This window comes from Aythya marila (genome assembly GCF_965140915.1).
Source record: "Aythya marila genome assembly, chromosome: 13".
NCBI lineage: Eukaryota > Metazoa > Chordata > Aves > Anseriformes > Anatidae > Aythya > Aythya marila.
Genome location: NC_139054.1, coordinates 5526337 through 5814694, shown reverse-complemented (window position 1 = coordinate 5814694; position 288358 = coordinate 5526337). Strand labels below are relative to the sequence as shown.

The 288358-nt window shown below is 34.5% G+C and overlaps 1 protein-coding gene across 5 annotated transcripts; it reads right to left on the bottom strand.

Moving 5' to 3' along the window:
• Positions 1-57069: 57069 nt before the first annotated feature.
• On the bottom strand, positions 57070-242033 carry DIAPH2 (diaphanous related formin 2). 5 transcript variants are annotated; one of them, XM_082771025.1, is made up of 28 exons: positions 241749-242030; positions 226714-226746; positions 224083-224259; positions 222557-222661; positions 218145-218165; positions 205119-205258; positions 203971-204045; positions 203816-203885; positions 203009-203145; positions 201837-201945; positions 199652-199762; positions 198213-198331; positions 197709-197825; positions 196643-196761; positions 195171-195235; positions 193468-193572; positions 190551-191108; positions 187284-187398; positions 169813-169914; positions 168244-168338; positions 166781-166882; positions 160170-160409; positions 151303-151432; positions 144754-144877; positions 123391-123556; positions 111007-111142; positions 101471-101566; positions 57070-61153 (listed from the first exon to the last, which is right to left on the bottom strand). In XM_082771025.1, the coding sequence occupies exons 1-28, from the start codon at positions 241869-241871 to the stop codon at positions 61089-61091; spliced, it is 3555 nt and encodes a 1184-aa protein (XP_082627151.1). In that variant the 5' UTR covers positions 241872-242030; the 3' UTR covers positions 57070-61088. The 5 variants fall into 5 exon arrangements, with proteins under 5 accessions (XP_082627151.1, XP_082627152.1, XP_082627153.1 ...); XM_082771028.1 differs by lacking the exon at positions 57070-61153 and adding an exon at positions 92844-94306; XM_082771026.1 differs by lacking the exon at positions 218145-218165 and having other exon boundaries at positions 241749-242029.
• Positions 242034-288358: the final 46325 nt, after the last annotated feature.

Here is a 288358-nt window from a genome sequence, read left to right as displayed (position 1 = left end):
ATGGTTCATCTCTGCATTATTCTCAAGCTAAATCAATCTTCAGATTCATAAATAAGTCTGGAAATATTATTGCCTGCCAGGAACAGTATCACCTCAGATACCTAGCACAGTAGTAGAATGAAGGAAAAGAACCTTTTTTTTTTTTTTTTTTTTATATATATATTATTACTCCTCTTCAGCAAAAATAAGCATTCTATTCTAGAGAAGGAAAAAAATAAGGAAAAAAGCATAAGAAAAAATCTGAAATAATCTGGACAAGGAATGCTAGAAAAGCTAGTTGGAGAAAAAAAAAAAAAAAAGGAAAAGACCAAAAGAGAGGAAAAAGTGCTATGTGTCAAAAAGATATGAAAACAAAGAAGAGAAGGAAGGAAGACAAAAATGAGAGAGAAGAAAGCATACAGAAAAGCAAATAAAAATAAAAATTATAATTAAAAACAAAACAAACAAACAAACAAAAAAAAACAGAACAGGGAAAGAGAATGAATACCAATGAGATTTATACGTATGTATATATACATGTATGATATATATATATATATATATATATATATATATATATATATATATATATATATCACAGAATCACAGCATCATTAAGGTTGGAAAAGACCTTGGAGATCATCCGGTCACTTTCTGGGAAAGTATCAATGTCAAAATATGTAGTTGAACAACTGTATAAAATAGATATATCATATCTCTTGGGGGAGCAGAGGGGCAGGCGCCAACCTATTCTCCTTAATCACCAGCGATAGGACCTGCAGGAATGGGGTCAAGCTGAGGCAGGGGAGGTTTAAGCCAGACATCAGGAAGAGGTTCTTCACTGAGAGGGTGGACACACACTGGAACAGGCTCCCCAGGGAAGTAGTCACTACACCAAGCCTTTTGGAGTTTAAGAAGCTTTTGGACTATGCACTTAGTCACATGGTCTGAATTTCTGGGTAGACCTGTGTGGTGCCAGGAGTTGGACTCAATGATCCTTATGGGTCCCTTCCAACTTGGGATATTCTAGGATTCTATGATTCAGTATGATCCGTAGAGATCAGGGGCAGACATAGTCAAACTTACCTAGAGCAACAGAATGCCTAAGGCTGGTTCTTACTATCATCATGCTGGGGCAGCATATATTGCCCTGGATTTCTCCTGGCATAAAGAATACAAAGCAAGGCTTGTATTTACTGCCAATGCTTTAAGTATAATCTTTGACGTGTACCATCCAGTAAAGTGATGACTGACATCAAGTCTCCCTCATTTGTCACGCACTAGTGTATTTTGATTCCTTTTTGCACTGTAGTGTCTTACATGAAATGTTTCATTTACTTCAGTTAATCTTTCCTCAGGTGTTCATGTCTTGCAGGTATTTTGTTTATATATATATATTTATTCTTTTTTTTTTTTTTTTTAATAAAAAAAAAAAAGATTGTCTTTGACTTTCATAGATCTCTTGGTTTTGTTTTTTCCTAAAAGAAAAGAAAGGTTAAAGGTACTTTGAGTGCAAGCAGGAAAACTATGCATTTTTTTTTGCAGTGATGTCTATTTTATTTTATTTTATTTTTTCTTAAATTGGCAATCCAGGGGAATTAAAAGAAAAGTCGAAAACAAAAACAACGGCTAAGACAAAGAAAGAGAGTATATACTCTTTCTTCCAGTTTCTAACATGATATGTTCAAATACCTTTTGGATACAGTATGTCAGATTGTGTTTCACCATATGATATGACATAATGCAACATGACACACCAATTGTTTTGTGACAGAAATGTAAAGAAAAAGAGCTTCTCCGCTCTACTGCTAAAGAAATCTTTTTAAGTAGAGAAATAGACAGACTTTTTCCAAACATCAATACATCGAAGTGTAACGGCCTTGAGGTCTTCCCCCTTCCAGGAATTCCTACTGCCAGGGATCAGGGACAACTTCAATATAGTGCAACTGCAGGCTCTCCCCTTTACCTGACAGCTCTGCTGGGAGGCCTGAGCCAGACTGACTCCACTTTCCTGTGGGATCTGCTTTTAAGTTGAGATGCTCATATTTGGTCCCAGCCTGACCTACAGACCAGCTGTGTGGCAGCCAGGGATCCTGGTCATGGGTCCCATTGATCCAGACCCAGACCCATGGATTGACTTCCTGCCCCACCTCAGACCTGCCTCATCACTACAGACTTGGTGGCCAGTCTGTACTTGTGTCGTGGTGCCACATATCTGACCTTGGTCAACATCACTGGACCTGATCCTGACCCTGATTCACTATGGGCCCAGCTTGACCCCATGGACTCTTGATCACACCTGGTATACCAGGCATGCTAACTCACCTTGCTTGGTGAGTGCATGGTCCTGACCATGTTATCATGTTTAGCGCTTGACTTCTCTCCCCTAGGGAGCAACCAGCCCATGATGTGCCCCAACACAAAATGAATATTAATTCAGCCAGAAACAGTACTGCTCTGTAGGCCCAGCTGGTACTGTTCATTCTGAGAACCACATAGCTTTCCCATTCTTGGGAAATATTGTAACTGTAAACCTTTTAATGTTGAAGCATGCTTGTAGGGCCCTGACTGAGTGTATCATCTAAAATTTTGGTCACATATTATATGTTCAGAGTGATTAAAAGTGGAATCAAATTCAAATTCTAATAGCTGGGAATTTCCCTTAATCACTTTGAGTATTATAATTTTGAAGCTTTTCAGCACCAACATTTCTTGAGATTTAGAGATTTTTGTTTTATTTTTCAACTTTATTATTCACACTATGGTCTATGACTCTGTGATCCCAGAAGGCTGCATAAGACTTCTGAGAAGGACAAGCTCTGGCTGAAGATAAAAGCATTGTAATAATGCAATAACAGGAAAAGCTCATCATCAGCAATTGATTCTACACTTCCAGGTAAAAGAGATACCACCTACAGAACAGGAGAATACACCAAAACAGCATGAATTCTGTGTACTGGTGGGCTGGGAGTATTTGCATGTAAGAGCCTAGAACAGCCAAGTCCTCACACAATACATAGCAAACTATTCATGTGGCACAACACAACTTAGTGCAGTAACCTGAACCAAGACATATGCTCTAGAAACCCTACCAGATAACTCCAGGTTATGGCAGTGCCAGTATTTGTATATTTGTATATTTATAGAAGTCCTTTGGCACTTTCAGATAAGGAAACAAAGAAAAAATAAGACTGCCTTTGACTAATTTATATATCCAGATCTAGATTATCTAGATTTTTCAAGCATATTTCAGCAAAACTTGCTCCTAAATAAAGCCCATGGTATCCTACTGCATACCCTCAGGGTAGATCTGAGGATTTGTCTTAACTGATTCTTGAGACTCTTTCAGCCAGGGAATTGCAACAGTGCTATTAAAAACAGTTTTATAGACATGACACATTCCCTAAGATTGGCCGTTAATCATTCCATGTTATTGTATCAATAGTATACTTAATGTTTTAATTCAAGCAAAATCCTAATGATACAGCTATCAGGAGGAAAAATGCTACACTGAATCTAAGTGGTGCTTCCACTATGACTGAGTAGTGTATTCAGACTAATACTTATCAGCTTGGCTTCTGCTGTTCTGTGTGTATTTTCATGTGTTAAAGAATTGTTTATAAAAAAGAAGGAGGTCGGCAATGTCATTCTTGTAACCTGACAGCCTACTTAGAAAGAACTTCTTGGAATTGCCAAGAATTTTGTTGTGTCATTTTCTCTGGAGCCTTATCTCAAAACATATGCATAAACATATCCTCAATGATAATACTGGGCATATGTTTCAACCCCAAGCAACACTGATTGCTGTGGTTCTATACCAAAATAACTTAATGAGACAGAGGGTACAGGTTTTACTACTGTCTTCCAAATAATACCCTGTCCTTATTTACGTCACTGGGAAAAGGATTCATTTTAACTTTACAATGTATAGAAATTTTACACTTCTCAGAAACAAACAAACAAACAATAACAATAAACTTGTGATAATAAACTATGTGATTACCTTAATTCATATCTACTACTTTTTTTTTGATTCTGACTGTTTTCCCAGCAACCTTTCTTGGCAAAATAAACAAGTGACATTTTAAATGATGGAGAGTAAAGTAACACCGTTATTTATAAAATGGAGGTTCCAAGACAAGGAAATTGTCACTGATACAGAATGGAGATTAACACAACTGCATACCCCAACCATCGCTCATCAGAGTGAAGCCCGAAGGGAATGAAGAAATGCCTTCACTCCTCCCTAAAATCTGACAAAACTGTAGCACTATAACTTGTGATATGCTGTGTAATTGTGCTAAAACTTGACATCCATGTTGAGGTACAAAGAATCTGTGGTTCTGCTCTGCTTGTTGTCTGCTGTTGTAGATCCATGCTGCCTGTATGAGCTTGATCTTCACTTACTGCACTTAACTTAAAATGGCCCTGCAAAGTTTTGGTGTTCTTGTGTCCTGTGCTCCAGGGTAAATCCCATTCCTATTTGGTTGTATCCCCCTGCTCTGCTTGCCTCCCCATCCTGCTGAAGGCACACTGCCACTGGCAGATGGGATCCATGATCACGCACACCATGCTTTCCCTTCAGATTTCAAAGATTTTGCCATGAAAACAATTTTGTGGCAAGTTTAATATTAGTGAAGCTATTGAGAACAGCTGTTTAACACAACCACCTAAACCAATTGTGAATCCCACATCACCACCACACCACTGTTTTCACACTACTTTAATTCAATCTAGAATTGAACAAAGAATATAGCCTACACTAACAGAGCAACAGAAAACAGAAAGTGGAAAAAGAAAGGCGATAAGAATGAAAACTGAGGCATGTCAGGAAAAAAAAAAAAAAGAGAGAAAAAAAGAAACTGCAATAAAGCTCATTTTCCTTCCAAATTAAGCATGACTATCAATCTGCTGTGTTTTTGCAGACTTAGTTTACAAATATATTAATTCATCATACCTCTCTCAGGTTTAATAAAAATAATACCAGTTCAAATGAGCATCAGTCAGTTTTGTTGTCTTATAATAGACTGATGGCTTTAAGCTTTCCAGAAGGAAATTCAATTTGAATAAGGATTTATCTTGAATTGTCAGTGAAATATCCATCCCTCAATAATTATTTCTCACATTCATTCTAAATTCTGTTAGTATTTTTTCTTCCAAAGCACCATATTTTGAAGTTAGCCCTAGCTAAATCACAGAATATCCATATTAATGGAGATATTTATAGTAAGAGCATTGTTTTTTTCTCACAGTAATTCATGTCCCAAAAAAATCTTTTCTAGTACCATAGGAAAAGAAGATATATCTGTATAAACTGTCACCAGTGTTGAAGCAACTATGCGCAGTAATTGTTTCTTTTGATATTTCAGCTGAGGTTTCTAAGTTCAAGTAATTAACTGAGGGTTTTCTTGTATCCTTCCACTGCTTCTTATATCTATCTGTCAAAATGATTTCATTAAAACACTCACAGATGATCATTTTACTGAATTTCTGACAAGTTAATATACTCCTTGTAAAGCTGTAACTACAGGTTAGATTTGGTTTTGATTCAGTGCCCAATCCATTTACTGTTTACAGAACAGGAAAAAATATCAGGTGTAATGAATGGTGCTAAGCTGGAATAAAATAAATTGAACATACATTTTTTTATTTCTAACCTCTTATGATCTACTGCCTTTTCAGATGATATTTAAAATGAATACATATCATTCAGGTGTTCAAATGTGCATATGTACCTCTATCCCAGGATTTAAGAAGAGAAATGGCAATCATTAACAACTACAGAGTGCACAGCTGGTCATTAACAGCACAAGTTACAGATCCTTCTGAATAGCCACTATCAGTCAAAACAAGGTGATGAGATTTTTTAATTTTTAGTTTTTTTTTAAAAGAGCACTACATGACTCACAGTCAAACATCACTGGAGCAAGCCAAGTCAAAGAAGCAGATTGTCTAATTAGAGTTCTCAGTTCTTTATATTTGTTAGCTGCCTAGAGAAGCTTCTTCAAAGATGCCCTAAAATCAAGTAATACAGAGGACAATCAGAGGAGAAAAAAAAATCTGCTTTTCATGTAAAGCAGTAAGAATTGGACTTCAGGAAACAAACACATACTGTATTTTTACTTTTCCTGTGCATGAAAAATAAAGGAGGTAGACTTGTTTTAGAAATACTCATTCAAGAATATTTTCTATAGATTAACTAATTTTGAATTCACCTACAAATCAAAGTACAGATATTTTTAGCTTTTTATTATAAACATAATGTAAAAACAGCAAAAAATAAAATGGTATGTGTTGCATCCATTGAGTTTACAAATGGCAAACAAACGAGGAAAGCAATATTTCTCTCTGAAAACAATTTCTGCCAGTTATTTGAAACAGATAAATCCTAAGCAAGTTAATGAGCAGTAATGTTTCTCTAAGCATTACTCTTAACATCTGAAATAAGTAGAAAACAATGAAATAGAGACTATAGATGAGTCCATTCTTCCTGCAGCACATGCCATTCAAGACGATAGCTAACTAGGAAAATCCCCAAACTTAATGCTGAATTTTGCTCTCTTTAAGAGAAATGGTGGAGATAATATGAATATAACTCAGTCTTATCAACTGATTCAGCTCCAAAACCCACACTTTTAATCATATGGTTTTATGGTCAGAAAAGCCTAAATATCAGAATAATTCTTGAATGGAACAGTAACAGTCTGGCATTACATGCTAGCACTCACAAAACTGCATTTCCATTGCCATAATATCAACAAATAAATTTTATACTTTGACAGTTCATCACATAGAACATAGTGAGAATTTCCAGAAAATGTTTAAATTGTTCAATTCAATTTTTGAATAGTGTGATTCATTCTTAATAAAGGAAGGCAGATTTTTTTTTTTTTCTCTTAAATATGGCCGATTTGTTCATTTAATAAAATAGAAACAAAAGAGCTCAGATTCCATCAGGAAATACAGCATAGTACAGAAAAACACAACATAAAAATGGTCCATTGATTCTGGTCCATAACAAATAGACAATACTAGAAAAGCTTTAACCCATTTTTCTTGTACTGAAACATTTATTTTTTTCCAAAACCATATACTAGTTGGATATACTACATATCTAACTCATGATAGTGATTTCCATGAGTAGATTTTCCAGCTTGTTCTATATGATCGCTGCATAATTACTAGTCTTAAAATGCCTTAAATTCCTCTAGTGTCCTAATCTATGAACCAAATAGATCATCTCTTTTTAATAAACACTGGAAAAAGGCATCTCTTTCCAAGATTCCGATAAAGCATTTCCAGAGACTGTGACACCATGAATAAGGCCAGATGAAGACAAGGGACTATAATGATAGGGTTAATTAATAATTAGGTAGGAAATTAGATGGTTCTTGATGGACTACAAAACCATCACTTATGCTACAGGTGATCTGTAATTGGATTACCACAGAATTAGGAATGTGACAAAAATATTTCTAATATTCCTGATTTGCATTCAAATATATTCTCCAAAAAGAAAAAGAGGACAAATTAACAGTGTTGCTACTGAGAGATTTTTCCTGTAGGAAAACAAAACAAAATAAAACAAACAAACAGACAAAAAACCCCCCCACACAATCTAAGATATGCTATAGAACGTAAAGGGACAAAAAATAATAATATTATTTTTCAGATTTTTTTTTGTCAACATTATACAGATGATATCAGAGATTAAATGCTGTTAGCTTTTTAAACTCATAAATCATTACAACTGAGATTTCCAGTAGCATTAAGTAAATCACGTAAATGTCAAAATCATTTGTCAAGAAATTATTATCATAATTACCAGATATGTTTTTTTGTTTTTTTTTTAAAGGGAACAAAAGGTAAAAGCAAACAAACAAACTTAACTTTTCTTTATGGTGCTCCAGAACCTCCTTGTTTTTCATATTTCAGTGATGATCAGGTTTATGATCAACTTAAGCTACTCATATACTTGGAATAACATAAATCAACCTTGTTTTTATAACTCCTTTATCCAGCTAGTTTTACAAAATTGATATTTGGAAGCGAAATTCTTACCTGCTTTTGTCTTTCAAGATAGAGCTCTTATGAAGCTGGTATGACTAGGCAAGTTTAGACTATCTCTGCACTAATCTATACTTGCTATAGCAAAAATTGCAGAATGTATTTCAAAACCATCCCTGCATGTTTAATAGCATTTCCTGGAAAATTCCACTGCTAAGAAAATGGAATAAGACCTTGGACAATTTTTTTTTACAGTCTCCCTGTTCTTCTGGTTTTGCTTTTGATCCCACAATTGGCCGTTTTATGTATTGCTTCCACTGAGAATGGAGTGAGTGTTCCAATCTCTATGTATTGAGGATCTAAACTTTTTTTTTTTTTTTTTAATCATTTAAGCTGTTTTCATGCATCCTTCTCAAGCTAAAGCAACACTGTTGAAATAATTATCATCTTCAGTCTGTTCCTGAAGTTAGAGGTTATTGCCTCCTCTAATCTCCCAGTGGAGCTGCTTATATAAGTAATTCTTATCCTGTTTCAGTTCCAATCAGTTTGATTAGCAAAATTCTATTATGTATGCTCTATACATTAACTTGGATCATTTAGTTAAGAAGCAGGCAGATAAGAAAATCCATCCAATCAGAGAAATGACTACTTCCTACAGGGAGTATTGACATGAAGAAGAAGATAGGTTAGGGGCGCAGCAACCCCTTCAAGCTGGTATGACTCCAGAGAGAATACACCTGTGTAATTCCATCAAGATAGCCTGAATGCACAACAAAATATATATACTGGCATATTTTTTATACTAGAACAAATATGACTTACATAAACTGCAGGAGAACAGGAGATTCCCTACCTAACTTTAAGTTAGATTTTCACAAATGGATGGGAATGAATGGGAAATGGGAAAAATTACTCTTTAAAAAATATTAATAAATATGATCTGACAGAGAACATTTATATGAGTTCAGCAGAATGTCTCATCTGGAATCAGCATTTCTGGTCTGTGAAATGCACAGTTAATATCCATGGAAGTGCAATTCATGTTCTCCAAGGCAGGAAAGGGTACACCTAGTTCTAAACTATGAACAGAAAATTAAAACCTTTTTTTTTTTTTTTTTTTTTTTTTTTTTTTTTACAATAAGTAGAAATATAGCAGGGAAAACAAAGAAAGAAGTCAATTTCTGAAGTTTTTTTTAGATGTGTACGGTTGGCACATGGACCAATCCATGCACAGATTTATAATATACATGAAGAAAAGGGTAGACAGTGATACTGCTGCTTTGACATTATCTTCCAGTTTAGTGACAATTAATTGGACAGAATAAACCTAAATGCTTTCATCCAGTATTATGCACAAATTGTTTAATTCCTCAACATCTTATATATGCTTTTTTAAGGTATATCTCATTTTTAACATGTATTTCTATTGTACCCACAATATTTATCCGCATGCAGTTAATTCACTACCTCCGTATGCCAATAAATGTTGTGAGTAAAACATATACATCTACTGTATATGTTACTAACTTATAGTTAATAACAAATCAGATTTTAATGCTAGAATTGTGACTACTGTAGAAGTATTTACTGTAGCTAGTATGACTTCTTCATTGTATTGTCATTTACTTTGTTATTTTTTCTAGATTTCTTAGCATAAAAGTAAGCAATTTTGCACTGTACCTATGTCATGTTTTGTTGAATTCCCATCAAGATGGTAGTGCCCTGAAGCACCTGGAAATGTGCACTGATCTTCTGCAACACTAGTTTCATCTCTTCAAGACTAAAATTGATTTTTCTCAAACTGGCATGTAAAGGTACAAAGTGTACTCAGTGATCCATAACTCAAGTGAGTGCAACAAGACTAGCCTCAGTGGTTGAAGAAGCAGTAACTTTTTAAGCCTCTGCAAGCAACAGTGAAAAGAAAAGAAAAGAAGAAGAAAAAAAAAAAAAAAAAAAGAAGCAGACAGTAGTGAAGAATTTATCTTGTAAAATGCCAGGCAGTCAAGTTGTTCTACTGCTGCTGCAGGCTATTGTCAGAGTTGCTAAGTAAATGGTAGAAATAGTGTTCTTTAATTGGAAAGAGCTGGGATACCATGGTGATGTGCTTTTTATAGCATACCTAATATAAACAGATAAAAAGGGATTTCTAAACTCAGATTTTATCTCTGCATTATTTGCCCAATTCTGTATTTCACTGTGAAAGTTTGAATCCTCCCTGAAATAGAAGGAAAAGTATTGGAGTTTCTCCTAGCTCTCCCCCACTACATAATCCTGTCTGTAACACCTAGGCTTATCAAAGGGAAAGCAAGTAGAATCATAGAATAATAAAGGTTGGAAAAGACTTCCAAGATCATCTGATCCAACCATCACCCTTACTACCACTGTCACCCATTAAACCATATCCCTGAGCACCAGGTCTAATCTTTCCTTAAACACCCCCATACGCCATTTCTTTTTCCTTTTGCAATCATCTGACAAAGTGGTAGATGCTAGCCTATATTCTGTTTTCAGTAACAGAAAGAATTGCTTCTCATCAATCTTGTATGCTCAAAAATGTAAATTCTGAGAGTGAAAACAGAAAATCTTTATGAAAACCAATGAAATAAATGTCATTCATATGAACATATGAAAGCTGTAGAAATTGAACACAATTTTGAGGGTCCAGACAGTTCCTACTCCAAGTTTGTGTTGCTCTGACAAAAAATAGTATGGAAAATAAATGAGCTGTAGAAAGATACAAAGATGATATCAGCTATGATTTTCTTTTTAAAAAAAACTTTATGGATGTCCGTATATTTTACATAAAATTATTCTAATTATACACGTTGCTTGCAGTAACTACCTTTTTTACTAATGAAGTTTCCGATAATCACAATTTCATAGAATCATAGAATATCCTGACTTGGAAGGAACCTACAATGATCATCAAGTCCAACTCCTGGCTCCACACAGGTCTACCCAAAAATTCAGACCATATGACTACGAGCATAGTCCAAACACTCTTAAACTCTGACAGACTTGGTGCCGTGACTACGACCCTGGGGAGCCTGTTCCAGTGCATGACAACCCTCTCGGTTTTCTGATATCCAGCCTGAACCTTCCTGTCACAGCTTGATCTCATTCCCTTGGGTCCTATCGCTGGTCACTAGCGAGAATAGATCAGCACCTGTCCCTCCACTCCCCATCATGAGGAAGCTGTAGGCTGCGATGAGGTCTCCCCTCAACCTCTTCTTTTCCAGGCTGAACAGGACAAGTGACCTCAGCTGCTCCTTTCTAGGCCCTTCACCATCTTAGTAACCCTTAGTTTCTTTCAACATAATTGTGGAAAGAAATAGCTCAAGTTACAGATACCATTTTCAGAGTGCTTCAGGTTACAATGCCACCAAGTATTTTAATTCTATTCACTGGATGCTAATACATTAATCAGGATTAGATTTCTGTAATTTGACCATACTGTGATAGTGATTAGCACTGTATGCAGCTTAGGCCACAGTCCTTAGAGTTCATACAAGTAATTGCATTGACATAGCAAAGAATTCTGACACTGTTCCCAAGTACAGAGCAAAGACTGAATTGTCACTAACTGGTTTGAAACATTGCTTTGGAAAAGGGCCGATCATAGCAATAACATATCCAGATGTTCCTTTATCTCAAATGCAGAGTTATTAATAGACTGCTTCATCCTTGCTAAAAAGAGAGCCAGTAACACAGCCTTACTTTTAATTTATGATTTGTTAGGTCTGTTTCTTAATGTGATTAATGACAAATCACTACTTAAAGCATGGAACATTCATCAGCAGAACTGTAAGCCCTTAAAACAGGTGTTGAGGGAATTTGAGAACTTTACAATGCAAAGTTCTATTGTTTCTATCAGTCTAAATCACCAAAAGAACTGAAAACAAGTAAGGCTTTCATGGCTTTCATCCATATGTAAAGGGCAAACGTCAAAATTTGCCAGTGCAGAATGTGAGACAACAGGAAAACAGAACCTTTCCTGAAGCTTTCTTGAAGATAGAAAGTTTTTGGTTAAGATTTGCCTTTTTTAAAGGATGAAACATTTAGAATCTTGATTACTGGGAGAAGGAAATAAGAGTGGAAATAGAAAGAAAACCTAGAATGTAACTATATAGAAGAATACTGACCTAATGTACATATAACACAACAAGAATACATCTAGGTATTTCTGAAATTACAGCATGAAAAATCAGTTATCAAAATAAATTATTTATTGTATGAAATAAATGTCCACAGAGGACACTGATAAAAAAAAACTAAGTAGACCAGATGAGCCAGAGACCCTCAGGACAAAGACCGTGAAAATTCTCAAAGAAACTTAAAAAACGGATTAAAAATAGATAGGGGTAGTGAATTTCATTCCCTAAAATAAGAAAGGTATAAAATAGTTAAATAGAGATATTCAAAATCAATATTATTATTTTTTTCTAACATCTGTACATCTAGGAACATTTTTACTAGGTATCCTACTTTAGTACTAATTCCCCTTGTTTTAGCAAGAGTCATCGGTGATTTTTGCTTTTCTGCTCAGTTCTGTTCAGTTTTTATTTCTACTTCCTTTTCTTTCCCAGTCCTGTTATTTCATCTTCTCTTTAATGTATATTGTAAATTCTCTAGAGTAAATTTTTTTCTTTGTTATAGGTCTGCAGAGAGCCTTGCATAACCCACCCGTGATATACAAATGGTGGGATTAAGTGATAGCATACAAATAAATTAACACAAAATGTTTATTGCACTTATACCCACTTATACCTAACAAAAACAGATGATTAATGGATATTAAACGCTGGTTTAATTAATGGGGAAAGAAAAAAAAAAAGCGGGGGAAAATCCTGTTGATAAACAGATCTTTAAAAATTATTTCAACACAATCTGTTGCAGTAATTACCAGAAAAAAACTGGTTCTGCCTTCAAAGACAGAGAGAAAGAAAAAATGAGTGAGGGTGCCCGGGAGTACTGTTTATGAAAAGGAGGCCTGTGAATTGTGCAGTACTTCAGTGTCTTGACCACTGGAGAAGATTGAAAACTGACTAGAATAAAGAGAATCTGCAAAACTTGACTGCAAATAAACAATTTTATTGTATCCATTTTATTCAGAGTTTGCATTATCAAAATGTACATTCATTCCAGAACACAACCTTTTTAAAAAAATTATTGAGGGGCTGAAGTGTCAGATACTAATAATTCCAGTCTGAATATTCTCACTTGAATGATGACTTCCAGACATTGCTTCAATTCAAGGTATGCTAAGATCTGGGGCCTCTCTGGATTCTAGGCAGATCCAACTCTGGGAACACAGAAGTAGTTTAGAACTGCTCTCCTTTCACCTTCAGAAATCAGACCCCTGATCTCTGAGCCAGTTCCAGTACTCTCTGTGCTAGAGTAGCTCTTTTTTATTTTTTATTTTTATTTTTTATTTTTTATTTTTATTTATTTTATTATTATTATTATTATTCAATTTTAAGTCGTGAAAAACAAACAAAAAACACACAGTGCATAATTTTCTCTGTAGCATGATGTTTGATGGACATCCTTGATTTCTGTGCAAGAATGTTTGAAAGTTGATACTATGGCAAGATAGAATTGGGCTAGCTGTTATATAGGACCTTTTAGTTTTCATATCTATGTTCTTAATTTTGGTTGTTTCTAAATCTGACTTGTAATTCATCCCCTTAAATATTTCTAAACTAATGGTATTTCAAAATAATTATTTCTAAAACTTTTAATGGTTTGTTTTACCTCCTTAACAATACTTAAAAAGACAAAAATTCTTTATTCTTACCTCTAACTTTGAGTATTCTTCCCTTTACAAATCGCCTATCCACTAATTATAGAGACTTTACACAAGATGTGTTAAGTGGCCTTTCACAAATGGCGTCTTATAGCATGAAACGCTGGTAATATCCTAGTCATATAAATCCGTATATGCTACAATATAGAAGTCCAAGATTACCTTTTTTGAATAGTTATAAATAAAAACTTTGTACTTATTTTTGTGTATTTAATATTTTATTTCAATTTTTGAGTTATTAGACTCCTTCAGTATTATCTGTAGAATAGAGAATACTGAGAATAAATCAGACCAGAACAAAATAAAAATGGAATCACCTAGGAAAAATAGCATGAGATATTGTCTTTCACTGGTTGACCATGCCTTTTAATGAACGCTTCTACCCAGGCAAAGACAGAGATGAAATCATATCTTTCAGTTAGGGAATTTGTCCTATTTGCCCAGTTTTCCAGCTTGACTGACTGGAAAAAAAAGATTTTCCAAGCCATATAATTGGAGGTTGAATAATCATTGTCAAAGGAATGAGCCCTGAAGTTTGTCCAATTGTATTAAATACATAAATAAAAATAATAAATAACAGGATGATGCTTGTCGATTATTGCTCTTTCGTCACAGAACTGTACTGCTACAATGCACACCTCAGTTTGCTTGGAAAAAGAGAATTTAGAGCAGGTTTACAAAGTGACTGCTCAGTTTTGTTGACTTCAAGCTTATTGTCCAGCATACAACTGGATTCAAGCAGTAATACTCTTGTATAGAAAAGTAACAGGGTGATTAACACAACCATATTTAGGTATTTGCATGGGATAAAAAGTGATTTTTATTCATCATTGGGAATAAGAACTTCTACCAATAGATTTTGGGTTTATTTATTCTTCTACTAAACTGATTTTGACAGTTTTTTATTCCTCATGTTATTTGTCCTGGTCAACTTTTAAATAATATCCCATTTTAGTAGTCAGTGACTTCATTTTTAATTTTTTGTTTGAAAACAATCTATTTTCTTTGCCCTTATGTGATTGCTTGTGCACCTTCAAGTCTGGTCGAGTTTTTCTCTGACACTACATGCAAAGTACTGTAGAGACAGCATTGTTTTTTGCTTGGTAAACATCTGTGCCATGAAAAGATATTGCCTGGGAAATGAATTAGGCATGAATAAGTTTTATATCCCCATTTAAAACAAATATAAAATAAATCAAATTACTGTTTAATATACTTAATTATCTTTTTATGTGTCGCATGTCACATAGCATATGTCCTGTAAAAAGCACTTGGTTTGGTCCTCTGAACATGTCATTTATATGCTAATGATGAGAGATGGCACAACACATTCTTGCCAGTCAGAATCCACTGTAAAAAATATGTGTCCCTAAATAGAATTCTACTCTAAAAATTACATTAGTCCAGCCATACTTAATTTTGAAAAGGGCGAATTAACTGTAACTATAAATTCTCTGAATATGGTAAATAATTCATTTTATTGTAGAATATTTACCAGAGGATTTTTTAGGTTGGATGCAGCTCATCTAGTCTTCACTATTCTAATTGAAAAATAAATAAATAAATAAATAAATAAAAAACTGCTTCATCCTTTCATCCTTTAAAAAGGGCCTTGACTAAGCTGTTTTTCTTATGTTTATCTTGGATTTCTTCTATCACAACTTGTGCTATTTACTTCTCAACATATCACTGGGCATCACTGACATCTGACTGATTTTAAAAGGCACTTAAATCTAGTAATAGTTTATACAGGCAAAAAAAGAAAAAAAAAAGTAAATATATTATTAAAAAGTAGTTGTAGTTCTGAAAAAAATGCTAAGGGTGCCACTCAGTCCAAACTGTGTCTTCTACACATCTGAATTACTGTGAACACTTTATCTCAAAACACGATAAAGTATCTTTCAGTAATAAATTCATTATAGGACTTTGAAAATAGAAGAAATAGCACTCTATCTATAAATAATTTGTAGTATTTGCTTGGCTCCAGACAATAAACCAAATTATTTTGTGACCTAATGCCACTGAGAGCAGCAAATTCCTGTCACAGAGGTACACTCTTCATCATTATAATATAGATTATGAGTATCACTAACTATGTATATTTTCACATTGTCTATATATACAAATACACTTACAAATTTATATATCTAATACACATAATGTCATGTGTTCAACTGGGCAACATTTGCATTTACTAAGCTCTCCATTTTTAACAAGCCTGATATAAGAAACCCCTTAAATGCCTACAATATGTTCACCTTTCACAACATATAATAAAGTCAAACACACTCACACAGCTACTTCATTACAAACATACTGTCAAAGAAATGGAATCTTTAAAGGAATGAACTCATCTGGAGGTGGTGATTGAAAGCATTTTCGCATCTCAGGAAAGGAGCATTTTAACATTGCTTGTCACAGACTTCCTGTTAGGCCTTTATGAGTATCATGTAACACCTTTGGTACAGCTTCTTTAAGACTAGAAATTAACTTTTGCTATTGGTTCTACTGTAAAATTGAATTAATACATTGTACTCACAGGTCGTTTTATTCAAATGATAATTTTTGCTTGCTTCTTGCTATTCACCAGGAAATAACCAGCTCCATATGACTCATGTTGTGGGAGTTCAAGCCTGCTTGCACACAAAAGAAAATTACATAATTAAACTAAATTCTGCAAATCAAAAACATCTTTGTAATTGCCTAAAGAGTATTTTATATTCCATTTTCAGAAGATGCTTCTCTGTGTACCTATTTAGAAGGAACATATATTATAAAAATTAATTTTAGTTTCTTAAATAATTAAGCAGTTTGGTGAGTTTTAGTTGCTACTGTTGGTGTTTTTTTGTTTTGTTTTGTTTTGTTTTCCTCCCAAAGAATACTTCTCTTATGCAAATTTCTGAATTTTAGGTTTATGCTTCAGTTTTGTCCTGATTAAGGAAATGTCATTTACTGTACATGTATCTGATCTGAGTTCCCCTGTTTTTTTAAAAGATGGGCTATTGGGCAGAAAAATAAACAAACAAGCACTGATGTTCTTAACAATCTCTGAACTAAATTTAACTTAAGGAAAACATTTTAAAATTAATAAAGAATGGAAAAATTACAGAAAAAATATTGTTATTTCAACAGACATTAAAACAGACAGGACTTTCAAAACACTACTTCAGAGAAGTAAAGAAAGGCCAGGGAGAATAGTGATTAACGAGTAGAGCTTTAGCATTTATTTTTGTGGGTCTTCTTGGAGTCCAGCAGTACCAATCCACCAATCAGCAGTTCTTTCTGATGTGTTGTTTCCTAACCTAACTACAGACTGTCACTTCAATCTCTAGAGAATGTTATTGCCTAGGAAGACTGAACTGGTAAGGGGGAGAAAGAGACCAAGAAAATCACTTCTAATTACTGTGATGTCAATTTGGAGACTAACTGGAAACATCAAAAATCTATCCTTATTACACTAGAATAAAACCAAAAAAAAAGTCTCGACTTCTTGATCCACAGCTCTGTCTAGTTCCTGAAAATGCCAGTTTCACTAAACAGGATTTCTAGACTACTCACAAGTAGGGACTTATAAAGGACTTATAAATTATGATAAAGGACTTACCATAATTTAATGATAATCGGTCACAGAGTTCTGTTTAGCGAATTCTAATGCTTCCAAAAATTGGATTTTGATGAGGTTTCTGCACTTTAATTTCTTCTCTGTATGCATTCCTGCTAAAGACTATTAAATAGAATACAGACTGAAAGCTAACCCACACTGCATACTTCAAGATGTTTTATTAGCTTTTGTGAACATTAGACAACCTGTCTGTATTTACCACCTGTTAATAACAGGATGGCACAGAAAATAAAATACATGCCATGAAACTTACTGATATTGTCTCCCATCTTTGACATTTTCCTCTTTGAACGTTCTGCAAAGAAACTCTCTCTGGTTCTCACCATTTCCCTTTACATACACTACATCAAAAGCAGAGAAAAAGAACAGAATTCTTAGCCTAATATTGTGTAGGTGACAAAATATTTCTTATGCCTCTGCTTTGGTAACAACTTTGAAATACTTTTCATAGCTGTTTGACAAATCCACAATTTCTTCTGCCCAAATCCTGGCTGAATTTCAGTCTCATAATTACATTCCACCTACCTAAAATTCTCCCTTTAGTTCGAGTGGGATAGTGTGCCATTTTCTGAGCTCTGTTAATTTGCTTATAAACTCCCACAGATACTAAAGAGAAAGTCAGGCAGTACTTGGTTTCACTGCTCTAAAAACATTATATACAATGTACCAAATTTTCAGTAAAGCTAGTGAAAATATTCCAACAGACTGAGGCCATAGTGCTGAATCTAAAACTGTTGCTGACCAACTAACTTTCTGCCTGTCTGTGGCAGCATTTAAGCTGATTCAAAGTGGTGTGGAATGAAAATTCTCTTGATCCAGAACTCATGAGCCAGTGCCCAATATAAACATTGTAACAGCATACCTGTCTTTTTTTTTTTTTTTTTTTTTTTTGAAAACTGTTAAATGGCACCATTTTTATTTCAGTGAGAAATTAAGAATTTCCCAAACTTCATTTTCCAGGAAAGAGAAATGTTAGTCCCTGGTACACTCTGCTTTTCAGGTCCTAGTGTAAATCTCATTCTTGGTTTAGAGATGTGACAAACACTGTAGAAGCTGTAGGCTTTCCCTTCTTCATCAATTATTTTCTTGTTCATCCAGGCATCTAATTTTTCATTTATACTTGAAAAATACTACTAAACAATTACAATGCTCAGTTTCCTGATCACTACGAAACCTAAAAGAAGAGTAGTTTTTATTTTGGGATCATCGGATTTAGACTTGCAAACTGATATTTGTAAGACAAAAGCAATTATCATTACTTGAACATGAACTTTGAAGCGTTCAGAGTTTAAAAAGTTCCAAGATCATGTGGTGTTCAAAAACTAAAACCAGAAAAAAAAAAAAAGAATAATTGGTAAGAGGAATAAAGGTAGTATCTTGACAAATATCAGAAGAGGAGATATAAATTGAGATTTGTAAGCAGACCTTCCGTAGACTTTTTCTGCAGTTCTTCTAAGAGTTGTTCTGTCTAGCACGACTATCAACAACTCTTATGTTTCCCAGACACCACTGAACCTCCTAAAGTATTTGAGCCCATTTGTTGTTCAGTTATTAATAACATTTGCATCTGTTCTACCTGATCTTCTCTGATCATTTCGTCTAGTGCTAATGTTTTACCTTTTCCTTTTTGAATTACTGCAGATATTTGCTGATTCTAACCATACTACAGCTGCCTTTTAAACAAGCTACAAAATTATCAGAAAACGCATTGGACATCAGAAGAAAATTTCACTAGCAGCAGGTTTTCCACATGATGAAGAGACAGAATGCCAAGAAAACCTAATTTACTCTTTGTGTGAAGTAGAAGGGTTATATTCCTCTGGGTCTTTATTCCTGTGCATTCCACTTTGCAAATGAAACACACCATGAGTACTGTATGAAAAAAGCATCATGAATACTAAGTTGGTCTTGAGTTATACAGGAATATAAAATGCATTGGTTCTAGTTAAAATTGATTTTGCCTTGGAAATAAGTATTGGATTCACTTTCTCTCTGTCCCCAAAACACGTAGACAGATGGAAAATATCATGGTTGCTGCTGTATATTTGAGTGATAAATATACTTACATAATAAAGAAAACCAGCAATATTGTTGGTAGTTTCAGGGAAAAAAAAAAGTTACTATTTCACTGCAAAGAGGTACAGCCTCTGGAATAAGTTCACAGAGTTCAGCAGTGTTGATTTAAAAAAAAAAAAAAAATGAATTTTTATATTTTTTCCTTGTATTAAACAAGGCATAATTAGAGCTCCAACAGGAGCTACCAAAAAGTCAGGAAGGTAAGGGGCTATGTGAAATTATAGAATTAAAACATCTTGTGTACTGTTGTAATAAGTGTAGCAGCTGCTAGATTCCTTGTGTTTCCTTTTATATTATGTTAAAATAAATTACTGGTCTGAAAGTGTTTTTCTAGTTACTGATCTTAAGTAAAAATATTGATGAGTACTGATGAGATCAGATAAACCAACAGGATCCAATTTTCATAACCATTTGAAGGCCCAAATGACTTTGAATATTTTAATCCTGTAAAATACGTTCAAATATTTTTCACACATAATGTTCAAGGAACTATGCTTGATACAGATTTTCAGGCTTTTCAGATGGGCTTCTTCACAGTTTATAAGTAACTGAAATGTGCAACCAATTTCTGCTCTATTCTAAAGTATCGGTTGCTGTTTAAAGAATGATTATTGATGATACTGATTCTTGTCACCAAAAAAGGCAGAATTGATCAGTCTGGGGCTATAAAACTTATTTAATTATTTACACAATTCCTCAGCACCTTTTAGACAGCATCAGTTGTACCACTTATTAGACCATTTTCACAAAAGAAGAAGTAAAACAGATATCTTTGGTTAGGTTGATATTACTGATCTATTATGATTTGATCAAGGTTAAACAAATCACAACTTCCTTTGCTCCTTTTATTACATTCTAATTATATACAGATTCTTACAGTATAGACTGAACAGTTTGCCAGTGCATTTTATTTCAACATCAAATAACTTTACCATCTGATTTATTAATAAAGTTAATGTGTATTTGCAGAGCCAGGCACCAGATCAGAAATACTATGGTAGACTGATACGATTGTCTGAGCTGGAGTCACCTTTTCCCCACAGCAGCCCACACAGTGCTGTGCTCTGCACTCATAGCTGGAACAGCACTGATATTACTCAAGTGTTGTGTCTACTGCTGCATAGTGGTGGCACAGCATCAGGACTCCTTCCAGATATCCAGAGATGTAGAGCTGGCCTCTGAACTAAGAGTTTTAACCTAGGCTACTTTAGATGAATAAATAACCATCAGATTTCATCAACAGAGCTTATCAAAGGTAAAAGATATGTCTATGTGATCACAGAGATCTTGGGCAGGCATAACAGAGAATACGTGCACTCTAGTATTTCAGGCTTGGATTGTATTCTGTAAATGAAAATAGATTTGGTGAAGATTTGCAGCAAAGATACCTAGGTATAAGTGCAAAATATGACTGAAGAATTAATGAAAACTGTAAGGCACTGAAAGTGAAAAAAAAAAACAAAAAAAAACCAAAAAAAAACAACTTGCAAGATGCAAATTGAAACATAGTTGTCTATGAAACTAGGCCACAAAACATTCTCGAGCCCAAGAAAACTCCTACCTACTGCCAAATACTGCAGATCAAAAACACCCACCGTGTTGGTGAACACAGTGTACTCTGCACTAGTACATTGATGTCACTGGTGTGCAATAACACAGCAGGTGCTATGCTGTGAGGAATTAAACGTTGTAAGAGTTTTCACTCAGCAGAATCTGTTACTTCTCCACCTCCCAGCTGTTCTTGTCTTTCACTGTGGATGTTGGAAGGCTGCACAATCTGGTTTAAAGTATGGCAAAAGGAATTATCTTTCTATTGTAATTCTTATTTTGTGTTCTCTGCGAGGCTTCTGAAAATTCATCCACTATGTCTCTGCTATATTGTATATGTTGCAGATATTTGCTTTTAAAGATTAACTAATATTTTCTTGAATTTGCATGCAAACTGTTGTGAACTGAGAATTTCCTTCTGTTCAGTTTTATATTTCTACATTAAGGAGAACTGTAGGCATTTTTGTATTATATCACAGCACACTTTTACTATAATCCCCATTTACCTTAGTAATTGATCAGATTGCAGTTTATATCTGTAACAAAATACTTACTCAATTCTCTGTCCTATTGGCATACTTTTGGTTCTTTATGTGAAATGCCACATTTTGCATGTACCTCCCAACCTGTCCCATAGTTGAATTCTGAGCTTCAGAGCTCTATACTGCGTGAAATAACATTCTTCAGGGTTGAATACATTCTGATAAAATCAGGCAGTTTCTTTTTCTAACTCCCAAAAATAAAGTCTTGTGCCCCCAAATTCCCTAAAGATTTCTGTAAATTATTCACTTTGCAATTATACATACTCTTTCAACTTATGGAAAAGAGTTTGTTCACACTGAGAATTACATGTCCATTATCATTCTTTTCTCTCCCTGGATCTCAGACATATGCAGACAGACCCACATAGCAACTCTATATTTTTTAAAAATGAAACCAATTTTTCTGCTATTCTGATGCAAGACACATCAGGAGAATAATGCTTCCAATAAATCTGAGAGAAACTACTGGAGAGATACAGAAGTTTTGCCTGTTCAAGACTGGATTTTATGTTTAGCAAATTTTCATTTTCCCAAAAATGACCTGGCATAGAAATAATCACTTTGTTTTGTGTATTTGACCATGGTGAATAAAATCATAGAATTTTAAAATCATTTAGGTTGGAAAAGACCTTTAAGATCATCAAGTCCAACCATCCACCTACTACTACAAGTCCAGTGCTAAATTGTCCCAAAGTGCCACATCCGTGCTTCTCAAATACCTCGAGGGACAGCAACTCCACCACCTCCCTGGACAGCCTGTCCTTATTCCTAACCACTCTTTCCATGAAGAAATTCTTCCTGAGATCCAATCTACCCCTTTCCCTGGTACAACCTGAGTCCTTGCATTCTATCTCTTGTCACCTGAGAAAAGAGACTGACACCCTGCTTGCTGCAGCCTCCTTTCTGGCAGTTACAGAGAGCCACTAGGTCTCCCCTCAGACTCCTTTTCTCCAGAGTGAACTGCCCCTCTTCCTCAATCTCTCCTCATAACGCTTGTTTTCCAGGCCCTTCACCAGCTTTGTTGCTCTCCTCTGCACACCTAGCTGCTCTTCCCTGAACCTACCCCAGCACATGGGGCTGTTGTGACCCAAGTGCAGCACACGCATCTAGCCTTGGTGAATGCCATACAACTGGATACAGCCCATCGGTCCAGCCTATCCAGATCTCTCTGCAGACCCTTCCTACTGTTAAGCAGATGAATAGTCCCACACAGCTTGGTGTCATCTACATATAGCATTTCGTATAATTCTCCCGGGGAAAGATTCTGAGATAATGAGACACATTAATGTACATAAGGTATATCTAGTTAATATGCATTAACAATTACAAGAAATTAAATTCTAAATGCTCCTGTATTAAAAACGTCTGTGTAATCCTTGCTAAGGGCAGAGACAGACCTCATGAAAGATAAGGCAGTCATCTAAAAATGGGAGAAAAAAACAAAAAAAAGATATATTTGGGGCTACATCCACAGGGACATTACTAGCAATGAAAGAGATGTAGTCATCTTACTCTATGCAGCACTTGTAAGGCTGCACCTGGATTACTGTGGAATTATTGGCCCCACAATAATTCAATAAAGACCTGGACATACTGAAATGGGTCCAAAAGAGGACGATGATGATCAAAGGACTAGACAATCTGTTCTATGAGGAAAGACTGAAGGAGTTAGGTCATTACACCCTTGAGAAGAAAAGGCTCAGAGCAGACCTTATCAAAGTTTTCCAGTACTTAAAGGGCAGCTACAGAGGACAGAGGCTGTGTCTTCACAACTTGCCATATGCAGAAGACAAGAGGCAATGACTACAAGTTGCAAGTATCATCTTTATAAAAAATTATTTATTTTTTTTTTTACAGTGAGAAAAATCAATCACTGGAACAACCTCCCCAAGGACACGATGGCAGTTCCCATCACTGGAAGTTTTCAACACATCGCTAGACATGGTGCTAGATTATGTTATCTAGGTTCTTTTCCATGAGGGGTTGGAGCAGATAACACTTCATCAACAAGGGAGAACATCTCCTTCCAGCCCGTGTTGTTCTATAATTCTATGAATAGTTCTGTCTTAGTCCTTACATGCACCTGGTTTACTTTGTCATTACAGCACCTGAGTGCCTTCCAACATCCTCTGGAATATTTTTAAAGCCCAATAAATTCCCATGTAAAATAAATTATTAAACTACAGTGAAGTTGGAAGGTTAAAAGATATTCTTTAAAACAACTGATTAAAATAATTGTTTTTCCCTGCTTTCTCAGACTAAGATTTACTTACCATTTTTTCACTTATTTCTTACGTAGAGTTGCAAATGTTTTAAAATAATTTTCCTTTGCAGAATAAAATCTAAAATATGTCCTTCATAGCTAACTTCCGAATTTAACAATTCCTAAACTGACAAAAGATATCTTTTACTAAGAAAGGCCATAATATGCTTTTGTCCCACTTGCATAATATAGACATTTATAAACCTAAACAAGAGAACACTGATTTAAATCCTTTGATTTTTTCTGATGCAAAGTCTAATCCTCAATCATTATACTAACTACTGTTTTTATTCTGCAAGTATGACAGTTTATGGGTATTGGACCTGGAGACTTGTTTTTAACTTTGTGTACAATGACACTTGTGTAACTGGTATCATGTATTTTACTTTTTGTGAAGTGCAAAGTATTTCTTTTATTTGCATGTTTATTTTATTAAGAAGGAGATCGAATATGCCTTATTCTGTGGATTTTGTCTGCCCAAAACATACAAAAAAATTGTGATAGTTTCTCTTTGTTGAAAATACAAGTTCAGTTTGGCAAAATAATATGTACTATTGTATAGAAGTAATGTAAAAAAGAGATCATAACATAAGACATAAATTTAAAACATTAATGAATATATGAAGAGAGCATCTCAGGGAGAAACAGAGTTGCAATTGTCTGGGCATATTGAGATATATAACCTGCCTGGATATAATGAATCTTAACCTATTTAATTAGAAATAGACTTATACTTTATGATACGGTGATAGGAACAGCCTATACATATAGGGACTCTAAATTTATCCCCCTTTCAGTTATCAAACAAAGTGTGGCTTGGATTTGATCCATTTTGCAAGAATTTCACTCAATGGACTCATTTAGAGCAAGCTTATTATAGGAACTTGAGCCGCACCAATAACTACACACCTTCTTAGAAGGCAGACCCAATTGTTACCCCTTTTTGGCATCAGCTGTTTGAAGATAGAGATAGATAATCATCCTAAAACATTAGAGTTGAAAGAATACCAAATAGGATTAAATGTCAGATGGAGCATTGTGTTTTAAGAAACCAGTGGATAATATAGTGCTAAAATTGGAAATCAAACCATATATTTGCATTTGGACTTCTCAGCTATTTATGGCTATGATGATTGAAGAGTATTGCCAAACTGGTTTTGCATCAGACCAATGTTTTTTGTTTGTCTTCTTGCAATATATTCAGATACCAAGAATGTTGTTTTGGCAGATAGAGTATAACCATTCTATTTATTATTATTATTATTATTATTATTATTATTATTATTATTATTCAAAAATGTCCTACTGAGCTTGTATTTAAAGATTTCACAATTTCTTACTCTATGTGGAGCTTTAAATTCGGGGAAGATGGCATTGCTGAAGTTAGTTACATTAGCAGCCAGAATTTGAAAAAGATCCTGTCAGATATTGTTAGGCATTTATCTTATCAGTGGTACATTTCATACATACTTAATGAAATAAGAACAGGAGATATTCCTGCCCTACAAGCAGCAAGAAACAATATACAACAAATTTTTCAATGACCTTCATTTATCTTTTTCCTTCTATTAAAAACTGTTTTGATCATGCTTTTTCCACAGCACGAGGAAGCCAGATAACTGATACACTTCTTCCTCGTCACTTATTAACATTTCTTATAGTTATGCAAAGTATGAGATTGCACCAATTACATAATATAAATGGAAAGCACTAAAATGAGTGGTTCTCCTTGCAAATTCATTGTGCTACTACTGTGTTTTCTACTTAGGTATTTAAGGATGTAGTTTAAAATACTTTTTCACCTAGTTTCAATAGAAACTAAACAGTACAAATGTTCGCTTGATCTAGAACATTTGAAAAAACATTTAGAGTATAAATTTTTCAATGAGGTTTCCAATACTAACTTCTCCCAACTGAGCTAAAAACTTAAAAGTAATTATCATACTCATAATATGACATTTTACCCTGTATTAATTATGAAATTATAAAAGTGGAGGGACAAAAAATTGTGTCCTTGTGTGTTTATTTCTTATGTAATAGCTAACTTCCATACAAGACTATGTATTGAGTACATATGTTTGAACTTAACTTCAATCAAGCTAGAACTGGGGCAAAGCATCCCCAAAAAACAGAGTCACTTACTTTGTCCTAAAAGTGATAAATTATAGAGGGATAGAAAAACAGAACAAAGAAAGGAAGTCTTCAGAAGAAATTTTCAGACACTAGCTTCTATACATTTACATAAGAGCAACTCATGTAGTACAAATATGAAATTCGTAGCTATATCTAAAATTTAAAAGAGGTCACCTACCAGATGACAGATTTCTTGTAGAACAGTCTTGATAATTTTTTCATCAAGGTGCTATCTACTGGGATATGACAGTGGGGAAGGGAAGTAGAAACACATAAAACAGGATAGGAAAATGCATTAGAATTGTAATATACTCTACAGCTTTTAAAAGAGTGGGAAGACTTCATTAGTATGATTAAAAAGTAAAAATGAGAGCTAAAGGCAGTAAAGATAATACAGTAAAGGAAGATAATAAGATAGCATCATGTCTGTATAACTACAGTGACACAAAACAAACAAACAAACAAACAAAAACTTTAGCACTGTGATTGAAGGGCACACAACAATAAGCACCATAGCATAACATACTCATTTTAATAAGCACCAGAGCATAACATATACATTTTAGTATAAAATAGTATAGAATCGTAGAAGTAATGGTCAGTAGTTCAGATGCAGGAAAAAATGGTATTATGATGCTTACAAAATTGTTGAATGAAATATAAAGGTAGAGAAATATACAGGCAAACAAAAATGAGATATTTGCAGGACATAAATGAAGAAATGAAGAACAAGGACAAAATGCACTCTATATAAACAATGATAAATTAACAGTTATTATATTACAGAACAGGAAACTGATAAATAATATGCAGAAAGAAGCAGAAGTAAACTGCAGTGCATTCATAGACAGAAATTCTTAGCATCTCAAACACTTACTGAAAACTAAACATGGTAACATAATCTGTGGAAACAACAAATAAATTATGGAATGAGAAAAATGATGACATTGTAGTTCTGTTGTACTTCATATCATCAACTAGTAACATTAGGATTTATAACACAAATTATTTGGCGTACTAGATTTTAAAAAAGGCAATACAGAAACATCCACAATTTGTAATTTATATTGCTTTGAAGATTTCTTTAAAATCCTTAAAAACAAGTAAAGTATGCATTGAAAATCTTGGTTTAGTTCACTGAAGACTACAGATGTATCTTCTGGTTATCAGGTTAAATGATCTATAGAGAATCACTGTGAGAATGATCACAGAGAATCCCACTGTTCCCAGTGGGAGTATAATCTGAGGGATAGAACACAGCTGTGTTTTGTCTTCCCAAGTAACCAAAGGCCTAGTCTAGTGGTTCTCAAGAAACAGCTCACTCACCCTTCATTTTTTTTATGAAGAAAAATGACTTACATGCAACTAGCATGTAAGGTAAGTATGGGAAGCCAGAACTACACATCTTACTTTTGATAGAAAATGCAACAAGTTTGTTGTTAGGTGTGGCGTAATGGCCACATGGACATCAGGGTTAACTTCAGTAACTATCAGGGTTAACATCAGTAACTTCACCTACTTTATTGAGGGCATAACTTTGACTAACTTTACTGAGGACAGGCTCCCTTCTTATACCATTCACTCTACAGCAGTACTTTTCCACTAACTATTCATTGGTCAACAATTTTGCCTGCCATCAGCAAATACTCAGCAACTTCCATGTCCTAAGGGCTGGAGAACAAGCAGTCCGAGACAGCAAGGCGTCTCCTGAATCACCTTTCTTTGTACCCTCCAAACTCTTTAAATTCCTGATGGCCTCATCGTTAAGAGTCCGATGTTACCACCAACCATGGGGCTTGTCAACCCCCATGGCCACACTCCCACAGTTAGGTTTGTCTCACACTCAAGCTCTGAATAAGATTTTAAAATACGTTTTGAAAACACCTTAAGCATGTTTGCTTTTCAGATGAAATTTAAACAAAACAAAACAAAAAAGTCCTAAGTTTAAGAAAACTCTCTCCAGTTTTTCATTTTTTTGGCAGTGGGTCACTTTTGACACAAACCCAAAAGTTTCTAAGTCACAGAATGTAGAAACTAGTTCTGCTTCTGTCAAGCTAGATTTCAACAGATGTTGATGGAAACAAATTCAGTATTAGTTCTCAATGCCTCATCTTTTCTGACACAGTACTCAAGGTGAGGCTGCACCAGCACAGTCACGTCCCTCAAACAACTATTAATGCCAGTGTTCTGAAAAAGCAAGAAGAGAGGAACTTAATTCTGGCATAAACCTGTTGGAAGCAACTGTTTTATTGTGCACCAATCAATTAGAATATTGACATTGTCAACATGCAAATGCCAATCCATCATAATTCAGATACTGAATCAAGGCACCAAAAGGTTTCTTGAAAACAGAAATATATTAATGATTGTAATCTCAGATCTAATCCTTTCTTCCCTCCATAACATATCTTGCCAGTTTTTTGTTTTTTTTTTATTAATCAGCACCACCACCACCATCTTATAGAAGTGCTCATAAAAACTGAAAGCTTCAGTCAGCCATCAAAACATTGTCTGCTGTAGAGCACAGATGGAGAAGTATCACAGCAGAAAACCCAAGTCAGAGAAGTTATGCTATGAGTTTATCAGACAAACAGTTGTGATAATTCACTGCCATAGACTATATTTTCTATGAGAACAGAAAAAAAGAAGAGCCTATTGTCAGTCGTCATGATTCTACATTCAAATCTGTTTGTGTTCACAACGACCTAGATAAATCCAGAGGAAGAAAATTAACTACAATGGCATCACAGAAATTCTGAATTCTTCAATTTGGATTTGTCAGGTATTGCAGCAAAGTATCTTTTGAAGTGAATATTAAGAAGAAGAAAGAAAGAAAGAAAAAAAAAGTTGTCAAATAAAATTGCCACCTAAATGCATCTTTGGATTCACGTAGAATTTAATATTTGGAGAGACATCCATACAGTCCCTTAGCATAAATGGGAGATATCCACAGATGAAAAATTGATAGGTACAAGGATGCATGATAAGGGCATTTGATGTACTGGTTCTGTGTGGCCTTTTTTCAATTTCTATGTTGATAGAATTGCAACAAATATGTTGACAGTCCAAGTTAATCTGAGCCGAAAATGTAAGCAAAATATGAGAGCAAATTCTGCCTAATTCCAAACAATAATATCGTCCTGGTCAGGAAGCTACCGTAAAATACAATTTGGTATTTTTGCATTTTAAGAATGCAAAATATAAGTAAAAAATATTTTTTAAAAAGTATTGGAGATACTTTCTCCAATACTTACATACACATTCTCCATGTGTGTTCATGGAGAACACACATAATTCAAGATTGGTCTATAAGAACTCCCTCCCTCCAATCATGGGCAGTCTTTTAATTAGAAAGGTGCTATGCTGAGTTAGCAGACAAAAGCCATACACAGGAATAAAGATCAGCAGTTTATATCAGTTTCAATAGTGTCCCATGTTGTCAGTAGAATTTGTGGCCTATGCATATGAGTACCCCAGCACCTTTCCTACTGAAAGTGAATATAAAATTCTTCAGCTTTACTTACAAGAGACGTTGGTGTTAAAATTGCCAAAGAAACAGCTATAGGATAGCAAGATATTGAACTACTTTAAAATTATTTTAGAAGAAGATAAGTTTAAGTGAAAACTTTTTGAAGAGACTAATTAGCAAGCCTTTCCTTAGTATATACTAAGTAAATAGGTATCACAAAGTTCTCTTTTTCTAAAAACAGCATGCTCCTCCATACTACATCAAAAGAAAAAAAAAATAGAAAAAAAAAAGTGACGTGTCTCTAGAGACAGAAAAGAAAGAATTCTGCAAAGAAAAGAAACAGAAACACAGCTACGTGTGTGGAAAACGTGTCTGTATCAAAGTACACCAGCACGGAAATTCCTTTTTATACAGAGGTGTAAGAAGTGCTAAGCAGGATTTTAGAAACCTCTGTAGGAAGGAATTCCTTCCCATATTTGTCCTTCTATGTTCTTCCATGCCTGCCAAAATTAGAAACCTTTTCCGCAATCCTAGATGCCCTGCATAAAAAGAATAATTTTTCAAGTCATACAAAGGGTAAAGGTAAAACACAAGATAGCATTGTTATCAGAACTTCTCATTTGGTTGGTTTGTAAAAGATAAATTACCTTCAGCAGGAGCTGCCATCTAATAAAGTAGCATGTCTTTATCTTGCTTGCATTATGTTTGCATTAGTGTTAGAAGAAAACAATAAAGTAACAAAGCAACATCTTGCATGCCTGCAGGGATTAGGTCAATGTAATTGTTTATTGTGCATTCATCTGAGACTGCTGGTGATAAAAATGGTATGTTCACCAACTTTTACCTAAATAGTTCTTTGCACATTTGATATTCCTAGGGAAATTCAGTCCAGGTGCTCACACATTTATTATCTGAAGCTTCATACAGGTAACAGGAAAACATTGTAAAGTTGGAGTTGAAAGACCAAATCAAAACTTCTGTGGTTAAGTTCTTTTTCCTGAGAAATGTAGCCGAGTATTCTCAAATGTAATTAAATGCATAGCAGGACATGATCAAATCCTCTGGACAATAATGTTACGGATGAGACGGGCAACTCTTATTGGATAACATAGCTTGAAATACATGACTTTGTTTCACAGTGCACAAATTGTCAAAAAGTATTTTCAGATCCTGACAGCTGTGGCCAGCTCATTCTGCTGCCTGTAATTGTGCAAACTATGTTGCAGAGGCCGTGGGATCAAGAACAAACTCCAGGCACCTGGTACTGAGGTCTATGTGGGTAGCCAGGAAAAATGTATGAGCTTGGACTAGTATTAAAAGATGCCAGTTCATGTTGTACTTCTCATACTTAAACAAGGCCAGCTTTTTTTTTTTTTTTTTTTTTTTTTCAGAAATTGCAAAATATTTCATTTGCTCTGAAACCAAATATCTTACACAGTAATGCAAAATGAGCTTTTTTTTACTAATATTGTAAGAAACTACTTAGCACCTTTTTGGTTGGGACTCTACTCTTTGATGTAAATCTCTTTGACAGATTTAAATGATTTTCTTGGCTGATAGTCAAGAACTCATAAGAAGCCCTGAAGTTTAACTAATTTATTTGGTTCTCAATTAAATATCCAAAAATATGTATGTTGTAAACTTGCAATAACTCACAACAACTCAGGCTGTAATGGGTCTCTTAAATTTTCCAAAAGTAGGAAGTGAATGGTAAGTAGAAAGTAAATAAGCTTGCACCTTGGCTTTAAAATACAAAGGACTCCAAGATTCTTTAAGAAACCTGAGGCTCTGAACGTCTTAGTATGAAGGTCACCTGAAATAATGTCCTGGATTTTCATAATGATCAAACAGTGCAAATAAAGGTAGTGACTGTCTCTCTACATTTTATCCATTTGTATCTATCGTTTTATAACACCTTTTCTGCTTGTTTATAGTAAACATTAATAGAGCCGTGGAAAAGATCACTTATAGTTTGCTCATATAGAAGGACATTTGATTGTATTAATGAGATTATGATTTTTGGTTTGGAATAGTAGCAATTAGAGTTAAAATAAGAATTCTCACAGTTGATCAGAGATATGAAAGGCATGCTATAATTAAGACCTGTACATGTATACCACCAGATCGTTTCTACTTATCAGATGCTTGCTCATACACCAGAAGATTATATAGACTACTTGGCAGTGTTGTGAATACAGGGAAGAAAAAAAGTCAGAAATAACTTGCATGCCTTATTAAGAAAATTATTTTTCCAAGCATTTTGTCTTACAATTGCCCTATCATCAAATCTGGCAAAGAAAAATGATCCAGAGATTATACCTCTGTTGTTATTACCAAATGGATTTACTGTATCAGTAAATCCAAAGGATGGTTGATGTTTAATCACTGAAAAATTCTTGCTGTTTTAAAACTGTGATCTTTATGAAGCTTTTAAAATTATATCTATTGATAAACTATTCCTTGACTTAGCAAAATGTCCAGCACCTTTGTATTCTGAAGGATTGAAAATGCAGCATACCATGAAATGTGCAGTAATAAGTTGCCATTTCATGGTGATATCAATTGTCTAAAAAGCAGTTATTTATTGTATCCATTTAATGTTTAGTCACTGTAGGAACTGCAAGACTAGTAGCTCTCCCTTTATAGACTAATATTTTAGCTTTGGGAAGAACTCAGGGTTCTTCTCAAAGATAGATAGATCGAGATATTCTCAACTCAGATATTACATCAATATCCAATTACATGAAAAGAGGTAGATGTGATTATGGATGTCTAAAATACATTAATCCATGGATGTTAATTTGTGTATGTGCCATCAGAGATTTCCACACTACTTTATGATACTGCGTGGACTAGCTTGAAACCAAAGATTTAAACTCTTCCACTTTTATACACAAAACACCATTTTTCATAAATATTGATTCACTTTCACATATTATATAATATGTAGCATAAGTAACCCTACATAAAATTCCCTGAGCTATGTTCTGCTGTGCAGGTATCAAAATGTAAATGCTTTTCTTAGATGCTGAATACTTTAAACTACAGAGAAGGATATAAATGTAAGTTCCAAAATAAACTCTTAAGTTCCTTCCTTCCAAAAAATCTATGACTTTGAAAACACAGGTGAGAGTTATGCTCGCCAATAGATAGTAATTCTACTCTGACATTCATAAAGATGCAGGCACATTATGAAGCAACTAGTTAAAAACATACATATCTCTAGATACTGCCAATTACATAGAGGTTTACTAAGAACCAGTAAAATCACAAAGATTTAAGCTGGAATGGATGGATAAAATCTCCAAAATTTTCTTTTCTTTTGTTTTTTTTCTTTTTTTTTTTTTTTTAAATAAAGAAACAAATACTTTTGAACCAAGTTATAGTAAAAAATCAATAAAACTGTATACTTGGGTTTCTTCTGAACACAGTAACAGCTATTTCTTCACAAAGATATAAAATTTACTAAGAAATCTGCTCCTAGGATAAGTTATTATTACTTCAGCCATTTCCAGGTTCCAAAAGAAATGAAAATAGTTTCAAAAATGCAGGATGTTCATGAAATGGAAAAATGGATGATAAATTTGTGCCACTTGCTGCACATTGTCAATTGTTTGCTTTTCATCATAAACTGAAAAGACTCCATAGACCAGTCACTTGGAAGCAGAGCCAGTCTGAAGACTAGGTCAATGATGAGGCTACTTAATCTAGAATGAAATAAATAATGTCAAAAGAAGCAAATCTGGTAGCAGGAAACATCTGTTATTCCTCCACAGTAATTTGTTGCCTGGCAAGAACTAATGAATACAGTTTTTAAGGTATTTCTCAGTGAGTTAAGAAGTTCACAAAGGAAAATCAGTAAAAATATTCTTCTCTGTTATAGAAATAGGTTAAAGACACCACAGGAAACATGTCTTTGATAACCTGACTGGAGTTAAATAAATCAATGGTCAGCATTGTACTAAGAGCTGGAGATGGGAATGTTGAATTTTCCTATGCTTCACCCATACTGTACAGGAGAAGCAGCAAGAGAAATGAAAGGAAGAGACTCTGGTTCACTGCAGGTGATCTGGAGTATAGTGAAAGATCTTCCTCACTCGCAAAAAGGTTGGGAACGGTACAGTCAAGGTCTGAAATGATCACCTGCTTGCATACCAGAAATCACATTTGTTATGCCAATGACTAAGAAAGCAAGAAGCTACATTATCATAAGCATTTTGCAAAGGCTTAGATTTGTTTTAACTAAAATTAATAAATATCATGGGATCACAGGTATAAAGGTTGCAGGTGAGTCTTCTTTATGCTATATATGCTGACTAGCTAAAACAAAAAACAACTTGTATATTACAACTTGTGCAACTTGTTCCAAGACAAATACAGCAACTCTTTGCTCAGTTGGATAATGGCAGGATGAGGGGGAATGGTTTAAACTAAAAGAGGGGAGATTTAGATTAGGGGTTAGAATGAAATTTTTCACTCAGAGGGTGATGAGGCACTGGAACAGGTTGCCCAGAAAGGTTGTGTTTGCTCCATCCCTGGAGGTGTTCAAGAGCAGGTTAGATGAGGCTCTGAGCAACCTGATCTACTGGGTGGCATCCCTGCCTACGGCAGGGGTGCTGGTACTAGATGATCTTTGAGGTCCCTTCCAACCCAGGCCGTTCTATGATTCACTAGATCTATATCTGATTTTGTGCCAACTTTCTAAAAAATTGGCTACAAAAGGAAGAGTTTCCTAAAAAACTTGAATTTGTGTGCTGGTTAGTACAGTGGGGAACAAACAGCATTTATACTTCATCCAGTGAAGCAGAACAAAGAAAACTAATCTCAATTTTCCTTTCTTTTTCTGTGCCATAGGACCAACATTAGCACAAATGTTTTCATAATAAAAACTTATATTTATTCATTTTGCAAATGACATTATGGTAATCAACAATAGTGATTCCCTTTTGAGAAGGAGTAAAGAATCTCCATGTACATTATTATGTTGTTGAACTATTGCTAGAAGGAAATTTCAATCGCCAGATAGAAATTCCTTTTATATGCTTCAGATACCACTTTTTGTAAGCTTGATCTTAATGGAAGACATTCCTACTGAATCTTCAGTGAGAATCACATTTTCCTAACACACAAATATTGTTTATTCACATATGCAAGACATCCTCAGATATCTGCAAGCAGATGCCAAAATCACCTTCATAGCTAGGTTTCTGTACAAACAGTAATGAACTATTTGGCTTGTAGAAAAACATACATTAGTTAACACACAAAATTGCAACTTCAATGTTATCCACACAAAGCTCTTACCAAAAGGGAAAACATATGTATATTTTATTTTTGAACATTAAATATTCACAGAATGTTTATTAAGACAAATACATAGCCTCATCAAAATGAAAGACTTGTGAATTTTTAAAATTAAAAATGAAAACATAATGCTAATAAGACCTAATGGCATAGTTAAATATTTAAAATACATCTGTGAAAATGTCTATTAATACGCAGATAGCTAAACAGATTTTTCTTTATAAAACATCTTCAGCTACCAAAACTTTGCTGTGCATCAGTTAACTAATTAAAAAAGATTTTTTTATTCTCTCTTACAGTTTCTGTCTTCTTCATATATAAATAATATATATTTCTTCTCAATCAGCTGGCTAAGCCAGATAAAGCTTACAGAAGTAAGTTCTACCCCATGTTGGATATATTAGGGAGCATCATTCCTTTAAAACAGATTGGAAACATATTGTTTTCTATACAAGGTCTTTTCTGTATCTTATATTATGCTACTTGAGATCTATGTCAAGTGGAAATCAAGTAGGAAAATTATTTTGTACTTGCTAATGCTGTATACCTATTTATAAGATACAAGATCCTACAACAGGAACTGTGGTTACTTTATTCCAGATGGTGGCACAGGTAGCAAACAGCAATGACAGAATTAATTGCCATACCAAATTCTAACTACTGGTTTTGTTTACTTATTTATGGCTAGAGCAATGACAAAATTTATGAACATACTTCAAATTATTCCTTGATGTTTTAGTTTGCCTTCTCAGCTGTTGCTACAATTAGATCTTACATGGACTGAGATCAGCAATCACTTCAGATTCATTACAGAAAACATTCATTCACAGATACATCTTTAGACAAAGCAGTATGCAGAAATAGCAGTTAAACTCTGTAACTATTGATGTATTTATTCAGGGAGGATTTATAAAATTATTTTTAAATATTTAAATAAAAGGTTTAAATAAATCAGTTCTACCCAATTTTGACCTCCATTCTTAATATTTAGCTGAAAATATATTAGTGCACAGAAAACAAAACAAAACCAACCAACCAAAGAAGCAAACATAAAGCACCCTTTGCTGAAATATTAATCAGAATTTCAAATGTCTCAATCCATCCAACCTCACAATGGCTAGCACATCAATATTTCTCAGGTCTTTTGGAAAAAGGTCAGATGGCCAAAGCTTCTCATTGAAAAAATCTTGAAGCTATAAATGAAGAGCTTTGTCTTCACTGATCATTACAAGGAGGGGGAAAAGAGCATAGATTATACAATAAAACCACCAGAAGGAGTCAGCCCACCATACTGTACACTCTCACTGGCATTTTTTTTTATTTGAACTATAAGAGAAGCATTATACTAATCACAACTTTTTTCAGCTCTGACTTTACTGATGGCCAAAACATTAAGCACAATAGCTTGACATATCGCCCCAAACTGCTGAAGTGCTCTGTTCAGCAATGTGTGAACATGGTTTCAATGCCACTTAAACAGCTTTTGTAAAAAAACAAACAAACAAAAACAAACAAACAAACAAAAACCAAACAAAGAAAAAACAAAAACATGACCATGGAGTGTGTCTCATTGCTCACTCTTAATTGTAAGGACATTCTGTTAAGAAAATGACATTAGTGCCCTTCTTTAAGATAACAGTCCCTGGCTTGATCTTTAGTTTGATTAGCTTTAAACTCCACAGATTTAAATTGAATCCTGTACTTATGCATAAACAAAGTGATGCTAGTTTGCTGCAGTAAACAGATGTCACTGATCTGCACAGTGATCCTGAAATCATGTTTTCCATTTCTCTTGCAAAGAAGAGTGTGATCTCTAAACAGCTGCTTTGTTGACTCCCACAGGTATCTCCACTTTATTTTGATGGAAATAATTTCTATATATAGTGTCCATATGTTCCTTTTCTTTCAACAACTTAGTAGAAATTAAGTAAACAAACAAAAAAATCCCACTTCAAATGACCGCGTAAAGGCTACCCTCTGTTTCTATACAGCTACCAAAAAGTCCTCTCAGAAGACCATGAAGTCCCCATAAAGACTCCATAATGGTCTAAAGGTAGTAACCAGGGTCAAAATCTCTTAATTTATTGCTGACCTTTAGTGTTAAATTCAATTGTGCTTGTCTGTGGCTAAAGTTCAGCACAGGACTAAACATTAAGCAATGTTGAGGCCTTTATCTGGGAGTGAAGGTTTTCAACCTGTTTTCAGATGAGCAGTGAAAGCAGTGGACTGAATTCTGATTTTTATCCCACTCACATCTACATTAAAACAAAACAAGACAAGACAAAAAACAATAGCTCCAAGTCTGAGAAGCACCACCATTTGAACAAATGGTGGTCAGATATCATTCTAAATTAAAGACTACCTACTCTTATTTTTCTGCATTAGTTTGCCACACAAATTGCAATGCAGTATTAATTTTATTTGTACACAAATTACCTAGTACAAAATAGGTACCTACCAATACCTCTAAGTTCAAGTTTTGGCTCCTATAGTTTAGAATTTAATTTCTTTCATTATTTTTATTATATATATATATTATATTTATTTATTTATTTATTACAATTTCTGCTTGATTTGATTCTTATATTTGTGCCTTGTAAGAATACCATAAAAAATCTGTTGAATTTGTGCTGTGGGAAAAAACTTTGATGTGTCTGATGTTCAATCCTAGCTTAATTTGTAAATGATAAATTGGGAGGCTTAATCTCAGTACCCATATGTCACATCTCAAAACCAGATCGCACTTTGGGATGAACGGCAGGCTCTGCTTAGCAAAGCTTTAGATTGACATATTGGAGTGGGTTTGAGAGATGCTCAGGAGGAACACTTATTCATCTTTTATCACTGGTGGAAGTATTCATACTTCAAATATATCAAAAAACATCAAAGGATTCTCATGGACAATTTTTTTTTTTTTTTTCTTAGTGTCAGTGATCCACATATAAGGATTGTTTCTACCTAAGTGTTCTAAGCAATAGATACAGCTTCCATCTATTAGTTTCACATTCCATACAGATAGGGAAGAATGGTCATAAGACATAGGGAGCATAATTCTATATATATATATATATATATGTATATATATATATATATATTTTTTTTTAAATAGAACCTTTTATTTTCTGTTATATATATTCCTGTCTATACTTGAAATTTCTGTAAAGCAGTATAGCACACAGCTACTCAAATACCACATTCAAGCATGTTTATTTGCTATTCCAAAATTGAATGTAAAAATCATCTCCACAACTTAAAGGAAGAAAAAAAAATTGCCCCTAAAACGTGTAATATAGTTCATACAAATGTAAGGGTAATAGAAGTATCAGTAGTTTTGTATTTAAGAAATGCATATTAATATTGAATAAAATTAATTTGTGCCTATATTGTCTGTATTCATTTTTGTATATCATGGTGTTTACTCTTAACAGTGCCAATTGCAAAGAACAGTATGCAAGAAATGCAGGTCCTTATATTCAGTGCTGTTTACTTTCCTAATGGTGTTGCAGCTTACACAACTCAGTGCTCTTCTGTTTCCTCATCACATGCAGCTTTAGACCAAATCAATTTTTTCCTTTCACAGACAAAATGGATTGTATTGCAAAATGCATTGTATTGTAAATCCCAAAGTATCCACCACAGTCTTCTGTAGCTTTAAGACCTAAGCATGGCCAACTAGTTATCACATCTTCAATTGATCCTCAGACAATTCTTACTAGAACAGTCATTTGCTAAGGCTGGGGTAACAATACACATAATTTTTGTTCTCTAAACACCATTTTATGTGCTTCAGATGCATACACATCACAGTAAAACCCTTCTTCTTCTATCAACTCTGTGCTGTTGAAGCACTCTACTATCTTGCTCCCATCCTTATTCATTAGTAGTTTATGTGCTTGCAAATGTAGAAGATAATTTCAATCAGAATTGAAACATCTTATGCCCAGAAATGGCATCTTAAATACAGTTTTTTAGGGACTCTAAAACTCACTACTTGAAATCACATTATAAAGGACTGCATTCCAGTTGCCAGGAGTGGAGAGAGACAACTTTTCTTCAGCGTTGTTCTCTCCTCCCCCATGTGTCTTCTAACAACTCTACAAGGAATGGAAAAGCCATTTAAAGAAAAATACTATGAAGCACTAAGGCCACAGCATTAGTAATCTGATATTGCATGATTAAGAAGGCTACATAATTAGCCCATTTCACCGCAGAAAAACTTGCCAGTGGTCTTTGTTTCCTTCATTAGGTGGTTAAAATAGCAAGAGCAAAAATTCTAGCTTTTCTATCAGGAGTTTTTAAAGGTAGGATAGCTGAAAAGGGAGATATTAAAAATCTGATATGATAACCAAGATAACCAGAATGTGACAATATGAAATAGCTTTAAACTTCAAAGGAAATTTCTCTTAACAGATGCTTTTTCTAAAGTCTTATTTTCAAATAATAAACAAATGCAGTAGAAAAATTATGAAAAATTTAAAAAGAACCCACAAGTCATAGCTCACATAATCACTGGAACAGATTCTGTTATACTGTTGCTAAACCTACAGTGCCTGATGGATAGTTGGTTTTGTGAGCTATGTAGCCCTAGTATAAGCTGTATTATCCCTGCTAAACAGCATTAATCACAAAAAGAAGAGGTCTTCATACTTCATTGTGTGTGACAGCCATAATTTTTATTATACCTTCTGATTTTACAAACTTCCTATTGAATGAAATCTGATGTTGCTCTGATTGTTCTTTCCTCAACCTCACAAACTGTGGTTCAACCAATGCATTACCTTCAGGAATTCTGCTCTAGTAACTGCTCAGTTCTGTTACAAAAACACTTGCACATGCAATTTTTCACATGAGCTCAATTGTGTGGAAGGAGATGGGTAAGTGTTCCTTCCATGGAAGAAGCAGCGAATGATTGGAAGAAGTTGACTATGTGGATAATAATCATCTCTTCATCATCATTCTGGAAGCACACAGCTATCAATCCATGCCTAATCTTGACAATGTATTTTTAACAAACTCCTCATATAGCAGGAAATGATAGCTGCAAAAGCTGATTTATCCAAGCTGCTCTGCTAGTTTCTATTCCATGACAGGATAGCTAATATGCTGACAGACAACTTAGGCTGAGCTGTTCTTGATCTCATTGTGTGCCATCTGATGCAAGTTAACTACAAAAGATATAAATTATCACACAGACAAACTTCTACAAAAACTAGTGGAATTACTTTCAAGCCAAAACTTGAAAAGTAGCTTAGTTGCCTAGTCACCCTATAGCTTGTCTTAAACTAAAATAAATCAAGGCTGTTGTAACAGAGAAATGTTAGAGAACAGGATTTTTATTTATTTATGTCTATGTATAAGTATACAATTATTAGTGATTGATTAGACCCAGGGCAAATCTAGGTCAAAATGTTAAATATTGATATAACCATTGGCCTGAAATGTTCTTAAAGTAGCATTTATTCTTGATTCTTGTGGGGAAAGAAAACAAAACAAAAAACCCACTGACTCCAATCCGTTCTAGGCAAAGCAAACAAGAACTAGATTCTTGTGGGAAAGCAGCAGCAGTAATACTATATAAACCGTCAAAGTCTGTGGGATGATTTCACAATAGCAGTGCTGTCTAACTTCATCCATTAAAAGTGAGATTTATCTGCAAATTCTAACCTCACAGAGGCAAGAAAAGCAGAATAGTTCTCTATTTAAATAATTTTGAGTTTACATATTTTTAACATGTTATGATTTTCAACAAAAAATATTGTTTTTAGATTGAGCCTATTTGGCAGTATCTAATTAAAAACAGCAAGTAAAATTGAGAAAGTAAAGTAGTGTTAATCCTGGAAAACTAACAATATATTTACCTTTTTATTTTTCCTCGTATGTTTCATTGATTTTGATAGGCAATCCTTTTTTCCTGGCTTCATTTTGACACTTCATTAGCCAGTGGGTCATCACCTTTCACCCCACTGAGTAGTGGTTATTTTTCATGCCAACAAAGACAGAGAATTCAGATCTGATTTGAATTACAGGTAATAAAGGGTAATTATCTGCACCATTTTTTTCTGATGTGTATCACTGTCTCTGAATTGGTGGAACTAGATCTTTGTAACTTTGATGACAGCGGATTACAGAATATAACTAGTCCTCTGCTATACTCATTGAGGCAAAGACTTAGAGATCATGCATTCAAATTTGTGTAATTACTGTCAGTTTAATGATGAAGATGAAAGAAGATAGTGTATACTTAATTAAGCAGAGAAGCATATGAAGATTTTGCATTAAACATTTAATGGAACAATAGACACAGAACTGGAAAAGGTACAGTGGACAAAACATATCCCTTTATTTTGAGTAGACAGGACAAATAGTATGTGCTTTTTTCTTTCTCCTCCAACTTCTTTTTTTTCCCCCTAATATAATGATAATTGTGGAATTAAGGGAGCCATGATCAGCTTTAGGATATGTAGCGAAATTTCACCTTTCTTCCTATGTGAGTCAATGATGAAAGGTGCCAGAATAGATGCACTAGAGTCCAAAGTTATTCATCAAACAGAGACAGTGTTGACACAATGCCAAAAGCTTTCTTTTCCCTGACTGCAACAAATACAAAAATAAATAAGTAAAAAAAAAACACACTTGTCATAATTCATATGTTTAAAATTCACAGCTTCTAATTATATTTATCTTTACAACATCCATATGACATGGTAGAATGCTCCCTTATATAGAGAGCAAACTAAGGAAGCACAGGCAAACATAGGAAGGACTCAGACAGCCTAGTCATCTAAGAAAGAACAGAACCCCCAAAATCCTTCCTAATCCATATAGCACACGGTGATCACTGTAGTGTCTACAATGCATAAAGTTCTACATTTCCTCATACGTGAAAGGGTCCCACACTTCAGATTGCTTCTTACTTGGCTGAGATGCTCAGCACAGCTGCCATGTCTAAGCCCATTCACGCTGCCTGTCTCTTCTATGTAATGCATTCCAGTAGGCTCTCTCTGGCCATACTTTAGATGCATTATCATGTTCTGCAGGAAATAAAGCAAGAATATCAGCTTGTTGGAGTAAAAGCTGGTTAGGGCTTAAAAAAAAAAAAAAAAAAAAAAAAAGAGCTTTGAGTAAACATATTCCATGGAATAGGGAACATGAGCCTGAGGGCAGAGTAGTACAGAGGAATGCTAACAAAAAGCTAGTATAATGCTACCACTTATTCCTGGACAGATTACTTCCACCACTGAAGAAAATGAAAAATGATAGGGCCACAAAATTATTATATAAAATGATATATGTATCTTCAGCTATGTATTGAGAGAAAGTAGCAATCCTCGCTCTGATATTGAAATATGTGATACAGTTATTCAACTAAGACTCTGGTCTAAGCCATGCAGCCTCAGCCCAGGACTGTACTCCTAAACTACCTAGGAATTTAAGTTTTAATGTGCGTCCTCCTCTTTGACAACTTTATTGATTAGTGTAGATGATGTCCCTTCTGTGTGCTATTGTAAATCCCATCGCAATAAGCCTCCTTTCCCTCAGTGCACAGGATCGTAGGTGCTTACCTCAGAGTTGTGCCTGTTGCACCAACAGGTTACAACATATTAAGAATGTCTGTGGATCCAGCCCTAAGGTCACAGACATGGTTACACCACAGCAGCAAACTGAGTTCAGCTCTCTTGGATTTCAAGCTGTGTCCCACTCACTGGCCTATTTATCCATAAGAAAGCAAGACAGACTGGTAAAGAGCAATGAGTCCAAATCTAACTGGATCCTGAAGATTGTCGTATCTTCCAGTTCGTACATCTTAGTCCACTAAAATGGTGATGGGAATTCTCAACGATATTTGATCATATGAACTGGAAATGTAAAGTTCTGTCACTTTCTACAAGCTCATGAAATTTCAAGGGGATACAGTTCTAATTACCTCTCATATCCGATTTGGCAGATAAGTAATAATTTCCACTCTTCTATTAAATGTAGATGTAAGGAGCATGTCAAACAGCTCAAGAGTATAGTGCTCCCCAGATGCTACACCTGTTTCTCATATATCATTTTCTTCTGTTTCAACATTTGAGTTTACCAGAAGGTTATGAATAGCTAAGTTCTGCCACCAGGGAAGGTCATCTCTGAGTGATCCTTATTACTTATTACCACTACTTGCTTACATTTTATTAATGGTCTACAGACTCTAGTCAGGATCTCACTTGGATAAATGTTGGAGAAACATATGGTGAACATTCCCTGCTGAACACTCTAAGAAGAGAAACAGATAACTGGCAGGAAAATCTTATATTAGAATGATTATGAAAACTGACGTATTAGTCCTATTCTCTTTACCTATCCTTGCTTCTAAATGTGTCCACACACACACACACAAAAACAAACAAACAAACAAACAAAAATCTTTACTTCTGCTGGCATTTGAGATACAATGATGCAAAAGATGAAAAAAAATAAAAACCTAAAACTACTCTAAAAATAGAGAGTAGAATGATAAAAGAGAACTTTGGGGATCAGACACTAACGTGAAGATGAGATGAGGTGCTTCATGCTTTGGACCTCTTACATCTCTTTGGAAGGAGTTCCTACAATTGTTTTTGGTGAATTTACACAAAGATGTGTTGAAGAATTTATTTATATGGAAACAATGTCTCTCTTGTTCTAATATTAGAAACAGTTTCAGCCATAAATTTTCTCTGGATTTTAGACTCAACAACTTTCCAACTGATTTAGTGTGCTTCAGGCTGATGCCAAGATTCCGAATCATCTTCTACAGAAGAAACTTTCTTTGATAGCCTGTATCAGACCAAAAGTCCAGTGGCTTTGTAACCTTTACCGTTTTGTTCAGGCTGATGACTGGGGACTGATACACAGTTCCGTGAAAGAAGAATTCTACTGTAGAATACAATATGATTAGTCAGTTGCTTCATCTGGTTAGAGACTCTAAAAGCAGTGAGACTGAAATCCCAGAGATAGCTGAGGGCAAACAATGTACAACGTATTTTTTTCTAAACATCAAGTTATTGCAAGATGAGCCTTAGCATAATACCTTACTGTGTCATTTGTATTTCTGTATGCAATTCTTCACCTTCTGCCACAATGACTCTGTTTACCAGTGCAGCACTAGTGGGGTTAAATAACTCATCTGCAACACCTGTGTAAAGAACTGGAGGGGTTTAGGACTGAACTGTAGAACTCTGATAACGAGACAGTAAGCCTGGCCCAGTGACCCAAAACAAAGCAAGCAATGGATGTAAAAGGGCAATGCTGGGAAAATGAAGGAAAGTTCTGAATTAACCTGGAATGATTATGTGTTCTGACAGAATGAAGTAACTCCTACTCACTGTACTAAAGCTACATGACAGCAAAATGGAACAACAACAACAACAACAACAAAAATGATGTAGACTTTGCATGCAGTAGATAATATAGTATCTTCTCTCATATATGAGTAAGAGTTGCTGGAATAAACTTTGTCAACAAATATTAAAAATAAAAATAATTAGACATATATTTAAAATACCATATTTAATACATAACCTTATGAACAAGACCATAAAGGTATAGCGCAAAATCACAAAGGAGCATACATACCTTCCATAAGATATTTAATTACATTTATCTACAGAATATATTACTATGATTATCCTTATTACAGCAACTCCTGGTGCAGCTTTAAACCATCCACATATCATATGTATTAAAAGCTAAGGAATATATCTATAACTAGGTTTTATTATTGTTGTGGTTGTATTTTAAATCTCCCAGTGCTCCTGCTGACTCTTTCAATTCATACCTCTTACAGTTAAAGGGACTAACTAAAGTCAAAACCCATGTATTAGTGGGTCCTACCAGACAGGGATCACTTCCTTCTCCTAGAAGGATGATTACTTTTCTACCTTGGATCACTCTCTTTCACTGCAGTCTCCTGGCACTGTTGAACAAATTTATGTTTCCTGTGTAGAAGTAACAATAATCTTATGCTGTGCAAATAGCACTCAGCTGTGCTCCTCAACTCATGCACTTCCCTGGCCTCTGACCAACTTCACCTCTATGAAATGGAATGCAAACAAAAAGCAATGAAAACAACATAAACACATGTCTAGCGATTGACTATATGTCAATCGCTTTTATAGAAGACATTCACGTTGCCACTGCTATGCAGTAATTAGCCTTGTCTGAAAGCGAGACTTAAGTCATGACATGGCTTAATAATCTGCACATTGGTAGTCTTCTCTATACAATTAAAGGTGAGTTGGCTTACTGGCAACCAGTTCTCACTTGGCTTTGAAGATTAAACTTCACTAGCAGGTCTGCGGAAACATCATGTACCTACAGTTCTTGCTATGATCCAGTGTTTGAGGACAGTCAAAAAGAGCAGCAAAGCATTTGAAAGGTAATCTTCAAACAGGAAGAATGAAAGCCTGATGCAGCTATTGTTTTTAAATATAAGTATGGGAGGCCATAGAAAAGAATATAAACAGCCATAGAAGACTAATGATTTGGGACACATGATACCCCCTGAGATTTTCTATTTCCCATTTGAACTGCCAACTTTCTTTTCTTAGTTTTAAACGTAAGGGATTGTTAACCTAAAATAACTAGATTAGCAATGGCTGTACTTTTCATGGGAAGATAGAAAAAGCATTGCACCTTGTAATATACTTTTCTTCTACACAAGAATTTCTTAAACTAATGTTGAACTATCAGAACCCTTTCTAGGCTCTAATTTGAGTCAAGTCTCCCAAGGAACCACTGTGCTTCTTATTAGAGCTCTATAGTTTAGGTTGTATAGTTGAGAAAAGGGAAGTAATGCTTAGCTGTATAACTGTAGTTTGTCAACGCTTTAAGAATCACAGAATCATCTAGGTTGGAAGAGATCTCCAAGATCATCTAGTCCAAATTATGGTCATCATTTTATCTCAGAAAAATCATGTCTGAAGATATCATGATATCAGTTGAAAATGTGGATAATAGTGCCAAGTTCTGAGAGATGTGCCAAGAGATTTGAATCTATCCCCTGAATATTTCCCTTTCATGATATTTCCATCAAGTGATAGGGGCCTTTTCTAGAAATACTTATACAATCATTCCTAAATAAATATTTTCAAAATTTAGTACTTTCTTTTATCACATCCGTGGAGTTAAAATGTTTGCCATCCTTCTGCTGCAGAACATTTTGTGCTACTATGGAATTCCTGAAAATGACTGGCTCACTATCGTGGAAATCAAACCCAGGTTGCACCTGAAAGGGGTCCCAAGAAAGTCATCACACAGATGAAAATTTGAATGTAATCTGAGTATCACTGTAGTTACAATGATGTGTCTATGTGGGAAGGAAAACTGCTTGTTTCTTTGAGGAGACTTGTTGGTTCAGCAACTGCCCTCTCCTGATATTAGTGCATACCACTACAATCAAATGCAATATCTGAGCCTTATTTTTCAATAGAAGTCCATGCTAGCAAGGTAAAATATTAAGTTAGGCATACAGAAATGTTTCTTAGGGAAGTCTAGTGGAGAATGTCTGACTGACAGGCAGGAAGAGAAAAATCTACTTATATTAAAAAAAAAAAAAAAAAAAAAAAAACAGAAAACAAACAAACAAAAAAACAACAACAGGCGGTGTTGATAGAGGCTTCCTCCTCTTCTCTTCTTCCCTCCCCACTGCCTTGCCAACATCATGCTTAATTTGCATGGCCTGGAGTGGCAGTGTATCCATAGAGTGAAGGAGAGTTACTGCAGTGCAGAGACAGATCTTGGGATCCCAAAGCCTTACAAGACCATTTCAGGAACCAGTGAAGAACAAAATGAATAACATTAAGAATGTTATTTTTAATTGTATCAACTCAATTTTCTAGGTGAATGGTACAATGGCAAATGAATTATGTGATAAAAATGGATGGTCTTATGCAGCAAAGTTGAAAGAATAATATTACTGTCAAATAAACAAGGAAATTATGAAAGTAGATGGCAGGCTTTGAATCTCTGTATTCTCTTAAGATACCTTTAAATATTTTTATAACAAAAACAGTTGAAAATTCAAAAAATTAGAAAGGTGGTTTTCTTCCATTTTACACATTCTTTCTGCCTTAGCTTTAAAGTCTGTTGTGATTACAAGGGTTTTCTGTATCTTGTACAAAATGGCTGGCTTGAAGCAAAAATATTGTACTATGTCAAATAAAACAAATTTAACACCAATCAGCTGCATTAATTGGAATGACAGTGACATTCTGCACTACACTTGAGTGGAAACACCTTATAGACAAAATGCCTGACATTTGACTGTGATTCTCTATTTAGATTTACCTTGTTTAGAAATGCAGCTCCTAAAATTGAAAGCATAGGATTCATTCAAAATATAGTAGCAGTTATAGTAATTGTAAAACATCTTAAACTTTCTACACTACAAATTCTGCCTATAGAATAACATTCAGAAAGTCTCCAAGTCTCTCTTATTTTAACAATGTTAGTGCAAAGAACCAAAGATAAAACAACAAACCCTACTGACTTAAAAATAAATGTTTCCTTTGGTATTAACCTTGCTACCCTGAAATCCACTTACAATTTTTTCTTTTTTCTTTTTTTTTTTTTCCTTTCTATTCTTGCTTCTCCTCCTCCTTTCCCCTCCCCTCCCCCAGCACTACTCCCTTCCAAAGGAGTAGTTTGCCAGTTAAGACACATCCATAAACTCCTCTGCTCAGGGAGAGGGGACTGAGACCAGGGATAAAGCTGTTGTTTAGTTTTCAACACCAGTTAATCTTTTGGTAAGACTAATTGTCAGATCTGGAAGAATTTTTTATTGTAGAAATTTGTTCACTGAAAATCAATTAACACTAGCAAGGAGAACTGCATAAGTAAGAAATTATAAATAAGAGGTAAATCATTATTGATAATTATTAACAGGATTGAAGTCTGCTTTTAGATGAAGGACACTCCCTTTTGCAGGTAGTATACATCTCAGCAATTTATGGTGACACACAAATCTAAGTCAGAATTCTGAGAATAAAACTGGAATTCTCACTCAACTCTGGACAGCAATCACAAACCACATTTCTAAAGAAATCCCTAGAACAGATACCTTAATCATGACACAAACCACAAACTTCTGATTCCAATGAACAGCTGCAATGTCTTTTGCTTTCAACAGGAATCCTGTGTGCTGAATTTTCCCCAACATAATTCCCCATGCATCTAAAACTGAGAAAAGTTGACATGACTGAACTGACAATACTTCAAATTCAGATCTCAATCTTTCTAGGATTTTTTTTTTCCTAACAATTAAATAGAATATTTAAGAAAGAAATGCTAAAAACAAACCAACCAACCAACCAACAAAAAACAAAAAAACCAACACACACAAAAAAAGCGCAATAAAACACAACAAACCCATAACCCATAGGTCCAAGGACACAAAGAACTTTTTCTGGAATAGACAATGATAAAGAAGCTCAGAGTATTTCTCCCATGTTAGTTCACTGATTATTAAACTGGTTTAAATATGAGCTATAGTTAGAGCAGTGCAAAATAGACTTTTTCAGAAATTACATAGAACTTTTCCATTTCATATAATTCTGCACTATGTTGGTTATGGGCTTGCAGTGCTGATTAAGTAGATTTCTGCATCAAAAATGCAAATGTATACATATTTTTGATGCAAAACACTCTTTGCTTGAATGCTATTAAGTCTGCTGTGATACTGGCCTGTTTGTGCTCAACAAATTTTTCTGTTACTGAAACTTCACAGTAGATTATGGACTCAAAACAGACCCACTTGGGGATAAAGAAAACATCCTTAAAGTTATGCAAAATATTCATAACAAAATGCAAATACTGTTTACAGTTCTCAGACTCTCAGTAGAGCAACTCATATTCTAAACCATAATCACCTAGAAGCTATATGGAAAACTTTTTATCAGTCTCTGTACTGGACACTTACGTTATGGTCTTGTATGACAAATGTTACAAAAAGGCCCAGCACAGCATTAGATATAAAAACACCAATTTTAAAGTAAGGATGTTTTTAGATACATTGAACACCAACACATTCAGAATGGCATTCACTTTCACTAAGAAAATTTTCCAAGAAGGAAATTCAGACAGGGGACTTGTTTCTAGAAGGAGTGAATGTGTACAGTTTAAGGATTGGGTTTTAATTCCACTATGTTAAAATACAATGAAAATGAATTGCGCCAAAATAATCATTCACATCATACACTGCTGGGCAGTTGCAGATTGACATATTTACATTTTGCCAGAATAAGCAATGCCTTCTGAGAACTATATACCTCTGCTTCTTTAACCCTCGTATCACTAATTAATACAATCCTTGTCATCTTTGCTCACTGACATATTGAACATATAACTTCTCACCCCTCCATGTACATGTACCTTGCTGTCTTCATTCCCACCGAGTAAAAAGTCCTCTACATTTAGGACCAAATGTTCTGTTTCCTAACATGCTGCATTAATAAACTAATGACACTTCTGTCAGTCTCTCTTGTGATAAATTCTGCCTCCTCAATAGATGTCCATAAAATAGTGCATATACCTCTACACCGTACCGAACTCAGCCTCACTGATTCACAAAACAATTCTGGAGAGTAAGACTATAGCACAAAAAGACTGGAAGTTTGCAGAAAAACAAACACAAAGCTATATGAATCAGACCTCCATCTTACTAAGATCCTTTGTTAGTTTTGTGTCTCAGGTAATACACATCTAGGAGTCAGCTATTTTTCAGCAAGTATAGGTAAATGAATTATGTTGTAGAGTTTATACTCACATACAGGCCTTTATCGGGTGAAGTGTATCTATGTGAGTAAAGATGGCTGTTCCCATTACAATTACAAGGACCTGTCCTCACTGTTTCAATTTGCTGAATTGTTTCTTCAGAATTTTCTCCCACGTTCTACACTGATAACTTCGATGTTCTGCTCTGCAAAGGGCTACCATCAAACTGGCAACTGAAATTACTGAAACTAAGACAAAACAGCACCAGACAAAACAGGTTGTGAAAGCGAAAGATTTCAAAATTTGCTCCGCAGGTAAAAAAACAAATGTGAAGTTAAATAGATACCTTCTGGTTTAAATTCACTATATGTATCCTTCCTGATCATTTGCTCCTTTTAGGCTTGGACACCTCCATGAAAGAAATCTGATGAATTAAAGAAATGAAAGAAAATTATGACTACAATGGTACTTGATAGTACCAAAATGGCAGGCTATGTCTTTACTACACATGAATACTTGTTTAATGTAGGAAAACTAGTACACTTTCTAAGGGGAAAAAAAAAAAAAAAAAGAAAAAAAGAAAAAAAAGACTTAATGATGACAGATATGTTATATAATTTGTTTCCTTGAGTATACTATGTACTCCAGTAAAAATATAGTTTTGCTGACAGTTTTTTTTTTTTAATTAATTTATTAAAGGCTTCCCCTGCTTAACAACATTAGAGCAGATATATCTTAAATGTCTTGATCAATGCCATGACTTAGCTGGAACTGTCAAAGTACACCTCTCAACTGTAACACCATTCATTCATCTGACTCAAACCAAAAACCAGTAATAGTGAAATGAGTGAACAATACAAAAAATTGTCTAAGTGAATAAATATTGGTAGTAACCAATATTTAAGACTAATCCTGGCATAACTCTTCTACAAAGTATTTGAATAATATGCACAAATGAGGTTTTAGTTTGATTTTTGAGCAACCAGGTGTAGGGAAAGGTCCCTTACATGGCAGTGGGGTTGGAATTAGATCATCTTTTAAGGACCTTTCTCAACTCAACCATTCTATGATTTTCTAATAGTTCAAGTTCCTCAAGAGATATTGTTCAACAGATGCACTTTTGTTGCATACGTAGTTCTCCGTTTACTTCATATTTAGTGTTACAAATTTTGCTTAAAAAGAAATCATGCTTGACCCTCATATAATTTCATGTAGTTCATAAATAAGTAGCTTCAAGTCTGAATCACTTGGACAAAAAATAAAAAGGAAATGGCTAAGAGACCTTTTGTCTACTATGTCAGTTCTCTGCCAAATGCAGGAATCAAAACCACTCAAGATTTTACAGGGCAAAACAAATTATGAGCTCAAGACATACAGTAACTAAATGAATGGAAAAGGATGACGTTTCTCTGATACAGTTCACTAAAACCCATAAAAACAAAGTTTATCCTCTTTAAATTGTTCCTTTGTGTAAAAGGGATTATATTTTATATGATTTAGTGCTTCTTTAAATGGTTGCTGCTGTAAAAGTAAGATTACAGAAATGAAATTATTTAGGAAGAAAATACAGGGACAGATGCAAAAAGTCCCCCAAAGCACCTAAAATAGTGTTTGTAAAATAATTTAGCATAGCTATGCTTTTGGCCACTTGTGCGACTTGTGTCTCCTCCTCTTTATGATTATTACATTCTAGAAAAACTGCAGTTTAAAAAAGTGCCATGTCACTTCAGCAGTAGAGATGTCTGAAAATATAAAAGTCAGTAGCAAAGCAGCTCCTTCTGTTTCCACATTTTAAAAAAATGACACCTTATATATATATAATAAAAATAATAATAAAATAAATAAATAATCTTTTCAATTTTAGCTTTACAAATTAAAAAATGACATTAGAGTTGGATGGGGCTTTGATCAACCCGGTCTAGTGGGAAGTGTCACTCCCCATGGCAGTGGGTATGGCATTTATATGTCATTATATGGCAATTATATCACATTTAAGGTCCATTCCAACCCAAACTATTCTGTGATTCTATGTCTGCTTGTTTATGGCATTTCTTAAGTGATTTGTTAAGAGGACACTCACAATTGGTATATGGTCCACTTCACATAGATGTAGGACTGAATTTTGTTAGTGAATTGCTGTGGCAGAAATGCCTAAAGATGTGCACCAAATTTCAGCAGGCAAGAAAATTATTATTTTTAAAATGCAGTTTAAATAGTTGGAACTCAGTTATGGCTGACAGGGAATCAACTCCTACCCTTAACTCTTCCCTCGCACTGGCACTTTTTACATGCTGTACAACAGTATTAACCTTATGGACAAGCATGCTGGTGCTTTCAATCACAAGCTGAAGAATAAGAGCTGAGCAACACCTTGTGTTGGTTGATAAAATTAACCATATGCTGTGATTTTGCTCCTTTTCTTCCCTGATATAGCAAATTTCTCTCTCTGCTAACAATTTCCATGTTTCATCTTTTGAGGCATTTACATGTTTTAATTTCTTTATAAAACACCAGCCTTTCAGAAGGCACTTGATAACACTATTTTATATGTATTTTGTTCTTCTTCATTTCTTTCCTATGCTTTCTGACACTATTCATTATGTCAAATGTTGCTTTCCAGTGTAAATCATAGTTCCTTGAGATATTTTTTGCCAGATTGAGAGCTGAGACTGACAGCTGATTATCACTATTCCACTTCCTTTTTCTTTTTTTTTTTTTTTGGCAGTTGTTCACTATTAAAAAGTTAGACGTCTGTCTCCTACTCACTTCAATTGAAGACAGTTCTTTTCTACAAATGTTTACTATATCCAGTTGGGTAGGAATGCTACAAAGTGATTATTTATGTTGTTGTGAATGACTGCAGATTATTCTTTTTTTTTTTTTTTTTTTTTTTTTGTTACTATGCTGTACAAACATATAAAGATGACTCAAAACACATTTCCATTATGTTTAGTTAAATTCACAATAACTGGATACTTGGAAACATTTTCTTCCCGACAGAATCCATACCCAGTTTTGTAATAAAGAATTTCTAAAATAGTTTTTAAACTGATATAGCAATTAAGCTTACCTTTATACTTCAGAATATTAAGTATTCAAACCTAGGGAACCAGCTACTTTTAGCAATGAATGAGATGAAAAAAATTTATGTGATAAAACAAAGCATTCTATCACCTTACAAGAGATATTGCTAAAGAAATCATCATGCTTCAATGAACTCATACAAATTGATCTTACCCATTTTTTAAAACAATTTATTTGTGCTCCAAGAATCAAAAATTATTTAAAGCTAAATATTTAGGTGGGCACCTGCAGATGGTCTTGGGGAAATCTTTTATATGAAGAAACAGTTTTTCCTTTCATTAACTTAGCTTTCATTAAAATGACAGATATGGATAATCATAACATGTCTTCTAGATGGGGTATATATTTCTGAAGTCCACAGAAAAGGTGCCATTTATTTCAATCAATTTCAGAGTACTGGCTTAAAGTGAGCACAGCCAGGCTCAATATGCATAACCCACACAGCAGCATCCAGATGATTGACTATAGTACACAAACATTATGATAATATGTTAGGTAACTGCTCTCATAATAATAAACTGAAGAACATTTAGGATGTCTGGCTTGGTTTATTAACCAGACCTAAAAATCCAAATATGAACCATATATGAAATCACTATAAATTATATGGAAGCTACAATTTGTACCTTAACACTATCTAGCAAAAAATGACGCAGTTTTTGTGTCTATTAGCTCTTGAGGTAGGGTTTTGTTTCCCTTAACACCTGCTCTGTGTTTTAGCTTCTGGTACCAGTAGGTCATAAGAAGCTATAAATTACCCTCATTACCTTAATCATAATCGTGTTGTTAAGTAAGCTCCTTTCCATCATAACATAATCACATTCCAGCATCTGCATCAGGCTTTAAGACTTCCTATGGTTTATGAGGAACAGGGATCTGAGTCAATCAATACAGAAAGCATTAACGTCATGCAACATACTGTATATGTGATAGACACATTTGCATATCATTATAGCTGCAACAGTTCTATGATAAACTTACATACCTAAAGTGAATAAATACAAGGAGTTGTTTCAAATAACACATGCAGCTCATAATGACAAAATATGTTTTGCATTTCACCTGCATATATCTCATTTCACAGTTTCAGGTGTTTTTCTTTTTTTTTTTTTTTTTGTTTTGTTTTGTTTTGTTTTTCTTCTTTGCTTTTCTTTCAACTGCAATTTAGTGTTGAGACTTCTACAGGTGTTGGAGCTGAGGGAATATAAATAGGTGTGCAGACTAACTACAGAAATCTGCTAATGTATTACCCAAGAGAGATAAAACAAACTGAATTTAGATGATTTTATCCAGACATTGCAGGGAAAAATTTCTTTGCCAACCTTTCAAAAATCAAGTTGATAACAGCATAATTTTATGCAAGTTTTGTTAGCTTATCTTTAGTTTAGAGGTGTGAAAATGAAAGTAGTTGGGCTAAGAACAGAATCAAAGGACCATCACCACCAGATTTTTACGCTGTACCTGTAAACAGGTCTTTCTTATTGCACAAAATTCCTCCACATTGTACAAATGTAACCAAATATCCCAAATATCATTTCTTTTAGATTGTTCTTAACCTTTATGGTACAAACAAAGCTGAAAGATGTGAACAAACTGTTGCAATAATGCCTGAGCCTGCAGTGTAAAACTGTAACTTTGAGGAAGCAACAGATCCTTGCTTTTCAGGCAGGGTCCGTGGTACTAGAGATGTTGCTTGTCCCCTGCCCAGTCTTCCTGCCCTGCTAGGAACTGGCCTACAGCTACATCCTGCTTTTTAAAATTCCTTTCCAAGACCTGCCAATCAAAATGCAGCATTCTGCACTATTCCAAAGGCAGATAACAGGACTGCCCCAAGCATAGCCTCATGAGTAGACAGATCTGCCTGCTCAAACTGTTCCTGCAGAAGCCTGGTGCTTGAGCCAATCCGCTTCATGTGTCTGCAATTTGGGTCTTCACTTTTTTTTTTCTTAAAGACTCGCGGACTTCGGAAAGCGCGCAAGCGCTCACAGTGCTTTTCAATCATCTGTGTTTCACAGATGATTTTCCCTTTAAGACATAGATCAATTATTTCAACGGAAGAAAGTTTGTCATATTGCTCTTATGAAAACCATGCCTGAAGACCTGGCTCTTTTGCCTCCCTGTGAATGCATCTACAAAAGTATTCTGCAGGCTGTTATGAGCTTGCTCTGCATGTGGCCTGAGCAGACAGGATGAGAGCCAGCTGAAATCAAAAAGCTGTGTAATTTTGTTAGCATGGTGCACAAGATATCCTTTGCCTCTCAGATGGGTTCCTTAGGTTGGCTGCATTATAATACTAACACATACAAACAGCTTGCAATACCTTGTGAATTTAACTGGACTAAATTTAAATTTTGGTCACATTGTGCACGCAAAAAAGAAAAAAAAATCCTGTATGGGATTTTTTCTTCTCAATCTCAGTTTCACATCTATTGAAAGAGCCATTAAATATAGCCATTAAGTACTCATCAAATACCTCCATGCAATTCAATTGAATGTTTTTATAATTTTACCACAGCCCAGTAATACTGATTCTTATGAAACAAAAACAAACAAACCAACAAACAGAAAAGCTAATTTTGAGATGATGTCTGGAATAAATAAAGGAAGGAAGGAATATAGCTCAAAGTTACAGAAAGGATCCAAATGTAAGGAAGCAATCTAAGCATCAGAGAGCCAGAATTTGCTATTGTTCTCATAGAATCACAGAATTGTCTAGGTTGGAAGAGACCTCAAGATCATCAAGTCCAACCTCTGACCTAACGCTAACAAGTCCTCCACTAAACCATGTCACTAAGTTCAACATCTAAGCATCTTTTAAAGACATCCAGGGATGGTGACTCCACCACTTTCCTGGGCAGCCCTTTCCAATGCCTAACAACCCTTTCGGTAAAGTTCTTCCTAATATCCAACCTAAAATTTCCCTGGCGCAACTTTAGCCCATTCCCCCTCATCCTGTCACCAAGCGCACTCAGAGAATTTCTTAAGCATGTGAGGAAGCAACAGAAATAATTACCATTGAGAAAGGTATTAAGGTTCCAGCTAGTTATTTGAGAAGAAATTCTGCCTGCTAACCTCCCAAACACAAAATATCTAAGGGGATAATGGCAATTCTAAACTGCCATGCAAGTAAGAAACATTAACCTAAAAATAAGGAATGGGCATATGGTGCATATATGTGTAAGACATCATTACTACATTTGCCTAATCATGACAATCATAGCATTTACATTTATAGCTCGCACTTTGAAGTTTTCATTTATTTCATGTTATTCCCATATCTTTCTATAAAATTCTAACTATAATTCACTTCATTATAATAAAATGGTGCATTAAATGATCCTTTGGTGTATCTTTACCACATACACAAAGTTACTCGAGGAGTGTTATACCAAATTGGCTGATCATATTCATTACAATCTCATTCAGTTAGAATCTTAAGCTTTTATTCCAGAAATCGAATGTGCTGTCTATATTTTTGGGCAGTTCAATCTGTTATTGTGACATCATTTAATTGTTTAAGGTGTAACAGACTGTTTTGAAAGTCTGCCAAATTTCTATTCTGTAAAAACCATTTTGTGACGGAGTGAAGAAGTAAATACAGAAAACAACAACAATAGCTGTCTAACTGAATGACTACGTCTCTGCCTTAAAAAGTCGATAAAGGAACCCAGTCACTTAAAATAAATATGGACCCGTTAAATTTCTTTAGTGATTCCCTTTTATTGTTATTGTTGTAAAAATAAAATGGTATCACCATAATCTGTACATAAGTTTTCGGTCATTTTGTTTTTGAAGTTTTCCTCTATTAGAAAAAGTATAATTTTCCTCAAAATCAAGTCAAATATACTTGACACTGTAGAGAAGAAATCCAAATATCCAAAAACCTTAGAGAGCCAAAAGTGTCACTGAGTAACTTCCGGTAATTTCTGCATTGTAATACTTAATGAAAACAGGTCTTAAGGTGATGATACTCTATTAGTAATAATCGTTATAAAAAAGTAAAACATTGGCGCACCTAGCAAAATTATGTTATGTATATCTTTATTACAGTTTTCAGAATACATGGATAAACAATGGCCAGGCTGTAATTTCATCAAATTCCTATTTTAAACATCACATACAAACACAGAGCTGATTAAAAATAGAAACGCATGAGTTTTGTCACTTTTTTTTTCTTTTTCCTTTTTTTTTTTTTTTTTTTTTTTTGGCATTAGGAGTCACATGACTTCTAAAAGGGAAATCAAATGGTGCATGATACTGACTAACCTGTAATCAATTATTGTTCACTTTCTGTGGCATATGTACCACCTCAAACAGTGCTAAAAGAAGCACTACAGTAACAAATCTTTCTCCTTCAACATTTTTCTAATGACATCAATAGGTGCTAAGTGACAGTTTGCAGCACTGCAGAATTCACAGGCCTACACAACTCCCTTTCTTGCGCAAAAAAGCAATATGTGATCTGAAATAGAGACACCTGAAGCTGAGGGATTTGGCTTCATCTGCTTTTTTTTTTATTTTTTTATTTAATATTTACATTGTGTGTGCATGCGTGTGCATGTGCAGAAGAAGTGATGTGAAGATTTCTTTCAATACTTATATCAACATGAATAACTTGCAAATACATTATGGCACATAAGAGGCGGGCTACCTTTACATTGCTTCATCTCATTTATGACACCTGAATTCTCACCAATTCAAAGATTATTCTTCTATTGAAGAATAATCCAGCCAAGCCTTTGTTTAATGGATAAGAAGCAATATACTTAATGTAGGTAAGTTTGCTCCCACTCCCACCTATCACCAGTTTTGAATATTTACTAGCTATACAATTTTCAACATAGGAAGTACTAAATTCACCCATCAAAGCATGATTTGCCTGAGGGATGCAGAAGTTGAACACTGCAAAGTTTTATTAATGAAAGCTATACAAGGATTTCCAGAGCCAAACCTAAAACTCAGCCAAATTCTCAAGAGTTTTGCAAACAATTGTGGGATGACTTTGAAGTAGGTCACTAATGAATTGTGTTTTGGATAGAAACCATGAAAACATTATGGTTTTTACAGCATTTCTCTGAGGTAGTACATATACCACACACAAAAGATGCAAAAATATACATATATTCATTACTATTTGTATATTACAGAAGGGAACTATGGGAATGTTCGCATTTGTCTCAATTTTCAAAAAAGAATCAATAATTTCAGGTAACATTTTTCATATTGACCATGGTTATTTAAAACCAAAACGAATTATGTAATAATAACTCTAGGAATACTTCCTGAAGTTGTTTCTCAATGCCCTCTGAGGTACTAATTTTGTTTTGGCTTTAGCATCAGTTCAGAATATGGTTAACACAAAACAAACACCCCTATGTGCTGGGAAAGTATATTTGCTCAATCACAAACAAACATACATGACAAATTGTGTTGCACTTTTTTTCTCAGCAAACTGCATAAAACTGGAGCAAAAGATGTCTAGTGTCATTTCTGATCTGTACAGCCAGCAGTTTTAAGCAACAGAGATGTATATTTGTATATGATTTAAACATTTCATTCCCATGTCAATTGCAGACTTAATTCAATTCATTGCAAAGGTAAGATTATTTTCCTCTTAAATAAACTAAGAAATGTAAACAGTGTAACATCATAAAAAACTCCTCAGTACTTGTAACCGCTAAAATGTGAATGCAAACAGATGTGCTAGTATATTGTTAATACAATGTCTCAGAGGACATATAGTGAAACATAATTAGCAAGAAATTTATGTATGAAGCTTCCAGTAATTTTCTTTCTGGGATTACTCTGAATACAAATATAATTTAACTGATATATTTCATTTTTTAAAATTAGAAAATAAGGCAAGTGCATTTCTGAAAAAAGGTGCTACTCCTCTACACTTTTAGATAAACATGTGACAACTCTGAAAATTAGATCAATAATAAAAACATTAAAAATAGCTGCAATTTAATATAGACTGAAAAACTATCAAAAGACAAAGTGACCAGCATCAATTTCAGAAAATATTTTAGACTTCATAAATACGAGCACCCTATATTTACATAAATCATCTTCTAGTTTTCCTTTGAAAGACACTTTTGTTCTAACAGATATGTCCATTAAATAATATAAATGTTTCAAATACGAAAAAAATAGTAGTAAAATAGAAGTATCAGATGATGATGTTATTTTGGATTTGCTTTTTGCTAAGATTTGGTTCTTGAGAATCTGTAGTCAGCTTTTACAGACCTTTTAAAAAATTACAACCATGGAAATGAAAAACTTCTGCACTAATTACTGCTACAGTATAAAGATTCTACTTTGAGCTTTTGAGTTTTCACATATAAAGATTATATCAGTACTTGTAAATCCCAAAATGCTGATTTTAAAATTTGAATTTTAATACACTGTTGATTTCAGTACGAATTTATACAGACATGATGCACCTAATCCTTTTAAACTGGCTTTGCAAATTAAGCACAGAGCTGCAAAATTAATAGTTCAACTTTAGAAAGTTATGGTTGAGTACAAGGGTTGATGTTGACCTTAAACAAAACAGAATAAAATTCTTTGTATCTTTTACTGAAAAACAGAGAGAATCCTGTTGCATGCTTTTTTTTCTTTTTTTTTTTTCTTTTTCTTTTTTTTTTCTCCTAAGTACCATATAAGTCTTTTACTTTATTACTAAAAATCACAAAAAGCCCCAAACAGTTTAGGTAGAGCATTAGTTGACAGTGCACATTTCACCAGGCTTCAGTCGCATTTGTATGTTTAGCGATATAGCAATGGGCAAAAACTATTTACTTTGAAGACTAAGAAAAGAAATTCAATACTACTCTGATAAGGAGCTGTATCTTTTCTTTCAATAATTGGATATCTATTGGATATTTATAGTTTGAAATTATTAGAGTTTATCCCAATCTAGCTGGATAGTCTTTAAAGTAGCTTACCAGAGAAGCAAAAAGAATGTATTGTACAAAATGCTTGGCTCAAGCAGTAGTGCAAAGTTATACCACCCCAGTATTGAATGCTCCTGTAGAGCTAGCAGTTTGTGCACAGAAAATAATGTGACACCTTGCCTTCCAAATATTCTTTACATAACATTAAAAAAGATGTTCTCCATAAACCCAGGCAATATGTGTACTTGTAATAATTCATCAGTGAAAAGCAGTAATAATCTGAGAATAAGTGCCATCTACTACACCATATCCCATTTTTTTAAAATATCATAGCTGAACAACATACATATTTGACTGAACTCCCTCTCAAAATCCTCCATCCCATCCAAATTAGCAATGAGCCTTCAGTAAGGATGGTGAAGACTGATCTGAACACCAAAATTGACTGTACATTCAACTAGAATCTGGGGAGAAAAGGAAACTGTAGTTTCTCCTTGAGTGACAGAACAATACACAGTGTCAGCTACTAAACTGACTGCTCACCTGAGGTACTGCAGTGCAGGGGCCTGTATACAAAGTAGAATGGGAGTAGTTTTCTGAAAAATCAGTCTGCTGCAATTATTGTTCACTGCTATATAGTGCTCCAGGTGGAAAATTTGTTCTTAGCTGCTAAACCATCAGCACTAAAATCTACCAATAGAGATCCTGCTACATGTTTTACCTGAGGAAAAACTCAGAGGCAGTCCTGAATAGCTTTGTAATGTAGCCTATCTCTGAAAACCTACACAAAGGTATTTTTAGCATAATTAAAATAGGACAATCATATTTTCCCCCAAATATCTGTATAAAGAATATATAAGTGCATAATTAGAAAATTCCTCTGTAGATACAGTTAAAAACATTCTGCCCTTGATATCATTAATTTTGGTAAAATCCTTTTTTTTTTTTTTTTAATTTTTATTTTTTAGCAGTGATAAGTAAATACACATCATTAAATCACCAAAAAGTGTAGATATGTGGTATTATCCTCCTCGCAGCCAAAATTGCTGGATCCACCAGGCTTTACATTTAGATATGATTTCCAGCAACCTGACCAGGTTTTTATGCATTGCTTTTTTTATGGTTACAAAAATGATTCTGATATTGTACATCAGCTCATCTCTGAATTTATTAACATACAATTTTATTGTTTTTTCCTTTCATGTCCAAATGAACTGCATATGGAATCCACAGCTGTATTCTTTCAACAAAATTGTATTTTCTTACCCATAAAAAACATATCCTAGAAATCCCCAACTTCATGTAAGTTGCCAGCTTGAAAAAAAAAACAAAAACAAAAACCAACAACCAAACAGAAAAAAAAAAAAAAAAAAAGAACGAACATAAGAAAGTGAGACCTTACTGTTTAACACTGTTTACAGATCTTGGTAGTTGGGGTAATAAGACACAGTATGTGGATTATTTAGCAATAGCTTTTAAAATACATAATATTTGTACATCTATCTCATGTAATCAATACCAGCATTATTTTATGATCACTGCCAATTTGTATGATAAACTCGTTTAAAGGTATATCCATTTAATTGTTAATAAAACAATTCACTAAATTCTTTGGCATCAGAAGAATCATACAGCTGCGATTGTTCCATTGTGGCGAGAACGAGACCTTTCCAAAGTTACTTGTCTGTTATCTGTAATATAAAGAGAAAAAAAACAAATCACCATAAGATTTGAAACATGGATAATGTGATGTCAAAAGGTTTCCAAACAGCCCTGAAAACCATTTCAAATGATATGTAAATAAGTAACTAGGAGACTGGATCAGAGAAGTTTCACACCGCAGCTGCCAGACTGAGTTCAAGAGTTCTGCAATCAGCAATAAATTACTTTCTTGATTAGAGAAGCTGGGTGATAAAAGCATTGAGAGAATCCTGAAACACTGTCCCCTTGGAAATAGCACACGATAACTAAAAGTCTGAGTAAAAATCTTATTTTATAAACAATTATGTACAGAAGCTCTGGAAAAATACATTTCAGTACTCATCAGATTGTACTTACCAAAGAAGTGATGGAAAGCCTACTCTAAGATGCTACAAGTACAAAAGTGCTATAACTATTCACTATAATTTGGTACAGAGTTAAAAATAGAACAGTTAAATCAACCACTTCCTAAGCATTTCCTGATTGTACAATGTGAACAACTTTTAGTAGGAAATATTACACAGTAATTATTGCAATGAATAATAAATGTCTTTCACATGAAAAGAAAACATTCATGAACTACCAATCACATCTAAATGCCTTATAAATAAAGTTTTAATGTAATGAGTACACACATACAAAGGCAAAAAATCAACCCCCACTTTATTTTCTGGATATTTTAACCTTTATTTTTTTAAGATATAGTCCTGCTGCACCAGTTTATTTTTTCTGTCACTGTTTACTTCTCTTATGTCCAACTTGCTGTTCTTTGCTTTGTTTATATCAGCAGAAGACTTTCATTGCTACAGCATCATGGCATCCCACTACTATACAGCTGGAACTCATAAGTACTACTGGAACATTTAAAAACAACAGTAACTGCTGAAGCAGAAAGTCTAATAAACTGCAGTCAAACAGGTTTTCTCAGCTTTTTGCAAATTAACTGATTTAGCTGTTTTTACTTCCACAATGCAACAGGCTAATAAAGGCATGTGCTACAATGGGAAAGCACTACATTTGGGCCAAAGCAGAGGAGTGAAAATTCATAAGCCGTGAGACTCTACCCCATCTGATGGACAGAAATGTATTCTTTGAAAAAGATATGGACTGCATCACCATGCAATCCTAAACCAACAAAGTTCTAAGCTAACAAAACCAGAAATGGTCTAAGCACATTAAATAAAATTCCAGAGTAGACAAAGATCTGTGATCTGTTTCTGGACAAGAACAGAGTATGCCTGTGAAGACCGCATGGGCTCTGCAAAATCAACCCTTCCTTTCCCTGATCAACACGTGTTTCCAATATTATAGGGAATTATAGCTCCTTTACCAAGATTATTGGTTCTTTTTATAGTTCTGCCTTGCCTTCATTTCCTAATGAATCTATTCATGCATAAAGTATTCAAATTACCCTAAATCAATCTGTTTTGCATGGGAGTAAGTCTCTACACTGGCTGCAGTGTCACTAGGCACTGGAAATTAAAGCATAGAAATGGTGTCTAAAACCCAAGAAGTGTTATCAACACAAATGTGCTGCTGTTCATCTGTAACAGCTATGAGTAGAGTCCAGTGATACTTGCTCTCAGTGACTAATTTAACTGTTCTGGGAATAAATATCTATAACATAAAAAATATTTGTGGAGGTGCTATTTACATGAACACATCATTCACCATGTAATGTGAATCTTGTAATGTAAGAAAACAAACACAATAAGCTGAATGTATAAATATGTGTCACACAGTAAACAACAAAAAAATTACATTTAGACAATATATTATAATTCTTTTTTCAGTGATATCACCCTTCTGCCTTATACTCTGTATGAGTAACATATTAGAATTACAATCAATTAGAAATACAGGGGAGAGGAAAATATTTTTGCAAAAATGCACTCTGCAAAATGTGTTTTCCTTTCCTTAATGCTCCTTCATTACTTCTGTTATTAAAAGAGAAGTCTCAATAGCTGCAACAGATTTATTAACTCCATAGCTTGTTATCAGCATGAAACTCAGTTATATTAGGAGAAAAAGAAATTATATTTTACAGAACTGCAATATTAGGATTAAGTGACTTTTCCACTTCACTTTCTACTTATCCACTTTGCCAGGTAGTACCTTTGTGTTCTCCTAATTACAAACATTTTTTTTTAATGAACAATCAATGCTAGTAATAATATAAATTATGTGCAATCGAACTGACTAGTTATGAGACTGAGATATCTGGTAAGAGAAAAAGGCACATTCTACAAAACTATACCTTAAGGTACTCAATTAGAATTTGTATAAACCTGTAACAACCACAAAAAAATTATTTGTGTTAAAATTATAAATCTACTGTAAACAGCTATCTTGGACTTGGTACCTTAGTTGGCTAATTCACCAGGATTAAATTATTATTATTTTTTCAGTCACTGCATTAAAAGTGTTTTTGTGCTGTATTAACAGCAAGCAATTCAAACAGGAAACTAAATTTAAAACCTTCTTTCTCTACAGACCTTCCTACAGTACTCATCAGAAGACTATCTAAGTTACTCCTAGATGTGGCCAAGATTAGCACTCCTAGAATAACATTAAAAACAAAACTAAACCAACAACCAAATATGACTGGTGGAATTTTTTCTACTGTTTTTGTTGATGTTTTTGTGTTTTGCTTATTCATTTTAAACAAGAGATTGAAACATTAACCTAGATGCAGAATGTAAAGTGTCCTATATATCCATAGGGAAATGGCCTAAGAACACCAGGGCTTTGAGGCAAGAGTACTACCAGAAACATTTGTCTTCCTATAAGATAATGGTCACAGGACCCTCAAACCTGGACAACACGTATTTTAAAGAATGTCTTAGTTAATCACATTAACAAAAACAAAATAGTGGCAAAATTTTGAATCCAATAGAGAGGTAGTGTATGTCACTGGGTGTTCAGCAGGGAGCTGTTGTGCTGGAGCACATGCTGGAGGGCACAGTAAGGATAACGTATTTAAAAAGCTCACACGATTAATTTGCATATTCACAGTCACTACTTTTTTGTTTTTGTTTTGTTACCTACCCCAAGTTGAAAGAATGAACCTTCCCATAGCTGACAATAAAAAAGATGTTTACTGCTCAGAGAAAGTAGGTGCCTGCATATATTGAGTTGAAAGAGACCATATAAAGGAGTTACTCAGCAATGAATAAATGAATACAGTATTTCAGATTTCATCTTTTTGCAAAAGATGCAGAAATGCATCCTGTAAGGGAATTTATAAGTCTTATGCTTTTGGGAATCAATGAAAGTGCCTGAATCAACTATGTATTTATTCATTCATGTAAAATTTTGTTCACTGGGAAATCCTGCTGAAACTCATCTTGTTTTCCTGAGCAACCCAAAGGAGTACACTCACAGGTCCTTGTATTTCAGCACACACTATGAACCATATAACATGGAAAACAATGAGAAGACCAAAAAAGATTTACATAAGTATGGAATGATTACAGTAAAAATGAGTAGGTAAACCACTTATTATGTCAAACAGATAAGCTGTCACAGCAGGTGTCTATTCTCGGGGGAAAAAAGACATGTGAAATGACAACAGTATTCCTGCTTTAAAAAAGGTGGAAGTCCTAATAACACTTCACAACTATCACTTTTTTCCGACTGAGATAACTAAGTATTTCCTATACACTGTCATTGATTAAAAATGGGACAAGTTACAGTCAATTTAAATCATGTTAGTCTGGATAGCTGCTAGTTTTCTTCTTCAGCCATCTACACACAGGGAAAATTAAAGCCAAGTTACCATGTAATTTGATATAACAGCATATTATCAACTGCTTTGAAGAAACCTAATGACAAGAATTAATTTAATTATTTTTCTATATTGACTGTGTGCATCTTCATCATCTTAGCTTACCAAAAGTGAAAGGTAAAGCTTTTTGGAAATTGTAATTGAGAGAACATAAGACAGAAACAGAATGGGTATCATGTACCATAACAGGGAAGCCCATCTCAGGCACTTTCTTAACAGCTGAATAGTGCTCTCTATATTGTCTGACCTATATCTATGACATTATTAGTTGTAGTTTATATGACATATGAACTGAGAGATAAGTTAGTCAAGGAAATTAAGGACTTCAAAACTGTTGTGTCTAGCACAAAATCTTTTGAGAAACATTATCCTGAAAGAAAGTATCTCTAACTTCAATTCTGTTAAGATTCAGTTCATTTCTGTCAAATTTGATTTCAAATTGATCTTTCAACACTTGCAGCCTATATTAAAAAAAAAAAAAAAAAACAACACAACAAAACAAAGCAACGAGGTAAGATCAGCTATGGAAGACAAGTAACACCTCAGAAAGCACTCTGAAACAATACTCTCCAGATCTACATTGCAGACACATGAAACAAGAAAACACATGATTTCTAACTGTGTTAGGGGAAACAGTTAATGTGTTTTGTTTTGATTCTTTAGTATTTTAAAGACTTATTTCAACCTCAACTGGCACCCTACGTATGCCTGGCAAAATCTGAACTAGACACTTTATAGCCATCTCAGACAGGTAATTTTACATGTATTTGGATTTTATATTTTTGTAACCAAAAATGAAAAAAAAACAACAGGTTATACAATTTCCCTGCTCTCAGCTTTTATTCCTGAACAGAACCTCAAATTTTGATAATCAAACTTAAATGACAGCTAAAATGGTTATTTTAGCCGCAAAGAAAATTGAGATTTCAAGGAAAATCCTGGTACATTTTGTTTTATGTCCAACCCCAGACTCTGATGTGCATGCTGTGTGATACCTGAGCATATAAATAGAATATGGCGTCATGAAAAAGAAACTTACCCTCAGGCTAGAGAAACAGCTGCATTTGTCTTTCCTTTTCCATTTTTTTTTTTTTTTTTTTTAAAGCTCTGACCATAGTTGATACAGTCAACACAATAAAAATAACACCTTTGCAAACAAAATCTGTGATATATATATGAAATCTGTAAATAAAAAATCTGTGATACAAAAGCTCAGCAAGTTCTGCCCTGCAAATAAATACTTATCATATTTAGAACTGAAGAAAATCTAATAAACTTCAAAATTTATAGAATAAAAATAGATTTGTAAATCTTATATTTTTGTAAACTTTATCTGTTTAAAATATTTTTATTATTACTTAATCCAGGCTTTAAAGATTTTACAAAAAATCCTAAACCCAGTAAGTTAACATTCCTTAAAACTTTAAATGATCTACTTAGTACTTGAATTTGACTTGGCTTTCTTTGTTAATAGTCCCACTTGGGATATGCATTGAAAGTTCTTCCACAAGAGTTGTGATGGAAAAGCCTTACTTTGAGACAATACATGCCTGCCTCAGGGGTTACAAGACAAATCAATCTATTTTTCTCCTTTCCTCCAAGGGTAATTGGCTTTTAAAATTACAGAGAAAAATAGGTCTTCATGTCAGTATAAGGCAGGCCCATATACAGCCATTTTCCATTTCTTCGTCTTTTTGAGTTCTTAGCTGAGAACTAAAGGTGGATTAAAAAAAAAAAAAAGAGGAATGACTGCATTGAGTTGAAATCATCTCCAGTAATAACACTGTGACCTGCATCTGAGTCTGGAATTTACTGAAACCTACTATGAATAACTGTTATTTTTCTCATCAGTATTTTCCTTCTAATTTGTGATAAAATTTACTTCTAATAACGACTTGCTTCAAAACAGTGAAACTCACAATAGCCTTCAGGTTTTTCTGATTGCTATTAACTGAGCTTTGTAATATATTACTCATGAGAATTTCTTACTGGAGGTATGATATGTGAAAATATTTTCCAAAGCTTAAGATGAGTAATCAGCTAAACTCATACACAAAAACAACAGCAAACTGTTGGAAAAAGTCAAAATAAAGTAGTCTTTTAAAAACTACTAAAATTCCCTTGAAACACAGTACTGAACCTGTACCACTAAACCTTTAATGTGAACTTGCTCACTGGGACTGTGTATACAGGTGTAAAGCAATTATTAGATTTGATATCTGAATGAACTCAGGCTCCCATTAGAGCTTGAATGCTTCAATAACCCTATTATTTTCCTTCCAATGCTCCCAGACCTGATCAACTTAATTATTCTGACTAGTGAAACATTTAGGACATGAATGTATGATTTGTTTTAAATCAAAAGAGACAATTGAAAATACTACATAAAATAACATACAAAAACCCCCATGGGATAAATGTGATGTGTCAAATCCTGGAAAAAGGTCAGATCCAAGTAGCAGTAACAAAAAAAAAAAAAAGGGGAAAGAGATACACTGCAATAAAACTACATTTATTCAGACATTTTTCATTGAACTTTTAATTTGTATCCTTTATTGCATTTAATGTACCATAAAAAGATAAAAAGGTATATCTTACTAATCGAAAGGGTAAGGGTATTTCAGAGAGTAAATAACTTAGGTCTTCTTTGCTAAGCTAATAGTCCCAAAGCCCAAAACACAGACTAACTACTCTTTCATGACTACACACAGACTTTCAGTAGTTGTTCAAAAGTAAAATATATTGTCTAATAAAAAGACACATTTTACATTGGAGATGACAGATTTGCTGATATAAAAGATGTGTTTCCCAATTTTAACTGTACCTGCTATTTTACTGTTAAGGAAAAGAGAGAGGGCAAAAATGTATACCCACATTTTGTACAGATTTGGTACAATGCTAATAAAACCATAATATTCATAAGCAATTTAATTTAAAATACCTTTCAAAAATGTGCTACTCCCAGCTCCCCTATTAACACTGCTGTTTATACAATTTGTATTTGCCTTGAAAGCAAGTTGTCTGTAAGGTTACAAACATGACAAAGAAATAAAGACAGTAATAGGTTCTGAACTTCAAGTATACGAACAGCCAAAAAGTTAAGCATCTTCTCATCTGAATGCATTTGTCCTTAAAAAGAATCGAACTGACATCAAAGTGGTCCCCTTGTCCCTTGCCTCCTTTCACTAATGATATGTAATGGCTGCTGAGCCTGCAATAAACGTGTTTATGTCCAGCTAGATTGCCATCATTTTACAATCTAATCTGATACTTTTAAGAAAGAGGAAAGTCATGAGAGACCAACACCAGCTTGTGCTGAAGGCATTTCTTGACATCAGCCTTCACTTTGCACTTCAAATATAAGTATTTGATTTGACAAAACATACAGAAAGTCATAAGAGAAGGCTCTTCACCTCTTCTCCAAAACTGCCTGGTAGAAGTCAATACCAATTCATTTACAAAGTTACAATCAAAAACCACCAGATGAAAGTAAGAGAGGAAGCTTTCCAGCTATTCCTTAAAATATTTTATTAAAGGGCAGCATAAGACGACATTTGCCTCTGTAGGATTGCTCCCACCTACGCTTCTCATTTTTATCACTTAGCAGTTTAAATATGGAATTTACATCTCCCATGTGCAGATGCTTTAATCTTTGACTAGAACATGAAAGTAATGAACTCAAAGCTCTCTGTTCTGTAAAGGAATTTCTTTCAGAACAGGAGTTGGATAACACTCCTGAAAAGCAAGTCTTTCCTGCTGTTTCACACAAAATGGCTACCATTTTCCCCCCCATACCCACACAATCAACAGCCCTTGTCAAAATCAAGGGATTTTTCTTGTAGCATGCAAAAGTCCATTGTATTTTTTTATGCATCAGGAACAAATTCTCTTTATAAAAACATAATTCTGCAGTATCTTGTAGTCTACATATAAAATGAAATACTTTAAATAATACAATAAAGGCCAACTATTCATAATATTTTTTTTGATTAAATAAAATATCAACATTTTTTATTCATGGCTAGGTTAACATTTACAATTCAGCATTCTGCAATATTTAAATGGAATTGAATATGCTATGAGAAAACTTAAAACTACATCGCTCCTGTATGATTGGCTGGTATGGGCCGTAGCTGTCTGTGCACATCTGCAACTTCATCGTGTAACATTAAAGTAAAGGCCCCTGTTTGAGCCTGGCAAGATGATCTCACTACTACTTGTTACTTCGCTACACACCCCAATGGAGAATAACTAAATACTGTATGGGACTTTTACTATAAATTATTTTCAACAAAGACACGTGCAGATCATGTGAATTAAACTGTTTCTTATTAAAATAATTCATACTAAAAATAATTCAGACTATAAGAAAAATAAATGACAAACTCTGTAGTAAAATATAGTAACTTTGGGGAATTTAAAAGATCAAATTTTATTGGCTAAGCACAGACAACTCCTTTATGATTCAATGTAAGACCTCAAAGCTTACATGAGGTAGAATTTGACCCTTAATGTTCACGTGAAGAATAAAAGTATAGAAGTACTTAATGCTGTGTCAGGTTAACAAGTTTTTATTATGGAGCTCAAAATAGTTTCTACTGATATCAGTACCTGAGTAAATTTTGAGACTTCCTGTACTATCTCAGTAACAACTCTCTTGGAGTATTGGAATGCAATAATTAACCTAATAACCTAATAATAATCTGGGTGTATTTTCTAAACTGAAGCCCAAGTGCCCATTCAAAACACACACTTGCAGGGTCTGCCAATTTATCCCTTCCCCCATCAATATAGCTCCTTCTGACATACTAGCAAGGACCTCAGAGGAAGAAGGGTGCAGGGTAGTGCAGCAAAAACAGATGTTTTTCAGAGGGTTCCTAACAACCAGAGACTATTTTAAGACAGCCTTAGTAGCCTATTGACAAAGAGTAAGTGGACAACAATGCTTAGGTGTACTATTATTGTCTGCATTTAGAAAGCAGATTTAAACACGCCAGGACTTTTTGAGACCCTATATTAAAATACTACTTCCACATGAGTCTGACTGAATTAATCTATGTTTTTGAAATATATGTATGTATGTAGTATATATGGACGCAACTGCTCTAGAAGCAAAATATCAATACAGACTTTAACTTTTTTTTCTGAGGTCAAGCTTTTCTACATTTCCCAGATGCAAAACAATATACCCTTCCTTACTAAACAATGAGCTGTGATAATGCTGATAGCCCGTATAATGAATTTATTTAGAAAATATCTGTATTAAAAGCAGACTAGATCTGGCTTGATAGACATCAAACACATCCTTATTAGTAACAAGACATGTAAATGCCTATCTCTTTAGGGATGAAGAACGAGATGCAATAAAAAGTTTCAAAATTTTTGTAAAAGCCAAAATGTAACAACAATACCCATCAGGGAGTCATAATTATCTTTTATGTGAATGAGGATACTTGACGGGAATTTAGATTGTAGTTTGCCAAGGGTTAAGAGAGAAGATTCATGACAAAGATAAGCATTGAAATACTATTTTGCATATTAAATTGTGCCACCTCGTGTTTCTTCAAAAAATTATCAGAAATGTTTGGTAGATGACTACCCAATTTGTCTTTACAGTTATACATTTGTGGATATTTCAATTGCTTCAGAATGTGAGCACCTGTACACCAATTTATCACTGAGAAAAATGAAGGCATTCACATTCCACCAACTCCATTTCTCACCAATATTACATTTTAAGCCTAAAATAGATGCCTAACACTCTTACACTTTTGCAAATAAAACATACAGAGTATTTAACTTGTAAAGGAGTAAAATCTATAATTTTTAAAACTACAATCTAATTTTACTGATGCTGTGAAAGAACACAATCTATCCACTCCCGAAAGAATATATGGAACAGATGAATGATAGAAAAAAAACTGATTTCTGTACAATATTGAAGACCGATAGGAGTATAAAACAGAAGGTGAAAAAGATATGGGACTACATTGCTAAAAGTCTAACCAGAGTTGCCTGCTGCAACATGAAGAGAGACGAGAAAATGCACAGAGGACAGTAGAAGTATTGGCCTTCACATATCCCCATAATGACAAGGTAAATAACATTGGGCTGTTACACAGAGACCAGACTTTTCAACACAATCAACAGCAATGAAGAAACACAAGCTTTAGGCTGATATAGAATAGAATAGTATTTAGATGATGCAGTTCAGTGTAACAGTAATTACGTGGCACTGTGACTTAAGATCCTTGCATGAGCAAAACCACACCAAAAATACACTAGTCTTGTTCAACTCCAAGAAAGGAAGGCTATGATGCAAAGACTGCTTAAATTTACCCTGTTTAGAAGTACAGACCAAAGACATACCAAGTAGGTTTACAACACACAGGAAAAGAGAAAGAAAAAAAAAAAAAAAAGGAAAAAATGTTTGATATACAGTGGGGTACAGAAACTTGTTACGAACAAGCTGGCGTCTTTCCAAGGGCTCAAATCTTGTCTGAATTAATAAAATGGAAAGAAGCATGACATTGTGACTCCAATACTGGGTATTATGCATGTACACAAGACAATGCCAAAAATTTACAAGGACAAAAACATTGGTACAAAACAATTAAGCTATTTCCACTGTAGCAAACAATTAAGGGCAAGAGTATGAAAGTATTCCTCTCCTCCCCCCCCCTCCCCCCCCCCCCCCCCATAAGCAGCTAGTAGAATTATTACCTATACACCTAAGTGGTGTTGAAAATCTAAGTAAGTATCTTTTAAAAATTCAAGGTCAAACACAGTCAGTATTTAAGCAAACCATCACTTAACCTCAGATATTCTGGGTCTAAAGCTAGTAGTTTAAACAACTGCTAAGATGACTTCTTGCTTTCTGAAAATGGCTTAATCATCCAGTCTGGCCTTATACAATTAAAAAAGCCTCATTGACAACTGAGGTAACTAAATATTAATTCACATCATACAGAATTTAATTTGTAATACAAATATTGACCATAATACATGATATAATATATTATCTAATCCCTGATTCTTGTCTCTATTCCTCCTGCCTTTGAAAAAATCTACATTTTGTATAAAACCACGAATTGATTCAGATCATCCAGTCTCTGTATTTCTCCTTTATGAAATTCTGCATTCATTTGCTTAATATGCCTTGTCTTGCTTCTAAATGACCTATTAGATGACAATTTCAATGAACTACAGAAAGGTTGAGGGAGTCGAGCTCATTTACTCTTTTGAGCAGGAGGGCTAAGCAGGGATCTAACAACAACCTTTGCCTCAAAGGTGAGTCACAAAACCCCAGTCAAATTCTTCGTGGTCACATAGATGGTAAAACAATAGACAGTAGTTGAGAATTGCAGCTTAAATGTTAAGAAAAATAATCTGCATTAGGAATGTAGTATAACACTAAAACAGGGAAATCAAGAAGTTGTGCAGGTTTTCAGGACTTGGTTTGACAAGTCACAGCTGGCTCCGTCTAGTATGATGATAACCCTGCTTCAAGCAGAAGGCTGTATTATGTGATTTCCAAGAGTCCCTTCCAAACATGTCTCACAAATTAATCAATTCTGTATTTATTGGCAAGTACATATCAGGGATTCAGAAATGATAAGTGTTAACAGTAGGGTTTTCTTTTTTTTTTTTTCTTTCTTTCTTTTTTTTTTTTTTGGTTTGTCATTAGTATTTACAACACACACTTAGCAGTTCTAAATGTCAGGGCTCTGGTTTCAGTGATATTTTTCCAGTGGGAATGTTCTGATGCCTGGTGGCTTTTTTTTTTTTTTTTTTCTCCTTTGCCAATCAATCATTTCTAATTCATTCAAAGCTTAAGCCAGAATTCTTCAGTAAGACTTCTTCATAAGTAATTATAAAAAAAAAATAATTTAAGATCTATTATTTCACTTATTTCCTAAAACAGTTATGTGCCCACAGGCTAAAGCATATACTGAAAAAGTAAACAAACTTATAGATGGGGAATCTTCATGACATTCTGAGGACTAAGCAATAAGATATGGTTGGACTACCTGATAAATTCCTGACTACAAAAAAATTGCCAGTAATGGTTCAGAATTTAATAGATGTAAAATGTAAAATAACATTCATAACTATCGCATCCACAGTTAGGTATGACTGAACATGTAACACTGGAAACGCTATCAATATGGTAAAGAAGCTGTATGTTTTGGCTTATGTACATTTCACAGTATTTTAAAATCCTGTATCCATTGTGTACACACTGGCCACTTCCTAGTCACAGAGCAGGTGCATTCCTCAGCAAGTTCCTTGCTCATTTTATCTGGGGTACCCAGCAGTGAATAAGCCAGGTCACTTCTGGTTTGTGCATATGCATTTCCTTCCAAAAGTGCCTGGAGGAACACCATGTATCAGGGTGCAGATGCAGTGCACACATGTGGACCAAGATTCTCAAATATGCCATTAAACATCTGTCCATGCCACAGATACAGTCAACGGGACTTCAAGTCAGTACTGTGATAATTAAAACAGCCTCTCGGTATTATGTAACAATAAATAAATTAATAAATAAATTAAAAAGCTCCTAAGACAGTTCCCCATAATCTTCCACTAAAAGCCCAGAGGGTATGTTGTGCAAGCACAGAATAGGCAAAAAGAAACGGAAAAATGAGATGTTATTTATCGTTTCTTAATTTGATCATGCCTAAATTTCTCGTGGAGAAAGCGAAAAATAAAACTACCTCCCCTATCTTGTTTCATAACTGAATGAGAATGTAAAGCCATGGTATGTGGTGGATAAGCATACTGCGCCAACATGGGCAGTATGGCATGTCAATGCACAAGAATATAAGGTGCTGTGACGATATGGGCATATATTCACATGCATAAAAATACAAAAAATGGACTACAAAAATCCCTTAAACCTTTGCAGCCTAATTTCTTTTCTCTGACAGGTTATTTTAATTATCATTGGCAAGTGAGAACATATCAAATTAATAAAAACAGCCATTTAAAAAAAAATAGATACTAGGTAGAAACACAGGCTGAAACACACAAGGTAGAAACACACAAGTTAAGTGTCAGATTTTGTAAGGTAGTATTAAACTATGACAGCCTTTGCTTTAACTCTAGCTTTCCTTTAAAATAATGTTGACCAATTCATTCAGAAACCAATTCTTACCAAGTTTACTCTAATTTCTGATGATAGCATTATATGCAATCTGCGCATACGGCTACATATGCTCTTTACTATAGCTTTTTTGAAAAAGTGTTCTAAAGAATATTTAAGCAGTGATTCCCACCCCAAACCATGTACATCTTAACCCACCTGAAAGAGAGCGAAATAAAACACATGAAGTATGAAAACGCAAAGAAGGATTTATGAATTGAATTTCAATTTTATCTACTAGTCACCCTGAGATGCAACATGAAAAACCAATTTAACACTGAAATGGTATTCAAATATTTGACTCCAATCCCTTATTGCTTCTAAATTCACTCCAAAGTCAAGATTATTAATTCCTACTGACAGAAAATCAAGATTTAATGATCTCTTAGGAATTAGAGTAAATTCAGATGATAATTCAGACAAATTAAAATGATTTTACAAATATAAGGAAAACACCATACAGAATGCCCATTCGGGCATTTCTTTTGGGGCAGAAACTACCTTTTAGGAACATACAGAGCAAAAAAGTATATTTCAATGTGTGCAATAAACGTTTACAAGTAAAAAGGGAACCTTTATTACCTAGGAACATTTTTCCATACCATTCTCTGCTTAGATAAAAAAGAGGCACAGCATACCTTGAAAAGTATCCATAGTAGGAAAGTGAATACAATAATTTGAACCCAATGACTTCGTAGCAATAATAACACTTAGTTTAAGGATAGTAAGACTTTCAATATCAAGCTGTAAATTCACCAAGGCACATTCAGCCAAAACTGTTAAAATGATTTGCTTGGTACAACTTCATAAAGAAACTGACTTCAGCTTAGTAAAAATGATATGCTGTATGTGATTTTTAGGTAAATTTTTAGCTTACAGATCATGGCTAGAGGGAAGTAACAATAAAACTGAAAAATGTGTGAAAAATGGAAACACAAATTTATAGCCTGGACACTGATTCCTTGTGCCCCAGAGTTTTCTTTGCTAGCAGGAGCACTTTAAAACATATTACAAGCCGATGACAATTTATTTTTATGTGTCAGTGTTCATTTTTTATTTTGGATTTTGTTTGAATCTAATGACTATTATACCCCAAAGCAATTAAAATTGTGCATCTCTTTATGTGCAATGCCTTTCCTTTTAGCAAAGTTACTATACAGAGAAAAAAAATCAACTGGTGCAACATCCTGTCTAGCACCGAGTAGAAATTACACTAGAAAACTTAACAATCAGTAAGCTCTAAAGGCAGTTCCAGTATATTCTGTCTATAATAAAAAACAAAACAAAACAGATAGATCCTTCTCTAAAATTCTTTAGTTGTAAAAACTTGAAACACGCTGTAGAAATCTCCAGTAATCTAACCTGGAGGAAAAAAAAAAAAAAAAAAAAGCTAATGTGAAGTTTGTTTGTCTTACCCTTATCATTTTAGCAACACAAGTCAAATGGAAAAGAGGGGTGGGAGCATGCCCTACTCTGCTGTGCCTATGGAAGGGAGACCATAACAGTTGAGAATTCCACCCTGATTGCAGCAGTCTCAGCCAGTAATATGAGAAATAGTTAAGAAATATGAATTGCTTGAATGACAGCTACATCTCAAGTTTTTGCCTACCATAAAGTCTTAAGACCTATCAACGTAAAATACAAACATTTATAAAGCTCCAACTTTTTTTTTTCCTAAACATTTGTGCATAGCAACTGACAAAACATTCTGGAGATGCCTATTACTGCAGAAACGAAGGAAGAGAACTACAGACAACAGCATTTCCATTCTCCTTATTGCAATTATTCTTCCTTTAGCGTATTTGCCCATTCATCATGTATTTCACCTAAGTGTAGTTTCATTTTTAACAATATGCTTCTGTCATTGGCAAAGGGCTTCCATATAATTCTATGACATCACACATTTAAATTGTACATGCAATCCATTTAATTTCTGATATTGATTTGTATGCATCACTCGTATTACATGGTTTCCAGAACATGGACAGAGTGTAAAGGTGAAAATTTCTTCCAGTTGATCTTCATTCTAACTTTCTATGACTTCTGAATCCCCTAATGGTACCATTCTTATCTATGAAATCTATTTCTTTACTATTTTAAACATACTAAACTTAAAAGCCAAAATGAGAAGTCCTGAATATCCTAAATAGTACAGGAGGCACTTGGAACTTGCAGGAAGTAATTAACTCTCTTATAAATCTTTTGTCTTAACTCATCCTTCTTCATCTTTCCACCCTGCTTTTCAATTTGAAGAAGTACTTTGAGATACCATCTGGCTATTAAAGACAGTGGAGAAAGGAAGCTTTAAAAGCAGCTATAGTGAAGATAAAAAAGCCAAAAACACACACACACACACAAAAACAACAACCACAGTAACCCAGTACCAGCTCCAAAAGAAACAAACAAACAAACAAAAAAAACAGGCAAAATAATTTATTGTTCAAGACTGTTGTTCTTCATTTAGGATTTAAAAGTGAAAGCAAAAAAAGCAGCATGAAAGCTGTTTTTGAATTCCATTTACTATTTTTAATCTCTTTTGTGTAGGGTTAAGTATGAGTTTTCAGCATTAGAGACACTTAATCTAAACCTAAGAGTTTCCTCTGAAACCATCCCTTCCAGTCCCTATCATGAAACATTCTGAACTGGTTTATGTCATTTTAGTGGGCATTGGAGCATTGGCTTCAAATGGAATTTGGGGAAGAAATATCTACAAATGCTTACATAACAAAAGGTAAGGCAATTACTTTATTTGAAGAGCTCTCCACTAGGATACCTGAACGATTGGAATTCATCATTCTTTGAGCTGCTGTCTAGTACATATCAGTTTGATGTAAAGCACTGATATAAGGTGTATCCATCTCCCTGAAGTTTCTGTACAGGGAAACTGATTACATACAGAAGTTTAAGTAGGTGCAGCATATAAATCTTTATGTGCTTTAACTTAAAATTGCTAGCAGTTCACATCAAGACTATTAGAAAATGAGTAAGAAATGAGTTTTGATATTTACTGTATGTTTTGGCAGCTGCTCAAAAGACCAATGTTTAATCTACTCATCTCATGGGGATACAGACAGGATAAGAACCTCTTTTTTTCTGCATACGGGATTAAGAGGATACGTACTGTCTGCCTTACCACAAAAACCACAGTCCTTCTCCTGAAGAGCTTTAAACTTTGCAGGCCGAGCACTTACACCCCTTACAGCTTTCCTCCCCCCAGCAATTTTAAACGCCAAAGTTGCAGTAAAAACTTACAGATGCTGGCATTTGTGGAACTGATATAGTTGCTGTCTTCCACATGGTAAATAGAAGTGAAAATGATAAATGATGCCAACAATTATGCTGTTAGAGTTTTGAACTAACTACACACACAGAATTTAATATAATGATTTAAGAGAAACTTTAGCCTCGACTAATCCAAAAAGTTGTAACATCTTCAATATTATAATTAAAACAGGGAAGTGGTGCAAGGTAAACATTTTAACTTCCTAAAACAAAACAAAAAGAATTCCAACTTTACTTCAAGGCAAAGGCTGAGATTTACATTTACAAATTATATTCCTGTACATGAGAACAACAACAAAAAAAACACAAAACTCCCTTTTCACCAAAAGCTTCTGTTCAATTGCAATATGGAAGATACGATATGATTTTTCATTCTGAAGACTGTCAATGAAATGTCAATGAAAACCCAGAATAATTATAGCTCACACCAAGTATTACCTACAATATGGCCTCAAACATACATTCACTACTATTTCATCTCTAAATTTAAATTGATATCCCAGTTGCTCTTCAGCTACTTATTGTACCCGTATCTGTGCTGGGTAGCTGTTCGGTATGGTTACACTTCTCATAGAATGACCAACATGACTGTTTACTGAACTCAGATAATCACATATCCACTAACAAACACACAACAACATCCTTAGATGTCAAGGACCAACAAAGCATGAATTTCACATTTCAAACATCATGAATATTTTATGAAAAGCATTAAATTATGGAATCATTTTTTTCTAGAAGGTCTGTAACTAAACTGTAGATTCCTATACTTAAAGCACTGTATGTGTGAATATTTAAGTAAACGTATATACATCAAAATACGGAGGTGGTGATGTACATACATACACACACTTTCTCCCCCGTTTTTTTTGTTCTACCAGACATTATTGGTTAAAAAAAAAACAACACAACAACAAACAAAAAACAAACTGGTATTACATATAAATCCCTATTAAATGGTGACGACAGGGCTTTTTTTCTCTTTCAGACTGCAGACATACACTTTGTTTCTAATAGCAAATAAAGGTAACAATTTAAAAACCAAGTTACTCTAATCTAGAGTTCTACTACAACAGCACTTTCTATTGGACAAAGCCCCCTCTTTTTTTTTTTTTTTAGTTTAAGATAATTTTAGACACAAGTTATTGAAAATGTAATTTAGAATTCTTTACTTTGGGTGGTTAATTACAGCAGCAGAGTTGCAAAAATATGATGACATAATAAAAAGTAATAATTTTATCTCTGAAAAAAAAAGAAAATAAATTGTTTTATTTTAAATAAAACACAAATTAATACAAGTATTTTTATTACATTGAAAATATTAAATGTATGGCAACGTGTAATCTAGTCCTAATGGTTCAGCACCGAACAACATATTCTAGGAATTTATAAAAACAAATGTAACTACCCAAACATATGGAACTTGTAACAAGCCACTCTTATATTGTGTTTTGAATAGAAAACCGTTATCCATTCATGACTGTGCGATTAGTCTACAATTCTTAAACAAATTAATGTATTTCCTAACCACATCAACTAATGAATGCAACTGAGCCAAGGTTTTATCTTCATTCTATGTGAATTTTCCACCTCTTTCAATTCACAAGGAGAACAGAAGGTGCCTGTTTAACCAAAATATCTGATTTAGAAAGATAATGAAAATTCTTTTGCAGTGATTGGGTCCAATCTACCTCCATTTATTTTGCAGCAAAAGAATCCATGATTTTATTCCTCTTTCACAAAGGGCACAGAAGTCAAATGAAGCCTTTACCTATGTTCCTGAAAAACATAAGTGTGAAATAACCTAAAAAGTTCTCTGCCAGACACACAATTCTGTATCTTTTTTTTTCCCCGTATCTTCAGAAGATTGGAACGTTATCAGTAGATACACTGATTAATGCAATTAAAGCCTTGGGAACATTTTATGCCTGAAGATCCTAAGAATAATTTAAATGGTTTTACCATAGTTGAGTGGTAAAGAACTGTCATGTATAGACCATCTAAGAAATTTTCTATGCTAAAGTATACAGCTATTTTTAAATTCCTACCATTGCACCTGTAGTTAAGTATTCAATTTTGGTAATGTGCTTTACTCTGACGTAAAATAAGGAGTATCCTGATAATTTTAATTTTCTAGGGCACAGATAATTTTTAACTCAGAATATAATTTTCTCAAGGACATGTGCCCCTGCAGAAAGGCTGGAGTCTCTGTATATACGTTAAAGGGTTGTTTCATGATAGATTATACCTGACAGTCCTTAGTGAGACTATCACAAATATTGGTGAATAATGCACAGTACAAAGACTACAAACGTCAGTATAATATTTGAGGTATCACAACATGAAAGCACGCAATCTGAAACATTTGCAGAGATGCTGTCATGATACCATGCCTTGTGCACAGCACTGTTTTCAAGATAAGTTTATTAGAATGTCTTTAAATACTTAGTTTTATAAACCATAAATAGCACATCGCTGTCTATTTTCATTTGTACATCATCTACTGAAGAGATGGGAAAGTCAAAATGCCTGTGGGTTTTGCAATAGTAAGTCACCTTGACTATTCCACCATGTTTCTGCTTGAAGCAGGATGCAGACACTGTAACAGTGAAAACACCAAGGGTGTCTCTCATCATACTCATATTGCTTGTTTGCCTCTTATCAAAAGCCTTAAACACTTACTGTATTTCATAACTAATATACATTTTATGTTCATAATCCATTTTTACTTTAAAACAATTCTGTAAAGAATCAGACCATCTCTGACTACAGTAGAAGTTGCATGAAAAAGTTCACTATGTATTTCAACTTATTGAATTTCAGGTTATACTTTTAAAATCAACATTGTCTTTAAAAACAACTTATTTCAGATACATAGAATACGCAAGTGTAAACACCAGATAGATTATGAAGACTAACATCTCATAGCAGTTATTGGGTAGCTTCTCCCAAACACGTTACTAGTTCTCAATTTAAAGTAGCAGAGCTGTAGTTGGCCAGGCTGGCTGAAGTGCACGGTTACATCTGCACCTCAGAAATATTTAAGCACATCTACAGTTTTATTGGAATAAACTGGATCACAATACAAAAAAAATCTTTGAAAAATATTAGTTCTAGAAAGAAACTAATACACACCAAAAGAAGTCATTTTCTAACCATCTGTACTAATATATTGTCATCAAGTTTGAGTTGTTTAATTCCAAGATACAGCATCATGGAAACTGACATTATATTACAGTCTTGTAGAAACTTCACAGAAAACTTTATCTGCTTTTTATTTTTCTTGCTGTTGTTCTTGTTTGTTTTCAATATTTACTGCCTATTAGTATTTAAGATGCATGTCAGTAAAAATTTGACACAAAATATTGGAGAATAGCAAACATTAAAGCATTTTAGACCACATCTGCTGATGGAAAATATTTAGTAAAAAAGAGGGCTTCCTGCTGAGAAAAGTCCATTCTATGGGCAAATACTGATTGTGAACTCTTGTACCCATTATATTGTCAATAAAGGAACTGAAGGTGAATTGAAGTTTAAAATGCTCTGCCATACTTAAAAAAAATATGAATAACACATTATTCAAGAAAGGTCAGTAATTAACTGAAAATTATGAAACGGAACAAAACTTAATCTTCCTGATGGTAAAAGCATTTTATGTAAAAGCATGCATTTCTCCTCATGCTGTAAAAACTGACATCTCATTACTTTTATATTCACCTTCTAAGGGGTTTAGTTAAAGACTTGTGCCAGCACAGAATTCTTATATATGTGTATATATATTTATGTGTCTATGTAGACATACACGCATTTACATGTTTACATTTACTGAAAACACATATATTTTCAGTCTCGATTTCTGTACAGCAAAAGTTACTTTAGAAACCTACATATTCCAATATATAACTTCAAGATGAAGTGAATGATAAAAAGACACTGTATTTTTCAAATGATAAAATGTTTTGACATTCACTGTGAAAGTGTTTTTCTCTTTCAAACAACTTACACCACAGGTTGTCTAAATATGTTCCTAAATATATTATTCTTGCTTATGGAGCATTTTACTCACAGATTTGTCTGCTATATCCAAATACTGTCTGAAGTACTCCTATGTATAACATTACATGAAGAATTTCTTCACAATTCCTTCTGAAAACTGCTAGAATCAGGGCAAGGGCATACTGATAAACATGACAAGGATCATCATCCTCACCCTCTAATATCCTTGATTTCAAGGTAAATATAAGAAAAGGCGTTGAAAAATCCTAAAAAATGGAACTGAAGTATAATAGAGAAAATATGCCATTTGCTCCAGAATATTATATATATATATATATTTTTTTTTTGGATTGTCATAAAATTCAGAATAATCTGAACAGAATAAATGTTTACCACTATTTCTTTAAATAAATATATGTCAGTTAGAAACCACAACAGCTTTCATTACAGGGTGAACACAATTTTAATTGATAAACATATTTTGCATAGATATAGTGTTAAATATGGTTGGAAATGCACTTCTCATGGTTAATAAATTCTCATCCTTGGACCTTGATGTTTGAGTACACCTGAGATCAGAGGTGACTTGTAAAGTCACTATGTAAGTAGCTTATTGACACAAAACTGAGTCCTATAAAATGTTACAATTTGGAAACACCTTCTGTTCTTGGAAACACTGAGAGTGAAATTTTCAATATTCATCTGTTGCATTTAGGACAATACCCAAATCTACATGAAACAACCAATGTCCATTAGGATTCCTGATAACAAGGTTTGTAAAAAAAATTAAAAAATAAAAATTGGTTGATGATTTCAAACTATGGCCTGGTTCTTCATAGGCACACGTTTTCTGAAAATAAACAGGCCATGCCATTTTAGATATAACATGCAATTAGCATTACTCACTACCTAGAAAACTTTACTACTTCTTCATACTTCATCCATTCTTCTCTAAGACTGATTGTAAAGGATACATGTAGAATGTAACTAAATGACACACTTATAGGTCAAAGCAGTGCAGTTCTGTAGTTTGCAATCTAAACAGAGAATGCCTATGGATCTCACAAGAACCTTAATACAATACAAAGTCTTGAATATGTCTTCCTTTGTGATATTTATTGTTGACAGGTTATTATTAGGTTGGTTTTCTTCCCAAATTCACAGGTAATCATATAAATTATATGAATTATGAATTCAATTTTACATGAAGATGGACTCTGCTGTTATAATAGCTGTTTTGAAACAGCTCACAAATGAGAAACTCTAAGCATTGATGTATGTCAAAACTGGTAGCAAAACGAGTGAAAGTCAAATACACCTTCTAAATGATTTCTAAATTTTGCCCGTGTACATAAGCACCAACAGACCTATACTACTTTTGTGAAAGCAAGAGCATTCATGCAAATAAAAAAGCATACATGCAAATAAGTGTGGAGAAAACAAACCTATACTCTCCCTATCTTTTAAGAGACATAGCCAAATTTTCAGTGTAGTTGACATCATCTTTCTTGGTAAACACTTACAAAAGCCTATCAGATTGATGTGAAGGAAATCAAGGACATTATTTTCACTTACATTCCCTTTTAAAAATGCAGAACTTCTTTTAAAAGACGACATGAAGGACATCAAAATTGTATTATTGTTATTGCATTTTAGATAACATCTTGCAACTGACTACCTTGTATCCCAAAACATGTAGGTTGGTGTCTTCAATACTGGTAATATATTACAGTATCCAGACTCTGAAGAGATCGTTTGACTTGAGTTACTGACTGTAATATTTGCAATAATTGTGGATGTGTAACAATAACCTGTAAAATATTATTTCCAGTTAACTTACTACTGTACTTTAAGTTAATGAGTCCTCGTAAGACATTGAGAAGGGCATATGATTTTATCTATGAAGGAAGGAAATGGCATGGTTAGGGAGAATGATTCTGTCTGCATCTTGAGGATGTATAAAAAAAGTTTCTGCCTTAATTTATGCTGTTTCAAAGTCCTAAACTAGTTTCCAAAACTTTGTCCATCAAAGACATTCTTAATATTCAAAAAGACCTTGCTAATTAACTCCTAAAACTACCTCAAGTAGAACCTGCTTCTCCTGCTCCTTAGAAAAGTTTTAATTACACAGATTAAGCAGTAGGATTCCAGATGCCACCTTCCCATAGCTTTCTTCCTTTCTAAATAAGGTGCTTTTGTGCTGATCTCCCCTTTGCTTTGAGAAGAGCTTTGGACAGGTTGTTTTTATGATTAAGCAATTCCATGTGACTATTAAAAATGATGTGACAGCATGGAAATCACATTTAACCACTTACTGAAGACTTAACTCTTTTCTGAAATGTTATGACAGCTGGCCATCAGAGTAGGTTTTACTTAACACAGATATTACTTGAAAACCTAAATGATAGTTATAGAGAAGATCATGGCACTACACTCACAGGGGTGTATGATGGCAGGACAATAGGCACAACTTCCTTCACTGTGATCCCTTTACGTAAGAAAAAAAAACAACCCAACTCAGTTGAGAGAACAGTTAAATATAATAGGCTCCCCATACAAACAGTGGAAACTTTTTTTTTTGGTCAGTAAAAATACTCAAGACATAGCTTGACAGGGAAATAGTCCCTAGTCTAAGGCCCTTCTTTCAGCAGATGAGTGGGTCAGATGATCTTCCAGAGTAGACTTCTGTCTGATTCTATGAACACATGCATCAGATGACAAAATACTACCAACGCAGTTCTCTCCTCCCTTTCTGTATTAACATTTAGTGGAAGATAGTCAGAATAGTATTTCAGTGGATGACCAGAATTTTATCTGTGCAGTTCCAACCACCACTGCTGTACGAATAAAGTAAGCAACAGGGTTAGTGAGAGTAGCTCTGCAGAAATATACTTAGTTGTGAAAAGGTCTCTCGATTACTTTTTCCAGTGTGCAAGCCTTCCTTCAGATGACAGAGTTTGCATGAACATATGTATGCATAGAAACTATAAGTAATGCAACAGTTGCTACAGTCTTCTATTTACAGTCACTGCTCTCCAGCCAGGATGCTAAGCATGGGCCCCATTTCCTGGATTTTCTCTGATCCTAACCCATGTGCAGCTGATGGGCTTACTAGAGATGACTGATAGGTAGGTACATGCAAATAGAGAAGGATGGTAATACTGACCAATTCAAAATACTAAGAATTAAAATTATTAGAATTGCCTACAAACCACTGTCCCAGAAAGCATTATTACTACAACAGCCTACGTGGAATTTACAGCAGAAATCATGTATCTAAAAGCAGATGACAAAACTATATTTTAATCAACATCTGCTTTTATCTTCTACAGCATGCTCAGCAGGAAGCACTTTCCTAGTTGCAGCTCTACTGAACTGGCAATGTTCTGTATGCTCAGGAAATAAAATTATTTGCCACAAATGTCTCCAAAAAAAAAAAAAGTACGAAAGTACAAGTACAAAAAAGAACTCTCACATTTTGGAGTAACAGAAAATGGGTTCAGATCCACATCAACTCACTGAGGTACAAATGATCCAGTTAGGTTAATTCAGGCAACTCTCCTCACCAGCTGAATATGCTTCATGTCATCACCTCCTAGCTGACTGTATGCCATTCTCTTAACTAAAACAGAGCTCTCCAATTCTCACCAGTCCTACCTCTCTTACCACATAATTTCCAGCTAACTGCACATCCCACCTGCCATGCAGCATCAGCATTAACCTCCACTAAGACTTGATATGGAAGTCTACTGTAAAGATAAACAGAAGAGCAATACTTTCAAATAAACAGAAATGATTCAACTTCTGGTTGCAGTCTATGTTGGTATTTATCTAAATTGGATATCTATCTTCATGAGAACATAGAAATTGGAAGTAGTTATTTGCTACCATTCTATTACATACGGTCTTTAAAAGTGAAGCTGAATACCATCTAAAACTTTCTATACAGAGCATTTTTTCCTATGTTAAATATTATTTTGCTTACTGCTAACAGACAATTCTTTCTCCAAAAAATACTCTATGACCGCTTCAAATAATTAAGTTACATTTTTCTTTACTCCTTGTATGGTTTGAAAACAGAGTGTGTACTTGTAGAATTACAAAAAATTAATGATAAAATCTACCAAAATTAAGTAACAATCAGGCAAATAGTTTCACACTACCTTTTGAAGCATGGTATATACAGAAAAATATATACCTAAAGACTTTCAGATTTTAAGAAAAATAAATTATTTATAGGAATTAAACACACACTCCCAGTGAAGATTCATAATATTGAGTTATATGGATATTTAACAAAAAATAAATTTTATCCCTAGATAATCATAAGGTTAATGGTAGCTAATCTGTACTACACATTTACTTCATCAAGTCTCAAAGCAAATTTTAACAACTGCCAAAAACTAGACATCATGTGAAAAATATTATCATTCTTTCCACAAAAAATTAGGAATATTCTCTTTAAATTTCTTCAGCATGACGGGTAAAAAGGGAGATTCTAACTAATATATCAATTCTGAAGTGTTTTCCAAGTCTTCAGAAAGGACTACTGTATCTTTTGGGAAAAAATGGCATAGTATTCTAGTCACTAAGTAGTTGATTGCTTACCCTGCTTCCCTAGAAATCTTGAAATAGTGGACTACAATGGTTTTATTGCTGAAATATATAGTTATTTCAGACCATTAATTTTTGTCTAGGCTATCTATGAGAATGTGGCAATCCATATTGACCCATAACAACCCATAACAACCATATTGCAGTGGTTAAAAACAGAACTTGTGTGCAAAATACATTTGCGCAAATATGCTTCAAAACACATTTATACCTTGTAATAAGTTTCTGTTAATTTTTTTGTCAAAAGAAAATTCTGGGAAGTATGTATGCTCCACTGAAACCAGACCATACTTAAGAATGGCCATATGATTTCTAGCAATATGATACAAATGATAACACTATATGCCTGTCATAAAAATTCAAACATATATGTAATTGCTTCTTGTAACCTGAAACAACTGCAGGGAAACTAGTTTAACGACTGACTTCAATGGCAGCAGAATCAGACACAAAAACTGTTCTAATATGAAGATACCACTGCCACTGGCATCCTTTTCTCATTCAGTTTTGAAAAAAAATCTTTCCAAAAATTCTTACAAAGACAGAAGAAATATGTTTGAAATCCTACATCTTCTTACAGAGCAATGAAAGCCTTTGCTAGCTATCAACCGGATGACACAGACAAATGTAACGCATCTCCACGACGGGCATAGTAGTAGAGTAAGGCTTTAGAAACAGACTTCAAAAATGTGCAACCCTTAAAATTAGAGCTATACTATTATAAATAAGCAAAAAAACAAAAAGAATAAGTACACCAGATTTCTTCTACAATGAGGTTTTATTCCAGAAATAGAAATTTATTAAAATGTATCATATAAAAATGACACAGCTATCATTTCTGACTGATCACAAGTATTGGTTTAATGGTTCATTTGTGTACTGACACCAACATGATTACATACCCTTGGATCCTGCTGGAGTACACTGCCTCGCAAAAGCTTAATTCTTTCATCATCATCCCTCTTCAATCAAGCAAAAACAACTACAGATGTTCACAAGACAGGTTGAAGAGAGATAAAGGAATAAGCTTGCTTGAGCTAGAGCCTTTTCTTCTTTGCCAGAAAAACATGCAACAACCAAGAAAGAAAAAGGAAAACATGTAAAGGGGAGGACAAGTCTACAAAAAGTAAAAAACGACTGAGGATGAGACATAATGAATTTGGCACTGGGTTGGGTATTGCAAGTTGATACCCTAATAACTAATATACCAATTCTGAAGTGTTTTCCAAGTCTTCAGAAAGGACTACTGTATCTTTTGGGAAAAAATGGCATAGCATTCTAGTCACTAAGTAGTTGATTGCTTACCCTGCTTCCCTAGAAATCTTGAAATAGTGGACATACAGGCCATTTAATACTGTGCTAAACTCAGATAGTTTCTGCCTGTGCAGAGAAAGAAAAAGAATAACAAGAACCTGTTCCTTATTAAATCCTCATGAAGCGACAATTTCTGATGCATTTGTTTCATTTTCTTAACTCTGCTTGAGCAGCAAGAAAGGATCTAAAAGCAGCAGGTTTTATGCCACAAGTGATGCCTAGGTTTCCTACCCATAAATTTAACACAGTGTTTTTATACTTAAAGAAATTCTACAGATTAGTACAAAGACAAAAATTCAGAGGGAAACTGACATACGTGTTATCCCACCTTGGATGCTTATCAAACTCTGAGCTTTTGCTTCTAATACACACACACACACACACACAAAACAACAACAACAACAAAAATGAAGTCATAATAGATTAAAAAAAATAAAATTCTCTCCTAATAAATTATTTTGCCATTTACAGAATTTTCCTTTATATGTCTATAATATTTTGCATGCTTACATCAACTCTTATCTTACTAAGACAGTCAAGGTACTTCCAAAACCTGAGAATTAGAAGTAGCAACATTTATGTATGCACTGGAACAGCATATTTACAACCTCCTGCTATCTACTTCATGAAGATTCCCCCCCCCCCTTTTTTTTTCCAGTCTTTACTGTTAAAATTTATTTCCTCCTTTGCTGTATATAAAAAAATTAAGACTGTGAATACAAAGAGTTCAGCAAAGTTGACACACCGACACGCCACACTTATCTTTTCAAGCATTCCTCAAAAGACAAACCAGTTCTGGTTACAATTTTCTATTTCAACAACTCACATCTTTAATCTGGCTTTGTTTGGTTCTTTCAATTGATACCAGGGTGCACAGTTGAGCTAGCAGTTGTGATTAAGAGGTCAAACATTGAATTCAGTAGTTTTTGTTTTTTTAAATCTACTTCTTTTCACAACTATTACTTTAGATTCTTACGTTATACATATCAGCAGGAGGCTATGGGTGAACACCACCCCCCAGTCAAAAATTGAAACAAGCTTTATTATCGCTTACTGCTTGAAGTAAACAAACTCAATAGGAGTTCAGATAATCCAAGAACATATATATTACCCTTTGAATTCAGCAATTGCTTGGTTTTCCTTCCTCCAAACCATCAATCCCTCTTCAAAAACCTTCAAAAATTTTTTAAAATTATTTTATTATTTGGGGGGAAACTTCTTTTGTCCTTGCACAAAAAAAAAAAAAAAAAAAAAAGGCAACAAAAAAATGTACTCCCATGGACAGAGTCCGTTAAAAATCAAATTACTTCCACACCATTCTCCTATTATTTACCTGCCAGTAAAATATGTAGACTCATTGTCTCTGCTTTCTCTGCTGGTCATTTTTGTATTTATTACTGAGTTACTATGTTGTTTTTCTCTCCCTTTTTCTAAAGCATGTTTTTTCTGTTCTGAAAAACTGGGCCACATGCCTCTGAGGAGAAAGTAGTGCATTATTTCATTCCCACCTTTTCTTCTTTTTTGGCATCTCTGAGGCCTGCTATGCCCAGAAGTGCTTCCACTCAAGCTGGACCATCAAATCAATTATCACAGCAGTCTGATTTCTAAATATGAATGGCAATGAATGACAACAGGCAAGGCAAACTTTCAGCTTTGATTTGTCATTGGCAATGTAAATTTTTTTGTTTTGTTGTACAGATGTTTGTTATAGTGGCAATTTGACCAAACTCTTCCCCCTGCTGTCTGCAACTACCCTGTGTAGATCTTGAGATGAAAAGCTTCACTTTTGCCAAGTCAATAATGAAAAGAAAAAAATATTTCAATATAAATATCAATATATTTTTCATTATCAATATAAAAGTTCTCTTTTTTCTGCTACACTGTTACTACAATTGTTCCTGTCAAAACAAACAATAAAACAAAAACAAACCACTATAAAAACTTTATGCTAGTTTCCATTAAAAAGAATCCTAGATATTTCACAATTACAAAGTTCAATTGTTTAGTACTGCTGTCCCACTATTTAACATCAGATCTTCATTTACAGTAATAAGCTTCATTTTTTTTCCAGCTAGAATTAGTATGGCCTTTTGCAGTACTAAAAGATTATTTACTGTATAGAAGCATCCACATGTAATACTGAAAGTACAAGACAATTTAAGTAGACAGTAAATTAGAAAAAAAAAAAGAGGTCCTACCCTTATTTATCATCAGTCATAGTTTGATGGTTTCTCCAATGGAGACTCATATATTATTTTGTTAAGAACGGAATTAAAGTATGAAATATAAAAACTGATTAAAATATTTTTGTGCATTTCTTCATTGACACTACTGGTTCAAAAACATGCAAAAACTGCACTTTATATTGAAAGCTTATAATATTTTTATAGAGAACTGATTATGAAAGTGCTTTTTAGATAGCAGCTGCGATGCATTCAGAAAACTTTGGAGTCAATTCACCTGCAAGTTTGCTTTATTGACAGTATATATAAACTGGGTGGCAATATAGGAAAGACTATATTGCCTATTCTAGTGAAAACAATTTCAACCAAGCAGGTAATAATTTATTTCTGCAGTTACAGAAAAAAAAATAAATCTTAACTTAGGTACTTTTGAAACACTCTTGGATTGTAAATTTGCTTTAATCTTCTCAAAAAGGGAGGTTTAACAGTACCACCTAGTGGTATCTATCCATAGACATATGGACCAAGTGGGCATCACACGGACACTAGGAAAGCTTCCTACAATCTTCTGACAAACCAGAACTCTTAATGATGTCACAGTTGAACCCTGATTTTAGATGTCTTTGCTACTGTAGGACTTAAGATGGCAATCTTTTTTTTTTATTATTATTTTTTTCCTGTGTGATATTCAATTCTTATGTAAACCAGACAATTCTTATGTAAATCCAATTTCAAAACAGACAATTCCATTTATGATAATTTTTTTCATACATGCCATTACCACTACATTGACCTTTAAAAGGCTATACTTAAAGAAGACATGAGACTGCAAGCAAACTGGTCTTGCACTATTTCATTCATCTGGAAATGCAACTACATGGAAGACCAAAATACTGCAATTCTGACAAGCAGACGGTGGACTAAAAGTACTATGAAGTGATTACTATGAAAAAACAGTTTTCACAGTTATCTTACTTATTAGACACTGAACTTTTTTGCATAGAATGAGCGATAAAGACAGCATACCTGCATGCCAGCATGAAACTGTACAACCCCTCATCAAACCAAACTGAAGAGTAGTTCTGAACTTGGAATTAGACTATCCATTATTCTTATGTCTTATATCAAATCCTTTTAGAATCTATTATTCCTATATCAAAACACGTCACTTCAAAGAAAACATAATAGATAACTAAGAGAAAACTTCATCTGAAGATGACTATCTGCAATACCAGTCTCTCCAGTACATATATACATAGTGGTTTATAATAGACTTTAACATTTTCTTTACGGAAACTGGGGTTATAAAAGAACAGTGAGGTCCACTTTACCATTTACTTGTATACTCTGCAGATACGAGAAAACTACCATTTTGGAGAGTTTTCCAAAGTGTGGATAAAATTATTCATTTTAATACCTTTCAAGTTTCTGGTATAAAACAGTATGTTATTATACTGGGTCTGGCTGGATCTGTGGGTCTTACTTTATCATTTTTTAAACATCTGTTTCTCTTTATGTGGCTAAGGGGAAAGTTTATTCTGGATCAAAGTACTTCAGTAACTTTGTGAAAAAAGGGTTGCTGCTGGGTACTTAAATGGTAAATTTATTTTCTCAAGAAAGCTGTTTTCACTGACATGAGCACATGAATGAAAGAATGCATATCATGGTTTCAGTGACTTGCATCTACCAAGTGACAGAGAATGTCTTTAGTAAATGATTGATCTTAAGTTGTTCTTATTGCCTGTAGCAACAAGAGAGATTTAGAAACAACTCATCATTCATTTTCCTTTAAATAAAGCTACAGATAACTTTAGATTACAAACTGAATCAAAATATGGATTTAGCTAAAGAAGTGGGAACACCTCTTCTGAAGACGTTTTTGTATAAAATAAAATTATAAAGATTTATTTTACTTTATGGATATATTTTGCCATGAAAACAAAATTGCAAAACACAAATTTGAGTTGCAGACACATCTACAAACCCTTTCATAGCGTATGAGAGAAGAAAAGGAAGGCTTGGAACACCCTTCTTTGGTCATTCTTAGTTTCCATATGCCAGTTGTGAATTATGCCTCAATAAGATAAATAACTAGTCAAGAGTGAAGAAATGATCTGCTTTGGCGCACATCCTCAGGCCTGATGGGCTGACTACCTGTCAGATAATGTTGAAAGTAGGATTATGTCTGAAAAGGTTGACATACCACAGACTTCTCTAAATCAAACACACGCTGTTTAGCTAAACTCAGTGAACTTTAACTGATTAGCTCATCAGTACAGTGAATTTGTATCAAATAATTTTCAAAAGGCTAAACCAAGAGCCTACTTCAAATATCTTCAAATAACTTCAAATATCAATGGTAAACAAGCGATTATATTGGAGATTTCTTGTTAAAAAATTGAAGTAAACAAAAACAAAAACACGAATGCAGCCTTTTAATCCTAATTGTTCAAGATCAAATCTATAAAACACTATATTCAAAAAAAAGGTAACAATAACAAGGTACAGACACACACACACAAAGTTTCCACTAGGCTGGAAAGCAGAAATCAAAATCCTTATATACATCTTATTTTCCTGCCTTTTTTTTTTGTTTTTTTTTTTTTTTTTTTTTTTTTTTTTTGATTTTATATCAAGCACTATATCATTTGGGAACAGGAATTCCACTCAAAGAAAAGATCATCATAAGGATATTCAAGTCTACAAGGGAAATCTGGTAAAATGAAAAATCAGAAATGCAGAAAACTTTAGAAAAAGAAATAAAACAATTTTTAAAAACAGAACTAAATTAAACCTTCAGTTCAAGATGTCATGAAAATATTCTTGTTGGAATAAGGTAGACACAACAAATGCAAGAAATGCTACAAAAGAAACAGGAATATTCTGTGCTTTGTAACCATAGAAGAGTAGCTGTTAAAACTGCCTTGGACTTCTCTAACTCTTCTTTCCTTCTTACTGACTTGTGAAACAGGCAGTCAAATATGAACAGAAAATACAATACAGTAGAGGTGGAGCTGTTTTCTGGCTACCCAGACAAAGCTCCAAGATTGCACTTGACGGAAAAAAAAAAAAGTGATGGAAGAACATCCATCCAATTTAAAGAGTTTCACATCTGTTCTTCACAGATTAATAGAAGAGTATTTGTTTCTTTTTAAGAGTACAGAAAAGAGAAAGAATATGCAGTCTCCTCTCCTCTGCATTTCAGAGAAAAATACAATCTTTTCAAGATAAGTACAGCTTTCTCTCTTCTAATACCACGAACAACACTTAAGTGAAGCGTAGTTAAGAGCATAAGGGTCACTCCAATGCAAAGTATCATAATTTACATGCACACAAATAATGATGTTTTGCTTGACAACAATTACTTGTCTTTCAAGTATGTAGTTCTACTGTTTATTATCATTCAAGATCACATCACTTCAAAACCTACATCAATACAATTACCAAATCTGTGAGCTCATTTTTAGAAAAATATATCAGAGTGCTCTCAGTATTTCAATTTCTGATGCAATCTTTACAGAACACCAGCTGTTAATTTGATTTGGAGGAAAAAAAAATAGCTAAAAAAATGCAACAGAATGTCAGTTCAGATTGCTTGTAGATCATAAACTGTTAATTGTTTTAAATTTGTATGAATGTTTAGATGCAGCTGAAATCCTGAACTCCTCTACTTGATTGCAAAACCAGATACAATAGTGACTAAATTTGAACAGTGTTACTTGTTTATGTATTAAATGTCACCTGTTAGTTGCTGGAGCTGTATTTTTTTTTAATTCCTTCCTTGATTTCAGATTGATTTTATTGAGATTTAACTATTAAGTTACAAGCAGATGTCTGACGTTTTAGGCAGAAATACATCTTTGTATTTTATAAATAGAATTAAAAAATACTCAAGCATAAAACAAAATTTTAAAGGTGAACACAACCTTTTATCCAAAATGTATCCAGATTTATGACACTCCTTAAACACCAATAAAGTTACATGCAAGAATGTGGCAATGTATTGTAGTCTAAATTTAAAAGACTTGTCTAAAAATGTTCTTTAGTTGCCTTTTTAAGAAATCCAAGTATTGTTTCTAATTCCAATATTGTTATTTATTCTACAATATTCCTCCTTAATCCTTGAAAAATCAAATTTCAAGAAAAAACTCTTAAATTCAAATAAGTTGTGTCATACTCAAATTCTGGCAGTCCAAAGCCATACAATTTTGTTGACTTTTTTTTTTTTTTTTGCCTAGAGAATACAAACTGTTCCAACAATATTTTCCAAAGGTATCCTACCAATTTCCCTTAATAGGTCATTTGCAAATAAATTCTTAAAAGTCCTTAGTAGTCGGAAGTCACAGTAACCCTATTTTAATAAGTCAATTAAAAAGTGTACAGTTAAAATCCACAGATACATTTACAGGTTTGAACTTTCTTCAACTGATGCTTTAGTGTTAGTGTAAGAATCCTCTTGCTGCATTTTCTTTTCTGAAATGTGTTAATATTCTGGCAGCATGAGGATAATTTTTCCAGTATACATCAAAGAGCACAAAACTGACAAACTCAGGTTAAAGTTTCATACTTTATGCAGTGATGTTAAAGTCCTTCCAGGCTACATGAGCATCTTTGAAACAGAAGACATGAATATTAGAGCTTACATTAGTCTTTCTGTTCTTCAACACAGACTCTAAAGAAACCGCAGGGCATAGGAGATGTTTGGAAACATGGAAAATTCCAAGACACATCAAACTTCCAGACTACTCTTTTCATGTTGTGATTATCTTCTTGAGTTGGCTAACTCCTGACTACATGGGCCAGATGACACCTCAAGGAGCTGAAGGCAACAAAGAAAGTAAAAAAATTAAAAATGATCTGCAGTTGCAGAGAGTTTTGACAGTTTAAAACTTTGCTTTCTTGAAAATATCAACAGTTTTTTCCAGGTCAGGTATGTTAACCACACAAAAGAATTGAATATAGTACTGAAGATGTTATTTCTGACATCTGAAGTGCAGAATGCATTCTAAAATCAAGCATCAGAGTACAAGGAAGGCGAGAATTGCTTCTAAAACAGCATAATAAGGGCAATGACTTAAGAGGTTTCAAACAGAACATGAGCGTTCACTTAGTATGGATCATAAGGTGCTTTATGCAGTTAGTCATCTTCCCTGCCCAAAACTGATTTATGAAATCTTGTTTGAATATTCAAACAGAAAGGAAATAATACTGCAGGTATCATTAGACAAAACAAGTATGACACAATCACAGGAAATTACAGAGCATTATGTGCCAAAATTCAGAAGAACCAAACCTACAAAGGGTAGCATCTAATAACCTGTATCTAGAAAACACTTCAGATTACGTGAAGCTTCATGCAAAAACAAGCTTCTATAGACTATTTCAGAAAGTTCTCTGAACATGAAATGTTCTTATGATATGCCAGCAAATAATAATAGCTGGACATCACACATGCTGTCCTAGGAGACAAACAGGAAACTATAGTGTATTGAATCTGTACAGGGTAAACTGGAAGACCAAAGGTCTTCCTAAAGGTACTTTAATACCTGACAATTGATACTCAATCTAGTACAAAATGTTCTTATTCATGATTTTATTGTCCATTCTACTTTCCATGGTCAAAAATCACAGAAATGTCTGAAGACCCTGGACTGTTTGAGTACCTCTATACAATGAAAGAAGAACTTCTCTACAGGTTTTTATAGTCCATTAGATTGCTTTGTCTTTGAATCCTTCATCCTTTCAACTACTCCTCTAATGGTAAGTACTCTAACACAAGTGCAGTTCCAGCAAACTGCTAAAACAGATCTTTACAAGCTTATATATACACCCCTAAGTTCTCACGTCAGTGCTAAAAAGCTTTCAAATTATTCAACAATACAAATATTTTTCAAATACCACACAGAAATACAGTCAAACTCTGTTCAGAGACAGACAGCATCTTTTTCTGAAATGTATATTCCTTAGTAATACAATCTATCTTACTACAACTGCAAATAAATATTCGGACTCCAGAACAGTTCTAGCTTCCTTCAGATGGGTTGTCTACTAGAAGAAAACTTTCGGTAAATCTCCCTTTTTCATTCTAGTAAAGAAAATCTAAAAATAAAACATGCTTGTGTGTCATCCACCTTGCAGTGAGCTATGTCTATACACAAATAATGTGAATCACCACAGATTAATTTTATATTAATAAAATGATTAAGCTAATTGACTTCCATATAGTTGATTCAATACTGTACTAAATTTTAATCAGACCCCAGTAATAGTGTAGTTTGGTTTTGTTCTAAAATCAACTTAATTCAAACTCAAAGTAAGCCCTAAGAAAAGCCATAAAGAAATTGCGTCCTCCATTGTGTCCTGTTTTATCCATAATGCTTACATATATTAAAGCTACATAATTTGGCAATGTATTGAGATTATAGAAGGTAAATGCTGCGACCCCTAACGTTGGATTTTCTCCCACCCTCTTTTGCTTAGGAAATAAAAAATTTAAAAAAGCATTCTCTGGTCTGCTTAGTCTGACTGACAGCTTCTATAGACTGACCTAATGAGCCTTTCAGCCCAAAGGTCTTCACACATCCCCTGATAAGTAGTGGAGTCAAGTTTTACTTTGGGCATTCTCATAAATTACCGTTACGTTCTCATGAATGATATCACTGGAGTTCAAAGGTGTCAAAAAAATAAAAACAAAACACACTGTTAAAACTTGAGGAAGATCAACTCCTGAGGAAACATTGAGGATTTTAATTTTCATCGATTTTATGTTATTTTGGAAGTCTGTTCACTTTGAAATGCAAAAAAAATCTGCACAATAATTGGACATTTCCCTAATTCAGTGCGACGTGTCTGTTGTTCTTCGTAATTTGATTTCATGGGGAAAAAACGCAGAAAGACTGTCATTACATTCCAATAATATGCTCGTGAAGTTACAGGCACAAGAAATTGTTGTACAGTTCTATATACCTGACATATTAAACAAAATAATCTTCAACAACAGAAGAAACACCTAACGCGTTAACAGAAAATGTACAAAAATACAGAAATAACACAAAAAATGAAAAGCAAAAAGAACAGAGCTCTGATTTGAATAGCACCACTATCTTGTTTATTTTTAGACATCCATGTGGAACGCACTGTACTGTATGCACATGGCTTTTAAATAGCAATATTATGATGTTATATACTTCCATGAAAGGGTAAAAGAGGATAAACTAATTCACATACTAGTTATAACATGCTCACGGAATCTTACAGCCTACACTGGCCTCCAAAAAAGAAATCAGGAGTATATATATAATGCAGTGATCTTCTACTTAAGCTAATGAAACTAATCATATCTAATCATAACTCCTGCAGTATGTTTTGAAATGGACTAAACAAAACCAACTCTTTGAATATTGGTGTCTAGTTTATACAGGATATAGATCAATAATTCCAGGTTTTGGAATTAAGAGTTCCTCAAAACATATCACCACTACAATTATTATTAACCTATATTGTCAAATTCAGACCTGCTTTTATTCATCATTAAAAGTAACTTCACCCTACTTGTAGCAGCCTTTAAAATATTAGAGTATTTAATCTGAAATGATCTAGTAATACATTCAGTGATTAATTAGCACTGATGGTTTTTAGGATGTGAGAGCAATTCCTGAGCTATGTATATTACAAACTTAGCAGTTCAGCTACATTACACTGAGGCCATAATGTGCAACCATTAACGGAAGCACCTGTGCCAATGTTTCAGACCTGTAATGGGGATAGTGACATAAAGCTGCTTTAAAGATTTTGATTGACCAGGACAAGGCATACTCCTTGAAATTCAAACTTTCCTGGAGCACAAACTACAAAATGTAGTCTGAGAAAGTCTACTGCCATGCAGTCAGACCTGTATTCATTTAAGCCCAACATAATACGAATGAATGGCCAAAGACAGTTTGGAGAAAGATAAAAAAAAAAAAAAAAAACATGGGACAGAACCAGAAATAATATGCTATTAGGCAAAATATCCTCCTAAAATTATCTTCTCCACAATTCTTAAAACCATGAACGTTATAAAATTCTGACCTAGTCAATATTACAAAATATATACTAAAAAAAAAAAGAAAAAAGAATCCTTCATATATAATAAGCTTCAAATATCAGGGTATGGTTTTTGGTAGCACTCATCTAATAATAGTAGTTTTAGCATAGAAAGAAATAGCACAGATTTAAAAAAAAATCTTATATCTCTAAGACATAGTAACTAGACTTCTTACTAGATTTCTTATACGCTTCTTTTTCCCCTTTAAACACTGTGTTGACAAAAATTTGTGTCACGCTTAAGAAATGTTACATGTTACATATGACCATTTTTCAAGTTCAAAGCAATGCTGTACTTTCCCCAAACACATGCCAATAGTTTATGTGTTTCCCTAGACACATGAGAAATACACAGTTCTTTCTCGTTTGAATGTTTCTAATTTTCTTTCCAGGTATTTCTGCATGCAAAAATGCATTGAACTAGGAATAATGCAGAAACATTTTTCTAATTCCACTATACTCATAAAACATCATTCCATGTCAAGCCCCAGTGTATCTCACATACCAATATCATTTCAGTATTCCTAAAACATCAATAAAAAATGATACTACCTAACACTTTTTAAAGTTATTTTATTGACGCACAAATAAATCTTCTTAGTACCTCCACTACTGAAAATACATATTGAGTCTTCTGAAGACAAATGGACTTGGCTTTACTACACTGCAGGTGACTTAGAAGCCAGCATAGTTTATGCACTGGTGCAGTAGTTCAGAGCCACTCAAGATCTTTGCTGGGCTGGGATCAGCACTTTGTTAGACAAACCTAAAGACCATTTAAAAAACTGGCTAGTAGTTGTTATGGCTTCAGACTAGCTTGATGTTCAGGCTGTTTATGCCTGCAAACGGCTCTGGAATTATGCATGGATTGTTGCATAAAAAACAGACCCTTTAGAGAGTCAAAATATTCCAGTGTTACCATTACTTCTTGATCAACTGAAATTGAAAGAATCACAAAATTCTAGAATTCCAAACAGGTAGGCACTTTATTTTAGTGACAATTTTCATGTGCAAAACTTTGAATACCAGTATGATTTCAAAGTATGTTACCACACCTGATACAGAAGTTCTTTACTAACTACGTTAGTTGGAGTTCTGAAATCAATGGTATTACTGCCTGCCATGAAGTCCTTTTGCTTAGGCTAATCACAAAATGAAAGTCAGGTATACCTTTGATTACAAGCTTAAAAAAAAAAAAAAAAAAAAAAAAGAAAAAGAGAGAAAAAGAGGCTGCCAGAGAAAGATTGCAGCACCAATGCTGGTGTATGCTAGTTTAGAAAGACTTCAGAAATGCATCATTCATTTACTTGTCTGTTAAATGAAGGAAGGAGAGTAGCGTCCACTGCCGTAAAGAGCTTTTCGATTTTCAGATAGATACCGTGAACACAGAGTAATACCCACCACTATCCTCATTTAATCTCATATCTTGAGATTAATCCCCACCCCTTTCTCTTGGCTGACCGTTCCCAACACTTCCAGGAAGTCCATCTGGCCTCTTTCTCTAGTGTGGACTGCTAGCTTTGCATACTATTCATTAGTACTCAAGTAGTTGGTAAATGAGTACACAAACATCCTTTTTAAGTGTGTAAAAGTGGTTTCTCTAATTTCAGGTACCACACAGAGATGTGGCCAAAATTCAGCCACCAATCTCAAGAAATTTAAGCCTTAACATCTAGCAAGACATACCTATTAAAATGGAAGAGTGTGAATTAAAAATAAATCAATATTCCTAAATGTGAGTAACTTATACATAACTCCTGCGAAGTTATACAAAATTCTAACCACATGACCTTGGCATTCTCATTCTGGATGACTTTTTTTTTTTTTTTGAGAGGCTAGTCACTATGAACATTTCTTCTGGTTCTCATAAAAACTTTTAGTTCTAAAGGTCTATTCCAACATGTAAGACATCCAAAGGGTTTTGGAATCCTAAACAAAGCTTCTAAGAGCTTCAGAAAAAACCGTGTCAAGTCAGCTCTCAGAAAAAAATACTCCATAAGATATACTCTATAGCTGTTTCAGGTACCTATGATGAAAGGCAAAAACAACTTTAAAGAAAGAAACAATTTCAACATCTGAAGCATTGGGCACAGCCCTGCATCTCACTTACATAAACTCAGATGTTATATGATGCAAGTTACAGATGTCATGGGGCTGCAGCATAATCTTCAGTATTTCCATAATCATTAACAAGCAATGCATTTTTAGTGCAAAAGCAAACAGGCATTCTGCTATGCTTGAAATTTCATATATGTAGAGCCTTATATTTCTGGATCTCAGAAGAATTTGATGACTGCAGTAATGCCAGTGTTAATTTAAAAAAAAAAAAAAGATGTGTTAAAAAGCTTGAAAGAGTGTTCTGATACGTTCAGTGTAAAATTCCATGTAATGCTTTTCCAGAAAAGCTAACAAAGCATACTTGACATACTACACTGAAATGGATTTAGAAGCACTTACACCAATAAAAGCAAATGGCATATTATTTAGCATTACCTTGTGTAAGTTATTACTTAACACAAAGACACTTGTGTGCATTACCTAGCACATTACATTGTGTAAGTTCTTAAATGCTTTAGGTGAATTACAGAAACTCAGATGTAATGAGTTAACAATTAAATTGCACCTTTTTGAAGGACATGTTTAGAATTCGTATCACTTTGTTTATTCAGATAAAGGTCTTGTTTTAGAAAAAACAAATTAAAATGGCAACCAACAATTCAGAATTATACAAAGCAATATAAAACACACACACAAAGTCTAAAGTTCACAACACACTTCTCTAATTTACCAAGGATTCATAAGTACTTTACTGAAAAAATATATATATTTTTTGGAAACCTCACACCTTTTTTTCCAAGTATTACATAACCTCACTGTGTCAATGTGTCAAGAATCTCTTAAGTACCAAGATCTAAGGATCAAATTGAAAGAAACTAATCAGTTTTAAATACTTTCTCCAGTGAAAGGTAATAACCACAATAACACAGGAGAAAACAATATGAAAATTATTCAAACGTATGCAATTCCTTATTTTTTTGTCTTTATGTTCATATACTTATTAATTGTGAGGTGTTTTCAGACCCTCTTCATTCCCTTCATGCTTAAGGGCGTCACCCATGTAAAAACCTGGAGAATCTAGTCTAAGTAGGTTTTAGGTTAAAGCCTGCTTTAGTACTTTTTTTTTTTTTGGTGTGTTTCTTTTTTAAAATGTAAAATATATTTTAAATAAAAAATTGGAAAATAGAGCATTCCGTGAGCTTTAATAAAAGGTAAATATATAGTAAATGCTATTTACAAACTGTATGCAACAGGCATACTTGTAAGGGGAGGAGAATGGAAAAGAGAAAACACTGCAACTGCTTAGCTCTTTCTCAAATTTCCTCACGACCTAACTTGCAGGAAGCACTAGTTGTTCAGACTACACCTGTAGAATACTATTGTCTTCTTCAAAAAAGTAGATCATTTTTATTGTAAATCGACTTTCACAGCTACACAGAGTACATCTTCCAACCAAACAAGAACATATTTAAGACTTGTGCTTAAAAATGATGACCAGCTATATTCTTATACCAAACTCTTCCTGGTGTAAGAAGTTAACATTTTTCATCACTGCCTACAATAAACTGATTATACTTACGGTTTTAATGATTAAGACAGACTTGCTTTGTGCAGTCATGTTTTTAAATTACACTTGAAACAGAAGAACCCTTGTTATATTTCAGAGCCTCCAGTTACCTGAATATAAAACTATATTTAAAAATCTATGACCAAAAAGAATGAATTCCTACTGAATTTTCACAGTAGCTCAGTGGTTTCCAGAGAAAATTGTTTTTAAGTCTTGGCAAAATAACTTTTCTCCACTCAGTTCATAATTAAAAGTTTTAAGAAATCATCTTACCGTGTCCCCTTGGTGTTCGTTTCCTGCGATCTCTGAATGCTGCTCCTGACTGCAAGGCCTCAAGCAGACTATCCATCACTCCTGTCTCATCACCCTCTGAAAATAGGAAAAAGATATTATTAATCCCAGTGCAATTGAAATCAGAATGTTAAGGAAATAAAAAAAAAGCTTACATAACACTTCCAAGCAACAGACATACGTCTTTATGTAATGGATGCTGTCAGCGCTTCAGGTATCCCTGCCTAGTTTTTATATGATGCTCCATTAAGTAAAATTTATGCCAATCCTACTGCTCTTCAAGACATGATCTTGTGCATTATTGATGACATTTTCAGCATGCAGACAGATGCTGTTGAATGACTGTAGCTTCACTGCTAAAATTCCTTTAAGAACATCCTGAAGTAGAAACAGGCCACTTTTTTTGGGATTTAATCAAAGCACACGGAAAATCTGATGAAACTGAATACCCCAAATATTGTAGTACTGCATATATATTTGTGTTGACTCTTATTTTTATGATGCACTGAATCTTTACCAGCCACATACTACACTGCTACTCACGTAAAAGAATACCATGGATGACCTTAAGGCAAGGTAAAGAAAAGAAAGAGGAAAAAAAATGCAGTGAAACAAAGAGGTGCAATACTTCGTAAAAGCTGAATTCTATTTCTGCCAAATCTTCCTCTTGGTTTTCTATTTGGTTCCCCCCTTCCCACTGAAGCAAACTGAAGCAAAGTTGCTGCTTTTAAATTGCTGGATTTTACGGTGCAGTATGATAAAAACAAGTAGAAGGTTTATTTTTTACATATTTAAGTTGTGAACTTCCTTTGCATTTCAGACTGTTAATAAAAGTTGATCACAGCACACCACAAGAAAAAGTAGTCAAAGCTGCAATGTTACGAAACTGTTGATGAATACTTATTTTCCTGCTCACATCTGTGTTATAATCCAAAGCTAAAATATAGACTAGGCTCAGCAGGTAGGAGGTGAACATTTTATTTATCTCTCTCAGACTTCAGGCTAATACAAATTACTCCACCAAAGAGTGGGAAGATAATTACTTTATGCAAAAGATTTACATTACTGGAAGATACTTCTGACTTGCACAAAATGTAGGAGTTTAAATGTATATTCAAGGCTCTCAAATGCTAAAGTTTAAAAACAGCTTATTAAGGCAAAAGGTATTCTGCCCCGGTTCCCGGTTACATTTAGATGCATTAGATTAAATCCAGACCTGATATAAGAGCGTGCAAATCCTAAATCAATACCTGGTTCTAATTTCTACATAATGACTATCAGTATAATTACTTGGTAAATTTAAATTATATATCAATGTAATTTCAACTATTAAGTATAATATGCCACATATATAAACTTATCTTCAACACCAGATGGAAGGGAGCAGAACAAGAGTAGCAACCTGAAGACTGAAATACACGTCTTCCTGTACAGAAAATCTTCTTAATTTTCTTTGTCTACCTTACCATACACATGCTTATTCAATGGTTTATTGTTGGTTCTGCATTAAGTTTATTTTCTAAATCAGAGATCTGTAAATACATTTTAACCAAACTATTATACTCCATGTTGATCTGAAACATCTAATGAATAATATGATTGCAATACTCATAGCATTAGTTAGCATGTTAGAATATTTTATGTGTAGAAAAATTACAATCATTTGACCTTCATAAAAAAAATTGGCAGAATGTATGCAAAAAAAACTTCAAAACTCCATAGATGTTTACACAGCATTCCACATTTTCTGCTGAGTGTGCTATTCTACCTGCTAATTACTGCGACTGCTAAAGAACACCCTATTTTGGGGTATCAAAATATACAATACAAAGAGACATGAACTACAGAAGCTGTAGAACACAGTGATGAGATTTTTAACTTCTCAAAGTGAAATTTATGCTGGATATGCTCTCATCACTGCATCTTAATGAAAGTTGTCAGTTGACTAAATGGAAACTGGACAAAGTATTGCATTTTTAGTCAGCCTTCATTAAAATTCATAAATAATAATATTCAGTAGAAGTTTCAGACCTCACCCACAGTTTTTGCTGAGGTACTTCACATATTACAAGCTACCTCCTTGATTTATTTTAATACAGCCTGCAACAGTTTGCAGACACAAATCAGCTAAGTCAAACAAACAAAAAAAAGTTTCTAAATTAACTTATTCCTAATCAAAATTGTCCATGAAAATATGATGTGGATGCCCATCCTTAGAAGTGTTTGAGGCCTGGGTGGATGGAGCTTTGGGCAACCTAATCTAGTGGAAGGTGTCCCTACCCACAGCAAGGGGTTGGAACTAGATGTTAAGTCACCTTCCAACCCAAAGCGGGTTAGCTACTACAATTTTAAAACGAAATATAATAACTGGGATAGCACTTTTGACTGGTGATGGTAAAACAACACAGCAGAATAGCTTAGGTCTTTTAAGTCACTTCAGTCGCTCTGGAGAATAGATTACAGAAACTGCTTGAAATCAGAACACGTCAGACCATCCATGCAAAACATGGTCCATCTCCTGCCTGTTTGGCTTCTTCTGAGCAGTAGCTGTAAATCTGAATTGGCTCCCAAGAGCCCCTGGGAACATGTTCTCATTTCTAGAGTGTTCTGCTGTCTTCCCTTTGATTTGTTCATGCTGAAGTTCACGTGATCATGAAGATCATGAAGAGAACGCCCTTGTATTTTACTGGTGCACCTCCCTTTTCCAGTAAGGGCAATGTATTTGCAAAACAGGTTGTACTCTTTGGGTTTCAAATGCACTAATTGTAAACTAACTTAAATTAACACAAACGTAAGTAATTGCATGGCCATTTGGACAGAAGCTTTCTGGAACTTTGCAGGAAGTTTTTCTCAAATCTAGGCCCTTAGTGAAAGAATCTTATCAAATGCCACTTTAGGTAACACGTATCTACCTGCCTGCTTCTCCAGATGGTTTCAAATTTATACTCCTAATCACATCTTGCACTATATTGTCCTGCTTTGTTAGCACTTCTGATGAGTTACGTTTCAACAGTGGAACTACCAAAATGGTTCACTGCTCTTTCATGAGTCAAACCCATGTCCTTTATAAACTTTGGAAAAAAAAAAAGACTGTGTATTCGTAACTAGTATTAGGATTCTAAAATGCAATATATTCACTTAAGAAGGTCAATTTTCAGTGTCTTTTGGCAAGTATGTATTTATGTTTTCATACATTTGTATGTTATTCATCTGCTAAATTCATTTTGCAAGCATAATAAATATCTTCAGGAAGCAGTCTTCCTTAGCATTTTGCACTAGAATACAATCTCATGACTGTTATTTACTTTCTAATTAAATGGAGAGCAAGTTTGGACGGTATGACTGATAAATGAACCTATACCTCATGTCAGTTTCCAAAAGAAGGGAAATCCTTGCTTACATACCAATTAAGCATATTGTTTATGATAACCTGACCTCAGGTTTATGTCAAGTTAATAGAATGAGAAAAATGTGCTTTGTTACACTGGCAGACCACTAAAAACAATTTCTGAAACGTGCACACTTATTTTCAGAAAATGTCACAGTGGTCAAGGTCTACTTCAACAGGAATGTATTTAAGTGAAATGTATAAATATTACCCCTGGGGATCATTTGCCCCTTGCAAGGATGATTTACGCACACACGTGTGCACAGACACTGCCTCTGTGTGACAAGGAAATGATTGTGTGGCTCCAAAAAAAGAGAGAGAAAAATACCATAACAATTGAAGATATCCATAATGAAGTTCCACTATTGTTTCAATGGTTACAATTCTGTTACGGTATTAAGCAACTTGTAAGTGACATAATTAGCTGACACAGCACTTTTAGCATTAGAAAATCACTTAAAAATTGCTGATAGTTAATGACTCAAATATTTTATCTAAGAAAAAAACACAAAAATACATATAAAAACTAAAAAACTTGCAAACATTATGCAACTTTCTGCTTCCAACAAAAATGTATACTCTGCATACTAATCCAGAAGCAGTCTTTGTTTCCGCTGCACATTAAAAAAAATAAATATCGTTACTTTATTATTATTTTTTAAACTTCTCCCAGTGGATTACAGAAGTCATCAGTGATCAGAAATTTCAAGTTCAAAGTTTGACTGTACAACTAACAAACAGCCATGAAATTAATGTCATAACGTTCAAATTACTTTAATTTGGCATCTATACCTGAGAAAAAGAAATCCACTTTTATCACTAAAATAAGCATCATTTGATGTCTTACAGAATTTAACCTTTTAAGTATATATACATTTATATATTTTGGCAAATGAACATTACTTAATTCATGAAGTTAACTTTACCTATACAACTATTAAACAATTTTGGGAAGAATGTTTTAACACTAATCATACAGTAAAAAGAGGCTCATTAACATGGTATTCTTTCCCACATAATTAGGGAAATTACTGTTGTTAAGACAGCATCTTAACAATCCTATTACAAATGAGATACTATAACCACAGAGAAAACAATCATTCCACTGAGACAAAATTTAGACACCAACCTTGTCCCCAGTTTAAATGGGGACGCAGTTCCATTTCACAACAGTTCAACGAGCAATTCTGTTATCCTGATTTCTGCACTATAGAAAAAGCTATTTGATCAACTAATTATTGCAGAAATGGTTTTTAACATTGGCAGTTCTACAAAATAGATGAATATAAATTTAAATAGCAATTATATTGGATAAAGAATATAAAGTATTTTCGAAAGTAACAATACGTGCTTTTGAAAATAAGAATACTTTTTCTACCAAGGAAAAAGAAAGTTGAATTTGCATATATTAAAAGTTAACACTTGCTACTGTCCAGTAAACACTTCCAAAGAAGCCTTATTTTAAGTGAAAGAATCTAATAGCACTGCCTTTCTTCACCTGTAATTATCCCGACTAGATTTCAGTCTAATGATTTTGTTTTTTTCCCATGACAATTTACCCCCATGAAATCTTTTCATTGTGCCTACCTTCTGTTCATAAACAGTTTTCCATTACTTTTTTTTTTTAAATTTGAGATTATATTTTCATTTCTAATTTCTTTTTGTTTACCAGTCCATGCTTCCATCTATTTGCATCTCTTGAGATGGTTTTGATCTATATTAACAGCAACATTTACAGTAGTTTTGATTCTCCCCCCATTTTCCATGTGGCTTCAAAATACTGCATAAACACAGCTTATAATTTTTGAGCAACTCATGTAATTGGAGAAGAAAGTATCAAGCCTTGTTGTACTTTTACTGATATTTTTGACCATAATGTAAATCTCCATTTATTTTTTTCCTTTCTTCTGTGAAGATTACATTTCAGGAAGAATGCAGCATATTCAAATGGACCATTGACATCAATATGAAACAAAGACTTCACAAATGAATTCTAACACTGATCTCATTGGCATCCAGCACCATAAACGAATAATTAACAGAATGTAAATATGCCTCATGTTTTACCATACCAGGTACCTCTCGTAATCACTAGCCGAAACAAACTCAAAGGATTAAGGCTAAGATACTGTCAACATAATATGCATCTCATAATAAAGTTAGTATGTATTTCTGTTTATGCTAAAGGACATAGAAAGAACACAGCAATTAAGAAAGCATACAGTCAGTAAAAAAACAAGCATGTCCTTCTTGAATTGCACCCTGCAATTGCCAATGCAAGTGTAAACTTTTCAAGGAAACAACTGAATTATTGCTGATATTAGTACATAGCAATGTGAATAAATGGCAGATGAATTCTTATAAAACAGTACTTAAAAAGGGAAAGCAGGAATATCCATCAACCAGTAGCATAGAACTTAATTTCTGTTATCTTCATCTGCATTAGGGAACAATGTTAATGTGTCTTCAAAATAATTTATTCAATACGAATTGGGACTAAGCAAGTTCATTCTATCTTTTATCCCAATAACTTCAGATAAAAGGTGATTCTAATCACCATGGTAATCAGACATAGTGAAGAGCAAAACTGCTTCTGATTAAATAACATTTGCATCAGAATTGCTGTTGCACGTTTTTCAGCTCCTTGAAAGCTGACTTCAGTTCTTTTTTCCTCTCTTGTTCACTTAGAAGCAACATTGCAGGGATTTTGCAGATGTTAAGTCACGTGGAAGTCATGAAAACACTATATAAACATATAGCCCAGCCTACTACAGCTCTCACAAAAATGTAGACCACTGCTGTAAAATAAAGAATGTTCTCTTTTCATAGAGCTGGCAAGCCGTAGAGAAAAGATTAATTTTCAACTAGGCAACTAAAAATTTTGATAATAGATTCTTCAAATCACATTTTTTTTTTCATCAGCTCTTAAGCATCTACTTTTAGTTGCATGTCAATGTCTTCCTCAAAAATGCTTGAGCGTGTCACATATAGGGAAGAATGAAATATTTTGAAAATATTTCTCTGAAATTTTGATTTGTGTCATCAGCCGAGCACTACTTAAGATCTTCTCCATCATGCTGCTGTTATAGAAAAAAATCACAAAAGCTATCTTTGACTCAAGCCACTACACCATCTTTTCTGTTAAAAACAGCCCAATTGTATGGGCATTTGAATGCCAAGTAATATAAAATCCACTGACTTCAACTAAAGAAGAAACTTGATGGAAATTACTTCAAAATAAATTATAGGCTGAAAAGATCTTATTGTTGTTTAATGTTTTATTATTGATTAACTGAGAACCGACTAACCTTTCTATATCTATTAGAGTGCCTATTTATGAAAAATAATAGGCATAAATATAACATAGGCATAAATAGGTATAACGTATATGTTTTTTGAAGCAAAAAGAAGAGTATATGTTGAGTAAGTTCCTAACGTTTTGTTTTTTTGTTTGTTTTTAATTCATATATTTAATTTAATATTTGATTTAATAAAATTAAATAGTAATATTAAATATTAAATTCAAAAGTTAATGTTTAATTTAATATTTTAATTTATTTATTTTAATTTACTTATTTTAATTTATTTTTGAAGGTATATATTTATTTTGTCTACTATCAGTCCATCTTGATTTTGTATGAAACACCTATATTTGGAAATGTGTATGTCTTCTGAGGCTTACAATCACTTGATTTTTTATGTTGTCCGTTGTAAATCACTTCAAAGCTTATATTGAGTTGAGAGATCTTCTATATTACATTTCTCATTCCACATCTTTGAATGCTTAGTAGGATTTATGTAAGTACTGTGTCAACTGGCTGATATGGCATCTCAATTAAACGAGACACTCCACAAAGCACAAAATACTAGTGAATTGAGTAACCTGGTCTTTATAATATTGGCAAATTTGAAATTATTTTTATAGCTAGGAATTAAAGTTCTTGGACAGTTGTTGATTCTGGCCACACTGCAGTCTTCTGCTCTCTCGCACCAAGAAACAGAAAAGCAACTAATTCTGACCTGGATGTTCCAGTGACTTACGCATCTGTGTGAAAGTTTTCTTGCTCTTACTTGGTTATAGAACTGCACCCTTACAGGGCTTGAAAATATAGGAATCCTATTACTATTGCTCTGACCCGAGAGGCTGTAGCGATGTTTTTTGTTTGTTTTTGTTTTCTTTTTAATTGAAGATACAGCTGAAGAAATAACTAATGCGTAGTTCAGTTAAAACACCCTTCAGCTGAAATTACCTTGTCAAAATCACAACTCGAGAGGACATATGTGTCCTTCCTCTAAGTCTTCTGCTTCACATTTGCTTAGACAAATTTGTGAACTATTTATATAAGCAGCAATGAGCATACAGAAGTAGGTATAATTATAATTAGTTAAAAAAAACTGAATATCAGTGTCCTGGAATCTAGTGGGGATAAAGCTATCACTCCACTCCACCCCTCCTACCATGGCAGTAGAGTTCTAATATGCAGTGCATTCGAAGTGCACTGATATCAAATCTATTCAAAAATTCAGAATGCAAATAAAGCTTTTACTTTCCCCCAGTTCTTCTTAACACAGTCTGGAAACACAATAGAGAATCTATCATTTGTAAAACATATAAAGTAAACACAGTAAAAAAATATCACTAGTAAATAAAATTTATCCTCTGCATCCATTTTTAGTTTTGAAGACTGATATGGTTCCTCACTTTCACTAAAATAAAAATATGAAATTTCTAACCACAAAAAAGCACAGAACTGTGACACTTGGTATACATATGTCAATAAAGATAAAATAGTATAACTTCCTGAAATCATTGCAAATATGACTCAATCTGACAAAGTAATGTGTAAGTAGATGGTATATATTTAAGATACACTGTTATTACTGTAACTGTATACCTGATGTAAGAATTTCAGTTAAAAACAAATATAAATGACTTAATGGTTCAATGCAAGTATCTGATCGGTATTAAAAAATACATATAGGTCCCAAAGGAGGTTTCTGGAACACAAGTCCTGTGAGGAGCGGCTGAGGGAACTGGAGTGATAGGAATGCCCCTGTGATTCTTAAAGTGAAAATATGCTGGTGATGGCAAATCTTAGGGTTGTAATTGCTCTCTGAAGAGCACAGGGATGGAGTAAGGAACTTGAAGAACAAAGCATTCTCAGTACTGCATCTACAAGATCCATGTTTTTACTACGGCTGTACCAGAGGTACATATCACCTTAAACACAAGTTCATTTAAACCACAGACTAAAGATTAAGCCTACCAAAAACAGAGACTGTAGAGGATCATGGTAGCCAAACCAGAAGGAGAGGATGGTGACCTGACACTCCTTAAGTGCTAGCTGTCAACACACAAGTCACACATTTTCACTGGTCACAGGAAATTTACTTATTTGCAATAAATACCGGCATTCTAAGTACATTTGACACCATACATCTGCATAAGCAGTGTTTCTGCATGACTGCATTATCAGTGATTAAAATGCTGACCAGAATCTTGTCCTTCCATGACTTAGATTATTTTCACCTTCACAGCCATCCTCAAAGATGTTGCAGTGGGCTTTTTTTGCCTGGCCTAGCGTTTCTCCTGTGTTTTCCATACAATCTTCTCACAGCTGACAAGCTTAACACTGCTTTTTATAATGCTGAAATATAATTCTACACTTAGGCCCTGAGCTCAACCAGATTTTCCAGATCATAATAGGATTGTTGGGAGAACATACATTATAACATGGAGCCTCCAAGCCCAAGAAGGAAGACATAAATTGCCAAAGTATCTTGATTATAAAGATGTTCACAGAATGAAATTAACAACAAAGCAAGTAAGATACTACTTCTTGGAAGTAAATCCTTATGAAAAAATCAATTAACTGCAACAAAGGGAAACAAGGCAATAATTCACAGCAAAATGGCTTGAAAGGAACATTGTACATAGTAAATGACAAATACAGAATTATAAAATCAGAAAGGCCAAAGCAAAAAAGGCCAGAGTTCTCACCGGAAAAGTTTACCTTTTTTTTCTGCTTGCAAAACAGACAGCAAGTATTTTTCATACTGACCTGGAACAATCTTCAGCTCATTATTCCCCCCCCACCCAGTTATTTCTCTAGTAAAAATGATGCCTTACCTTTGTTCATATCAATCAACTGCTGTTTCTTCTTCTGTCTCTCCAGTTTCTCTCGTTCAGCCTTTTCTTTTGCCAGTTTGGCTCTTTTCATTTTTTCTTCCATTTCTCTTCTTTTGTTGTTTTCTTTTAAAGCCTCCTGCATTAGATAAAAAGAACATGGAAGTCTACACACTGAGGACTAGAAAAAATAACAAAAATTAACCTTGTTTGCACAGATATGCATTTATATTTCACATAAGTGAAAAAATAAAAAGGAACTGCTACATTTTAAGCATTGTCAGAAATTTTAAAGAAAAAATAATTTACCATACTATTATACACATTACTAGATAATCAGAAGAATGAAATTTGAAATCACTTTACGTTTATGGTGATTAAAAAATTCCAGATAGTTCAGCAGCAACATGTATGTTTGTTTGTTTGGATTTGCTTTTAAGACTGAATCTAGCTTAAACCAATAGCTTACTTTTAAGAGGAATAAGTGTAGATGAAAGCAAGTTTCTGTCATTATGCAGTTCAACTACGAATAACTAAAATTAATCTACCAACATTTAAGCTACAATTCCTCAAATATTTTGAAATATACCGAAATATCCAAAGCAGTCGGCATTGCTTAGCTACACAAAACATATCAAAATTAATGGAAAATAGTTGAATTTGTGGATCAAGACAGCAAATCTAAAGTCTCTTTGATGACAGGTTACACAAAGTGCCATGCTAAAAGCTATAAACGTAGAGTACTCCTGGATGAAAACCTTCCACAATCCTTCCTACATTTAATCTAGAATATATCCTCCTTTTCCAAATGAGATTTTGGAAATGAGTCTTGATTTCCTACTGTGTTGGGTTAACCTGGGCTGGCTTCCAGACACCTTCCAAGCTACTCTTTCACTGTCCCTCCTCAACAGAACAGGCAGAAAAAAAAAGATGAAATGCTCATGCGCTAAGACAAAGTCTGGAAGTGGCTGTTTCTGGCATGGGGCAGGTCCAGTCTCTCCTCACAGAGCCTCTCCACAGTGACCCCTCTCCACTACCAAAACCTGGACACACAAACCCAATCAACTTATCACGTCCTCAAAACCAGTCATAATTCCTATTGCACTCCTTGCTCTCTTAAAAAAACTAAATACTTGAGTTCCTTTAAGCTTTTACATAAGATCTTCAATACATCCTTCATTTCACCCTTCCTTAGATTCATTTATCATTAGGAAATTCACTGAAATCCATCATGATTTAATTTTGCCTAACATTATAAATAGACATGATAAATGTTAAGGGTAGTTTTCTTATTTATATTCACAACTAGACATTTATTGCTCCCTTTCCTCTCCAACAGTACCCTAATATACTCTACCTACAAGTAGTGTAGGTCTGGGCTTCAGGTTATTTTGGACATTATGTCCAACAAAATAGTTACAGTAAAGGGGTGACTGGATCTAAAACCATCCAGCCTCTAAACTTCCTAACTGAAAAGACATTATATGCAAATACACAGTTCATAAATACAAAATATATACAGTTAATAAAATACGCTACCTACTCATGGCAAAAAAAAAACATTCTAAACAGAGACAGAAATCCAAACGGGGCACCACATTAACAAGTCTCTAGGGCTCTTGGTTCCCAGACTGGCAGTTTTGGAACTAATAGAATGAAATGGAACACTGCACCCATACAGTTTCAGAAGGCTTTTCATAGCAATGGTAGAGTTACTCTACTTATTCACCCTTGGCTTCACTGTAGTCGCCCAGCAATTCTTTAGTAACGGTGTTGTATTCTGATTAGTATTTAGCAGATCCTTTCCTGCTATCCCTTATCCTCTTGAACCTCCTACCCACTCACCCACCCAATTTTATGTCACATCCCTTAAAACTGACCATCTATTCTTTTCCTTTACATACCACTTCAAAATGAGGACTGAAAAAAGAAAACAATTTGCTATTTGACACATCAACATTGTTTAGTGAAAGTATTCCTTTTCCTTCAAAAAAGTGTCTCAGAACGAGGTCACACAGAAAGTACTTGTTTATCATTACTCTCCACCAGCTAGTTCCACATTTGCTATGTTATTTACTACTGTAGACAGTCAGACAATAGCCTGAAATATATAACTCACAAGAACATATTAACAGATGTTTTTCAAGCTATGTGCTGAAAGCAAAATAATTATATGTTCATCTGTATTTATAAACATACTTTATATTTGAATTACCATCGACCATACTTTTTCAAAGCTAGTTGAAGAAGACTCTAAATAAAGGTAAAGAGACCTTTTACTCGGATGAATGGTGTTGTCTACAGAATTTGCTCTACCTCAATTATAATAAAAGTCCTTTAAGTTTCCCTCTACTTAATTATTTGTCACCCTCATGTGGCTTTGATTCCTTCCTTATTTACTCTTTGCTCAGTTTCTAGACCTCCAGACTGTGAACTAGCCCAGTGATTTCTAATATAAAGATAGAACAAGTCTGCACATGACTTACCATGGTGTGTAACTCATGTCTTACCATTCTAAAGTCTAGAGATGTCACATGATTAAAATGGGGCATTCAATTTTTTGGAGTAATTCATACAGCAGCAAAAGTGTATGGGACATCTAAGTGCATACATTTTGAGGCTAGTGGTTTCAAACAGCTGTAACAGATTGCTTTTACAAAAACTTATGTACACAGTAACATTAGCAGGAACATGACCTATGCCGATACTATAAAATAAAAAGTAAAACAGAAAAAAAAGAGAATTATAAACACCCTTCAATGCTACAACTTTTTTGAGAAAAACTGAAGTGGTTGAGTTCTAAAAAGACACCTATTAGGTTACGTTCATTCACTTTTACGCATGCTGCCTCTGAGATGTTAGATAATCAACTTATCATCATTCATTCTGCAAAGTAATAGAAGAGAGTACTTGATTTTTATGCATAAAAATGCCACTTTAAATTGAATTTCTACACCACTTTAATAGCATAATGTGGGACACCCACAGAAATTCATTCTCCATGCCTTAAAAATAATACTTGCAGATCACTCAGACCTTCCCTAAATTTGCCTTGTGCCAGCAAAATATGTGATTCAATATACAAGAAATAAAGAATTGCATCATAAATCAATAGGAACAGTGAACTCAAATTAACTGGAAATTCATGTATACAGAAAGAGTTAAGATGCAGCAAATTGCTCAATGTGTTCATATAAAGATCTTTCATGAGTGTTCCATGGAGGGTAACATTCAAGTTATCTTTATGACAATAATGCAAAAGAGATGCAGCAACCTAGAATTAAACAAGAACAGAAATACTGAATTTCCTGATGGGTGGCTACAAAACAGTAAGTAGAAAAGATTATTTAGGATACTGCCCCGTGCTTCATGAATCCTAACCATTATATCTAATATAAAATATCTTTGGGATGCTGTCATTGCAGGTCAAGCTCACCCAGGACCAGAATACTAGAATACAACCCATTTTTATTTAAGTACATTCATAATGTAATCAGAAGATTTTCTTACTCAAAAAGCAGCAATTACAAAAATGTTTTCTAGGAGAGGGAAGCAGTCACCACTGATAGAAGTTCACCAAGTATAAAAAATATTCTTTTGCTGAAGGAAGAAGCTTCTTTGCATTTTGTAACAACCATGCCTATAAATGCCAGATTTCACCTCTCTATTTTTTTATTTACTTCCTCCAATTTTACTGTACTTTTATAGACATTATTGCAACATTGCTTTTGGACTTAATATTCACCCTTAAGACTACCTGCATGAAATGGGGGGCCCACAGGGAAAAAAAAATTAAAAGTGGAAAAAAAAAAAAAAAAAAAAAGAAAAAATTAAGAGCTGTATAAAGAAAAAAAATCCCCATCTAATGTTAACGTATGTATTTCATACACCTTTCATAAAGCATACAACCTCATTAAAAGGAAATTTATGTGCATTTTTAAATGCAGGCATGAAAGACTGGGTGGATATTTGTAAACACTCTAGCGCCAACAAACATCCAGAAAGTGACAGTTGTGATAAAAAATATTTCAGATCATTTGATATAAAGTTTGTGAGACAGCAGGCTAAAGTGAAGAACCAAAACAGAAAAGAACAAACAGGCATCTTGCTTCAGGCAACTGATTAATCATTCATTGATAAGAGCCTGAAAACTATACCAAACCAAGTATATCAGGTTGCAATTGTTCCAAGGCTACACTGCAAATGAAGGACAAGAGAAGTTTGTGTTTACTTTCACTGAAAGGAAGGACTAAATCAATATTACCTAAAAAAATATATTTTCCAAAAATGTCCCAAATATGAAAAGCATATTCTTATTCTGTGGATCTACTATTATACATGTGTATGTAAAGTGGAAAAAACCAAAATCACTACTTTTGATTCAATTTCCCTGTAACTGTCAGCTCTGACAGAGAAGAAAATATATAATTCCTCCCCACACATGCATGTCCCAGCTTGATTTTGAATCACGTTTCATTTACAAAGGAATGTCCTCATGCTCAAGTGCTTTACATAGATCTTGTGATGTTCCTTGAATACAATGAGGTTATGAAGATGTATCTAAGCACTAAATCAAAGAAATAAACCTAGGTAGAGGTGATGCAAAATTACTTGTTAAAAACTCACTTCTAAGGTTTAAATATTCTACCTAATCTTAGAAGCAGCACAGCCAAGTAAAGACCAAGAAAGGCAGGATTTCCAACTGCAAGAGGTAAAGACAATTTCTGAGGTAAAGCAACACAAACTTGATTTAGTCCTCTCACTACACTCTTGGCTCTAATTATGTTTCTTCCAAAAAGCGTAGAAAAACCTAGAAATAAAAAGTGAGCATATATATTTATAGCATATATAAATAAAACAACTGTATTTCATCCATCCATATTTCCAGATTGATTCACTAGGCTGCAGCTTAATGAATTGAAATGGCTCAAAAGGAATGTTTGGTTAGATACGTCATAGGTGCTCTAAGTTTATTTGGTTATTTGCAACCATATGACAGACAGTTTTGCAAGTTTAAATGTGAATTCCTAAGTATGCAGAGCCATCTTCTCCTAACATCACAAAACAGTGCAAAAAATGATTTACTTTCACACAGCTTGACAGATACGGATAAAGAACTAGCTATGAGATTAATTTGGTATTTGACTGCAAACTCTGTGTGAGGGCAGTCTTAAAGATATAAAAAGATGAAAAAAAATGTTCATAAATAAGTCAATTTCTGTTCAACAAGCCAACATCTATTTCTCTAAAAAAAATAAAAAAAAATTAGTCAGTGATATCTACCACTCCCACCCCTTCTCCAAGTATACCAAGACATTCCAGTGGCAGTCAATATGTCTCAAAAAACAGAGGAAGGTCAGCTACTATACCTGCTTACATGGCCTCCTTGTAATTTCCTTTTCTGCTGTTATTCAGGGATAACAGAATAACAGCTTATTTATATGGAAAATCTTGTTGGAAAATAATTTGGGAAACTACTGAACTAAAATAAGTATCACTGTATAGGTGATACATATATATCACTGTATAGGTGAACTTGTGGAGGTGCATTTATTAGGTAGTTTCTCTCCAACTTGCAGAAGAATTAATTAGAAAATGTATGTATTATTTATTTCAAGAAATCAAAAACTGGCATTATTTTCCAATTAATGTATGCCATTTCTGACAATGACCATCACAGTCTTGAACATATTTTCAAAAGACCAGATGCTATGTAATATGAGCATTACGAAAAAACATATCATGCAACGAGCATATATTTTATATATGATATACAGATGTGTACATGTGTATACATACATACATAAACGCAGATTTCTCTGTGACCATTAAATGTGCCTTTCAGAATATATTTCTGATTAAAGATGAGCCTAAAATTAAAAGATATTGATATATTTCATCTTTTTCAAAAACACTAGCTGAATTTCATTATTGTATAGCGTAACAATCCTATCTACAGTCGCAAATGAAAGAAGAGAAAGCAAAATGCCGTAACAAAGAGAGACAGTAATTTATTTAGTCAGCACACTTGCTTCCACACAGCAAAATTATACATAGAGTCACAGGTTAAGCAAAGGGAAATAGTAGTTAAAGCTGTTATACAAAGCTAACGGAAGAAATGTTAAGATTTCCTGAATGGCTCTGTTGAATTCTAAGTGCTGATGACTGGCCTTTATCTAGAACTATATATGCTGTAGACTCAATTAAAACACAGCATATATACACACACACACAGATAACTGATCTTCAAGGAAAACCTTCTCCAAGCACTAAGATCACCATCCTGTCATACAGGAAGCTGAGGAGGTTTGGCAGGTTTAAGTGTGGTTGAACAAAGAACTCTTGATGTAGCTCTGATGTAAAACAGAGAAGTTGAAAGCTAGAAGCATGGTTATGCTACCCAAGAGAAATACAGCACTACTGCACAGGGAGGGAAAGAATTAAGAAAGCCAAAGCTCAGTGGGAGATAAAATTGGCAAGTGATGTTAAAGGCAATGAGAAGGGCATTTACATCTACAAAGGCTGATTAAGGAAGAGATAGTTCTGCTGCTGAATGGACCGTGGAACCTAACCTCAGAGTCTCACGTACTCAGTACCTTCTTCATCTCAACCTTTACCATCACTGTCTCACAGGCTATCAGGGCAGCTGACTGATGTCATTGCAAGGCCTCTAATTCATCAAAAAGCTGCAGGACTCAAAGGACATCCCTAATGCCTGTGAAAAGCAAGTGTAATTCTCATCTTAAAAAGAGTGAGAAAAGCTTGGCGAACTTCATACTACTCAGCCATCACTTGTGTTTTCAGGAAGTTCATAACATGATTCCTTCTGGAAGCCATTTCCTGTTACACAAAGGACAAGATGCTGACTGGAAACCAAAAGAATGGACTTAGCAGGGACAAATTGTGCCTGACCAACCTGACTACCTTCTATACTGAAATGACTGACTGGCTCTGTGGAGGGGAAGGCAATGCATGTTTTGTTGTTGTTGTTGATCTTGGCTTTAGCAAAGCCTTCAACACAGTCTCCCACAGACATGGTATCTCAATTCATGGAGATATTCAAAACATGGTCCCACGCAGCTTGAACTAACTTCTGCACTAGCCCTGCTTTGGATGTCAGACTCAATGACTCTCTACTATGTTCTTCCACACTAAATTACCTCATGATTCTATGGTATGTCTTATTATAAACATTCACACCAGAAAAATTAGCAACAAAACCAAAAGCAGCAATCTGAAGAACTCCTGAACTTTTAATTGTTAGCAGCTGTAGTACAAGAAATAACACAGGAGACAGACAAACAAGAAAAGCCAAGTCATGCATATTTCAAAAAATATCTCAAATTATATTTTGGCCATTTACTTCAATCATTTACCATAAATGGGGAAAAAAAAACAACACTTAGAAGCAGCATGCAGGCACTACTCTGGTTTGAAAACAACGTATTTAATAAGTAAGCATGCTCTACAGAACATCTGGAAATGCTGTATATACTCAGCTTTCTCCGATGGCACCTGAATTCTTACCAGTAGTTATGAATTTTTACAGTAAATTCCACAAATTAAATGAGTTCCAGTGATTTATTGCTTTTTCTTGATTTTTCCTTAAACTTGAAAATTGATTGCTTTTTTATCTTTTTGAAAAACTTTTCATAGCCATCAAAATGTTGCAGAAAATCTTAATTCTTTAAAATAATTTTCCTTATAGAAAATAAAATGATTGTACTGCAAACTTCTAATGCTTGCTCTAGGCCTTCTTCATGCATATGGAAAAATTAAATCCTTAAACAAGAATCTTTATGCCACTGAAGTCTACAAGGTTCTGCTCTGGATAAAATAAGTCAGGAAATTCTCAAAAGACCTAATTACAATTACTACAACTAGCGTATATATCTGAACAAGTCAATTTGACTAAAGCACAAATTATACTAAGGAAAGAAAGCTTTTCCTTAAGCTATACACGTCTCAGATCTCACTTTTTTATTACTGAAGACTTTAATATTTAATATTTAAAGAGGCTTAGAAGACAATACAGATAAAAACTTTTTAAAACCCTAGCACCACACAGATAATTAACTATTCAGACCAACATATGCAGAATTAAAACAGTATCTTAGTAGACTACTGCCTGCTTCCAAAAATTATAAAGTGGCACAAGAAATTAGCTCCACTTCTCTAGAAACTTGGAAAGATTATTTGTTGTCTGTCTTTTCTGTTTGGAATTCAAGTCTAATATTCCAAACCAGAATACAAAACTCGATAGGTCTGTCTTAGTAAACTGAATCTATTCACAGAGATTTAGTCTTTAGGATAATCTCCCACCCTAAAAAAAAAAAACAAAAAACAAAAAAACATTTTATTGCAGTTTTTTAGTATTAAGTAAAACAAACATCATACAAATATCCTAAGAAGAGGCGACCATACATAGGTGTTTAGAAAAAGCAGAATAGCTAGTGGATTCTGATCTCTTCAAGCAGGCACATGTGTAACTCAAGTTTCCAAACTCTGTGATTACTTTCCCTTAAGACAGAAGGCACTTTACATCAATTAGGTAATAAGACAATTATGTTTTGCAATGACTGCATTTACAGCACAAGATGAAGGTGTTGTGGAGGTATTATTCAAACATAATAACCTTGTAACAAGGATTGTGAAAATGTACATGTGAGGTTATTGAGATCCTCATTGACAAGGAAGTACACGACTATGTAGTGCCTACCAGAAAGATGCTGTTTTCTTGCTTTGTGAATAGCTAATAGTTGTGTCTGAATTTTAAGAAGGAAAAGTCCAGTAAAAGTAGTTTAGTACATAAGTGAAATACTAAAGGCAGATTACAGTGGAAAAAATGAACAGTAGTTGCAGTCTACTGAAAATACTCAACTACTTGCTCAAAGTAAATCCTTTTTCTGCTAGATTTGATGTTCAAGGAGTGTTTTATCTGTACCAAACACTCTGATAATATCCTCTTCCCCTCCAATAAAATTAAAAAAGGAAAAAAGAAAAAACAAACAAAAATGTCAAGACAAGTTTGCTGTCTGCTTTCAGTACTGTCTAGTAATCAGAACACAGGTATTCCTGCACTCATACATAAAGAAAGTAAAGCATATTCTGGCAAATAAAACCCAGATAATATCTCATGGTAAAAATTATCTGGGTAGTTTATAGAATTTACACCTCTTTTCCATATCCACAGAGGAGTATTTGCAGAAGACATGTATACAGCATTAACAAGACGATTATGTGCATGTTGGGAATAATAATTAACAGTAGCTTGCTAGTAGTTTTCAACACCTTCATTACTCTGATTGCTACAGTTATTTCAGTGATTAAAAATAATGTTTGAAATGTCCTAATTTTTAACAGTTTTCTAAAACAGTGAGAATTAGCTATCTGGAGCCTTGCTATAAGTACAAGTGAACAAAATGCATACAGAAGAGAAATTTATTCTCAATGCAAATTTAAATTATTCAGTGACATAATACACTTCCTTCCTCCCAAGTCATACTGCATTTATCTGCTTTCTGTATTTAATGTGCAAATGTTCAAAGTCACCTGAACATTCCAGATTTAGAAGCATGTGATTGAAGTATTTCACTAAATGTTTCTGAAACAGGACCTAATTTAATTGAGGTAAAGTAGCAAATATTTGAAAAACAAATAAAAAAGCATACATACTTCAAGTCCACATTAACAGTCATCACTGAAGTACAGGTATTAGAGATGCAGTGAAATCCATTCCAGACAGTATTCTCACAAATAATATTTAGGAAAGTCAGTGAAACTTAAAAACTGAACCACCAAAAAATTAACAAATATACAGTTTTCTATAGTATAGACTTACACTACATTACTTAACCCTAAACACAACTGATGTAAAATGCAAAATAAATCCTAGAAAGCTGCTTTGAAGAAAAACAAAGTTACTGGTGGACAATTGGTTGGATGAGAGGCAGCAGTATGCCTTTGGAGCAAAGAAGTTTGAATGAACAGTCAACTTTTTTAATAGTACAGTAACAGGTTGAAGGAGGCAATTCTTCCACTTTACCACTCCTTGAAAAAACACATCTGGAGGAGTTCTGTGCCCAGAATGAGTTCCAATGAATATTGGAGCATGTCCAGTAGTTGATAACCAAACGGTCATGAGGTTGGAGCATATGACAAGCAGAAGCTGAGAACTGAGTTTGTTCTGCTGTAAGAAGAGAAGGCTCTCAGACGACCTAATTGCTATCTACACAACATAATGGGATGGTATACAGAAGACGGATCTAGATTCTTCTCAGAGGTGCAAAGCAAGTGAACAAGAGACAATAAATACAGTCTCTCATGTTATAACTTTTTTCCTATTCTGCCACCACAAGTGTGATTACGGTGGAAAACAGAGAGGTCATGAAATCTCCATTCCTGAATAAAAATGTAACTGAACAAGGCCCTGTGCTACCTGCTGGAACTTGACCTTACTTTGGATTATACAGGTGGACTAAATAATCTCTGAAGGTCTAATCAACATAGCCACATGAATTTAGACATAACACAGCCAACAACATAGTGTTGATATTGTAAATATGACATAACAATTAAACACTCATAAAATAACCTGATTTGTGTCTTTGCAAACTGTGGAACTTATATCAGCAGAAGATTCATTGCATTCATACATTTGAAATTTTGGCACCCCAAGCCTTGTAGTAATTCCTGCCACTGGGATTAATCCTAGGTTTTTATTGTGTTTTCTCTTTGTTCTTTAAATTACCAAAATATTAGACATATATAAAGTCTTAACTATTATTATAATATATATTATAGCCATTATATTAAAGGACAGAATAATCACTCTATTTTATAAAATACGACATTTTACATAGAAAATATATAACTATTATACCTTGACATGAAAAGAGATTTGCCTCCTGGACAAGCATACAGAGAAATCTCAGAGAATTTTCTCCTTAAATAAGTAGCAATGAATTAAAGCCGATCCCACCCTCTCCGCCGTTATTATTCAGTCTTTTCAAATACAATTATAATCAGCAAAGAGCAATAGGCTATTAGCCAGATCTTGAGGTAGTCAACAAAGAAGGAAAATAGACATATTTAAGCAACTGGAAGTATTTTCATTCTAATATGCTTTCTAGAAAACCTGGATATGTGTTCTCTGGCTCCTATCACCTTCAAAGCTGTTTAAATACATACTTGAGGACAGATTTTTCACCACAGTATTTGGATATTGCTGGTTTGAAGTCTGTTTCAAGTAGTTACAATGAAGTAGACTTCCAAAATTAGATATCCATGTTTGAAAATGTGAGCTTTGGATTTATGAAGAATTAAATGCATTGAAATAGCTTATGACAACTATGCCTGTTTTTGACACATCTTCGTGCAGATGTGTTGGCATACTTACTAATTATAAAAAGATTTGCAATTTGCTTACAGTAAAAAAAAGAATAATTACTGCCAAATTAAAATGAACAGTTAGATATATTGTAATAAAAGTTTACTAATACAGTAAACTTAGCACTAAAATTACGTTTTGAAGTGGTTATTCATCCATCACACCAAAACCGAAATTCCTATGATTATGTGATGAATTAAGACAGATACTGGCAATAGAGAGATCTCAGAGCTACAGCTGCATGGTAAACAGTGGTATTTCCAAGCGATGTTAATATACTCTAGAGACATAATGTGACACTCCAGGCATCTGTTTTCCTTGTGCACCTCCTATGGTGCTGCTGATTATGGCTTCCAGACAGCCACTAGAAAAGATGACATTAAAGCCATTTAAATAACTTAGGTGTTGAATAAAATTCTTAAATTCCAGCATAAAGAAGCCAAACGCTGACAGCAACCATACCAGCTGACTAGAAATAGTTATATGAACATTTAAGTTAGTATCAGGAATTCTGTCAGAAATAGAGAGCTTATTATAGAAGTGTAAGCTTTAGCATCACAGCATCATTAAGACATCAGTCAGAATCCCACACAATGTTAATATAGGTACATCCATTCTGGTTTTTGTTCCATTATTCACTGAGTTTTTGTTGTTGTTGTTGTTTTTGTGTGTGTGTGTGTTTTCTGTTTTTGTTGTTTGAGGCTTTGTGTGTGAGGGGGGGTGGTAGGGTGTTGTTTTTTTTTGTTTTTTTTTTTTTTTTTACACTTTTTCTAATTATCCATTTCTTGGTCACATTGAGAGTTGGATTTGCAAGTTAAAGAATTATAATTATCAGTGACCAAAATCAAATTAATGCTGGCCACATGCAACTGATTCCCTGCCACAGCATAAAACAAAAAGTTAACTAAAACTCAAGGAAGAAAGAAGAGGAAGGAATTAAACTTGAGAGAACCCAAAGGAAAAGTAAGAACATATGATGTTTTGCAGACATTACTTACCAAAAACAGAGTTCTGAAGTTGCTCAGATCGCCAAAGAATTCTTCTATGCTTACTGCTTTGGGATCAAAGCTAAAGTATTCTCCCAAATTTTCATACAATTTAGTCATGTTGTTGTGCATGTTGGATAGTTTTTCATACTGTTCTCGCGCACTCTCAGCGAAGCTGTAAGGTTTTGTTAAGGAAAATAATTCATGTGTAATTAAATCTACCAGCAAAATATAAACAAGAAAAAAACTTCAGTACTAAGTTTGTAGAATCAGAAAATCTGCTAGTATTGTCTTGCTGTCAAGTGGGACATATTTTATGTGATCATAGTTCAAAAGCACTTATGCCCCCTTGTATGTTTAATACAGGTAATACAGCTACATAAATTACCTGAAATACTGTGTTCAACTCTGGGCCTACAGGAAAGCTAGGGAGGTTCTCTTTATCAGGGAGTGCAGTGACAGGGCAAGGAGTAATGGCTTTAAATTAAAAGAGGGGAGGTTTAAATTAGATATAAGGAGGAAATTCTTTACTACGAGGGTGGTAAGGCACTGGAACAGGTTGTCCAGAAGATGTTGTGGATACCCCATCCCTGGAAGTGTTTAAGGCCAGGCTTTGAGCAACCTGGTGTAGTGAAAGGTGTCTTCGCCTGTGGCAGGGTGGTTGGAGTTAGATGATCTTTAATGTCCCTTCTAATACAAACCATTCTGTGATTCTATGTTATTTTGGTCACAGCTTATGAATACACAAAGATGACAGCTATACAAGATGCTGAGGGGTAAATATTCTCTGTTTTTCAAGTTGGTTTACAAATAAATTCTCAAAAACTCATGAGTTCTAAGCTAGCAAGAAAGAGCAAATAACAGGGCAGGTAAAAAACAAACAAACAAAATTATTCTCTAAAGAATGTCCAGACATTTCTCTACTGCAGTGGAAGTAAAAAGCTGGATGATAATTGCCAGCTATTCAAATGCACCACAGAATGAAACCCAAAACACGAGTATCTAACGCAAATGTACACTTTTATGTTAGGTAATATCAACTCTAAATCAATCAGAAATTCTCAACAATATTAAATCAGAGATAGAAAAAAATACCTGAATTCTTTAAGTACTAGTGATCAACAGGTAATGAATTGTTGTACAATTGCAAATGAAACACCAAGGAAGTTGACCAGACTGTTGTCTACATCCATTCTGTTCCATGCTCTTTTACCCTCTCCCACATGTAGTGGTTTTACCATGCTAGGCAGCTAAACACCACAACTGCTCTCTCATTCCCCCTCCTTAGATGAGAAGGGGAAGAAGTAAAGAATAACTCACGGTTTGAGATAAGGATAATTTAATTAAGGGGAAAATAATAATTATTATTATTATTGAGGAAAGATTACTAACTAAACAATTTAACTAAAGGGGAAAAAAAGAAAAGGAAAAGGGAGGGGGAAAGGGAACAAAAAAAAGTCCTGATGCTGTGCCAGCACTGCTCAGCAGCAGACACAACACTGGTGTGATAACGCTGCTGTTCCAGCTACAAGTGCAGAGCACAGCACTGTATGGGCTGCTGCAGGGAAAATTAACATCCCAGCCAGACCCAGTACACCACACTGAAAGAAGTACCTATTGCTTTCATTTCCATGAAGTGATATTATTTCAAGGTCACAGTATATTACATGTTGTATTAGTAACTGAAGAGTGTAGAAATGAATCTTAGACTGATTTCCATCCCAGCAGTCATCATTAAAAGTTTGCCTTAATCATTTTAAAAAATGATTTTAAAATGATTATGATTTTAATGATGATTTTTAATGATGAAAAATGATTTTTAAAAAAGGGGGACTTTTTATTTCTGTATGGAAAATTAGTTTTAGAATAATTTATTCATAAACAAAGAAATAGTACAAGCTGTAAAGGAAAATATGACTTGGCTTTAGAGCTAGTAAAGTTTCTGTCTGCTGTTTTGTTGTGATTGTTCATATCTGCAAAGATATAAAGTCACAAATCACTGTAAAAAAAACAGATCGTACATTATTAAACTAGTTCTATGGATCATGAATTGTAGTTGATTAACAGGTTGAGCTGGATGTATCAAAACCTAAGAACAAGAAGATATGAGTTTTTCCCTGACCCACAGAAACCATGCAGCCTGACTCCCTGTGGCTTTTATCTGTAATGACTGTCTTCCATGCAGATTCCCTGATACTTAATATAGCAATGCTCATGACTCAAAGTTTCCCCATACTTGTGTCTCTAATCTGAGACTCTGCCTAGTTATCACATTACTAAATAAAAAATATCTGAGATCCCTAACTCTCTGCAAAAACAACAAATGACCCAGAAACTAATTATGGGAACGAGACAAAGACTTGATATAAACAACTTATTTTTGAGCTTAGACTGAGCCCCAGTACAATTCTTCTGAAATCTGCCAATAAATTGCATAGCGGACAAAAGAGAAGAAATATAGGTAAATATTCTCTTCCTGACATGTGCTCCTTGGTGTTTGGATGCTCTTGAGCACTTATAAGGCTATGTCATTTCATAAGTTATGTGCAAGAATGTCAAAGCTGAAAATACATTTTATTGGAAGGATGATTAATACTTTGTTTGAATTTTTCTGCTCTAATTTCAGGTCATCTAAAGTCATTTAAAAATTGGTTCTTCAAAGTATGATGGAAAAGTTTTTATATAATATAAATTTCTCTCCTAGGAGAAATATTTTCCAAGTAATTCCCTCTTCTTCATGAAAGTCTCAGTATCATAAAAAGAAAGTTTTATTCTTTTGCTAGCTTTGCATGTTCATTTAGGATGGCAAAAAAATGAAAACACTGTGATGGACATTAATAAATATCTTTTTTTTTGAAACAGTATCTACCTATATAGTTTCATACCAGGGCAAAGACAAGAGTAATAACTATATTTTCATTTTAGTTCATGAATTTTAACATGCCTGGTTATAATTACAAGCGCAGAGCACTGAATCCCTCATCTTAACACAAGACAAACCTGGTATAGTTCAGTGTTTGATGACATTTAGCTGTATAAAAGGAAATGAAAATTTAATGGCAAGAATATATTAAATAGGTAATAACGTCACATTACTGAATTATTGAGCAGAGTCTAAAAATCTCTTAGAAAAACACCAACCGCCTTACAGTCAGCAGACTACTGTCTTGGACAGCCCACCAAAACTTTTGCCATTATCATCATGATGGATCATCATCTGATACTGAGAAACAGAAATACAGAGATAACACAATTATTCAAATTACATACAAGGTTCCTTTCAAAAAAGCTCAAAATATAAAACTGAATCAATTAAAGGTTGCACATGCAACTTCAGAAATAACAATAACCACCACAATGAAAAAAACAAAAAATATTTCTACTGAAACTAGAATATATTTAAGAGCAACACTGTATAAACATACACTATAGTTTCAACAGTAATATTTTTCATTCAGTAAGTTCCAAACTGCAAATAAGAAATACCATTAATAGATGACTTGTAAGAGAAAGGAAAGTCAGCCATGTCAGATTAATATGATGAGCAAAGAAAATGGACTATTTTAACTGTGCTTAATGTTAAAGAAAATAAGTCAGTGCTTTAGAGACAATAGTTCCAAAGATCATATCCAAAGTCATGTTAAGAAAATTATTTTTAGTCACACAATATGCTTCTTACAATCTTCGTATTTATAAAATAATAGCAATTTGAAACATCATTTTGAAATATACAGTAATTCCAGAGGGGAATTACTGCCCACCACTTGGGCAATTCTGTACACATAAGCCTTAGTAAAGTTTTGAAATACTTATTTCAGTGGTTACTAGGTAAAAGAAAGTTTATGCTCTTTAATAAAATTCCACTTCTTATTTCAACAGTATTGTAGATGGCAACTACAAAAAACAACTGAGATTTTCTAAGCATCAAGTCAGAATTTTTGAAACTGTTAATTTTAAAATTTGAGGGAATTCCAGATGTCATGACCTCTTTCATTTGTTTCAACACTTGACCCTGCATTCAAATATAAAAAGTAAAAAAATTACTGTTCTAGTAACTGATACTAATACATAGTTTTATCATATAATCCAGTAAAATTCTCTGTATGTCATATCTGTAGAGAATTTTAAAGAAATTAGACTCCCTATTTACTTGTGCTGACAAATTTTAGTTATCAACGAATTCTAGTTTTTCTAGTCTTTTTGTTAATAGAGAAAGGCTGCAAAACATTCAAACTTCTGTCTTTCCTCCACAAAATGTTTTTGTTTGCTTTTGCATTGCTGCAGACTTGAGTTTCCACCCAGTTCTTATGGATAAGTCACTACACCAATGATCTTCACATTTTGAAATAGGACCACATGCCTATGTCACTTTGCCACTAGGCTTCCTCATTATGTCAGAGAGAAAGAATCTCCAATTGCTGTTGATACTAGATTTGAATTATGTTTCAATATATAGGAATGGTATCATGGTACTTCCAAGCTTTTGTTTGGTTTATTTCAAATAAACAGATGATAAAAAAAATATCAGACTAATGAAGGTTAAAAACCTTAGATCTGCTGGATCGTTAGTTATCACTATCATTCACTATCCATATATCAATCATTATTTTTCTGTTAGTTACTCAAAAATTCCTCAGCACTCCATTTACTATTCTGAAAATTGTTCATTTCCATCACAGTGTTCTGTATCTCAGATAACAAAGTTTAATTAAACTGGCTTATTAAAATTTCCATTACAAATTACATGTTTGAATGTTTCTCTGTGCTGTCCTGAAATGAACTATGGAATTAGTGTCTACAGTACTTAAAGTAGAAGGGAATGCAGCTGCATGACATGGCACCTTATCATTCTGAAGATACACATACATTCCACAACTCTTCAAAAGGACAAATACAGCTGCAATATTTGGGGAAATAAATACAGTTAAGTATTGATAAAATTACAACTTAGGTATTAAACCAACACAGAGTATGTAAATGTTACCAGTATAAAACTAGTTTATTATCTCTACTGCAAATTCTTTTATTTTGGAAAAACAGAAGTTGGTTTTATAATTTTAACTGTCATTAACTTACTGTCAGTCAGCTCAGTGCACAACATGTTGCTGCCAACACCGGTGAAAATTAATAAACCAGCCGAAAAACTGCCAATTTAAAGAACTTAAAAGTGAATCTGTTGGAGCCCCAAATGAAATAATAGGGGGAGAACTAATTAGGCAGAAAGAACTGTATAAATAACCATACAACAGCTGAATTCTGTTTGTACGCCTTCATGATGCATTAGATAAACCATACAAGTGGTATTAAAAAAACATTTATGACACACCTCATCATAAACGTTGCATTTTACTAATATGAATGTGTGGATCAGCGTACCTGCTTGAAAATTCACCTTATTCATAGGTGGCACTTGTCATCCTCGGCAGTAGGAAATTAGCAACAAAAGGATATTAAGTGTATTGTAGATCAGACAAGATGAGGAAATGATTTGAACACTGCGCTTCCACAGAGGGGTCTGTGTTCATACCTAATAGTACTTCAATGAACTTAATTTATTTGGCCTTCCATATCTTCTGAATCAGGTGCTGACTTGCAGCCAAACTGAGCTTAAATGAGTGACTGAGCACTGACAGAAAGCCCGGAGAGGTTGTGGAATCTCCCTCCCTGGAAAAAGCCATGTGAACATGGTCTTGTGAAGCCTGCTCTAGTTGGCCGTTCTAGAGCAGAGAGGTTGGACCTGATGACCTCCAGAGGTCCCTTCCCATCTCAGCCACTCTATAATTCAGTAAAATCCAGATGTATAAACAGAATAACCAACACCTTCCTCATAATTTCGACTTTACACTGTAACACCTCAAAGAATTTTCTTCAGCTAGATACACAATGCAACTTCATGCCATTCAAAAATCCCAAACTTAACAAGAAGTTTTATGCACTGTATTTAACTCACTAGAGTTTTTACCACTCCAAGCATGCCAGAACGAAATCGAACTATGAAGACTGCTGAAGAAAGACATGAAACACTAAGAACATACCAGTTGCCAGAAACTTCACTATTAACTATAAACACTCAGTTCTAAAATTACCTTGCCGAATAGTTATTTCAGCAAGCTCAAGTCTTGATTAAACTTGTAAACTAGTATTTTGCGAAATGCTGATGATCAGAGTAACTACATTTATTAAAAAATACCGGCAATTCAGTTTTAGTAAGTAAAATGACCAGATACTTGCAATGCCTGCTTTGTGTTTGATTTAGCTTTCTATCTGTACCTAAGCCAAATCATTGTTTGATTTAACACACATAAAAAACACCTACACCTGTGCTTCAGAAACCATCTGTGAAAACAATGTAATCTCTTGACATCCTTACTTGAAATTAAAGCCTTAAGTATACTGCTTGCAAGTCTACATAGCCATACACTACTCACAGTAAAACACTTCCCCCTGCCCCAGGGATACACCTATCTATTACTATTAGAGAAATACACTTGAACAAGTGTATTTATGACTTTTAATGACTTCGAAATAACTACCAGTTAGTGTCAAAATGTACCGAAAATATTTCAAGTACACATTCTGCATTCCATCGTTTCAAGCTACGGTATCATTTCAGAGCAGGACTCCGGATTATGGAAAAGCCAAAGAAGGCTAAAAATATATTTTACATTGCTACAAGAGAAACTTTTATACAATATTGTCATCATCTTTAATAAAGGGTGTATCACTGCTCGCAGTTTCTAATCTCTAAACTCATCCATAATAGAGCATTCTTTGAATTGAACTGCAGAAACAAACAAACAGAACTTATTAGCTGAAGACAAATTCAGCTTTAATAACAGTCATTTACAGAGAGAGCTTTATTTTCACCTGCTATCAGTACGTAAACAGATACTAACAATTTTATCATTCACACTACATACATAATGCATCTCTCTGACTACAGAGAAGATGACTTCTGGAACATACACAGATAATAATGAATCACAATTATATACCCAATCTTTTATTCCCATAGAAAGCCTATCTTTTCTGGTAGAAAAAAAATACGGCAGAAATCTTCATTACAATACACTTTATATACACAAATTAGAACCCAAAGAAATCAAGACCCAAACAAAGAAAAACAGTTTACCCATTTATATAAAATCACATCCTTTTGAAGAATTTAAAGATTCACTAATAAAATACCCATTAAAAGCTCAGTGTAGCGATTTGTTTCTCGAAACAGGACAAATTAATTCATCATTTGACAGAGTAGCCTGGGGAAGTGTTGTTGCTCCTCAGTTACACATCTAAGGGTTCTGTGCCTCTCCCTGACCTCAATTACAACTGCATTCAGTGTGTACAGACACTATTTAAGTGTTTGTGTCCATGGAAGTGAAGCACAAAGATCATAATGATCTTTGATAAAAATGCTAGCTGTAGCCTACTCACTCTCCCTAAATTACAGACTCACTCCAAAGTGATGTTTATCAACGAGGCCTTTCTGACTTGGCCCTAAATAGCCATAAAACTTTCATCTTCATAAACATGAGAAAATATCAATGCTTTCTAACTCCTAGCTCTAAGCATTTATATCAATTTCGAATTTTCATCAATTCAAGCTTCTCAATAATAACAAAACTCTTTCCATTGACTACACGTATACCACTTTAATATGCACAAATGAAAGCTTCTATCAACAGAATTTCAATAGTGCTTTTTTATTTATTTATACTCCTGTTAATCAGGAAGCAGAGATCAGTGCCCACTTCTCTAAAAGTTCTATAGGAACTCTCTAGGCAAAAACTGATAAAAGTGTATTTACAAAACATTCAGTACAAGGAGCAAAGCTCCACGAGCTGTTTCTTAAATTGGTTTATATTAGAAAAGCCTGCTCAAATACTTGCTACAAAAGTAGCAATACTAATTTTTTTAGCAATACTGCTACAAAAGCTGATATAGGAGCTTTCTCTAGTAGCATGAACAAGTAAACTTTAAAAAGTAAGTAAGAATAATTGGCTATTCAAACAGTGTGTTCTTCATGTGTTCTGAAATGGAAGTTGACACCTATTAAAAACAAAAAAAGACTACACCAGATTAAGAATTAAATTTATAGGTAGATGTAGGTTTAGGTTATATATATATATAGGTATGTAGGTTATATATACATAGATTATATGTAATTTATATATATATATACATATATATATATGTATAACATCACACACAGTTAATATTGGTTTCATGATCTATGCCCGCAGTTCTTAAATCCTTTTACACCAATAGCACATACTTCAATGATGGCATAAAAAAAGGGTAATTGATGGGAGTCCTAGAATAACAACTGTAAAAAGATAACAGGTCAAACAAATGAAAACTGACATAAAATTACAGCAGAAAAATAAAGAATTTATCCATTTTTTCTTTTTATCCCAGCTTCATAATGCTTTACAACTTTTTGTTTTTCTCCGCTGTGCTTGTACAAAATTCATAAAACTCTGTTAAGATCCTTCACAGGTCAGATCACATTTTTACCTGAAATCTTATACTAAGATTTCTGAAACTCTTAGTTGCTTCCTATCTAATTTATGCAGATGCTTTTCCAGCATGTTTTACAATGGAAACCATCTCATTTTTCATCTAATCCTCATTTGTGATATTCTGGGTTAAAAATTATTTGAAACAATATGAAGAGTCATATTCTATAATTTTTTGGAGATCTCTCTCATTTATAGGGGTGCCAAGCAATTAGCTATAACCACTATTTATGCATTAGAAAGCAACACAGAAGACATAATAACCAACAAAATATTGCAAGAGTAATGGATTTCTAGTGCATCTTCCCTGCAGAATAATTATATGAAAATCTGTTTGGAGAAATAAAAACAAGAAAACCAAAAAGAAGCTATTACAAACAAAGTGATACTTCAAAATTTGTTTCTTGTATTATATACAAATTAACTAAATACGAACGTTTCAAATAACACAAAGCATTGACATATGAAGTTTTATCAACCATTAAAAAATTAATTTTAATTAATTAATTAATTAATAATTTCAGCAAAACCACAATAAGGTAGCCATTCCTAGAAACACACTATTAGTTTTGGAACATAAAATGAGATGCCTTGAGCAATAATTACAGCTTTGTGTGCCCTAAATCTTTCAGAGAATCTGCAACCATATTCCGTTTCTCTTTGATCGTGCAGTTTTTCCTCACTTCATCTGGATTTAATTACGAAAAATATGTTTGAGCTGTCAGTTTTACCCTGGTTTAACAAGCTTCAGTCAGTAGATGTGATGGTTACTTCATCAAGATAAAGTTTTTTTGGGGGGGGGGTAAACTGTGGGGAAGGAATTGAGAAGTGACTAAGTCACATATTTCTAGGCTTCCTTTAATGCCGCAATGTCATGAAGCCCTCATTATCTTTTTTTTTATTTTTTTTTTTTCAAATTCTGAAAAAAAAATAAAAATCACTCGGTACAATGTTGTAAGACACTAGATGTTTAAAATCAAAGGAATGATTTTAATACTGATGGACAATCTATCTAATAGAAAAGCCACCTGGTAGAAAAATGTTGATTAAGTTTATTCAAATAAATTATTTAGTGCAAAGAACTGTTTTAATGAAATGTTCAGAAACTGAAGTACAGGGAAAAAAATGACAGTCCAATCTAAAAATGAGTCTGTTTTGCAACGAAGTAGTATTTTGAATACCAGGTGCAAATTTAAAACCATCCTTCAGGTATAATTTGAGTAATACAGTTTATGTCTTGAATTCTCTTTCTTTAATACCACAGCTATGTAACAACCCTTGTAGACCCCTTTTCAGGATTGAAGAAGCACACAGGGCAAAATGTAGTTCCACAAACTGCAAATTTTTTTGTTCAAGGAATTTCATTTTGGTATCTAATGCTGCAGTTAAAGGGACTTACAGTATGCACTCTCCCATTATTTTCACATTTTAAAATAAGCATAAAGCAATTAGAAAATGGATCTCTACAGAATTATCATTTTAGCAGTGCACAATAGTTTTTCTTTTTTTATTAAAAAATTTGTATTAGTAATCTCTACAAATTGATTTAATATAGATTTAAGGACGAAAGCAGTTTCCCTCAGGCAATTATTCATAATCAAGGCAACTTTAAATTTTCCATGTATTTAAGTAGACTTCTGTTCACAGAAGTTTGCTCTTAAAAATCTCGAAAACATCCAGGCTTTTCCTCCAACATAGCTTTTCAAGTCTGCTTAGATTTCTGTTCAAAATTCTTGTCTTACTACTTGGCCAACATATATGCACTTCAACCTTCACCCTTTTCTTGTATTAAACTCTCTCTCAATTTTACTCAGTACTATCTTTGAAGCATAATTCTAGATTTGCGGTCTTTAAAGTGCAGAACAGAATAGAGCTCCCTCATGTGGTCTACCTGTATAATCTCAGGGATTAAACAACCAACGAAACCAGAAAATTGATAATCTGTTTTGTGTAACACTGTTTTCATTTATGCTGAAAGAATTGCAAAAGCTTTAATACACTTATGAAAAATTATATGATCTGAGAAAGATGAATTAGTAAACCCTCTTGTTTCCTATTTTTGGCTTTATAAACTCTCCCTTCTGTTTTCCTCTTCTCCAGGCCCAGCAATTTATTTAACACCCACAGTTTTTCCTTCCACCATGCCATTTTACTGTCACTGCCATTCACAAACTCCAGCACATCATCACCTCATCTGCTACTTTGCATGTCATATCCTCAAAATATGACTACTCCCTCTTCCTGCTATATACTTTCCAAGATTTTGACTTCTAGCCGCTTTCCTCTTCAAACTTTTAATTGAAACAGAAATGCAGTGGAACTGGCTGATAGAGATGCAACTGTAACATCCAAGTTCAACAGTACAAAAGAATCAACTTCCATTTTCAGCATCTGTAAACACTGCCCTAACAGTACATACATAAGTCTGTAGGAGCTTCCATAAGCAAAACATACTGTGTTACAACATAATTCATATACCAATAATAAAACAACCCCAGAAAGTCAAAGTCACAAGAAAAGGGGGAAATACAAAGCACCAGTCCATATTCCTATGAACAGCTCGATACACTATCCATCTCAATACACAGGCCATGCCTTAGAGCATAATGCAGACTTGCCTACCCCAGTAATCTACCTTCTATCTAATTTGCACCTGAGGGGAAAAAAAAAACAAAACCAAACACATCTATATACATACAGAAACTTACTCTGTCTGGTCAGAAAATATATTTCTAGCAAAAATAACTTTAAAAATGACTCATATGCTTATTCAAGTTCCTTGCTTAATCAGCTTGGCAAAAAGTACTACTAGTGCAAAAGATAACCCTCCCCAACCTGATAACCCTATTTTGAACTCCATATGTAACAATTCTCAATAACTTCTTCCATATATACGGTATCTACACAACTGTAACAAAAACACCTCAATACACTTCAAAAGTTACCCCCACTCAACAAAATAAAGATTATTCTCTTTGCAAAATCAAAATAACTATTTTTTTTTCTCTATGAGGTAACATGAACACATGATCTATACTGCATTCCCAACTGTGCTTGCTTCTTGCAGTGTACACTTTTGCTAAGTTATTCTCCCCTGATTATGTCCTGATTGCATTTTTATTCTCCCAGGGCCCTTTTATACTCCCCTCATTTGTGTTTCTATTATTTACTGATTTAACTGAATCTTACCACATTAGACTTGACCAGTTTAAAGCTTTCCCAATTCTATTTCACTGGATGACTATAACAACAACAACAACAAACTAACACACAGTAACTCAACTTTGAAATTATCTGCTATGTGATGGCATGCAATCAAAACAGACTCACAATTCTTTTGATGCATACTGCACCACAGAGGAAAATTTATCTCAGCATAGCTTAGGTAAAAATTCATGTATTTTGTGTGTTAAAAAAAAAAAAAAAATACACACAAAACCCACCAACATGCATTCCAGGACATTTCATATTTTCAACATCCTTTATTAGAGCTGAAAGAGAGATAATAAAGGAGATGGATTTAGATTTGCAACAGACAGTGCATTCACTCTGTTTCAAGATAAATCCACTACTCTGTATACCCTAAAAGAAGCCCTTATAAATTCCACATCTGCTTTCTACATTAACAGTTTCTTCCATTGGACTGCCAATTTCTTCAAGCACTATAGCTCACATACATACCCCTTATTGTAACATTTAACCCTAAGAAATAAAGCAGAGGACAAAGAATGAAGACTAAAACTTCACATAAAACTCCTTCATCCTCCAAACAATTCTGTTCAACAAGGAACAACAAAGAAAATATTCTTAATGTCGGTCTCTCTCAGTACATGACCATGCAGGAAGATAACATTCAAACTCCTCTTTAATAGAAATGTCTCCCTAACATGATAATGATATAAGGTATCATTAAATGAATGAAAATGTTTCACTTAAAATGGATAGAGTAAGAAACTGTGTAGCAATTCTGAAATTTTATAAAATTATAAATTCTGAAGCTATAAAATATGGTGGGAGTTCTAGTAAGTACTAAGACAAGGGGGTGGGGGAAAAACAGTTTCATGAAAAATGGATTTTTTCACTGATTTTAGGAATCCTAATTTGGGGAAACAATGATCAACCCTGTCATTTACTGTATTAAATAGCAAACCAAACCCAAATGTATTTCAACCACAACACCAAAGGAAAATCATTATAGTTGAGTAGTAAAGTATGTTGCCTTACTAGAGCAATTAATCATTGTAAGTCAATTTTGCATAAAGATTCAAAGCTTTTATGTGCTTCATATTACAGCTGACACAACAGGATATTGTATTGCATGTCTAGAATATTTACATACAATAGGAACACTGCATTTAACCTTATACCTTACAGTGAAGTCTGTTGGCCTTCATAGCATATAGACAGTCATACAAAATGTGACACCACTCATGCAACAATTATAGTAGGGGATTAATATTTTTTTCAGGGTCAAAAATTATTGATGCGAAAGGATTAGTAAATTCCACAAAGCCATATTAACATCTCTCCAAGGAAATTAAATTGAATAGCAACTTTTATATGATGGCTGTCACTGAAACAACACGGAAGAAAAATGACACAGAGACAATCCCAGAAACTGAGCACTGCCATATTGTTCAGGACTGACATCTTCAGAAAGCATTTCTGACATCATATCTTCTAATTGCAATGGATCCTGGATGTATTTCTGACATGTTGATTACCTAGTTTTTAAATTGCTACCTTCAAAAAGGCATCTGTACAATCAGATCATTTTATTTGCTGAAGAAAAAATCTCTACAAACTAAAATCACAGCAGTGCATGAGCTCAAATCTCTCATATAGCAGTCTCTCTGCCCCCCCTCATAACTTAATAACGTCAATAAGTCAAACGTAACTAAACATAGTATAAGTTGCTTTGAATCTGATTCTGAACTTTGCAGGGTCAATTCTTCAATGAGATTCAGAATGCTGAGATGCTATGAGCTTGAACAATTAGCAGTGCAAAAACAAAAAAGACAACACTGCTCATTGATGCCCTGAATTTTCTAAGAGAGCTGCCAGTTAGGAAACTAAAAGCAGATTATATGTATATACTAATTCTTCCCATCTTCTATCACAGTGCTTTCAGAAGTGGGATATTCTGCCTATGCTGATCAAATACAGCAGACCTTTGGATGCACTTCTAAGAATTACAAGCATGATCAGTTTAATCAAGTTTGTCTTTAATCAAGTTGAGCTTTAGCATGCTCATTTCAATATGATGAGTGTTCAGACAGAAGAGATTCTTAAATGTAACCTCTTATAAAATGATATAGTTGATTTTCTTCTTAAAAAGTGCATTCCATTATTCTTTTTGTGCATTTAGTGCAACACAATATTAACACAAATTTGGGGCATACACATTCTGTGGAGCGAACTCAAACAGCCAAGCAACTCACTTAAATCTTAAAAACATTTACCTACAAGTGACAAATTTTATGTTCTCACAGTTCCACAAACTTAGAATAAAGCATTCAGGATGCACATTTAAACATATACCAATGGCATGAGATTCTTCCTTTGCACATCATGTTAACCAATTTTGCGAATTTGAATAAAAAAGTCTACAGAATATGTAGTACAAGGTAGAAGCTTTTAGGAACATTTTAGTATCTCATTAACAGCAACCAAGTTTACCGCTCCACTACAGACCTTGGTAAATGTTATCCCTGTTACTTAAATATACTTCAAAATTTGAACATGAACAATTTATATACTTGGGAATGTGCTGCAAAGCTGACTAAAATCCAGAGAACTACAACATCAAAACAGAAGTTGCTTACAGTCAAAAGCAGGCCTACATATTAGTCTGTACACTCAATTCTGAAGACACAAACTAAAAAAGGAATCACACCTGAAATGTAACATTACTTATAAAGCAAAAAAACATACAATATAGTGGGACTTATATTTACTGCTTAAAGCCTTTTATTTACTGCTTAAAGACTACTCCATTTAAGAAGTACTAAACATGTACTAAGGATGGCTTACAAAGCAGCAACTTTCAGGTTATAGGCACAATGCATGTTGTCATCTCCATTGAGTTGAACTTTATTCTGTCCTAAGTGTTTCTAAACTCTTTCATTCTGACACCATGCCCTTTACCTTAAAACCTATATTATAAATCTTAATCATTCCTTCTTCGTGCTACTTTCCATTCTCCACTTACTAAATGCTCTTCCTATTTTTTCTCCAGCTGATTGCTTTCTCACCTCCCATTCTGTTATTTTACTCAGCTGACTAGAGCAGAACAACAAAATGAAACTGATTAAACTGGAAGCCCAACCAAATCATAGCTTGAAAATTAATTCAGTTCACATTCCTACTTCATCAGATGTCCTCAGCCCTCAGCCCAAAAAATATAAGAGAATATCTTATATTTTTTATCTTTTAAGCTAGAATAAATAACTCCTGTTTCATTCCCCTTCACTGCGTGCACTCTTAAGTCCTCTTAAGTAAGACTTTAGAGGACTGAGGCTAGCAAGTCTTAAGACAGGTGCTTTTTTTTGGTTATTCCTTGAAGTTCATTTTTGACTGCAAGCTGCAGGCTTAAGTTTAAATGAATTCTTAGCACTATGAGTACCAAAACACCATGTTATTACAATGCAACGAAAACAACAAAAAGGCTACATCCAGAAGCCTGGTCTTTCTGTTCCACATAATATTTACCACATAACTTAATACTTTAGAACTTTCCAACAACAATGAAATGAAGATTTTCCACCACGTTTCATTTTTTCTTGGTTGGGTGGTGTGTAAAAGAGAGAAAGAGGAAGGACAAGAAATGGGTTGAGACGTTTGGAAAAAAAAATATCTTCCTGTTGTCTGGAAAAAAGAAATCTTCCCGTAATAACTTCAGCAAGGTAAACCTTCTGTCCCTAGACACTATATAGGAAAAGTATTTTGTCTAGTTACATAACCAAGATTTTTCTGGAATATCTCTTTTAACCAAAAACTGCACTTGCTGATGATTTTTTTTTTCAAATACTACTTTTGCATATAAGAACAAAAAATCCTTATAAATATTTCAAGAAAAAGTGCATTTAGAAGATGATCTCAAAGACTGTACATGACCTATAATTCAAAGATCTTTGAATGGCTTTTCTTTTCTAGTTCCCAGGAGTAGTGACAAGTGCATTCAGGCAACAGGTATTTCAAATGCATTTGTACAATGCATGTACAAAACTTCATAGAAATTTCACCCTTTGGTATTACTTTTGAGGCACCCTTAGGTATGAGCAAATTCTAATATACATAATATACATACTAATTTACATACTCATAAAGAAATGAAGGAGCCAGTGCACTTCAAATTGTCTCATAAACAAAACAGGCTTCCCCAAAAATGACATCTCAAAACACCACGTGAATTATTTTTTCCATAACAAGCTAGGAGGATATCCCAAGTGCTAACAGATAAGAGTGTTAGTGCCATTAACATTCTTCCAGCACTTTTTGTCAAGGCATAAATGTCCTGTTGCTCAGTCACTCAAAAAAAAAAAATTCAAAGACAATTCCAGTATCTGAGATTCTGAATCAGTGTATTGTTTCTAGTGGCTGCTATGTGAGATTCTGTAACGGTGCTTCCTACAAAAGTCAAATCAGTTAATGCTTAGTGCACATTAAGCATTTTCTAACAGTGAATAAAAGACCCATACACATTTAAAGTACACCTAGCCCTAGATCATTTAATTACCACTGAAATACATCAAATAACCCAGTAACCAATAAATCACACATTTCCTAGTGAAGCAATATTCATCATTAGGTAGAACAATGAGCACAAACTCGAATCAAGTAAAATCCCTTTCAAGACAGAAGCTATTTTTTTGTTTTAAATGACTATTAATAGGGTTCACTTTTGAAAAGTAAAATTAGTCAATATTGTTCTAATGAATAAGATAAAGGAAAAAAACAAAGCAGGATCTAACTGCAGTAATTTTGGTATGTTGGTTCATGGTTTCCTAGATTTAAATTTTCTTAACAATACGCTTTTAATTTTACATATGAATGTAATAAACAAGAAAAAGTGATCGGCACCATTTATTACTCTCATAGGCAGAAGATTTTAACAAGATTATGCATGTTAAAATTTTTTACTAAGGTAAATGATATAGAGGAAAAAGACAGTTTAAAAATAAGTTAGTAATATGTCACAGACATCATTAATGCATCTGAGATACATTATGTTAAAAAAAAAAAGTGTGATTCTTTACAAATTATATAATGGTCCAAAAGCAAGACCTCTGATTCTTCATATACAAGCAGCTATAGCAAAAACCTAGTTTCCCTAGAAAGACAAACACTCATGCTTTAACATCACTTAAAAAGAAAATAATCCATATAACTATTACTTGTAAGTACAAAATTCTGAGTTTTCCATTTAAAATCTTTAATTATAGGCACAAAAACTGAAACAAATCAAGGAGTGAAAGCCAAATTTGTCATAGTCTATAATTACTTCTCCAGTGCTACATGAAGCTGGGATAATTATAAAGAAACCTCTCACATATATATGATCTTCAAGTAAAATACTATTCTAGTCCTGGATCAGATTATGAAAAAGTTACTTAACATACCACATAATTCACAGGCAGAATATTTTTATGTCTTTTCTTTTTCTGTAACCGTATTACATTTTACTTTACTTTACAGAACAGCTGTAATTCTCATTAGGTTCTGAAATCAATTGCTATTGGTGGCCAACCATATAAATCACCTTCAGGATCCCAGTAACTTCAGACAGTGCTGTGAGTATTCCTTAAAACTTGGGCAATTAAGTGCCTGAAGAAAATCCCAATATAAGGCAGGTAAACTAAAACCCTAGTGTGACAGCATGATAGTGCCTATACTATCACTTCAGAATCCCACAAAAATTTTTCTGTGCAGTTACCCCCTAGAAGTCCAGTGTTCCTTATAAACAACATGTAACTGCACTTACAGGATGCAGACCTGTGTCCCAGCAAGCAGTGGTCATGGAAGCAACTTTGCATTGTTTCCTAATGCTTTGATGCTTGGACTACATGATCTCAGAGGTGTTTTCCAACCTCAGTGATTCTAACTGAATACAAAGTTCCACTGTGATGGTGGTGACAGAAACAGCTTCTGATGTAGAACAAAGACAAATAATATTAAATTTTTAACTCATGCCTGTGAAGCTTCAAAAATACTGAAGCACTGTACTTAGTTGGAAGCTGCATTACAAAAGCATATTAAAAAAACACCAAGAATACTAGAGAAATGAGCCTACTTGGTTATCACAGATAAATTTAAGTCACCTGACCATAGTATCAAAATTCTTGCACTGAGAAAGAGATATGTAATAGCCACTAAGTCTTAAAAAACTTAAGATGGCTAGAAACTGAAACCACGAGAAGTCAAACCAGCATCAACCTGTGTATGTTTGAAAGAAAATCATTGATAGAATCTATTAGGCACGTAGAAGAAATTATACTATCTGAATTTTTCGAATCAAGATTTTATACTCTCATAAAAGACATGCTTTTAGACAGAAAAATCCAAGTATGATGTTGACAGTGGCATTACCTGTTAAGACCACTCTATCATAGTTGAAATCAAATCTTATTATCACAATAAAATTAATTGGTTATAAAAGAAGGAAATCAAACTACAGTTGCTTCATCTGCAATTCTTATTATGTTCACTGAACCTTATGAACAATCAAATAGAAAAAAATCATACACCCTTAGGCAGGAAGTCACATTGACGCAACTACAGAGCCAATTCACCAGAACCAATATCTGCATAGTCCTAAAGCAAGTCTAATAGAAAACCAAATATACTTGTGAAATCAAGTGATTTTATTTAGTTGCCTCCAGTTTTAAATATAAACTGCTCAGATAACTCATTTTGCCTCAGTTTATATGTAATAAAAATGTGTCAAAATAAGTGTCTGAAATGTGTACCCAGTTAGCAAACTATAGTCACTGAATTAAATTGAATTTTGAATTCAATTTGTAAATTACATTGAATTAAAACTCTTAGAGCTATATTTAATTTTTTTAGTCAGTGGGACATACTTACTCATCTACTGTGGAATAGTAAAATATTATTCTTCCTGTCTTTCTATTTAATACCTAATGTAGTTCTGGGTTTAGGTCTTTGTCAATACTCTATCAATAACTACATCAAGTTGTGTGCACTGAAATGAGTAACTGTACACACCAAATAAAACACTGATTAAGAAAAGTCACAAATTAGCCTGCTTAAAAATGGGTAATGGAAATGAAATCTAACTCAAAAGTAAGCAGGATTCATACTCGTATTTTTGTCACTCGTAATACAACAAAAAGCTCGCATTGTTTTTCTTTTAAGTTATAGAAACCAAACTTGTTCTATACCATTTCCTTCTACGCTACGAATTATATTATTACTTTTATTATTATAAATATTACAAGTGGTATTTTTTATTGTAATTAATGTCCTAATTTAGTAGGATACCAAGCAATACTCCTTACATTCTATCTGAAGGAAGTCTCATTCACAATTACTTGTACACTGCTTTGTTTAGTGGCAGGTAAAGAAAAGAGAAACTATGCCTTTAATCCTGCATGCCAAAACCCTACTGAGAGATGATTTATATTCCAACATGTACCAATTTTTCTGAAACACTCATGCAGTTAGAGATGTTCAGCTTGAAATTCCTCAACTTCCTAATCTCAGTATGTGCTATCAACAACAGTTCTTCAACAATATGACAGAAACAAAAGAAACAGATTGATGATTAAAATGTGATATTTTTCCTCTTAAATAATTCCTCTTAAATCCCTTCCATATTTATTGTCCATTCTAAAAAATATAACACAGGAATGTAGAACATTTTTAAAATATTAAACACATTTGATCATTTGACATAACATTCCTTAGGCAGAATCAGTTCATTTTTTAATCTTATCTGTTTTGTTAAGCCACCAAATTCACTGGTAGGATAAAAAGCTGTCAGACATCTACAGTTCAGGGTACCTACTTTAATTACCAGGAACTGGTAATCTAGCTGTGACATTAACATATGTGCACCAGAGCAAGTCTGCCTTCTTAATAGACTTGCAACATTTTTAATTTTTTTTTAAAGGATCCTTATATTATCGCTAATACAAAAAGCCATTTATATACATATATATGTACACATATGTTTTAATCTCAGTCACACTCCAAGGCAATCTTCGTGCTTCAATAAATTCAGGAGACAAGCAGCAGATACAAAAAAAGGTACCTATGTGGCCTCACCAATACTTGAATGATGTAAATAATCTTCTCTAAGTATAGTAAAGGCACAAGCAGAAAAATAACAAATGACAGAGCACTGGCTCAACACAACTGAACGTATGTATGTATACAACTTGCAATACAGTTTTTTGTAGACAATAAGTCTACAACACATGTAAAATTCAAAATGACACAGTGGCAAAAGGTGCATTTCAATATCTTGGTTTCATGTCCAAAGAAAACTGGTTTATACTTGACTGTATTCAGCCTACACACAATGTCAAAACAAAGGGCTATTACAAGTGAAGGTTTCCCTATGTGAATGCATCTCAGGAAAACAATTTTTTCTTCTACTAAAAATACCAGCAAACCTGATTAAATGTGATTACTAACATGTCTCCTAACCTTGCAAAAAAGACAAGGTAGAATAAGGCAGAAGAGAACAAAAATTTTCTTCTTATGAGTTGTCTACTTCAAGTTAGTTTTCTAGTCTTGACAGAAACTTAAAATAAATGCATACAGAGAAGACATTAAACATATTCTTGTGAATTTCTGTCACCGAACCCATTCAGATGATTAATCCTGCTAAAACTCAGATTCCAAATACATTGGGTGAATCCTTCATTACATTCACCTACTAAGTGTGATAAGCAAGTAACAGCAGCTCTAGACATCCATCTCCATTTTTTTTAAACAAAAAATCCCACAAAATTATAACTTCTGTCTCATTGCATTATCATTGCATTAAGATACCACGTGAATTATCGGAGCTTCTATAAATGCACAAAATGCCTGTCTTTACCATGTACCATACTCTAAATGCTTCCACACAAATGTGCTTTATGCATTTTATTTATTTTATTTTTTTAAAGAAACATGAACTTCTGCCTGGTCTCAGAAAATTTTGTGAGCTTCTTGCACTGACAGTATACTTATACCTTATATTCTTGCACGAAAGTAAAGACTGATATGTAAAAATTTTGTAGAGAAAACAATCTAAACAAACATGTTTTGGTATTCTCCCACAGTTTTTCCTTGTACTGAAGAACGTACAGTCTCTATTCTCTATTTATTCTGAAATAAAAGCACAAATCTCTCAAGTACCAAGTATCTAAATACTTTTACTCTAAACAGGTCTGACCAAAAAAAAAAAAAACAAACCACCACCCGATACTCTCCTCTTCAAATATCAAACTATCTGAAGCTAAAATAAGAACTGATCTTAACTCTACTGCTGGCAGTTGTTGAGACAGAAATGACTTAACAGTTACCATTAAATACTGTTCTTTAGAACAAAAACATAAAACTATCTTCATGACAAGACACTTTAATTCCTTTAAGAAAGCTATCTGCTTTTCTCCTTTGGAATACTTAAAATTATACACCAATTACGAATAAAACATAAGATTCAGCTTAGTTAATGGCTTCCTTGTTTTCTTACATTCAGCATATTCTGATATACTTTTTCTCTCCACTAGAATAAAAGCATGGAAGAAGAGATTTAAAACTTAATTTTAAGTGTTGTGAAATACTTAACCAGACAAAGTTAACATTGATATCAGCCGTATAAACATGCAAAAAGGATATGCTCATCTTTTCTACGAACTTATCATGTTCATCTTGTGTTTTAGGGAAATTCTCTATGTCATTCTCTAGGCGCTGGATTTGCTGGTTCATTGAATCAAGGTTGCTCTTCAGAGTCTGGGCAGAAACTAAGAAAAAGAGTCAGTAAGTAAAAAGCTTCCAGAATACAATTAAAAATAAAGGGTATCAGAAAGGGAGAAAACAACGACATTATGAATAGTCTTAAGGAGAATTATTCCATGAAGTAGACACATTTTTCTGAATTACTGTTCATAAAAAAAAATTCAACTCTACATAAAAATAAGTTAAAATATCTAATGTAATACACCAAATCATCACACTTAATATGGAAATGTCACCACTTAATTCTACCATTAGTTCAAATGATTCAATTTCTATTCAAATTTATTGGTAAAAAATCTAGTATTTCATTCTTTTATATGTAATTCAAAGATTAGAAAGTAACTAAGGTTCAAAGAGACTTCACCTTATTAATGCATGTACTTGCTTAAATGAATCATCTTATTAACGCATGTACTTAGTTACAGAAGTGATTTAAGGAACAGACAAAGAAAAAAGATGAAATATTTTTCTTTTACTGAAATTAAACTGATTTCTATGAACCAATGTCTGTGAAACCCTCTGTTAACATCAAAGACAGGTTTGAATAATACAAGTCACTGACAATTAAAAAGAAGTAAAGGACTCATAGTACAGCACTAAAAAGTAAACAGAGAATAGACACATACATATGGCACACACTTAATATCCAGGCACATTTTGAGATATATACTGTCTCACAGGCATACATGTGTATATTACGCACAGACATGTAATATATAAATGTACGCATCTCTGATATGTAATACTTTATCATTTCAGACTTTGATTAAAATATAACAACTGTTAAAGCAATTGTGTATGGATTCTATTATCCTCTCAATTTGCTAACTGCAATTTTAAGGTAAGAACACCTTTTTTGCTGCATTTGTTTGTTTGTGGTGATTCTTCTGTATGAATCCTGGTATTTTATGCTTATTTTGTGACCTGCACAAATCCTGTGTGCCAGCTTCCTACTTTCTCTGAAATAAGCTGTCATGATTTTCGTGTATTTTCACCTAGGAGTAAACTGCCAACAGTACATAGCAGAATATAATCTTCATCAGTTGAACATCAAGGGACTTACAGTATTACAAATAAAATTCCTTTAGAAAACAGATGTCCCTATTTCACAAACATAACCAGAGGTGATCACTGAAAATATCAGTGTGTCCAGCAGCATTCTCCTGGCAATATGGATCTCCTCCAGAGCATTCCACAAATTAATAATAAAAATAAAGTAATTTAATTTAAAACTCCTTTCAAGTTCTGAAAAGCTGTGTCAATGCTGAAAACATTACAAATTCAGTATCTATTAGATGAGCATACACTTCCTGGAAAAGGTAAAAAGTAAAGTTAAAACTCAAGTCAGGCCACTGCAAATTACTGAACTTTTATGTTCTATTAATTTCAAACAATTTTTGAAGCGTTGATTACTCAAAGTAAGTTCTGCTGCGTTTGTGTCAAAAGCTTCCATTTTGCCCTGTCACTATTAGTCTATAGTCCAGCTTTGCTTGGCTTGTTTGTATAACCTAAATTTTATATATACATGTTTTATATAAATAATTCACTGTGAAACAACTATGGCACATGATATACTACTGTGGTATATGTGCAGAAATCGCAGGCAGAAAGGAATCCAAAGTAAGAGGAGGAGTAAAGTGTTGGTAACACAATCAGGGAAAGCTGTTCAATCATTGAGTTATTAAAAATGCACTAGACAAGACATGGAACAATTTGATCTAACAGACCTCCTTTTCAGGCTCTTAACTTTTAACAAGTGTTTGGTCTTTCCAATTTGTTGAAGTGCAAGCCATGCCTCCAGAGGCATAACAACCTTCCTCATATCAAGAAGAGTGTAAATTCAAGTACAGATGAGAATAAAAATAAGTAGCACTGTGAAAGCTACAAAACAGTACCAACTTCTCACTAAAGGTTGGTAATAAGGAATTCTGAATGGATTTCTTTCTTTGAGAAGCCACTTAAAGGGGTCTTCAAACCTCAATTGGTTTAGCTATATTCAGAAATTCTTTAATGCTCTAATTTCTTTAATAAGTAACAGCCTATGAGAGTCATCTGGACTGTTCCCTAATTTTGCCTCTGATAATTACTCTTCAGGAAAAGAATTGAATCCTTAAAACACATGCCATACTGGAAAGCTTTGTTTAAGGTGGAACTCAAATTATAGCTTGAAAATGTAGCTTCAAATTCCAAACTACCATGACTTTGCATAACACTACACATTAGAAGATAACTGCCAAATAAATTCTAAAGCCCATAAAAGACAGGGAAAACTTTTTAGACATATTTGCAGGCCAATCCTGAATCCTACTGAGTCTCCCAACAGGATGTATTTCAGAAATTGAAGATTGGAACTACAACACAAAATCTGCAAAGCTTTACTTCTCCATCTTCTTCACTGAAATCTTGTCAGTGAAAGAGAACACTTCTGTCAAAAAGCTTTTAATGAGATGATGCTACCATCAATACGACAATGATATATGCAAATATGGGACTGCAAATACATATGCATATGATATGACATATGCAAACAGAGTTTTCTGGAGGACAGCAGTTACCCAGTATTTGATGCACCTACATTCAGAAAAAGACATTGAGAGATTTTCTGACATTTCATTATTGCATTTTATGTGAATGAAAAGAATGACAGAAGTCACTATACAGTGTAAGACTGACTTTTGATTGTGAAGAAAAATGCCAGCTTTCAGATTCTATTATGGAAAGAACAGTCACAGATGCAGGCATTATATTTATAATGCCATAAGGCACTGTCTATTTCATATCCACTAACATGCCAGATCGGGCAAAATCTGTTTCAGCAATGTAATCTGTGCAAGGTAGAAAATACCACAGATTTCTTTGTTAAAAACATTTTCTTCTACTGCAATGAACTATAGAACTTCCATTTGACAGAAATATGACTACTATTTATGAGTATAAATAATAAATAAATAAATAAACAACAACAACAACAAAAAAACTTACAAAACTTCTCATGACTCTACATCCTGGTAGACAGCCTAGTAGTTCCCGACTTTGGCAGACAAAGCAAGCAGGTAACATAAGTGTGTCAAGAATTGTTAAACGCAGGAGGAACTAGTCAGAATAATCAACTGATAAAAATGTTTCATTTAAAATATAACGCTATTTAAACCATGAACTATGATTTACAACTATTGTTCTTTTAAAATTTGAAAACAAATTGTTATTGTAAAATATATGGTTAACTTTCATCTTCTTCATTATGTGGGCTATGTATTTCTTTTCTACCATTTCTGGTAAGCTTAACAGCCATAGGAGCTTCAAGTTACAGAATATATATCTTTTGCAAGGATTTTCAAATACTTTTTACAATACAACTTTTTCTAGAAATCCCAAACATATTGCCTGACTCCAGTGAGGTATTCTCATTTTTGAAGTTTTTCATTGACTGTAGAAAGGGATGTGAATTTGTTAAATATTTATTAAAATCACAAATCATAAAATTGTAAGAGAAAATGCCATAACTGAATATTACTTGCATCCAGTTTGTCACAACCACGTGATTTTATTGCTTTTTTGCTTTTCTTTTCATATTAGGTAAGAAAGAATGCTTTGCCAATAATCTCTTGATAGTTAATCAGTTTGACCTTTGTTTATACTTTCCAGAATAAAACTGTTTCCTAATTTAGTTTTAGTTTTCAAAAAACACTAGGTTGTTATTCCATGTTTAAAAAGATAAAAATATTTTATTATACCTAATATCAGATTATTGAAGATTTTGGTACATGCATGGGCAGTTCACCTAATTCCCATTGACCTTTACATATTAAAATCCAGTTTTATGCTTTATCTCCTATTTGTTCAAAACCATGCATCTTTTGTTCAGATACTGGTTCTTTATGCTTACATGAAAATAAAAGCAAAGTAAGACTTTATTTTATTTACATGGGACCAAGAATATTGTCCTGAGATGTTAAAAGAAGTTGACTAAGTCTATGAATTTAGCTTTACGTATCGTTCAAACTGTGTGGCTGCCTTCTGCCTAAAAAGTAGATTTTGTTTATCTTTCCTTATTTAAATTCATACAGAGATAATATTGGCTGATAGATTTCCTTCTGGTTTACAGCAAAATGATCTGAATGCCCTCGTATCTGCAGCCAGTTTATTCAAACAAAAGAAGCCTCTTACATGAAAATTAAACTTGACTGTTCATTCCCTAAAACCACTGGTTTATAAAACAACAAATAATAAATAGGAAGTGAAAATCATCTCTTCCACACAAAGCACATTAACTTGCTACACAGAGGAAATGACCACACGTGACAGGGCAGATGAACATTACAGTCAAACAATAATGAAATACCACCATGGGAACAGTTGAGGCAAGTTACATAAATCAGGTTTATTCTGCCAAAAACCTGCTTTGTTACAGAAAGAAAAAAAAAGTCTGAAAGGGAAATTTTGGTCATTAAACATGAACAGTAATTTATGCTTCTGATAAGAAGTCCGCACTGTTTGTAATAAACTTAATGAGCTCCTATCTTACAGGATGAAATGTCTAACTGCAGTCAAACCTGCTTTGTATCTATCTTAGATTTCGGGATTAACCGGGACTTTGCTCCCATTAAATGCTTTCTCCCTCTTGGATGCTGTAGTTTATCTAAATTTTACTAACTCGTTCGGTTTAATTCCTCAAGTCAACCTAGAGAATATCAAAGGTTTTGAATCTCAGTATAAAAAAACTCAAAGCTGCAAAACTCTTAATCATAGTTTTTGTGAAAACACAGACCAAACTAAGGACGCTTACAAAGTAAGCTGGGGAAGTGGGGAGAGACAGACCTTGAAATCAACCATTCAAGTTTAAGATCAGTTTAAGAAAGTTATCTGTCTCCATATGTAACATTCATAGCAATGCTCAGACATAGCAGTCAGATGTAGGTCATCTGCTGTACATTAAGGATTCACCTTTATTTATAAACTACTTCAATATTGCAATGTACAAGTCATTTCTTCAGTTTCTATGTTGCCTTAAACCACAATATCATCCTCAACCCTATTCAAACAGAACAGCTGAATTTTGTCAATAGGCATTCATGCCAATTAGGTATCCAACAGCAAAGAGGTGAAAAACATGAGACCAGCGAATGCTCAGAATAAAAATACAAGTCTATATATTTACCGTGTATTTACTGTAGCCCTGGTGATACTTTCATTGGATGTAAAGAAGAAAAACAAAGTTGGATTCTGAAATAACTACCTTTCTTGGAGTAAAACTAACAACTTTAAGCATTAATTTAATGTGGATTATTATCCTAATTCTGAAGTACTTATATATACTGAGGTAAGAGTGAAAAATTACTGCAGTCCACTTCAAAGAGTTATATCACATTGTCATTTATCCTGATTATCAGTTTTCTTGCACTCGTACAGTAATTTCTCTCATTAACATCTAAAACTTTTCTGTTACAGTTCTGAAGTCTGTTATTTCACATAGTAACTAAACTGGGGGAGTGGAGTTGGCTTTATCTGAACCAGCAAGACCTTTTCAACTTTAAGCAATATATAGTGTTTATGCAGAAAGAAAGCGCGAAAGGGTACTTATGAAGTTGACCAAAAAAAAGTCTATGACAAAGAATAGCAGTTGTGGCTTAATTGCCATTGGTATTTGAAACAGAATGTTAACATAAGAAATGTTATGCTTTGATGCAACATTTTTATCTCAAAGATAATCATAAACCTCACTCAATTACTACTAAATTACTACTAAAGCAAATATGATCAGGGAAAAATTCTGTTAGGATAAATCTTTATTATAACTTATACTACATGATAACCATTTACACTCTATGGCAGACATTATTTATGATATAAATAATTTTAATCTTTCCATAGCTATGGAATGCTGAAAAGCACACCTTATTATATACAACGGTTATCCAACAATAAATCAAGTTCTCTATCACATCTACTGGACAACACTGCAAACTGACCAAAAATAAAATCAGTATTAATCATTGACTGTACAGTGTAAATTGAATTGTACCTTTCTGAGCACATTAGAAAACATATTTGCTATTCTCTAAAAAAAAAAAATCAGGTATTAAAATGAGAAACATATTATGCATATACGCACATGTGTGCTTACTCTCAAACAGTAAGTCTTGAAAGGCCTAACAGTAATCAACGCTGCTTATACAATTTTTTTGCGTATCATTTTGTAAGCACTTCACTGTGTTGTATTATTTCCACAACCTACTTCAGAATAAAAGTTACTTTATTACTATTTCTCCCCCTCACTTTTTCTTAAATCAAGAAACATCAGAAAAGAAAAAAATCCACGTGGATTATTAATGCTTACATGTTACATAAGCCTGCAATCTAAAGAGAAATGTTTTGACATGAAATATCTCCAAAGAGCTATTACCTCTAGGTGTTTCATCTACTTGCTTACCTTTACTTGCACTCTCAACATGCTGCAGTTCATCTGGGAATTTTAAGATGTCCCGGTAATTCTCCTCACAGATTTCTGCCAGAAAATGCAGTAAGGTTGTTTTCTGATCTGTTGATTTAGTATCTCTAATCTAAAAAGTGAATAGAAGAAAAAAAAAAAAAAAAAACACTTTTTAAAAACGTTTTTTCACATCTGCCAAATTAATTTTATTTAAACTCATTAGCAAAACGTTAACTAAATAGGCTGCCTGCAAACGAAGCAAAAAGAAATTAAAAAGAAACTTCTGCAATTCTACTTTCTACAAGACTGCAGAGGGAATTTAACCCCATACTGTGTTTTTTGTTTTTATTTCTTAAACCTGAAGACAGTACAATTATGTTTTCAGATTTTAGCAAAAGCAGTTCAGAATCCTGTCATATATATATATATATATATAATTATATATATATATATATATATAATTATATATATATATTATAAAAAGATGTGGAAGAGGTTAATAGTTTAGTTCATTCTCTGGATGCCCCCACTGCCATTTCGAAAGCTATGCCTCTGAAACGCTGCATAGCTGGACATAGTGCTAAAATTGCTCTTTCACCAGGCAAGTTAAACAGAATTAATATAGTAAATTCTCAGTTTTTATTGAAGCAAAAACTAAAGAATAATGCTTGATCTTAATCTTCCAGCTTGCTTGGATTTTCAGACAAATTCTATTCAGAGAAATGAAATAAATGCACCACACTGGGACACCAAATGACAATACTAAAGCAAAAGTTATCCTAACTACCAGTAAAAGAAATTCAATTAGTCCAGTTTTATTCAGGTTAAGGTGCATGAGAATTATACACACTGAAGGCAATTTCATATTTTCACTTTACTCTCAATTGGACAGGCAATTTCTAGTGGTCTGAAATAAACTAGTGTTCTGAAGGCAATATGACCCTCTGCTCTCCATTAATATAAAGGCATTAACTGCTAGAATCAATTTATTATTTTAAAGATTGTCCTGAAATCATTGTTAAAATACAGGTCTAGTGATAAAACTTGAAGTAAATATATATACTTGTGGCATGTGCATGTAAATGAAAAGAAACATCACAAACTTAAGGGAATGACAAAAAGAATTTAAGTCCAAATTCAGTTTATCCATTTTCATGCAGATGTAAAGAATGAATGCATGAGTTGACCGAAGATTTAGTGGAAGTAGAGATTACCCGTTATTTACAAAATTCACAGATACAGTAGGTGGATGCAAGAGTTTGAGATGAATGCACCTCACTTTTCATAGAGAAGTGGTGTTACAAGTATATCTGTGAAGACCTTTAAACTGAATTTTATTAACCATAGTTCTTGCACACACACACAAAAAAAAAGCTACTGCATACAGAACAAATGAAATCAAGGATTTATTTAAGAAGTATATATAAATGTGTATAAAATCTCCTATTTGTTTTCTCATTCTGTAAATCACTAGTTCTAATTCTATAATCCTCATGACAGGCTTGCCATTGATGTTCAATTTAATACAGGCCTTTCAGCTTTATGGATTACCCTTTAAGAATAAATAAGTGCAGTCCAAAAACAGGCTTTTAAAAATATAAGGTATTTAGGCAATTAAGAATGCAATTTAATTCATAAAAAATCAGTGATATAAGATTAAACAGTGCTCAGTAACAGTATGTAGTTATACGGTTTTAATATGCTACGTATATATAAAGGTTTTTCCAACTTGAAAAAAAAGCATGTTAGCGGCCCAACATCTGCATAGTAGGAAGAAATTGCATTCCAATTTGTCCATGAACAGCAACTGTGGGATTTACACTCTTTGATCTTTATGATATCATAGTGGATAAAACATTTGTTCCCTGAAAACAACCAAATTACTTTACCTACAGATTACAAAATAAACATGTTTTGTCACCACCATTAATATCCAAACTAATATTAACATCTGCTAAACTGTTTAAAACATTTCATAAACAGTCATACAGATCCTGAGCAACCTTTTCAAATTCTCTACTTTAGACCAATCAAGGAACACATTTTAAGTAAATTAATTCATATTTGACTTATATTTGACCTAATATTGAGTAATTGTATCAATATTTTAAAATAAAATTCTAAACCTACTAATAATGAGAGAAGAAAATACGCACTTCTCAAGTGTATTTTGGCAGACTTTAAAAATAAATTACAAACAAAATAGAACCTAGAACGCTAACAGAAGTTTGAATATGCTTTGAAATTGTCTGTTTACCCTGAATACGAGTACACTCTGTGAAAACTTAATGGGTCCTTTCTCTTTTGACTCTCTGGTAGAACTTCACATTTTTGACTTTATGAAAAACACAGATCTCCCATTTTTAAAGGAAACGGTGGATTTTAGGGTTGTATCTTCATAATTTGTCAAGAGAACTTCATTGCTATCAATCTAGCTATATTAAATAATTAAAAAAAAAATATGAAAATATTTTGCATCCTGCCTAATAACCATATGTACTGGAACACAAGTTCGTGACTCCTAAAAAACCTTGCTTTTCAAATGCTTCTGCATTATGCCCCTTTTGTTTTTACTGTTTCATTTCCAAAGCATTCCCAGGGAAGTTACAACAGTTCCCTGAGACTTAATAAACAAAAAAAAACTCATTAATATTAAAAAAAATCATCATTTGATTTTTTTTTTTTTTTTAAAGCAAAATAACCTAATTTATCTACTACTTCTCTAGTAGTATTAATGCATTGGAACAGAAGAGCTTTTATAGAGCAACGCCCACATATATGGCATTTGTAAAACATTAGTAATGCATGTCACTGATTTAAGGTTTTCCAATCCATTTATTTTTATATGAGATACTAACAAGAATGTTAAAATCTTCAAATATAGATTTTGATTCCACGGCCTTAATCTGAGAGAAAACGTGGAAATAACACATTTGATTAAAGAAGTCAGTAGATCAATATAGGAGGTTTTATGGAGCAGCTTCCTGCTGAATGTCAAAGCATTAATTTGGTACTATTGCATTCCTTGTTTGGAATTTAAATCAAAGATAAATATACACAGAACACAATACTTGCAAGCATAGCCATTCAAATCAATTAAATATAGAGTATCTAGGTCTGCAGTTCAAAAATAACATCAATATAATAAAATAGTCCTGTTTCTTGCAATATTTTGATAAACGATTTAAAATGCTAAATCATACCATAACCAGTTTCAGGTATTAATTTGTTTTTCTTGCTTAACGGGTATCTTTGTATTAAGTTTTCAGGTGCCGGAGATAAAAGCGACAGTGAATGTAACGCAACTTAGTATATTCATAGAATCACCACCAGAGCAACATTTGATTATTATAAATCATAGAATATCCTGAGTTGGGAGACACCCACAAGGATCATCCACGTCCTGCTCCTGGAAGAGCTTTCTATTGATTTAAATGAGATTACATAAAATCATGCATCTCATGCCAAGAAATCTCTCTCTCTCTATCCCAACCTTAAAAGAGAAAGTTAAAAGAGAAAGGACCAATAGTCAATAAATAAACACTAGTCAGTGATACTCAACCTATATGAACAGCTCATCTTGTACTATTCTCACTACGAACAACACAGAAATATTACTTATTATATAAAATAACAAATTGTTCCAGATGGAATAATAGAAAAGCTTTATTTAAAGCAACAATGCTTGCTGTTAGCCTTTCCATTAACTCAAACACAAAACAACAGAAGCTGTACTCTACATATGCTTAAAGCTAATTTTATCTCTTTCAATTACATTTCTATCTAGCCTAAAACTACAAGGATTTTCTCATCCTTGAAAAGATGGTAACTATCATCTTTTTGCAAATAATTACAGTTTGATCATTTACACACAATAATCAAAAGCAACAACTCAAAAATATTCAACTTCAGTTAATTATTACAGCATCTTCCCTGCATAACTTTGCTACTTCTGCCATATTCATGTTTTCACAGAGCACTTGACACTTAGGCAATCAAGAATACTCTAGTACATACACCAGGAGTAACTGCTTGGCCTCTACAAAAACAAAATTAAACTTCACAAAAAACTTAAAACTTAACAAAACTTAAACAAAATTAAGTTTTCTGTACTCTTCCAAATGCTGTTTACGAATCACTGCTTTTTCGAATATACTCTGCAGTGTAACATTCAGAAACAGAATTTGCTTTTAAGGATTTGCAATTACCACAAAAGCATTAGCTTTCTAACTATAACCAAGTAAGTTTGAATCAGTGTTTTCTTTTATTGAACTTTATTAAAAGCTATTACACAATAAGATTTCTGTATATCAGATGACCAGCTATATTTTAAGAACATGTATTTCACAAAAGACTTGTCTCAGATCAATACCTGCCTTGTTTTTGATTTCAGCTCTACTACAGACAATTAATTTTAAGATTGTTCAAGAAAAACAATAAAATCAATATGGATATCAAGTTCTATTGAAAAGTGAATTTATCAGGTTAGGATACTTTATAAAACCAAACTGATTTCTAAACGCATTTTACTTAAATAAATGTGTATACAGACACTTCTAACTTACTGACAGTCAGAAATTCTGGTTCTACCAAAATAAATAAATAAATACATAAAAGCTCTCTTATTGTGGTTCCATGCATAGGCAGAAAGCCTAAAGACAGTTTAAATTACTGGTCTAATGAAAAAAATCTTACCATCTTACAAGTATTAAGACTTCAGAAATTCTTGATTAATATCCACTGTTTGATTCCCCTAAACCAACTATATTTTCTGGTTATTTCTTCTGAGACTTAACCCCTAGTCAAAACATCAAATATAAAGAATAGCTAAAAACTAACATACAAGCCACATTCCGCTTGATTTAGAATAAATCATGTTCACATAACAGTTGAAGTCCTTCTAGAACAAGAATATCCAGAGGATAATACTGTTATTAAACTTAGATTATGCTTTATCCAATGAAGTAGACTACAGTGAGCTTAAAAAAAACACCATCAGTCCAAAAATTACCAGTGAAAAATAAGCATTTGAAAACATTAAGCTAAACATTCTTATTTGTTTATAAAACTCCTATAGAAACGGTCACTAGATATGTAATCTTCAAAAGTAGACAAACAGACATCCTCATCTCTAAAATTGTTATCACCTGTGATATAGACAGACATCAAAACATAATTGTTCTACACAAAATAGAAGCTTAATCGTGCTAGTAATTCAAAAAAAGACATTCATACTTCCCCTTTTTACTTTTCCTCTTGTGTCCCACTGTATGTTTTTGAACTTCATGAACAGTTCATAACACTAAGTTTTGCCATCATTCATGAGCCACTGAAAGAAGCAAAATGCACCTAATACAGACTTTTCCTTTGTATAGTTGGCCCTGACAACAGAAGACTAGCCAAAGCATCACTTCAAATTAACAACATTATTTATTACAATCCTTTGATTAATAAAAAAAACACAGTAAGCTCCAAGAAGTTGCAAACTTAATAGCAAAAAAGCCATACTATGAAAGCTTTCTTTATTTTATACAGTAAAAAATTATATGCTACTTATTTATATAGTATGAAAATAACACCTTCACAGTATATTTGAAAAGTAGCTGACAGAGATTTTAAATACTGGGACAGAGAATGAACGCACTTCGTACAAGTGTAGTCTCAGGTTAAAGCTCTTCCCAAAACTGGCAGCAACTTAATAATTTAAAATGTTGTCTTTTGTTTTAAGAGAATAGATGATCTTGCGGTTAGTAGAAAGAAATTGTGTTGTCTGATTTTTTTCCTAACTGATTAAATATGCCAATTGACAGGCAGAACAGCAAACAAGTTCTTAAAGCATGCTAAGCATGCTCTACAGCATTTTCTGTACTTCGCAAATTGTAGTTTATATTCATGCCACAGTGTGACTCAACAAAAGACAGTATGAGAAAAGGTAAGAAACGTTTCTGTTTCTAAAGTCACTTAAATAACAACAACAAAAAAAATCCACTTCCATGGCAAGCAAAACAAAAAATTAGGATGAAATTTTTTTGACATTTTATACCTGACGCCTAGTCTAACAATGTACCTGACATTATGGAAATGCAATTTCTAAATAATAACATACTATGACTTATGAGGGTTCCACACACAAAAACAGAGCTCACAAAACAGTAAAGGAAGTTAGTCATTATTATGCTTTACATATATTCTATCAAAATGCAAACTAATGGCTCTCAAATTCCTCTATAAAAGCTTACAACTCAAATATATTGCCTGGGAGAAGAAACAAATACACTTGAAAATTATTCAAGGCAGACCTTTTTATGCAGTAACGCTGCCTTCTCAAATTGCCACCAATAAAATAAAATAAATAAATAAATGTCTTTCAGTGTTTACACAGCCTTCAAAATTTAGTAGCATATAGGTACACCACAGAGCAAACACGTTTAAGCCACAAGACACTGGCAAACAGACTGCTATCTTGTTTTTGCTGTAAAATTTCACTTTTTTCTCTTAGTGCCTTCAGCGAAAAAACAGAAGACAGGTATTTCTATTTTTTCTATTCACAGTAAGATTTCTCTGAATAGGACATTACACTCACCCTACCATCCTTATGCATACAGAAGCACTGATTTACACAACTGAACGCCAACCATTTTTCAAGTCTTTGATTTCAAGACTGTTTTAATCACGTAATAAAGCTGATAAGTGGCTACAAATATATTAAATCTGGTGTTAACAGAAGATACCACCACCTGATATAGTTTAATATTTTATATTCTTCAAGGCAGTTAATGAAGGTCTGTGAGACTATACTCTTAGTTAAAAATACAGAGCCAATAATGCCATCTTACTACTTTGGGGGGAGAATGGGAGGGTAGAATTTGAAAGCTATATAACAAAGGAACCAAATGCAATTACCAATCAAAAATAATGTACAAAAAAAAAAGTCATTATCCAAATATCAGTTTTGTCTATAGAAGTAATGAAATTAAAAAAAAATAATCAAGAATACTAAGTGTGTAAACACCTTATATATATATATATATATATACACAAAATAAATATCAATGGTCCAGAAGGGTGGTTCTTTAAGTAAGACGCTACAGGGATAAATTTTGAGGAAAAAACATCTATAGCAAAAGCACATTATTATAATGATCTAATTCAAATCCGAATGGTAAATGCATAAAAGCCATGAAAATCAGAGGACTAAATGGAAGCAGCAAGCATATTTTAACTTAATTAATAAACAACAGAAGCAAATAATAACTATGTCGCTCTGTCTGGAGAAACTTATCCACTAACTTAAATTACTTTTCCTGACTTTGCAACTGATTAGTGGTAATTCACAAGCATAATTACTACACAGAGGTATTAATGATACAATTTTATGTCTCCGTTTTGGTGAGACCTCCTTTTTCACTCCAACAGACATCACTGTCCTTGTGATTATTTTATTTTTAGACATCACCTTACAACAAAACATAATTAACATCTAAATGCAGCAGCACAGTAAGCATTTTGTTATAGAGAATGCTTAAATATTTTCTCTCACAGGTAAAAGAGTACTTCCTTCAGAAACATGTATTGAAAAAAGGTGGGTTGTTTTTTTTGAGGGCAAGGCAAGTAGTCATAAATTTTTATCTCAGTTATTTTAAATGGAATTCAGCTGTAAGCACAGAGAGTTATGCTTCAGCAATTACTCAGTTCAAGTAGAAAACAATTTGCAGGATTAGTCAATCTACATTAGCTGTGTCAACACCTTTGGGATTTGCATTGACAGCAATTCATAAGTCACCTGGAATGCAAGAATACCTTCTCAAATCTGTGCTATGCTAGAATACCATTTATGCATAGTCATCATTTTATCTCCCTCTAAATTAAAAAAGTAGATTTCCACTTAACTCACTAATTTCCCTTTAGATTCATATGTTAGTGACAAGAAAAAGCATCATTGGATTTATAAAATAAACTTCAAATTGGCTACTCTTTAAAAAAGCCATTAATGAATTGAACTACTTTCTGGGTCATGGTTTTATTTTACGTCATGTTGGCAAAATCTTTGTATTAAACTATAGTTAGCAGAGGGTCCTCCTCTACTGAAATATGTCAGATCAGACTTGCTGTGTATTTGACAGGCTGTTTTCCCCCATAGTTACAACTCCTTGAAGTACATATTAGATTTCTATGTGGCCTCAGACGGGGACTTGAACCATGGGCCCTCATATTATATCAAACATAAGAAATAACAGCAAAATTCTGAGATTTATGTTTTGTTTTGTTTTAAATCTGTTTACAGATGTTGCATCTCTTTATTTCAAAGACAGGTACTTTACAAACTGAGATGGTCACGCTCAGATCAACGCCTTAATCACATTTCATCATTTAAATAAACAAGTACTGCTACAAATTAAGTCGATGTATCTCATTTTGCCACCACAAGTGAAGTTTAACATAGGACAAAAAAGTCTGTCTTTAATTCCACATACTTACTTCTTGCTTTATGGATAGCAGGATGGAATACAGAAGCAAGAGACAAGTAGCCAGAGCAATTTATCCCAAAGTCTATGTGCATACTATTGAAGAGATAATGGTTGAAAAAATTGAGGTTGGAAAGTCTGTTCTACTTTTATGTTCCAGAAAGACTCAGAACGGACTTATAGTTTAACAACTGCCTTTAATCACCAGTGCACTGAGTAGGACAGCTATAGGAACATAGCATGCTAGAAAGTTTTATTCTGTGTTTGTGCATCTGTTATTTAAAATAGAGATGTGGTCAGTAAACTACATTGACTGAGTGTTTTTCCCTAACTTATGGTAGTTTCTCTTGTGGTTGTAAGCTTCATGAATCTACGCTTACCAGTTTTATAGTTTCATCTTACCTTGCAAAGAAAACTGATGTTAAAACCAAGAGACTGTGCATTTCTGGAACCAGAGTTCATGTAGTTTCCAAGAAATAACACTAACTCTAAAAGCCTGCTGAAGCTTTCACTCTTCTTCAGCTCTTCACAAGCCATTGTAACCGCCATAATGTCAGGTTTGATATTGTTTACGTGTTCTTCAAACATAAGCCTGAAAAGGATCCCATTGAGACGTGACCGCAACATTTTCACTGAACTCATCTATAAAACAAGAAAAGTTACATCAGAACATAAAAGAACAAAGGTTTATATTAAAAACCAACATTATGCAGCCAGAGTCGGAAGACTACAATTTCTATGTTTTCATTGCCTATCTTGTATTTTCCAAGAATCTGTACCCGCACAGAGGTATTTTTTCCCAAAACCATATGCTTTGCTTGAAATAATTCAGTAAAACAAAATACTGAAAATAAGAGTGCTTTGTGTTACCAAATCATTAATTTCCAAACTCACTAGCAATAAATGTACACTACTAAAATTGTTCCTCATCACAGAATGTATGTAAGCCAGTTCCACCAGTTAACATATTAGCCTGAAGGCATATTTGATGACCATTTAGTCAAAGCTCCAATGAAGTTAGACTTGGAAGCTAAGCTTCTCAAGTTTTTCTTCCTTCAGAAATGGTCTAAACCACAGACGCTTGAAAGATTGTAAGATAGCAGAAATATAAACAGTTACAGTCTGATTAAACAAGAGAATTCTCATTTTTAGACTCTCTTACTGAGCTGATGCACAGTTCTCAAGTTCTCTTCATCACTGGGATAGCAGTTGGGGAGAAAAAGATGACGAATTCTTAGGGGCCCTTGTGGAAGGCCTTGGGAATATCTAAGTGAGTTTGAGACACTGGAGGTCAGGGTTCATTAGTCAGATGTTTATATGAAGCCAGATTACATTAGTGCCACTGTTCACGGAATATTGCCATTGTACTAATGGGAGCTATAACTTATGATATTTGCTGATAACATCAGCAAATTACATTAGTGCTATATCTAATTTGGTGATTATTTTTGCAGGTTTTAATTAAACCAAAGCTCAAATAGTTTTCTGTTATTACCTATACTGATACCAAGTGATAAGTAATATGTATCCTATCAGCATTTTGGAATGATGGTTACAAAACAAGCTCGAAGTTATATTATAGATAAAGTATGATATATATTTGATCTGAAAGCTTTTTAAGTTCATACCATCCAAGAAAAAGTCTCATCTTTGTCTATCCCAATGCATAATCCAGATTTAGGAGGTGAATGAAGAGTTTTTGGCTCAAATTTATGACAAGTTTCTATAGATTTGAAAAAATATACACGAAGCTACTAAAAAAGGATATACTTAGGTTTACTCACTCTTTCAGTTCTGATCACATAACATCATGAAGTGTAGGCAACACACTGCCTACTATTCAACTTGTTGTGTTTTGAAACAAACTTTGTAAAGCTTCTCCCCAAGACACTATTTTCTGTCTCAGGGATTTTTTAAAAGGTAGTATAGCACTAATTCATTCCTGACCTGATGGGAAGGCCATAAGATGACAAAGTTGTACAACAGTACATGACACAGATACTGAGAATTATCTCTGATAGCAATATCATTAACTTAAACCCCAATACCAATTTTATTTTTCTAGAAATTATTCTTTTGTATTTTGCACAAGTAATCAGTAATATTTCCTTCTACTTTGCCATGGACTTTAATTCATAAAAATATGTATAAATTTAAGAAAATAATATGTATTGAAAATTTTTAATCCACTTAAAAATTTTCATTTAAATGCAAGAATGATTACCTTCCAAATCTAACTCTTAATTTTAATTAGAAGAATACAGAAAGATTTCTCCCCCAATGTATTCACTATCAGTGGTGTTCCTGAAGCACTTTGTCCCCCTGAAAGAAAAGCTTTGTTATGTGACAAATCACAGATCTTGGCCATCAAAACAAAGATTTTTTTATTTGCTTATGTATTTTGCTCAGACTTTTACCACAGCTCCTTTGAGGAACCGAGATTTTTCCACGAGGAAAATGAATGATTCAGTAAAAAAGTGTTTCAGCATAACTTGCTTTTTAATCCCCATTATTAGAAATATCCATTGAAGCCTCCATAAGCCACCACCATTCAGTCTTGAAACATTACTTTTCTAATCGTTCTCTGTTTCACAAAAGTCATACTGAAAACATTTGTTCTGAAAACAATCTACATTCACTGTGCTACAGTAAATGGAAGTCAAAGCAAGTTAAGTGATTAAGTGACTTTTGCAGGACGACCTCCAATTAATGTTTTTATTCATAATAGCATAGGAAAAAGTTGTAAAACTCTTTATATCCTGAAAGCAATATTTTACCATATGGTTTAGTAAGAAATAAATTTGAATATGCCAACAAGCTTCAACCCTTTCATGAGGTAAACATCACCATTTTGATATGCTTGATTTAGCTGCTTTTTTTTTTTTCTGGTTAACGTTGCATCACATGCTTTTATATCTTTCGTAAACTTTTGTAGTCAGTCATTCCTCAAAACAAATAATCACAAATAAATGACTATATTAGTACTGTCTGAAAAAAAAGTATATTTTTATGACTTCTCATTTTTTAGTCAAATCTTACTGAAGAACCATTTAGATTCAATCTAGTAGTACTAACAAGTGAGGTAAATCCAACATCATCTATTTCTAAGGCAAACAAGAAAGAGAATACTATCTCCCCAACCACTTTCAATTAGTGGCATAGTTTTTGGGAAAAGAAAAAAATCGTAATAATATATAGAAGGAATGAGAAAGCATTAAGCAAGCACTAGATCTAGTTGCTAGAAAACTGATCAATTAAAAACTTGAACTATGCAACAACTGCTAAAACCCAAGGTTACTCCTCCTCAGTTCAAGTGGTTTTCAGATATCAGTAAAGCCAATTGGCATTAATTCATGCTTTGGTAAGAAGTGTCTTGAGAGCACCTACTTTCTACACATACCTAATACACAGGGCTTGTATCTTGGCAACTTCATTAATTGCTTTTGGTTTACCACTAAATGAAAACAACACAAGAGTCCTTCTTCTAGTCTTCTGGATCAAAGTAAAAAAACCCTTCCAAATAGGAGAACAAAAACATTCTCCACATAATATCATACGCTCGGTATTATGTTTGGTAACAGAAAACTGAAATAGCTTTTGCACTCTGTCAAGTCACTTTGCACTTGGTAAATTAATTTACGCTCACTGTGCAGACAATTCATATATAAACATGCTAAAGTAAACGAGAGCATCAGTTATGTTCTTTCATTTATCAAAGTCATATTCATTCAATCAAGATGAAGCCAAATATATGGCAAATAACGGAAGACTATTTTGCAGGTTTTCTTTACTTTAAAAATAAATGCTTCCACAGGGATAGATCAACATTTTGATACCTATAATAATTACGCCTTAAGTTTACTATCAGTTTGTTTTATTTCTAACAGCAGTGTATTAGCATAATACCAAAATTGCACATCCATTGGTCAAATATGACCAAATATGACCAAAATAGGTACAAAATGCAAAACCTCATCCCGCCTGTCCTATGCCCCATTAGAATTTCAAATGAAGTTGCAATTTCTTTCATAACACCTTCTGAACATGTTAATTTAGAGAAATAATTCCACCTTCATGAACAGCAGATCATCTTTGTATAAACGAACAAATATAGTTAGTTCAATTCTTAAAAAAAATATATATGCGTATGACAAGCAAACAAATTTTGGCAGCAACAATCAAGTTGGACTAATCTGTTTTACTGCATTTGGCTAGGATTAGTTAGTTTTCTTCACAGCAGACTGTATGGTGCTTTTTTTATTATTATTTATGATGAAAACAATGCTGATAACAGTGATGTTCTAATTACTGCTGAACAGTGTTTGCACAGTGTCACAGCATTCTCTGTGTCTCAATCTGCCTTCCCCCAATGAATAGACAGGAGTTGCACAGTAAGTTTACGAGTTGAAATAAAGATGCCATTACATCACTTTTGTTTTTTCTTCTTCCACTTGTCCTTCATTTATTGAACTTTTTTTTTTTTTTTTTTAATAATCTCAACTTCTGTGCTTTCTTTCTACCCTGCAGGGAGGGGATATAAGGAGAAAATAAGTGAGCATTTGTGCTCTGCTTAACTGTGTACCCAGATCAACCCACAACACCTGTTTCTTTAATGAATAGCTGCCCTTGACTACCATTTGTAACTACCTAAAGGGAAGAAACAGAGAAGACACAGAGAATTCTTGAAAGTGCATAGTGATAGAGCAAAAGCAAAAGACATGATGGTGCTCAGGAACTTCTGACTATATGTAATGAAAACAGTTTTGAAAACGAAGATAGCCAAAACTGAGTTCGGCCTCATCATTCCTCATCAGGAAAATAATTTACTGTTACCGAACAGAGAGCAGAACGGTCGGAGGATGTAGATAGACAGTATAGCATTCCAGAAATACCATTATGTAAAAGCTAGAGAGAAATGCAGCAAAAACTGAATGGGGAGAAAGACTGAAGCCGAAGAGACAAGTAGGGTATGATGTTTATAAATTGCAGTGTGCAGAAGGCATCAAGCTGGGAGAAAAATCTCAGTTACAAAGATCAAAGGTGCAATATGAAATACCTTACAGCAGTAAAAAGAAGAAACGTCTATAAGTAATGCTTCAAAATTCAAGGTCATTAAAATAACTGAGAAATTTCAGAAAATTATGCTTAACTAGTTAACTGAATGGCAGACACCAGTCCTTTGTCCCAGTGCCTCTGCCATGCTTGCTTCCATCCTGTGTTTTTCTTGCACAACATCTACACAATTTGCCACTTTGGCTTTTCAGGTACATCAGTCACTCCCTGTCACCCTTTGCTTGTTGCCATTTCAAAAGTAGGCAGGAAGCAAACAGTGCAATTGTTCTGGCCTGCCTGCCTGCCTTCCCTCCTAGAGATTAAAAGCCCTTTCTGCCATAGGGCTGGAAGCACTATTGTCATCTTATCACACCGTTTTGTTCACTAGAAATGTCTGTTACATGACAGGAGGGAACAACATCTTCCTCCTCGGGTTTTAAAGAGTTTATATAAATATTACATTATAATAAATACAAAATAATACATAATATAAACTGTTCCAAAATCATGTTTCAGAACAACGAGGAAATCTGGGAGAATATTAGGAATGAATATGTTCATATTCTTCCAAGTTTCCTTGTTGTTCTGAAATAATGTTTTTGGAACTTTATACCATTTATAAAAAATTAAAATCAATTGCCTAGGAATTTTCAAAACTCATGGATACCTTTCATTTTTTGTATCCTCTACAAAAATCTCACTAGTTCAAATCTTGTTCCCTAAATACAAACAAATCACTCAAAAGGTATTTCTGAAGCCAACTTACACTCAAAGCAGAGACTGTTTATATATACATACACACATGCGCGCGCACACATGCGTATATACAAATAAAGCTGTTTCTACTCTTTCAAGAACTGCTATTTCTGTTTTAATACTTTTTAATTTACATAATGCTGTAAAATTCCAACAACACCAAGCCTAGCTCCTCTGGTGTTAAGAATACATTCAAATACATTACAAAGGCGATATAGTCTCTCAGAATGTCAAAACTAAAGTGAAATGATAAACTAAATTGCTTAAGGCTTTATCAAGTCTTTGGAAAACCAGAATCAGAAAAAGAATCTTCCAAGTCCTACCTTAATACTCGGCACCATAAAATCACATACCAGCATGTATTCGGCAATTTATGCAAACTGAATGATTTCATTCAGAGACAGGTTCTAGTCATTTTATCTGATATCCCTTCCTTTGTAATAGATACATTTATTGAACACCAGTAAAAACAACAGAATATGATGTTAAATTTCAATTCTATTACAAATCCATGCTTTTTCTAAAGCAGTTTCATAAATATATGTATACATACACATTCATACTGTATGTATATGCATGTGGGTGTATACACACATGTATATTATATAGAATCATAGAATATCCCAAATTGGAATGGACCCACAAGTAAAATCGAGTCCAACTCCTAAAAAAGCTTTCTATTGATCAGAGTGCAATTTTGTAACTCTTCCTACAAAGAAATCTTTCCCCCACCTTTAAAGATGTGCAGATATATCTTACCAAAAGATAAAACCTGAGTTGAGATATTATAAGCACATGACTTTCAGATGTTCAGTTTTCAATACAGAAGAATAAATTTATCAAATTTGTCAGTGCCACAGTAAATGGATCTTTAAGAAGTTAAATTTCTAAGACTTCATAAAACAGTTATGAAGAACACTCTAGGCACAATAAATACTTAAGTGTTCCATGCAAAACACCATACAAGAATCAGATTAAAGACTTGGTCTGATAAAGAAATGTCTTAATGTTCTTAATCACACGCTATAATCGCTACCACAAGAAAACAAGTATGAATTTACAGAGATTTTTCGACTGTTTCTGATCAATAAATACAGCAACATTTACTTAATGCAGAATGTGCAATAACACTAACCAAAAGACTTTCGAGTTTCATCTATTTGATGAAATAATACTCTCCAGTTAATTACTGGATTAATACATACCACAACTCCAAATTGTTCTGACTCAGCAAGATCATTATATTCATCCTTCAGTTCAGCTAAGGCATTAAGTTCTTTCTGTTCAGGAAGATTCTTCACTAGGTTCTAAAATAAAAAAGGCATTATATTAAACTTGATATAACAAATGAGCTGGCATCTTAAAATAATGTTTAAAACAACACAACACAGAAATACATGAGGAAATTATAGGGAACTTATTTTATCTACATAGCTTAGACACTATATAAAAATCAAATGAAACCAGTAATTAATACAGACATCAGCACTGTCTTCAATTTGAAGAATGCCTTCACAGTATTTAGAAATTATAGACAGATAAAGATGAAACATGCAATTCTATAGCATTTTGATTACAACTTAAGATTGTTGTGGAGATAACATAATCTTACATTAAATGTTACAAGTAATGCTAAATGTTATATCTTTAAAAGCAAAACAAAACAAAACAAAACAAAAAAAACATTGCTTAAAAAAATCCATGCTAAAATTTGACAAAGTGATGAAGTACTAACTGAAGTACTAAGACCTGTTCAGCCCAATCTCCCTGGAATAATCATTTTCCACGACCAAGAAAGGAAGAAAACATTCATTTACAAAGCCTTGTGGGAATTAGGACAGGGTCACAAACAGGGGACAACGAAGAACAAAAGGACAAACAGCAGCCCACTACATTAGCTACAAAAACATCAATAAGTGAAGACTGGATCAGCTGGTAATGATGACACCAATAATCTGCATAGGATATTAAGAGGACGTAATTCAACATCAGTATCATCAGTGTGCTGCATCTGTATACCATTTCAGGTTTGCCTTTTTCTCTCTTGTGCTCTTACTCCACATAGATTGCTCTCCTCCTACTGTGAGGACAGCAACCAGAGACATGTAAAGAAGCTGTACTCCATATTTTCATCTCTCTGGCTGACAGATTTTGGCCTTAAAATAAGATCAAAGACACTCAGAAGCAGGTCTGATTTATAGATTCTGTTTCTTTGGTTGGTCTTGCATTGCACTGTAGCAGTATCCTGAAACATTCAAGTAGTTTCATCTATCACTAGTGACAACCAGAGGTTTTTCAACAAGAAGCTTTCCTGAAACTCTATTATCCACTAGCCTAAACTAGGTAAACATTTGTCTCAAGCTCAAAAACTAGAACCAGATTATTTTTTTTTAATCTCCTACATTATGAATTTTCACTTTCAGAAGAAAGAATTTTAAGAGTCTTTTAAAGACAGTTTTATTGCCATATGTAAGCATATACAAAAGTAGAAGTGAAATAAACAAAACACTAAATTCAAGTGATATATTTATAGCTGATATCCAGAAAACTCTACACTATTGTTACTTCTTAATTCTTACACCTTTATATCATTTGTATGATACAACATCATTTGTAATCATTTGTATGTACAACACCCTATGAACAAAACCAAACATTTTTCACATACCTGAATCAAGGATTCACTCAGCTTCTCTTCATCAACCTCTAAAATGATATTTTTTATTTCTTCGTAAGGCAAACGGAAAGAACCCAAAAATATTGCTGAAATTCAGTAAGAAATCATTAGAATCCAAAAGGTCAAAGAAGATGGATGTAGGAATACAAATTTCAATTCTAACAACTCAAAAAAATCTATCTTGATCCAAATTAAGATAACTCACACCAAGAAAATTTTCTATATAAACTAAGTGTTATATGAAGTATGCTATTTCCATTGAAATCATAATAAATGTCATTTCTAAGAAATCAAACTACAACAACAATTTGGACTTTTGCTTCCTAGCAGTATTATTTATCTGTCAGAAATAAGTCTTATATTTTTTTTCTTTTATGAATAGCAACATACTTGTGTTACTACTAAAACAGACACGTTCAACCCATTATAAGACTTTAGCTAGTACTTCTGCTTTCACAACCACGTTTACACAGCTGTACTGAATTTATAACTGTTTGAGTATTTTCATAACATTCTAAAAAAAATCCTTGTCAAAGGCAAAGACAATATATATACACACACTCTAACTCCTCTACCATTTTTAAGTAACTAAGCTTATAAAAGAGACTATATATATTGTATATGTTTCAAAGATAACATTTGTAAAATAATTTGATCCCAGGATGTTACAACGTCTCAGAACCCCATTCCATAAAACGCAAAATATCCCTAACGCATACAGATTGATACATCGTTTTTCATGATATGCTACATATTCAACCCAATTACTATGTCCGATTTTCCTACAATCCTATTTTCAATGATTTGTTTAAAATTTTCTATCACTTGTGTCATAGCACTTTTTCTGCTTAGGAAAATGTATTCATGGATATGGCAATAAACAGTGCACGGATTTGTTTTTACATACTTGCTTTGCCTCAAGTGTAGATGGACTACTGGCATTTTAAGGTATTTCTAATTCAGATATTAAAAAATCTACTACTCTCAGAAACCAATTTCCCTCCATCTTAAAATGGAAAAGAAAATTAAAAATAATAGGTGGTGCTGTTTTCTTTATATTTTATAATAGTGGTTTTTGCACCTAATTTATCCCATTTGGCAATATTTGTCTCTTCAAAAGTCTATCTATCCCTCATCAAGTTCTTTATTCACTGCTGTAACCAGAAAAATCCACTGGGGATGGAAGCTGAGAAGCCAAACCCACCAACACTGTGTCCCTGAATCAGTGACTATCACGTAATTAGACTTCTAGTTTAATGCAGTTAGAGAAACAATCAACTCTGTAATTAAAAAAAAGGTATAATTAAAATTTAAGTTTACACCATTTTCTGTTTTTTTTTTTTTTTTTTTTGTTTTTTTTTTTTTTTTTGTTTTTTGTTTTTTTCATTTTCCAAGTCTGTATGAATTTAAATCATACTTACATAAAACTTCTCTGAACTTAAGACTTGCATTCACATTAGCCAATTTTTAGAAAAATATTGCACATTTAAACAAGGAAAGAATATTTAAGAACAGCCATGTGGAAATGATAATTATTCATTTATAATATTTGACACTCACATAAGTTTTGTGCAGTTTTTCCATCCAAAACTCTTAATTCTTTAATCTTTTTCTTCGACTGAGCTACTTTCTTTTCTTCTGTTTCTTCTATTGCCTTTTTAGCTGTAAAGAATGTATTTATTAAATTCTGATACAATTGTTGAAGAGACTAATAGCAACTTAGTCAGAAAGCCATAACAAATCTATAAGAATTAGCTCAAGAAAATGCAAATCCATTGCCTCAATGTACTGCAAAATATCTAAGTAGAAAGAAAGTGAAACGAAATTCTTAATAAGATGACAAATTTTTCACGTACTATCACATTATATATATACATATATTATAAATACTATCACATTATATTTATATATTTTTATATATATTTTTAACCCAGAAGTTCTAGTATCTTCAGTCCAGTTTATTCCAAACACCTTTAAAAATGCACTGATTTGGTGTTACCACAAAGCACATGAGTGCCCTCTGTTGACATTGAAGTATCTCAGATAGCATTAGAAGTTAACCCAAAACCAGTAAAATAAATTATTCTAGATTCATCACAAAATAAACCTGAAGAGGTAGGTTTTTACTAATTATTTGTCTTGTCCATAGTAAAGAGCAAAATACACAAAAAAAAAACACACTGTAAAACATATAAAAATACTTTAAATTGGATTCTTTTATCATTTGTTTATAAGTAACAAAGATTGCTAGCTCTATATTCAGTACTTAAAATTATACAGAAAGTAAAATGGTATTCAGATATTTAAAATATATGATGATCTTCTGAATAACTCAGTGTACTTAATTTTTACAGAATTTGCTAAAGTATTGCATAAACCCATTAACAAAGATTTATTTCCTTTTAAATATTATAGAACATATTTGGCACTGAAGAAATAGAAGCTTAACATGTCTAACACTAATAAAATTTGATGAACATTTTAAGTCAGTCAGAAGTGATTGCAAAACTTTGAAGTATAATTAAGAGTAAGTTTTAAGCAGACTAAATATTTTTCTTCTCAGAGCAGTTTTTTTTTGCTGTACTGTTTCATCAGGATGGGTTTCACTACAGTTATCTCCTATGAAAACATGTATACTTTTAGTGTTAAGAGTAACACTAAAGCCTCAGTTTCAACCTCTTAAAGAAAAAACAAAGTTGCTTTCACCTCGTACACATTACCAGCAGGAAAACATCTCAAAGTAATACTTCTGGGTTTATACCACTTGAATAATTAGTTTACCCTGCGCGGCTGCATACCAGCATAAACTAAGCTAGTCCAAGACAGTTCCCTTTTCTCCAGCTACCTCTAAAAAGCCTGAAGCAGAGAAAGCTAAGCAGAAAAGACTGTTCAACAACGTAATGCTTGTTCTCCCCTTTCCCTGCTATTATTTTGCAAGCCTAGCCACATATGACCAGCCTGCTATATATTTGGCAAAGGACAGAGTTACACATCAACTTTACAGCAATCTTACAGATAGCCCTGACCCAATGAACTACAGTTCAAAATCCTAAAGTGACACTCTATGAAATAATCAAACCCTTATCGCTAACTGTTCTCAATTAAACATGGATATAAAACCAGATGCTGTACAAATAAAAAAGTAATAATCCAAGAGTTAATAACGACTTCTCCCATGACAACACAATAAATGTTGTGAGTTCTGTTAAAGCATGAGAAACTATGGAAAAGCAGGAATTTGTGTTTGGTGAGACAGGTGTGAGAAATGATTTGAGCAGGTAAGTGACTTATTCCTAATCCCTTTAATGAAGCCTTCCTAATTTCCATATAAAATCAAATGTTTATGGAAATATGGTGAAGAACATATATCCTTATAATCTGCTTACAGAGAGAGTATGAGACTTGTCCATCAGCCACAAACATTAAAGATAAACCTGTTCTTTTATTAGCTAAAAGAAAATACACAAAGACAGTACTATTTGTCTCTATCTTGAGGCCTGCAAAACTGCAGGGCTAACAAAAATGTTTTGTTATAATATACAAAACCAGAGAAGCAAATATGCTACCAAATGTCAGTTCACACAAAGGATTTTTTTTTCCACTGATAATTCACATACACCTGATCAGACACAGAAATTAAAACAACTTTATGAGCAAGAGTCCACACAGGGCAAACAACAGATCTTCAATAGTATCCCTCCCTCAACTGTTTCTAGATTGTATTTCTCTAGGTGTTGTGAAAGTAGTAATCATACTTACAATACAAAAGACCAAACTTTCAGAAATTTTGTAACAAACTACAGCTACTCTTCAAATAGTTTCAAGCACGAGACTAAGAACTTTTAGTTACCTTCATGCCAATTCACAAAAATCATAGAGAAATAACTGAAATCACAACTAAATTCAGTGACTATACCAAAATTGCTGTTGAGCATCTACACCAATCTTACCAACTTAAGACTTACAGGCAGAAGAGACATTAAATTACCAGAAATTCTTCTACACAGTTTGATTGATTACAAGCATAATGCTATCAAAAGTCATGCTTCTGCCTCTTCTGTTATTGAGCCTCTTTCTCATTCAGTCCATTTTAGCAGTGACTTGACTGCAACAGAACCACAAATTACAGACTTTTAAAGTAGAATTAAATAAATAAAACACTACTTGATAAATTTAACAATCAATATACTACTACTGACCAACCTCCCAGCTCTTTTCAGGTATTCCTTGCACAAGTGCCTATTTCATGATGAGACAGGCTTTTTATCTTGATGCCAAAGAACTAGTTGAAGGTAGAGATGAATAAGAATTTTACAGCAGTTAACACAGGGTAGCTCAAAAAAGATTAAAAAAAGAATCAGTCTGGAAGCTAAAGCATCTGTATTGCTTCATACATATAGTTTAGTGCAATTCTCCATTTAGTTGGGAAGAAGCAACAAGCTTTTTTTTTAAACCATCAACAATCATTCACTGAAGTGGCAAAAAAACTACTAATGCACAGTTGTCTCACACTGATTATACCTACAGAATGTTTTGGTTGGTTTTACTTTTGTTTACCATCTTTCTAAAGCAGACAGAAGAGGGAAAGGTAGAGAACCAACATGATCAAGCAGAAGGAAGAAAGGGAGTTTTAACACATGCAGATGTCTCTTTGAAGAAAAGAAAAATATCTGAATCCCCATGTTATATAACCTACTTTTTAAATTCAGAATTCAGTTCTATTGTGTTAATAAAAACATATTTGTTTATCACTGTAAGAGGAAAAAAGCTGATGCAACATGCTGCAAGGCATTGTTTTCTGTTTATCATACATTATGCAATCAATGCACATGCTACTTAAACGGGTACCTTTAGTGATGCCTTCAGCTGGGAACTAATATAATCCCACAAAAAGTACACTACTTGAAAACCACATAGGATCTAAACAAAAAAGAAGTGACACTAAACAGTGTTAAATACATTAAAAAAATAGTTATAATAAGAATAAATATAACTGTGGTAAAAAAATATACACAAAGATCTTGAAATACTTCAGAGACTTAATTAAAAAAAAAAGTTCTACCACGAGGACTTTTAACTTCTGTACCAATATAAATAAGCACATATGGCTTTTCAAAATTATTGTTCTACACTTGCTTGTTACTCAGCTACTGTAAAGTCACAACAAATTTTTAGAAATACAAAAATGCCAAGTAAATAGGACCCTAACATTTTCTGAAAGCCACCGAATGATAAAAAGATATTTCATAGCACAAAAAATCAGTAAACTTTACTAGAAAATGAAACTTCTTTGAGCATGACTAAATTGGTGACCTTGGGAAGCTAGTGATTAGCTATTAATTGCAGAGGTACCCAAGAATAATAATAAACTAAAGAATAATTGTTCAGTTGGAAGGGACCTACAAGGATCATCAAGTCCAACTGTCTGACCACTTCAGGGCTAACCAAAAGTTAAAATACAGTATTGAGGACATTATCCAAATATCCTCATTAACTAATGGAAATGGGGCAAGCAGTCACCTTGCTAGGAGGCCTGTGACAGTGTTTGACCATGGTGGGTTTTGCTGGGCACTGAGACATCATAGATTTTCATTGTCTATGCAACAGTAATTGATTAATTACTAAAGAGATCAGCCAATGCATTTTAGAAGTAATACAGTAAGTTTCTATATTGGTCAGAAAACACATTTGTCTAATAGAATAAAATAAAATGCTTCCTGTAATAGTAATTTTAATTTAGACAGTCTCATATCCCAGTTGTTGTTTTTTTTCTCCTCTCACTTACTAGGTCATTATCACAACAAACTGTAAGGCAGAGTAGTGAAGTATTTTCCAGATTCCGTCCCCCAACAACAAAAAAAAAAAATCGAAGTAAAACAAAATGTTGGAAAAATCTTATTTCATCAACATTTTCATAAACTCATTTTCTGTTATTATGACAAGTTTAGTAAGCAAAAATCTTTTAAATGAATAGTTCAACTACTGTTCTGCTTGAGTAGGCACATCTTCCCCAATAAAGACACTCACGTGAACTTCATATTACAAATGAATTTTAGAAATAATGAAGCTAAAAAGAATCGAAAGATTTAAAATCCCTTTATATACTCAAGTTAAGTAGATATTGGTGCACAGACTGTCTTCTCTAAAATTGAAGTTTTAGGTCCCCCCTCCACTACATACACTGTGCTATTTGACATGTGAAGTCCCTGACTGAATATTTAAACATTAAAAAAAAAAACACCACACACATCCCCAAATGCACCCTCCAATATCTTCTCCCTTTTAACAATATTTCGCTATTATGAATATTTAAAAAAAACCTGCACGAAAAACTGTTTCACTTGTATGTATTATAATCCCCAAATCCTCCATTTGTTCACCATCTTCAAGATCTACTGTAGTCTGTAGTTTAAGTGCAATTTGATGTATTCTGGATATACAGTCTGACCTATGCAGTTAACTACAGAATCTTTCATTTCTGTTGACTTAGTACTTGTAAAATTCCATTAAATACTTCCTAAAAAGAACTGTATTCTCATACTAATTTAAACTTAAAAATAAAGAAATTAAAAAAAAAAAATCAATTACTAGGCTTGAGAAAGTAATTATCAGTATTAATAACAATGGTAATATGGTCATATTTACTGTTTTATTAAACAGAATAACAAGCAGAACTCAAAGGGATACTTTCACAGTTATTGAATCCAAAGCCTAAATTTTTATGGGAGAGATTATATTTTAAAAATCGGGGAATTATCTCTCTTAAGAGACTCTGTTATTTTCTATAACCAGTAACCAGTACCCCGTGATGTTGACTGGAAGTCACAGCTTTGATAAATACTGATAGCAACTTTTTCCTTATTAATAAAACATTGAGAAATTACTCTTCTAAGTGTAGAAGTCTGTGTCATCTGAAAATATGGTCTTGTCATGGGCAGTATAAAATTAGTTGTAATATATAATAAGCATATCTTTCAACTTAATATTATGTTATAAATGCATCTGTGCCCACAAGTCAGTAACAAGAATCCGGATTCTACCTTTAAGTTAGAATTACTTAGTTTTATTCAGACACGTTATGAGGAAAGTGGCTTGTTTGGAACAAGAACTGCCACAGAACACATGTAGAGTGTCTTTCTACATTACAGACATTCTAACTAAAGATCAGTTTGAAGTCATCCCAACGGAGCTGCAATATACCAGGACAGTGAAATGCTTGTACCATACTAACACAATATTCTTTATGATAAAGAGTAATTGATTTATTTTTTTGAGTAATTACTGATAGAAAGTAATTGAGATGGTTGAAAAACACGATGCTTTGCTTCACTGTTTTTTTCTAATTATTGCAGTAGGTCAACTGAAAGTTATTAGGTAACAGCCACCACTCAGTGATGTCTTGCTGTTTGCCTTTTGTGTATAATATACACTTTTGGTTTTCCCCACCAGTATGACAGCGGTCTTTGAAAGCACTGAGAAAGTGGAAAGGAATTAATTATTAATAAGGCTTATGAAGAGAAAAAAGGTAGCAACAAACCAGAAAAAACAGCAAAAAGCGGGTTTGAAATACAGAGATCAATGGTACAAGTTATGAATGCTAAAAGATTGCATGAGTTCATTGAAGAAAACATTGAGCACTTTGCCATGTATAAAGACGCAACTTCCCACTCAAAAACTGAACTGTTTGAAGCTGAGAACTATCAATGCATTCAGTTTATTCTATCTGCATAGTCTACAGAGACAGTCTCCATGTACTACGTAACGTGTATTTACCTTTTTCTTATACCCTTACCTAAGCATCTACTCTTAGTCATCTGTTGAAGTCAAAATACCAGGGTTAACTGGCCTGAGGAGGTACGGCTTCATATGTTATTGCTACAGTCTAATAGATCTGACCTGAAAACACTTCCTTGGAGCCCCAGAATTTCAAAGGGTGTTCAAAACACTCTCACACACAGCTAAAGCATGTGCAGTGATTATTTGCCTTCAATAGGTAAATGATAAATTACTTCCATATTACAAGATTACTCTTAGGGGACCCAACAGAATACTAAATTAAGCCACGTATATTGTAGTGGACTTAAGACAGTCTTGACACACAACAGTACCAGTTGCTCACCTTTACCAATGTAAGTTAGCTTTAAGCATAGACACATACAAAATACATATTATATTTTAAATTTAGAACGTCATCTATGATTTGTTTACCTTTATTCTAGCAACATAAGCAAAATAGAATTTATTAAAACGGCAACGTATCAGCATGAATAATAAAAATGTCTTAAATGCAAGACCAAAAGAGACAGTAAGAAAACCAAGCTTCTTCCGTTTTAGAATACACAACTTAGACAGTTTCAAAACCATTTATAAAAATCAACCAGTGTAGCACGATGACATTCTGCTTTTAGAAAGCGGTTAAACTGGAAGTTTCTTATTCCCCTGCCTCTCCACCTTGGGAAATACATTTGTGTTAGTGTTTTAAAGAAATTATATTCTCACCTTGAAGACTAGAAAAAGCTATCTAAAGGAATTACGTTACAAAAAAGTATCAGTTTTTCACAGCTGCATAGACATAACTTTGTATACTCTGTAAGTATTGTTTCATTTCAATTTTACATCCTTCAGGGACCATTAGCAAGTAATTCAGTAAGTCCACAAAATTATCAGCTTTTTATCTGCCTACGTACCTCATACTTTCAATTTCTCAATGAATTCAGAAGGTTAGTAGCATAATTGTTCACTCTTAATCCTTTAGATAGCTTTTTACATGTACCTATCCCCAAAGAACCTTTATTTACTTACGTAATAGATCTATCCGTGCTCACTGCATATATGGCAGACATTCTTGCAATGGAAGATATTACATTCAAAGCATCTCCTAATAGAATTACAGCTGAAGCAGCTAGCAACCTCTAAGTGAGGTGAGAATTTATTTATTCAGTTAATTTTGTTCAGCAAAAAAGAAAAATCAGTTTTGCGCATAAAACTATCAGGGGACAAAAGTTTTTGGTTTTTAAGTACAAGAGCATTACGGGTCAGTAAATATGTATCTGGAACTGGTCCATGAAGCAGAATACATTTTGACATTTCATAGCAAAAAGCAACATTTCATTTAACAGAAAATTGTGAGAAAGTATATTTAGGAAGCTGTGTATTACGAACTAGTTATAGTTCTGCTGGTAAGATGTAGGCAACAACTCTCGTGCAGACTTAACCAAAATTTAAGTGTTTTCTTATGAAATAATTCTTTTATATCTTTTTTATGGTGGACTTTCTTATTTAAACAAATACACTGTTATTCCTGCTGGAAGTTTTCAGGACATGCAAATATAGGTGCATGAACTATTCACTAGTCAATACAAACTTTCTTGGTAAGTAAGAAAGTTTTTCTTACTTACTTCATCCTTCATCCTTTTCTCCACTGACTTAATTTTTTCCTCCCACCTTCACTTCATAAACTCACAGCCAACTGTATGGCTGTACATCAGCTAAAGAAACTAAATTACAACTCTCAGCTTTCTAGCAGTAACTAAATAAGGAGCCTTCTTTACTAGTATTGAAAAAGTTTTCAGTAAACTTAGCCACAACTACAAATAACACACGAGAAAACAAAACATTCTTAAAAACCATCCTGCACAGAACTACAGAACACAGACCTAGAAGTGACAACAAGGGCCTGACCTCCAACTCATTATCACCATGAGGATTTTATGTTCTTTGATATATAAACACTTAAACAGGAAAGATTAGCCACCCTTCAAAAAAACTTTCACAACAGATAATATTACTGTTACATTTAAGGGAAAATTGTCATTAAAAAAAAGAATAGGCTACTTAATCATGTTCTGACTACTTATCTTCATATTAAATCTAACTTAATTTCCCTTGTAAAAAATCAAGTTAAAAAAACAACCCTTGAAGAGTAACTTGATTTTTTCCTCCTGTTTTGACATTAGATAAAGCATTCTTTACAGTCTAATCTTTTTACCAAATACATTTAATTCCAGAAATACATGCATTTTTTTTTTATCTAAAAAACACTTTCAAGATTTTTTTTTCAGTTCAACTTCTGAATTTCTTTTTCTCTGAACTCAAAGAAAAGATACTCTCTGTAAGAGCATTATAGATCAAGACTACTTCATGAATGTATTCATATTTCTTGCTAATTAGTCTTTGTACATAATCCCTTTCCCTGGTGTGCCTTGTATATGTGTCTCTGTCCTCAACTGCTCATTAAATGTGCTATAGTTCATTTGAGCACTGCATCACTGAGACTGAAATAGACATTTCAGAATACGAAAAAATGTCTCTCTCTTCCTCTACTGTATTTTATAAAGCAAAAGCAAAAGCTCTATTTCCCTTTGAAAAACAATGTGTATAGTACAACATTCTGTACATTACCAGCAGAGATATCACACAGTAGACTGGAATTTCATGCCTCTTGAATATGTTTGTCAATAACATATGCTATCTGTGTAGTGATCTTAACTCTTCTCTAATGTCTTCTCTGACATACCAAATGTAGGGGAAAAATGCATGAATTTGAGTTCCCCCCTTCTCCCTTGACAATTTTTATCATAAAAAATGACTCTTCCACCATTCATCCTCAATATTTTCATTTTCAATTTCTAAGAACCCTGGTCTAACACATTACTACATTGATTCTTTAAATTGCCACTCAAAACTTAAGATGTAACGAAAATAACTCCTTAATCAAGAAATACATTCTTATGCAATTAATTTTAAGATCATTTAAGAAGGAAAGTAACACAAATACATATATATATACATAAATCTGTACTAAGTAGTAATAATAGCAGGCATCAGTTTACTTACAACAGAGCTTTCCCCATCACTTAATCCGACAGTACCAATTGGATAAATCATTTTGAAGAAGAAAGGAAAAGATGGAGAAGGTCAAACTAGTATCTTGTTCTCCCTTTCTCATAGTACTTGAATTTATTCTGTTGTTGAAAAATAACTCAAATACATTTGAGTTGACAAACAAGACCACTTCTATTGGAAGCTCTCATATATGAAATTTGATTACATAATCAAGCAGTAACTAAGTGAAATTCCAGAAGACACAGAAGCACTTCGTAGCCCTATACCCCAAAGCAGTATCTTCCTTTGCTCTGAAGTCATACATTTCTGAAACAGAAGGTAAGGAGAAAGAAAAATACACATGCTGAATTAACTGGAAGACCAAGGGAGCCACCTGCAGTTTGTAAAATCCCAAACAAATGCACTAGGAGTATTTTTTTTTCCTTTTTATTTCATCAAGACAACACATATAGTTGACTGAGCAAAACATGTATCTGTGCTTAATACTAGAGGTTTCTGTATCAAACTGAAGCTATTGCTCTCACACTTAAAACAAGAGAGCTGTGTGCTACACAACTTTGGAGCGTAAAGACATTTAAAGATTGTAAAAGTTAAGTTCTCCTGTGAATTTGATCTGGGCTTCTTAACAAATTCATCCCCATTCTTTAGAAGTTCTAATCACTTTTTCTTTTATTTACGAAAAACAAACAAACTCGAAGGAAAACTGTTTGTGATAAACAGACCCCATTCTTTAGTTGCTACTTGCCCTCTTTACTAAGTAACAGCCAAAAAGTGATCCTGAAAATTTTTTTCTCCTCACTAAGAATGTATCATTACCTCAAGCATAAAGAAAGGACTTATAAATAATGATGCATATTTCATGTTGTTCTTAGTCAGTACGGAATAATAGTGAATAAAGCCTTGTAACATTCCCACAGAAACATTGTAAAGAAGTAGAATCAGTCTTGAAATATTATTATCACCTAAACAGAATAAAAACTTAAAATCTGCATTTAGTAAATGTAATTCTGATTATTTCAGTGGAAATGACTGAAGCTAAAACTTTCATTCTGATCCAAGAAAGAACAGTATCTGCTTTGGAAGACTAACTGGTCATATAGTGGGGAAAAAATAACACAATTCATGTCAAAAAGCAATACTTGTTAACTAAGGGGGCAAGGATGACAGAAATAAAACTATCTACATACTTTCTCTGAAACTAGCCTGTGTTCCTCTCTTTCTCCCTCTCCTCAATATCTGGTAGCTGTGTAAACAGGAAAAGTACGTAAGTTACCATGGATATTTAAAAAAAAAATAAGAAAAATAATAATTTAAAAATTTAACAATGGGCAGTTTCACAGAGGAAAAAAATATGGATTAACTGCTTCAGGAGATGAAAAACAGCCTGCTTTATAAAAAAAATTCATGATGAACCCCAATGAAAAAAAGCAAACCTAAGATACTTGTCAATGACCATCTGACAGAATAAATAAATAAATAAATAAATAAATAATAAAAATAAATTAGAACTGTCAATATCTTTGTTAGTATTTTACCAGAAAGCTATAAACCCAAGCACACTTAAAAGGAAGAAGAAATCTCTACTGTTAGATCATACAACTTTTAGTGAAGACTGCAAAATGTTTATGACATTGGACTACCTTCTCTCTTCAAGCAAACAGAGGATTGGTAGGCATAACGTCAGAAAAAAGAAAGTGTGGATGCTAAGAAATCGGTGTTTGAGCTTATCTTTCAGCATAACTAATGGATGATAGTTAAGTGCTTGTTGTATTTTGATTAGACTTAGACAAGATTAGAACAAATACATTTTTGAATTCTCTAGAATTTTTGAATTCTCTTGAATTCACTAAAAAATATATACTTACTGTATGTGAAAGCATTACAAAAAACATCTGCATAAGTCTACTATGTCACTAACTTGCAGTAATAGCCAGTATTTCACCTCCACCTATTTCTACCACCAGTCCCCTTGCTACCTTAGATGGATTTGAAGAGAATATTTATGTCAGCATTTACAATAAACTTGGATAAACTTGGTTACTTGCTTACAATTCTGCACAAGTACAGTTTCCCAAATCATTTGTATTTTAAACTTACAGCACAAAACTAGAAACATTCACTACTCTCTAATAGGTGTTATTAATGGTGTTGCCAAAAGGTGTTAAGACTAGTGATGGTCTCATTTGAACATCACCTTTTTCTAAATCTCACCACATCATGTGTTATTTCTTACTCAGAAGTGATATTTTCTCCCTTGATTGTTCTTTGGCTTTTTTCATGTTAGATGAACTTTCTTCCTTAAATTTTTACAATCACCTATTCAAACGACTTTCAGCTGCCTCTTTGAGCCTCCTCAACCAACAAAACAAGATTAAATACTGAAATCCTGGCACTAACCAAAATCACAAACAAGTTAAAACTACACTTTAGTTTACCCTATCCATGTTTTAGTGTTTTTTTCCTGATTGCTCTTATTTTAAAACTGAGCTACAAAGGAGTTTTTAAAATTGTCCACAGCAGGAGATACCAAAGTTAGGACTGGACAGCCACGTACATTTTCCTATTATGACTGCTAAAAACAAGACCATATTAAGATAGCCCATTTTATATATTTTGTTACATACTACATTATACTTATAAAAATTAAATATCTTGTTCAATTATAGTTTATGCACAGCTTGGTATTTTCTCTTGTCTTTTCTTACTCACACTCAATAAAGTAAAAACAAAAAACAACAACCCACAACTCAGCTATTAAAACCTTACTTCAATCTTCAAAACACGCATCAAAATGACTGTTGAATTATATTTTAAAAGTCTAATCATAAAGAAGCTACAGAACCCTGATAGAGAAGTTTTCCCTTGAGGTAAGTTGGATAGATAATGAATTCTGTACTGGAACAATCCCAGTAGTTACAGACTATTATGTACTAATTACTACCTTTACAGATCTACTGTACACATAATTAATTTCTTCAGAGTACCACTATCATTCTTGACTGGCAAAATACACAACCTAAATTACAAGAGCCAGAAATTAACATGATCCTTTTGGGAGAAGGCATTAACTTGCTTTGTAGTGTTTTGCAATTAGTCTATCAATCAAACAGTAAAAAGTCATTTTGATAGCAGCAGGGCAGATACGTTGGATACTGTCACATTATAAGAAAACTTAACCATAACATTTTAATCTTTTACAGTTACCCAATACACAACTGTGCCTCAAATATTCACAAAATTAAACAACACATGGAGCTCTTGAGATCATGTTCCACAAAGCATCACAGATACCATACTGCTGATGATGTTCTTTTTGTCATGCACATAGCTGACCATATAGTTTTATGTCAGTTAAAGGGTATAAAGCAAAATTCAAAAAACTATTTTTCTAGTTGAACAACAATGATTTGATTATATGCTTTGACAGATTGACTATTAGGAAAGTTCTTGCCAAGAACACTAAATAAATTAAAAGAAGTCTCAATGTATAGTCAAGCTCTTCATCCAGTCCAGCCCGTCCAAAACAACAACAAAAAATTCAGCAGCTCAAACTTACAGAAATGTGTAATGACTGGATTAAAACACTGAGCGTAAATTCTTGTTGAACTTCATTAAAGTAATTCCCTCTCTAGAAAATTGTTAGTCATTTAATCAAAAGTGCATTCGTTTTTTAATTCTAAAATCTTAGTAGTGGGACAATCTCTGTCAAAAAGATGTCATTCTTAGTCGACAACACATCTCAGTATTCCACTGTACATCGACAGAAATTAATTACTTCCTTAAGATCACTTAACAGACTCATAAGGACAAGATGCATTTATATGATCTCTTGGATCTCCTCACTTGACATAAGAGACTGCACAGTCAACACTATGTAATCCAGCTCAGGAGAATGACTGATGAATTAATTTCACATTCTCTTGATACTCCTTAATATTACTTTATAAAATTCTGGATGATGTTACGTCATCTTTCACTATTAACCAAGTTAAAAGGAAAAAGAAACTAGTTAGGGTAGAGAAGGTATTAGTTTTGTTGTGTGTTTTTTTTCTGTACAGTTACACAAGGAAATAAACATACATTTGTGTGTTTAATTGCCACCTACAGTACAGAGACTGTCCTATTTCTTAATATCAGCCAACTTTATAACAACAGTTGCCCATTCTTTTTCAAGTATACCCAATACGAAACTATTTACTTGCAAAAACAGTCCATGAGACTGTAATCATCATCTCTAGCTCTGCAACTGGAAGCACAATTCCAAGCTCAAGATGTTTATCTTTAATGAAAATTTGAAGCCCTGGAGTCCATTCATCACAGGCCCTTAAAAGGTATTCAAATATATATTTCTTTTGAAGAAAACTGAAAATCCTTCAAGACTATACTGAGACAGGGATAATTGGATATCAGTTAACTTAGATCAAATCCCAAGATCTCAAAACCTTGGGAAGTCTTACAGACAAAGCTATTTAATGATTCCTTTGTTCCCTGCACAATGCGTATTTTCATGTTTCGGCTTCATAACTGATTTTACATACTAAATACTGCAGTTTGACTATTAGTAGTAATTTAAACCTTATTGAAGACATTCTACACTGTACATCCATATTAAACATTTAATGTCACAATAGCAAGCAAAGATTTTAACCTTACACTTACCCTTTAAAAGAAAAGTTGTATCTAACTATATTTAAAATAAAATTATTTTACCTGCAAGGGAACATTCCTTTTTGCTTCTGGAGCTGTGTGATTAAATATTCCTAAATCTCTAAGCAGCTAACTAACGAATGTAATACTTCTTAAACTAACAAAAAGTATGCTTCAGAGGTGTACTATTATGACTTATTTTTCCCTAAGGTCAGTTTTCTGAAAGTAACACTTCCTTGAAAGCAGGTTGTGCTCAGATAATGAGGAAGCATAGAGAATCTTGGTGAGAACCAAGATTAAGTTACTCCTGGAGTATCTTAAAACAAAATTATGTTAAACAAGGGCAAGGGGAAGGAAGCAAAATGTCATTTTCATTGTCCCAAAGAATCATGGATAGAATTTAAAGGTTTAATCAAGTCAGAGTGCTGCAACCTTGAAGGAATATGCAACTTATTAATAAGTGCATATCATTTGTTTCACTTCAGTTACTACTCCCACAGGCATTCCAAAATCCCATGAAATACAAGATGATATACACTAAGTCATCAGAAAAAGTTTTTAAAGATAGTCAGTTTTCTCCCACTCACCCATGTATTTGTTTTACACATTGACTGTGCTCTCTAGAGAATATAAAACGTGTTTCTATTTGCATTTCTTTAATTCTCCTGTAATATACAAGTAGATCACACCAAAAAAATGGGACTAAAGCAGAGAAAAAAATTGACTCTAGATTATGCTTAAAATTAATATTTAGATGGTTAATGTGATGCCTGTGGTTTTTAAGGCAAAGTGTGAGAAATAAAAATGCTGATTATTATTTTAATGTTTCTCTTTGCGGATAGCAGTTTAAGAAGGCAGTTGGTTGTGAGATGCAATAATTTCAGCATATGCTATTACTAGATACTCTGAAGCTCCTGAACTTCTAGAAGCTTTTTAAGTATCAAAGTAAAGTTGAACTCAAAGAAAGAACAAGCTAACTTTCTCTACTACCAGCTAAATGAAAGTACAATAAATAGGTGTTTAAATAACCTGTCCTGGGCAATATGCAGTAACTTCTCCAAAAACAGTAGGTAGCCCATGTGAAAATTGGCTGATATAATTATTTAGTTTATGACAGAATAAAAAAAGATGGCTCAAGGTAGCAACAGCAATGTAGTCTTCTTATTTCTCCCCATCCTTTGTCATGGCATGTTATTTTCTACAACCATTAAATGAGAATGGCAAAAGGATTAACATAAAAACTATCTGCAAGGCTATCACCAAGTTAACCTACGTAGAGAATTTCTATTGCTTCTTGTTTTATAACTGCGCAACTAGGTCAACAAGAATTTTCTCCCATGAAACTGACAGCTACGTCAAAATTTCAGAAGAGTTTTTTCAACATTCTTAATGAAGTGGCTTTCTCAGGAATTCAGAAACATTTCTTCAGATTGCTGATGAAAGGATTCAGCTTAAGGCAGAAGCTTGTCATTTTCACTTAGAAGGTTCTCAATCCATTGCAAATATCTGCTGCCATGTGTTTTTTCCTTGAAGGTTTTCTTGGTTTGCTGTCACACCCAAATCAGTGGCAAACTCCACATTATTTTAACCAGATGGCAAAACTATGTATCCTTTTTCTGAATTATCCCTGTAATTCAGACAACAGCCAGGAAATCACAGACCCCTAAGTGCAATACAAATTCATTCTAAAAGTGATAAAATCCTATTGTAATTGACAGACAGGGATTCTAGTTGAAGTTACAGAAGACTCACTACAATCAAAACACAAGGCATCACATGAAATGTTCATTCTCAAAGCCAAAAAGTTAAAGTAAAAACTGCAACGCAAAAATACTTAACATTCACTTCAAATTCCTAAATGTTTGTTTGCTCACTAAGATTTGGCCTACAAATACTTGATCATCTGACTTGAACATCTGCCTCCATTCAGCTTCCAGAATTCCACATCCCTCAAGTATATCATATTCTAACTTGTTGACAAATGGATGAAAGATCTGCGGCTAAAGCACAAATTTGTTCTTTAACTACCCACCACTTCTTGAATTCTAATTTGTTGGGCTTCCTCATTAGCTCCCGATTAAGTTATTATTAAACCATACTTCAAATGTACTTGCTCCTTTTCAAATGTCTGAAACAAATTACGAATAAATGGCCAAATATGAACTACCGATCACTAGTTCACTGTAATCTACAGTTAACAATAAGACTTCAACAGACTATATGCAGCCTCATAAGTACTTAAAGGCCATCTGAAGGCTGTAAAAAGTTCAAAATAGCATTAAGTAACCAACCTTCAGTTGTCCATAACTGCATTCCTGACTCAAGATATAAATATTAACACATTATTTCCTACCTAAATAAGTGTTCAAAAAGTTAAGGATTTTTTTTGTTTTAAATCTAGAAGCATTACCAGAAAAGCTATTTACATGACACATTGAGCAGCCAGCCTCATGTGGACTTGACACAAGTTCCAGCATAGTTCTCGCTAACAGAGAAACAGAGCTATTGCTCATTGCATTTCACCAAAAATTAGTATAGTACCTGATGTTTTCCATGGCATTATGCAAAGTTTAAAGAGTATGTGTGCACACAAAGATTAAGGAGATGTATGTCTTCAAAACATGCTACAAACAGTCATGAAATTTATCTAGTCTGAGCTTTAAGCCAACCAAGAGTTGGCTGTAGTTGCCAAGTATCAATGAAATTTGTATGACTAATCACACACCTGTAGTGGAAGAAGACTCTGAGGAGATAACTCTGCAAAAACTGTGTCTTTGAGACTCAGGAGAAAGAAGTGATTAACCACAAGTGTTGCAAAGAGTTCTGAACTTACCTTCACAAAAAGGGAACAAGAGTGTAGCCTCTGTTCTAAACAAATGGCTCTATCACCTGATCGGACCAAGCAGTTATTTAACTGTTTGTCCCCAGGTTAAAAGCACACAAACAAAACACGACAACAAAAAACACACCCCAACAACAATCAAAAACTTAGAAGAGAACAATGGTTTCAACTCGCAGATTCCAGGATCATGGCATCAGGCACATTACAGGAGTTGTGATATAACTGCATGTTGTAATAGCTAGATTCTTAAGTCTCATTTTCAGTGGTGTGGGATTTTCATTTACCACAGCAGTACAAATAAGTACATTTTTATTACACATTAAACCCTTCCCAAGTGATGAAGAAGAACCTGACAACTTGCAGTCTGTGAAGCTAGGAGTATTAATGCGGATGAGCATGATGCTAGTGTTAGAATTTGAATATAGATCAGGGTTTAATTTGAAGATTCAACCTGTCTAGAACATACTAGGCAGATTCGGAATGCATTATTACATAAGGTTGTTACCACCAAAGGCCATGAAGTGAGAGGAACACAATTCCTGTAATAGATAGCAATGCTTAAATACACATTGTAAATCATCTTCTTCCTAGTTTAAGTATTGTATAATTCTATAGCAATCCACAAAGCATAAAAAAAACACCACTGCAGCTTTACACTTAATAAAAGCATGAGACAAAAAGTAGAAGAAGAACATACCTTTCACCTGTGTTCCAAAGGTGATTGCCAATTTTGCAAATAATTCTGGGCTTTCAAATTTTTCTTCTTCAGCTTTTACCCAAAAGCTGCTTTCTGCTATTTCTTGGGGCTCAACCTGAAACAGAAATTTCACTTCCAAAGTTAATAACTCATACTGTTAATAGCCAAATTAAAGCCAACTCCACAGGACTGTTGCAATAACTGGACTGAAATGCATTTAGTTATGTTCTATGTATTATATGTTGTCTTAAAAATCAGTAATTCTTAAAGAATACATTCAAACAAAAAATGTTGTGTAGGTTGATGGCAGTTTATAAGATTTTATTTATTTTTCTACGATCAGTTGAGCATTGACAAACACCCCCAGACCCTTTTCCTCTGCACAGCTTTCAAGCCACTCTGCCCCAAGCTTTTAGTGTTGCATGAGGTTGTTGTGGCCAAAGTGCAGGATCTGGCATTTAGCCATGTTGAACCTCATCCCACTGGCCTCTGCCCATGATCCAACTTCTCCAGGATCCTCTGCTGGGCCTTCTTACCCTCCAGCACATCGATACTTCCCCTCACCATGGTGTTGTCTGAAAACTTACTGTGTGTGTACTCAATAGATGTTATACACAATTATGAAGTAACTCAAATTCCTCTCTTCGATGCAAAGAACAGTGGCTACACTGATCAAAGAGAAATTTTACAGAAATGTATATCTAATCATACATGTATACCCGTTTAACTTCTTCCACACCATCCCCCAACAAAGTTATGTTTCAACAAGTAACAATGGTCACATGTTGGCAAATCAGAAACTGTCCTTTTATTTCACTGTTCATGTAGATGCTTATATTTTAAGATTAAAAAAAAAAAAAAAAAAGGTTTGCTTAAGTATATGTAATATAAATGGGCTATATGGTAAAAGTTCACATTCAGTGTAAGATAATGGTGCCCAAATATTTCACTTAAGCAGTCCCATAGCTCCTCCCAGTGGCCACAACCCTACCCTACCACAGAAATAATTTGAAATCAATGAATATTCCAGATCAATAACTTAAGCATCATTGCAACACAGATATCAACATTCTCTGAACATAAAACTAGATTAGACTTCAACAGCATGGAAGCTTTCTACATGAAATAGAATGCTTTTGGATAACTGGTAGTTGCAAACTACTTTAAAACTGTTCCTCAGTGTTTGTATATAGTTATGCAACTTGATGCAAAGTTACAATTCGTTGTTCACGCCTAATAGAATGATACTCCTTCTTTTCACCTCGATCATGACAGTTTTTCAGTCCACTTTGGCATGGATCAACAATACAAGCAACATTCTGCAGAAGAAAAATTCAGTGAGCATTCATTCACTGATCATACTCCATTGACTCAGAGCAAAGGACCAAAAGAGAAAGTAAGTAGTTACCTTCCACTATCTCTTGCTGTCATTACATAAATCCACCGAGCCTAGTACACATCCTCTGGAAGTTTTCATGGAAACAAATAATCTCACTCAGCAATGTGCAACCCAGGGACTTTTTCAAAAAGAACTGTTTGGAAACTAAATTAGCTTCATGGGTTGCTCATCTGCCAAACATCAAACAATTTCTGCCAAAAAATCTCATTTAAAAACTCACATACTACACCGTATCACCTATACTTGTAAAATAAATGGCAAGGGACATGAGCTTCACAATTCTACCAGTTAAATGACTCTACCAGCAATGACTCTACCAGTTAACTATTAAAACTGCATACTGCTAAATACAGTGCAGTAAAAACTTTAAACAAAACTGATACAATGTAACACCACTGCCTTTACTACCTTATGATAAGCTCTGCAATATGAGTGTAAACACCTGCCTTTCCCAGAGAAAGGCATTTATCTTAAAAACAGAGTTATGAAAGATGCTGCTGTTAAAGCATGCCTTCTAGTACAACTATCATTGACAGGTAAGGCAATGAAAATCAAATTTCCTTTAAAACTTACAGAACATATCACAGGAAGAAATATGTGAACACAAGCATTTGTTTCATTTCCTAATTAATGCTTTAATTTAAAATAAATTATTTATTCAGAGGACTAGTCTCAAAATAACACAACTTCACATCAAGACATCTGTCCTTACAAGAAAATTTTAGTGGTGTAGGTCTGTATACTTATCACAGCAAGTAAGGATGTTGCTTTTTACTAGGAACAATTCTTTCTCCAATGCCTTCCCAACAGTTTTTTGAGGGACTAGTCAAGTTCTTATGTTTCATGAAAGGCTTTTGAAAGGAAACTAGAAAAAAAATACTATCAATGTTCCCATAATGGTTTCCTTCAAACTTTTTTTTTTTTAAAGAAATTCCTAGAAAGCATAACCAAAGCACTGTGCTTTTGAGACAGTAGCAGACCTAAAATTACACATTCTGTAAGCCTGATCCACTTTCAACTTGCCCTCAAAAAAGCAAGCAAAAATATTTTTAATGTAAATACAAAATACACAATTTATGACTCCAACAGACTGCTTAATCCACAGCAGAAAAAAACAAAATCAGAGCTCTGCTTTGCAGTGTCTTCCAAAATACCGTTTAACTATTCACACCAGGTTTTACTGCATTTTATTGCTAGAGACTTAATTCCTGTAAGTTCATCTCCTTTCACAAAATCCTTTCTTATTACTCAGCCACAGCTACTTCAATTAAGTAAACACGGTGGTAGTCATCCCTTGACTCCAGATCCCTCTGTCAACTGTCAGATTGCCAAGATTCATAAATGGCAATCTTCTCAACAGTTTTCTACCCAACTGTCAACTTCAAGATTCATTTCCCCAATCCTAAACACTAATAATCTTTTAACTAAATCAATCTACTGAAAATAGTAGTAACATGATTAAGTATACACTTAAACTTCCTGATAACTTAAACCTACTTGAAACACATTTAACTTCTGAAGTTTTTACTTGGCAAATCAAGCATCAGTTACACCTAAAGACATATAGAACTTAACTCTACAAAAATTACTAAAAAAATTTCAGATCTGCTAGCTACTCATATCCCCAGAATACAGGATGCTGAGTATTAAATACATTGAGTTTCCCCCATAAGATAAGGTGTCCTTGAAAACCAACACCAGCTGCATCACAACCAGTGCATTAGAAGTATTTTGGATAAAGGATTTAATGAATTCCCCAAGCTTCATGAGTACTATCAGCTACCTAATATAAACCCTGACATTTCACCTTCTTCCTCAAAAGCCACTTTTTAATCAATGGGAGAAAAAAACAAAACACTTTGTAATACCTTTGACCAGTTGATTCTCTTCATAGCGACCTCCAGCTTATATTTTTTCTTCTCCTTCATTCCATGTGGTAATGCTGGTATCACTGGAAAGGGAGCAAAAGGAACACCTCCAAGAGGTGGTGGCATAGGAGGCCCACCAAAAAGAGGTGGTGGAGGCGGCACTGCTGCACCAGGTAGCGGTGGTGGTGGAGGTGGCAGTGATCCACCAGGCAGTGGTGGTGGTGGAGGCGGCAATACTGCACCAGGCAATGGTGGTGGTGGCGGAGGTGTCAATCCTGTACCAGGCAGTGGCGGTGGTGGCGGAGGTATCGATGCTGCACCAGGCAGCGGCGGAGGAGGTGGCACTACTGCACTAGGCGGCAGCGGAGGTGGCACTGCTTGTGTACCAGGCAGCGGCGGTGGTGGTGGTGGTGGTGGTGGTGGTGGTGGAGGGGGTGGCACTGCTTCACCAGACAGTGGCGGAGGAGGAGGTGGTGCTGGAGGAGGAGGTGTCACGTTCTCAGTTGATATTGGAGGAAGTGGTGCTACTTCTGTCTGTTGACTTGTCAGGACTGGACCCTGAAATTTAAAAGAGCAATTCTTTTCATCTGGGGAGGGAAGGAGGTTTAATATAAACTGACTAGTCTACCTTGTAGTCTACTGTACCTCAATAAAATGAGAAATACCATGTACCATAAAACTACCAAGTAAACTGAATCACCTAGTATTTGTAAACAAATGGTTTCCATTTTCAAGACAATGTACTAGTAGCACTAACATTTAAGAGAACAACATATCAATTTATATCTAATCAATGAAATAAAATAATTTCCCCACTCAGGACATCCTGGAGAGCTGTGGCACAGATGGTAATAACCACACTTGATTTTAAGAACACTAAACTGCTGGTGGAAGGTTTTTGAATTAAATCACTGAAGCAGCTAGGGCAGTACAAGAGTTGTTGTAACTATCCTGACATCTTGTGTGGGCATGGGGGTGGGGAGTGAAACAATCATGCTTGGTTTTAAAACTGTCTGCACTTGGATAGGAAGGAAAAAAGAGCAATTGCAATATCCATTCCAATAAATTATTAGAGTGTCAAATTCACAGACAACTGTCTTTTAAAAATGGTTTAAAAACAGTTTCTGGAGATATGCACAAAATGCCACATGAGCTCATATTCTAAATCCTCTACATACTAAGGAATCTTTTGTTGCAAAATCATTACGTAATGCAGGCTTTTCATTTAATCTAATTTACATACTCTTTCCATACCTAATTATTTACTACTTCTAGTTTAATGAAACCAATTCCTGCCCGCCCCCCAAAAAAAAAAGTAAAATACCATGCTGAAAAAAACTGAGTGCACCTAGAAATAAATGCCATCACATTCTAAGCTAGTTGAGAATGTAAATGGGAAACATAACTCAAGAGAAAAAAAAAGGCATAGATATGACAAAGTTAAGATATATCACTTAATTGTACCACTATTAAGAATGAGCTGTAATGTCTAGATAATATGAACTGTGTTGGCAATGATATAGCTGGATTATTAACTGATTAGACTAAAAATAAATTATTGGCTTTGCTTAAAATGTGTTTCTTCGTCCCATGAACTATGCAAGTATACTATTATAACTGTAATGCAACAACTGGTGGAGAACTCATTAAAACTGATTGACAAATTTCAGTGTAACTGTCTTATAGAGATCTGTAACAAACATTAAAGTGGGTAGGAACGAGGCATGAGGCATCGAAAGAAGCGTTTGTGAAGGAAAAGGGCAATAGAAACCATAAGGTTTGTAACCACAAGTTACATGAATGATTTGCATTGAAAACCAGTGACACAATGTACAGTAATCCATCTGTTAAACACAATGTAACATGTTTATAGTAACAAGTAACAATGTAACAAGAAAGCCTGTGCTGTGAAAAGGCTTAGATTATTTGTCAGAAAACGACCAGCATGTTGACAGCAAAAAATGGCAACCAGGTTATAACACAACATATGCTGTTCCTCCTCTTCTAATACAAACAGGAAGACCACAGTTATTAAGGTACCCACAATTAGAAAAAGTGCAACAGGGAGGCCTTGGCTAATGCTCAAGGAATGGCAAATTAGCTAGAGTGAGGCAAAAGGATCAAACTATAACAACTGCTGGTTGCCAAAGGCCTGCCTAAAACCCCACTCAGCATTAAAAAAGAATCACCCAATAGATGTAATGACAACTCAACACAGAGCATCTCTTGCTTTCCACCTCACAGGTGATCCTGGATAGATGATCTGGATATACAGTTTTGGTACCCGTGAGCAAAATTTATGAAGAAATAAATTCAAGTAAAATCAGCTTGGCTGAAATTATGTATCACCTTCCCCTTCCATGAGGTTTTGCATTTTTTGTTACATTTATCTCTGATACTGTATAAAACTACTTCAACATTATTTTAGAAAAGGCTATAGCCTGATATCTGGAGTTCAAAAAAAAGATTTATTATCAGACTTCACTTGCATGCACATTCTGAAAGGCATTTATGTTATGCATGCACAGCTATCATGATTTCTACCTTTGCTACTCAAATATAAAGCCTTCTGAAAAAAAAAAAAAACAACACTTTCTGCAAAACATATAGAAGTAGTGATATTAAAGCATAAACAACAAGGAAAAAAACGTCAGGCTAAATTTAAACTTTTCATAGCCTAAATATTTTTTTTTCTCAATAAAACAGGTATCTATGACAGCTTTTAAACACACTGCTATTTGAAAAAGGCTACTTCCATTAAATAGCTTTAGTAGTTTACACTGCTTAAAAAACAAACCAATACAACTATAACATACATTTCAAATTCTACAGAAAGAACATTCTCCAAGGCATTTTCCTCTTGATTCTGTAAAAACAGTTTTCAGTTGAAGAACTTAATGTAATTTAGTTTTATTACCTGTGTTCGTAGCTGTTTGATTTCTGTTTCAAGTTCTTTGATTTTCTCCTCTCGTTTCTGCAGTTCCACTTGTGCCTCCTGTCGAGCTGTGAACTCTTCATCAAACTGTAACAATTAATCATAATCACAAAAGTGTTTGTCCATACTAGATATTATAATTTCAGGAATTATTTGAACAATAACAAATATAGACAATGTACAAGTCAATGCACAAGTCAATGTACAAGGAGGCATCCAAGTAAGTCACTAATACTCTTGATGTCCCTATATAAAATGGAAAAGTCCTATTTATAATATTTAAGTATGACTGTGAAAAATTCTTATTCTATTTTCATCCTGCTACTGTTTGCTAGGCTTAATAAATTTTTAGCATATTCAAAAGCTTCTGTTAACTCACTCTTCCTCAGGACAAAACAACCAATCTCTAAGAACACATGTTGACTTGCAGCAACAAAGTACATTCTGATGCAGGATTCTGTACAGTAGCATTACAACAATTTGCCTTCTATAAAATTCAGGCACCATAACTGTACTAAAAATGAAACTCCATTTAACACTGAAGGAAGAAAAATTGACTGTTTCACCGATTTCTTTTGAAATTCTTATTACATTCAAAAAAAATATACTATACTCTGGTCTGCAAAAGGCTTTTTAGGCTAAATAGTAAACATTAAAATTTTGAATGTTTTAGTATACAACACTATGTACAGGTTTTAAGTAGTATTGCAGCCAATATAGTGCACTGAGCATTTCATATCATTGAACAGACTGTGTGATCAGCTGAGATTAACAAATTATCTATTAAATTCCTATATCTCCTAGATAATTTTAAAAGTAATTTGAGAAAACATTAATCAAGCTACTGTCAGCACAAATATGAACAGTGATAAAGCAGAAGGATAAGCATCAATTAATTCAGAAATACAAAAATTTTTATTACAAGAAGAACACAGCTGGAATTCTACAAAATTATTTTAAAGGTCTAACCTCTTATGTTTCTGATAATATTTCAAGACTTCCCATAACTGAAAGGCTAAGTTATCAAGTCCCTAATAGAAGAGAACTGGACCAGAAGGAAGTAGTAGTTTGCAAAACAAGTTCTAAAATACCCTATAAGGCTCAAATGTGAGTAATACAGAAAGAAGCTATTCTTCCCCATAACATAATACTTCATCTTGGGCATTATAAGGAGCTAAAGCAGTATTTTCGTGTTAGCATCTCCATAGTTAGAGTTGACGCTTTTTGAAACATTGAACGACTCTGCCTTAGGTAAGTTTACTCAGGTTTGAAGCCAGCACTAGATGAAGAGCTAAGACAACTCCTTTCTTCTCCTCCACACCCCTCCGCTCCCCCACCTTTTAAAAAGCATTATTTAGTCATAGTTAAACACCTAAAGTGCAACATGTTTCAGGACAAAATAGTAGCAAGTAGAAATCTTTTCCATCAGTTATCTACAGCAGATTGATGCAACTGAAAAATATTCACAGCTAATAGTAATCACCTGCTTTTGATTTTGGAGGAAGCTGGAATCTGAGCCTTGCACAGCAACACCCCCAGAGCTATTAATTGTGGAAGAACAGGACTCCTGCCTGTGAGATTCATTGTTTCCAAATTTCCACTAAGTTTCTACTGTGAAACAAGCCTACAGCGTTCTCGTCAGACTTCTGTTCCATAACTTAAAAAGAGTAGTGACAAGGACTTACTTTTCTGGAAAATTCTGCTGCCTTTTTTTCACTCTCTTCTACTTTAGCTTTGTCCACACATGCATCTGAAAGTTGAACACACAAAAGTCAGGTAAAACATCACAGCTCTAGGGTCCCTTCCAACCACAATTGCACCATGACATGAAAGCAAGAGACAAAAGATAAAATGAATTACTAGGCTGATCTGACCAAACATTTGTTGAATTATTTTGATGAGCAAAATCTGTGACTATGAAAAAAAAAAAAAAAAAAAAAGCTGTGAGAAGACAACTACTATTTTTTTAAGATAAATAACTACAGCTGTTTTGTCTCTAACAGATTACAGTTTGTACATAATGATTTTTGCCCTTCTAGATTAATCTACTCCTAAGTATTAGGTGAAAAAGGACTCCTACACTAACATGAAGTAATGAAGTACTTCTGAGTTTTCAATTCAGAAAGCCTCCTTCTGAGGTAAGAAACCCAAAACTGAGCTGCTTCTCATTTTAGTAAAATTCAGAGGTGAAGACAATTTGGACAGGCTATAAAGCAGGTTTCTTCACTCAGTGGTACAAAATATTTCTATTGGTTTATAATGGATGGTAAAAAAATATACTTTTTATAAGTGAAGCAAACAAAATTAACAGTATTATAAGTAGGAACTGGCATGGATAGACAAACCAGTTATTCCCTTAACTACTAGATCAATGGAAAAGATTTTGAGGTAAGATTAAGTGACCAGGTTCCTAGTCATAACTAAATAAAATACAGATACACCTTTTTAGACGTGGAAGTTATTTTTTCAGAAAGCAGTTCTTCCCCACCCTTCCAACGCAACCTGTACAGCATCCTTTCTCACCTTCTTTTACCAAAAAAGCTTTTCCTAAATGAAGATGTTCTCAAAGAGTAACTACTTCCTTCTATGAAACATTTACTCCAGAGGAGTAAGTCTACGCAGTCTATTCCACCCATCTTAAGAAAAGCTTAAAGCAAAACTTTTAAATGCTGTTAACTGCCAGTTAATTGATACTGTATTTATTCAGCTGCTTCTTTCACAGATGACATAAAGAACTGCAGGACTGTGGATGTTCAACTGACTAGTTTAGCTTACTAAACCATCTCAAATGTCTGGAAAATATTCTTAGAATTAACCCTATAACAATTAAAAATTCATTAACAGTTAATGTTAATATAAATTTTGGTACTTGTTACAGACCTGAAATTCATAAAATTTATGATAAAAGCAATTTTTAGTTAGCAAGACTATCAGATTCAGATATATGTCAATATAACATTGGAGAATAAAACTTCATCTGTGTCATTTATTACGGGCTGCAGAGCTTAATCTGGCCTTTCCTACAAGTACACCTGTAACTTACACACAGGTTTCTATAAAACTGAGAAAATTCACGCAAGGTTTTTAGACACCAGCACAGAAAGGAAAACATACACTTTAGTAAAACACAATGTAAGATTGCTTGTAGTATACAAACCAACAAGGTGAGTAAAATCCACATCCATTCTTCCTCTGCATTTAAAATCTGGGTCCATTCCACTAGAGTGCAATACTATCTGTGATACGCATTCTTCGATTATCTTGTAATACTGAGGTCTAACAAAGAACACATTTTACAAGACAACATGAACAATAATTTATGCAACAAGGAGTGGAAAATGGGGCAACTATAACTCCTAATATAAGAATTTTACATTTGCCAATAAAAGGATCAAGCCAAGTCTTACTTGCATGCTGGCTAATAAAGCACTATTACAACATTAACTACTTCAGTATTTTCAACATATGCTGCAGAAATTCTTTAGCACGTTATCAATACACTTGCAGAGTTATTTTACTGTTAAGTTAATCGATTGATATTCCTCTCTAAACAACTGTATCAGGGTCCTGTAACATTAGAGAATTTTGTGCTCAGAATTGTTAGTTGTAACCAGTGCAGGGTATTACACACCTCAATTCCACATAGCACTGAGTTTTCAAAGTAGGAAATGCTCAAGCCTGAACTTGCAATATTTCAAACTTCCCCAAAAAATTAAGAACTGAAGATTTCTCAGATTATATTTTACTTCTTAATTTCGTTTTGCACATCAATTGTTTTTATCATTAACTTACAGGAAAACATTTCCTGAAACAAAAAGCTATACGTAGTACTTCTACACTGCTAAGATACAACGAGGTGCACATACAGTAAAGAGAAGCTTAAAGAAGAAAGAAGATGCAGAGCATCATGAAAGACTTTTGAATTACTAGTTATACAACTAACGTAAGTTCATTGAAGCCCCAGAAACTATCAAACTCAACTGACGTGCTCAATAAATTAAAATATTAGGGGATGAGGGTGCTAGAGGAAGTAAGGCTCAAGTCTTTTAAACAAGTATTATATTTAATATGATCTTTATAAAATTAACACTGAGCAGAAAAACAAGCATCATGTAACATATCAGCTACAGAGCAAACTACTCGTAAATGATCATGAGCCACTCAATTTATTTTATTCTTCCCCTTAACACCTCCAAATATCAACCCTGACAGCTGACTCTTACCTGACATAGTAATCATTCCTGATGAGAAGGAAGTGTTGGAGAATCGACAACAAGTAGCCTTCAGAAGTAGTATCTTTTAACATATTGTACAATAGATGAAATACTTCATTCATATCAGTGCAAACATTGTTAAGGAAATGCAAGAATTAAAAATAAATAAATAAGAATAAAAAAATAATATTTTTTCTTACAACTTAGTTATCAAAACTAAGTTGTTATTTTATATTTTCATGTATCACAAGCCAGAGTTTAGTTTAGTAAAATTTAGTTTAGTTTAGTAAATGCTATTCACAACAAATTGAATTCCTAATTATTCACATTGAAATCACAAATATTAATACTAATTTTCTAAGTAAGTTTTTAACAAAAACAAGTGGAATGAGATGTGCTTGAGCAAGTCCCTGCAAAATATGCAACTGCGACAAATCAATTGCATGTAAAGCTTTCTACCTTTCATTTAATAGTTATTAAACAATGTAATAACACCATTTCTACAAAGGATATTCCATTTCAGCTCTGATATCATTGAGACGATGTGACAGTTCAATCAAGTCTTCGTCTTTGTTCTCATCAAACACTTTCAACTGAATATCAAGCTCTTCATTCTCCTTATCTTTCAAGGCCTGTTGTTCAAGACAGTGCATTTTAATTCTGCCTTTTGTTTCCTAAAGCAAGAATTCCACCACCACCACTCCTACCCCTACAAAGATTACATCACAGCAAAATCTAAGACGTAAAACTTAGGAGCAGAAAATACATCTTTTAAAGAGGAAAAAGTTGTAACTCAGAGATTTTTTAAATTTTATTGTACGGTTGAGGAAAAATTAAGGCATAATATCAGCCAGTAAGGCAGAACAATAAGCCAGGATCAGATGTAGGCTATAGAAATATGAAACTTTCTGACTGAGTTTTATTTTCTTTATGGAACACAGTTGACAGTTCAGACCTCATGTCAAAGCACATGAGGTAAATTTCCAAGCATTAATAAAAGTGAATGTAAAAAACCTAAACAAGTGTAAAAGACATATTAAAAAACTTTTAAAAGTTATTCTACAATACAGCATGACAAATATCTGTGGTACATTGAGAAACATTTACAAGTAAAACAGAGAAGAAAAAAATTAGTATTTTGAGTTAGGAAAAAAATGGTTTTCTTGAAATAACACAAATACTTGAGAGACAGGTTTAACTTCCTACTGGGCAAATCATAAAAAAACAAACAAACAAAAAAAAAACAATGCAAAAACCATTAGTGTGAATGTACTTCATGCTCTAAATGAAAATTTGCCTGGAGTTGTCATAACTTGATACATACAAACTAAATGCTAAGTATGTGTTTCTACTTTTGTTGTTGTTTATGTATTCTGATTCTAATGTTTGAAAACCAGAGAAGCATACTATGAATACTCAGAGCATGAGACAGAACTATGGATCCTCCCGAATTTTTCTTATTTCAGAATTGCTCTGCACACCAGTTTCTTGAAAAATAACCCATTCTACCATGTTTTCTATCATGATTTATTATAATTCAGTTCATTTGACACCCCACTTACCCCCCAGTTCTTAAGTTCTAGAAGCATTTATTAATCATGTAAAGACTAATTTTCAGTAGCTGTTAAAATACGCACATACACAAAGAGCTCTTTAGGCTTTCAGAAGCTCTATAACAAATGAAGACTGCATGATCACATTCAAGTACAAACATGATATAAAACCTATGTACCCTAAAAAAATAGACATATAAGTATCAGTAACCTTTTCAAAGCAAAAAATACAGTTGCATGAATTCACACAAATATAAACAGGTATGTCATAATTTCTCACATCTCCTGCATGCCTTTAGAATATATAAACAACAACATGTCAATGAAGTGATCTGTTATTCTTCAACAATCTCAGGTAACAGGCTATCATCAATTCCAATCAATATACAAACTACGTACAGGCAATATTTTCTTCAGGCCACAGCGTAAAAACTCATTTCTCAAGTGTATCCTGAAATCAAGTTCTTCTGGAGATGTAACAAGGGCATTGATGAGCTGCATGCAGGCTACCTGTTATTGGAAATACAGGAAAAAAAGCTTTTAGTACGCATGCAAATGAAAATAAATACTTATTGTCTTCAACTATTTCAGTTTACTCTGTAAAAAACAAGTATCAAGAGATTGATATTATTCATTACATTGTACGCAGACAACAGTTTGACTGACTTATGCTAGTCAAACATCAAATACTGTCCTGCTTTCATATTATGAGTACTTCTGCTACTTCAACATGGTATCAGGTGTAAAGGATTAAACTTCATTTCAGAAAGTTATTACAACACTACAGTTCCACACTGCAAGTCCTCTTCTTCCTTGGTACATACTAATTTGAAAACAACCTGTTGTTTTTTTACAGTACTCAGAAATTATGTGAAAAAAACACACACTAAATATTTTGCATCAGCAGGTGTCTTTTCTACTCCTGCACCTCATTTTTGCAAAATGCCTGAAGTTTCAGACTGTGGGCCTAATGCTTTAATTGAACAGCTGTGCACTTGAATTAATTTTAAAACAGGTACACAGTATCATAATGCCAAAGTGCTGACACATTATAAGACAAAAACAGTACTCCAGGGAAATACCATGTTTAGAAAGAACTGTTAACTGCAAATAGAAGTAGCATTAGAGTAGACATAAATAAACAAACAATGGCTTCAGAGAAAAAATCAGATAAATACACCCTTCTAATTTTAATTACATTCACTATTTAGTTTTAATGGAACATCCTATGGAGCCTTAATTTCTATTAAAACACTTTCAAAGACACTCCCTTTATATAGCTGTTTCATCTGATAATGTAGTATCATCACATTTGCTTCAATAATTCGTACGTTACCACCAAGACATAACTTAACAAGCCAAAAGTACAAGTCCAATCAGAAATTAATAGAGAGAAAAGGTGCCATCTGCTGTGATTGCTTTTGCCAGAAGAGATGTTGGCCTAATGACTTGTGCCATACATTACAAGTGAAGAACAGTTTTGCCAGAAACAAGTTAATGAGTCTTACGATTGTATATTTATTGAAGTATAAATGTAGTTCGGGGGTGTTTTTTCATTCGGAGGGTGTTTTGTTTTGCGTGGTGTTTTTTGTTTTGCTTTTAAATCAACAAGGTCAAGGTTGGAGGTATCAAAATGAATTTCTTTTGTGATAACATTACTATTCATTTAACAAGCAAGCTTAAGATGCAATCTCATTACATAGTATCAAAACAAAGGCAACCAACCATTTCAGTTAAAAGTGCTTTCAAAACGTTAACATGTTTATTAGTAGTAGAAAGATAAACGTCAATCTCCATTTCATCTTTGGCTTTCAGGAACACCCACCCACGTTCATGGTAGCTAGCATTTGTCAAGCATTTCCACCTACATTTCATAGTTATTCTAAATTATTAGTATTATGAAGTAATTTGCTTATTTATGACAACATGATTAAAAACCCTGAGGGAAAAAAAATAGTAAGTATATTTCATGACTTACTTCTCCAAGACTGTACCTTTAAACAATAGAAATTGCTTTAACTGAGACTCCAGTACAATTGAGTAGCATATGGGTTTCTCCCTATCACAAACTAGACAAAATTTTATGCTATTTCTGCCAAAGAGCTTTAAATTCCATACTTTTGAGTGACCTAACCTTTAATATTGCACTTTACCAAAAAGATTTGCTGGGTAGATATTTTCAAAATTGACAAATTTCAAAACAGAATACAAACTCCATTTTGTGGATACTATGACCAAATTTCTTCTAAGAAATAAGTTTTACCCAAGTTCATACAGCACTGCTTGAAAGCAGATGTCATCTATAGAAACTTGCTGAACACCTAATCAGCTCCAAAACATGAGTTTCAGATACTAAATTAAGACTCCTGTAGGTGACATATATGATCTCATAATGGATAAAGGGATCCCTTCCATGCAAAATTCTAATATCAGCAGGTCTTTTCTATTTTTCCTATTTTAGTAAACTGGAGTAATAGTAGTAAGTAGTTTTCACTGGTAAATTAAAGATTGTTAAATGGTACACAGTCTTTTAGTATTTCAGATTTCTTAACTATTGGTAAGCATATAAAAAACGTAAACCCACCTGCAGTTGTAAGAATTCATGATTCTCCAGTCCTTCAACAATCTGAGAAAAGCGTTCTCTATTGTTCCTCTCAGCAGCAGTTGTTATAGCTCCTAAAAGCTTGTCCAGCCTAAGAGAAAGATGAACTGTCAAAACGTATACAACTCCCAGCACTGTCATTTTAAAGATTTGTAGTCTTTATTTATGCAACGCAAGATTTTAGTGCAGTTGTAGATAATCTGAAAGCATTTATCTGCATTTATCTACATTCATCTACATACAGTTGAAAACAAGCCAAGAATCAAGCATTAAAATATATACATGTTTAATGACATACCTATGTAAAGTTGAAAAAAAATCAAGAACTATGTGCTAAAATATCTACAAGATTAATGTTGAACTATAAAAGGTGAATAGATCTCTAAACAGTTGTGACATTCAGCTAAGAAAGAAGACATGGCGAAAAAAAATACTGCCTTTGCAAACTGCGCAAAGTACTACCAGAAATGTTTAATGCTAGAATTCCCAAATAACCTGTCTTTTCAGAACCCTTATGTAGTGAATAGGCAAAAACAGTCTGAAGACAAAATTCACCATTTTTTATGTTCAGTAAACATATGCCAAATGATTATCTTTATTTTACAAAGACAGTGGACATACCTTAACATGTGATGCCAAACTAGTCAATTTCAAAAAATCATCAGTTCATCTCCCCTCCTCAGATGCTGATGTCCTAATTGAATTCCTCCCAGTAATGGGACCAGTTGTGCCCCACGGTAACAATTTTAAACACTCTAAATCTGACAGCTTTCCTTGTGGCAATTAGAAGTTTGCTATTCCGTAACATTCTTCTCAGGGATATATGAAATAATCTATGCTTTGTTTTGTTTTGTGTTTTTTTTTTTTTTAGCAGATATTTATGAATGTTGATGGCTTAAGTCATCTCTTCTCTACAGTACACCATTATATCTTTTTCAGACATTTTTTCGGGTCATGTTTTGTAAATTTATTTGCTTTTCTCCAATTTAATGCATCAGAACAGGTGAAAGTCTCTTCTCATTTAAAATACAAGTAGCATTAATAAAGTAATGGCATAACAGATTACAATTACATATACAAGTTCTCACCTGTGTCCTAGCTGAGAACGCAAGAGCATTCAGAAAAAAGAATTTTTCTTTTAATGTCTTACTTACATATTATCCTCTCCAACGATGCAAAGAGCAGAAAGTATTTTTACTGTTTCTGTCATCATGTGTGGTTGCCTTGGATCAATTGCTCTTGATAACAGTAAGAGACTTCTTTCATCTCCTAGAATCCTTTGCAATCCGTACTTAACAAAACAGAAAACTTACAGTGAAAATAAAATATTGGCCTCAAATTCTCATAATCATTGGATTTCAGAACCTTAGGCACCTTCAGACACATGCACACGTTCCATATGAAACTTGGTAACATTCTACTAAAACTATTACTGCTTGGAGATGGAAGTCAGACTCCCAGTTTTATATTTGATTTTTTTTTTTTTCCAGGAAAACAAAATTCAGTTCCTAAAAAAGATAGCCAACCTTGTAAAATTAGGTATCAGTTCGTATTTTTTATCTGAACTACCTCAACAGCATGAAGAGTTAGTTGTTATATTTCCACCTGTCCCACCCTACCCCGTAACAGCCCCTGGGCAAGTCAAAGCACACATGCACACACACACTAAATCATAGAAGTCAAAAACTAAGCTCATTTTTATTGTATACTTGTAAAAGAGCTGAAATAGGGTAGGTCAAAAAAAACTTATATTGGCATTTATTGAATTTATTTTTTTTAATTTTCATCAAGTACAAGTAAGTTGGCAAAAAGTTATATTACCTTAAGACCTACATTTTAAGAGTCTGCTAACAAAAGATATATGAAATTTCCTTGCTTTTCTAAGATTCAACATGCGACATTCATCTTGAAATCAAAAAACTACCATACCAGAAGTTATCTGCATTTTAAATATTTCTTACTTTATTGTTCATAAATGCTTTGAGGCACTGGATAAGTTTATGTTGATTCTTCTTATCAATATTTTCTTGCCTTGAAAGGAAAAAAGAAAACAACATAAGTACAATCTTCATGTGCTACCCCATCTCCCCCCTCTTCAAGTGATTTGAGTCCTTACTGTTTCTTGTCCAGAAGCCTTTCCAACACATCCAACATAAGCCCAAGACCTTCGTGTCCAAAATTGTTAACCCAGCTGGAAAAGGGAGGGAAAATGCTTCTAATTATTTCTTAATCAAACCTTAAGCTTACAAAGCTATGTCTCCAGTACTGCTCTCTTCAGGCACACTACTGTAAGTCTCACTTTCCAAGAAGATCTGATCAACAAGACCAATGCTTACTTCCAGAAATTAGACTTTATTAAGAACCATCAGAAAACTCAAGAAACTATTGCAGACAATTGTAGGCAACTCATTTATCCTTTTACATTGTGCTGAGAACTATGTTTTGGTGCCAATAAGCATGCGGCTGGGTGTTTCACAGGAAGTGACTAATGGGAAAGAATCCCACATTCACACAAATTCTCTTAATCCTCAAAGTTATATCTGCCTACACCTCTGTGTATCCTCATGCAAAAACTCACTTTGAATAAAACATTCAGAAACTTCCAATCCTCTGGAAGGCAGTAACCCATGCCACTGCAAGATCTTTAAAAAAAGTTCCGTAAAACTGAGTAAGAAGTTTGTTTAAAAACAAAAAGCAACAGTAACAATAATAATCATCATCTTTTATCACTTAACTAGCAGTTAAGCTATGATTCTGCCACAATAGAAATGTGGAAAACGGTTTTGGAAACATCTCATTACGGATGTGCACTGTTTTAATAACTTCCCTCACAAAATATTTGTTTCAGAAAAAAAAAAAAAACAGATTTGGTTTACATAGTTCATACTAAGAACAAAGTTTCATGTATAAACTAAAACAGCCTTAGGCAACCTGTTGGAGCTAGTCTGAATACAACTGTTGTACCATTCACATCCAGAGTAGGAACAGAATAAATCATTACAATCAATACAAATTTCGTCCTCAAATTGCAAGGTGCAGACAATATTTTGATATTCAATCATCCTATTTGATATCAATGTGTTATTGACTACTGATGTAAAATGAATTCCCACCTTTAAAAGAAGGGATCTCAGAACTTTCAAAACCAACCCTTTTTAAAGCGTTAATGTAAAGGCTCTGGCAAAAACAAAAATAAAAACCCAACACTACTTTGCACCGATAAAGAAAAACAGCATGATGAAAACCAAAGCAGAAGTTACTTACCTGACTGGATTGCTGGTTAGAGACACTCTCAAAGACTCTAGACAATTGAGAAGCTTTTCCTCTGCAATTCCGGATCGCAATTCATGAATATATTCTTGTGAGGACAGTGTGCATTCATGCTTGCTGTTTTTCAGTCCACCCTATCACAGAAGAGAGAATGCTGCTTAACGGTATATAGATTATTGTAGCATGTAAGTAGATGGTAACACATAAGCATGTCAGTATTTCCACATGAATTTTAATATCGCTGTTTTCCCTGTAGAACTATTAAAGACACCTGACCGATTTTCGAAAAATGTTTAACAGGTTGGATTTTGTATCACAAGGGTAAACATATTTCTGGCATCTTTTTCACTTCCTTGAAAAAAGTCCATGTACCACATGTTGGATATAAAAACCTACTCCCATATTTCAATTGTATTAGCATATTTGACTGCTTAAGACAATCTCATTTAGCATTTGCTTCACAATACTGCATTAGAAACCACCATAAACATATGCACTCCAAGCCCCTACAGTTGTTGTTACGCTTCTCTTATCATTCTCTCTTTACCTGTCTTCAATATTTATTTTTACAGCTGCATTACCATATCCTGACACTCAAATTCTCTCTTCTGCAGAAAGAATAGGAGGTTAAGCCACTGAAGATGACATTGAAAAGGAGCTGGTAAAAAACCCACTGACTATTAAATTGGTGTTTTCACAACCGTGCAAATACATGGCTCAATGATTTCTTGTAGCAGAACTCCCTGCTTGGTCACTAACAGATCCCTAGAGGAACTTATTTGTTATGAAACAGAAGAATGATGTAGAAGATTTCACAAAGAGCTCATCTCCCTGCTATAGTGCCCATTTTGAAGAATAACCATGTACAAAGGTGTTTCAGTATACCTTTCAGTATATCTGTTACTCAGTTTTTAGAGCTGTATCATTCCAAACCATGAACAGTGCTCAAAACATTTTACCAAAAGGTGCAAATAACCCTTTGCAGAGCTCTGATCAGCTGTAGAAAAGTAGGCTTATCTTCAAAGTGTGGTTATCACTAATAGGCAGTTGTTAAAGCTCCTTACCTCTCTACAGTTGAAGAGAACCTTATAAAGTTGTGTCATGAGTGTAAAGGCAATATTAAAAATGTCTGACCCAAAAGAGGATTTACATGTATTTGGTTTTACTTGAATCAGGAAGTTCAAATGCTGTAACCTTCCACTTGTGCCTCCTTCAGAAAGCTACACATTTGATTAAGTTTGCTTTGCTTTATTTAAATTCTTAACATTCATTTTCCAACAATGACACTAAATATGGCTGTTGACAAAATAATGCCTTTTCTACATTAAAGTTAATGATTATGACCTACATATATCCCAATGTTAATTCATATAACAACTATTAAAATGTTCGCAGTATATATTCAAATATACACAACATCAACAGAACAACAATCTGACAGGGACTGTGAATGTATTAAGTGTGGGAATAGAAATGTTGTTTTTGCAGAGTTACATTGTTTAGAAGGAGGGAATGTGGTACTGAGATATGCTTACAGTGATAAGAAAAGTTTAGCAGGCAACCTTGTAAAATGCAGACAATCAGACTCCTTAGGACAATTAGGTGAAAATCACGGTGTCAAGTCAAGTCAGATAAGTGAAGAAACATTACCACTTCAAGCAGTAAAAATGTCAAAAGAAATTTGAAATTTAACAGGCCGGCGACTGAAGGCCATGCATTGTTTGTGAAGCATCAGATAGATTGTGAATCTGGATTACCCACTCAGTGGGGAAACAGGGGAGGGTCCTGCCATAAAAAGGTATATAAACTGTGTTTTGGAACTAGTAGAGGCGCTCTCTCCTGCTTGTGGGGCGCCCGCCATTGCAATCGCGAATAAATTACTACTTCACTGAGATCCTCGCCTGAGCCTAAGTTATTGGCTACGGAGTGTTTCTCACAATTTGGGGGCTCGTCCGGGATCCAGTCACCTGCTGGGGAGCCCCACCGCCGCAGCAGCAGGAAGGCATGCCCCGCTGATTTCAGCGGTCCTGTGCATCGACGGTGGCGGTTCTGCGGAAAGCTGACAGAGGGCCCGAGACTGGTTAAAGAGGCAGGATCCGTGAAGTAGTGGGGAAAGGAAGAAGGTAGGCACTCCGGGTTTTTAAGAATCGATCCGGTAACTCTGTGCACAGACCAAGGTAAGAAATATTAAGTATTGCCTTGGGGGTCGGGTGATCTGGTGTATGGTAAGCCCTTGCACGGGGAAGTGCTGGCACTACACCAGGGGAATCTGGTGTACGGTAATCCTTGCACGGGGAAGTGCTTGGAAGTACACCAGGGAATCTGGTAAACTCAGGTGTGCGGTAACGCTGGCACGGGGAAGTGCTTGGCGGTACACCCCCATCTTTCAGTACGTTGGTGTGTGGTACACTGCAGAAGGGAAAATTCTGTAGCACATACTGGCGAGGGTTAGGAAAGGTGGGAAGTACGAGTTCCAGGGAATCTGGTAAACTCATAGGTGTGCGGTAACGCTGGCACGGGGAAGTGCTTGGCGGTACACCCCCATCTTTCAGTACGTTGGTGTGTGGTACACTGCAGAAGGGAAATTTCTGTAGCACATACTGGCAAGGGTTAGGAAAAATGGGAAAATATGAGTTCCAGGGGACAGGGAGATATCCCTGGGGGAGTGCCTACTAATAGTTCTTCCTGAAAAATGATAAGAAATTGGAAACATAATCCCAAAATTAGAGGGATTGTAAAAGAAAAGTAATTAAAAAAAAAAAAAAAAAAAAAAAAAAGGTTAAACATTGTGTATCAGTCTGGACAAAACAATCAATTAAGGAAACAGCAGTATTTTGGCCAAAATACGGGTCTGATGAAAATTCAGGCTTTAAATTTATGTGTAAACAATAAGATTCCTTTTTCAGAGAAGGAGCCAAGTTATGCTCCCTATAATCTTAATATTGAACTGGTGGCAGCAGCAGTCACTCCGGGAAGGGAGACAGGGACTGTAATTAACACTGTCCCTAAAGAAGGATTGTACTCTAGGCTCTGGCAAGAATTAGAACAAGGTAGAAGATATGTTGAGAATTTTGCCTTCCCTGATACTAACAGTACTAACACTAACTGTGTATCCTCTTAGGTGAACTACCCCCTCCTCCTTACCAGCAGAGAGGTTAGGACTTTTTAAGAAGGAGAGGAAGTCTTTATTCAAGGACCCCAACAGCCTAGCTGAACAATTAGACCAGTTCCTACGACCTTATTTATACTCTTGGGGGAGGGAATTATGTCTATAAGTATGTTGTTTACAGGGAAAGAAATGGGAATGATCAGGAGGAGAGCTGCTATACAAGAATGGGAAAGAGCTCATCCTCCAGGACCAGGGGTAATACCGGCAGGGCAGAAATACCCACTTGCCAATCCTGGCTGGAATAATAATAGTGTGCAACACAGAAATCATATGAGAGACTTCGGGTTAGAATGAGAAAGTACTTGGGGATGAGACCTGAGGACCCAGTATCCCAAGGGCTCTTGAAAGTTCATTGTTTGATTAAAGCCTTGCAAAATACGCAGAAAATGCTTCAGAAGGTGGGGGAATGTAGTGAACAGTCACTGGGGGACCCTCCTGTGGGAGGCCCTGGAGGGGTGTGTCTGGAGGGGAGATAAGAAGGGAAAAAAAAAAAAAAAAAAAAAAAAAAAAAAAAAAAAAAAGATCGAAACTAATGGTATTGACAGTGCAGCGGGTAGTGAGGCAGAGGGTTGGAGAAAGATGAAGAAAATCTTCAGGGGGAGTCAGGGCCAGGATGGAAAGGAGAGGAAGAGAGATGAAGGAATGGCAGGCAAAGAAGGCTGCCTGTGTTGTGGCCCGAGTCCTAGCAGAGACAGGCTTTGATAAGATGTTTTAAGTGTGGCCAGGCTGGCCACTTCGAATGGGAATATCTGGAGTGGAAGAAGGAGGAAAGAAGGAATATGGGATGAAATATGCTATATTGATATGTTGTTTCAGTATCTTGGAGGGAAAAGGTATGGAATTAAGTTGGACCCTGACTGAGGCTTTGGTGCTGGTATTAGAAAAGTACAGGCTGGAAAAAGATAAAGGAAGTGTTAAAAGAGTTGCTGAAGGTGTTAAAGGTGTGGCATGTAATATTTAACAGAGCTGTTTGAAGTTGAATGAGCAGGGAAAGAGGATGTAGGCATTATCTAAGTAACAGTCTAGAAGTTATGGTATATTTGCATATTTGCTGTGGTGTTTGGTCAGTTTTCCAAGCATCGGGGAGGGGGGAACAGCCTGCTCCACCAGGGGCCTCTCCAGCGGCCGCAGGGGGGTTTCGGCTCCAGCGCCTGGAGCGCCTCCTCCCCCTCCTTCTGCAGTGACTTTGGTGTCTGCGGGGGGGTTTCTTGCTCTCTCAACTGCTGTTGAGAAGCAGGTTTTTGTTTGTTTCTTTGTTTGTTTGTTTTCGTGGATGTGCTCTCACAGAGGCACGGACTGTATTGCTCATGGCTTGGCTCTGGGCAGCAGTGGGCCCCTTAGGGCCAGATGAAATTGTCCCTTATCTGCCACGGGGAGGCTTCCGAGTTTTTTTTTCTCACGGGGGCTGCCACTGCAGTTTCCCACCCCCCTACTCACAGCCCCCGAACCTTGCCATCAAACCCAATACACTGGGGAACAGCTAGGTCATTACTGACCTGTAAAGTATCAGGGATTAAATTAACTAATGAAACCCTAAAAAGTGGGGCTGGGATAACAGTGCCACTTTGGGGGGGATACCAAGCTGAGACTAGGGGATAAAATGATCACTGGGTAATTATTGTATGTACCCAAGGCAAGGACTAATTTGTTGGGAAGGGATTTGATGATTAAATTGGGCATTCAAATAGTAAATTGTTAGACTGGAATAACAGTGTTATTAATGGAGTGCTCTCTGGCCCTGAGAGCAAACATACATGTATATTCACCTCTGACTGGAAAGACCCTTAAATGGGGGTGGAAGCAACAATATAGGTGGACAATTTTACCTCAGGGGTTTACAGGGCCACCTATCTATTTGGGTCAGTTTAAATAACAAAAGATTTTGGAGCAATTACAACCTCCCAAGGAGGTATTAATGTTAACAAATATGTGGATCGTTTTCTATTGTCAGGACAGGAGAAAAGAGTTGGGAAGAAAGCTACTAACAAGCTATTCAACTTTCTGGGAAAGCAGGGCTTGGGAGTATTAATAAATAAATAAATAAATAAATTACAATATGGAGAAAGAGAAGTCAGGTATTTAAGGCATCTAATGTCTGAAGGAAAACAGAATAAATGCAGAGAGGATTCAGGGAATTGTTGAAAATTAAGAAAGAACTAAAAAGTTTTAAAAGAAAGATTTTTTTAAGGAATCAGGAGCCATGAAGTCTGAAGGAAAATCGATACTCCCTGATGGGAGAGAAATGCTGAATAAAGTGATAATGAGGCGAATATTAACTGTTTTACATCAGAAGAGTCATTAGGAGGTGCAAGCAATGTGTGATGTTGTGCTAAGAAAGTATGTCTGTGTAGGAATATACACTTTAGGGAAGCACATATGTAGAGGATGTACCATATGTCAAAAGGTAAATAAAAAGGTGTTCTGTAACCCATCTAGAGGGGGACGGGAGCCAGGGGTTTGACCTTTCCAAAGTATACAGGTAAACTTTACTGAGTTACTTGTTTGTCCTAATTGACCACGTGACTAGATGGGTGTAAGCTTTACTGCAAGGGTTAAAGCAGGCCTTAGAGATTGAGTGGGATTTTCACAGCCCCTGGCACCCCTCCTCTTCTGGGAAGGTGGAGCGAATGAATCAGACATTAAAGAAGCAATTAACTAAACTAGTGTTAGAAACCCAACTTCCTTGGGTAAAATGCTTACTCCTACAGGTTTAAACAGCACCAAGAAAGGATATAGGAATTTCACCATATGAGATGCTGTTCAGATTGCCCTATCTGGGCAGAAGGGATGAGATACCACAATTCAAAATAAGAGAGTTTCCTTAAGAACTGTATTCTGGGGTTGTCTTCTTCTTTGTCATCTCTCAGGACCTGTGGGTTGTTGGCTCAAACCCCACCTTTGGAATTCCCCATTCACCACCATCACCCAGGAAACCGGGTCCTGATTCGGACCTGGAAAGAGTCAACTCCGGCCTGAATGGGAAGGACAATTACTGACCACTGAAACAGCCGTAAGAACTGCGGAAAAAGGTTGGACTCACTATACTCGAGTGAAGGCATCTGTCGACGCTAGTACCTGGGAAGCTGTTCCTACAAAAGACTTGTTGGAAGTTGAAATTGAAGAGAAAAATCTCGTAGTGGACTCTGAGCAGGATAAGAGCTTACAATGTAAACTAACCTTTTATTTTCACAGGTAACTAACGAGTGTGACTTGTGATTGAGAGAAAGGACAGACCTATAGCGAACTGCAGTGCTCCCAAGGGGGGGGTTGTTATAGTAGTAGTGTACATCTTATTTTTGTATCGATAATTATTTGGAAACCTAAGGTTTAAAAATAATGACAGGGAAAAATTGATTACTAATTTTGTTTTTAGTGATTCTAGGCCTCAGAGAAGGCCTTGGTCAATTGGTAACTTGGAAAAGGCATGACCAGATAATAGCAAAAATGGGATACCCCATCAAAATATGGGTGACTGTGACAGAGGGTTATGTACCACAAGCCGTCAAGTTTGATGCTTGTGAGGTGTTAGCTTGTGGAGATTTAAATGCCCAATGACAATTGAGCAGAAAGAACAAATAACTGGGAGAGACACAACAGCCAGATTGAGAATAGCTGTATGGAAACAATCCTCTATTGCCATCAGAGAAAGGGAGAAACTCAAAGAGAAAACAGGAGAGAAAACAGGAGGCCCTCTGAAATGTGGCAGTTCAAACATTTGAGATTCAAACAGGGTATGGGGATGTGAATGCCTGGATAGAATGGGTCAAATATACTGTCCAGAGTCTCAACCGTAGCTACTGCTATGCTTGTGCCTCGGGATGACCGATTGCCCAGATAGTGCCCTTCCCATGGGGGTGGACCAAAGACTCCCAAGGGATGCGATGTATGATTGCATTGTACCAAGAAAAGACTGCCTGGGGAAATGAGGCCTGTAAGTCTCTCTTTGCTGTTTCTTGCATGATAACAATATCACAGTTCCCCCTGCATTCTCTACAGCTATAGGTAACCATACAGCTTGCCTCTCACGGCAGGGTGTGAGTGCTACCTGGCATCTTGGAGAATTTGCCTTGTGCTACCAAGGACTTGATGGGAAACTGTTCAAGACTAGAGATCCCCAGGGCAGATCTCTGGTGGTACAGTGGAGGGAAGATCTTACGGTCTACCCTACCATCTAATTGGGAAGGCACTTGTGCACTTGTTCAATCAGCTATACCCTTCACCCTGGCATTTGAAAGAGAAACATCACAAATACCCAGAAGAAGTAAAGGAGGCTTAGGAATATCATTTGATGATAGAGTATACATAGATTCTGTTGGGGTACCTAGAGGAGTTCGGGATGAATATAAAGCCAGAAATTAAATTGCTGCAGGGTTTGAGTTACTGTTCTGGTGGGTAACAATCAATAAAAATGTGGATTGGATTAATTATTTCTATTATAATCAGCAGAGATTCATCAATTATACCAAGGATGCGATGAGAGGAATCGCTGAACAACTAGATGCCATCAGCAAAATGGCTTGGGAAAACAAGATAGCATTAGATATGATGCTTGTGGAGAAGGGTGGTGTATGTGTGATGCTGGGCAACCATTGTACTTTTATCCGTAACAATACTGCCCCGGATGGCACAGTAACAAGAGCATTGCAAGGGCTTACCACCCTTGCCAATGAATTAGCAGAAAATTCGGGAGCAGACACTTCCATCACAGGATGGTTGAAATCTTGGTTTGGTAAATGGAAAGGGATGGTAACGTCCATATTTACATCCTCAATTATAGTAGCAGGAGTTTTGACAGCTATTGGCTGTTGCATTATCCCCTGTGTAAGGGGACTTGTCCAGCGGTTAATTGAAACCACATTATTGAAACAAATGACCATAGATCCACCACCCTACTCAGATAAAATGATATTAGAGGAAATGGAGAGCAAAGAAAGTGAAGAGGAAGATATTTACCAAATTACACTTAAAATAAATAAATAAATAAAAATAAAAAGAGTTTTTGCAAAAATCAACAGTTTATAAAAAAAAAAAGAAAAGGGGGGAATTGTGGGAATAGAAATGTTGTTTTTGCAGAGTTACATTGTTTAGAAGGAGGGAATGTGGTACTGAGATATGCTTACAGTGATAAGAAAAGTTTAGCAGGCAACCTTGTAAAATGCAGACAATCAGACTCCTTAGGACAATTAGGTGAAAATCACGGTGTCAAGTCAAGTCAGATAAGTGAAGAAACATTACCACTTCAAGCAGTAAAAATGTCAAAAGAAATTTGAAATTTAACAGGCCGGCGACTGAAGGCCATGCATTGTTTGTGAAGCATCAGATAGATTGTGAATCTGGATTACCCACTCAGTGGGGAAACAGGGGAGGGTCCTGCCATAAAAAGGTATATAAACTGTGTTTTGGAACTAGTAGATGCGCTCTCTCCTGCTTGTGGGGCGCCCGCCATTGCAATCGCGAATAAATTACTACTTCACTGAGATCCTCGCCTGAGCCTAAGTTATTGGCTACGGAGTGTTTCTCACATTAAGACAAGAGTGCTCTCAAGCCTGTGTCAGCTTTGGAGATGTGGACGTGAATAGTGCCTTTAGCTAGACAATGCATGCCAGTTACACATAAAAGGACTAGGAGAGCGAAGAAGATGAGAAATAGCATATAAAGGAACGATAGTCTGGCAATATCAACTTTCTAAACAAAGAAATGCCGTTATGCAAAACATACACTTGGCTTTAAATCAAGGAAGCATATTAGTACTACGTATTAAAAAATCATAATAGTACTGCAAAATCATTATTCTCAAAGTCCATAATGTAAAGAAGTGGAAGACAGGAACAGCTTCATGCTGTTCACTGTTTTGGAAGGAAACCTGGAAAAGATTATGTGTGTTACTATCACTATCTGCATTGTACTACATGCAGTTTTTGTCATCAAGCCAAAAAAATATAGAGAGAGATAATGGAAGCTTCAATCATATGTCTTTACATATTAAGTTAAACCCTAAAAAAGCACTCCAAAATGCAAGACATATTTGGTTTTCAAAAGGTGATTTCCTGTGTCTAGCCCTTTCACTGTAGCTTGCTGTAAACTCCAAAGAAGTACCTACACAGATGAGGCATTTAAGACTTTTTTGTGATGTTTTCTTTTATATGTAAACTTAGTGTGCTCTTGCTGCCTCTCTTTCATAGGCACTTAGGACATTACTGAAGATCCTCTATTTCCTTGCTTCCGTAAAACTCAAGATTCCTTCAAAAACAGGTAAAATTTATGAACAGGTGAAAAGTTACAGGAATTGGAAGTATGATCTCCTAAGCCTTCTTATCATGTTTTATGGAACAGGTGTACTTCTCCATTGCTGGCATAACTAAGCACCTTTAACTGCATGACAGTAAGAAACCACCTCAGCTTCCTTCCCCCCAACCCTTCAAAAACAGATTATCACTTAAAGTGGCTCAAAAAATCCATTCTCAAAGCCTTTTATCCAAGTACTCTAAATCATACTAGAGAATTCTCAGCTTCTTAACAGGATTACTTCGTTGTTTTCTGCAAGCAATTCGTCAGTCTCATTCCACTCTTCTTTCCTCTAGCCACGCTAAACTCAAGTGCTACAACCAAGTGCTATTTCTTTTGTTTCTCTATTAAAAGTTTTATTTGAATGCTATATTTAAGTACTGCTATGCCTTTACATGGTTCAGATTTTAATATATATATTTCAGTTATTCTGAAAGCACAGCCTAGAAAAAAATGAAATACAAGGTCACAGTTAAGTATAGGCTTTGTGTGAGAGCTTCTGGTAAGACTGAAGGCAAAAGTACAAAGGGATGTAGATGGCTAGATCCCACACTAGAACTTTCAGAGATTAAATCGAGTATAAGATGAAAGATCTTAGAAGTAACTTTACAAGCAGTCACCTCAGTATTACAACTAAGGTATATAATTATTCATCTATGATCACTCAAACGAAAGCTTGGACCACACATTTAAAATCATTCTCTCAGGAAGTCAGAAGTTAAGTTTAAGGAAAAAAATAAGCTTAAGGAAACTGGGAAGTCTCACCAGAAACTTGTATGAAAGAAAACCCAGCTTGCTTTCTCAAGAAGAAGGTTAAATCTAATGAAATCACACATTTCAAGTTTTAAGGGACAACAGTAACAAGACAGATACCTTACAGCACAGAACATAACAAAAAATCAACTGAAGTATGGCTTTCTCTCTACATGTTTAATTATTCCCTAGAAAAACAGACAATAATTAAATATTTTAAATATTTCTATTTTCAGTTTCTTATTCTATGTTGGCTACTGGTGCTAGACAATAAATTCTTCCCCCAGTAATTTAGTAAATGTCAAAAGGGTCTTCCAAAGTGCCCATCTTTAGTGCCCATGCTACTAAGGTTTTATTGCCAGAGGAGGCCTGGAAACAAGGTTAGAAGCCAATATCTAACAAAACAAGAACAGAAAAAGCATTTTTACCTTCATGAGGAATATGCCAGTATTCTCTCTACTCTGTGCTGAAGAACTATGAAGCACCCCTACACCAAACAGATGGGCTGCAACAGTTAAAATACGAGACCAGAAAAATCTGTACAAGCTGCTCGTCTTTGAGGCACCAGACGGATTAAAATCTCACTGGTTTGAGGCTAAAGCTGAGTTCGTCAGCTGAAGAAGTTTTAACTATGTTGCTTCCAATAAACAGGCATTTTTTACTTCAGGGAGAATGCTGGTAGCCAGTACATTGACTAGAAATCTCACAATATCATAAGTGGTCACTTCTTTCCAATTCACTGTACCTGTTACAGAAACAGCTGGTACCAGAACACTTATTAATGAAGTCGAAGTAGTAGCTTGTATTCCATCCCCATCACCTCACATTAAATGACTGAACTGAAGAGTTTTTGTATACCGTCTATTAATGCAATTCTGTTGCTACGTCAAACAAATGAACAACTACATTTTAATTAGAGCATAACAAGAAAGGCAGATAAGACAATGGAGGTGGTGCTCAGAGACCTTTTAAATTCTACATACTTGCAGCACATTTTACTCAGAAAAGCAGTGCCCTTGTTCAAGCTATGAGTAAAAATGTTGTATCATCTCCTGTACTAGAAAACGAAACTCTATTTAGCACCTATCCCTTAGACACTAGCCAGACTTGCTAGCTCAACCCAACAAAAACAGAACCTAGTTCTATGTCAGATATCTATGTCAGCGTCTTACAGTTAAGCATAGTTGTGCCATTTCAATGCAGTTATCTCTGCCTTTAAAAGGCATGAAAGGTTGCTAAATGGGCAGCTCAAATGACAAGCAGGCACCAATGTTTGATGTCCCAAATAAAACTCAAATAAATTAAAGTTCCAGGTTTTCCAGGAACAAGCAAACCTCCTCTACAACTGTACTATACTCCGACAGTATCAGCATCAACGGCATGAGCAGTTCTCTTCTTTTCTAACCATAAAATCTGTAGCTTTTCAGAAAAGTAACTACATATAATATATACAAGTTTCAAACTTTTTGTAAACGAAGTGAACAAGATAGTTGTCAGTCACCCAGAAGGCTCAGTCTGCCTGGAGGCATGCTTGGGGAGCAGCAGGTGGATTTATTTTGTTGTGTGTTTATTTTTTGTTTATTTATCATTCTCCTTCTCAGAGTACAACACCAGTGCTGTCAGATGCACTCAATTTCCAACTGATGAATCCGATAAAAAACAAACACTGAGAATAAGCACAACATGCATTCTTTAAGCCATTATATGTGTGCATAAGCCATGCTTTAAGAAGGGCATTTCTTATTTCCCTAGTTACTTGTGCAAAAACATGCTTTTAATGCATAACTATTAATTCACATTCTAACGGAGAAAAAGAAAAGGCATGCAGAAAATGACATTCTGGTATATTCTATTCCGCATATCCCAATTTCCTTTATAAAATCTCTTCACAAAGCAGCTGTTCAGAACAATTCATATTACAAGGAAATTACATGGGAGCAGCAATTATTTGAAACTAGTTTGAATGCATGTTAATAACCTTTGAGGTAATGATTTTTATGGTGTTGTTTTTGTTTGTTTATTTTAACTACAAAATAGAAACATTGAATATGACCTAAGTAGTAAACCTTGCAATAAAAAAAATATAATAAATAAATAAAAAGCCTGCTTGGCTACAATTAAAGGCCACCCATAACTAAAGAGAACATCTTTACTTTCAAGCATTCTTTAAATTGTAAATGTAATTATTCCCAGAAAGTCATTTTGATCCTTTTTCCTGGATTTAGTCCTGATAAAAGAAGTATCAAATACTTGTTTTAAGAAGTTAAATACCAATAAATTCAACCATGACAATATAAAACACAACCAAGAACCTACTAATGCAATAGCTATGCTGCCTATACTACTTAATTGACCTTTCTGAATCCTGTGTTAATCCTATTTACTCTGATATCCAGGAGCTGACATTTTCACAGTGAACTATGAATGTTAACAACGTAACAAAAATCTGCATCTAAACACAATGAAAGAAGTCAAAGACTAATTTCAAGTTTCAGTTGATTGCCTTCAATACAAAAACACAACAAGCCTAAACTGTATTGGTTGCTCATGATGAGCAGATGAATTCTCAGAGTTGCAAGTCTCTTGAAATAGATCCCTAAAAATTAAAATGAATCCCTTGGAGTAATAAATAATTTTATAGCGGTAAGTTAAGTCCGGCTGTGGTCAGAAATAATTATTCTGATGAAGTAAGGATGCATTTATGCCCATGGAACTTTTAAATCCATGAAGAATGTCTAAATTATTCTAACCTACTCTCTAGAAACCAAAACGTATTTATAATAAGAAAACAAAACTATCATGTTCATACTCACCGGAACTTTACTTCCGACTATCTGCATGCAGTGGTCAGCCAAGAGAGGTTATTGTGTGAAAAAGATAATAATAATAATACATAAATAAACACAGCAAAGTACTTAGTAGGATGTAGCATCACACAATTTTTTTCAATTTAATCATTAGTAATAGTTACACTCTTATTATTTGGTCAAAATGCTTAAGAGTTACATTTTCTCAACAGGAAAACAAGTTCTACTGTAAGAGAAAGAACTTGAAATTGTTATGTTCCACTGCTGAATCATTAGTATCTCACACATTTACAAATAGCTAAATGTCTAGCCTGACATCTACCTCTGGAGAGATTAAGAGAGATGCCATATTGTTAAAATTAACAGGTCAGGCACTGTAAAAGTGAAAAGAAACTAAAAAGAAGACACTGAGAAAACTACAGAAAAAAAATAACGTCATACTGATTTTCTTGTTTTTACAAAAAATCATTTACCACAGTACTTTTTTATCTATTTAGATGATGTCATCATTGTATTTAATTAGATTTTCATAATCAAAAACATAGCCTAGCATTATAAATCTAACTCATACTTCAGAAAATCTCCTGCCATTTTTCTTTAACTGTTCAGTATGGATGCTTTTACATGGGTGATTAACCAGTGATTTACAGACTGATATTTTCTCTTTTTCACCATCGAACAGGAAGTCTGCATATTCATGAACAGCAAGTTGACTTCACACTGGATCAACACTTGACAAAAAGGCAACACACCTCTGCCCTGTTCCACCAGTTTGCGTAAATGACCATGATCCTGTAAGAAACAGTACTATGGACTTCTACGTAAACATTATAGGTCTTTTCTTGTCAGCTATTTTCTACAATCTGAAAGCAGCCTTTCTAATTGAATATCCATGTTTATCTGATCGATAGCCTGAGACGGTATGATTTTCTTCCAATATCTGAATTTGACAGTATCTGTTCAGCATCTGCCTGCTTTGTTTCCTACTTTTATCTTTTCCGTTACTCTTTTAGGAACTCTTTCAGAAGACAGAGTCCTCTCAAGTCTTTCACAATTACCTCTTTTCTTCTCTTACTGACAAAGCTTCCTCCAGAAGCACAAGATGCAACTGTCATCACCAGTCAGGCAATCTTTCTTCCTAATTTACAGCCTTCTCTCACCAATGTTCAAGTAATTCGATACGACATAAGATGTCACTAAGATCAGTTCTGAAAAAGAATTCTGAGCCTTCACCATTTCCCAATTACCATTTCCATGGTCAACAATGCATCTCTACAAATGAGAGAAGAAATCAGAAGCCCAGATAATTACTTCACATCAAAGGATCCAGCTTATTTGCTTCCATCTTTCCTCTGTCCCCCAAGAAAAAGGAAAGCTTTTTTTCATCCATTAAAAATCAAGGATTCTCACTCAGAACTCTGAGGACAGCACAGTGTTTCAGAAAAGCATGGCCAACAAGCTGCACATGGCACGCAGGGCAAAGAATATGAAGTACCGATTTTTAAGTTGGTTAAGACAACATGAGCAAATGAGAGTGATACTTCAGATGAATGGAGAGATCTCAAAGGCTCAAACTAAAATGACCATAGATAGAACTGTAAAAAAAGTTGCATCAACTGGCCAGTGTGTTTCATGAGCAATGAGCTCTAAGCATAAGAAAAGGCCGAAGTATCTTCAGTACAGAAAAGAAGATAAATGAACAGTTATCTGTGACGAAAGAAAGGGAGAAAATTTTAAGTAACATCATTTTTTATGCAGTCAGCATTTTCATGGAAGACAAAGCTGAGGACAGCCTGAGGAAAAGAAAGCTTGCCAAGTCAAGATGTGGTAAAAATTGGTTAGGGCTTGAATTCAACTAAGTCAAATTAGTTGACTTAGAATTAGAACTAAGTCTGTTCAGCCAAACAGAAGATTCAATTAACAATGAAAATGAAGTTTGGCTTTATTATAAGATCCCAATCAATATTTTACAATTGAGTTCTACTTCATACATTTTTAAGTCAATTAAGATGCTAGCTATTTTCAGGCTATGAAAGTACAGAAAGCTCATTCATGCCTCTGAACAACCTTAAATATTCCATTCAGATGGTGTGATTCAATTGCAAGGAGCACACAAAGTTCGATACAAGCCCTTTTTCTGTTAGAAAAAAAAGATTCTGCTTATCTATAGAACATCCATACTGGAGCTGATTTAAATTAAAAGCATATATTCATGCATTTTGGGATTTTTTTTTCCAGTTGTTAGTGGCAAATGTACGCCCAGTTGCTGCAGCTCATATGGTAGGCAGTAATGCAGTCTGTTAAAATTTTTCAACAGTTAGACATGCCATGCTTTTCTTACTTTACTACTGTATCATGGTACTCAAGGAGTCTACATTTCAATACCTTTATATGCATGGGAGAGAACCATCTCCTAATTAGTTTTGGGAAAGAAATGCAATGTAAATACTTTGCATTGTGAAAATTTCTGCTGCTTCAATAAAAATTTTTTTGCTTATAAAAAAAAAAAAGAAGATTTAACATTGATTATCTAGTAAAAACAAAACATTAGAACACAATCAAGTTCTAGGCAAAGCATATTAACTGAAAATTTCACATTTACTGCATAAGCTTGAATAATTTTCTATTATCCTGTATATTTAGCTAACCAATGCTTAATGCACTTGAATACTTAAAATTTGCAGTCCTTCACTCTGTCCATTAAGGTAAATATGTGCAAGAACATCACTCCTCTTAGAAGGGTAATCACCATTTGCACATTGTAATAGCAACTTTTCCTCATTTAACTTTCTAATATTTAATGCAAAACATTTAGGTTTAGTAATTGCATGTGATTCTAGCTTTTTTTTTTTTTTTCTTTTCCTGAAGTTTAACTCCAGCAAGCTGATTTTAAATGTTAGAAGAAAAAAAACACTTATTGTGTCATTTGCAGTCTATTCTTACAGATTCACTAGGTAGACACCAAAAATAATCTTATTCTCTGCTCCATTTAATTAAGAAACAAATTACTATTTAATATAATGTTATCAGAATCTTGCAATCAGATTCCGCCATATAGACCTGCTAGTGCTGTTGCCATGAGGTTTTTGAATAATTACTCCATACACATGCTTCGTGTCTAGTAAGCTACTGTTTGCAATAAAAGGTTAAGTGTGAAAAAAAAGATGAGATTCATCCTAATTTCTAAATAAAACCATACACATTTTCTAATTCTATTGAAGAACCATGTTGATATCAAATCTGGTAACTTGAAGAATACTACTGCCCCTTAAATATGAAAAGCTAACCCCTTCTACCACTTGCCCCCAGTGCTGATAAGCAGTTCTGACATTATTGCAATTAATTCAGTTCCTTAAATTCAGTACTGTAATAGTTCTTTGAAGTTCTATATACAGCAAGCAATGTATGCAGCAACAATATATACAGCAAACAATAGCACAAATCAGGATACAAACTATTTCTAGTGAAATCATCCATTAGTATTTGTGTTTTGTGCAATACTTGTGTAGCCTTGTGATGCATTCTCTTATTACATAAAAGAACTGTATAGTTCTTTTTGTATATTGCCATAGTCAATATTCTAACACAGAAAAAGCATTATTGTTTTATTTTATAACTACTTAGTACTAATATTCCCACTACTGAAGAAAATAAATTGTAGCTCATCAGCACTTGATATGATGTTGCCACACCCAGCAGCTGTTCAAGCATATACTAGTTCTCTTACGCTTATTTCTATTGCCCCAAAATAGACATTTTTCAAAAATTCTCCATGGAGGATCCATCAACTAAGGGTTAATCAGTCACCTTTCAGTAGAGACAACAGCCAACACAAATAAAAGGTCTGAAAAATATTTTTCTACTTGAAAAGAGTTTCAGATAGTACTTTAAGACCATCTTTTCACTACCTTCATAGTATATAAAATGATTAACAAAATATTTAACACAATCTTCAAGCCTGCTACATGTTCAAATTAAGCTAAAATCTTGACTTTATTTCTAAGCAATTCAAATATTTTGGTTGTCTAACACTGCAAATTGCACATCCAGTATGTATAACGTTACTTAAATCATAAAGTCATGCTGTCCTTTCCAAGTACTTCTGGTTCCAAACAAATCATATAAATTGCACAAAAATATTTTATAGTTCTATTATTCATTACACTTCATCAGTGAATTTGAAATTTATTGTGATTTACAATGAAGCAGCACCTTTCCACATTGCCCTACTCAAATGTAAACACTTCATACACAGCTGCAGGAGTTTCCCCTCCTACCACTCTTAGAAGGTAAATCCAAACAAAATAAAACAAAACAAAACCAAAAAAAAAAAAAAAAGGAAGTTTCATCTTCATATGCATAACCCTCACGAAGCTAACCTTATTAGTTTCACCTGTTTGGGAGAGGCAACTACTTACAGATTTGGCAGTTGCAGAAATGTACTGGACAACCATCTCACGTTTTGTGGTCAAGTCTTTATCTCTCAAAGGAGCTTTACGGTCTTCATTTAAGTTCATGTCTTCCTGTAAAGAAAGAGACCATCGGGATTTTATTTAATATTTTTTATTATTTTTATACTCCTTTTCTTGTACAAAATGCTCATTTTTAAGCAGAAGTGAGTTTTTCCAGTATATCTGCTTTAGTCAGTTTAATTCTGATCTGATTTTCTAATCTAATACTGTCCCTTAAAGTGCCTGCTGTTTTAAAGAGTTCATCAAAGATGTGATTGCACTGAAAGCAATTGTCATTAAAATGAAATTTAACTCCAAAAATAAAAACAGATGACAATACTCATTACATAAGTATTAACTCTCATCACATTCCTGTGCCTTTTTTTTTTTTTTTTTTAATAAAAACACAAATTTTATTACAACTGACAATGTTCCTGCAAAATTGCTTCTACCCAGAAGGCTCAGATTACATGTATTATTAGCTTGCCACTGGGGTAGATGTGACTATGTTTCAACTGATATATTTAAAACAACCTTAAAAATCCAAATACCCTACTAGATATGTAAGATGTATAAATGCCTATTTCAACTTAATAATTAAATAAAAAATGCAGCCATTACTAGCCATGAATATCTTGCCATTAAAAATCAAGGTTACATCAGATTAGCAGCTAAGACCATTCAATACTACTGCAAGAACTTACTAGTCAATAGCTTTTCAGAGAACCACTAGTCTCTGGAAGACTGAGCTATTGTCTTCTTCAATTTATATTACTTGGAAAAGTTAAAAAGGAATCCTTTCATCTAACAAGAAAATCAAGCAAATATTATCCAGTCTTTCAAACAAGTTTCATTGAATAGAAGAGAACTGTGCAATGGAATGGGACAGTTCTTAGGCCATGCTGGCTGTGTGGAAATTTATGACAATTTTCAAGAATGATACAGAAAACAGTACCTAAAAGCAATCTCAAAAGGTTGCCCATCCTGATGTTTTGTGTACCAACACTAATCTGCATGACAGAATTAGTACACATCTATTTCTAAAGTTTGCTTCTATACTACTGATAGAAAGCTAGAAAGCATGCTTGTGAGTGGAATCACAAACCTTGACAAGGTCACCTAAGGAAAAACAATCAGGATTATACAAAATTCAGCTTTGAATAATTATATAATCGAGAATTAATGGAAATTATTATTTTCCAAAGGCATTTACTTAAGTTTATTAAAAACAATCCCTCAACAGCAGTGTCTAACTACCACAACTAAGGCATACAGAGATTATCTTAATGAAATAATCCCGTTTCTCCCACCTTTTTCTCCTTTTTCCCTTTATTTTCTCTGAAGAAGTAGTCTAAGAAATTTGTATAGAAAGGATTCCATCACTCAGAGTTATTCAGCTGCTTACATACCAGAACTTCCAAAACAACATTTTAAACTTACTACTACATAAATAACATGAAATTCTCATAAAACGATTTGGCATGTCATCTTACCATCATTTTTTCAAAGAGATCCATAACTTCTTTTTCTGATAAGTTCATGCAACGTTCATCACCAAGTGCCTGGCAAAGTGGGATTTCACTTATAGTAGGTTGAGCATCGATAGGATGCTGAATAAGAGGTTTCTCTTTTTTCACTGCTGATTTTCTGAAGCTTGTTATTCTGTCACGCTGTAAAGATATCCATTTAAAAATAAGCAGAGACAAACAGAAACATAGGAAAACAGAGGCATTAACTCAATTACATGATAGTAATACACACATTTTTAGTTCACCTCAGCAGCAGAGACAAAATTCAAACTACTTTAAGTAATAATTCTCTTACATTCAGAGATTAGTTTTCATAGAAAAAAATATTTCAGGTAGATTCATGACAGGTTACATGCAAATGCGATATGATGTCCTAACAGTTTCAAAAGTATACCATCTACATTACATTCTTAGCATTTCAAAATCTCAAGTTGATCTTCTGTCATTACTCCCTAATTATTCTCATAGTGAGTAAACATGGTACCACAAAGGTCATGTCCAACGTTCCTTCACCTGAAGAGCTATAAGCCTTTGGAGGACAACTGAAAAAGCCAGCGTTGGGAAGGAGGCACTCAAGTTCATCAGGCTTATTATTAATAAAATCCTGCTGAAGTAAAATAAAGTTCATAGAGGAATTAATGCTCCTAGTTCACAACTTCTTGAAGTGCTTTTGAGCACAGACTCCTGAAATTAGCATGTAATTTTAAAAAGCCAGGTAAAAGATAACTCACATAAAAGCAGCCATCCATAGTTAAATACACATAAAGGACATTAGTGAAAGCATACCATATAGTTTGCCATGACATTTCACTGGTTAACGTTGACTTGTTTTATGCCTTATACCCCCCAACACACACTTTTTTTTTTTTTTTAAAGCATGCTTATTCAGTTAATTTGTTAATATTGGAAACAACCAACAAGCACACCTTCCTTATAAGGCCATTTGTTACTGTATTATTTAATATCTAACTCTATCCTAAATAGAGTTAGATGCAGACTTAGAAATTTTTTACTTCAGTAAAACCATCTTTATAGATAGGTGTGCATATATATACACACGCATATATGAATGCAATGTTACATGTATAGAAATTTTGTAAATTAACTGTTTGCATCAACAAATATATTTGTTTTAGGCAAGGAACAGCCTTATTAAGATGTGCTTTCATTTACCAGCAGCTTACGTAGGGTTACCAGTATCATTCATAGCATTTATTGTAACATCTATCAATACATGTAAAACAAAACTTATGTTGTCTATAATTAACATATGCGAGGTGTAAAAAATCCAAAGTACTATTTCATTTGTATGAAACAGATTAATTTAAAATTAGTCCAATCTGGATGGGAGAAATTCGATTAAGTGCTTTTGAAGACAGGCAAGAGCAGTTGTTCATTGATTTTTCCTGTTTCATTTCGTTGTGGTAGTGATTTTTTTTTTGTTTGTTTGTTTCAGGGTTTAGTTTTTGTTTGTGGGTTTTGCTTTGAGATCCTATTTGAGACTGTTGTAGGCTTTTGAACCAGAAGTATCCCCAGATAAGCTGCATGTCCTTTGAACTTTTGGGAAGTTATTTTTTTGTGTTTGTGGTTTTGAGAGGAGTGGGTTTAGATTCTTTTTTTGTTTTTCCCCTTAGAAGTCTTACATTTGTGGACAGAAACACATTACCTAAAAGGATATTGTCAATTTTTAAAAAAATGCAACCATTTTACACTAATCACATTTTTCCCTTACAAGAATAGTTATGCTTCTCTGAAATTAAAAATAGGGCATATCCTATTGAAAAGGCTACAATATGTAACATAATGCTGGCAAAACAATACCCAAAATTAACCAATATACATCAAATGCAGTTTTACTCCTCACTTACATTAAAGTGCCCTTTCAGCAGTCATGATGAAGTAATTCATAATCAATTTCACTGTACTGTGATCCATTTGAAATACATATCATTAACAATAAATGTGTTTAATCAGATTGCAATGTAAGATCACTTTAAAGACATAAATGAATCTTACATACAATTACTAGGCACCATTTCTTCACTTCAGGTATGTAACTGATGACTAACTAAATAGCCAGCATGGCTTAACTATCATGTATAGAAAATGGAAGTTGATAGTTTTAGTGCAACCTATTTTGAAATTATGAAATAATATCAAGTATATGCAAGTATTCAAAATTATCTGCTTGGTGCTATTGAATACAAAGTTGTTCGACATACAGTGCACTATTATTAGCCAAAATAGTTGCACTTGAATCATGTAGTAACTAATGTCAAAGAAACACTGAAGAGTCTTTACTGTTAAAAAGGCCAAAAGAAGTAGCACCAGTTACTTCCAGAAAGTTTAAACACATGTACAGTATTACCAAAGCATTTAGAATATGGTTAACGATAACAATTTGGAGAAGCATCTTTAACAACTTTTCTTTAATTGAAGTTACAAATGAAGGTCCTTAAGTATAGCAACTGATTTTTCTAAAATCCAACACTTAATATCCTTATAAGAACATGTTATATTGTCCACAAGATTTGGAATAAAATAGCATGCAGTGTGTAGTTATCGTTGCAAATTAAGATATTCCGAAGACCTTACCACATCATCTGCCAAAGTTTTTATTTGGATATTCTATTAAAAAAAGACACACACACAAATCAAAGAAACAAGAAAAAGTTACCTACTGTTTTAGAATAAAGTCTGTATTCCATCTATCCTAACATTTAAAAAGCACCCAAAATTTCAGGAAGTGTTCTACCACAAGCACAACTACATGAGCATGGAACCTGATGTATGCTATTGAAAAAAACAGGCTTGTATCCCCTCTCACCTTGTCTTTCACCCAGTTAACTCACAAAACTGCAGCATGTATAACTAACACCTCTACTATTTCACAATAAATAAATAAATAAATAAATAAATGCAATCTCTCTTTAAACAGCTTTCCAAGACAAACACTGAATAAGCTGAATCAGCAAATAGCTATGACAGTCTCAGTTTTGACAGTTGTTGATATTTGACGAGCATTTACTGTGCCCTAGCTTTTTGATCCTTATATCATTTTAGCACTGTCTCATCTCCTAAATTCACCTCAATACTCTCAATAGTAAGTACCATAAATTGATTGAAGAAGTAACGTTAAAACCAGTCACTATTATCTATGACCCCTATTCTCACTTTTTCACTAACAGTAGGAAAAACCTGCTGACACAGATCATAAGCATCATATCTTTATTCACAGCCAAGAAAGCAATCTATTGCATTACCATTACAACAATCATATCAAGGAAGAGTAGGTTAATAAGCATTAATTTACACCACAGAGTCATGAATACATAATGGTCTAGAACTTAAGGAGGAAAAAAGTAAAAAAACAATTGCTGTATCTGAAAAAGTGCAGTAATGGGTCAATGACACAGCCCTGCAAGTCACTGGTTTTAACCAGCAATCGATCCTTGGTTATGCTCTCACCAGCCAAAGCATTCAACGTGCTTTTGTCAACACCTCATGCCACATGAGTCAACAAACCTTTGGCTGGGTTTTAATTTTTTCCAAGTATATTGTACTCCCTTGGTTAATGAGAACTGATTAACAACTCCACTTGCAATAAGGCTCCAGTAAGAAACAGTAACAACAGAAACAACAGAAAACTTGACACTGTAAGCACTGTTCAGCAAAAGCTAAAACACCAGTATGTTAACACTGTTTTGATCACAAATCTAGAACACAACACCACAAGGAGTGCTACAAAAAAAAAAAAAATCATAATAAAAAAATTAACTCCATCCCAGCCAGACTCAGATGAGACAGCTAGAATAAAACGTCTTTCTAGTCCAGATATTTACACCAATCCTTTTCCTTCATAACTGCAACATCTCAAACCTCTTCCTTCCACCCTCCAATTCTCCTCTAGTTTCACTGTGTAAACTAAGATTTATTTATTCCAGTAGACTTTCTTAACGAAGACTGTTCATCAATAAGTCCAAGAGAAGTAAAATTCAACCATGATTTCAATCCAGAGACATCTATGTAAGCAAGAAGCTCTAGAACTCAGAATGTTTTAGCAATCACTTGTACTAGAAACATTCCCTATTCCCCCCCGCCTCCCCCCCTTTTTAAGTACTGTCAATCTCTCCCAGAACCTGCAGCAGGATAATCTACTCCATCTCTACATTTATATTGCATTTGTCACTCAAAATCCTCTGGGCAAAATACTGAGTACGAAATTAAGATACCAGACAACGTTGTATTTTTTTTTATTTTTTTTTTCCTCCCTAGACATCAAGCCCACTTCTCAGAACTCCTTACAGTGCACAAGCTATGCTGCTGCCAGTAGCTACTCAAGATAAGCAACACATTTAACAGGTAGAAGTGAAACTGCAAGAAGTTGGAGGCAGAAGTAAGGTAGGTATATGCCCGTAGATTCTCACTGACACAGAGTTTTGACAGTCTCTTATACTAAGAAGCAAAACACAATATCTTGTAACTATTGCTTTCAGACTGATTTAAGAACATAAATGAAAAGTAGTTTACCTCCCTAGGAGAAAGCTTGAGATATCACAGTGTTTGCAGTCAGTCCTCTAGCATTAGTCTTTCAGCCCCCTATAAGATAGCCACAGCATTACAAGATGAAAAGAGATCAATCCTTTCCTAGCTTGTTAAAGACACAAACTTCCTGATTTTAACAGTATCTCAAAGGCAAAAGGTTTTGCAAGAACCTTTATGATTAAATATTTGCAAATAAGAGATCTTAATGTTGATACATAAAACCACACAATTTAAGAGGTCAGCATATCATCTCTTTTCCTCCTTGCTTGTTAATATTAGCACAAATTAAGGAACTTGACCAATTCCTGTATCAAAGCACAAATTCCTACTGATTTACCTAAGTCTTTTCAGTGAAGGTGGAATTAAGTGACAGAGCTTTTTTCAACTAGAATGCCTTTCCATTCCACCAATACTTAAAAATATTTACTCCATCCAGTTTGTGTATTGCTGTTAGTATCCCACTACAGACAAATCACAATAAGGCACTCCAAAAAAGAACAGCATATACTAATGCAATTGCACCACTCAATTCTTTTGTCTTTAAAGGTCAGTTTCAACCTTGCTCATGTCCTAATAGGGACTACAAAGAAATTTTTACAACAGCTCACCACATCTTTTGGTATAAAGATCATGATTTCCTCATCAAAGCTGAGTTCACACTACTGAAGTAATAATATCAACATGTAAAGAGTTAAATGATTTGAGATGATTAGCTTTTAATGTTAAGATCACAGCAAGTATATATTTTTTCATCCTTTTCTAATTTCTGTATTAGCAAAGCATTCCAGATCACATGGGAGCTGGCCATGAATTCTAAGTTGCAAAGATAACTCATAAACTCATTATATTTAAACGGTAGTTCGCTGTGTTCAGAGCTGTTACAATCAAGATTCTCACTTCCAACACAAAAATAAAATTAAAAGCAACTCACAGTTTACCACATATGTATAATGAAACACTGATCAATCAGCTGGGTAGCTTCTAAACCTACAAGCAATTTTTCTCTATTGCTTGCCACTCAGCAAAATCACAGTGTGTTGTAATACCCTCTTCTGACCACAGGCTACAATTTCAGGTGAAGCAAACTGAAACATGACCTTCCTAGTTTTAAAAAAATAATAATCAGAAAGTCAAGAGAAGATGACTTTGTTTTTGTTTTTGAATTTACATGGACTTCAGTACTTGCAAGAGACATCGGCAAATTTGGCTCAATGGAAAGTGTTTTTTAACTTCTGGCCATCCTCTCAACCTGGTTGCAGGAAGCTCTCTGGCATTCCCCAATTACTGTACTTTCTTCCCACGTTCAAGAGGAGACCGATCACTTACAATTGAGCAATACTAGGAAAATACGATATACAACTCCATGTCAAAGCCAGAAGGTTGCCCAGGGTGGTCATTATTAACAGCAGGGGGCACCAAGCCTTTAATGATAGAGCTAGAACATTGAACACATCAGCACTGCTCCCAGATTGGAGGGAAGAGAGACACAGGCTAGAGGCACATCAATAGCGTACAGTGGCCTTCACAAATGCCATTTGCTGATCCTCAAGGGATGAAGGAAAGGTGCACCTCCACACTCCGTCCCTGTGCAAGGGGAATACACAGACCCTAGGAAGCTTTCCGGTCTGACTTCAACAGAAGGTTGAGAGAAACTGAAATGGCTTCCTTATTTTTGTCTGATTTGACAGAACACTATTAACACTCCAAAAGCAAACGGACTAATCAAGAAACAGCATTTTTCCAGATGACATAAAAAAGCCTTTGCCAAAAAGCAAGTTAATTCAAAAGATGAAAATAGTAACTGTAAAGAAACTTAGATGAATTTTCTTCAACTCCTTCAAGAAACTTTTGTTATTTGTAGCTCAAAATAAGCTTGTTTCAGACAATGAGTCATTGATGTTCATCCATAAGCTTTAAAATCAGAGCAAAATTAAAAGGTGTAGCTCCACAGCAGTTTAAGCCAAAAAAATTGCTGGTTGTGAGACACAAGGACAAGGGTGGCACTGGGAAAGCCACCAACTGGATCACATTAGACAATTGTAAAAAAATAATAATAATTCAGAAAGCCTATTAGGATGGTACAGTTTTCACATTAGCCAGTGCAAAGGAAGACAAAAATAAGTTCTGACATTTTCCAGAGCTACTGCTAGAATCCAAATAGTATCCACCAAGTTCCTACATTAACTGTATCAGACAAGTTCTCCTTAAAGCAGCACAGGATCAGCAGTTTATACCAGTATGCTACATGACTGGTGAGTTCTTTATATAGCACTTCATACATTCAACTTATTTACAGATTGGTGGAGCCATTCCCAAACAACACAGGTAAAAGTACAGCAGTAGGTTTTGATAAAGTTTCCATCTGTAAACTGACTATGATTTTCTTCTGACCTTTTAAATGACTAATCTGTGCATTCCTATTTGAGCTTCAGAAAAAGCTTGATAAACAGTAGCTCCATTAAGGTTAGCTCACAGTATACTGAGATACTGAGATTGAAGCTAATTCCTGAATGACTTTTGAGATAAACAGTAACTGGTTAACATTTTACATTAAAGTATTTGTTTCATGAAATCATGGTAAAGGTTTAATAAAATTCACGTGTGTTCGTGGGTAATTTAAGCACATACCACTCTTCAGTACTATGACAAACTATCTGTTTTGCTTACCTTCCCCTCTAGCAGCATTTAATACTTTCCTCATAACCCATTACAAGCACCTGGAATCATGAATTCCTGCTCCTTTTTAACAGGAACTCTCAACTGTACTGAAGTCAAATGATCTTACTAGCTTCCTCATTATTATGTACAATATAATTCCTCTCTATTCACATGCTACTTCATTTCCTACTTCCCTGTAGGACAATCAATCTTCTCAGGAAGCTGCTATAAACAGGAAAGAATACAAAAAGGAGGAGAAAGCCCCTGTTTGTATCTCAGCAGCTGTAAATTCACTTTAAGCCACTGTTTTGACTACTGAGTTGCACTGTAGTCTACACATGCTGGTTATTACTGAACTTAAAATTTCTGTTCTTCAAGGAAAAGCTAAAGTCCATTGCTGCAGCAGCATTACTCATTTTCCCAAATTTTACCATTATATTAAATGCATTATCAAATTTATTATTGGGGAAAAAAAAAAAAAAAGCAACTTTACAATTAACTTGTTTATGAAGAGACCAAATACAGGCCAACCAAACGTTTGCTCTTTGCTAGGAATTGTAGGAATTGTCTTGGAAGAAAGAACAATATTCTAAGGAGCTGTTGACATGGCCACTGTAACCATAGTCCATGATTACCGGGTACAGACAAAATGAACACTGTTTGAGGGTAATTCCCACTCCTTTGGCTCACTGCATCCCTTCCACTGCCAGTTCCTTTGCAAGGAACTGTTTTTGGTTGGCTGAGTTCTGTGGTATTTTGGTGGTGTGGTTTGCTTTGTTTTTAAATATTAAAAACAAATATAGATGTCCTCTCTTCTTCAAAGTCTATCAAACATAAAATTCTCAATTTTCAAGGAGCTGCCCGGTATTTGATTGGATTCTTGGTATGGGTTTTGTTAGCTTTTGCAACGTATTATGGGTCTTCTGCTTTATTGTTAAGTATGTAAATTCTCTCCCAACAGCAACATTCTACTTTCTTTTAATCCTCTCCTCAAATGGTAGCAAAGGAATCATCAAGTAGACTGTGAATATTTATTTCACTGTCTATGGTACTCACAAGAGCAAGAGGTATTCCAGGAAACCAACAGCATACTCAGTTAAGAGTCTTCCCAAAACTATCTCTGCATATAGCAGTAAGGAAAGTATACAGAAACTGAGACTGTCACTTCACAGGGATAATTAGACTATATACATGTATACCTGCATGCATTGCCAAGTGGGAAGCAAGTAAGCAGGAATAAAAAACAATATGCAAGGTTTGTGTGTAAGGACTGGAGAATTGTCTCAAATCAAACCGTTATCTCAATGACTTCAGAAGAACTCTCTCAAAGTTAACTAGTCACTGTTCATCTTAAAAAAAAAAAAAAAAAAAAAAAAAAAACACGTAACTTCAACTTGCAACAAATTATTAACCCCAGGTTAGAAGCATAGGGTTGTAGTTAAAATGGCTGCATGTCTATGAAAGGGTAAAAACAGACTAAGACTTCAGTAAAAGTGAATATAAGCCTTCTAAAGTTAAAAAAGTCTCTCTAGGGAATGGGAGGTAAAAGGTGGTGGTTTATTCTCATTGCTCTTAACTGACCAAACTCAATAGCTTTATAATAGCTTTTACTCAGTCTGACCAGCTCCACAACATACCTAAATGAAAAGATCAGCTGCTTGCACTCAGGAGAACACAGGACAGGGAAGGAAGATGCACAGTAATTTGATGCACAACAAGTGTTGCTATCTAGCAAACTAGCTTTGTGCTGACGCTACACTGAAAGTAAAAAAGCTCAATTCATAGCTTGCGTGCAAGCATCAAATTGAGATCGAGTTGGCACTTAATATATCAAGAATTGCTTTGACATGTTTTTTCCAATGTAAGCATTCCAAAATGTTTTTTTCAAAAGCACTCCACAATAATAGTATTTAAAAAAAAAAAAAAAAAAAAAAAAAAAAGTTCCTTAAGAACTCAGAGCTCAGAAGTCAAGTACATGTATTTTTTTAAAAACAAGCCTCAGAGATACAGGGCTTAATATGGCCCCGACAGACACAGTTGGCAGAAAAGCAAGAAACATGCAGTCAGCTCAATAAGCATTTAAACGATCCATTTACCACACCAGGAGCTTTACTGCATTCACTTGTAATGAAGTCCCAGAAGTTGATCCAATGACTATTGAAGTGATTAACCTAACAAGTAATTTCAGTCTATTTTCCCAGGAAAAAAAACACTTCCAGATTTTCTTCCAAACCAAAACCAATTCACTTGCTTACTCTAGGTGCAGTAAACAGAATATGCTGACACTGACAAGCAATCCTGTCCGATACCAGTACAATAGCAAACACATGAACAGTTCTCTAATAAAGCATACCTGCCACTTTTTTCCCCCCCCAGGCACACAATATATGTACAGAAAGCTGTGTGGGTATCTTAAAAAAATTTTTTAATTACTCAGATGAACTTCTCACATCTAGTATTTTAGTAAATGAAGCTTAAGAAAGCCCACTTCAAAAGCTACACCTCCTATCAAGCAAAGCATGAGATGTATCTGACACTCAACTATCTTAATTCCTGTTCTTTTTTTCATAAATACTATGGTATTCAAGAAAGACCATTAAGGTATTAATTGCCAAGACTATTAGACTTGAAATTAAAATTAAGCCCAAAATAAATGCAACTCTGCAATGCTATTGTGTGCATGGCTCGAAAAACTAACTGTATATGGCATCAATACATATGCTTAGCTTGACAATTGAAGTACACTAAGAAATAGAATTTGATTATTTTCCCCATTTATACCACTGCTGACCACTGCAGTCCCAAACAGTCTTCTTTTTTCTTCCTTAAGCAAATACTTCCCTGCTGTAATGCAACTGGAACACTGCATGTAACTAAGATTAATAACTGCCATGTTCTCATCTCCTCATGCAATCAAATGCAAACATCCAGCTCAGTTCCATTACGAAGACACATTTATTTTTAAAGCAACTTCAATTCTATAGCAATACAAGTATATAACAGCAGAATATGAAGAACCAAAATGTAACAGTAAAACAAAAAGAAACTATACTGTATAAGAAATAACTATGTGTATCTAGAATCTACTGAACCTCACATTGTCTTTGTATGTGTTCCTCACAAGACCTACACTCATCAAAAAAAAAACAAAAAAAAACACATCCTCGAAGGTCAATAACCATCATTAGCTCTTGCCACACCACTAACTGAAAGAATAATGACTACAAAACTAAAATTTCTCCTGACCAAAGTACTTTGCATCACAAACTATCACAAGATAACTGGCAAGCAGTTGATCATATTTAATACTGGTAATGGATGAACTTAGATAAACTGAAGGAAAAGGAATTCTAGTAAACAACCAAAGAAGAAAACAATTAGGGAGATTTTTGACTGGATCAGTCTCTTCATCCCATTTGTGCCAAACAGAATGGTCAGTATAGCACTGAGGTGGGAACAGAGACTAGGCCATCAATGCTGTCCAAGAATAGCTGATAGCCTCCTCTGCCTTTGAACAAATATTTTTAAGGCCACCTTTAATGTTCTACGCCTAAATAGCACAGTCTGTTCAAAGTCACAGATGTTGGTATTCAGTTCAAGAGACTTTCTAAAAAAAAACCAAACAACTGCTTCAGCATTTCACTGATTGTCATCCTTTTCCTCCATACAATTAATTAGTAGGTAACAAGCTTTACAAACTGCAATTATTACTTTTGTCCAGCAAGATCCAGTTTATTTACCTATTAGAAAGTTACACTTGAAATCAGGAGGCCTACAGACACTTACTCTACTAAAACTGTAGGAAAAAGCTACTTCATTCACAAGACAGTAATGAGTTTGATACAAAGTAACATGTAAGTTTATCCTAGTCCAAATTAGTTTTGTCTACTTGAAACTTTTAAGTTAGTACACAGACAAAGACTTTCAATTGTTAATGTTCTCTAAAAATTATCTTCTCTCCTATTATAAAGGGTTATAATGGTAAAGTTATTTCTCCAAAATGAAGTTATTAAATGATAAAAGATACTGAATTTAAAGAATGACCGTGGCACGCAAGTAGGAAAGAACTATGTAAAACCATTCATTTTAGTCATTTCCTAACTTCTTGTGGTTTTAAGGTTAAACAAGTAAACTGATGAATAACCAACTGAAACTGTCAGTTGCTTCAGCGGCAACGGACATCTTTTCTTCTACTTGGCCTCTAGAATTGGGCAGGGATTAAAAGAATTAGAGCAACTTTATTAGCCATTATTGTTTACCCCTAAAGAATTGCAATTGATGTGGAAAACATGAAGTCTTCTTGTAACCCACCCAACTTTTTTAAGCCTTAACCTCTTCCTTCTACTGGGTAATCAGCAATCACAATGCTTATAGGCTATTTGCAATACAAAAACAAAAGTTTGTACTCTAACTTGGATATTGGACACCACAATACTTCAGCTCTCAGAAAGCATCACTCCTGTATGATGAAAGCATCACTCTACAGCATGATATGCACACTGTTAGTTTTCATGGTAATTCTCTTCCGCGTTGCCTCAGTGAAATCTGGTTTGTTTGCAAAGCTTCCTGTATCGTATAGAATATCTCTACAGTTTTGTCTTACAAGTAGTAGTTCAGGAAGTTTAATTACCACAAACAGATAGGCTTATCACTGTAAGTATCACTTCATTTAAACAGTGTCAATATCAAATCACATTACAAGCTAAAGCTAGTCAGCACTAAGTATGTCCTGTTCTACCATATTAGAACCAGTGCCTGATCAGTATCCTTTTCTGCAACATAAGCAAGTTTTTTTAAGACATCAATACCAGTTGCTGGAATATCCTGACTTTGATCTAAGCACACCCAGCACCTTCTAAAACATACATATTTTAGGGGTATTTCAGGCATATACTTTAAGTAAGAATCCTCTACAGGCATTCACTGATTTTACTGAGACGCTATCATCTCAAATGTAATTTATTTTATTCATTTGCCAAAATCTTTGCTTAACATGATTCATAATTCATGAATTATGAGTCTTTTCTTATGTGTTCTTTCCTGTGCAAAAGAGCACATTCCCTCTCCACGGGAGAATGACACCCAGCAGCCTGGGGTAAACAAGGTGGTGCTCCTACAGAGCACTGCCCAACAGTGACCGATACTACTGACAGCTCATTTCTGCCCTGCATTCCTGCCCTGACGTGCGTTTCCTAGCTATGTTACTCCACCCATCTGCCAAGTACACTCAGTTTACTTCTGCATTCAAGCTAATAGATAAGGCTTTTATTCCACTTTTTGACACTAGCTTGTAGCACATTAGTCAGAATCTTGGGTCCATACTTTTTGATTCATCTCAGAGCTCACACTGTTTAAAAAGACTTCAATATGAAGCATAAGTGATTTCTACTTTTAAACTAAAGTATGAGTTGCTCCTTGTAAGATGAATCATCAAAACCACGTCACCAGATCTACTTGCATTCCAATTAAATAACCTTTCTCTTACCCCTAAGGTTTTGATTTTTTTACCCCATGTTATACAAGCTGTCTCTATCAATCTACTTTTAAAGACAGCATGATACTCACACCACAGCCCTTTTCAGAAATAAAGTTTGTAGCTAAGTGAAGCATCTATCACTGAACAACTAACACACAAATCAGAAATTAACTTGGGGGTAAAGAAACATGCTTTTAGCATGATACTTAGCCACTATATGCACAGATATACTTCTATTTATGCCAATACAAAACCAAGAGGATATATTATAAAACACAATTCAGACAAAAAATACTGACCATAGTAAGTTCTAGCTAGACAGCATTCAAATAGCCAGGAAACACCACATACCCTGTTATAACATCCCTTTTCAAGCACTGATTTGTACCATCACATTTGAAAGAATCTCAGGCAGGTCTCTAGTCCTAATTGTATGTTGACCCTCAAGAAGCAGGGTCAAGATAAGATTCAAACCAAGCTGCTCAAGGCTTTGTCCAGGTTTGCAGGCCATGAAAACACCCAAGGATCAATATTCCAAGTATCTCTGATCAACCAGAGCTTGATTACCCTTTGAATGATCTTTTCCCTTCAAACCTAGTCAGAATCTCTTGTTCCAGTTTATAACCACTGTTTCCCATTCTCATAGCATGAACTTCTGTAAAAAGCCTGGCTTTAAACTCCGAGAAGACTGAAGATGATGAACAACTAGAAGAGCCTTTGGGTTCAGCAAAGTTAGGAAAGCTATGTCCAATCAGATGCGACACTTTCAAGCACTTAACTGTTTCCTATGTAGCCAATAGATACTTCCAGTGTTAAGAACAACAAACAATGTCCAAGTTAAGGACTAACAAATACAAATGCCAGCAATTTCCCTGACAACCTTAGTCTGTTTCTCCTAGTACAGCAGGCATACTTTTAAACAAGCAAAACAAGCATGTTGCCAAAACCAAGCTAAGAATGTGGCTGTTCACTGTTGTCGCATGCCAGCCTATCCTCAGGGCTGGCATGAGATCACATGATTGTTTGCCAAAGCAATTTAATTTTTTCTTGCCCATTTCACTGCAAACAAAAATAATGACAAAAAAAAACTGGGCACTCATTCCCACCTCCAGTCCTTGTGACAGCACAAAATGATGTGGGAAAAAAATGAAATCGGAACTCTTCCACCAGCTGCAACGTGTCAAGGTGCTCAAACTAGGCTACCAAATTTTAATAAAATACTCCAGTTTACACACTACTAGTACTAAACTGGGAGCTAAATTCTAACTGTGCAGTTCTGTCAAATTCAACAAGTTATATTAAACTTAAATGACTTCCAAAATGACCCAAAGCAGAAAAAAAAAGAAAAATGAGTTCTAATATAGCCCATCTTCAATTATTTGTGTGTGAATATGCATCAATTTAATTATCTAACACAGAACTATTTCATAGAATTGTTTGTGTTAGAAGGGACCTTAAAGGTCACCCGGTTCCAACCCCCTGCCATAGGCAGGGACACCTCCCACCAGACCAGGTGGATAGATGATGGAAAGGCAGTGGACATGGTGAATCTTGATTTTAGTAAAGCCTTTGACACCATCTCCCACAGCATCCTCACAGCTAAACTGAAGAAGTGTGGTCTGGACAATCAGGTAGCGAGATGGACTGTGAACTGGCTGAAGCCAGAAGGTTAATGGGACAGAGTCAAGTTGGAGTCCTGCACCTAGTGGAGTCCCTCAAGGGTTGGTACTGGGACCAGTATTGTTCAGTATATTCATCAATGACTTGGGTGAGGGAATGGAGTGCACCATCAGCAAGTTTGGAGTGGCCGACACGCCAGAAGGCTGTGCTGCCATCCAGCAGAACCTCAACAAGTTGGAGAATTAGGTGGTGACAAACTTAATGAAATATACCAAGGGTAAGTGTAGAGTCCTGCATCTGGGTAAGAACAACCCCAGACACCAGTATAAGCTGGGGACTGTCCTGTTGGAGAGCAGTGAATGGGAGGGGGACCTGGTGGACAGTGGGATGACCATGAGCCAGCACTGTGCCCTGTGGCCCAGAAGGCCAGTATCTTTGTGGGGTGAATTAGAAGGGGTGTGGTTAGCAGATTGAGAGAAGTTCTACTTCCCCTCTACTCCACCCTAGTGAGACCACATCTAGAATATTGCATCCAGTTCCGGGCCCCTCTGTTCAAGAAGGACAGGGAACTGCTTGAAAGAGTCCAACACAAAGGCACGAGGATGATTAAGGGGGTGGAGCATCTCCCTTACAAGGAAAGGCTGAGGGAACTGTGTCTCTTTAGCTTAGAGAAGAGGAGACTGAGGGGTGACCTTATTAACGTTTATAAACATGTAAAAGGTGACCGTCAGGAGGATGGGGCCAGACTCTTCTTGGTGATAACCAATGACAGGACAAGGGGCAATGGGTGCAAGCTGGAACATAGGACATTCTCCTTAAATATGAAATTAAGCTTTTTCATGGTGAATGTGACAAAGCACTTGAACCACCTGCCCAGGGGAGTTGTGGAGTCTCCTTCTCTGGAGACATTCAAAACCCACTGGTTTGCGTTCCTGCGTGACGTGATTTAGGGATTCCTGCTGTGGCAGGGGATTGGACTAGATGACCTTTCAAGATCCCTTCCAATCCCTAAAATTCTGTGATTCTGTGCCCAAAGCCAATCCAGCCTGGCCTTGGGCACTGCCACAGATGGAGCTTAGCTGGGCAGCCTGGGACAGGGCCTCACCACCCTCATTGTGAAGTATTTCTTCCTTATATTTCATCTAACTCTCCCCTCTTTTATTTTAAAGCCATTGCCCTTTGTCCTAACACTACACCCCTGACAAAGAGCCCCTTCCCACCTTTCCTGTAGGCCCCTTCAGGTACTGGAAGGATGCTATAAGGTCTCCACTGAGCCTTCTTTTCTCTAGGATGAACAACCCCAGCTCTCAGCCCATCTTCATAAGAGAGGTGCTCCAGCCCCTTGATCATCTTTGTGGCCCTCCTCTGGACTCCTTCTAATACTTCCATGTCCGTCTTTAGCTGGGAGCCCCAGAGCTGAATGTAGTGCTCCAGGTGGGGTCTCATGAGAGCAGAGCAGAGGGGGACAATCCCCTCCCTTGCCCTGCCAGATATGCTGCTTTGGATGCAGCCCAGGGTATGTTTGGCTTTCTGGGCTGCAAGCGTAGATTGTTGGCTCATATCAAGCTTCTCATCAACCAACACCCCCAGGTCCTTCTCATCAGGTCTCTCAACCCACTCTTTGCCCAGCCTGGATTAGTGCTTGGGATTACCCCAACCCAGGTCCAGGACTTTGTGAAATTCAGCATGGCCAAATGAAGAGTTTGCACAAGCCCACCTGTCACACCTGACACGGTCCCTGCAAATGGCAGCCCTTTCCTCCAGCGTATCAAAAACTTTATTTACACTGATTTGTAATTCAAACCATCTTTTTCATTACTAGTGCCTCCGAAGTCTAGTCTTACTGGCATTTTTTCTTGATTGACTGGGAGTAAATGAGGCTTTGCACCTTTTAAAAGACAAAAATGAAGAAACCTACATCATTATACTGAACCACATCAAGCACTGCTGCCTCCCTTTTACCTTCAGACGGACATGGATATGAAGCAGAAAACCTGCATCTCCTCCTAGAATCCCTTCCCCCCCCCCCCCCAAAAAAAAAAAAAAAAAAAAAAAAAAAACCACTTTGGCTTTCCCAGCTCCACCTCTTCTGGAGCCACAGACAAACTTTTTTTTTTTTTAAATCATTTCCCCTAAAGGGTATATATACAAGCAGCTTTTCTAGCTAGTTTAGGTACAAAGTTTGTTTTTATTCATACTGTATAAGGAAGTAAGAGCTTGTTCCTAGTAACACCATTAAAGAAAATAAAACAGCATATTTGGTTATGTTCCCTTAAGATAGTCACCCTTAGTACAGAGTTCAAGTTATTTAATGTTTTTTTCTGACATCCTTTTAAATAATCACCACTTTCAGTATATTTTAATGCATTATACATTATGGATTTATTATCTTCCCTCCATGCATTCCAATTGAGTTTTCAACGAGAAAAAAAAGAAGAGGAGTTTCCAGGCTAATCAGCCCAAGGTTCTTCCATACTATACCTGAGAAGAGGACTGCAAGGTGGGAGCACACAGGTATTAACTAAGTTTTACTATTACCTGTGAAAAGCCATGCAAGACTATACAATGAAGTTTGTAACTAGGACTATATTCACTATGAAGAGTCCAGTAAGCATTAGCATCCACTACACCACTTTTCTGGAAATCCAATCAGAAGGCTAAGGTAAAATACGTTACTTCAATATAAGCCCAAATAAGTGTGAGTACAGAAATTAACGATACAAAGTAAACACCAATGCAGTAACCATTTCTGCTGCTCCCACATTTATAACTTGCGATATACTGCAGGGCTGTTGGCTGTGAAATGCACCTGTGTTTCAGGTTATCAGGTAGAATCCATAGCCCTAAAGAGGATTTGTGCACTCAAAAGCTGGCCTCTACCGATTACAAAAAAAAAAAAAAAAAAAAAAAAAAGGAAATGGAGAATTTCCAAAAATTTTCTTGCCCGCGCACCACCGCCCCCAAAAAGCGCTACAAAACCGCATTAATTCCGTAGTTCCCTCGGGAAGCACGCGGCTGGCATCAGCACCGCCGACGCGCTGGGTGCTCCCGCAGCCTCTCCCCGCCCGGGCGGCCCCAGCTGCGCCCGGCCCCGGCCCCGGCCCCGCCAGGCCCGCAGCGCGCCCCCTTCCAGCTGTCACCGGTCCCTACGGCAGCGCCCCAGACCTCGCGGGCTGTTTTATTGTTATTATTGTTATTTCTGTTATCTCTAAGCCTGCCGTTCCCACGGCCCCGGCCGCCCGCCGGGCCCCACGTCCTCCCACCGGGAAGCCGCAGGGCGGCGGCCGGCCGCCTCCCCCGCCCGCCTTCCTCGTTCCCCGCCGCCCCTCACCAGCTTGGGCTTGTTCCGGCTCTCCTCCTCCGCGGCGCGCCCGCCCCGCTTCGGGTTCATCCTGCCGGAGCCCAAGGGCTCCTCGCCGCCGCCGCCAGCGCCCGGGGCCCCTTGGCCCTCCATCCTCCCGCCGACTCGGCGCTAAGCACCCTTCTTCCGTAGCCGGGGCCGCGTCCTCAAGGCCCCATGGGGCCGCCGCGCGCGCGGCCGGGCGTTTCCTCGTCCCCTCCCCGGCGCAGCCGGAGCAGTTCCTAGAGCCGCTGCCCCGCCGCCGCCTCCGGCCGCCGAACGCCTCCCTCGGCGCAGGCGCGCGCGCAGCGGGCCGCCCTTGTTGCGCATGAGTCGGGGCGCGGCGCATGCTCTGGCAGCGCGGGCGGGAGGGCGCTGGGGTGGGGTGGCGGCGCCCGGCTAGGAAATGGCGGAGCGCGGGGCTGCGGGACGGCGCTGGGAAGGGGAAGCCAAGCTGACTGGCGCCGTGCTGGGGTTGTGCGGAGGGCTCCTAGCTCAGCCCTGCCTCAGACGGGTTGTTGGGAGAAGGAGAGGAGGAGTCTGCTGCCTGGCACGACCGGGGAGAGCTGGGGTGGCCGGAGCCCGCTGTGGTAGCAGGGGCTCCTGAGAACATGGGGCGGCAGGCGATGGCTGGGGCAGGAGGGATTCGCCCGTAAACCCCGGCCTCGGCGGCCTCTGCTTCACGCAGCAGCGCTGGGCCCCATGCACAAGCGCTGACACTTCCCACGCAGGGTTTTTCACGAGGTGATTGTGGCTTCAGCATATTTCCCTGTGTCTTATTTTAGAAACACACTATGCACGGCAGTTAACTGTGCTCCCTTTTGAGGCTTGTACACATGTTCATGTTTGATAACATCAAAAGAAACTGCTTGAAGTCTTTCTTTACAGTAGAGATTCCATTTGGCTGGGCCTCATGGATGTCCCTGTATTAACAGAAGTATTATTAAAACAACAACCACAAAAATATGTTGGCATAACTGAACGTATGTTTGTTAAAGTATACCAGGAAAACAAACAAAATGTGGTGGTGTGATGGGATAAGGACAATCCACAAATCTTTGGAGTCCACATCTAGATAAAAACCTGTTACTTCACTGACCTCTAACAAAAGAGTAGTGCCAATTCATGTAATTAAAGCATGCCTGATTCATGAGATTCATGTAGCAGTCTTGCATTTCTTTAGACTCCCCAAGAATAGCTTCAGTACCAGATGAAATAATAATAAAAAAAATACAACAGTGGAAGCCTGTAGACAAAATCTGACAATGCCATCTTTCAAATAAAATCGCTGGTCTAAAACTTGTAGGACTCTTAATATCTGAGTAAAATCTTTGCAGAAGTTTAAAGGCCTTAGACTTAGCCAGCTCAGTGAAGGTACTCAAATCCAAACTTCCCTTGGGCATGTGACTTCTTAGTACACATTCTCTTCTGATCTTATTTTTCTTATTTTCATAGTACGTGTTTGGACACAGTTTATGCTACCTTAACTACACAGAATTTCCAAACTAATCAAGTAATCATGAATTTAAACACTTGTTTCTCATGACAAGCAGTAAGTTATTTCAAGCAACATCAGTGTAACATCATTCTACAGCAACAGTTTAACAACAATTTTGCCAGTTTTGGTTAAAAAAAAAAAAATCATATCTGTTTTCCTCAGTGAGCTCTAATGCCCATTTGGCTTTGTTTCTGTGCTATCTTAATTGTATTAAGCAGCAACCATAAATAGAGGAGAAAGGTAGTCTTTGTAGAGTCAGAGCAAACAATTTCTAATTGCCTGATGTTTCTGTACACAAATTTAGGAGTTTGAATTAAAACTTTGCAGCACTATTTGTTCAGCATAACTAAAATATTCAAGAACATTGTTTTACGCAAATATTCTGAGTTTGCCATGAAGCTAACTGCTTTAGTCAAGTCTTCTCCAGTGAAACTTAGATCGGACTAAGCTCTAAGATAAAAAAGCAGCAGGCAAAACATTACAAAAAATACCTCACAGGATTAGCAAAAACAAGTATACATGGCAGAGCTCAAAAGATCAACCAATTGTACATTTAAGCTTGGAGTTAATTTAATTTTAGGTGGAGTAAAAGAGATTACATATGTGATCTTTCTAAACAAAAGAAGAGAAAATGCACTGAATTCAGGTTTAGGGACTATGCATATTAAATTGAAAATAAACCCCAAAATATTTACTACTTCAAGGGCTGTTAGGCAGTAGTAGCTGTACCGTGACTAAGTGGAGAAAAGATGTGCAGCCATCAGGCTGCTACTCCACAAGTAGTCATACTTCCTCTTCCTACTGCCATTTGCTGCTCTCCTGGAATAAATGTCTGGCTAGTTAGCACAACTATTTTTTTTCCTCTTTCACCTCCAACTTACAAATATTTAGCAAATCTCCCCATAGAGCGCTCAGCTCAGGTCATTGAGTTGTACTTACATTGCTACAGGATTTTCTGGAGGCTGCTTTTGAATAGATTACTATAAATCAAGCACTACTGGGATGACTTCAGTCTCCTCAGCACAAGTTAAAGCCAACCATATTCTTTTTGACAATATTTTTAGTTATACTCCAGAATGTCAGTATTCCTATTATTTTTTCTTGTTTCAAGGACTAAGAAACAAGTATTCAGTATATATAAATTAACAACTTACAAGCATGTAAACTCTGCAAGCAATTTTAAGCAAAAGGAATGAGGTGATAAAATGCAATGATCCCAGTTAGGAAAATATAAATGGAAAAGCCCCTCTGCAGGAAAATATATAGAACAAACAAAACAACAAAATGTAATAACAGCAAACAGAAAACCACAACTGTGCTTAAGGCAACCAGACGAACCTCAGATCATTTTGGCAGTTGGTTTGCAATACAGTGTTTTGGCCCATCTCCGAGAGCAACATAGTATGGCCTAAGGGTGGAAACTAGTATTTGTACAAATTGTTATTAACTTCACTTCATCTCTGAAGAAAAATTAGTAATACATTTATTAAAAATTGTTTTGCAATATTAAAAATATGTAGCTACAGAAGGTCACTGCTATGTGGGTGGTAACATTTCTTTGTGGTTTCTCAAGTAATCTCAGCCACTTAACAGCTACATGACAGAAAATGACATCTATATAAAAAGAAAAAACAAACAAACAAAAAAACGATTGTCTTACAGCAAAATGATCATTGACTGATAAACATGAGATATTTTGAGACTCCAACATGCTATTTTATACATGAATTTAAACAAAGCTTTTTGAAGATGACTGTTGTCCAGCAATGTAAGAACTTAACGTTCTTAACACTCTCCCTTTAGACATATGAAAAAATACAGCTGTACAAGTTTACAGAAGCCACATACTGCAAAAATATCTGAAAAAAAAATAAAGGGTTCTGAGTTTATGAGTTATAAATTCAAAGACAGAATTTCCATTTACCAGTGATGACACAGGCTTCTGCTTAAAATAGCCATTCTAAAATAGCTGCAGTCAACTGATCACCAAACAAGCTACTTAAGTTTTAGTCCTGGAAAAAATGTTCTATCTACAGTGGTGTAGTCTTGAAGAAATAAGTTAACAAGCTTGAAACCTATGTCCTAACTGTAGAGGGTGGCAGAAGTTGGAATGGAGAAAGGGGAAAAAAAAAAAAAAAGGAATTGTTCTGCATATAACCACAAGAGAAAACAGACTGTATTTAACTTAACCACAAACAGGAAACATGCTTCTAAGTCACCCACTAGTATGTATTTAAGCTTTTCATCCAGAATCCATGTATCATTAGCACAAACACTGTACAACGCAAGATATACCACAATCCTTCAACTACTCATATACAACTGTAGACTTTTTTCAATGTATTGTTTCCACTCCTGATCATCATCACAGCAGTCAGTTTTCACTTTCCTGTCCCTGTTAAATGGATTGCAAAGTGATCTGTGTTAAAATTTAGCTTATTTAAAAATGACTAACCTCACTCAACAATCCTTGATTTTGCCTATCATAAGGTCTCAGAAATACCTAGCTTTTCTTTTGTATCAGTGCAGGTAAAAGTGCGCATAAATTCCCAATATTATTCAGCTGTTCCTTCCAGGAATTCAAGACCCTCTCTAATCTGGCTCAGTTGCGTAATCTAGACTCTGACTGCTTACAAAATTGCTAAATTGTGAGGAACAGCGGAACAGCTGTGAGAGACTATAAAAGAGAGCCAGAGGAAAAAAAAAAAAAAAAAAGCAGAATTGCAGCTTGAGATTGGGTTGATTCTGGTTTTAGGATTAAAAAACAAAAATGCTAACATGGAAGTACTTAAAATCCCCACTGAAAACACTAGGGACTTAATGGAATGTAGTTACATAGTGGTAGTAAGGTTGTGTTATTGCAAACAATGAAAATAGTACTTCATCTCCCTTACTTCTGCTTTTTTATTCTCCAAGGATTTTTTCTGAGTGTTTTACAAGCATAGTGGCTGTACTAATCTTCTCATGGTAACTTGTTAACTTTAAGCTACTTTATTACGTGTGATAACCTCGACATAGTTGCATTCGTATTCTGTTCAACCCATCTCTTGGTTTTTGGTGGGAAATGTTACAATGTGACTGAAGCAGTGATGTACAATGTATTTTAGGGCTATCAGCTTGTATTATTTAAGTACAGAAAGCAATGTGTACTGGATGTGTTTCCATAGAAAGTGTCAGGTTGTGGTGTTTTTCATTTCATAACAGCAAAAAAGCTTTTCTGGATTTCATTGCTTTTAAAGAAACCAGTTGATACATTGATAAATGTTTTTGTTTATTTCTGGTCCTTTTTGGGTCTTAGTGGTACTTGAAACTGATATTTGTAGGCCATTCTGTGAGTTTACACCTTCTAAATGGCGTTGCTGTTTTGATTAGCTGTATATTCCTATTTAACAAACCTAATGTAGATGTAAAAAGCTTAATTTTCGTAAAAGCTTGTAAGTAATTGATAAAGCAATTTTGTTAGTATGATTCAAATCTTCCTTTTCATCCTTTGTGTTTTAATGGTCTAATCTTAGTATAAGTTTATTAGTCATGGTTAGCCAATTAAATTAATTCCTGAAATTACTTCTTGAAAACAAATCAGCGCTTTAACAAAACTAATTATTTTTCTTTATTTCTTGTAAATGAATGCATGTCACAAGACAGTATCTACAGGTAAGAATCTGTACTTTTAACTTATTGAGTAGTAGTTGCTACTAGTAGCAGTATATTGAAATGAACTGCAGTGTTAGTTTGTAAGTGTAGGAAAAATAGTAAAAGAGTTCATGTAGTGAACTCAGATTCTGTCCTGAAACAATCTAACTGCTACATCCTTCTAATCGAAGGAAGGTGTCATTATCTGAACCTACAATAAAACAGTCTTTCTTTCAGAGGAATGATGGCAAAAGTATTGATAGTTTTCCAGTCTCTCTTAACAGTGTAATTTAATGATGATGTTTTCTTGTTGGGCATTGACAGACATTCAGGCAGGCTTGAGTGGGTGTGACAGTGCATACCCTGAAAGCGGATTCACATTGTTTATACATTAGGAATAGCAGTCTTTAATTTCTGCATATACAGGTATTGCAAATTCCTTGTTTCTCTGGATTGTATAAAGCACCATGTTTCCTGTTTGTTTTTCTAGCAATATGCAAGTATATTTATTTGTATCTAGTACCTGGTTAAACGAGCACTGACTGTGAGCTTGTTCCAACAGGCTAAGGCAGGTTAAGAATTCTGATGTATCAAAGTTACCCAACATCACCTTTGTCTTACTGAAAAAGCCGTGAGTCAGTATATTACAAATAGCAATGACATCATGTTGCTTAAACTCTGAACTGATTAGTTGGAGTTCATGTGATCCTCAGTATTAAGGCACACCTAAACAAGCTAACATAGTGGAGCATGCTGTAGGAACTTTGAAAACACTGCTTTTGCAGTACATCTTACAGCGCTTACTTTTTCCTGTTATCCTTTTAGGAGAGGTCTTTGTGGTTGCCTTTATGACAGAAAAAGAATTCTGTAAAAACTAGGCTTCAGAACATAGTACTTGTGTTTTTCTGTGTATTTCTTGTGTGATGAGTCACTAAGTCAGTTAATGTAGTCGTATAGTCACTTGTTTATGGTTGAACAGGCTCAAGTTAAAAATACTTTAATTATATGAATGCTTAAATAAGGGGAAAGACATAATTGGGAACAACTCCCAGGTTTCTTTAAAAACTGAGACATTATTTTAAGTTTTATAATACATCTTTTTTTGAGACTCAGGTGCTATGTCAGTTATGTCATGCTCCCTGAAATCGTCAACAGTAACTTCCATAGTCTTCAATAGTATTCTATTTATTGTCATAGGAGAGCTAATCAACTAAACATTCTTCAGCTGCTAAATACAGCCAACAAGCTGCTTATGAGTCAAGACTGGAAGATAATTCTGCTGCATATAAGTACAAACTTCATTTGCTAGCTGTCATGTTCCCTGTGTGAACAAATACCAACATCTTTGGCCTTTTTTTTTTTTGGCATTCTAGGTTAACATTCTGGTGAGCCATGTTTTCAGTAGTTTGTAGTAAGCTTATACTTGTTAAGGACTGCAATTGTCATACAATCATTCTAGAGTATAATGCACAGCAAGCTTGGAAATTTACACTGCTATATCCGTGGCTACTTAGTAATTAGCCTTTCAAATGTTCATGAATCTAATTTCCATACAGAGCAGCAGTTCAGGGCAAGTTACTAGATAAACACAGTGATTACCTGAAAACAGAGCTACATAATTTTATAGCAGTTTTGAAAATTTTTGCATTTTGTTGCACTTATATTAGGGAGGAACGCTGCATTGTAAACTCGTACTTTTACTTTAAGGGACATGAGGTATGAGTGCTACTTAACCTCTTTATAGAGACTCTGAAATTACTTTCTGCCAATTACAGTAGTTATGGAAAAACAAACTTTTTTCTTTTGTCATTTATTTCTATTAATTCTTTTATATTCAATAAATAAATAAATAAAATAGAAAAGGCGCTCATTGTCAACTGCTTGGTAGAATTCCTTAAATCTAATACTGACTTTGAAAGATAAGTGATCACTCAAGTATGTCCAATGCTCACACTTACTTCTGTGTAAATTTTATGTATAAAATAAGCTATCATAATAAGAAGCTTGCTATCATATCAGATTAGTGGATCAAGAGTACTCTACAGCTAAGCAGCTGCACACTTAGTTGAGATAAAGGAAACCATCATTGTTTATTTGGAGCTTTGGAGCATGTTATAACGCTGTTTTTCCTGTATAGTAATGCATAGTCAGTAGCCATGAACAAACTAGCAGCCTGATGGATATCAAATGAGGAAAAAAATTAGTTATATTGGCAACCTGTTTCAGAGCTGTTTTTATCTTAGAGTTTACATTTGTCTGAGATGTACTGACCGGCTTCTTTCAAGAGCTATTAAAATTTCTCCAGTGTGAAGTGAAACTTATCTCACTTCAGAAATACATCTGTGCTGACTCATCAGTGGGGCAGAACTGTTCCATCCTTTAGATCTGTTTGTTATAACATATGCTGAGTTCACAGCAGCTGCATAGCTTTCCAAACTGTGATGAAAGATGAGAGAAGGAACAGTAGAATGGGAGAACCTAATCTCTGAAGGTTTAGGGATCTTTTGAATGTGGGCTTCCCATAGCTACCTTGCTTAGAAAAAGTTGATATTCTTTGGCAATCCCTGGCTGCGGTTCTGTTTTCTAGCTCTCAGCTTCTCCTGGTTTTGGCTGCTCCTGGCATTGCCCATTTAGTCAAAGAATTCACTGTATTGTGCCTTTAATGAAGCCAGTTTTCTTGTGAAATGACAGCACCATTATGCGGTTTTCATGCAACTGGCACACCAAATGCATTCAACTAGTGTCACAGTAAAAGAACATCATTGTAAGGGGAGACCAGGGAGGTAGTACCTTTTTTTTTTTTTTTTTTTTTGGGGGGGGGGAGGGAAATCAAAACGTAAATGTTAAATGTCACAAGCACATGCTGGACCTATGTGAATAATAAAGAACAAGTATTTATAAAAAGAAAGTATTTGGACTTTACATAATTTTTCCTGGGGTTTTGTGTGCGCTTTTTTTGTGTATTTTTACTTCTAGCTAAATACGTCAGAATGTAAAAAGAAGTGCTTTCTTAGTAGATAAACTTAATATTATGAAAAATGTAACAAGTTTACCACACAGCCTGCAGAAAACAGGAAACAGCTTTTTGTCATACTTCCTTTTTTGAAGGAATGCTTCATCATGACACCACTGAGTATTAAACATTAATTTGTCAGCTGTGGCCAATGACCAGTTTTGCACACTGAAGTAAATGGGTACAGGCAAAGTGGTTTCAGCTGCTGGAATGGCAAATTTTTTTTTTCCACCATCAGAATAATTAAGTTATTTGGTTCATCTTTGTGCATCTACAGGAACTAAAAGGAAACTTTCAGTAGTGCCAGTGATCTTTGTACAAATATAAGAATTGCTGTTTACTGGATCTTCAGGTAATGACACCTTATAAGAAAAGGTTAAGTGCTCTGTTTACTGCAGGATCACTAAATGTTGTGTTTTTAATAACACAGCTAAAACAGCAAAATAAATGTCACTGAGCATCAGCTTTATTTTAAAACATTAAAGTGACTGCTTTGTAGAAATGCTCTACTTAAAACACTGTATTTCAGTTGTCTGACAAGTATAAGTTCACGGAATGCTTCTGTTAGAAGAAACACAGGTTTCTGCAATCAGTTAACACACTTTGTGCCATGCCTACATTTCAGTTTGAAATGTGTTAGATATTGAATACCAGTGGTTGAGAGCCTCTGACTCCGTGATGCACACGTTCACTTACCCACTACGTATGGTAAGATACTGTGTGATTTAAAAGGCAATTTCAGATTTCTATCTGATCTAATTTGTGCATCTTTGAAGTAAAGGATATTGTTTTAACTTGTATTTGGCAGCAGCGGTATACCAATTGTTAACAATAACAGGTTTGCTTAGCGAGTCTTGCGTGTACCTACAAATGAGTAGAGTGAAAGGGAGGTAGCTAGCATTTACTGTCAGTACCCTTCAAACACTGAGTGATGACTAGTATGTCAATTAAAACATGAGTGAATGCAGCTAATCATGTCCTGTTTTATATTTCTGAGGCTGAAACACAGACAAGTCTGACTCATCATAAACACTCCAGAAAAGCTATTAAAGGAAGCTGCATTAGACCTGTTTGTGTGTGGAATTCCTAAAGAACTTGTTTGGTGGGAGTGAGGGAGAATGCACAGCTTCCAAAAGAGATTTTGAAGGCAAAAGCATAATGGTATTTATTTAAAAAAAAAAAAAAAAAAAAAAAAAGACTCTAAAAACACAACATTCAACAAATGGAAAACATTTTCTTTATTAGAAAACAAGATGTACATGTATTTTATTTCTACTTTTCTGAATGCTCTGCTTAATTTAATTCATTTTCACATTAAGACTGAACAAATACTTTTCTCTGCTTTGAAAACAAGTGTGCATACATGCTTCATTCTGCATTGGCTCTTCACAGATAAGGCTTTTACTTCCCAGACTTCATTAAGCAGTCAGTTGAGCAAGCTAAATGTGTTCCAAGTAGTAATGGATACTTACTCCATGTAAGTACAACAAGATTATGAGATACTGAAATGCTGAGTACTTAACTGGCATGGTATCATTTATATTACAAATAAATCTATCAGGTAAATAATTCACATGTTTAAAATAGCAACATATCTCCTAGCTGTTAATAGTGTAGTTCTGGGTCACTAGATGTGTTTTTTGTTGTTGTTGTTTTCTACTTCAAGCCTTGTATCTTCGGTTCTATCTCTGAGACGATCTTAGCCTTTTCAGAAAATAAATGCCTCCTGTAAGTTTTTTGTTTGTTTGTTTGTTTTTAAGCTGGAATAAAAAATAGGCAGAAAGCTTTCATCAGAATATTTGTGAAATACAAGTACATTATTTTAAGCTAGTTTAAACACATTAAACACATTGTTTGTTTTGTAAAATTCTAGGTTGTTATGCTTAGATAATTTTGCAAAACTTGCCTTGTTTTCTTCAAGTTCAGACTGCAGTTGTTCAAATATAAGCAAGCTTAGATTTAAATAAGTCTTGCTTTGAGAACTTTAATGTCACTAAAATTACAACAAAACAAAGGAAATAAAAGGAAAAATAACTTTATGAGTAGCAGAATTCATGAAGTCTGGCTTTGTTAAATTTGTCATCTTCACATTGTAATATCCAACGTATAAACTTTGCAACTTTGTCAGGTTTTAAAGGCTTTTGAAACTTTTGAAAGGTATAAACTTTGAGGCATAAAGGACAAATCTATTCTATTGCTTTTTCCTTGCAAGTACAATTTACCATGGCTTTTTTTCACTATCTTGCTGACTATTTTCAAAGACACTGTAAAAGTTGTCTTCTAAGATTTTCTTTAAACTGGAATGAGAATTTAAAATAAAAGGAAGAAGAAGAACACAATTTCTTTCTTTGTAACACTAGTAGTTCAAAAACAGGTAAGGAAGTTCTTCCTGATAGTAATCTGAAGAGTTCTGGTCTGGCAGAATCAGCAAAAGGTTTGTACCATAAATTGGATAGGGTTTCTACTGTCTTATGTTATTTGCTTATAATGGTGTTTTCTAAATAATTGAGGATAACTTGTGTTTTTTAAGAAAACAAAAAAATCTGTAGAACACTTAATAAGCAGTGATGACACTAATACGTATCACAAAGAATAATATTGAAGATGATCTGACCTTCATCAGTGTTCATGTTACTATCTGAAGCACATTCTCACTTATTTTTCTCATAGTGATCCAAGAACTTTCTCTGGATTCTCTCATTAATATTGTTGAATGTACTGAGTCAACAATAAGAATGCATTTATTTATTTTGCCTTCGCTTTTAATTAGGTGGGATATACAATCCCAATATGACTTGGGTACTTTATCATAATGAAAGATATGTAATAATGTCCTGAAATACAGAGCCAGAAATGCACATGAGACATGAATCAACTCACCTGTGTTTTGTAATTCATGGGACAGTGAGGGCGATTCATAGTATGTGAAGAGAGAATGGATCACCGTGGAGTTTACCATAAGTACATCAATGAGGCCTTGAGATACTGTCCCAGTCAGTGAATTAGCTTGTTTTTAAAAGAGGATAAGAGAAATCAACTGCATGGGGTCATTGTGGGAGGGGGAGAATAGAACAGAGGGAATAGGTGACACATTCCATTTAAAAAGTAATCGTTCTATAATCAAATAATGAAAGTAAAGAATATATTTCCAAGTCAATCTTTTTGCTGGTGAGGTTATTTTTTTTTTAATTTAAAGCTTAATTTTTGATTGACTTTATACTTGAAAAGCCAAATTCAAACCCTTGGAAGAAGACCTTGTATACCAGTAAACAAATTCTGTTTTCTAAAAGCAGCACATGCATACATGCATGTTCATGTGAATCACCTTTCATTTTCCCTTCCATTTCCCTTTCCCTTTAAGTTTTCTTTGGTCTAATAAGTGTACTTCTGTGTATATCTTGGACTTGTATGTTGTTGTGGCTACTACAGTAAGAAAAATTAATACCTGAAAATGAAAATTGCTGCACTAGATAAATCCCCGCACCATATTGACTAGATAATTTTTCTTTAAAATAATTAGTTTTCATAGTGATAAATATATTGGCTATTATGACTGAAATAATAAAGGTATTTCTTCTGCAATCACTGAATATAAATCTTCTCTGGACTGTGTCTAGTTCTTGCTAACTGTTAAGGCTCAGTTAGGACGTTGTAATACTTTTGAAAGAAAACAAGCTTTATTATTTCACAACTTCACTTTTAATCTCTGGTATTTTTCTTTATTTACAATTTTGAATTGGTATCAATAAGCTCAAGTGTTTTTGATATCTAAGTCTGAGTGAAGCATGTTGAATTGCTTTCCCTGAGTGTTCTTTGAATACTCTCTCTATAGTTGCATCTTCCAAGATTAGGTCTCATGTTATTTAACTTTCATAGTCACTTTGAAACAATGAAGATGTGTCTATTTGCTGCTTCTGGTGCCTAGAACGTGAGGCTCTAGAATACAACAAAGGATCTGCAAATACTATAACTGTCTTACCTTGTGTAAGTAGTCACATGATTAAAAAAAAACAAACACGCATTTGCTTATTCAAAAACAAGTTACACAGATGAGAATGTCTGCATACTGAAGCATGGTTGACAAGGGCAAGGGTTCATTTGTGGTATCTTTTCTACTGCACCCCAAAGTAACGTTGTCTATCTATTGCCTATTTGAGTAAGGTGGGTGTGGATGGATTTCACTACTGGAAAGTAATATTTTTTTGACAGTAAATTCTGTGGGGGGAAAAAAATGTTGTAGAATAGTTACTGCATATAGATGCTTCACTGACAGTTTTAGGTATTGAATAACCACACTGATCAAGTTATTGCAGGGTGCCTCGTACTTTGTACAGTAGTTGTAAGTATCTGTTTTGTTGGCAGTAGTTTTAGAGATGTTTAAAGTGACAATGAAAAAGATTACCTTTGCAAATGGCTACCTCAATACACTAACAGAAACTGGATAACGTGATCTCTTTAAATTATTTTTTTTGTACTTGCAGGCTAGCTCATTTTACTTGAACAAATTTCTTCCCCAGCTGATCAAATGTTTTCAAATGCTAGCTTGTATTTGCATGTGTGTTGCTAAGATAAAAATAATGACATGGGAATAGGTGAAAATGCAAAATAAATAAATAAGTAAATATTTTTTTTTTGATTGCACTCATTGGATCACTAACTTGAATTAGATATAGTGGATGATTTATACTTACATATCATACGTTTATAATTTTCAATGGAAAAAATATTCCCAGCTGCTGTAGTTTTCCAAAACAGATCTCTCAGCCATATGGAAATGCAAATTGCAAATTCAGTGCACAACAGAGTAATCCCTTGAAACAGAGCAACCAATTGCATTAAGCAACCACAATTAATATGCTTAAAACTCCTACAAAGGAGCTTTATATTTAGCTTCAAAGAGCACGTAAAAATAATTTTGCAGTTATGAACTGTGGATTACTTAGCAGTATTTTACTATACACAGGATTTTCTTGTGGTTTACCTAGGATGATGATGATGTTAACTATAGCTACTTCAGGTGGAAGGACTCAGAAGCAATGATGGACATCTTAATCATTATTTTACATGTGAAATGTGAAATGACTTCTGATCTTTAAGTATTGCCTTATACTAAGAAAGGAATCTTTCCACCCAGCTGGAGCTAGTCCCACAGCTGTGGCAAGTTAATTTAATTCTAGTTATTTCTTCAGAAAGGGAAGAGGCCAACAGTGCAAAGAGTTTCATTCTGTGCTAATATCAGAAGACTTTCAAATAGTAATATATTTTATTAGCTAATTAATAAATAGCTAACTTAAAACAAACAAACAATATGGCCTTTCTAATACATTAACTTGCTCTGCAGTCTGAAAAGTTAGGTGATTTTTCCTCGGCCATAATTTACTTGTGGAGGTTGGCCCCAAAGTTGGGGCATACAGACCTAGCATTTTCAGTTTCTCCAGATGAAAACTGGTTCATATTTGAGAGTGCCAACTATTTCTACTCAGCTTTGTTTCATGCCATATTTTTCAGATTTATTTAATGTTGTTAGATGTTGCCCTATACTTAACACATTGAAATGCAAACAGGGTACCATTGCTGTACTAGTTATTCTGTGAAATAGAATTTTCACTGAATTTTCCTTTTCATGAACGTGCTAGAAAGCACCAAGTGCTTCCAGGTTCTGGCAATATTTCAAAATAGTGAAATAAATACACTTCTAATAAGAATATTCTGAGGAAAATTCAGATGTTCCCTAACAAGTGGCAGTAATATTGTAGCAAACTTTAGTGTTGTGAATAATTTCAGAGAGACATGTTCTTTATTAAATAATGAATTGCCATAAACACGATTAAAGATGATATATGTGAATTCATTTTCAGTTTGTTTGTTTAATCATGTCAGAATCCTGCTAGTTATGGAAGATCACTTCGATACTCAGTTGTTTATGTTAGAAACTCCAAAATCGGTGATCCAGACTTAAAAGTGCCTCTTCAGTTGGTCTTTATGAATTTACCATTATAGTCCACTGCTTTTATGCTAATTGCATTTTTGCCTATTTTGTGTAGTGAAACTTTATTTTAAGCCCTACTAGAAATTGTTGTCCTTAAGAAATAGTGTGTTCCAGGAAGTAACGGGAACATAATCTAATTAAATGAAGAAATATCTTTATCTTCCTGAAGGTAAGAGTAGAACTGAGTCACAAATGGAGCCAGTCAATGGTACAGAATAGTATTGCCTTTAGGTATTTATAAAGTCAACAAGGTAATCAAAGATGAAGCAGAAACTGGAAAAAAAAATAAATAAAAATCAAGAAATGGTTTCTGACACTTGGAGATTGCGAAGTCATTACAGTTAGAATGTGTCACAAACCTGCTGTAAGACACAAAGTACAATTTTGACAAGGTTGTATATCTTTGGAGGGAGGTACAAGTTGGTAACACAAACATGTATTGGAGAGGCAGGAGTGTGTTTATGTTTTGCCCACATACATTTATCTTCTACTGAAAGAACGTTCATTTCTGTTGAATAAATTCTGATTTTGACCTTTTATCAGCATGAAATGGAAGCTGAGTTTCTATGCAGTGTGAAATATACAGTAAGAAGACTGTCTTCTGTGCTGAAATCAGGTGTTGGTGCAAGCTGTGTAAAGATGGTGCAATATATTCTCTTAAAGCTTTTCTAATTGAGAATAGACATTTTCATAGTCATCACCTAAATCTCCTCATATGCAATGCTTTCTTTGTGTCTTACGTCCCTTACAAACTAAGACAATACATAGTGCTATTGATGTGTTGGAATATGTAGATACTTAATCATCTTTATTCCAGTTGCATGGTTCCATAGTTTGTTTTAATTATTGATGTTTTCTCTGTTATGTAGTGGCTAGGGGCAAAATGAAAAACTTGTGGCATGCTTAGATAGTCTCTCCACAAATTAGTATAAGTGCATGTGGTGGTTTTACCATGCTGGGCAGCTAAACACCACAACTGCTCTCTCACTCCCCCTTCTTAGATGAGGAGGGGAAGAAGTAAAGCAAAGAACAACTCACAGGTTGAGATAAGGATAATTTAATTAAAGGGAAGTAGTAATAATAATAATTAAAGAAAGATTATTATGAACTAAACAATGTAACTCAAGGAGAAAAAAAAAAGGGGGAAAAGGAAGGGGGAAAGGAAAAAAAAAGAGGAAAACAAACAAATAAAACAAATGAAGGCTATGTGGAAGTGCAGAGGAAAGAAATTACTCTCTACTTCCCACAAATGAATGGTGATTGACCATGTCCTTGAAGCAGGGCCTCAACGCACATAGCCAGTGTTCGAGAGGAGGACCGACATTTTCATGAGAGCCCACCCCTCCCCTCTTCTTCCTGTTTCCACCTTTTATTGCTGAGTGTGACATCATATGGTATGGAATATCCCTTTGGTTGGTTTAGGTCAGCTGCCCTGGTGATGTTTCTCTTCTCACTTTTTGCCCACCCCCTAGGAGGGTTAGAGAAAGGCCCAATGCTGTGCCAGCACTGCTCAGCAGTAGACTCAACGCTGGTGTGATAACACTGCTGTTCCAGCTACAAGTGCAGAGCACAGCACTGTATGGGCTGCTGCAGGGAAAGTTAACATCCCAGCCAGACCTAGTACAGTGCATGAAAGTTAATCTTAGAAAGCAGACATGTCTAAAGAGTACAAAATCATATAAATACCCTAATATAAATTATTAGGGTGACAGAGAATACTAAATAGGTTTAATAAAGAGAGGTATATAGCATCATGGTAATGATACTTCCCTTACTTGGATCAAAACAGACTCACTCACTGAAGTAGTGTTAAAGCTGTTCTTACAGAACAGCTGAGCTCTCTGCAGCACAGAACTGCATAAAGAATTAGATCATAAGTGGGGAAGTTAAAGATTATCATAATTTATCATAGTTTTCATGCCTTTCTCTCAAGTTTTCCAGTTTTTAATGTCCAGACCTTGGAACTTTCCAAACATCATGGGAACATAGATTTAAATACCAAATAGGATGTTTGTTTTTGTGTTTACTTTTACATGTATAAATCCAGGACATATTTATGCAAGTCTTGGTGTGCTATTATGGACCATCAAACTGCCATGCTATTTCCTGAGTCTGTAGAGAAGACATTGGTGTTAACAGTGATTTACAGATAACATTGTGATTTATGTCCCCAGGAGCTTTGTTAGAGAGGAAGTGATTGTGAAACAGGAAACTGGGCATTGTATAAAAACATCCATAACTAAGTCACTGGAGAAAAAAGCTACAAAGAGTAATTTATGAAATGTATTGCTCTTTTTTTGTATAAAAATGTATTTCTCATTGTGTGCAGCCAGATGTTCTAATTGTTGATAGTAATACGAGTGACTAATTTGATTTAAAACTGACTTTTTAATTGAACCTTAGCACTCAAGTGGAAGAAAAAGAAGTAACAGAAGTAGCAATAACAGAATCAGTAACAGAAGTAGCAATACTTTGGTGTGATCAGGGTTTGGTTTTCTTTTCTGGATTGAAAAAACTTTTAATCCAAGGAGAGAAAGAAATGAATGTGAATAAAAGAAATGTTCAAACTTATGTAAGCATATCATTGTGTCTTGTATTCAAGAGTTCATACATGCTTAGCATTAGTAATCGGGAGCAAGTATCATGATGTTTTGCTCTATAGTGAAATCTTAGTAAAAAACTATGTGCAAAAGCTGTTTTATGTTGTCTAGAACTAACCTAACCTTATATAATCAGAATGAAAAGTTTGTTTGTACATCTTATTTTTTCCCACCTTTTTTAATGGTTTAGCATATATCCATAATCCATTTCTTTTTGCCCAAATTCTTCTAACTCTTCTTTATTCTTCCTAATGGCATACAAGCTGAACGGAATCCTTAAATAGTTCTGAGGATGACAGTCATAGCAATGCATGGGAAGGAATTGCAAACTCTTCTGCTTACATTGCTTGAAGATTTGGGGTGGGTGTAGGGTTGATAGCTTAGTTACTAAACTGGTGAATAGATGAAGTGTGGTCACTGGGGAGTAGAACATACTCAGATAAGTATATCCACTTTGATTTGGGAATATAGTTTTTCTTACTTGGGCGACTAGGCAAAACAAACAGCCTATTAAAACTCTTGGGAAAACTGCTGTTAAGAAAACAACAAGCAGTTTGCAAGGGAAGCTAGCCTTACTTAAAATCTAAGAAGGGAGAATAAAATGAGTGTAAACTCAAAATGAAAATCCGAAGTTGATCTTATACACTCAGCTGAAGCTACCAAACTAATTGCTAAGCAGCTGAGGACAGATGCATTTTCATACTTACGTTAGTTCGTAGTCAATGTCAGGTTGAAGATTGCCAGCCAAATTCCATATATTCGAAGGGATAAATTTCCTTCTTTTTTTTTTTTTTTTTTTTTTTGTTTATTCTCCTCTTCCCTTGAGAATGGAAGAAAAACTATTCTTTTCAAAGACAGAATGTTATGAAGACAATATTATAATGAGAAAAAATGTTTAGCCCTTATCTAAACTTATTAAGCCTGTCTGAAATTAAATCTGCTTGTTTTACAGACTGAAAAGGTGAAGGCATAACTACACAATTGTTGTCACAGAGCAAGCTCTACAGCAATTCCCATTTAATAAATATATCAATATTTATGGAGGGAAGAGTTAGAGTAACAAAGAAAGGCTCACCTGTCTGATCTGAAGTTGGTTAGAAATAAGGTTAGAGAAAACTATAGATAATTTTGTCTCTCTTTGCTTTTTTGAGCCCTGGAACAGAATACATACATTGTTATTCTATTGTGAGTGGTAGACTGTTTAAACATTTTCTCTTTTATTTGAAGGAAAAAGCAGATTAAATTAGCAGGATAATCAGTTGTAGAGAAGAAAAGTTATTGTTTAAGTTGGTAAAGCTCTTTCCAGTGTTCCCAAACAAGAAACTGTAGCCTTCTGACATTGGTTGGAGGAATGAATGCAAAACAAAACATTTGAGCTGCACCAGATTAGAAGGAGGTTTTAATGCTGAAGTCTGTTTTGTTAGGTTGTTGGTGCTCCCCATTCCCCTGCCCCCAGGTACCTATCTAGGCGTTGAATATTAGTCTTTCTGGGATTTCTGGGAAAATGAAAGCTGTAGGAATAATTCAGATTTGCTCTTCAAAAGATAGGGCACTATCTGCAACTTGACTTCTGTTCTTGAATTATGTTGCTTTTTACAAGTATGACAGCTTTATGGCATAGTAGTGTTCAATACGGGAATGATTTTAGGTCAAGCCAAGTCACCAATTTGCTGCAAAATGGACTGCTTCTCTAACAGTGATAAGAGCCTTGACGTAGCGACATTGGTTCAGCTGTTCAAGCTGCTTCTCTCCCTGCCCTCCCCCCACCCCTTGTACTTCTATTGCTTTGTAGGAACTCTCATGGTTTTCCTATTGTTGAGTGAATGCACCTTCTTAAGGCTGCTAACAGACACTCCTGTTTGCTTTTGTATCGGCCTGTGATAAGAGCTTTGGGATGAGTGAATGAAACTGCACATCCCTTGTGTAACTTTTCTATATCTATTTAAGCTTATTAATTTTTATGTACCTAAAGAGAAACAACATCTCTTTGTGGCCTTTTAAATTTTGGATGAAGGATAGTAAAACAAATGGGAAGTCTCATCAAGGCAATTGGTTTAGTTCTTTTTATCAGAGTTAAAGGACAAGAAGGCAAATATGTTAAACTATTTTAAGTACAGAAGATGGAAGGATCAAGGAAGAATTAAGCTTTATAACTTTGGGAAAAAAATATCCCCTTCTGTCTTAATCCGAATTAAAATATTAATGCCAAAACTAAAAGTCCCTTGCAGAATCAGCATTTATGTATAGAATCATAGAATCATAGAATATCCTGAGTTGGAAGGGACCCTTAAGGATCATCAAGTCCAACTCTTGACACCGCACAGGTCTACCCAAAAGTTCAGACCGTGTGACTAAGTGCACAGTCCAATCTCTTCTTAAATTCAGACAGGCTCGGTGCAGTGACCACTTCCCTGGGGAGCCTGTTCCAGTGTGCAACCACCCTCTCTGTGAAGAACCCCCTCCTGACGTCAAGCCTAAATTTCCCCTGCCTCAGCTTAACCCCGTTCCCGCGGGTCCTGTCACTAGTGTTAATGGAGAAAAGGTCTCCTGCCTCTCGACACCCCCTTACGAGGAAGTTGTAGACTGTGATGAGGTCTCCCCTCAGCTTCCTCTTCTCCAGGCTGAACAGGCCCAGTGACCTCAGCCGTTCTTCGTACGTCTTCCCCTCCAGGCCTTTCACCATCTTCATAGCCCTCCTCTGGACACTCTCCAACAGTTTCATGTCCTTTTTATACTGTGGTGCCCAGAACTGCACACAGTACTCGAGGTGAGGCCGCACCAGCGCAGAGTAGAGCAGGACAATCACCTCCCTTGACCTACTAGCGATGCCGTGCTTGATGCACCCCAGGACACGGTTGGCCCTCCTGGCTGCCAGGGCACACTGCTGGCTCATATTCAACTTGCTGTCTACCACGACCCCCAGATCCCTCTCTTCTAGGCTGCTCTCCAGCGTCTCATCGCCCAACATTGTACATCATTCCTTCCTCCTGCAGCAGTACTTCAGCAGGCTCCAACAATAAACATCACTTGATGAGAGCAGTACAGAATTCTTCAGTGGTTTCAGCATCTATACTGTCCTGTATAATAGGTCATAGCTTTGAAAAGCATATTTGGGAAAGTACTTGTTGGAGCTGAATCATAAAGCGTTCTTACATGTGGAAGTGAATTATGCTAACGCTTTAATGTTAAATTTGGGGATGTGCTGCTGCCCTCTACTGTCTGATCCACGAGGAGTAGGCTTTATCTAGTGAAGCATGCAACAAAAATATTCTGAAAAGAGCAACCTAGGCTTAGGAGCAAAGAAAGAGGATTCATATTAGTCTCCTACACGAGAAGGATTAAATCTTTTACCTGCATCATAAAATCACTTTCTTCTGTAAAGTGACTAAAATTACGGCAGTTTTGGGAAAGTGAAAGGACACTAAACCCATTAATATTTTAAGCCATTTCATGTCTACTAGTAACATTGATGCTAAGTATTAGCAGTAAATCACAGAAAGCATGCAATAAAGTATTTGAATTTTGCAGGGAACACTTTCATCTAATGTAGAATCCATGAACCATATAGCCTCTGAATGATATTAAAAACTTATCTTTCAGCTTAACTTTGTAATAAAAGAATCTAAATGCACCTTTAATTTCAAAGGAGAACTTAAGAACATAAATCTCATTCTCTGATTTAGTGCAAAAACACACAAATTTCCTGGTTAGTCACAGTATGCAAGATTAGAACAATAGATGCTTACCTTTCAATTGTAGTAGCTTCTCCATGAAAAGAGCGACCAGTAATAGTAATAATAGTAAATGGTGGTAGTCTAACATAAATGTTCAAAGACACTTGTTCAGTTTTTCTGCATTGACAGTGTGGGGCTTTCACGTACAAAGCATTTACATATCATGGTGTGTTCTTTCAAGAAGTTGAGAGAGTTCTATGTTTAGGACATAATATTTTAATTCTTTAAATTATGCCATTTTGCCTCTATCATGTGTAATACTGAAGATTGTTCACTTTTGTAGCTACGGATGAATAGCTCGAGGCACCCTTTTTTCCCTTTAAAATGCAAATTCTTACATTAAATTGTTCTGAGCTTCTGAGAGGCTGCTCAAGTTAGCTTCCTTGAGATGTGCAGAAACTTAAGGTGTTCATGCAGGAACATGTTCATTCAGCTGTGTCCTTTGCACTTTCATTATACAGCTGTTATCCTGCAGTAACAGGAAGAAGGTTGACTGCTGCTATTGAGTGCACATTAAAAATCTTTGGCAGGATTTATCAAGTAGTTTAACTCCTGTGGTGGATTTATATAAGTTTTTGTGTTGTGGACCTATTTTAAATTCTCTGTAGCATCTCAAGATAAAGATTATCATTTTGAGCTTGAGCTTTAAGGCCACATATAGAAATGCTAGAAATGCATTTTTTCCCCTTATTCACCCCTTCAGAAAATATTAATACTTTTAAGAAATCCTTCTTGTATAGGTACATCTTTTCAAATACCCATCCTGTTCCCTAACACCACCATCTCTTCTGTCTCTACTTGCCACTTCTTACTTCTGACAATGAAGTTCTGACCGGCACACAGTGGGTTTCCTTTGTATTCCCCTTTTCTTCCCACTCTGTAAGTAAGAACCAAGGAAAGTTGTAAAAGCTGTAAAAAAAAAAAAAAAAAAAAAAAAAAAAAAAAAAAAAGGCAGAGTTCTTTGGCTTATTTTTGAAGTTATTTAATGTCATTTGGATAACAAACTCTATGAGTCAGTTTTTAGCTGTACTATCAAAAAAGATGGAAACGAGGAGAAAGTGAGCAAGGTGTATAAAGAACATTTGTGAAATAAGATTTTGAAAATAGGACAATATTCATTAGAAGAAAAAGTAGATCTGAATTCTAAATGTTTTCCAGACTGGAGAGAAAAAAAAAGGCTGGTATGATTTTGGCTAAACCGATTAGTTGGCTTAACTGATTTCTGTGTTTCCATTGAGGTAAGAAGAATAAGGCCTAATGTAAAATAATTGTCGGCATGACAGTTCTTGTTTGAAAGTGATGATAATGGTAACTGCTATGAAGTGACCAGCTTAATGGAAGTTTTTTTTCTCCCCACTACTTTGAGTCTAAATTTGGGTGACAAGAACACTATAACCTGGTACATACTGGTTTATCTTATGTTTTTCAGATTTTATTACTTCTACTAATGTGCAGTTGCTACTAAATATTGACACCTGTTTGTTGCTTTCAATTTAAATGTCTTTGTAAGAGAGGAAAGACATCAGGAAAAACAAAATAATTTTCTTACTTTGCATTTATTTATTACTGAATGGGTTGAAGCCAGACTTCCTTTTCTGTATTTATATGGTTGCTTGATACGTTAGCAGCCTTAACTATATCTATATATTTTTACAGGAAAACATGATGATTTAGAATGAGCTGTGTGAAGAATTACTGCCAGTGCATGTACACGTGTAAATCCATTATCAGATTAGTTTTGTCCTTTTTAATTGTCTGGAATTCTGGGACAAACATTACTTTGTCTTGCAGAAAGGGTGGTGGCAGTGTTCACATACATGCACGCTGATGATCAGCTACCTTAAATCGGCAAAAATAATTAGGCTTCAAAATGTTTACTTGAAGTAACTAACTGAAGACTTAGAAAAACAAATATAAATGTTAAAAGTAATGTAGGTGACTGATGTATTTCTGTTTGTAATGCAGAACAGAACATCCCAGCTTGAATTATTTCTAGATTTCTGCCAGGTTTTATAGATCAGATTTAGTTCCTTAATGTAAGACATTTTTAAACTCTTTGTTTTCTCTCAGTCCCTGGAGGTGTGACACTGCATTACATACTCATTCTGCTAGGCACGATGGGGAATAGCTAAAATACTTGGCATGAGGATAGGAATAGCTTTTCTTTCCCCAAGTTTAATTTAGAAACAGTTTTCATAGGAAAACTTGCATTAAAATAGGTGTTACACATTTAAAAAAAAAAAAAAAAAGAAAGAAAAAGGAAGCTGGAATGGCTACTTCCACGTTATAGTCTTATCCATAATGTACAGGGATGCTCCTGGGACATGGATCAGCTACCTGTTGAAAATAGCCCTTTGGTCAGATTAATACTTTTTTTTTTTCCTCTTGCTGTACCAGATGGTACAAGTGTAAGACCTGATGGCACATAGCCCTGAACTTCCTGAAATGACACTGAACTTTTTTTATAAATTTCTAGTATGTGAAATTGCAAAAGGAAGTTTGGCCTGTCTATAAATTGGCAGTACTCAAACAAAGAAAAATTAACATATAGTCGCAGAAGTGCTGACTATTAACAGTCCTCCTTGATGGAGGAGAACATATTCTTGTCAAAGTTCTTGTCAGATAAGCAAAGCTAAAGAAAAGCATTAGATGTTGCTATAAAGAAACATTGGGTGAGAATGCCAAACGTGAGCTTGAAACATGTAGTGGGAATTGTGTACTTTGCATAAAAACTAAATGACCTTGTTAAAATTTTACTAGTAACACTTCATCTGCTTTGTGAGTTAACTCCACAAATTGTAATTGCTAAAGTTGCTTCTATATATAAAGTCTATCTATGAAGTTTGGAGGCCTTAAAAAATTCCTCAGTGTTATGGAATGAATTATATAATGGAAAAATACTTTTTTTTAATGTGCATTAATAATTTACTCCCAATGTCTGAGGAGTTGAAGGTTTAATGAAAACTACGATATTGTGGACTTGAGCAGCAATTATGTTCACAATGTGTTCATGGGGATGAGTTCAAAAATGGAAATTGTATTTGTCAATTCAGTTCTAGTAAATGGATGAGTTTTGCTGGATAAGTTTATTTGGTAGCATGAAGTAATTTAAGTTCTTAATTCACCCTAGTAGAACAAAACTTACTACAGTAACTGCCTTTCACTCAGCATACTGATTTATATTTTATACCTTCCTTCCCTTCCTTCTGACTCATCCTCTGTTACCCGCATTAAGTAGCTCCTGAAACATGAAGTGGCTAATGAGTGAATAAATCCATATCAATAACATACTGTATTTTGAATCTCATTTCTGTTGAGGCTAGGAAAGCATCTGTTCCAACACAAAATGTTGGCTACATTTAGTATGTGTGAAGATACAATGAAAGTAATCTTCAGGCTTTCATCTCAGCTTTGGTGGACTACAGGGATAAGAGGCATGGTGTTTGTGTTTGACCTTTTGATGACAAGCCTTACTGAGATTCTCAGAAAGGGGAGGCAGTGGAATAAGAATAACTGGAGAAGTTGCTTTTTGCTTAAAGCTTGTTACTTGGTTTACACATTAGTATTAGAATGTGAAGAACAGTAAAAGGAGAGAAAAAAAAAAAAAAATATAGCTCTGTGGAACTGTAGAGTGTTACTATAGATAGGCTGCAAGATGAAAGAGCTGTCTTGGCATGTTTATGGCTCAAAGATGTGCAGCCTTATCTGCAGAACTCCTTTCTATCCTAAGGAGTTTTTCTTAGGAATTTCATACTTCAGCTATCACACTAAAATGTAGGTTTAATCACTGCATTTTGTCTCAATTTTTGATTTATCATTTTGGTCTGTCATGACCCCATTTTCTGTCTCTTAGCTTGGCTCTTCATTTCCCACATATGTGGTTATTGGAGTGATTTGTTGAGAAACATAAACCTGTATTGGTTGGTTGGGTACTTTTGGACGTGTGACATACGCAACAGCAAATATGAAAACTCAGATGCTGAAGTCCCATGTGGTACATGCTATCTAACGCTTGGCTGACCGCTGTTGATTTGGAAGTTTCCAAGCTAACTGCATGACATCTGCAACATGTTTATTTTCATGGAACTTTGTGAGGCTTTAGCAAAGGAAGAGATAATGTTTAGTGTGTTGAAACACTAAACACAGTGGGTTGTCTCTGTATCAGGTCTTAAAACAGTAAACGCAGTGGGTTGTCTTGGTATCAGATCTCATGCAATAATATTTTGCATAGGGAAAAACATAGCAAGAATAATTCATCAGTTCATTGCTTAGATTTATTATGTGAAATAAAAAAAAAATAAATCTGTCTTGACTCTCTAGTAGTACTGTAATACTGGAGAAAAAAACTGTTTCTCAGCAGTGGAAGAAGAAAATGATTCCTTCTGTTCCTCTGAAGTAGAAGGGTACTCAGTAGCTGGCAGTGAATGAGCAATTCCATTGTGAAGAGGGGTCTTTTTATTTTATTTCCTGTTATGGTAAGAAAATTACTTTTTTCAAAGTCACATTTTACTTCACGATCAGAGCTTAGCAAATGTTCTTCCATTTCTTTAACTTCTCAGTTGTGCTTGAAAAATTCTTATTAAGGTCTGCCTTCAAAATGTTGCCTTCTCTTTTATTCAAAGAGTTAGCTGTGCTCAGTCATGTTATAAAATAGGAGCATTGCTGGATACTTTGACTTTTCCCCTCTCCATTATTCAGCAGCCCACAAATGTTGACTTTAAATAAAGACAGTATAATCCTTCGTGCTGTGGAACTATTAAATTGAGGGATCATTTGCCACACAATTGACAATTTTTTCTAAAATTTTAATTTCCTTTGCTGCTACTTTTAAGAGAAATGTTGTTTAGTATTCCCTCTTTTTCAGCCCAAATAAAAAGATGTAATGATGAATGATGTTTTTCTTGGAAGTTAATTTTTCTGTTCTACCATCTTTAGTGCAGGCCATCCAGTTCTCATGTTATCTTGTAGTTTTGATTTTCATCACATTTCTATACGTAAAAGTGGAATCTTAACTTTACTACTTTTCTACTTTTAGCAGTAAACTTCAGCATAGTTACTTCACTCTTCAATGCAGTGCAAAAACAGATACGTATTTCATTAAGTGTTATTGGTTGTTCTAGGCTTTTTATGGCCTGGAAGAAGCAATGGGACTGCTCTTTGGATAGAACTTTGGAACTAACTAATGAGAGTTCTGGGGTAGCCTGCAGTCATAAATACACTTGCCAATTTAACTTTTGGACAAGTAAACATGCCCTTCATTTTGAGAGTGTTAAATTAATTCCTCTTTTCTCTTCTTACATAGCTTAATCTCTCTCCTGTACCATCAAATGACAATCTCATACATTATTAATCCCATTTGATGTTAAGCTGTACAAAAAGTTCTGCTTGCTGCCAAGGTTCAAGATTATAGAGCATTGCCTGTGGTTTGTGCTGTGATGCTTGACTCTCTAAAGAAAGCAGAGAAACTGTGGAAAGGTGACACTGGTTTTAGTTTAACACTTGATCTCTGCAAGCATGTAGAGGACAGAAAGTTCTTCAGGAAGAAGTAAGGGATGCTGAAAAATATCATCCAAAAGTAGCTGTTGAACTGTTCTGAGAGGACTTGGTTTGTGTAGTTAAGCATGGCACTTACCCTCTGCAAGCCAGTTGTGCTATAAGAGTAGCTGGGCCAGTTTATCAGTACTAGAGCTTCTGTAGTAAATCTTCAGAACTTGCTGGTGATTACTGTGATTACTTGTAATCTTCCAAATAATTCTTGTAGTTTAGCAGAGATGAAAGTTTCTAGTTTGTCGTGTTGTGTGTGCGCTCTAGGTAATAACTTAAACAATTTAAAGGAGAAGGAGAGTGCACTTATTTAAGATGAACCAAACAAAATTTGTGTGTCCTGGTAAACAGTCTAGGACAAGCTGGTAAGTAGTGAGTTCACTACTCCAGGGAAGGTGCCTGCCTGGAGCAGAGGGCACAGTGGGACGCCAGTCTAATAGAAGCATTAAAAAGCACTGTGTGAGATATTCTTGTCAGCTGCTGGGATTTTCTGGACTGGAGAAAACCATGTACCCATCTATCTCCCTATGGAAAGAGAGGACGGTGTCTTAAAGACCTTGTGTTCTGGGTTCTCTCATCTAGCAATTCTCAGTTTCTCTGAGTTTAGAATTTTCTTGTTGTAGTTCTTATTTTTTTTTGTTTAATTTATTTTTTATTTGTTATAAAGTAACTGTACTTCTCATTCTTCAGTGTGCTGGTGGAAATTCAAGGAGGAATTGCTAACGTAAAGTAAGAGGTGGGTAAAATGGCAGAGAACTCTTCTTTTATCATGAGGGAATCAGTGTTAATAAGTCAGATCAGTGATTTTTATTTAGTCAAAATAAAAACACCAAAACCATATGTTTACTTGCTTTACCAGCTGTCATAAAATTTTGGAGAAAAAAGGTTGCTGCCAAGCTTTCCAAGGGGAATATTTCACAGAAGTATTTTAACCTTTATAGCTTACAAAACCAATTGGCTTCTTTTTTCTTATAAAGTTTTTTTTTTTTTTTTTTTGGCTGAGATTCTACTGCAGCAAAGCTTTAGATGTGAGGAAAAATACCAGCTCTGAAGGAAATGACTGGACTGCCTTCTAGTGGTTTTGATTATAGGCTACTCTTTACAAAAAAGAACTCATCTCTTCAAGTGAATCATATTCCAGATTTAATAAGCTCCCCCCAGAATCTTAGTATCGAACAACTAAAAGTGTATTCTATGATATTTGCCCTTTAAGAAGCACAAGGCAGATCATACTAGCCACTTAAGGTGGGCTGGTTGAGTAATCTTGAGAAGTCCTTTAACCTGTTTCTATTATTTTGGGTAGTATAGAGGCATCTACTGCTACATCAGGAGAGGTTAATTTTAAAATAAATGGCTCAACTTTTTAATTCCTTTGGATAGTGTTAAAAAAAAGTAATAAAGTCCCAAGGAAAGTAGTGTGGTGTTAATCATTTTAAATTTGATTTGTGTCATCAGACTGTAGCAAAAGAGCACCTTATACAAAAGTAGTGAAGACATTGATCTGAGAAGGTGTAGGGGATTTGAATGTTTGGTATTAAGTAAATAAACAGACCTAAATTGTTGCAACTCCCTCATAATTTTTCTTGGTGTCATAGCAAGTATTATTGTACACTTCTCTTCTGCTACTGCTTGTCAGTAGGAAATATTAAGATCTCTGTAAATGGATGCATGTTTTACTGGGTTCTGGCTTTAATGTACATACAGTATGTCCTCCTGATGACTCATATAGTTCATCTTCATGTTAACAGAAATGAAAGCCTATCATTATTACCATCAACAGCTTTATTATGAATTTCCAACTTTGTGTACCCTTTTACGATTGTTTTGTTTCCCATCAGGGACCAAAACTTACACTGGTGAGAGTGAAGAATTTTTTTCTCCTGTTAGAGTGATAGGGCAGAAATGATATCTTAAGTAATATCCTGAAATCAGAACATTGTAGAATGCTCTTAACTTCAGTAAGAGTCCTAGAATTGACACCTTATTGGAAATTTATTGTGAAGAGAAAAATTATGCTTCTGAAGTTTGGTGGAAATTATCTTCCAGAAATAACATAATTACATATGCAGAGATTTTATTGCTTTTTCCTGTGTGCTGATACTTCAAATAAGTAAGGAAATTACAGCAGGGCAGTGTCAACTTTATTTGGAGGTTATATTAAAGGCAATTCTCTATGATAAAGATGTGCAGATACAGTTGAAGAGCTGTAGAGATCACTACATTTCTAGTAGGTAGGTTAAGGTGCACTTTACAAGAAGGTAACTAGTTGCAAAATTAAACCTTAAGTAAGTTGGCAGAGAAGTTAAGTAGTGACATCTTAGTTTTAATCTGGATAACAGCCTTGCAAAGATGCTGAAGGAAACTGATAACTGAAGTGTGACACAGATTGAGTTAAATGAAGGGATAGGTATGTACAGAGATGGCAGCAGTGCTCAAGGACACTATAATATAGAGGGTGACAGGAGACTCTTGAATCAGCAAATTATGATCAAATTTGTGAAGAGGCTGACTACTGGAAAAGATTGATAACCTTCAGTCTGAAGTATTAGTGTACATAGGCTCTTAAATCTGCCATTAAACTTGAAAGGAAAGAAGGCAGTTACAACTTATATTGACAAAGATAAGTACCATGTGGAGGCAAAAGTCATGAGAAGTATTAAAATGGTCCAGCTATTTACTAATACTGTAAAAATAACACTTATGACTAGAGGAGGAGAAGCAACTTCCACTGGTGTCAGAAGAGTCCTGTGTTAAAATATGGCTGTTACTGTAATTTTTTTTTCAATTGCTTTCAGAGAATGTTTGTGATACCTTTGATAAAAGTAAAATCATTATTTTGAATTTGTGTATGTTCACAGGCTTACTAGTGTTAATGTCAATCTGATTACCTGTGTTTTCTTAGTCAGCATTGGTGAGTAACACAGCTAAATAGTTTGTAAGTTTGAACCTGGAAACAATATTGTTTATATCTCATCAGTAATGATTTTTGTAAGCAAAAAAAAAAAAAAACACAAAAAACACTAACTGAAGCTGATGGAGATTAAGTTAAAATGGATAATATTTCACTTTGGGCCGTTACATTCTTTTTTGATGGTTTGTATTTCCCAGCAGCAAAAGCCTGTGGTGGTTATGAAAATCGGGCATTTTAAAGGTCAAGAATCATGGTATAGTGAACTTGTCTTTTCTGGTAGTTTTGTTCTTATGTGCTGAACGCTGGATTTCTGGCTTACAGGATTCTCTTCCTCGTCCTTGCGAGAAATAGAAATGAGGATTAACTGAAAACTCTTCTACTCAACTATGTATACAAGGCTATTTTTTTCAACTCTGCATGGAGGGAAATTTTGACTTTTTTTTTTTTTTTTGGGGGGGGGGCTCTTTTTGAAGTTCTTACTGCTTAATTGTACTGCGATTTTTTTCTTTAAGATTCCATTTGAATTACTGACTTCATTCTGAAACTGAAATTTTGATTCTGTATATGACCTTACTGATCCTTATAAGAATAAAGAATAAATAACAGCTAAGGAGAAGAGATCATGCTTCCATTACTGCTTATGGGTGATATAACTCCTTTTGAACAGTTCCTTTGAGGCAGCACAGAAAACGCATGGTGCTAGAGAGCAGGCCCTGAAAAAACTTACTAATCCTTCAAGTATTTTTTTTTTTTTCATTGGGAATAGTTCATTATTATTATTATTTTATTTTTTTCTCCAACCTGTGATTGAGGTTTTCATGCTTGGGAGTTTCTAACCATGTCATAGTTTATGTAGCTATTTTATTGTGGAACTTGAAGTTTTTAGTTTAAGTACAAGCCTTTAATCTCAGTACACTGTAGTCTATGGTAGCCTTAGGGGTGTTCAAAACTTCTAGCTAATATTCTTTGCTTGTCTTGGGGGCCAGCTGAATGCAAAGCAGGCTTTTTATCATTCTACTTCAGTATCTTTAGTCATTGCCCTGATTTCTGTAATAAAATGGCATATGCATTTTACATTATCAATATAGTAGTTATCCAACAGAAACACATAAATGGGAATTAGTGTTTGTCAAGTAATTGAGGTGTTCATCTTAATTCAGTTTGGTTCTAGATTTCTGTCATAAAAGATTGGGTAGGTTTCTTGCAAGTTCTTATATCTCATTTACATCTCTGATGTCTTCATGACTGCTCTAAATCTCTGAGGAGAACTAAGGTATAGATTAAAAACCTTTCCTCCTTAAAAATGTTGAGCTACCTGACAGTAATCAATTAAAAATACAGGCTGGAGGTAGGATTAAACTAACCAAGAAGGTAGTTTAAAAATAGGCTTTAAAACTCAAATCATTATTGACCAGAAATTCTTCAGGGACATTAACAATGTATTTGATAGTTGCCAAGGAAACACAACATTCCCAGTGACAGTATGCATTGCACGTAATAAGTAACTGAAGTAATTCTGACAAAGACTGATCTACTTGGCCATATCTATTCTTCCTTCAGTGTCTGAAAAAACTGCAAATGTGTTTACATTCAGGTAGATTAGTTCTCACTGTATATGCTGCACCATTACAGCTTCATATTTGAAGTTGCAATTCAATTCAAAACAAAAACAGGATATCAGTTTTTCCTGATTGAAACACTGTCATTTTGCAATGAAACAGGCAGTAGATGTGTGTCTGGCCTGCCATTCTTGATTAACCATAGGGCGTTTTGGAGGAGGCAAAAGCTATTTGCATAATTGTATTATGTTTATGCTATATATTGATGCAATACAGAATCAGTGTTTTCAACCCAGAAAGTCTAAAATAGCAGCAGACAGTTTTGCACAGCTTCATAGTGTATTTTAACATGTGTGTGTAGAACTCTATACCACTGTAGCAAATGCAGCATGAACTTGATTTATTTTTTGTGCCTGAGGGTAAATGGAAGTGTTGAGAGGAAGAAATTTCCTGTTCAGATATGGTGGAAGTGCAGTGAAGAACCTAGGGAGTAATCCCAATCCATTAAAAATATAAGAAAATAACCCATTATTTAAGATTGGTACTGAGGTATCAAATTATGGTAATGGAAGCAAAGCAAAATTGCCAAAATGGATCTTCTACCCAAGTGACCAATGTGATTTCTTGAAATGCTAAAAAGATCTAAAAGAAACGAGAAAATACCTGTCTAAGTGGCATGTGTAACATCAGAAAGATAGGGGTTTCAATTCTGCATTCCTTAGTGCTGTAACTGAATCAAGGTGACCTGGTCTATGCACCTTAATTGTAATTAATGTTTTAGACTCAAGTTGGTATTTTAAGTGTTACACGTAGTCATGACATATATAGCACTCTTTGAGGAGACTACTGTTGAGGCTGTGGAGGCTAGTAACACAAGTTACTGATGAGGAGAAATTGTTTCTGAAAACTTGGATTTGACAGTGAAGCTTTGGTAACTGTGAGCATTTCTGTCTTTCAGTGCTTTTAGTCACAACCCTGTTACATGTGTGATGAAGTGTTTGATAACGTACTTGGATGAGGCCTTTCTACAGGATCTTGAGATCTGTAAGTGTGTGACACCTCATTACTACTTTCCAGGCAGGAAATACTCTCACATCTAAGCAAGTAGTATCAGCCTATGTATGGGACACTACTATTGAATGTGAGCATGTCTGCAGTGTTAATTACATTAATTCAAGTAAGTAGGTGACACAAATTTAATGTCTCCTGAGAAATATTCAGAAAACTGAATGTTTTTTTTCTTGCCAAACACACATTTTCAAAATTTCACCATGCTTGCAGAATTGATCCTTCTACATTAAGGACATATTTTTTATAATTTAGCAATATGTAATTCTTATTTCATTTTGATGTTGGCATTTGGATATTCTTTTAATGGGTTTTACTAAGAAAAAAAAGATAATGACTTGATTAAACACTGGCTGAAATAATCCCAGAAGATGTCTTTTACACCATAAATTAATGCAAGTTGTTGTCATATCTTTTATATAACTGATTGGTCCTTTCTCCCCTCTCCTCCCCTCCCCATGTTTAGGTTGATCTCCATTTTACAAAATAAATCATAGCTAAAATTCAGTGAAGACCTTTCTATATTTTAACCTGCGTCAAATATGCTTGCATCCATTATCCAAGCACAGTTGGGAAACGGATCACAGCTCTTGCTTGCTGCCATGTTGATCTTTGGCAGCTAGAACACCTTTTCTAAGGGGGAGAGAGAATGACTGAGAATGGCTTGAATTAAATATGTATCTCATCTTTATAGAGGAGTCAAGAAGAGATTAAAATCATAAAAGCATTTCCAGAGGCACATAATCTACCTAGACCTAAATTATTCAGAAAATCGTAACTTTTTTTTTTCTGAAACTTTGAAATGCATGTGCTGTAACTTCAGTGAAGCATCTGTGAGTTCGTTGTTTTTATACTGGCATGAAATGAAATATATCTTAATTTGGGATTTCTAACTGGGTATTTTATAAAGATGCTGTACACTAACTGTTCACACTTTAATTTATCCAATGCTTATGGCCTGGCCATTGATATCTTTGTGTTGGAAATATTTATCTAAAAATGCAACAGATAATCAGTTAAATTATTACAAATCAATCCTTGAATAATTGTAATAAATTCTGTAAAAAAAAACATCGTAATTTACCTTTGTGTGGAGCAAGCAATGTGTAGTAATTTTCCAAATGTATTTCTATTTTGTTTACCTTGATCAAACTTAAATGTTTAGCACATGCATGCAAAGAATAGTCAAGCATGTCTTTGTATTTGGAAGTGATGCCTGTCATCTCTTTTGGCTTCTTTTATCAAAGAGCTAATTAAAAATCAAAGTAATATAAACAGTCAAAATGAAACCTTCAATAGAATTAAAGTTGTATGCTACTGCCATGAGAAGCATTTTTTATATGGCTCCAAAAATAAGAATTTCAGAGCTTGTTTTGAATTCAGAAATGAAACTTGCAATGAAGTTTTAGACTAAACTCAAGATGCTCGCTTAAGGTTTAAAAAATAAATTGTTCTTTGATGTTCAACTTTGGATGCTCTCTTTGGGGTGAGGGGAGACAAATCTAGTTGCATTTGATGTCATTGGTATAGAAGTATTTGTTCATCTTAAACTTCAGAACTATGAGCAAAAATCAGGCCTTCTTTGAGTACTAATAGAGATGTTTGGTGACTTACCTTCTTTAATGACTATCTCAGTAGTACAAACATCCCTTGTTCTTACAATGACATGATGCTAGCATGGATAAGTAAGAATAGGAATTCATCTTTTTCTGTGGCTGTTTTTTTTTGCTGTTAAAGTTAAGAATATAGTGCAGAAAAGAAGGTACAAAAGTACATTCTGCTAGTACATTCAATGTCTTTGCTCTCTGAAACATAATCAAAATTGTTTTTAATATTTGTAGAACATTTGACTGTCAGGTCATTAATAAAATGTCTTTTTTTGAGAACATTCATATCTTAGCTGGAGCAACAAAAATTCTGTTGTAAATAAACAACATACTCAGATAACTTTGGGTAGTTTGGGAAAAGCTTTTCATAGAAAATGTGATACTGGCATTCTTCAAAAATTTTGATTGGAATTTTTTAATGTTATATTAATAATAATAGAGCTGGTTTGATGTGTCCTTTTTCATATTTGCTCTATTAACAGGAATAACTATTATATTTAGTTACGGTTTCTGGATGTCTGCACTGAATTTTCTAGGAGTGCACTAGAGACAAAAATCCAATTTTTTCTTCCTTTTCTTTATCTCCATTTTACTTCCTCCCCTTCCTTTGGATTCCATGGAATTTCTTCATGTTTTGTTGTTCAAGCGTATTGCATTGCATGCAACACTGTATTTCCTGCTATCACTAAGAAATTTTAAATTCTTGTTATCATTACATGCAAGTCCTTTTGCAGGTTTATTATATTTCCCTCAGGCCACTGTCTCAGCCCTCTTTTATATCAAATGATTATGATATAAATGGATCTTGTATTTTAAATGAGTACTGATGTAAATTGCTAATGGTGTAATGGTGTATTTTGTGGTTGTATTTGTTGCTTTTTAACTTTATGAATGTTGATTCCCAAGGAATAAAGATTTACTGTGGAGGAAATGCTTGAATTTTATTTTATTTTATTTTATTTTATTTTATTTTATTTTATTTTATTTTATTTTATTTTATTTTATTTTATTTTATTTTATTTTATTTTATTTTATTTTATTTTATTTTATTTTATTTTATTCTAGTTCTGGAGCTGAGGTGAACATTGACAATTATGACCAACCGAACACAGAGCTCAGAACTCAAGTGTTTTACAAGGCAATCAAACTGGTTCAGTCAAACACACATACAAGAAGATGACAAAGAAACAGTAAAGCCAACACTTACTGTCAAATCATGTTAAAATGTGTTAGTTAAAGCATGTATGGATGATATTCTTCAAAAATATTTTTTCTATTTAATAACATGAGAAGCTTGATTTAAAAAAACCAAAAACCAAAACACTAGTTAAAAATGGGAACTGAACTTCTGATACAATTTTTTTAAAAAAAGGGGTAATGTGCCATTGGCAACAGAGGGAAGAGGAACAAAAGGAGTAAAGGTCACTAAAGACTGCTATGTACATGCTTATATGCATGTAGTTTTGTTTGAGGAAGGAAAAAAAATGTGCAAACATGTTCCAAGTTACTATGAAGGGCTTACTTAGTTAATCCTTATCACTTCTGCAGCTTGGTTGTAGATCTGTTCTGCTGCTAGCTTCTCTCAGCAGTCTCCTACTCTGTCTTCCTAAACAGCAGCAAAGTCTATTCAGCTGCTGCGATATGGAGGAGTAGAAAGGAAAAACAGTGATCAAGAAGCCAGCAATATATGAGCAATCTTTAGCAGTATTCTCCTTGAGCTTTAAGTAAGCAAGCAGCAAGGAAAGGAGAACAGGAATGGGCAGATACCATCTTTTCTGTCAAAATGACTGTGGCTAAACAGTAAATGGTACACCAGAAGGAAACTGATAACACATAGTTACACCATCTGTTATGGTGGGAGTATCCATATGGAATGAAGTTCATAGAATCATAGCATGGTTTGGGTTGGAAGAGACCTTAAAGTCCATCCTGTTCCAACCCCCTGCCATGGGTGGGAACACCTCCCAGCAGCCCAGGCTGCCCAAGTCTCATCCAGCCTGTCTTTGGGCACTTCCAGGGATAGGGCAGCCACAGCTCTGGGCAGCCTGGGCCAGGGCCTCACCACCCTCATGGTGAAGAATTTCTTCCTTATATCTGATATAAATATAACCTTTTAAAGTTTAGAGCCATTCCCTTTGTCCTATTGCTATGTACCCATGTAAAAAGTCTCCATCTTTTTTTATAAGCCCTGTTCAAGTACTGAAAATCTGCTATAAGGTCTTCCCAGAGCCTTCTCTTCTCCAGGCTGAACAACCCAGTGCTTTCACAGGAGAGGTGCTCCAGACCTCTGAGCATCCTCAAGGCCTCCTTTACGTTGTACTCAAATAAGTAAAATGAAGCTGCTACTGATTATCTATCTCGTATCTAGTATCTTGTTGGAGTAGGATGGAGTTTATTTTCCATCTCCTCAATAGTGTCAAAATTGTACCTATTTTGTGATATCAGAGGGCCCAGCTTTGCTCACACCAATGGTAATCAGGAGTGGTGAGGGAGGAAAAAATGAATATTTTAAGGATAGATGGCAGGTGTTATGGTCATGCTCTGTTTCACCACTTGCTGTGGCTTCAGGTAATTGTGTATGCACTAATCTAAGCTAAGAAGAGAGCAAGTAAGTAAAGAAGTAACTTTCTAAACTAGTAGCTCTGAACGTGTTCTGTGCTTGACAAAAACCTTCATGTTATCATGTTAGTATGGAGAGGAACTTGAAAAAGACTGTTATGCGTTACAATCATTTATTGTATGCTTTGCTAACTTTGCCAAGTCAGCTGTACTTTCTCTAACTCAAGGCAGTATAACTTGATTTTAAGATACATTGCTAGCTAGGATGATAATATACTAAAGTTTCTTCAAGTGTCTGAATTCCTTTAAATATGGACTAGAGCACACTGTAAAGGACAAACATGCTGTATGGTGTTTCATGTGCTGTATGGTGTTTCACATGCTTACTTGCATGTGGCTGTTGTAGAAGAATGGTAAGGGTTACTGAAGGGGTGAAAATAAAGGATCTTGTTAATTCATGAAGATTTAATTGAAACATCTTGTGCTTTTCTATTCTAAAATGAGAATTTGAATTGGTAGTAAATAGGCAAATTGGCATTATTACGTGTTGATAGTCTCTGCAACAGTAGTATCTCAGTAGTTCACGTGGTGATAAGCCTGAAATTTATTTAAATTCTTTCAGTAAGAAAACACCTTTCTTTGGGGGGAGAGAGAGATACAAGAAAAGTAATTTTTACTGTCAGATATCTAATATCTACATGCTGTGGAAAATGACCTTGTTACAGATATAGTGCTTACTGTTAATCTGGAGGTAGAGTGATAAGGATCTAAAGGTCTTATGGTCCTGTAGCTCAGAGTTTCATCATATTACTATCTGACTATTGTAGTTATACCAATCCAGAGATCCCGAGGTACTCAGGCAAATTATATATAATTGGTTATTTTGGTCACTGTTTACTGAACCTGCTCAATGCCAGTTTCTGCTAGATGACAACTCAACCATTTTTGTGCTAGTGATAATGCTACTTTGAATGCCAATGTAATAAGAACACTGACTGGAAGAAAACTAAATTGAGTACTTGGTGTGTCCTAGAGTTTCCAGCCAACATAGTTGATAAGGTTTCACAGATGTTGAGACTGATATTATTGTTACTTTTAAAAAAATAATTAATAAAGGATAGGGGAGCCTGGGCCAAAAAGAGTGGCTTTTCTGCAGCACCAGAAATAATTGTAAGTATTTTATATAGTGTAGCCAGTAGAATTTTTATTTGCACTAAGGAGCTTTAAAAAAATAAAATTAAAAGCAAAAAAAAAAAAAAGCATTCTTGCTGCATTTTAAAATACTACACAATTATCTGTCCCAAAAAGAACCACCTTGAGGTAAGGGATAGGACTGTGATCCCTTAGGGTACCTTCCAGATCTGTGATATCTGAAAACCAATCTGTTGGGTAGCAGCTGTCAGGGTGACTATTTACCTTTTACAAAGCTCCAAGACAAAAGATAATCTACAATATCAAAGCAAGGTGTCAAGGACATCAAGAAATATGAAGTAACTTTGCTCTACACTCTCTTAAATACAAGTTCCAAATTCTATCTGAGGAAATTCACTATCAGAAACTATTACCATATATGATGTAATGATGCAATTATTATTTAGCTGAGTAAACCTCAGCTGACCTTTACTCCTTATTAAACTACAATGAAACAAACTTATAGATTAGCCCTTAAAGGTTAATCTTCCTTAGGTTTATAAATGAATTTGGACAGGGTCTTGTTTTATCTTGATTGACCCAAATTAGAAAGAAGATGGAAATAGATTAAGGTTATTGACGTAGTGATGCAAAGAATCAGATAGCTTTAGCCAAGAAAAACTGATTTGCAACACCAAAGAAATGACAGCCATGTTCCAAGGTCATCTTTTCTATTTGTTTTTGTTCTTGTTTTTGTAAGTAATAACTCATTCTGTGGGGATGTAATGAAGCTGGTGTGTATAGTATGGTTGCAATCAGCAGTTAGGGAACAGACACAAAATATGTGGTAAGGAGTTCTTTATTGGCTTAGTTACTCCAAGCTGTCACCAGGTCAGGGCAAAGGCAAATAGTACTTTCCAGCTCACATTATTACCACATTATCACCACATTATCTATTTGAGATAGCGTATATACAAACTTGAAAATTCCAGGGTTTCCAACGTTTTTCTTGGTGTTCTTTTGTTTTGTTTTGTTTTGTTCTGTTGTGGGTGTTGATTTGTTTGCTTTCTTACTGTAAGTCAGTTGACTCGCAAGGTCTAACTGAGTTGCAGTTCTTAATACATGTATGCTGGCTGTTTACTAGTGCTTGTAAAAATTCATGGCTCACTTTGTTAAATATATTTACCTCTAACATTTGGTATCAGAAAAACTTGAAAGAGGAAATTCAAGGAATTAAGCCCCTTCATGTGTTTTGGTGTGTTTGTTTTAAAATTGTAAAAGTTTGGCTCCAAACCAGAGGAGCAGTCAGAAATAAAGATAAATTCTCATGAAATTTTATCTGTGAGCTCAAGTCTTGCCTGTAAGAGTCCATGCCGTAAATTTTACTGTTATACATTCTTGTTTGAACCAAGCTCATAAAGACAAGATGCATAAAACTGAAAGATTTCAAGGTAGTAGCAAATCCAGTATGTGACATCATGAGCATGCATGAAACTAGGTAGGGTGTGTAGTGAAGAGCACATCCTTGTGCTTCTAGATTTTTATTTTTCCAGGGTTGCAAATTTGTCACAAAATATAAATTGAAACATTCATACTTAAATGTCTGAACAGTACATCCTACTGCAGAATATGATCTATTTAACTTGCTTCCAGCATACACATTGTTGTCATGGTAGCATTCTGTATATGTAGGAGTTAAATGCATGCTGCAAAATAAGTGTTTTGAACATGTGGGATGGAATTTCTTTTCAATCAGAAAGGTGGCTTGTGAGTCTGAGAATAACTCAGTGCTGAGGACAGGTTTTGGCCTGTAACAAACTCAATTTTAATTAACCTGAATGCTTTAGCCATTGGATTTTCTTAGATGGTTTGCACTTCAGGAGTTCTAAGATTTCTGTTGGGTTCTGTTTATATGTAGTCTGGTTTTATTGTATGTTTTTTTTTTTTTTTTAAGTACTGCTGAACAGCAAGGGTTTTCTTTGTTATGTTTAGTAAAGAATAGAAATAACTTGTTGAAATCTCTTCTGCTTCAGGATTATAGTTTTCTTAGCGAGTGTAACCAGACTGGTTTATGAAATACAGTGTTCTTATCTTTCCTTTTTCTTTTTTTTTTTTTTTTTTTTTTATGGAAATGACCTTTTCTTACATCTAATGGTTGCAGAATATATGCCTGTCTGCCTTTCTGCCTGTCATTCTTATGGGGGGAGGGGGGCGGGGGGGGACAAAAAACCACAACAAAGTAGCTTTAAAGGACTGTAGTGTAGTGGCATTTTGAAAAAGCTAACAGGGTTTATAATCATGCACAGAACAACTTCAATACAAGTTACTGTTACTGTAATGAACTTGAAATATCAAGGCAATATTATGCAAAAGGTAATTAAATTATACATCAGGAATGTTTTTCTAACTAATGTTAATGTTAACTAATGCCTGCTTCCTTGTGTTAAAAACATGATTAATTGTATCAAAGTTTTTTTGAACTAAATACTTCAACCTTAGCTGCGTTTCTGGATACGTGATCTTTATCCAAAGCAAAGAGGGAAGCAAATGGAGACAGAAATGCCAGTCACTCAGTGAAATGTAAAATAAAACTGTCCTGGAACAATTAATTTTCTCTCTAGGGATGCTGCCAAAATGGTCAGTTAGACTGCAGATAAAACGGACAAAGAAATTCTACATAATGACCAAAATGTTTCCAGATACAAAATTAATTTAGGATCTTTATGCTCCAAATTTACTTCTTTTATTTATTTATTTTTTAAAAAGCTAACATACAGTAATTGCTATTAGAGCTAATACCACAAGAAGGAGTTCTCCTGTGGAGCTTCTAAGCAGTGGCAAGCAGGAATATCATGGATTTTCTTTTTAATGGTGAAAGTTCTGTCATAATGAGAATAGATATAATGTGAAGTAGAGGGATTTTGATATTTTTAATCCTTCTTTTCCCTAGCTGCTGTTTATGACGTCGATGTATGTGATGTAGAAAACATTAGTTGTTCCTAAATCCAAGTTATAATCATCAGTAACACTTATCTGAATTTAGATAGCTTATGTTAAAAGTCCCAAAACAATGTGATAATGTCTCAATTTTGTTAATCACATACTCTGTGACAAAATCTATTGGAATTAGTTTCTTCTTAAGCAATGTATGTTCCATTGAAAGCCTTGAGACCTGAACATGGCTTTACCACAAGAAAGAAGTCAAAATTAGGAAAGTATTATGTCACCAAAATTAAATACATATCCTATTGAAGATTAGAAGTTGAATTCAGCTGTATATTTTGTGGTGTGGAAACAAAGGATTGAGATCATATGAAGAGAATGAAATTCTGGCCCCAATGAATGCCATCAATACACAACTTGACTGTTTTAACACAATATGAATATTTTTTTCTGCATGCGTGAACAGTCAGGATGTTTTTGTAAGACACAAATCTCCCTGTGTAAATAACAAAAGCATGGGCCTTCAGTTAGAAAGTCTCTAGTTTATGCTAACCAGGAAAAAAAATCTGTTCAATTACCATTATTGAGGTTGATAGAGAAGTATGAGGGACAATGGACACAAGTTGCATCAAGAAAAATTGCAGTAGGATGTTAGGAAAAGAAATTTCACAGTTGACATCCTTCCAAACAAAATAATTAAAAAACAAACAAACAAACAAAAACAAACAAAAAAACCCTTTATTGTTATTTGGATTGCCTTTTTTCAGGCTCGTGCTTTTTCTATGTTAGAGACGTAAGTCAACTGAGATCCTCAAAGCCTTAAAAGGCTAACACAGTTTTCAAAGATAGCTACTACTCTATGTAGTTGGAAGCTATTTTTTAAAAGGGATCTGTTAAACTCCCTATTTGAATTATATGTGATAAAAGATGAAGTTGACTAGGGATTTTCTTTAATCTCTTAAGCAGCTTTGATTCATATTTAATGGTGGACTTCACCACAATTCTGATTTTCTTTCATGTCCATTCTTTACTCAAATATATATTTAAATGAAGGATTTATTTCTTTTCCTTATGAAATACCTTTGAAAGTGGAATACGCATTGACTTAATGTGGTCGTATCTGTAACTGATTCACATATGGTATTAGAAATCTACTATTTAATACTTACCTTAGACTTATCAGTCTTCAAAACAACTGCACAAGAGAAATTCTGAAAAGGGGGTCACTAGGATAATGAAGCTACTGGGCTAGAATGTCAAGTTACTAATTGTTTGTAAATCAAGTGATTCATCTGGACTTTGAAACTCTTGACATCTGATAAAGCTAGAATACCATCTACATGTATAATGACTTTCTAGTTCTGAAGATATTCTGCGGGAAGTATTTGAAGCAGGAATTTAAAAGAAAATGCTGAGGCAATTTTATGATGTAAGTTTTCCATTGAGAGAGTTTTGTTCCTAGTGCATGCTTGCAAGCAATTTGGAGTGATTATTATTATTTTTACAAATTTCTTTGTAGTCGACATTCTGGTGAATAACAATCTATAGCTGCTATTCAGGAGACTAAAGAGAGAGGAGTGACATTTTTTCAAAAAGATCAGTCACACAATGGCCAAGGTTGGAACGGGTCTCTGAAGATCAACTGGTACAAACCCCAGCAAAGCAGGATTGCCTAGAACACATAGCGCATGTTGGCATCCTGGTGGGTTATGAATATCTCCAGAGAAGGAGACTGCACAAGCTCTCTGGGCAACCTGTTCCAGATGCAGAGTATGTGGAGTGAAAACTGTCATGCTAGCTTGAGGATCAAACAAAATGAGATTACCTAGTACTTTAAACAGATTGCAACATTGGTCCTTGGTAAGTATGTCTTATAAATGTTTAAGTCTGAACTTGATAAAATATTTTAATTCTTTTTCTCAGGATCCTGTCAGGGAGCAAGTACGGTATTGATTCAAACTGGAATACAATTTTTCTTTCAAACTTTAGTACTGAACTTTGAAAGTTTGTACTTTAATATACAACATGACAATGTGAATATACAGTATGAACATTTGAATATACAATACCAGTACCTATTGCTAGTACTTTGTTATATAGTAAAATTGAAAGCTTTAGTACCATTTTCAATAGTTCAGATAGTAACCAAAATAGCAGCATTGGGGTTACTGCAAAGAGTTTTAGAATATTATGAAGACAGTGAGAAAATTAAGCTATTTCCAGATTATTCAGAAACAAACTAGTAATCCCACTATTTAAATATGTATATAAGGAGGAGCCCTTTTGTATTTCAGTATAGTTATGTAGGATATCTTCTTCTAAGTTGTCATTTTTTAAAACAATACTGTAATTCCAACTTCTAAGGAACTATAAGCAATTTAAAAGAATTTCATAGCTATCTGGCTGTTGGTCATTTAGGGAAATTCAGTACAAAAGGAGGGAATTACTGAACTGAGTAGAATAGCAGTTACTAAGAAGTAAGCAAAAACATTTTAGCTACTTTGATATTGATGGAATTTTTAGGTATTCTGTTAAAAAAAAAAATTAAGGTTGGATTAGATGATTTTATAGGTCTTTTCCAACCTTAGTGATTGTGTGATTAAAATAAATAAGCAAACATTACTGTATTACTATACAATGTTACTGTAAAATACATTGTATGCTGTGCTGTCTTGAATTCTTTCAATTTCAAAAAGTATTTAGAACAAGGAAGAAGTTCAGAATGACTGAGGAGAATAAGATACAGGATGTTTCTTGGCCTTGTCAGTTACTCATGTAGTATAGATCACAAACTAACTTGCTTCTTTACAGTAGGTAGATTCACAGCATGATTCATCAAAATTGCAAGTTCTTAAAAATTCCTTCTCTTTCATTTTCAAACTTCAGTGAGTGTTAAAGAAGGTGGGAGCTGTTATTCTGCACAGTGTGAAGCTCTTGAAAATGCAAAGTGCAACAATTTAGAGCTGGCTGGGTTAACTGCATAACCCGATGTAGGTGGTAATGGAGTCTTGCTTATTGTACCTCCTGCTGATTTTTTTTCTTTTAGTTTCTTTTTGTTTCGTTTCCCCACACCCCACCCCCACCCATCCTCTGTATCCAATGCAGCTTTTCTTGAAGTGGAAGTTCCAGAAGAGCCCATCCTAATATACCAGCTAAGGTAAAATAGATATCACCTCACAGTTGACCTTAATGGAGGGTCACCTTGTTTTTTGGGGGGGTTGATCTCTGAATGCGATTTCTGTTAAATTAAATTTCTGTAATGCTGTCACGGATGATGTTCTGTTAATGGCAAGATATTCAGCAGAAAAAAAGTAATTTTAAATTAAGGTAGTAAGGTATTCATTCTGCCAAAAGTATAGGTGTACAATCAGTGAGAAGTTGATCACTTTGAGAACAGTCACAAAAGTCAGAATAAGTGTGCAGAGAAATGAGGTGGATTTGTGGAAAGACATAGAATATGATAAATTCTTTCAATACTTGGAAGTGAAACTTCAAATTATGCTTAGTGAGAAGTGTCATTAAACATCACCGATACTGGTACTTTCAAAAGATACTGGGTCTTTCAAAACATGTTTGATTTTCATACAATTTGTTGATATAAGTTGCATACTATAACAAATTAAGGAAATTCTAATGGTATACTTTCTCTTTTATTTGTGTGAAATTTTGTAAAGTGGTTTGAGTGTATGCTAGATGCATTGTAATAGAGAGTTTTGATTTCTTTCCTGCCTCTTACCTGAGGAACAAGTTTGGCCAAATACTTGTTTTTCTTTGATTTGATTTAGTTTTTATTCTTTGATAACTAAAATTTAATCACAAGAACAATTTCCAATGTCCCTATATGGCAAAAAAGAAGAGCGGGGAACTTCTTTACTCTTTGCATCAGTTGTTAGAATGTGACACCTTAAATTTGTCAGCTTGGGAATACTGTGAATCTTCCTACAGTCCCATCCACATGTGCATTGCAACGATCCAAATGTATTTGCTGTGTGTTTTCCTGAAATGACCACACAGTAATAGTGTTATTTCTCTTCATTTTTCATTAAATTTAATTTTGAAGTCAGACTGTTGTAACATATTGATTGATTTAGTGTTGTTATTTATGGAAGAAGTGCTGTTCTCTTAACCTGAAAGTTCTGCAACAACTAAATTAAATGCAAGCTTTTTTTTTTTTTTTTTTTTTTTTTTTTTTTTTTTAAATCTAATGGTTTTGTATCAGTACATATTCTCACTGCCACAATCCTCCTAAAGCTGAAGAAATTAAAACTAACATATTACTCAAATTGTTTATTACAGCACCAGCAAAGCTTTTGCACTGGTTTGATCCTCAACTTCAGGTAAAGATGCTATAGCTTATGCTGTTGATGATAGAATGGCATAATCATGACACACAAGGAAATGAAGTAAAAAGACATGACGTTACACTGTAAGAGTTTGTTGTTTGTTCTTTAGCTTATGAACAGTGTGCCAAATCTTTGTCTTATTCCAAACTGACTTGAATGCCGCCTCTGATGGAACTTTTTTCTCCCCTGTTATCAAGGCACTGAGGTAGCTAGCATTTTGGTACTAATGTGAACTTCCTCCTGTTTTCTCTCAAAGCATAAAAAGTTCCTGTAACATCTTTTCTCCACATACTTCCCTCTTGCAGTCTTCCATAGTATCCTCTATCTTTTTGTTCTGAAGTCATAAAGATAGTTTGGTCAATCCAATTAGATTTCAAAATAAATTCTCTAATAAAGGCAGGTGGGGAGGGTGAGAGGAAGTAATATTAGTCCTTTGTGAATATTAACGAAGGAGGTGAATATTAGTTTAGGCAAAAGGTAGTAACATGTACTTCTATGATTCATCAATGTTAAATCGTTGAGATGTTTTTTCTTAAATTGGAGACTGTAAAGGAATTTTCAGGGCTAGTTGTGAAGACTTAAATGCTCTACCTACAAAGTGAGTGAAATTCAATTCAGTCTCCATATTCATTACTTTTATTCATTTAAATCTGCCAAGACAGGAGCCAATTAGTGTTACAGATAATACAAGCAGCTAGACTGAGACCACCAAAGTGTTACATGTTCCATGTAAATCAGTGAAATATCCTGACTTCATAATGACCTCCTGTCACTTCTAGTGATGGTGTGACTTTACAACTAGTTTTATAGAAGTGAGAAGCTCTGTGATTCTGTTATAATCTTCATGAAATTTCCAGCTTTCAGGTTCCTTGGAGTTAATAGACTCATAAATATGTCTAGAAATTGAAAAGTTTCAGAAAGTTTGCAGGTGGCTCATTATAACATTTCTATAATGACCCCTGACAGTGTGAATAAAAGAGCTCTGCTCTGTTACGATCAGAAATGATTGTTCACTTAAAATGAGCTTAATTGAATTACTATTAAATATGTACATCTCTAATTTTCCACTTATTATTTGTAGGCTTAAATATGTATTTTTACTTGGTCTTTTCTAAAAAAAATACATTATGCTGGTACTGTCACAGCTTTTCTGTAGGGATGCAGAAGCAGCAAAACTTTAGTGTTCTGTGAGCGAGCAGCTGCTCAAAACCATGTTTAAGACCAACCTGTTGTCATCTGCAGCAAGGTGATTTACATTTTTGCTAATGCACACAAGGCAATTTAGGTGCAGGTGTACCTTGATGTTTTTGAGGAGCCTGATGATATCATGTGGAAAGCATGCACTGTCACCCAGTGCATTTAGACTCAGGATTGTGTGTTAGTATCCCTACAGCTCTTACAGTTGTTTTTTTTGTTTCTTTTTTTGTTCAAGTAGGGTAATTTTGTTCTTCATTTTCCTACTATTTAATTATCACTTTTCCTGTTTAGTGGAATCCCTGAAGTGGCTTTGTGCTTGTGATAGAACGAGGGTGGCAGTGGAAAACAGCACAGACTTGTTTTTTCTCAGTGGACTTAAAATAAATGTCCATATTCTTGATATGGAAGCTGGTTCTGTCTGGAATTTAAAAAGATACAACAAGAACCTGTAGAGCTTAATTCTCTTTAAACTGTTAAATGGAAATCTGAACATGGGGAGTGCCTGTTGAAGGGGCATTATATGAAGCACTTAGCAGCAGAGCACCTACAGATCCAGCAGCTAATAAATTATCTGATGCAATTAAAAATCTTAAGATACTAAATTGTGGATTGCCTACATGCTTAGCTGCCAGACGGGTTAAACCACAACAGTCATGCTTGAGCAATCTTTGTTAAATTGTTCTGTACAGAATTTAATGTTTATCCTTTTAATTTTAAAGGCATATTGCCAAATAATTACTCATACAGTCAAATAAAATAAATAAATAAGTAAAAATCATTGAGTATAGCCCTTAAGCAAGCTATATAATCTTACTCTCCAGGTTTTTCAGCAAATGAGATAAGAGATATCTTTCAAAAATGCATTTACCAAAACAGAACCCTTTCAAGTCATTTCTAGTACATACTACTATGGCTCTTAATGACTGTTGCAGTAAGCTTGGTAAATCACTTTCACTGTTTTATGTGTATTTATACTTGTATTGTTCTTGCTGTAAATTCCATTAGTCTCTTTTGTCCTGATGGCTGGTGCTTAGCATTTTAGGTGGAAATATTGCATCAAAGTTGGAAAGAAAATTTAGAAAAGAGAGAACTACTCTAAGTGATGCTTATTGTAATTACTGTGATTTGAGAGTATATGCAACAAGCAAGATACCATAATTAAACTATTCCTCACAAATAGTGGAAGATGTTTACTTAAAGACACAATGCTTTTCCTTTTTTCTAATGATGAAGGACCCCATCACTGGACGGCCATTTTTGCTTCTATTGAAA

Coding starts and splice junctions, on each gene's coding strand:
- DIAPH2 (XM_082771025.1), bottom strand. CDS start 241,871: ATGGAGGGCCAAGGGGCCCCGGGCGCTGGCGGCGGCGGCGAGGAGCCC. Junction 166,883..168,243: donor TGAGTGAATCCTTGATTCAG/GTATGTGAAAAA, acceptor TTTTTATTTTAG/AACCTAGTGAAGAATCTTCC. Junction 61,154..101,470: donor ACGAACACCAAGGGGACACG/GTAAGATGATTT, acceptor TTTATATTACAG/ATAACAGACAAGTAACTTTG.